Source organism: Rhyacophila brunnea, unplaced genomic scaffold (genome assembly GCF_057557595.1).
Source record: "Rhyacophila brunnea isolate RB1 unplaced genomic scaffold, BYU_Rbru_1.0 scaffold_6, whole genome shotgun sequence".
Lineage (NCBI taxonomy): Eukaryota > Metazoa > Arthropoda > Insecta > Trichoptera > Rhyacophilidae > Rhyacophila > Rhyacophila brunnea.
Window position 1 is genome coordinate 43085477 of NW_028233276.1, and position 243793 is coordinate 43329269.

Here is a 243793-nt window from a genome sequence, read left to right on the forward strand (position 1 = left end):
TCAAGTTTTAATTGAAGTCGCGCTTTGTGACTGGAAAAAAAGATTTCAATATTTAAATAACACTCCCCTAGTTTTCATGATAGATACTTATAATGCGTGGCAATGATTCTGACATGACGATTAAAGAATAAATTATGTCTAATATTGACTTTAATACCTCGGTTGATGTGTGCGGTATCGGCATTAAGGGAAACTCGCGATTTAGTTCAAAACCCGTTGACCATTTATTGAAATTGACTTTACCTACAGTTTTACTATAGAGTAAGATACTACATTTACTTGAATTCAATTCAACCTTGAAACCTTATATTCTGTAAGGCAGTGTTCTTCAACCTTTTAACACCCGCGGCCCGGTCAACATAGAAGAAATATTTCGCGGACGACGGGTATTAGCCAGAAATAGTAACCATTATAGATAGAATTTTATTTATTAAATCTTATGTTTTAAAATTACAACTTTTGGTTAGTGTCACATCTGCTGCTGCTTTTTTGTAAGCAAATTTGATATACGTGGTTGCAGCATTGTTTCTGAAAGACGAAGCGCTGAATTAACATCCATTCGATTTCTCTGGTTGGTTTTTATTACTGATATAGATGAAAAAATATTTTCACACAAATAGGAAGTCGAAAAAATTACCAATAGTCCGATCTTTATAATTCAGAGATGGATATTCTTTATCAAGAAATATCCAAAATTGAGACAATGATTGCATTTTATATCTGGACAGAAGAAAACTCGATCAGCTTTTCTTGGTCACGAGGATCAAGTGCCCATGATTTAATATCTTCCAATAAGGGATTATTAATCCAGAGGGCAGAGGTCCACCTTTACGTAAATCTTAATTTTCAAAGAAATATTTATTAAAGTTTTCAGCTAACGCTTTTAAATGTTGGCTTAATAATGATATTGAATATGGCTTTCTGTTTAAAAAAAATATTTTGGTTAGGTACATGTTCAAACACGCGCGTTAACATCATGTTATTCCCCACTATTATATTTTGACAATTTATGGCTACGGCCGTATGTTGTAGCTTAACTACTGGGGAATGCCAAAAGAAATGGCGTATTCCAAAAAAACACTACTTTATTCTTAGGTCAATAATTATTATAATGCAATCATTATTCGAAAGATGTTTATCACACTTGAATGGTCAAAGACATAGCTTATAATGAGTATCCTTAGAATTATCTTCAAATGTGTTAATCTTGCCCATTTTTTGAATAATAAAATGCCTAATTCTTGTCAAATTTGGGATCACAGAGATTATCAATATAATTTGTATCGTAAATATTTCACTATAATAATGTCGATATAAATTATACTAATGGTTTTATAAATGCGTTTAAAAATTAATAAATGTAAAAAATCTTAACACCACTGCACATTTATGTACTGAAATATGACTATATTCTAAAACATTGGAGCGAGAGGTTTAAAAGAATACTATTGTATGTAATAGAAATACTTTATGCAGTCATCAAATGTTTAAAAAAAAATAAAACGGATAATAAGGCTTCAAAATTATATAAATAGATTATCTACAACGTTTAAGGTATGTCCAGGATCATGCTTTGAAAATAGAAAAAAAGTTCCACGCTGAGCACGTCCGCCCTTAATATCAGCAGCATTCAAAAAATCTCCCAGCATTTCATCCAGTGAGAATTCCCCGACTCGTCTAGCGATATAGTCGGTTGACAGCATGGTGAAAGCTTTCGCGGACCGGTAAAAAATTTTGGCGGACCGCGGACCATAGGTTGAAGAACACTGCTGTAAAAGGTAGGGTAGAGACTACATTGTAAGATCATTGCACATTGGTTTGACAGCTGGCGAGCTTCGATGACCTTTCTGGGACCATAATAATTTGCATCAAGCATCTACAAGATACCGTGGTTACAAAAAATATGCAAATGATACTGATCATATTTAACTTTATTGTTTTTATCATTTTTACTGTTCTGTGCGCCACTGTTGCTCAAAGCCATTAGTGACCACTGCAACACTTCTCGCCGCACGCTACTGGATCTAGTGTGACGCTGCTAAGGTCCCATTTAAATTGGGTCACCGAGAAAACGTATTGAGACTGTGGGAAATAATGCATTTTATATGTTAAATAATGTAAAATCATTTTAAATATTGATCAAGATTAACTAATAAAAAGGCTCTCGTATTCGACCCTGCTCATACGAATATATAGTAACAGCATTTTTCTCTTACCTTATCATCATATTATTAACGTTCACCAAGTGCCTCTTCTAAGTATTTTTTACATACAAATACATTATTCAATTTTACATATAATACAATAATAGTGCTTATTGAAAATTCACGTTACCTAATGATTTGCATTTCTTCTGCTAATGAGTCAACTTTCAAAATTTGATTTGTGACAAAAGTTCATTAGTAATCCAATGGTCAATCATTAGTCTCTCATTTTCACGTACTTGGTGAATAAATGAAAAAAAGGAAAAATCAAACAGGATTTTTTTCATCATTCATCAAGTTCTAAATTTTACATTTATATTATCACCTGATTATTTTATATTCTATAAAAACAATTTAATTTGCCAACAACATATATCTTATATGAATGTAGGAACTGTAGGAATGTAGTATACAGATTATAAAATAATCTGCAATGGTTTTAAAAAAACATAAATACCACAGCGCGCCATCTGTCTCGACGTAAATAAATGTCGGATTATTTGTCAAGGAATTGTGATATTTTTTCGTATGGGCGTTACGTCACGTAACATCGGTCTATTGAATTGTATGAAATATGGTAGGCTCGTTTCACTATTGTTGTCATTGCTGCATTTTGTCCAAGATAATTAATTAGATATTTAAAAAATAATAATTTCTATGGCGTTTAAACGCATATTAATATAATATATAGATTGTTTTTAAAATAAAATAAAAATACTTAATGATTTTACATGTGTATAAATCGCACCGTGAGTGTAAAACCAACGTATGTGCAAATTACATAGTTTGGAGATATAAGGGTTTGAAGTTTTCATTTGGTCAGGATAAATAGAGTTTCTAAAATAAAACGATAATATTTGGTGTATGTATACATTATGACATGTTCTTTTATTAATTTTATTTTTTTTCATATAAATCCATCAAGATTACAAGTTTTAGCAGTTGCTATGGTTTTACACTTTCATGATGCATAGAAAATGTTGATATTTCGCAGTTACCTGAATTGCAGTAAGATTTTTATTGGGAACTTTGGTAATACCATTATAATATAATATATTATATTATTATTAAATAAATCAAGAATGATATTTACCTATAATATTTTGATATTTTAAGCTTACTAACTATAATTTATTAAAATAGATGCATACAATTTTAAACCAAAATAAAAATAGCAAATTACAATAATTGTAATGTTTTTATAATTAATTTTATCGACGTCAATTATTATCTGAATCTGTATTTAAATGTGTCGATGAAAGTTTTTTTTATAAAAATTATGGTGTATTTCTGGTATCACTTTTGATGAACATAGGGAAATCAAGTCATTTAGTTTTGCTTCGGAGATCCGAGGTGGTTTTATAAATGCTTTGTGTAGTTGAGGTTGTACTGATTGACGTCCGCCCTGACGTTTTCTAATATTTATTACATCAAACACTTCTGTTTCATACTTATTTTTATAGAACAGGCAATAAGGATTGTTTTTCCTCACTTCAATAACGCAAAACCCAACTAACATTTTTACTATTTTCGTTGAATTGAAAATTATTGCCCATTTCATTTGCTAACTTGTGAAAATCAAAAATCTCGTCAGTGCCAATTTCCAGTGAATCACTGGAATCCACTGTATTGGTATATAAATTGGACCTGACTTCAAGACTATTTATTTTGTTTCTCTATGCAAGAGTGTTATAGAGTCACCCTCGTTCTAGGTGTGTCCTACGACCAAAAAGTTGTGTGTGATTTTTGGGATATTAAAATTCTGGACGGCGTATAAATACATTGCTGTAAAAAATTTATTTTTATTCTGTCCGGCACAATTATCCGAATTAAAAATGACTTCCTTCCCAATTGATTTATCTTCCAAAAATTTTACAACACAAGAACCAATTGCATTGGCCCCTTTGTTTGTAGTCCCTTCATGCTAAACAAAACAGTAACCATTTTTATTATTAATGTGTGTAAGATGGTAAAATTATAGGTTGAAAGCTTTCTTTTATAATATAGCACTGATATCTGGGCATTTGGTGTTGATAATACGGCCTGCAGATTATAGCAACATACTATTTTATTCGTCTTTCGCCTTCTGTGTTCTCGATAATTGTTTATTTTTTTTGATGAATGTCATATATTATTTAACTTGAATTATATTTTTCTCTTCGCTACTGCAATTTTTATATTTTTCACAAAAGTCACATAGGTCCTTGTTTGGTTGAAAAAAGCCTATATTATAATGGGTATTGTTCCTCTTGCAAACCAGCAGCATCCTTATCTATATCCAACATGGGTTCTTCAGCATCAGGAAATGTACTTGTCACATTTTTGAAAATCTGTAACATTGCAAAAACAAAAATATCATAGATCTGATTGATATACTATTGTGTTAATTGAAAGAGTTTATTATTGTAGGTGCATAAAATAAATACATAGGTACATAAGATAAGTCGATAATAATAAGTTTCATAACAATAATAATATTAAGGTTAGTTTTGTATATCATTTTAGTATAATATTTATCACAAAGTCTTACCTTTTTAGAAGTTTTTCAGCTTTTAAAGCTAACTCCACCATCATTCGAATCCTTAAACTCATATTTGATAAAAACAAAATACACTGCACTACATTACTTGAATCAAAGGAAACAATAATGTGTTGTAGAATGCGTCTGGATGCGTTATCAAAGTCTTAACACTGAATCATTTCAATAATTGCCTGCTATCACAATAATAAAAACAATGCCACATTGCATTCACCAAAAGAATGCGTCTGATGCTCGGGTTTCACAATTAGTCATGGATAATCATTTGCAGATACTATGGTTTTACATTAACAATGGAAGTAAATCTTTGTATTGTAAAACCCAAATATCTGTCTTTTTTAATGAAAATTTTTAAGTTTGCAGTAACTTCAATTTTACATTATCAAGTTTATGACTTTTGCAGTTGTTTTGCATTTAAATCTCGAAATTGAAAAATTTGCACTTGCTATGGTTTTACACTCACGGTGCGAAATGTTTTGAAAAATACGTAATTCAAACTCATCGCTCAAATTTATGTGGTCAGTAAGTTTTTGAAATTCCGTCGAATTAGTGTGTCGTTATCATTATTTAGTGAGTATTCATCAGTAGTAATATCGTATTATCTTCTTATTTCCTGAAAAGGGTGTTCTTTTTTCTGATCTCCACAGCCTACCTGTTTCCAAAAGTTACCCATCGTCACTGTCAGTGTGTATAAATAGTTCCTCAGAAATAATCAGTTTTTAAGTCAAAGTCATTCTCTATTGATTATAGCTACATGGTGTTTTATATAAAACATTAGAAACATATCTACCATAAAAATTCAAATTAATAAATAGCCAGTAGTGCACTAAATAATTTCGAAGCCCTCATGATAAAAAATAAAATAAAAACTTTAAAAATTTATCGCTATATCTTTCATCGACTCGCGTTTTTTTAACTAAAGATAATTATTATTGAAGATGACAATGCTGGCACAATATAAAAATATTAGTGGTCTGTTGTTTGCGTACATGTACTTAAACTACCTACCTACACTATCTATTATATGATTGAATTGTTATATTATATACCCCATGTTAGTTTCAGTGATTTTGTTATGCTTTCTGTAATACATACTGCAATTTATTTTTTAAAAAGTACACATATTTCAACAGTTTTGGAATATATTAATAATTGTAAGATGGTTTGAACTGTTTCGAGGCACCTTTCAAAATCTTATGATGAATCGATTGCTTCATATGCGTCAAAGAAAATCGTTACTGGCCACGACCGGGTGCCACAGTTTACCGATTAAACTTTCGCTGCAATAACTAAAATAACGACAATCATAACTTGTCTCACATTTTTATTAATCTAGAATAATAATTTCAATTACTTTTAATAGTAACTCAATTTGGAAAGCGCTTCAGTGAGTATTAAGAGCTATAAGATAAAATTTGTCGCAATTAAGTATGATGCCTATAGCATAGTGGTCTATGTGCATGGACGCGAAACCCGAGAGATACAGTTTCGATCCTGCTGGGTGTCTATTGATTATAATATATTTCTACAGCTTCTCCACGACAGCAGACTTCTAAACAGATCTAAACAATTACGATCCAGCCATCCCCACCGAATTTTCGAGACCACGAGAAATACTGCTCTTACAGTCTTAGTCTATATTTTTTTCCATAGTAGGAGACAAAAAAGAGGCCATTTGGTTCCCTCTCCATCTACATAGATATAAAAAATAAAATATTCCGCAGTGCTGACACCGTCAATCCGAAGGATAGTAGGTAAATCCCCTATTATTCCCAGTTCTTTTTCTTTTACATTTTTTTCCTTCAGACCCACGGTGAAGAGCCATGCGCTCTTCATTAATAGGTATACAAACGCAAGTACTATATAGTATATATGACGAGGATAAAAGGCCGTTTGGTCTTGGTGCCTCATATTATACCTATACATACCTAATTGAATTGAGTGTTTTCAAAATTATGTACCGGGTAGTCCCAGAAGTACCCGACCTGACGTATAGATAGCAGTTGTTGTTTAAACATAATGACCATGATAAAAAGTACCAACGTTATAAAGCCTAAGTTTGAAGTTTGACGACGCTACATTGTTCAGTAATTATTTGTCAGCCATCAACAGTGAACGCTCTCAGTGAATTTGTAAACATGGAAAAAATTGGTCATAGTTATGTGATACAATACTTTCATTTGAAAGGCTTCAGTCCAACCAATATCAAAGCGGCACTAGATTCTACTCTGGGGGTGTCTGTTCCTTTGTTTACAATAGTAACATAATAGGTGGCAGAGTTTAAACGAGGCTGTACGAGCTGCCAAGACGAACATCGCAGTGGTCGTTCTAATGAGGTGACCACGCCAGAAATGGTGACGAAAATCCACAAAATGGTAATGGATGAACGTCGACTGAAATTGCGCGAGCTAGTAGATATGGTAGGCATTTCAAAAAGTGCTGTACATCACATATTGACTGAAAATTTGGACATGATAAAGCAGTGCGCAAGGTGGGTGCCGCGATTACTCACAATGGAACAAAAACAGCATCGTGAGGATGTTTCAATCGAGTGTATGGCGAAGTTTCACAACAATAAAGCAGTTTTTGCATTTATTCATAACCATTTATGAAATATGGGTCCATCACTTCACACCTGAGATGAAAGAATAGTCAAAACAATCGACTGAAAGTGGATAATCGGCTCCAAAGAAGGCGAAGACAGTTCCATCTGCAGGCAAGGTCATGACGTCAGTTTTTTGTGATGCGCGTGGGGTAATTTTCATTGATTATCGAAAGGAAAATCAATCAACGGCATGTATTATGTAAACATATTGCAGCGTTTGAGTGATGAAGTCAAGAAAAAATAACCTCATTTGACGAAAAAGAAAGTTTCCTTTCATCAGGACAATTCATCAGTTCACACATCGCGATGGCCAAAATCAATGAGTTAAAGTTTGAATTGCTTCCTCACGCACCCTATTCGCCAGATTTTGCCCCCTCGGATTATTTTCTGTTTCCAAACTTGAAAAAATGGCTCGGTGGTAAAAGATTTGCCAACAATGAAGAGGTTGAGTCTGCGGTTGATGGCTATTTTGAGGAGTTCGACGATTCTCTCTATAAACAGGGTATCAAAGCTATTGAACATCGCTGGGAAAAGTGTATCGACCTACAAGGAGACTACGTAGAGAAATAAAAATATTTTCTCCCAAATTTTTTGTGTTTTCTTTGTTAGCTCGGGTACTTCTGGGACTACTCTCGTATGTAGAATAATATTTTTTCTAAAATAGAAAATAATATAATATATAATGTTCAATGATTTATATTCTTGTTAAGTATATAAATAGATTTAAATGTGTCCATTGTTAGAAATCAAAAAAAAGATTTAAAGATTTCAGGTGTTTTTTTTTTCAAATATATAAATGTTAAAAAGTGTACATATAATACGAGTATATACGAATGACTAAACCAGTGAAAAAATATGTAATTTTACTAAATAAGTGTGAAAAAAAACGGAATAATATAAAATAAACATTTTTCGTAAGTCTGTTTTAACAAAATGTGCAAATGCAGTGTCAAATGGCAAGCGCTTCTCAAATAGGGCTTTTCTTTTCTTAAATACCTTTCTGAAATGTATAACCATTATCATTTTCCCCTATTATGTATTCAAAAATTCTTTTCGAGTTTCTTCGCCCGGCCAGCCCTAAACAATAAAACTGATTCGACAATAAAACACAGAAAAAAGGAAAACAAAGGGAACAATGAATCCATTCAACTCAACAAAAACAATAGTTTTTTTAAGTAGCAGAACTGTGGCTGATATTTTTACTTTTATTATGGAAATAATGGGTTCTGCGAAAATGGACTTATTTTTCTGAAGTAATTATATTGTTATAAATAGCTACTTGAATAAATTCTTCCAATTATTCCACCTTTATTCGGCAGAGCTTACAATTGGCATCTCAAGTCAACTGAGCCTCAAAAGCAGATATACATACACCAGTAGTTTTGGAGGGAGGTAAAATGTAATAGTATGCAGTGTTACAAACACAATAATACATGCATCCCGGGTCGCAAAAAACGAATCAAATGGAATAGTACAAAACTTAAATCCATTCGATTATATATATATATATAATTCTTGCATCTATCCCGTAGGTAGAGTTGGGTATTTCCCGAGAAAATCTCAATCTCGAGACTCGGGATTTCCCGAAATGATGAAATTTTGAATTCTCGAGATATCGGGAAATTAAAAAAACCTATAAAAATCCTAAATTCAGTGTAACAAAATAGAAGTAGGAAAACAAAAATAAGTCAAAACATTACTTATTAAAATAGGATTTATTTAATAGGACAGACTGTCAATCGCTGCATCTGACACAAAATTCTAAATATATCTATTCAAAAAAGATGTTACAAAAGTTGCGCTCATTTTGAGTCGACGTTGGCTTAATTGTGTTAAATGCCCCGATCAGTCTTTGAACGTTTTGTGTTTTCTGTCCACTTTTTAGATATAGAAAATCGTTTTTTCAATTAATATTTTATAATAAAGAAATCCCGAATTCCGAGAAAAGATTCTCGAGATCCGGGATTTCCTGAAATGTTAAAAATTTTAATTCTCGAGATTCGGGAATGGAAAATCTCGAAAATTTCTCGAGAATTCCCGAAACCCAACTCTACCCGTAGGTATCTAGAATAAATAATATAGAGTATGGAATATAAAGCAAGTAGAAAATTGTCACGTAAGCCACTAACACCTGCTAATACCAAATTTACCTATAACTTAATAAAAATCTCAAGGTAATCTTTAAATGGAAACATTTATTGAAGAGAAACGGGGATGAAGAGAACATTCAAAGATACTATTTAATTGAAACTATAGAATCAAATAATGAATGTCATTATTTAACTTGCGAATATAATTTCAGCGCAATATTATAAATCTTGCAAGTTATAGACTATCAGATAAAAAGTAGACGTCCAACCGGAGAGCGCAATATCTAACCTATCCAAATTAAAACTATCCTGAGCAATATAAAAATTCTCACAATCTAACCTAACCTAACCTTTCTGTACATTGAAGCCTCGGAGTCTGCATGTGATGTCTTCTTCCAAGAGAAAGGCCTCGATCATCTAGTCTTCGTAGGCTGAATCATAACTCTTCCCAATCCCGTAAATACTAAAGTTAATTGTACGTTGATGAATTAATTGTGAATGTCAACTAAATTACAAAGATAAAGTTTATGAGTTGCGGTTGCGTGAAGTTTATGTCTTTCAAATCAGCTTAAATGTACATAGATGTACCTATATTGAATACAAAACAATCGCAAAACATTAATAGACGTAATCAAATTACTTTGAAAACAAGAAAGACCCTTTTCTCAGTGGCAACTATTAACGCGCCACGATTCATAAAGTCATTTTCTGAACGTTTTTATTAACAGCCAGACCTCAACTCTATTCACTTTCTGGAACAGACTGCAAACTGAATTGTAGGTGCAAAATTGAGTTAAGCTTTAAACTGGTTCTGGGAAATTACGTAACGGGACTTGCTTCGCAGCTGACTGTAGTTAGAGACAGGGTTGTAGGGAAAGGTTTTATGGCCCGGAATCTAGATCAGTCTTTCCCAAACTGTTTTTCACCACGGCATACAATTTAAATTGTTACATTTTCTCAGCACACGTAAAGTAAATAAATTCCTAATAATTAATTGTAATCGCCCGTCGCCCTTGTAATGAGATCCCAATCCTTTGAGCTCTCTGCCGTCTATTTTGATATAATTAAGTTTTTATGTTACAGTACCTATGTATGAATTTTATTACTTTTACGATACTTATTATTTAATATGAACATTACGGCTGATAGTAAGTATAACTCTTTGCGATGATAGTTTGTATGGACATTATAATGTATTAATTGAATGCTTAAGTTTTTAGATTTAACTTTTCGATCCGGAAACGAAGCATAGTCTCAAAATACAAAGTCAGTGGTCGCAATAGACCGGAGTCAACCGGAACGCAACTCCGGTTTGTCAGATCATCGAGACTATCGCTCCGTTTAGTGGAAAAATTATAAATTACTTTCTGGTTCGTGAATTACTCAGAAATTCTAGATTAATTTACATTATATTTTTATTTTCAAAGTTTAATTCGAATCGCATGGTAGATACATAAACATACTTGTCCAACAGAAAAATCGAACACATTGTAATATTTTCGAAAAATTATCGAGCGCTCTGGTTGATAAAATTTTCCGTTTCGAGCACTAAAAATACAATTAATTACACAACGTCGAGTACACTTTCGATTGTACGCATAATCAAAATTATCTTGTGACACACCAGTTGAGAATCTTTGATTATATATGCAAATTAATATAATTATCAAAATATTCAAAATTTAAAGAAGCGTTAGGTGTTTAACACATGTTCTTTCAGTAAAAAGAAATATTCAATACCTTCGAAAAATACAATGCGGTATGTAGAGATGCATGTTGGGCATAACTCACAATTATCGAAAAAAATGGACAAGAGCGTAAAAAACGTGCAAAAAAAAGACTTTGTCGGCTTTATCACTGGATAAATCGTATCGTACACCTAGTGGTACATACAATATATTATAAGACCTAAAAGGCAAAAAAACCCGCTGAATCGATGATGTAATCGAAAATTAATTGAATAAAATACTAATGGCCATGAATAATGGAGACAGCACGGAAAGGCTATCATCCAACAGTGGATCGGAAGTGGCTGAAATGATAATGATGACTAAAAAACTCTTACAGAAAAATCCACCTAAGTGCCTATCTGTATCCGGTTAGCAGAGCTCTCTGGCGTCACGTAGTAAAACTTACTTCTCTCTTGTAATATTGTGTAAGGGCGTGTAGTGTGTACTTGTGATGGTACATGTAGTACACATGTAGGAGGCTTTCCCGGAGTTTCCCACCATTTAAACGTATGCGATGTGGTAGATACAATGTAGAGTGAAAGTGAATGTTACAAGGATATTAAGTTTAAACAAGTGCTTTTAGTAGGTTTTGCTTTAAATTAAAAGTTCTTTATCTGACATAATATTGTTATAAGTTTATAATTATTCCGGGATATGACTGTATCGGCATACCATGAACATTTCCTGGGTTGATCACTGTAATAAGGAGATGTTTAGACGGGCCAATAAGCCAAGATAACTTATATCCGGTTTAACACAAAACGCGGGAAAAATGCGTATTTCGACGGTATTTTCCGCAATAAGAAGTATGATTAAATTTACTCCAACTCATATTGCAGCGAGACGTAGAAGGCACCGGATATGACGTATGTAGTAAGAAATTCTTTTAGCTATACAACTTTCGCAAGTGGTTCAATATCCAAGACATTGGTGATTTTATATAACTGACTCATAATAGAGTACCTACTGCAATTTGGTCGCCATCCTTTTAATAGAAGACTGCACCAAATAGGAAGATTACTTGGTTTAGAATAATAAGGTCACTAAAATAAAGCATTCGCATGGTATATTCAACAGATCTACTGTATGATACCGGCATATGTGTTCAGTAGTTTATACGAATTTATTTTAACGCCCACGATGGCTGAGCGGCTAACTTGGTATATAATGTCGTGGGCATGGCCCCCACATCCTGAAGCGGACCCCCATGCCATGATGTTTGGCGGGCTCTACCCATCGCCAAGGTTAAGGATAGTTTGATGTTCGACAGTAGAGTTCCCCAAAATGGTATTCCGCGGAACCCAATGGTTCTGCCAGGTATAATTAAGGGTGATGAAAAGTACACATTTAAGCGATTATTATTAATTATATTATATTCTTAATGAGTTGTCGACACTCGACATGATCATTATAAAGCACTGATCACAAGCCACTTTTATGGTAGCCGAGTAACATGCGATTATTCGCTATATTGGATGAATAGCAATTTTTGTTAGTTTTCTGACTTACGACGCGTGAATTATAATTTAATTATATCAATCATATCTCTTAAAATTGCATCGCACATCTCACATATTTTTTAATATTAATATTTTTAAGTAAATAGTGCCGCAGGGGACTCTGTGGTGTTTGTTTATCACACTTAAGTGGTCGAACCCACACGCCGGGCCCCCAGACTAGAGACCAGTCAGCCCCCCTTGTGGGGCCATGGTCATGAGTCCCGGGGCTCACGAATCCTGGGCCTGGCAAATACACCTTTTTTTTAAATGTGTGTTTGGAGTCAGAATACGGAAATCGAACACATATTTCTCGTGAAAACAAAAATCTGTCAAAACAAACCTTCAATCCGTGGAGGCCCATATGTTATTATTAGGATCGTATATATATTAAAGAAAAAAGTAATTATTTCATATATCAATATCTCCTTTCGCCAGTATATACAAAAAGACAAACTCCGTGACCACGTATATACGACTGCGTAGCACATTGGCGGCCATTAAACATTTCCGCATGGATGGTTATTTGCAGCCTTATACTGTAACTTGCCTTGCAATTTTATGAATATTATTTAATTTTATTTTTCATTCGCATCTTTACGGTACTGCAGTTAAAGTATGCAAATATTGCAATTTCATGGGTAAACATAAATAAGGAACAGTGTAATAAAACATAATCTCACTCGTGTGATTAAAATTGTTATGCAAGAATAATTATTAAGACGCGAGCAGTTAAATTTCACATTATGGCAACCGATATACTTTCGGAAATAAAAAGCTTCATTAATTTGAGTACGTACTAATATGTTCTTTTGAATTAAAATCCATCTCGTACAAAGATTGACCTTTTTCTATATATTATTTGGTTGCGCTTTTTATAGTGGACTGTAGTTGATTTTTATGGAATGATTGTGATGGTGGATGTGGATGCTGGGGGGGGGTTATAATAAGTACCGTTTACATTCCCAGTGACCCACGTAAACGCACAATCATCAACGAATCATCGAAAGTGATCATCCGGAACCAAAAGTGATTGAAGTTCAACTAGTTCTACTTTTTGATCATTTTGTGTTCACTGCGGATGATTCCAAAAGTCCTGCGCCCTTGAGTACTGTCATCATATTTCCTATGATATTACATCGCATTACATACGTCTAGTATATTAGTCTATGGTTTTATCTTTCTCTCGATGAAATTTCTGCATTTATACAAATTGTTTAAATTCTAACCTGCAGCGTAATTTCACCTGACGCCATTTTAGATGAATTATGTATTTCACTTTCAGTGACACGTGTAAACAAAAAATGAACGCCTGCATTCAATTCACTGCGGTTCATCACCCGCAGTGACTCGTCTAGCCTTTATGACGCCAGGCACTGACCTTTTATGCTGTCGACGATCTTGCTCCGTGGTCTGGTTGCACTATCACGCACGCGAGATTGTTTGTCGCAATGCTGTCGGTAAGTCCAGCAACAACTGTATAATAGGTAAGTACCTAAATATTTGTGTAATTTTGACCGTGTTTATTATTTTAATCATGAATAATGGAACGCAATTCACAATAGACTTATTTAGTAATGATGTCGTTTTGATCAACCAATTACAGAATAACCGATTATTCAAATCACAGTCTACCTTTTCAAGTGTGCCGATAACTTTATAAGTTTAATTATTGATATTACTTTATTTGCTCCGATTATAAAGACGTGCAACGTTATCCCCCGTTTACACCTAATAGTACATATTATCGGGGCCATAACAAGAAAATGCATGTGCAAACATGTATTATCATGCAAGTTGCAAGATTGCATTCATGAATCATAAAAGTTCGGAAGTTTCTAATTTTTCACGCGACAGTAGAACGATAGTTGTGAGCCTGCCGGTAAAAAAACGAACTACAACGCGATTCATTTTGAGGTTAACCAATTTTCACAACCTGTCAAATAGAACTATAAAATGACAATATCGTGTCTCTTGAAGAATAAGATTGGCGAGACAGTCAGCACTTTTACGTGTAAACAATTATTATCACGATAATGTAAAGTACACACTATCCATGCTATGCCACTACGCCCACGGTTGCCGCACGGCTTAAGCGTTGGACTATCACGCCATGGGTCCCAGGTTGAAATCCTAGGTCTGGCAAGTACACATATTGTTTTTCAATTTGTGCGTGAGTCCAGGGTATGGACGGTTGAGCAAGTGGCTGACATCCATTTCCACATATGATCGGGGGAAAAAATCATGCAGTATACAGGGGGAATGGGACGACTGGCCCCCGGACAATTGGACGCCACACTGTCGTAGACACGTATACAGAACGTAGACGAGGTATTTTAATCAGTTTCTATCTACTACTTAGTAGTTTGAATTCATTTTACTCTTAACATAATGTATTCTTTATCGCGGATTGAGAATTACCATCCTAAGGCTTTATATATAATAAAAAACTCTTTGTTCGTTAGATCTTAAACATATGCACGATTAAATCATTGTTTACGTCTGCATATTTACATTCTCAACAACTCTAATAAATCATAATATAATAATTTAAATATAAATAATAATATTGAATATTTTTTTTAAAGTTCCTATAAGTACCTAACGTCTATTTATTTTAAAATTCCGTGGCGTCCAGTTGTCCGGTGCCAAATCGTCATAGACCCTATACAGGCGCTATTAGAATAACTAATCTATAAAAATATTTATTTATTTATGTTTGTACAACAAAATCAAGACATTCAGAACTAAACCAATCCGTATAAATAAAAAAACCTTTATAAATTCAATTTTCTTATTCCAGGAACCCCATTTATTACTATATAAAATAAAACTCTCCCAATTATTATAAAATAACCTCATATAATATTGTTAAATTATAAGCTATTGCGAAGTATGTTAAAACTAAAATTTTGAGAGATCGTGAAGCCGTGGAGGAATCAAAGTTACTGTCAATCTTTCATACGTAGATAGGATTACATCAATTCAAATTGGTTTATAAAAAATAGTCGTTAAATTAAAAAAAAAAAATGAATGTATATCCCATGGTCCCCACAAGGGGGGGGGGGCTGACAGGGCTCTAGCCTGGGGGCCCGGGCTCAGGAAGGACCCATCGTAGTGAGTCAACTAGATAAGTGCAAATCAAATCACAAACACTAGATAAGTGCAAATACAAATCACAAATTCTCTCTAATAGTAAAAAAAAGTCGCTACTTGTCTACAATAATATTATTATTTAAAATTATGTGGCTGTACGATACAAATCTTGTATTGTGTATCGATACTCGACAATTCAAATGGATGTATTAAAATATACAAAAAAAAAACACAAAATAAGTAAGTATACTTACACATTAGTTTTAACGCGTATACAGGGGGACCGCCAAAGATCCTTGCCTGGGGGCCCGCTTCAGGATGTGGGGACCATGATATATCCAGTTGCATATTGTTAGAAAAATTGGAGTGATATTGGATGAGAGTGATGGGAGCTATGGGAGGCTTTCATCCAGCAGTGGATCAATCCCGGCTGATAATGATGATTATAAATAACCTCTTTACTATATAAATTAGTCTTCAAACAGTGGCGTTGCGCTTGTTATTAATAGTGACTCAGGGGGATGGATAATTTGTTGTAATTACGAGTTTGATTTACGGCACGGCCGTTTAACAGCTGAAGAATAACCACCGAATGGCGCCTATGTTAAGTTCTTGTTTTTGTTTAGTACTTAAGTAATGAAACAGATGCTTCAGGCTTTTATTGCACGCAACGGGCTATTTTAAGAAGGCTGTTTTTTCTCTCTATCGTTTCATCAACATTAAGTCACAAAATGGCTGGGATTTGTAAGTCATTCGCTTTAATTAATTACTTTCTCATTGAACATAACGTTTTCCAAAGTCTTGCTAGAACGTGTTTCAGCTCTTTAAGTATCATAAATGGCCAAATAATTTAGAGTAAATTAACCCCCTTTCAGTAGCGACTTTAACATGACCAAAATACCTAAGGTTGGTTCAAAATAAATAAAACATATTTTTAAATTACACACACTTTTTATTTTCTAAAAACAACGATGATTTAAATATTAAAAAATACATTAACACTTTAATTACACTAAAACATTTTTCAGAACTTATTAACATAATTTTATTTTTATATTTTTCTGGTAATTTTACGATAATTTAGTTATTTCTGTTGACAGCTGTTTCAAGTAAGTAAAAACATGAAAGTAAAGTTTTTAAAAATATTCATACTATAATAATATATTGGTAAGAAATATATAATAATACGTTCAATGAACATAATATTATTATTATTAACAGAGCGTTGGAGCGGACCCTTTTTTGAGTTGCTCCGCTCCGGGACCTAATACTTGCTCCGGCTCCGCTCCAGGGTCTTCTCCACTCCAGGTAAAAAATTTAAATAAGTTTTATATATATAGAAATGTTAAAATAATAAGTAGTTTTAAAATAATCGTCATTTTCATAATTAAATCTATTAAACAAAATTTCCGACAGAATATCGTTTCATTATTTGCCTCAAAAAAGTGAGGTAACTTATCACTCGGCAGTGTTGCCATATTTCAAATAATTCCAGTGTTCTAAAGTGTCAAAATAAACCATTATCATTGGATTTTAGGGCAAAAATTTAATAATAAAAAAAACATCCGGAGCACTAGAAATTTTTGGTGTTCCGGCTCCGCTCCTGCTCTGGATAAAATCCCAATGCTCCAGTGCTCCGTGCTCCTGCTCTGAGCACCGCTCCAACGCTCTGATTATTAACATAGCCTTCGAGGGTGGGTCAATAAGTCCTTAGAAAAGCCGACAGGTGGCGCGACTAGTACTGTAAGCGGTTTGTTTTCATGCAGCGGCACTACCGATTCAGTATGCTGCGAAGTTTCAATCAGATTGGTCGGGTTGTTGTGTGTTTCTCGTACATTTAAAAAAAAAATTTGCTTGTGGAAAATGGAAAAATGGAGAAAATTGAGTTTAGAGCTGTTATTAAACATTTTAATATAAAAGGGTTAACAGCAAAGGAAATAAAAAATGAGTTGGATTTAGTTCACGGCATATCTGCTCCTTCACTTGCAACTATTTATAACTGGTTAAATGAATTTAAACGTGGTCGTACATCAACAAAGGATGAACCACGCTCAGGACGTCCTGTAGAGGTGACTACACCAGAAATGATCAATAAAATCCACGATATGGTGTTAAGTGACCGAAGATTAAAGTTGAGTGAGATAATTGAAGTTACAGGGATCTCAAAAGGTAGCATCATTTCTATTTTACATGACAAATTGGGCATGAAAAATATTTCTGCAAGATGGGTGCCGCGTTTGCTCACAGTCGACAATAAACGCAATAGGGTGGTGGCCTCTAAAGCCCTGTTGTCGCTCATGCAACGCAATCCGGATGAATTTTTTCGTCGCTTTGTGACTGTAGATGAAACATGGATACACCACTATACTCCCGAGACGAAAAAACAGTCAAAGCAGTGGATTGCGAAGGCAAACCATGTCCAAAGAAGGCGAAAACAGTAAAATCAGCTGGTAAGGTTATGGCTACTGTATTTTGGGATGCACGTGAAATTATTTTCGTTGACTATTTGGAAAAAGGAAAAACAATAACAGGGAATTATTATGCATCTTTATTGGACCAGCTAAAAAACGAAATTGAAGAAAAACGGCCTCATTTAAACAGGAAAAAAATCCTCTTTCATCAGGACAATGCCCGTGTTCACACATGTTTACGATCAATGGCTAAAATTGAAGAATTGAAGTTCGAATTGGTCGACCACCCACCGTATTCGCCAGATTTAGCCCCCAGTGACTTTTTCCTTTTCCCAAACTTAAAAAAATGGCTAAGTGGACAACGTTTTTTTTTTCAAATGAAGAAGTCATCGATCGGACAAATGCTTATTTTGAGGACCTTCCGAAAACTTATTTTTCTGACGGTTTAAAAAAAATTGAGAAACGTCTAACCAAGTGTATTGAGCTCCAAGGGGATTATGTTGAGAAATAAAAAAAAAATACAAAAATAAAAACTGTTTTAATGCTTTTTTCTAAGGAATTATTGACCCACCCTCGTAGATTATAGAACATAGCATGACGCACGGTGTCGATAAGGTCTTATAAAAAGGAGATGACATGGAGAAAACATGGAAGATGGACAAAATACAAATAAGACTATGAAGGTTTTTATGGTCCATTTATTCATGTAGAACTAACTTCTTCAGATTAAATGTAGAATAGTTCATTAAATTGTGGGTATTAACAAGTGCAAGTACATCATAAGTAAAATTTAGAGACGTCCTGACGCCGGTTAGTGATTAAGGTAACTGATACCCAATTTATCGCCCTTTATTAGCCCAATCGATAGCACTTTAAGATGTAAAAACTACAAGATATTTTCGTCGTAAATTATAGCACACGTGACTCAAATAAACCACATTGGTGCAAATCAAGTGGATTCGAGTAATTTTGTCAAAGATTTTTTCTAGTAGGTATATATATATATATATATATATATATATATATATCTGAGGTGTTTTTAATTTATTAATGTTCATATTATATTTACAAATCTTGTAAAAAATTCGCTAAAAAATAATTTATTAAATATAAGGGTTTTATCTCCCATGCCCTCTTAAAACTGCGACCAATACAGATCAATTAGAAAATACAAATTAGTTTATCCTACCGTTAAATGCAAGACTGCGATAGTAAGTCTAGCTTGGAGCGGGTAATTTACATTTCACCTTGAAATATGTTAGCATTTTGCCTTGATATACTAATATCAAAATTTTCCTAATATATTTAAGGGTTAATCGATTTTCATAATTTTCTCTTATCTTGCAAAAGTTTTTTTTCCTACTGTCTCGCATAATAAATCATCCCTAAATCATACTAACAATAATTGGCCAATTGCGTGATAGATACATAGCTCATTTATTTTTATTTTTTTGTAATCATAATATAATATCGCTGTAAGTTTTTGTATCACATAGGTCAGGGTTGGCGAACCTTTTTACGTACGCGTGCCAGAATTTCCCAGATATTTTATTTTTTGACTGTCTGACGTGCCGAGCAGTTTTTCGAGTAGTTCAAGCAGGAAACAAATGAAAAAGTAGCTGTAAGAATTCTATTAAAAAGTTCAAAAATAAGTAATAAAGTTCTTGAGTATTAATTACTATAATAATTAGGTACTTAGTTTGGTTCTTCGACGCGCCTTCCCCCGCCGCCTGATGAAGTAAGTGCTATAATATTATTATGTTTGACGCATAAAACCTAAGGACCGATCTATGCAATTTAATTAATTACAATTCTAATTCTTGGAGTATCTGCCTGTTACTTTTTATACAATGCGATCTGTCATTTATGCATAAATTTCGTCGTTTCCGTTTGCGCATCAATTGATAAGTATTATTGATAAAAATATTATTAAAAACCGAAGAAAATACGCATTTTTTATACATATTATATACATAATATACGAGTATAGAGTATAGAGTATAGAGGTATTTGTAACATTTTTGTAAAAAAAATATATTTTTAGAATTTTTCCCTTCAACGTAAAACATTCGCGTGCCATGCAAAATCGTCTCGCGTGCCACTGGTGACACGCGTGTCATAGGTTCGCCATCCCTGACATAGGTACTACTATTTTTATATAAGAAACATATTATATCCATTACTATATGCAATTATACGGTTCTGGAATGCCAAATAGTTATAACTTATGTAACATTATGCGGATTAAGTTGTTGTCATTTTTTAGATTTATTCAAAGAAATGTTCCTATTTGTGTTTACTCAATCACTCCTAAAGGTTTGTTTACACTGGCTTAATGCTTAGTATTAGTACACACTAATACTAACACTGCGCTGCAGGTAGAGTTGGGTTTCGGGAATTCTCGAGAAATTTTCGAGATTTTAAATCCCGAATCTCGAGAATCTTTTCTCGGGATTCGGGATTTCTTTATTATCAAATATTAACTAAAAAAACTGGTCAAGAAAAGACTGTTCGGGGCATTTAGCACAATTAAGCTTACGTCGACTCAAAATGAGCGCAATTTTTGCAACATCATGGAATTTTGTGTCTCAAAAGTCTAAGCGATTGTCAGACGCAGCGATTGACAGTCTGTGTTTTTTGAAATCTTATTTCAATAAGTAATGTTTTGAATTATTTTTGTTTTCCTACTTCTATTTTATTTGTCTTCTTAAATAAATAAAAAAATCATATTTTTTTTGGAATTTGTTTGTTTTTACGATGATTTTAGGATTTTTACAAGTTTTTTTTTAAATTTCCCGATATCTCGAGAATTCAAAATTTCATCATTTTGGGAAATCCCAAATCTCGAGATTGAGATTTCTCGGGAAATACCCAACTCTAGCTGCAGGTATGGCATGGCGGGAGGCACGAGAGATGGCGATGGATCGAGGGAAGTGGCGCGAACTTATGCTTGCCCTATGCCCTAAGAAAAGAAAAATGAAGAATAAATGTTATCTAGTAGGTACAAATTTAATTTAATTACTTAAATTAATTATTTTTTATATTTTCATACATAATGAATGAACACAGTGAGAAATATTTATTGTAACTACTAGAAAAAATCTTTAAAAAAAATACGGCACCCATTGGAATTCAAACCCGAGCCCACTGGGACTCGCGCCTATGTCGCTTGACCACTAAGCCATGTGTGTTTTATCTAATCATGACGAAATTAAATAGCGGTTCTTATTATTGCCGGCCCTTGCTAATATTTTCATAAGCTCATTTTTTATTTAACTAATAATTCACAAGATTTAGTAATATAACATTCTTTATTGAAAATACATAATTTTAAAACACGCGTGAAAAATATATAATCACTTGAAACAAATTATTTGAAACACAGCGAGATTCAAACAAGCGCCTCTTGGGTTTTATGCTCATGTGCTCTAACTGCTAAAATATGTGTGTCCTATCTAATAGTGACGAAATTTACGTGCGTTTTTTTAAATTCTCGCTGAAGCAATTTCTAAACTGGGTCATTATTTGGAAAATTATAAATAATGCTACATTCTTAAATCTTGTAATTTATTCCTTGAATGAAAAAAAAAGTTTATTATATTTAAGTTTGAATTTACACAGTATAATATATATACTCAATAGATAATTAATAGACAGTCATTTGTTTGAAAAATGGAAAAAATATTTTTAAAAAGAACCTTCAACTCAACTTCGGTCCGTCCGTTTAAAGAACTCTAAAGGCAATAAACGCCTACAATGAATACTTTGTCGAACAAAAACAGAACGATTCGTTTCTTTTAAGAACAAGAAGTAAGAAATTAGAAGACTAAAAGGGAATAAGTGTTAGCTGGGAAGCAACAGGAACCTAAATCTTTAGGCAAATGAAGTGGAAACGCAACGCTACCAAAGAAACATATCCGATTATTAACCCTTAGACAACTTCGCTTTTCTTTTTTCAGTCATTTTATAATAGGAAAACTTTTCTGTTTTTTTAACCAACTCTTTTATTATGTTTCTTTCGATGTCGGCAGATTTTTAACCTTACCATTTGGTTGGACCAAATATGGTGGCAGTCATTGCTTATTTCCCCACCTACCTCATATCCTTATTTATTATTGTCACAAGACCAGGTAATAAGTTCCAATAAACGGTCAGTTAGATCAATACAACGATTGCGTATAGGTCTGTTACCGCTAAACCACCGTTTATTGATTATTTCAATTATACAGACTGATTCAAAAGTTATCTCAAGTGATATCTAGAAAGCGGACGTGTGCAAGCTTGTTATAGCTTAACCGTCGCTAACTACAGCGTGACTCATACAAAACGTATCTGTTCTAGCTTCGTTGTACTAAATCTGTTACGATTTGAGTGAACGTCGCATCTATATCATCCATTCTGAGCTTATCATCATTATATTATGATCCATCAAAAGTGTACCACCCGTTTACCAGTGCATGAGTGCGTGAACACCGAACCGATTCCGGCGCGCCCCAGCCCTCTCATCATAAAGGTCAGTGTCTGGCATCCTTTGCAACCCCCCCCCCTCCCGCCCCCACTTCCGTAATCCACCAGCATCAGTCAAAATTACAGTCCATTACAAAAAGCGCAACCACCATTATAATTTCAATCGAGTTAACTGAAACTTTTCGTTCTAAATAAAATATTTATGGGAAAAACTGTATGTTTCACGTCTTCAATATTAGCTCTTTAACCCTTAACATGAAGTTATTATAGTAATAATTATAATTTATTTCAATGAAATATATCCTTTATTTATAATATGTATATATAGAAATTTCAGTATATATAAAAAAACTTCTGAATAACTATGTGGGAACGATTTTCCCATAGCTTGATTGCGGGGAATATTTAACTATTGCCCGATAAAATTAGCCAAATTATATGTATGAAGGATATTACCAATGCCAGATTAAGGTATAATCCTATGTGGATCTAATCGATTTCTTCAAAAGGCCCAATGTGGTAATGTCTCCAATAACGCAGTCAAGACATCTTAACTTTTACTTAATTTTATTTTTAGAGCTATGTTTTTTCTATCCTTCTCGCGTATTTATAGTTTTCAAACTTCATAAATATTGTAGACTAGAATAAAATACTAATAATAATATTTACTTACTACTTACTTCACCACGAATCGAGGCTGTTTTAACAGATTTTGTTTTTACAAAAAATGGATGTTAGCCACTTACTCGACCCACAAAGTTCATACTCTGAGTCCAAACACACATTAAAAAGCAATATGAGAATTTTACAGTGACCGGGAATTCGAATCCAGGATCTGCAACATTAATTTGAGACGCCTTAGTGCCCTGAGCCAAATATATAATACGTTATGTTATGACAATGGGAGAGTATAGTACAGGGGTGGCACGCGTTTGAAAAAAAATACCTATAATAATAATAAATGACAGATCGCATTGTATAAAAAATAGCAGGCAAATATTCTTCGAGAATAAGCATTACGTTTAATGTAAATATATAATTGCATGGGTCGGTCCTTGCGTCTTGCGTCACATATATTATTATCACACTAACCTCATCAGGCGGCGAAGGATGCCGCGCCGCGAACCTCTAGTTTTGATCGATTTAGTATGCTTGAGACCACTGTAGCGAGAGAATGCCTCATCTGATCGGAGCAATTCTCGTGTCAATTTATGCGATAAGAACCAAACTAATGACTGCACCAAATAAGTATAATAATGTAATAATAAAATAGTGGTATCTAGAACATCATCATTTTTTTGATAGAATTTTTAAAATCTATTTTATTCTCATATAAAACTGATCGGCACGTCAGACAGTTGAAAAATATTATTTTGGGAAATTTTGGCACGCGTACATAAAAAGGTTTGCCAACCCTGGTATAGTAGATAAGTGGCTTGCTTTGATACTGGATAGTACCTACTACTACCAATTTTTATTTTTAACTCGTTTTTATCACATTTCCTAATAACTAAACTTATATATTACTAAACCGCCAGTCAACAATGGGATTTTTTTTAAATTATGGATAAAGTAAAATTTTCGCGGTAATTTAATATAATCTGAGTTTTCAGACTCACAAGGGTTATGTTAATGCGGCAATGAAACGAAATACGACTTAAAAGCCTTCGAAACGTGTGCATTGTGAAAATCTTATACGGGGGAATCCTTACGTAGGATCTTCCATGTGACACCATTGTTATTAGAAACGAAAAGGATCCATATATTGTTAACAAACCATACCTAGATACTAGTCAGTTCACGAAAAGATACCTAACTCCAAGGACAATTTGTCGAGTGTAGACGATTTTTAAAATTTGAACGGCAGGATTTTTTTTTTTGAACTATTTATATGTTTCACACGCATATGTGATCACGGGAAGAACACATTGGTTGAACACTTTGAGCTTTAGGCACAGTGGAAGGTCACTTTTGAAGACATTATTCAGGCGGCCAAAAGCACTTTAGCTTAGCTTTACTCTGCGAACAATTTCATCAAATATACATCCATCTATAGACACTTGTTGTCCCAGATAGATTTAGCTTTTCACCTGTTCGAGCTGAGTGCCATTGATGAGGATCCATGGACCCTTAGTAAAAGAGAGATCCAGAAACTTAGAGTAGCATAACGTGGTATGGAGAGGTGCATGCTGGGCATAACGCGAAAAGACAAAAAGAGGAATGAGTGAATAAGGAAGCAGACAAGGGTTTGCGTTGAGTTTATTAAAAGCCTTAAATGGAGATGGGCTGGACACATAGCTCGAAGAAGAGACAATCGTTGGACAAATCTAGTCATCCAGTGGTATCCAAGAAGTACAAAACGTCCGCATGGTAGACCTAGAGGCCGCTGGATCGATGAAATGATAAAGTTCTGCGGAAGTACGTGGCAACACAATGCACATGACCGAGAGAAGTGGAAGCAGCTTGAAGAGGCCTTTATCCAGCAGTGGATAGATTCAGACTGATGATGATGATGATATGTTTAATTCATGGAACACCATAAGTTTGGGGTAGGTAACCAATAAGAAAAATCCAGTGATGTAAGTCATTCGATCGACTGTACAGTCAAAATACACAAAATTCTAAAATAGACACTCCCATCTGTAGTATTAAACTTTTTGTGATAAAAAACTGTTGCTGATTGAATAAATATTATAAATCCATGTGTCATAATGTTGGGTAATTCGAATACATAATTAAATATGCGATTGTCAATGTTATATAGTAACTGTTTTTAACAATCTGTAAATGATGTAAAACACTCAAATGATCTTTTATTGCAATTTCATGAAAAACATTATTTCTTTATGTTTAAGAGCGTACTTCAGTGAAACGGCAAATAATTTTCAACAGTAGGTGCGACGAAATTTCTCACTAGTCGCCAATCGGAGACCGACAGTCGAGGTGTCCACACGTCGATTTGTTTAATCATGGCGTCGGACGAAAATATTCTTAAATCGTGTAAAGTTGACTAAAAACTTTACATAATATGTACTTAAAAAGACAACATGTCAATGAATATACTATTATTATTAGTAGTATAATAATAAACATAACATTAAATGGACGCATGTTGGATTTATATGACAAATTATATTTCGTTCGGGACGAGTTATTTGCACAATCCACGCATCGCCTAGCCACGGATTTGGATTTGAAGACCAAAACTGATGGGAAACGATTTTGAGACAGACTTGAATGAAGTTGAAGTTATCAATACTCACATAATATTAAAATTGTGGGAATAATAATAAGAAGATAATGTTTAAAGTCGCAGTGGTGTCTTAATGTAACTTTTTAATGTAGCTCAACATATATTTTTAATTTTTCGTTGCATAACAGAACCAAAAAAGGTGCAAAAATACGTTTGAGTTTACGCTTACTTTTCCTTTTAAACTTTCCGGAATAGTAACGAGGACGATAGATTTCCCAAGCATTTTTTTTTTGAATACTTATAACATGAGTATGCAGAAAAATTCACTTAAATATTCGCATCTTCGGAATACAAAAGCAGTTTGTTACGTTTTCTCCTTGCAAACTAATTCAATTTTGCCCGCTTCATGAAACGGAGTGCAATTCCTCAGCCAAAAATTTAAGTTGTTCAACTGGCCAAGGGAAAAGAGATTTATCATAAAAAGTTTGGCATGTTTATGTGTCTTACTAGATACCCGAAACTTTCAAAATTTCCATTAGGCAAAGATGCACTTTATCACAATAGCAAAAGTTTTGTAAGTATCACTGCTTAGTTATATGTATCTTAGAACCAAATCAATTTGAAATATCTTATTTTTATGACAATGTTTGCTCTTACGCTTTACACATCTAAAAATCATTTACCTTTGATAATCTTCTTTCGGCTTTCTAGGTAACACCATTATCCCCAATATCTTGTAAATAAACCTTAGCCGGCTCTCATATCTAAATTCGCCCGTTTGCCGCACAACCATAAATCAAACCTTCCAAGAACGTCGACCGCGCAGATCTACCTAGCGACAGTTGCACGTAACCGAAACGTATAGATATTTAGATACAGTGATCGGCGAGCCGGTATATGACCAATTGGTAGATGTATGTATGCGTGTAACTTGTCGATTGCAACAGCAGACGTTTTTTCAAACTAAACAGTCGCATTCGACCAATCTGCGGAGCTCCATTTGGCAACGTGTGTTTTGTGAATAACGATGACGTCACATCGTCGTATTTGACACGTTGCAGGCGAGACGAGTTTTGATGTAAGAGCCGGCTTAAGTATATGGCATTTAACGACCTTTCTTGGAAAATAGAAAGTTGAGACTCTGTGACGAATCAAAGTCTAAGCCCGGTCGCACATACAAATTGGCATACAAACACGTCGAATTTGTCGATGTGATTTTATTGTCATTCGTAAAACACATGTAACTGAATACACATAGCGTCGGTACGACTTTTTTGGTAGAATAAACATATGCTTGTCGCGTGTAACAAATTTAACTCGAGATGGCGCACAGGTAAAATAGCCAAAAAATGTCGCATTGCCGCATGTGCAGACCTGTTTTTTCGTTCGTTTCGGCTGGCTTTGTGCCGTCTCTGTCTGCCATATCCCAGTCGAGACGATTTTCGATGTACGACCAGGAAAAATGAAGCATCTTTACCTTGTTACATAGATATAATGAGAATCTAAATATTCTACATGGTTCGGTCTCTCAACAATTGTAAAAATATGTTTGTTTGATTCAACACGCCATGCCACCTACGCATACGTAAAACGAAACTCAGTTTATTTCATACGTATATTCAAATATAGCCTGTACTTATTACAAAATATGACATAATTTTGCGCGAGCCAACTCGCACGCATTAAAAGCATCAAAATTGGGCCTTAAGATAACTTGCTCGACATATTTTGCAATAGGTAATATTAAGATATTCCCACGTCCACGGGTTCCCAACCGTCTCCGAGACGCGACAATATTTTAAATTAGTAAAGTAACTATCGACCTCCCGCGAGATCGGCGTAGAAAACTGTTCTTAATACGGTCAAGAAACTTATAACAGAGAAAAATCAAAAGGTTATACTTAAAAAACATACATAATTTTGAAAACACTTTTGAGAAAATATATTATAACCAATAGAAAAAATCTTTTTGAAAAAAGTAAGACACCCCCGCATGATTCAAACATGCATCTCACGGGTATCACCCTCACGCACATATACCACTATGCTAAAGGAGTCATACTCAATTGCGACAAATTTTAACGAATGGTATTTAATACTAACTGAAGCGCTTTCCAAATTGAGCTACTATTGGTGATCGGCTTTCGTATTTAAAGTTAGGTTAGGTTAGTAATACCTACTTTGGTTTAAAATACAAAAGCCGATAGCTAATAGTAGCTCAATTCAGAAAGCGCTTCAGAGAGTACTATAAGAACCATTAGTTAAAATTTGTAATTAAGTATGGTACCTTTGGCATAGTTGTCTATGTGCGCAGGCGCTCGAAACCCGAAAGATGCAGGTTCGATTCCTGTCTTACTTTTTTCAAAAAAGATTCTTTCTATTGTTGTTGTGGTATTTCTATTGTGGAGGGGTGCAAGACTAGTCAATGCGCTCCCCAAAGACGTAGATATTTTCAGTGACGTGATATGTATTTTGTATTCGAAATTCTATTTTACCACGTTTTTATTAGCTCGTATTCTTGTTTGTCCGGTACAGGTTTTTTCTTGTGCAGTACAATTTTTTTCTTGTTTGTCCAAGATTTTTAAATAACTTCCCGACTAGCTGAAACTTTTAGAATATTTCAGAACACGACAACAATGCATTCTTTTAATAGTCTTGGCCATCTTTAAGCAGAATTGCATTCATTTTCAGTTATCTAATTCTTTTTGCATGTTTCGGAAAAAAATCGTTAAAAGTAATATTTTACTACTCACTATTATTGGTTGCTCAGTGGGTCCTAGCAACTAAATTATTAATATATACGTGCATTACTATGGAAATCAATATGAAATGTCAAAATGACATTTCTGTATTCTATAACATTTATTCAGTATTTCTATCTAAGTACGAGTACTATAAAAAGTTTTTATTAATACATAGAATTGTCAAGTTTATATGATTCAACAGAAAATTTAAAAACGTGGTATATAAAATGTTATTTTTATCTTGTAATTATTTCTGCATAAAATTGTACCCAGTATGTTTTTATTTTTATTTTATTTTATTATTATTTTATATATTCTCTTCTTCTCTCTTGTGAGGGTGACATATGTTATAATGTAAGTCTCATCCACAATGTTTGATTTTCTTAAATAAATAAATAAAATAAATAACATATTTTCTGTGTAAAGTGTTTTCAAAATTATGTAAGTTCAATAATAAGAATGTTGCATTCTTAAATTTTGTGAATTATTCATTGAATAAAAAAATAGTTAATTATACTTAAAGTGTTGAATGTGTTTGCATTTGGGGAACCAGCTTTATAATTCATAACTTAGTGTTTGTTTGTTAAAGCTAGGTAATTCTCAACATTTAGTCGGTTTCTTGAATTATGTTGATATGTAGAATTATTGAAAACCCACTCTCACTAGAAGTAGACAATAATCAAAATGGTGACAATTTGATATGACTGATACATAATATAACAGAACTGATTCCTGTAATTTTACATAAAAAGAAGTATACAAGGTATCATTTCGCTTATCCAAAATGTAATAGGTAATACCGGCTGTATTCAGGGAAGCAGATAAGGGTTTCCTATCCGTGCGTTTTATTTTTCTGTTAACTCAGGGAAATACCGCTGATAATAATTTTCAAAGAACTCAATGTGGCCAATAATCGTCACTTTCTGATAGTCATTAAATTCACACACAGATTCCTCCAACACACTGTCGAGGCAAAGATATATTTTACATTATTACAACGTTTTTCTTAGCTCATATTCTTATTTGTCCGGTGGTTGTTTATCCAGTACAAATCTTGCAATCGATTTTTAACTAACTTCCCGACTAGCTAGACATTTGAAACTTTTAGAATATATCAGAACACGATGCCAATGCATTCTTTTAATACTTTTAGCCATCTTTAAGTAGAATTGAATTAATTTTCAGTTAATTCTGTTTTGTATAAAAAGATATTTCGACACCATTATTGGTTGCTAAGCGGATGGTCCTAGCAACTAAATTATTAATATATACGTGCGTTACTATGGGAATCAAAATGAAATGTCAATATTACATTTCAGTATGCTATGATCGTTTAAGCTAGTCAAGTCAAGTTTATATGATTCAACAGAAAAATTAAAAACGTGGTAAGTATATAATAAAAAAAATTATCTTGTAATTATTTAATATTAATACTATGTAACTTCAACTATCCATAATTTGTTTGTTATATTTTTTATTGTGATCCTTGACTTAATAGATAGATGATAAAGCTGTTACCTAATAAGTTAGAGTTAACTGTATTCGTTGTCAGTGTGTATTTGCCTTTTGGTGAGTGCACATAGTGTCTGAAGATGCTAAAAAGCGAAACCCAGGTTGCAAAAAACGACTCAAATGAAATAGTACAAAACATAAATCCATTAGAATATATAAATATTACTAAAAGGGACTAATGAAGACCTAACTACACAAATTTAGTACAGCTCTAATATGCAGTATGTTGTACTCAGAGCAATAATACAGTTGTACTTACTTATTATCTGTAGATCAAAACTTATTTTAACTAATTCAAAAATGTATGGAAATTAATTAGTTAAAATAATTACAAGATAAAAAGAACTTCGGATGTATAAATTTTCTATTGAATTATTATGCCCAATATGCTCAAACTTGTACTTGATATGAAGTAAATAAAAAACAAACAAATATAGAATACTGAAATGTCATTTTGACATTTCATTTTGATTTCCATAATAACGCACTTATATATTAATAATTTAGTTGCAAGGACCACCCCCTTAGCAACTAATAATAGTCTTTTACTTTTTACGGATTTTTTTTTAAATATCTTTCCATACAAAACAGAATTAACTGAAAATGAATTCAATTCTGCTTAAAGATGGCTACAAGTATTAAAAAAATGCATTGGCATCGTGTTCTGATATATTCTAAAAGTTTCAAATATCTAGCTAGTCGGGAAGTTAGTTAAAAATCGATTGCAAGATTTGTACTCGACAAACAACCACCGGATAAACAAGAATACGAGCTAATAAAAACGTTGTAATAACACCGTGCCAACATATTATTTGACAAGCGATCAATTCTATGATGGACAATAACTTATATATTATTACTTATGGGTATAACTTTACTTTTGGTCATCATTTTACTATACGTATGAAAAAACACTCCGAATATAAGAAGGCATCAGTGGCACCGACAGTAGGTACAAGTCGCAGGTGTCTATAAAAAAAATAATTAATGCGTATATTAGACTAACTTCTAACTGAAATGAATGTCACATGTCCATAGTATAAGTGTGCACTTACTCTTAAACCACAACAAAATACGATGATTTGCAACAACCTGGTCAGTTTTATCAGTATAACTTGTACTAATCTTCTGGAGAATATAAGTTTTATTGGTATAAAAACGACTACTTTACTTACCTACTTAAAACTTAAAACGAGGCATTAACTAAATACATGACTGTCTATGTCACACCACGAGAAGGCGCACCAAAGTTAGATATTGGTGCACACACGTTTGATACAGTCGACAGTTTCATATACCTTGATTCTCTTGTAACTCGAAATAATGATATTACAAAAGAAATCAACAAGAGAATCATGTCTGCGAATAAATGCTACTTTGGCCTGTTAAGACATTTTAAGTACCGCATACTATCTCGCCGAACTAAAAGCACTATTTACAAGACATTTGTAAAGCCAGTGCTCACCAACGCATCGGAAACCTGGACATTAACTCTGCGAAATGAACGAACCCTGAACATTTTTGAAAGAAAAAATCTCCGCCGTATATATGGACCGATCAGGGACGGCACCAATTGGAGGAGAAGATATAATGCTGAGCTCTACGGGCTTTATGAAGATTGTAGCGCAGTTCAATCAATTGAGATTGGAAGACTGCGATGGCTAGGTCATGTGCACCGTATGAATGACAATGGACCGGCAAAGAGAGTGATGTCCAGTAATCCAATAGAAGAATAGCGTAGAAGCGTAGAAGAAGAGGCAGGCCAAAGATTCTCTGGTTGGATGGAGCTGCCAATGACTGCCGTATTTTGGGGATGCCGAATTGGAAAGCGGCCACATTGGATATGGACAGGTGGAGGGAGCTGTTGGAGGAGGCCAAGACCCACACCGGGTTGTCGCGCCCCTGATGATGATGACAATGGTATAAAAACGACTATATAAATAAACTTTGTAATAAGTTTTGTTTTTGCTCTCCTAGATAATCGTCTTTTTGGATTTATACTCATAAGTCCGCCCATTATAGAATTTAGGTGTGTATTTTTTTTCTGTTTTGAAATAAACCGATTATCTTTAATAAATTATTATGTTTTTTTTTCATTTAGTATTGGGTATCCCGTAGTACCCGTGTAATTCGTGGTACAACATGTTTTGATTGAGTATTATTAATATTTTAATAGAATCTATCGATTCAGCTAGTTTGGATTACGAAAGATTGCTCTTAAACATGATTTCCAGATTTACTTTCCAGCGTCAATTTGAATAATTTTGATTTTGATTTTTTACCTAATTTTCAATGTTTTTTCTATTTAGTATTTGGCTAAATCGTAAAAACACTCATGGCTTGGGAACCCGTGTTCTAGTAATTATTCATTCATAAAGACATTCAACACAGGAAAATATACCTACATAAAACAATGCTGTAATCAGTATAAATATAAGTAAATTAACGTTCCGACAAATTATGTAAATCTAATTTATGCTATGTGTTACCTTAAGCGTATGACTTCCTCACCATTTATACAAAAAAGAAGAGTTTCTTTCTTAAAGGCTTTATTCTTTTTTGGAAATTATACCAAAGTACCTGAGTGTATTAAAATAATATACTTAAAGTTGTTCGTAATAACCAGGCCTTTAAAATGTTATTTAAAATAATAACTATAACATCATTATCAGCCGGGATCGATCTTATAATATATCGTTTTCGATTAGATTTTCCTCGTCAAGTATCTACTTGAACTGAACGCGTTCACTTCAAACGAGTAGGTGTTTGGCAGTCGGTGGGCGTTGTTTATTTAGTGCCTTTTGAATGCCGATGCATGGCTGTATTTGTCCATCGGTAAACCGATAATGTAAATTGTACGTATTACATTTTGCCGTAGAACAGTTCACGGTGAGGTGTCTGAGCTACTGGAAAAAGATGGCCTTATAAAATTAATATAAAAAAATTACAAGATAAAAAGAACTTTTTATATACGACGTTTTTAAATTTTCTGTTGAATCATGAATCAATCAACTTGACAATTATATGTATTAATAAATATAGAATACTAAAATGTCATTTTGACATTCCATATAGATTTCCATAGTAACGCACGTATATATTAATAATTTAGTTGCTAGGACCCACTTAGCAACCAATAATAGTGAGTAGTGAATATTACTTTTAAAGAATTAACATACAAAAAAGAATTAACTGAAAATGAATTCAATTCTGCTTAAAGATGGCCAAAAGTATTTAAAAAATGCATTCCCGTCGTGTTCTGATATATTCTAAAAGTTTCAAATGACTAGCTAGTCGGGAAGTTAGTTAAAAATCTTGGAAAAACAAGAAAAAATCTGTACGGGACAAACAAGAATACGAGCTAATAAAAAGATGGTAAAATACGCATTGTTCGTAGATTATTTCTTACAAGATATAACGTTCCAAATTTGTTAGATTCAATATGAACAACGACTTGCTTCCTACAAGCAGAATTTTATATAAATTATATGTCTCATTTTCTACATATTTTCCTCTGCCTTTCCCTTGTACTACGGTGGTTTTTAGTACGCATTGTTCGTATTTTATTTAAACATGAATTTTATCCCAACATTTTATGGCCTTCTATAACTGATGACTAGACACCGGACATCTGGAGTCCTTTTTTTTTTGGGACGGACTCGAATATTACAACATTTTTTAATTAAAAAATGCGTTAATAATTTATGGAACCTATGTTTTTCAGAAAAATAAGTTGTACGATGTAGTAGGTACAATGAAATATGAAATAAATGATATTGATAATATGTGCAAGAGACTTTATCGATACTTAATTATACAGAAACGCTGCTATTAGTAGGTAGATATACTATACTATTTAGAGAAATTAATGAAGCGCTTACGTATAGAGTGGAAAAATTAGTTGTTAATAGTAATATCTATAATATTTAATAATATTCCACTTTTTATATACATACCTATTATTGTAATCAAAGTTTAAAATTTCTACTAAACTACTTTTATTTTTACTATCAAATAACAAATCACACTTGCTCCCATAATGAGAAGGACCTGACAGCTAGTGTATTATTAAAATCGTACCAAATCTGAATGATTTCGTATATTATGTTGATACTACGAAAATATATAATATGAAAACATATTATTATATTATATGGATTTATGGATGGGTAAAATGGGGAATATCGGACCTATGTGGTTAATGAAACCCTTTAGAAAAAGTTTCGTACGAAAGATACTTCAAATCGTACTTTTGTGTTTCAAGCAAGTGGTTGGACATATTGAGATATTTAATTTTAATATATAGGTACTGATGTTGTAATGTTTTTTTTGACATTTTATAGGCCATTTTCAAAAACTTTATATTCATCATGCAAAATATGTAAGTACATGCGTTTTCTGTTAATTGCTACTCCCTAATACTATAAATTATATATCATAGTATTATTTCAATGAAATATATAAACCCGATATAATTATTTATTTCGGAAGTTATCAAAATGATACAATCATAATTAGTCGACATTGATACATTGTTTATATATAGTACCTAATACCATTGATAATAAATTATTTTATCAAGAAAATATTAGATATAAATAGGTATAACACAGTTGCAGTGCCTACCATTTGCCTTAACAAGTTGACCTTGGTTCTAATAGTTCAATGATTTATCCAATCTGGGAGTTCACACATGAAACTATAATTTGATGTTATAGTAATATGGTAGAAAAAACAAAAAAAACTTAACCTGCGCGTTTGTTAACTGATCTACGTATTTTCTTAAAATCCGAGATCACTTCAGTTTTGACGATTATGGATTATAGCTTAAAATTGTTTATTTGTTTTTATTTAGTGAGTAGGTATATTTCGTGATATTTCACATTAGCTGGTTCCATTGTTTACGGGAAATGACGATTTAACGGGCTTACCCCTAGTATCACTCTTATGCTGCATTATAAATACAAGCGGTGGATTCCGAACAAAGCGGGAGGGGTAGACAGCCAATCCGCAATTGCATCAGTCACCGTCCGGTGTTCGATGTGACTGTGAACGTGCGATGTTACTATTTTCACGCCAAAAGTAAAGAAAGCAGTTCCTCATACTTTTTGGTCTCAAGACTCTCAAGCACATGTCTGTGGTGTTACGGCAATCAAGTAAATGTATTTTGATTTAAAAATAATGTGTTTATGCGATGACAGTATCAAAAATAATCTATTTTCAATAGTCTTTGGGTGGCTCAATCCAATTAGTAATAATTTGGGGAAGGGGTCATTTGAGCCATAACAAACGTACACCTGAAAGTAACAGATACACCTGAGAAGGACCAGCTTGCTGCAGAACAAAGTAAACGGAAAAGTGAGGGTAGCAAGAAGATAGTAAAGTCGAAGAAACTGACAGTGAAGAAAGCTATTTTGAAGAGTTCCTCTGAATCTGATGAAGAGACACGACCTGTTAAGAAAACTAAAAATCTCCAAAAGAAGAAAAAAGTACAGACAAGTATAACTATATGTTCCTATTGTTTTCTAATAACTTGGATTAAGGATTTAAGAAAGATTTTGTTTGTATTTTATATTGCTCTGATGAAAAAAACCTTTCTACGCCCACTGGCTCAACTGACCCCATTGGGTGGCTCAGTTGACCCCACCTAGTGGGGCCAACTGAGCCATCTGACATTTGTGACATTAATTTAAATTTAGTCTTGTAAACATCGTCTTTGTTACAGTTTTTTGATGAAGTTACATGACCAAATAAACAACTTAACTGGTTTAAAAGATATCATTTCTTATTTCTTCATTAATTAGAAGCTATACTGCTTTGAGCAAAATCATGATCAAGTGACCCCGCTCTGCCCTATGTAATATATTCATTACGGGTTTTTCACAAACACTTCAGATAATCAAAATTTGTTTTTTACTTGATCCTTTACTAATAGGTAAGAAGGTTTTAACAATCTTTTATTATGTCAATGTGCATTTACGATCGGTGAGTGCGCATAGTGCACGAAGAAGCCAGAAGGCCATAAGCCAGAAGGCATAAGCCGGGTCGTAAATAATGACTAATAGAATACCTAGTACAAAACATAAATCAATTAGAATTTATTGATTAATATTTTTGCCACTCGTACCCGTTAGATATAGGGACCATTATACCACTTTCCTCTAGAAGGTGTATAAGGTACTTTTAAACACTTTGTACATTTTGCATTTTTGTTTATTGTTATTAAATCTTAGTTGATATTATTCTTAGATAAAAATAACAACAATGGATGAAATATAATATTCCTAAATATTATAATATGTCACATATATAATATTGTGTAAGTATTTAATATATAATTATCAAGCCTCGATAGCGAAGGCTGCGTGACTAGCAAATGCACTTACGACCTATGTAAACCTGCCGCTTTGTAATTTTATTCTTGTAAATCCACGGTATTATAGATGGTTGCACTATTATATCTAAAATGTAAACATCAATTTATATGCAATATTGGTATATACTACAGCTGATGATGATACATACTATCGTATGGAAAATAATTCATTTTTAAGTTGTGGGTTTCTTGTACGTATCATGCGACAAAAGCAATAAAATCGTCTTCAAGTTTTTGTCATTGGTCGGGAACCTTTTTTGATACATACACATAAACACAGCAAATTTTTCACAGTTTTGAAGTTACGCTATTTCTTAATGTATATAAACCAGTCATTTAATAAATAAGGACAAATATCACCAACAAGTTAGTTCAAGTAAACAATCGACTCCCACGTCCTCTATACTTAATTGACTTTTTATGCAATAATATGTACCTACCTATATTTTGTACTGTTATTCAATTGAAAATGTCCATTAGGATAAAATCGGTTGAATATCAACATTATGGAATAAATGTGGAAAAAGTACGAAAGTACATATTATAAAGTGTTTTAATGAAATATGTATCTAGGTACCAGTCGTTTTATGTGATGAATAGTTCTTTACACTTTATAATATGTAAGTATTGAAATCAAATACATAATATAATCATATATCAGATAATTTCTTTTTAATAACAACATTTAAATATAATGCTAATTATGTCGAATGGCCACCTAATCGGCGCGCCTTTAGCGTACAATGTATTAAATGGGACGGCGGGACTTTTTTTAATGTTACACACCTACAAACTTACCTGTAGAATGGCCAAAAATGGAACTACGAATTACCATAGGACGCCATTTTGAAAATTTCATTCGAATGTCAGATTTTGTCCAGTTACTAGTCTTGATTGGGTAGTTTTCGACAATGGCTCCATTTTTTTTGTAGTACTTATTCCACTTTTAATCAATAAATTAGGACCGGTTTCATCCGCCTCAGAGGGACATTTTCAACTGAATCTTCCCTTGTTCGGTTGAAAATGTCCCTCTGATGCGAACGAAACCGGTCCTAATTTATTGATTAAAAGTGGAATAAGTACTACAAAAAAATGCGTTTTTTTAATTAAACAACAATAAATATTAACGTAATACAATCACTAAGTGAAAATCTGAAGTATTACATGGGACGGCGGGACTTTTTTTTAACGTTACACACCTACAAACTTACCTGTAGAATGGCCAAAAATGGAACTACGAACTACCATAGGACGCCATTTTGAAAATTTCATTCGAATGTCAGATTTTGTCCAGTTACGAGTCTTGATTGGGTAGTTTTCGACAATGGCTCCATTTTTTTTGTAGTACTTATTCCACTTTTAATCTATAAATTAGGACCGGTTTCGTCCGCCTCAGAGGGACATTTTCAACTGAATCTTCCCTTGTTCAGTTGAAAATGTCCCTCTGATGCGAACGAAACCGGTCCTAATTTATTGATTAAAAGTGGAATAAGTACTACAAAAAATGCGTTTTATTAAATTAAACAACAATAAATATTAACGTAATACAATGACTAAGTGAAAATCTGAAGCAATATTATATTGCAAAACCTTTAGAAGAATGCAATTACGGCTTACGCAATACATAATATTATAATAGTAGGTTCAAACGAATATTTTCAGGGATGTCTCGCATCTACAGATGTACGCCACTGGTATTTTGAAGATGAAATTTCTTACGATCGATTTGATGAAATTCTTCAATGTCAATAGTTTATAATCAAATAGACCAGTTTGGGCAGAGCATCCTCAAAATACTTAAATATCTAAAGAAATAAACAAGTAGGTATGTGACTTTTTTATCGATATGTAGGTACGGTATTGTTGCTTGGTAATACTAATAGGTATCAATATGATACATTTAGAACATAAAACGGGTCAGCGGACAAAATCTTCCAATATTTGTATTTATATTAGTGGTAGGTACGCAAAAGCTATTCGATATTTAATTATGAAAAAACATATTCTACACGCATTTTATAAAAATGGTTTACCATTACTTACCTGCAATAAAACAAACCATCAATTTTGTAATGCGATCTTTTTAATTGCATTTTGCGAATTTGAATTCGTTTGTCGTAGCCGCAAGTCGCGTTATAATATTGGCAAGACGATTATCTTAATTACAATAATTACCATCGCACCTGAGCTGCCAGAAAAAACAACTGACTAATTGTAGAAATCCATACTAAGAATCATTTGGGCAAAAGTCTCCTTAGGATATTGGATTCGTCCACCATTTTAATGTGTTTTTTTATGGGTTGACGGTTAAAAACTTGAAAGATCCGGCCTTTACTGATGACTGTTACAATATATTAACGGTAAAGTGTGATTCGGTTAACAGCATGCGTACATTTCCGGATACTGGAAACTGGTTCAGCATGTTTCCATTTTATCCCTAATATCAAAATGATACTACTATAATATTGTTCTTATGTGTCCTTTATTATTGATGCTGATCGTCGCGAGTTACGACCTACGATGACTGTCACCCTCGGCGACCAATAATATTTGTTTTGCCTACGCGAAAGAGTCAAAAATTTCTTCAATGTGTCAAAAAAAACGAATGCCTACTTAACCTTCAATTATATGCTGAAATACCTATCTGGGTTAATTTCTTATTAAACTGTAAAATTTCATTGTGCATTGCTGAATTCCACTAAACTAAATTTTCCTCAAAATCAACGCTTTAAAATTAAAATGAGAATTTCTGAAAAAAAAATCAAAAGCCACTATCTTGGAACAAGGTTTTTTGAGTTATTTCTTATTTCTCTATTGAAATATTATAGTATCGATATGTAGCTATATGCATGTGACCATTGTGGGGTAGTTGATTTCTCGTCCATCCCTAAAGCCGTGCAGTTGGGTGAGTATGAAGGACGATATCATGATCTGCTTAGGGCCGAAAATGGTGATCAACTTAACTCAAGTTAATTTAATTTGAAACAATTCATTTCAGAAGTTTCATTTCGAATAAAAATAAGCCTACCTGCTTACTTCAAATAGATCTCGGTGAAAAATGAATTTATTTTTAATCATTTCGAACTAAACTAAGTGAAATTTCAATTTAAAACATTGTAATTTTTTAAAGTTGGGACCCAGTCGGAAGCCAACAGCGGTGGAGTGAGGTTGTACAACTTCGCTTGAGTACTCGGGTCGCTATTCGCCTGGTTACTCGCGAACGGTTATAAATACGGGATACAACAAAAATAATATTGTTTGTAAATGAATTTGACAATAAAATCAACATGTGTGGTCCCATGTGATTTTGACAATCAGTGCCAGTGCTTGAGAAAAAGTGAAAAATATTTATTGTTGCACGGATAGTGCACTTTGTGCGGGGAGTGCGTCAAACGCTGTGAAGCGAGGGGTTGTCCACACTGTTTTTTGTTCACACTGTTGCGCGAATTCCAAGACCGCGTGAACGGCAAAAGCAATAAAATGGAAAACACCACGATGGAAGTGAATGAAACCAAAAAAACGAAGAAGAAAAGAAACGATGATGAAGAGGAAGTGGTTGGAGAAAAAGAAGAAGAATGGCAGACGGTGACCTCTGGAAAAAAACCCAGAAGAGACTCTGGGGTCACTCCAAAGGGAAACCAAAACATCGTCATGATAGCGACGGGAAGTAAAATTCCATTAAAATTGAAAATAGCGCAGATGCTGCATAAGGCAGGAGTAAAAGTACAGAAAATTTACAATACAAATTTAAAGACGTACATCCAAGTAGAAGATGAAAAAGAAGCAGATAAAGTTAAACAAGCTGGAGAACTCAAAGATCTCGGTTTTGTGACCAAAGAGAATGACTCCTGCTCTTATGGAGTAATAAGAAAAGTCGGTATTGATATGGACCTCCAAGAACTGCAAATGGAAATCAAAAGTGATGCAAAAGTAATCAACCTTAAGAGGTTGACAAGAAAAGGTGATACAGGAGAGCTGACAAAGACCTCGTCAGTCAGTATTAAATTTGGGGAGAAAATATTGCCGAGAACAATTTACATATATGGAGTCTCTTTTGCTGTAGAACCGTATGTATTCAGGGTTATGCAATGCTACAAATGCTGGCGATATGGGCATATCGCGAACAATTGCGGACGTACAGTAGAAACGTGCCCTAAGTGTGGTGAAAACCACAAAACCTGCGAAAAAAATGAGGAAATTACGTGCATCAATTGCAAAGGTAACCACGCGGCAAACAGCCAAAAATGCCCAAAGTGGCAAGAGGAAAAGAATTGCAAAGAAGCAATGAAAAAAATGAACATACCTTTCAAGGAAGCAAAAAAAAATATGTTAAATAATAGCTATGCTGACATATTAAAACAAAAAAAAATCGTAGGAAGAGATGAAAGCGAAACAATTCAAAAAACTAAGGAAAACAAAAAGAAAGAAGAAGCGGTGGTAGAAGCTTCAGGCTCAACAATAATATCTACAGGTAGCAGCGTAAAGCCTACAAAAAATAAGAAAAATTCTAAGGGGAAGACAGAGGTTAACGCGATGGGAGAAATTATGAAAGTCTTGCTGAAAGGGGGAGACTGGCAGCAGATCATTAAACAACTAATAATTAAAGCAGTGGACTGGGTATGCAAACAATTCAAAGAAGGACACTTAAAGGAAATTCTAGGGGAGGTTCTGGAGCAAAATGGATAGTAAAAAACAAATTAGGATTTTACAATGGAATGCCAGAAGTATGAAGCAAAAAAAAGGATGATATAGAACTCTACTTAATAAGACAAAAAAATTTCAATAGCATTAATCTCAGAGACTTGGCTGAGGTCTGAATTAGACTATCTGAAATTCAATGATTACACGATGTATCGAAAATACAGAAGGGATGGATACGGAGGAGAGCGATTCTGGTGCATAAAACACTGGCGTCTAAAGAAGAAAGAAAGAAAGACGGAAGAGCTAGACAAAATAATTATAAAGCCATTTAACAGAATAGGAGTGAGGACCTGATCGAAGGATCCCCTTCTAGAAGAGAAGAGGCGATATGACAGCGAGTCGCAGTCAAAGCCTCGGTAAAATCACAAAAAAAAAAAAAAAAAAAAAAAAGTTGGGACCGGTCTGATGGAAATTGTATAAATTTGTGTGGAAATAAGTGATTTGTCATACGGCATTTCACTTTATGGTCAAATTTCCAGGAACGTATTAGTGTGGATTATAATAATAAATAACACGACAAAAAAAATTCTGCGGAACAGTGGTTATACAACTCTTACGTTTGGTATTCATTATGCATTTCGAGTAATTATGCAACCCGTGAAAAGTATGGAAAAATGTTTCCTTTTTGCTTTGTTTCATTACTTCCGGCCTATTCTCTCAGAAACAAACATAAAATAATGAATTCCATAATTTTCCATAATCCGTTGTCCGTCCCTGTAAGGTACGTAGAGGTTGATTTTCTTCTATGATTTTTATTTCGGTGTATTTTCAGCGTTTTAACATACATATTTAGATCAAGCTTAGGTGAGGCTAGAGTTGGGTTTCGGGAATTTCCCGACGGGAATTCTCGAGAAATTTTCGAAATTTTTAATCCCGAATCTCGAGAATAGAAATTTTTAACATGTCGGGAAATCCCGGATCTCGAGATTCTTTTCTCGGGATTCAGGGTTTCTTTGTTATCAAATATTAATTATTGAAAAAAAAACGATTTCCCATATGAAAAAGTGGACAGAAAACACAATACGTTCAAAGACTGATAGGGGCATTTAACGCAATTATGCCAACGTCGACTCAAAATGAGGGCAATTTTTGCAACATCAAGGAATTTTGTATCTCAAAATCGTATGCGATTGTCAGATGCAGCGATTGACAGTCTGTGTTTTGAAATTCCATTTTAACAAGTAGGTAATGTTTTTATTTATTTTTGTTTTCTTACTTCTTTCTATTATGTTTGTCTTCTTACATAAATAAAAAAAATCATATTTTTTTGGAATTTGTCTGTTTTTACACTGATTTTAGGATTTTTACAGGTTTTTTTTAAATTTCCCGATATCTCGAGAATTCCCGAGAAATCTTTTCTGGAAATCCCGGAACTCGAGAATTCAAAATTTCATCAAGATTGAGATTTTCTCGGGAAATACAGAACTCTAGGTGAGGCTAGTTTAAGTTATCGTATTATTTAGATTTAGGTCAAGCTTATGTTGTCAACTTGGGAGCACAAAACAAAGGAAAGTGTCGTTTGGGTCAGGCTGGAAGAAGTTTTACTTCTTAAATATGGGATAACCTACTTTCAGAGCTCACTTTGAGCGTAGCAACCTTAGTCTTGGGTATTTTCTTCAAGAGTATTCCCAGGCAAAATTGAAATAGATGCTTCACATCGTCCCTGCAGGGTCCCGTCACACGCTGGATTAAGACCGAGTGTGATGCGGGGCGGGTTTTGGTTTGGAGGGATTAACTTCAATATCCGACAACAAGATCTCGTCGATAACAGGAAGTCGCTGTAGTCGCATATAAAAGACTTCTCAGTGACGTACCTGTCATAGTGACAACGCATGTATAAATAATGCAACGACTCCTTCTTCTTTGCAATAAGCCAGCAGTTACTAATAATAATGCTAACATCAGTCCTGGTCGTTTTAGACATATTTTTATTATAAAAAGCGTCAAATTACATAAATTGATAGATCCGTACACCACGGAGGCGTAAAATGTAATGATAAATTTTAGGGCGTTCCTAATTTGAAAACGGAAGTGAGATTAACTGCACAGGAGGGGCTTGTTAGTTCACGGTTTTAACACGTGGAGAAGAAGTTCTTGTTCGAAATAAGACATGTATTAAAGATGATGCTATTTTCAATATTCATGTCTGTATCATAATTTACATTACATTGCAGTTTGTCAAATAAACGAAACGCGTATTCAATATTGCTCATATTTTAAATAACTCCGCGCGCTTTGTATTTCTTGCATTTTATATTTTAACCGTTATAAAGGAATAAACTGACTTTGTCTTCAAAGCCTCGGTTCATTGCAAATGGCTTTCTCTTTTATATATTATTAATTTGTTATGTGTTATCGACAATGGCAGTCTTGCTAGTGATCTCTGAACATGTATGGAAATAGAGGGATCTGCATTCAGTTAACTAAGAGTCGCATAGAGGTCCGTACCGTTTGTACTTAGCTGACCCTAAGGTTCGGCGGAGACATCAATTCTAACAGTCGAGACCATCAAAGCTTGGCGAGATCCCATGTCTCACAACCATACATGAGCAAAGGTAGCACGCACGCATTGAACAAACGACATTTTAGTCCTCATAGAATACAGCCTTGACCTCGATGCGACTCCAAGTTGACTGAATGCAGGCCTAACATTTATGCAACTCCTACATTCATGATTCCTACAAGCATGCGAATTTAAATAATGTAGTCCAAAGAAAGTCATCTTCGTCAACTGTACACCCTAAATACTTGAATCTGGTCATCAGGTTGACGGGCAGACCGTAAATCAGCAGTTGAGTGTCAGCGACAATGTATGCAGCACAGCACTTGGATTTGGTCTTCGCCGCATTCAGTATAATTCATGTTAATAAATTAACACTATCGACTGAAAATATTTGATAGAATTTGAATTTAAATTCTAATTAATTAAACTTTTGTAATAACGTCATCATACAGTGGTATCCGCCCACAGGGACGTCCTAAAATCCGCTGGATAGACGAAATTATAAGGTTCAGATCTAGGGGAGGCCTTTCTCCAGCAGCGGATCGACCCCGGCTGATGAATAATTTGTACTTACATATAGAACAAAATTTAATAAATGTGTATTTTTAGAGGGACGCAATTGGTAGGACGTCCGAATGTCTAAATTCGCACCTGTTGAAAAGTGATAGTACAACACTTAAATGAATTACAATTTAAATTCAAATTCCATCTACTACCTACCCCCTCAGTCGATAGTATTATTTTTTGTAAAATATTTAAAATTTTGTCTAACGTGACGTCATGACATAAAATGATGGGAAAAATAAATTGAATAGTTATTACTAATATACAATATACGTTACTCATTGAGTAGGTGGATTAAATATTTTTACTTTCAGAGTGGTCTATAATTTGTCATATTATTTCAATGCTGAACACAGCCGAGTCGACAAGCCACAGTACAAGTCACCAAAATCATTTTGATTATGATGAATAAAGTTTGAGTTTATTAGTCATTTTTGCTGCCGGATTTCAACCCTCGGCGATAAAACATACGAGCCGCAACGAGTTTTGTTTAACCTCAAATAAAATAATGAACTTCTGGGAACAGTTCTTCCTCGGAGAAGTTATAATTAAAGCATGAATTACCGGTTTTTTTGTAAACCGATTTTTTCGACCGTGTCCGATCCTAATAAGATCATATGGACCTCCACAGAGGGGAGGTTTGTGTTAACAGATTTCTGTTTTAAGTTGTTTCAAATACAGGGTACCTACTGTTAATTCATCATCATCATCATCATCAGCCGGGGTCAATCCACTGCTGGATGAAGGCCTCCCCAAGCTTTCTCCAACTCTCTCGGTCCTGTGTCGTTCGCTGCCACGTATTTCCGCCGAACTTTGCCAGTTCATCAATCCAGCGGCTTTTAGGGCGACCCTGTGGCCGTTTCGTACCCCTTGGGTACCACTGGATGACGGTATTTGTCCAGCGGCCGTCCTTTCGGCGAGCAATTTGCCCTGCCCATCTCCATTTCAGCTGTTTGGCAACGTCTATTACATCGCGTACTCTTGTCTGCTTCCTAACCCATTCGTTCCTCTTACGGTCCTTTCGCGTGATGCCCAACATGCACCTCTCCATGCCTCGCTGTGTGACTCTTAGCCTTTGGACATCTCTCGTGTTGAGGGTCCACGTCTCGCAGCCATACGTGAGCACGGGTAGCACACATTGGTTGAACACCCTACGCTTAAGACATAATGGTAGGTCACTCTTGAAGAAAATATTCAGACGTCCGAAAGCACTCCATCCCAGCTTTGTTATTCAAGCAATTTCATCGTGCATGCTTCCGTCTATGGACACCTGCTGTCCGAGATAGACGTAGCTGCTGACTTGCTCGAGTTGGGTGCCAGAAATACAGATAATCGCAGAGTCCGAAAAACAGTTCCTCATCACTTTTGTCTTTGAGACATTTATCTTTAGACCGACTGTTTGACTGACATCCGCGAGTTCTTGCATTCTACCTTGGAGGTCTTTCGGGTCTTGTGAGAGTATAAAGAGTTAATTACGACTTCCAAATGTTTGATACTACAAGCTTTACAAATACATAATAATCCTCGCGTAACTTCTATAGTTTATCCGTGTTAATCTTAACTCTATTAATAATAAAGAAACCGTAAAAATCTAGAATATATTATCGAAAGTCCTTTAAAATTCATTTATACTAACATGGATGAACAATATCGACGTCTAAGCTCTAAGACGTTCACAGTATGGCGTGTAATATTACATACATAGAATGAGGTTGATAAAAAGAAATGACACAGATATACAGTTTAAATAAATATAATAATACAATTATTATTTAATAATGCTATATTCTTATTAATTAAATCATGTAGGTACATAGGTAACTTTAATAAACTTCCGAAACATAGATATATTTTATATTTAACCTATGCATGAACAGATGTTTTTTAATATTAATACTATCGACCGAAGGTACTTGATGGAATTTGAATTTAAATTCTAATGGATTCAAGCTCTGTACTATTCCATTCAAGTCGTTTTTTGCGACCCGGGTTTCGCCTTTCGACATCTTCAGGCGTCGTGTACACTCACTGACAACGAACACTCTTAACTCTACCTTATATAGTAAATCAATACAGTAAAGTAGGTAAAATTAATAACAATAAACTCGATAGCATATTATTATAATAAATCGTCAAACCTAATAATAGATCATTATTCTTTATAAACAATAAAAATACTACACTCAAGAGGTGTAAATCGTCAATTCTAAGAAAAATAATTAATGGAGTTAACTAATGAGATAATACTTTAAATCTTTAATAATACTCTTACATGGTACCTACTTTTATAACATTATTTAAAAAAAAATCTATACATATAAACTAGCTTAATATAATATATATAACTCACGTAATATAATATGTATGTATATATTACACACCTATACACACCTAAATCCTCCTCCATACAATCTTATACATACATAATATGTATATACATTTTGTGTCAATAATATTGACCATAATATAGTCTCATATGTAAAACATCATACAGGGTATAACAAAGGGCTATTAGGAAAGCTAAGTTGATCATTCAAGATAGGTAAGCTCTGATAGGTAAGCAACTGTGCTCTATTTATTTCTAATATTTCTTGGTAGAATAATTTATAATCACCCGTATGACTGTAAAGTAGTTTTGCACCCTGTTCAATTTCAAACGTGTGTTTTTCATTTAATAAGTGGTTCGCAAATGTTGAAGTATCCTTCTCCAATCTTTGGGCTGCTAAATGTTCTGAAATTTTAATATTTAGGTTCCTCGTAGTTTTACCAACGTAAAATTTGGGGCAGTTGTTACACTCTAATTTGGAAATACCGGATTTATTTTTAATTTCTATGGAGTCTTTATTGTTTATCAATAATCTACCAACTATGTTATTACAATAAAATGCCGGTTTGACATTATTTTTGGAAAGATGATGTTTTTTAGTTTTTACGAGAAATGGATGTCGACAAATTGCTCAACCTATTAGGTCCATACTCTGGCTCTGACCCTGAAACAACGTCATAACCAAAATTAAAACTATAAATCATGTAGGTCAATAACTATTTTTTTATTCAACGAATAAGACACAAGATTTGAGAATGTAACATTCCATATATTGAATATACATAATTCTAAAACGTCTCAAGCATATTATACATACCAGAAAAAATCGTTTTGTAGAAAAAAAAATACGGCACCCGATGTGCTTGAACCTGTATCTGCTGTATTCGCGCCTGCTTTTCCAATTAAGATACGGGCATCTTACTATTTTTTTTTTGACCATGTCCGATCCTTATAGGATTATATGGACCTCCACAGAGTGGAAGTTTGTATTAACAGATTTTTGTTTTTACGAGAAATGGATGTCAGCCACTTGCACAACCTATTAGGTCCATACTCTGACTCATACACAAATTGAAAAACAATATGTGTACTAGCCAGACCCAGGATTCGAATCTGGGACCCTGAACGCTATAGTCCAACGCTTAAGCCGCGTTTTACCTCGATTAAATAACAAAATTTGTGACCATTTCTAACGGAATTCGAAATATATCGAAGAGGTATTATTCGTAAGATTGACATAGCCATGCCATCACTCGGAAAATGAATCATTCTGGTTCAAACTTTTGTTTAGGATTTTTCGTATTTTGTATGTATTATATGTACCAAGGGCGAGGAAAATTTAGGCTAATTCGTCTGGATGAATTGTTGGTGGACGACCAAATTTCTGTCAACCATAAAACACAGCGTCGGAAATCATAGCCCGGCCGTTTACATGTGAAATACTTTCACAGTCATAGCATTAATATTCATTCTACATTATATTGTATGTGGCATAAACTGGAAGGCTTGCTTAGTGTGATAATATCGTGGATGTATGAAGAGGTAGAGAAATCCCACTACAACCATTTCCATTTTGCGGCACATATTTAGGAAATGCCTTGACGTTATTCACAGCAGAGAACGAGTGAGAAGGGATTATTTCATAAGAATTTTGAATAATTTTCTTTCGACATCACACTAGAATGAATTGATTTTCATATATATTTTTAACCGCAGTTACACGACATTGTATTATGTATCTATCTACTATTAATACGTACGTATATTAATCTTGTTGGTGTATAGCCATCTAAATATTATAAGTAATAATATAAATATGAAATAAATACGTGTTTAACTCTAGCACTGGCTGCACGACGCTGCTAAATACTAATAACTGTTTTATGTTAACTTGTGTGTGCGGCGTGACACCAGTTAGTACTCGAAGGTCTATTGTAACGCGCGCATAATAAAATGTAATCTGTCATAATAACTCTGTATTCATGAAGTTGATAATAAATAAAGTTAATCATATATATAAAACTACGTTGATAATTTACGATCCTTAAGCGATCCACTATTCCCAACAAAACTATATATGTTTCGGGAGATGGTGTAGTGATGAAAATCGGATTGGAGGTTGCTCTAATGAATGGAGGAGCGAGTTTATTACTGACGAGTAAATAAGTACAATGGTAAAATAACAGGGCAAATTTATGATACTGTTCCGAGGTCCGAGGCTCGGTGGAAGAGAATGCTGTGCGTAGCGACTGATACGGAGATTACTGATCAAACTGAGATTAAAATTGATACTAAGATTTAGACTGACTAACTCATCAACTATGAGCCGCTATTTATATACATGAATATTCGGTAAATTGCGAGTCATTGCTGATGAATTTTGCGGTTAGATGTAAGTTGTACGTATGCAGTTCTTCGTGGGACACTTATTCGTGCGCCCGCAGTACGTGAAACATGAGTTCGTGCAACATTTAATCAAATGACGCGTTCTTCGTTGAACATTTTACAGTGGAATACATTTCACCGTGGAATGCGTATTCTACAACATGTGGAGCTAGTTTGCTGTTCCAATTAGATTCAATACAAATTTTATGAGGTATTAATTAATAAAATTTTATAAGTGTTCCACGTTGAACTGTTTACGTACAAATTTCCGGATATGGAATTTTGCAGTTGGGAAATCTTCCTTTTCATTTCGACCCCATCTAAGAATAGCACGCGTGTAGAATGTGCTGACGGTAGATGCGACGATTGTACGATAATTTAAATGACTTACTATTTTTTACACTATTGAAATAATGCTGACAAGGTCTGAAGTCACTGACCTTTACATATGTAATTCGCTATCTGAAAGTAACAATGATATAAAATAAAAAAGTGGATTTTGAGATATATATGCCAATCGATTGCTGAAAACTATACCTACATATTGAATCACTAAGACTTAAAACAAATGTAATACCCATTTTCAGGAAAAATGCCAATGAAGCATTAATTATGTAAATCGTTCTGTTAGGTACTTCAAAACAAAAGTGTGATAACTGAGATAATCCAATGAATGTTACACAAAAAATCATACTTTTATAATTGTCGCTAGATTTCAAAATCAGCCAATTCCATAATAGATGAATAGGAGAAAAACAGCTTTTTTGTTTTCTCAAGTAGGTACACTGCCACGGGGGTGTAAGTTTATATTATTTCGATTATAGAATATTTCAAATTAATATGTTCCACATTTCGATAATGCAGAAATGTTAGAAAGCAGTAGCTATTCAGCAATTCACAAAAAATCAAAAATACGTAAGGTGTATAAACCGCAGAAACAACAAAATATATTCAAGTTCAATTATATCGAAACTAGTATTTTTTTACTTATCGCACTGTTACTTTAAGGTAGCAATATAAAGACTAGATGAAGTATCGCATTGCTAATAAATGTATAATATTATAAAGCTAATAATATTATCAGCTAAAAATATCTTGAGAGTAACACTTTAGATCTTGTGAATTTAAAAATTATTTTACTTATAAATACCGTATTTTTTACGTACTTTTAATTTAAAATACATAACTCTACTATTCGGGATATTATAATTTACACGAAAACGCTGAAAAGCAAAACCCTAGTCGCTAAAAACAGTTACCATGGAATAATACGAAACATTCACCAATTAAGATTACATACCTACATGAAAGTTTTGGTCGATATCAATTATTGACCTAACCTTTAATTGCAATCGAAATAGGGGAAGGAAGAAACAGTACCTTCATATAATTTTATCGTTTCTTGTTACCTACGTTTATTTAACTTAATAATACTTTATCAGTTAACATGTCAAGTTTGTTAGTATTCTGATAGTGATAATAATACTATTTATATTGTTAAATAAAATACAATATACGAGATTAGACCTAACGGAAAAGATAAGTTATTTCACACACATTTTAACGGACATATTATCAGTGACGTTCCGTGGGAGTAGGCATATTCAGCGTCGCTTGGGGGCGGCAGTTACTCGAATAGCGGCAACTCGAGGAGAATCATTAAGTATAATATAGAAATAGCTACCTAAACTTAGTAGTCACGAAAATATCTTTCCATTCAAAAATAAACTCACGGAAAGGTTTAACTGTATTTTTTGTCGGGTTTGCGATGTCCATTTTACTTCCGTTGCCCTTCGACGACCTTCGCGACCAGAAACAACACGTGCAGAATTGCGAATAATTACTGTCTGACTTATTAACCAGTGTGCACAAAAGTTGCGTTGGTCGTCGACACTAAAGATGCACCACTCTCTCAGAGATCTTCCCACATATTGCCCCATGGTCGACGATTTTGTTTGTATCGAAGCGTCGCGCCGTCATTATATCGATTATCGATTTTGCATATTGCCTAAACCTTTGCGATCTCAGACTAAATAATTACAAGATAAAAAGAACTTTTTATATACCACGTTTTTAAATTTTCTGTTGAATCATATAAACTTGACAATTCTATGTATTAATAAATACTTTTTTTGTACTTGATAGAAATACTGAATAAATATAGAATACAGAAATGTCATTTTGACATTTCCTATTGATTTCTATAGTAACGCGCGTATATATTAATAATTTAGTTGCTAGGACCCCCTTAGCAACTAATAATAGTGTTTTACTTTTAACGATTTTTTTCCGAAACATACAAAACATAATTAACTGAAAATGAATTCAATTCTGCTTAAAGATGGCCATAAGTATTAAAAGAATGCATTGTCGCCGTGTTCTGATATATTCTAAAAGTTTCAAATGTCTAGCTAGTCGAGAAGTTAGTTAAAAATCTTCAATCGTCCAATATTGGACAAACAAGAAAAAAATTGTACTGGACACACAAGAAAAAATCTGTACCGGACAAACAAGAATACGAGCTAATAAAAACGTGGTAAAATATCATTAGAAATGTTGCCAAGTTTTGTGAATTAATGTATCGCAAAAATGACACGTAATAAGACAACGTGAAAAAAATCCCTACTCATATGGAAAAATATGTATAAATTGAATTTTGTATGTTTAAGTATTATAATATATCACATTTCTTAGATATTGGAGTCATGAAAGTATGATAAAAAATACTGCATAAAAAATGGGGCGGCATTTTGGCGCTGCCTATGAGCGGTATTTGATCTAGGGACGTCACTGCATATTATTATGTAGATATAATCCGACGGAATCAACTCATTTATGTAAAATGTAACTTCAAAAAAATGTACTTAATATATATTGTATTATAAATATGTGCTAGTACCTAGTAACTGTGAAAAAACATTATATTCTAAGTATTTGAAATATAGATTCGTAGTACATATATGTTTAAAAAGGTTATCTATCTATCTACCAACCTAGATTACAAACATTATTTTTAAATAATTTATATATTTATTGCTTTGATTTGTAAATATGAAATATCCACTTGAAAAAATAAAATAAACCTTACATCTATCTACCTTGATACTAGTAATATTAAGTACAGTAAAATCTCGATACAACTGACAAAATAACCGGTTAAATGTGAAAATTGTTAAAAAATATCGTGATAACGTTATGCATGTTTAAATCCAAGTGTCACCGCTTGTAAACAACGTTCTGCGCTTGATAACACGTCACACCTCCCGCACTCGAATTCGAGTCATAATGCCTACCTGCACCTGTCAAAATTCTCAAACGTCTTATAGGTGTCTCCCTCTCCCTCGTACGTTTACGTGTATGTTCTGTCTTACTGTATGTGAGTTGCTGCACCAGCCTGGCTGAGTCTTTATAGGGTCTTCTGATTTTTCCGACGACGACCTAGCAGAACTCATTCATTTGTTAAAGTACGGCGAAGCTTATCTGATGATTCTTCTTCATTAATGTTTCTATTTTTGATTGATTGTGTATACTGCATAAGGGCCCTAAGGTTACAGTGCGTTACAGCACCGTATCCCAATTATGATTATGAACCCATATTTTTTTTAAATAACACTAATTTCTCGATACTCTAATCACTATATATGCTATTACCAAATCGTACACAGCTGCCAAACTATTATGAAAGCATTATTTGTTTTCTTTCACGACCCGATTAAAATAAGCAATTCGTCAGATTTTTCAAATTTAGAATTTTTGATTATACGTGTTTGCTTAACAAGTCTTTTCCTGTCTCACTCTATCTTACAATGTTTTATATATTTTCTCTAAGCGTTGCAGATAATTCAAGATCAATATATAAAAATACATACAGTCATATTCAGTTTTGGCTTAATCACCAAAAAGGGGGTAAATATTTGGTAGATAAATAAATTAATATAAAATCCTTGTTATTATTTTCTTCTTCTTCCTGTGACGACAATTGGTTGAAGGCCTTGGTCTGGTTCAGAATTATCTTCCGCTGGTATTGATCTCGCCCATCTGTAAATTCAAGCTATACTTATAGTGCGTACGAAGCTTTGACATTATCAATGTTTCGTATGTATTGTAAGTGTTGTTTATTGTTAAACATACTGACAGATATGTGTTGTATCTAACAGATCGCACAACACGTGAATAAAGTCAAAAACAGATCATATTATTTGATGTTTCCATAATACTGTGCTTCTCAAATATATTTTATCATTTATAAATAATTATGTAAAAAATAATAAAAGGTTAGTTCAAAAATAATTTTAATTCGAAACGGATAGAAAACATCAGATAGATTGAGAAAATAATACATAATCATACACTTTTAAAGAGATAGAAAAGCAGTTAGCTAAGTAACTAACCCGTTAAAAATATAGTTTGAAAAATCTTTGTTAATTGGATGATGCTAGCTGATATATTATTATGTAGTTATCAATTAATAACAAAACCATGTTGTAAGAATTTGGTGAAAAAGATGATGGAGTAAAATTGTAAACTAGAATATCTGATTATATATATAGAACCTGGTTACATATAAATTGTACGTAAAACATTTCACCTTAGTACAGTTCTCCGTGAGCTTTCTTATCGGAAAGAGATGACCGTATACTATACGCCATACGGTCTCCAATTTTATTAGATTCAATATGAACATTATTAAAATTAAATTTTCATTCAAGCTGATTTTGGCAAAATTCGTGAATTCAAAACCCTAACCTAACCTAATCTAACCTAACAAATAACCCAGTATATCTAAAATATAATCTGCTATATATATTATTATATTAATTAGCTTCTAATAAAATCAGTTTAAATATAAAAGGTGTTTATATGAAAATGATCCCGCCGTTCCATAACAACCGAGGCACAGACATGTTTAGAGGCTCCCGATAAATTGCTATTTGGTGTTTTCAATTCATTTTTACAACGTTTTTATTAGCTCGTATTCTTATTTGTCCGGTGGTTGTTTATCCAGTATAAATCTTGCAATCGATTTTTAACTAACTTCCCGACTAGCTAGACATTTGAAACTTTTAGAATATATCAGAATGCCAATGCATTCTTTTAATACTTTTAGCCATCTTGAAGTAGAATTGAATTCATTTTCAGTTAATTCTGTTTTGTATGAAAAGTTATTACGGAAGAAATCCGTAATCCAATCCACTATTATTGGTTGCTAAGGGGGTGGTCCTAGCAACTAAATTATTAATATATACGTGCGTTACTATGGAAATCAAAATGACATTTCAGTATTCTATATTTGTTTGTTTGTTTGTTTTTTATTTACTTTTTAAGGTTTTTTATGTAGGTACGTAGCTATTGAAGACGGGATAAGTAATATTATTAACTTGATTTAAATACAAAACTAGCTATATTTCATTGGCGTAATGTGAAATACTTAGCTACGTAGCTTAATACAAAAGCGCACGCACCAGGCCAGTGAAAGACGTGAGTTCCGCTCAGCACAACTCTTTTCTTTTAGGATTTTTTTCTTCACATTTGTACATGTTTATTTGTTTACCGACAGATGTACGTTGATCTGGACTAGACATAAAAATATACTTCCGGGGTTTTATGTATGTATTAAAAACACACCACTTGAGTAGCACTGCCTAAAACAACAGACAATTTCAATTATTTGATATGACAACGATTCGTGCTGGCTGGATGGATTTGTTTTGTACTAATGCATAGGTCCACTATATATGATTCACAATTATAGAGTACAATATGCAATCATTGTTATCCGGACATTTATTCATAGCAATCATAATAATAACATAACGGCTACCATTATCTCGAGCTGCGTTTTCATAATAACATAAATAAATCGAAAAATGCATTTTGAATAAAGATTTATGAATTCATACATATAGTGTCACTCAAAGTAATTAAAATTTAGATCGAAAATTATTTATTCGATTCTGCTATTTGATAGATATTTCTCCACGATTGATAATATGTACACCTTATCAATTATAACCTTTGATTCTCGCCGGCAGGAAGCAGTTGAAATTCTTTTGTTAATATGTGATCTCGCCCAACAGAAATGATTAAAAGTATTTAGATATTTAAAAACCTTATCAGAAACAGACATCCAAAGCTGACCAAACCTCTTACTTTGTTACTGGTTATTATTATTCTTACTTCTTAGTTGTAAAAATATTGTGTGATTATATTACGTGCTTATTAAAATATATAAACTGTATTATAATATTATTATTATTTTTATAAACATAGCAGATAATATATAATTGGTGGCGCTTTTTGGAGTGGACTGTATAATTTGAAGGTGATGGTGGATCTTGGATTACAGATCTAGGGAGGCTGGCGCGCTGGACTGATTGCACTATCACTCGCGCGGTATGGTTTGTTGAGTTACCCGGTGCACGGCACTTGGCGGTATACTGTTGATGGATGATATTATATGACGTTAATGAATGATGATGATAAGTTCAGGACGGTTGATATAGACGCGATGTTCACTCAAACCGTAACAGATTTAGTGCAACGAAGGTCGAATAGAAACGTTTGAGTCACTCGGTAGTTAACGACGGCTAACCTATCAGAAGCGATGTCACTCGAGCTAACTAAATGTTATTTGCATCACGGTCTATCATGTCCTGTGACTGCCGGTCACTTGTTTTTGTGATAATAATACTAGGATTTGAGGGAGGTGGGTAGAAAGGAATGAATGCGGCCACAATCGTCCCAACCATTAATTATTTTCTTTTATTTTGTTAACTGTCAATTCATGGTGGAACTGCATTGTATTGTTGTTTTAATTTAATAAAAAGCATTTTTTTTGTAGTACTTATTCCACTTTTAATCAATAGATTATGACCGGTTTCATCCGCCTCAGAGCGACATTTTCAACTGAATACTAAATACTAGGTATTCAGTTGAAAATGTCCCTCTGAGGTGGACGAAACCGGTCCTAATCTATTGATTAAAAGTGGAGTAAGTACTACAAAAAAAATGCGTTTTATTAAATTAAAACAACAATACATTAATTATTTAATAATTCAGCCTCTTGTTTTAAACGCGCCATTTCCAATATATTATATAATTGACCTTCATTATAAATACAATTTATATTTTTTTTTTCGTTTGTTTGTTCAAGGAGAGAGTTAATGAATGCTTCGTAATAATTAGCAGTATTTTAAATTTCAATTATATTTTTCTTTGGCGCATAGCTCGCTCGCGTATCCGATCAAGCGAAGAATAGAAACATAATGCAAACAATAATCGAGAATTCTTTTTAAGAGTAAGCACCTACCCCGTTCATAGTAAACAGAGGGAGACTCGCCTAACAGAAAGAATTATCAAGGAAACAATTGGAAGAGAAACGGTAATAAAACACGGGAATAGCTTCTACAGAGAATGCTTGTACTTAGGTTTTGAATATATATTTTATTCGAGCGATGATCTATGAGAATAATAAAGGTTTTATTATGCTGAGCCTTGAGTAGGTATCTATTTAATCTAAATCAAATATTCCATAAGATTTCAGGGACTAATGAGGAGCATATTAAGTAGACTAGGAACTACTCGTGTAGACAACAATCCTTGTAAATTTTCGAGATTTGAGAATTTTCGAGACATTTCATGTCTATCTACATGAAGAGTTTATTGTGAATTTCGTTTGTCATGTTGTGTCGACATTTTCTTGTATACCATCCGAAAAAAAATCAACCTCGAATTAAAGTATTCCACCTAGAATCAAAGCCAAGCCTTTTTCTTTAGCTCTTCCAGCCAAAAGAAAAACTCTAGTGAATTCTCAAGAATCAATGTTTTTTGGAATCGCTCCTTTTGAATGACATTTTTTTATATTCATATTAGTAGTAAGAATTTTTGGTTTTTCGAGATTAACAAGAACGATTACTCGAGAAATGTGAATCTCGAAAATTTATAAAAATATCTCGAGATTTATAGAGAAAATATCATAAGCTTTCCTAGGACAGCGGCAATACTTTTTAAAATTAATGCATCACAATGGACATTCAAAAGTGGCTGATAATGTTATTTTGTAGACTCACTGATAGAAATATTAAAAATGCAGTAAGTACTTACCTAAATTTAAAATAAAATATAAAAATGTGTACTTATAGAAATGCACATATTAATAAAAAAAAAATGCAGGTTACACGCTCCAAAAAACGAATACGTGTAAGGCATGGGTAAAGTCAAAAACCCCAAATTACCGTTACTAATGGGATAAGTATTTCCAATTTTTATTCTCGTTTGATTTCCTCTAATATAAGTGTCTCCATTTCTTCTGTCATGGACAACCTGACGACAGGAATTTCATAAATAGGTAATTGAAATATTTAGTATTAAGATTCACAAATAAGTGGATACCATTGTTGAATTTGTTGAGCTTTAAACTATTTCATTATTATAGATTTTGATCACTCAAGTTTTGTGAAACTTTCTATATTGCAATACAAAAATTGAATTGGAGATATACTGGTAAAGCAATAGAGACGCACAAAGGTAACGAAAGAGAACGGGAGATGCTTCAGTGGAGTAACAGATAATTATCACGAAAGGAATCAAATATTAAATGTAAATTAATATTATATCGAAAATTATGGCACGAGGTGTAACATTTCCAGTGCAACTCATGAATAATCTTCTTTTTGCCCAAGTTCACACTTTAGATGAAACACCGGACAACATCTCCGATTTCATGTCTCATTCAGATCCTTACGTTGATCATATCATGGACTTCACAAAGCGCCTCCAAGAATCCTGAGCGCTCATCAATTTTCCAGCATTTACATGCTATTTAGTAGGATACCCCACCTCGTTGACTTGAAAATAATTGAGGTAACGTAAACTAGTTTGCAATAATAATCACCGAATAATTCGCAATAATTGAGAATGTAATATTCTTTATTGAACATAAATAATTTGAAAACACCCCAGCTCATCTATTCTATACACAAGACTGCTATAGGCCGCTATTGGCAGCTATCGAGGGTAGTTTTTCATTTTTTGTATCAAAGTATTAGCACTTATTGTAACAATTGCAATACGTTAGCCGTCTAAACAATCAACACTGTCTATCTCACTCTAAAATTTAACACAGCCAAGAGATGTGCTGTTAAAACATAGTACTTATTGTAACAATTACAACGAACTTATTATTGTTGTTTTAATTAATTGTTGCAATAAGTTCTAATACTTCGATACAAAAAAATGAAAAACTATCCTCGATATGTGCCGATAGCGGCCTATAGCAATCTTGTGTATGGAATAGATGTGCAGATATATTATTGTACCTAATAGAAGAAAAAAATTCAAAAAAAAACGATAGCCGATAGGACTCGAACCCGTATCCACTGAATTCGTGACAATGTGCTTTACATGTTGAACCGCTTGTGTCCTACCTAGTTACGACGAAATTAGATTTTAAAAGCTTAAAAAAAACAGTGGATGCGGGTTCGAGTTCCATCGAACGTCGTATTTTTTTCAAAGATTTTTTAGTAGGTATAAATCTGAGATGTTTTCAAATTATGAATGATGTTAAGACAAAAATTCATAATAAAATTATTAGATTCAAAATTACGCCTTCACTTCATTTTTTTTTTAGAATTATTAATAACCATGTCCTTGCTATTTCGTACAAGGTGGTTGTTAGTAATTTTGAAGAATCACAAATACAAAGGCTTTTAGAAAAACACATAAATATTGTCTCCTCACCGGGAAATCGAACCCATGGCGCACTGTCTTAGCTCTTAATTATTGTGAAAATTATGAACTCGGTAAAGTAAGTGTCGAGCCACACCGGGCGACTCTGGTCTCGAGACCAGTCGCGCGACTGGTCTCTTCGGGCGATTTACTCAGGCGACTTGCCGGCGACCAGAGAGGCAGCCAATAATAATAATAATAATAATAATGAATGTACACGCAATTATGCAAAAAATGCGGCGTGGCTGCCGGCGACTGGTCGCCTAGTGTGCCAGCGCTCAATACATAGCTATATGTTTTCATACATCGCTACCGATCGCCCGACCAGAGAGACCAGAGAGACCGGGAGACCAGACCGAGCGCACGAACGAGATTTTACAGATGGCGCGACTTTATTGCTTACGCGATTACTGGGCGACCAGGTGTGGCATGGTCCATATAACTGCATGCATCGGTCTGGTCTCGGCGAGTGGTCTCGAGACCAGAGTCGCCCGGTGTGGCTCGGCTCTAATAATCGATTAAAAGTTCATTCGGTTTGATTGCTTTTCAGTCAATTATAAAATATCGACCTGATACTTTGAGCCAATTTACTTTAGTTCAAATGTTTCAACAAATTATAATGTAGGTTTGTATCTACGCCTCATGTAATTCCATACCCATTTTTAAATATATTTTCTGATTTTATTCATACACAGTGTTAACGTACCTACGTAGGCACGCCACACGCTACTAGCAAATAAATACTCGAGCTGGGGAAGTGGATTAAAGATCGGATGAGAAGGAATAATAAAATGCTTTTCGAGACAAGCGGAGCAAAATGGTTTCATTCGACAAAGGGCCCTTTTTTAAAGCCAACACTCAAATAGCAAACAAATAATACACATTGACAAACTTTACCTCACCCTATAATAAATAAACATATGAAAGTTTTCATGTCACTGTTAAAAATATACAAATATTAAATTATAAAATTAACGGCCATTCTTAGATTTTAATTCTATTATGTTCAAATTATTATTGATATACAACAGGCATTTCCAACTTCAAGTAAGCTTTACTATCCAGTATCAAAACTGACATTTATTTCAAATTTTCAATTTCAATTTATTTTTGAACATATTGAGGACATTACATTAAGTTTAAGACGTTCACAACATGATATTAAATATTATAAAGAAAAAAAAGTAACAAAAACGATAAAAATTAAAATATAAAAAGAGAACATAATAATATAAAGATACAAAAGCAGTGAAAATACAATTATACATTTATAGAAGTTCAAAGAATTACACCGAGTTTGCTAAGGAGACCCTATTTTAAGAATTTATAAAATAGTGTCTACCTAAATTCACTCTCACGCTAGAGATGGAAAAACCGGTCGATTTTGAAGACTAAGTATACTTACTACTAGTATAAAAAAATACTTAGTATATAAACTTGTTCCAAAATACATACTAGTATTTGGAATACTATATAGATCGTTTGGCGTGCGTATGCGACAAAAGTTTCATACTCAACTGAAACTAAAACCAACTCCATATTATTAGTATTTTAAAATACGTATCGGCTCAGGGAACTCAGACTGTGTATCGGCTTCAATATAATCGATAAAAATACGCTGAGCTCCGCTTGTAGAAAAGTCCCATTTATTATAAAATTTTAAATGTATGAGTTGTTTTTCTGTTAGGTTACAATATAATTGTTAACAGAAATGAATAACAGTGATTGTTTTTTAAATTTTAAACATCTTTTGAGCGGTATATAACAAGCCTAAGCATGTGCGTCATCTCACCACTGTGCTGCGACACAAAATTTATGACCTATTATTATTCATACACTCGAGCGCAATAGACTAATAAATTAAAATATACCTATATTCAAGTGCTATTTCGTTCGTGCGCATATAATGTCAATAGTGTTGAAAGTCTATCAACTGGCGAGTGCACAGAACAGCGACTCGCGATGATATCGCGAGGAATAAGTTTATTGGACCACAAATACTTAGTATGGGTAGTTTCATCGGAAACTTGAGTACACAAACTGGTGACAGTATTTCCAACTCACCTCTATCTCACGCACACCATTACATACAATATGGGTATTACATAAAAGGGGTAATTTTTCCAGAAAATGTTATAGACATTTCGTCATGATACGCAGTAAGAAATATTAATATCCAATCTAATTAATTTAAATTTAATTGTTAGTGACAAACTACTATTGGACGGATAATGCTATGTATTGGTAAATTATTTGTATCGCCTTTATGATTTTGTTTTGATAAATACCTTTTTTATAATTATTATTCAGTTGAAAATGTCCCTCCGAGGCGGACGAAACCAGTCAAAATTTATTAAATAATAAAAGTGGAATAACTACTACAAAAAAATTTGCGTTTTAATTAATAAATAATACAATGCAGTTTCACCATGAATCGACAGTTAACACAATAAAATAAATTTATTCATTCGGTATTGCAATCCCTAGTCGTGAGAATAGATGTCGGAAAAAAAATATTCCTGAATGTTTTTGAAAATAATTTCGATACGCCTTTCAAATATATAGTTTGCATAAATAAAAATGTTTATTTGTTCACATTTCCGATAGATATTTGTCTGGACAGGCATTATAATCATTTCACCACAAAGTGTGAGTAGATTTTTTTTTGCATTATAATTTTGACATACTTGTGCAAAGAAGAATCCAACATTCCTGTTTTGGTTATATAAAGTGAATTTTCCAACATTAAAATGACTTGTTTATTATACCTGTACTATATTTGTTTCAAAACGTCACTGAATGGTCACTTACCTACATACAAAGTGGACATTTTGAAAGCATCAATATTCCAGGGAACTTAAAAAGACTACGGTTTTATGTTGAAAGCTTCCCCTAGAGATATTTGCGACTTGCGAGATCACAGTACTATCTTTTTAACTTTTTGCCAAAGGACAGAGACTTTACCACCTAGTACGAGACAGTTGACATCAAGTTGATTTGTCAGAAATTTTGATAATAATATATAAAATATCTATATATTATTATATATGACAAATTGATTATTAAATTTATTCAAAAAGTTAGTTTTGTAATAAAAAAAAATTAAGTAAATTAATTTTCACACTTTTATTTAAAAAATGTTATGTGATGATCGTATAGTAGAGATTTATCGTCAAAGATCCTAAAGAATTCAACGTAAAATATTTAAAATTACGATACGATAAGTTTACATATATGTAAATTTTGTAGGAAAGATATTTGTACTATTTTCTTTTTTCACCGTAATAATAAATATTTAATATTCACATAAAATATGTACTATGTAGGTATATTCATTAAGTCTGTATTCTGTTATTTCGTTCCCTGATATATGTGCGAGTTACTTCTTCTTCTTTTTCTTCCGCCATATCTTCCCCCTACGGCTCGTCTGAGGTAAGCGCGTTCGGCAGCGCGTTGAGCGGCGCGCGCAACTCAAACGTATAACCGTATAAAAGTATAACCAAAATAAGACTTTGTCTACTAGCATTTTCACACACGGTTATACGTTTGAGTTGCGCTCAACGCTTCGCCGACTTCGCCCACGTAAGACGCCCAGTTAGTCGGACCATATGGACACCACGCGGTGCCTACAAGAATCCCTGGCCCTCGCCAGTATTCTTGCCTCGTTCCAGGTCAAACCAGCATCCCGTAGCTCCGCCGTATGCACTATATAGATAGTATTTAGCGGAATCCGGTCGGCTTGAAGAACAGGCAAGTCAGGTTAGGGTTCTCTTTTGGCATCCGCAGCACTTGGCCGAGCGAGGTCCAATGTCACCTCTTCACTCTCAGCGTAATGAGAGGTTACTAATAAATTAATAATATTCTAATTCGTTTGATTTGTAGGTACATTCCATTTCAAACTTTTTTTGCGATGCGTGTGTCGCCATTTGGCACATCGAGGTATTATGCACACTCACCAATGGAAAATGTACAGCTGACCAAAAATATAGTTAATCTCTGTATAGATACTAAATAATATATACGTAAAAAAGTAAGAAACTATATTATGTGTCAGTTGTGCGATTACCATCGGTTAGTTTTCATAGTACCTGAAGATGCTAGAAGAGGAAAGCAGGGTTGCAAAGAAACTTTTCAAAAAATGGAAGAAAACTATAAACAATAATCAATCAGTAATATCTCTATTCGAGTTTTTTATTTACACACTTAAATGCGTTTTAACTAAACTTTTTATTTATGTCATAATAATATTCCTAATTGATTAACTCGGTATCAAAGTCGGACAGATGCCAAATCTCACTAAATTAAGAAATGATCTTTTCAAAAAAAAAAATCACCAGAAATGGTTTTTTTGAAAAAAAATAATGGTTTTCATATAGATTTTTGAGTTTAAAGTTAGTATGAAGTATGTAAAAACGGACCCTACAGTTTACACTCACGTTCGCGAATCTCCTGTAAATTTTCGTAAATTGCTTATGTCCCACTTTCATACTCATGTGCTCCTATATTTATCACGTTTATCACGATATCAATATTCTATGATGATTGTTTATACTTGAATCCCCACCATATCCCAATTCTCAATTGTCGACATATTTAGGACACGTCACGTCCTTCCCTGGAAACATAAAATTGAATTATACATTTTAAGTACATTTCTTTAAAAAAAACAGTACCCATTTGAGGTTTTACTCTCGGCGGTTGAAAATTAAAATCTGCCTGATGTACCTACAAGCTACAGGACAGCTTTGGTATGTATGTCTTTGTCCCAGTGATGCAAAATCTTTGTATTTGTAGGGCGAATTTATCATTTTTAAAGCGTTCACAAGCCACGAAGTGACACGGGTGAGTCTCGAGTAGAAATAGTATTATTTTCAATCAAATTGAAGAAAATCTTATCCCTTCGAATTGGAACGTAAACATGTGAAAAAGAAACAATACACAACTCCCGGTATACCAATTTTCATACAAACTGAGAAGAAATAGAAATCAATTTGTAAATGGAATCCATAGAATTTTCCGTCTGACAGAAGAAATATATCTTCAACTAACTTTATCAAATAGTCTGATCACTCGCTACTCTGCATTAAGTATTTTTTTTAGATGGAACTTAGTGTAAACGCTAGTGAGATAGTTGACACTGTATGCCAGACTTTTCTTTGTCAAAAAAGAACAGTTTTATTAGGTCCCTAGAAAAGTGACAAGTCAGACCTTTTGCAACAAGGTATTGATAATGTATTATATTATATACAAGTAATAATTATACTTTGTGCGGAGAGACACTACCCCATTGATTGCTCCAATATTATACTTCTATCAATGAAGTCTGTCCCAGTAGAATAAAATTTTAATATATATAACAGACTATAAAAACATTATATAACGAGTACAACAGCAATGTATAACCATTGTCAGAAACTTTCAATCACATTATCAAGACAACAGCACTATCAAGACAATTTACAGATCACAAGCCATACCAGAGCGTTTTTATAGGTCTGATTGGTGGCAGAATGTCTCCCAAGCCTGGTATAGATTCATGACGCAGATATCTGCAAACTTGCTCAGTAATTTGGATCTATCTGAACTTTATGACATAAGGGAGGATTCCCACTTAAGGCTGCGTATGAGATTTCGACGATTACGTGATAGTTGGACTCCTGTGAGCTTTAGCATTGGACATAATATTACCACATCTGAGTTCATTAACCTAGATGCATGTTTAATCATGCATTATGGGCGTAAAACTTCTCCGTGGCGATCGTTTATTTATATTAGCTCTTTTCCCGAAATATAGAAAAGCTTTCCTGATTGAAGGCGAAAAGCTCGTCTTATGTAATAGTGTACTACTATAACGGTTTAAAGCATTTCACTGAAATCTTAACCAAGTATTAAAATGGGATATACCTACTAAGATTTAATGCCTATTTTATTAAGGCTATACCTCAGTTGAGGCATGGTCTAAAAAGATCGTGGCTAGGCGATACGCGGATTGCAGGTCGCGGGTGCAAATGACGCATGCCGAAGGAAATATAATTTGTCATATAAATCCAAGATGCGTCCATTTAATGTACTGTTTATTTTTCTATTAGTAACAATAATAATATATTCATTGACATGTTTTCTTTTTCAAGCAAATGGGTAACGTTTTTAGTAATCTTTACACGATTTAAGAATTAATACCCCCGTCGCCATCACGAAATAAATCGACGTGTTTCTAGCTCGACGTTCTCTCTCCGAATGGCAGCGAGTTCAAAATTTCGTCGCGCCTATAGTTGAACATTATTTTCCGTTTCACTGATGTATCGTCTTAAGCCGGTAGACCGCAATTAATTGAACCGCGGACGGGTTGTGCATCACTGATTTACCATATGGCAAGTATATTGAATACCTTATCCTCGAACGACTTTGTCTATTCGCCTGGACGCATAATAAAAATGTCCAAAGCTTTTTGCATTTCCGTGCATTGAAAATTTTTGAACCGCTGCAAAATTTATTGAAAGGAAAACGCTATGCGACCCTACTGCAAACAAAGGAATTCGCTCATTTTAAAATATACGAGACCAAAGTTATTTTTTAATCCAATTTTATTTTTTACCAACGGATAAGTTTGCTTTCAATTTGGTTCGCGCTAATATTGTATATTGCCTAGGAGGTTTTTTTTAAATTTCTCTGTAGTACCTACCTCCTAGAAAATTTATTAAATTCCCAAGTAAAATTTTATAGACGTATTCATTTTTTACAAATTTTAATTCAACTAATAAAAATGAGTGATTATTTGCGCAAAAAAACATTTATTTGTGGCTATCAATGATGGTTCTGTGAGAACCAAGCAGTGTCAGTAGAATCCATGACATATTATGAATCGCTATCAAATTAATGTTAATTAATTAATTAGTTAAATTATTTATTGTTTAGTACAGTGGATTCCAAACTTTATGTTACTACGCCTCCCTTTTAAAAAAATCTAATCTTGACGCCTCCCCCCTTTATTTGATTAAATAATACAGACACCTTTTTAAATAGCCAAATATGTACTAATACAAAAATGAAAAAAAAACCTAATTATAAAAATAAACAAGGTTTCACTAATTATATTACATTCATTTTTAAATTAATTTATTTTTTATGCGATGGATGTGCATATTTATTAGCACAAAGTGCTTTTTTTCTACTTAACTGGATTGACATTTGTATTTCATTGCAGCTAATGCAGAAAATCCCGTTTCGCATAAATATGATGTTACGAATCAATGGTAGCAGTACTTTACTTACAACTTGCGTTGCTATTCTTGACAAAGTATTATATTATTCTTCACTTCGATTCAACCAAATTTTAACTAGGGTTTTTGTTTCAATGAAATATCGCATGATAATTCTATCAATTTTTCCTTTTCAATGGTAGGTAGTCAATCCAAATTTATCATCGTTCATTGACAAATGGATTCTATCATGGGCCTCACATCCTGAAGCGGGCCCACCTACCTATCGCTGAGGTTAAGGGCAGTGTGATGCTCTGAAGTAGTGTTTCCTACATTATACACGGGAGTTATCATTTAAGTATCACATCAAATAACTGCAACGCACAACCACATAATTAAAATATTTAATAATTTTGAAACAAAGTAGCGCCTTTTTTTTTTTAAACTATTAGAGTAAATTTGTGATGTGTGTTATGCCCGGGTCCCTACGCTTTTTATAAACTATGCATTTGAAAACTGCAAACCTGTGGCTACATTTGTGTTAAACTTTTCGCGCCTCCCTTTGCAACACTCCGCGCCTCCCAGTTTAGAAATTGCTGGTTTAGTATGTGTAATTTCTCTGTATACATTTTTCACGTAATCGAATTACTACTTAGTAAGCACTTTGTTTACCTCAATGATATTCATTAAACGTTTATTATATTTTCTCACCAAATGGCTGAGATACTGAGATAAGCATTTTTCTATCGTGACAGGTTCAATCAAAGGCTGTCGGGAGAAAAAAGTGAGTCTATCCGTAATATTCACTTGATAAACTTGTATCTTGCTAGAGAACTTAGTGCCTCGGAAAATAACACCCACCTCTGTCATATTGTACCGATTGTACTTATGTAACCATAAATAAACTCTCACTTCTCCATCATCACAAATAACCAAGATCGTCTTTCATCTACCACACCATCGACCACTCCTACATATTTATATTTACAATTGAAATAAATAATTAAAAGCAACATTTTGCCATAATATATTTTGGTTGGGCAAGTTATGGTGGCACTCATTCCTTTCTTCCCACCTACCTCGAATCTCCAGATTTGGTTACAAGTCAGCAGTTACGGATTATGACTCATGCGTCAACTGTGATTGCAAGTAAAGTTTTGTTACTTCAAGACAGCGTACGCACCTAGGCTTGTTAAAGCTAAGCCGCCGTTAACTACAGAGTGATTCAGACAAAACGCATATGTTCGTCCTTTGTTGCGGTAAATCTGATACGGTTTGAGCGAACGTCGCGTCTATCATCCATCCTGAACTTGTCATCATCATTTATCCCAAAACCAAAGTGAAACCGTGGGAGTGACATTCCGAACCATCTGTTTACCAGAGCCTAAATGCGTGAACACCGAACCAGACCCAACGGGCGCCATCCCTCTCAACGTGAAATCCCCCTCCCCCCTAGATCCGAAATCTACCAGCATCTTCAAATTACAGTCCACTGCAAAAAGCGCAACCATATTATTTATTTTAACGCATAAATAACACTTTACAAGACGTATCTTGTGAAGTGTGTTCAATGTTTTAAAAACATTACGTGCTACGAATGAAAACAAGAATTAATAGGCATTTATTTATGTACAAATCAAAATCAATCAAGCAATAAGAAAGGCCAGCAGATATGGCCATCATTGCATGATACACAAACATAACATACACAAAAAATACAAACACATACGAAGTTTATACCCACACGTACAGGCCTGCGATTTCCTAACTATCGAGTCGTGTGTCACCCGACGACATGTCAAGCCAATACACGCTCGAGGCAAGCCGCCCAACGCTCACGGCTCACCATAGATATTATTATGCTGAAACACCTATTTGTGTATGGGGACAATGGATAACGCCAGTATTTGAGTAGCGTTAATTTCTCGAATGCTATTATCACTCCGGTAGTACGTCACAATGATGTCATATGACGCCATGTCGACCGGGCGACTTCAACTCGCAAGTTATAACATAAGGCCCCAGACCACGTGATAGTTGTTTACGAAAAATCATCGCTTTCCAAGATGGCGAATTTGGTTGCCCGTTTTTATACTGCAATGAATCAGTATGTACCTTCCATTCTTTTTTTATTCGTTGATTACGTGTATATTTTAATAAATAAATCAAATATTAAGAAACAAAATAGTATTTGTGAATTAATTATTCCAAATACAATGTTATCATATAGTTTAGTTTAAAAATAAAGTCACTTATTTCCGTACCTGAGTTAATAAAAGATTTTGTAAGAGCAAAATAACGGACACGTTTTAAAGAAGTGCAAATGTAAGAACGTTTAAGTTCTAGGAATCATTTTAAAAATGTGGAACAAGAAGCTTGCATAAAATTTGCATACTAACTCTTTGAAGCCATGTATTTATAATATATTATTTTTATAAAATTATTAATACAAAAAATACACAGATATACGATACATACAATAAACGATATAGGCATATGTTTGTTGTCGATATACATTTAATTTTTATAGATATTCGACAATAAATTCTCAATAAAATAAAATATATTATTTAGTTAGGCACTGATGCAATTAGCAATTAAAAGTAACGGTCTATGGTAGGGTAGGCGAACCTTTTTACGCACGCGTGCTAAAATTTCGCAAAGATTATTTTTCGACTGTCTATTAATAAGAATAGTACCTACTTTATTGTATTGATTTACTATATAAGGTAGAGTTAAGAGTGTTCGTTGTCAGTGTGTGTTTTCCTTTGGTGAGTGTACACAACGCCTGAAGATGCCGAAAGGCGAAACCTGGGTCGCAAAAACGACTTAAATGGAATAGTATAGAGCTTGAATCCATTAGAATTTAAATTCAAATTCCATCAAGTACCTTCGGTCGATGGTATTAATATATACTTATATATTTATTTATAAAACTTTTTTGTAAAAAGGATTATTTTCTCTTCAAAATAAAACATCGGGATGCCATGCAAAATCATCTTGCGTGCTACTAGTAGCACGCATGCCATAGGTTCGTCATCACTGGTGTATGGCGATGGTTTTATTATTGTTTAACATTTAGAATATACTATCTTGATATATATTTTGAGAACGTATTTGTGCAAATCGATTGAATGGGCAAAGATTTCTTTTTCCTTTTATAAACTGTTATCATCACATATTTTTCCTAAGCTCTTTCCCATTCACACTTAAGGATATGACTATACCCATCATAGAGCCTGTTAGAGGGAACTTGTGTGTATCAATCTATTTTTATGTTTTTCAATCGTGTATTATTTTCCTTTCATACAAAATCTGCCTACACGTATTATGAATAGGTACTTATATATTATATTAGAGATGGTTAGAAGAATGGGAGAAATTTACAGAGGTCCCATACCTACATCTGAGTCGTACACATTATTAAGAGTTTTCATTTAATTATTATGAAGCATTCCCTTTAAAAGGTGATTAATACATAGAGATACATTGGGATTTGCTTTGATAATCAACTTTTTCAATATTATGTTTTTTCTATCTTTTCCACTACATTAAAACTTAAAAATAAATAGAAATATACTTACCAAATTTTCGGAATTTATAAATAAAACTTCGTTAAATAAAATATCAAATAAAAAACAATAATGGTTCCCAGGGTTGATCGCATTACTAAGATGTGGTTTTAAAACGAGCCAATATTCGTAAAGAACTTGTAGTTACTGTCAAATGAAGAAGGCTTATATTTCGGTCTAGTGATTCTAAAGTAGGGAAAGATAGGTACAAGGCGTGTGTGATCTGGTTGATACGAATGGCCACCGATAGGGAGATGTACTGTCACTTGTCATCAGCCTTCGATATAATACGTGATCAAATGTGTCCGCTTAATTTAAAAAAATTACATATATATATAATTGAAGCATACATGCATATAAAAAAGGACAACTAATTACCAAAGATTCTGTATCTTAACACCTGCTAGATCGTAGTAGGGTATGTATGACGACAATGATGATATTAATTGCTCCACCATGCTCAAAACACGCACAGCGACTGATCACGTGATTCGGAGAAGGTCTGAGTGAGTCTACAGTTAGTAGAGGTGAACATAAAATGTGTGTAAATACGAATAAATGTGATTTGGCCAAATTAGAAATATAAATATAACAATTTCATCCTGATCGACCTGTTGGTTTATTCTTATTCTTATTATGCGTGGTATGTATGATATTATTCAGCTATACAAAGTACCTACCAAATTAACAAAGCACAATTGATTAGGCTCGTGATTGTTCCGTGATGCCTACATTCAGAAAGTATAATAGCGGTATTATATTATATAATATATTATAATCTGTACATATATGAGAAAGGTATAAAATAGGGCTTCCCATCCCGGGATCCCGATTTGCTCATTCTAACCGGTGTTTTTTTTCGGTATTAGATTAAATATTAATTTCTAGAAAAAAAGACATTGTCTCGTTTAGTAAATATGTGGTATTTAAAAACAATGATTACCCAGTTGACAAAAAATATATTCGTAAAATACCGCCCGGCGTCTATCATGTAAGCTAGGATTACAAAATAGAAAAAATACGCATTATTAAACATAAGAAAAGTATATAAGTAAGGTAGCCAGTCATCTCGTCATTCAGAAGAAGGTCTCAATTTTACAGTAAAAAAGTCAAGAATCTACTTGGTTGTGGCAATTATATTCGCCCCATCCCAATATTTCCCTCCTACCTATAAACCTCATTTGTTGTTGTCATCCAGGCGCTTAAATATTTCAAGAATTATCAGTCGCCCGCGCGATAATTAAATTCGAGTCTCATTAAGAACTCAGTTATTAGACCACATATCAAGGCGTTCTACCAGCACATGGTGTCTCATACAACCATTTTGCCTACTAGTGCATGAGTTCATGGCCCGGGACCTACTCCAGCCATAGAGCCGAACAACATCAAGGTTATTGCCCCCTTCCAGATCCGGAATCCACAATCATCCCAAATTACAGTCCACTATAAAGCGCAGCTACTACTTCTAAAAACAACTGTTAAAACTCCAATGAAAAAAACCAATAGCGTAGACTATATTTTTTAATAAAAATTTAAAATAAGCACTGTTATGAAATGTAAAAATGTCTTTTAAATATGAACTTCGTCCGCAATCCTGGGATGAAAATACTATTATTCCCGTTATCCCGACATTGTAAATTGATATATATATAGTTACATACATACATGATTATATTTATCTTGTACTATAATATGATTACTTATAACTGAGTGAAATTTGAAGCTTATATTAACAAACACAAAACATCGCAAGCTAAAACAGCGGTATATACAATGTGATACTAGAATAATTAGTAAATTTAATCATAACCGAGGCAACTTCGAATGCTAAGTGAGTAAGAGTGACGAAGGCACAATATGTTGCCAACGTATGAGTGGGGTTCAAGGTGTCGAAAGCTCTGCATATTTGAGCTGGGAAGCTTTCAGAAAAGCTAGGGTAGACGTGGAAATTCCCTCAAGACATTAACAGAGCTACAATTTAGACTGTGCTTTTTATATTCCTGTACTACTAGCAGCAATGCAACATTTAACATGGAGCTTTTTGGGTCAAATTAACACTATTTATATGTACAAATTATTTGTGTAGAAATGTACGATAAACAAATAAATATTAAAATTCTAATGAATTAATGCATTAGAATTTAAATTTTACGTCCATTAAGTACTTTCCCTCGATCGATAGTAATATTAATAAAACAAATATTTGTTTAGACCAGTGGTTCTCATGTGCGGCCACCAGAGGATTTTGCTGCGGCCACCAACATCATTTTCAGTATTTAATTTAATACGTTAACTAACGTTCAATAAGCGTGAGTCATGACCAAGTATTTAAAAACCATTTTAATAATACCACGGTTAAAAAATGTTGGTCGTAGTTATACGTTGACCAAGAATTAAGTAAATTCAAGGAATTTGCAACTTTATTAATATTGTCGATGTTTCCTATTACTGTATACTGTGAAAGATCGTCCAGTGTAATGCACTTCATAAAAAACAAATATCCCGGTTGACAGTGATGTAAACTTAGAAGCAGCCATGCGGCATTGGAAAAAAGGAGTATTGAGGAATTTCCATTTGCATTATTTTTAAATAAATAGGTATGTACTAAAATGTTCAAATATCTTTTATTAAATGGACTTGTCTTCAATAAATTGATTTTTTAGTAAATAAAATTTAGCTTTATTTTTTTTAATCACAACAAAAGTTAAATTTGGTGCGGCCGCCAGACGTTTCCATAGACCTGTCAATGTCAATTGTGCGGCCACAGGTAAATTTCACGTGAGAACCACTGGTTTAGACGATCCCCTATATCAGTTTAATGCAATTGTGATATGGATTTATTATAAAACGAGGATCCCACTAAACTGTTACAAGTTTTAGGTGGATAAGTCTGGGCATATGGGACTGTTAGGTATAACGAAATCCCCGTGTTATTTTTTAACCAGTTTTATCTTGACGAAAATTATTTTACCATTAAAGTCGTACTTTCGCATTGCAGAGTCTTGCAAGTATAAGAGTTATCAACATTTTAAAGTATCTTCGCTTTTTGGTATTTTGCTACACGACTAGCAATGTAGCAATAATAATATATTCAAGTAATATATTATATCGTATTGTATATAATATATATACGAGGCGTAATAAATTGATCATAATGGTATAGACCAGGAGTTGTCAACCTTTTAACACCTACCGAACACTTTTGTATCTCTGTTAGTAGTAAAATTTTCTAACCGCCCAACGGTTCCACAGTAATGCTAATTTATAAAGTCGGGAAGTAATTTTACTTTACAAAATTTATAAAGCAGAGTTACTGCAAGTAAAATCATCTCCATTCATTCTGGGACGAGGCTCTTTTGTTTGCGGTCGCACTATAGCGCCATTTAGTTTCACTTACATAACGTGAACTAAACTTATCGGAGAGCGATACAAATAGTATATTTTCTGAAATTTAAATTGTCAAGGGGAATTTTATGAAAACATAATGAAAATCTTTTTAAGACCCCTACCGCCCACCATGAAAGCTCGAACGCCCACTAGTGGGCGGTAGGGACCAGGTTAACTACCCCTGGTATAGACTATAGGAGACAATAACGATCATATATTATTTACTATAAGAAAATCCTGGGACAGTAAATAAAACCACAATAATTTATTGTAACTCGTCTAATTATACCAATTAAAACAATTATATTGCATATTCTGAGTATATTTATATTAGATTCGACATCAAGCTCGTACAAATGTGAAATGTACAAATAATGGAACCATTGTTCATATGTATGCAACAATTATACACATGATGATGAAGGCCAACACATCAAATCACATATTGCTTTTATGTATCATTCTTGCTCGTTTGAAAATCCGCCATTCCACCCCGTATACAAGGCATATTGGGCATTTATTATTATGTTTAGCTTTTTTTTCAATTAAGTGCAATAAAAACTAATTTAAAGGACGCATTATTATATTATAAATTCGAAATTTAGACATTCGTCTCTTATTGTTAAATGAGACTTTTCCGCCTTGTTTCATTTATGTATACCATTATGCCCGATGTTCCTCTAGTTTTTATCAAGAAATTATGCGTTTACTATTTAATAATAATAATAATAATCCACTTCTTGCATTCAACGGATAATTCAAAAAATTTAAGAATGTAACATAGGTACTATATATTATTGAACATACATAATTTAAAAAGATCTCATGCATATGTCAACTAGAAAAAATCCATTTTAGAAAAAATAATACGTCACCGAAGGGACGTAGCAATTAGAAAATCACACTGGCGAGAGTCTAGTGGATACAGTTTTAAGTCTCGTCGAGTGTCATATTATTTTCTAAAATGATATTTATCTAGTGGGCAATATAATATAGGTATGCATGAGATATTTTTAAATTATATGTTTACTTAATTAATTCATGATATTTATAACATTTTACTGTTAGGTGACTTTCCCCTGTTATTAAAATTGTTTTACGACACGTTTTTTCATGATCATTGGGCAGGAAGGAATTATAGAGTGCGTGATTCATATTCTAATGATCAAGGCTAAGATAATATGAGATATTATCATATGATCTAAAACGCTGGAGACTTTTTGAACGCTGAGAATTTGTTGGCTTTTTCGCCTAACCTAACCAACATAGACAGACACGTAGTCATGCATAGTATACAATTTGGTCATTGAAAACATACTGATGTAGTTTTCTGGTAATCGTTGACTTCATTTTATGGTTAACGAAGGTTCTCAAATATACAACGTTATTAATAAAAAGTCATGTTTTATTTGTCAAAATTTTTATTACACCTGATAAATGCTTCGCCATCAGTACATTAAACAAACCGTTTTAATAAACTTAATACGAGACATGGTACAAATTTTATTCAATTACATCTATTATAATATTATTTAACATAATTCTTTAATTAATTACTGCATTAAAAATACTAATTTTACATCACTTTCTTATAGACCATCGCCAATTTATACAACATTAATTATTAATGGCTGGAAAATTCTAAAAACCATTGAAAATAAAATAATTTTTCATCATTGATTTTTACGCTTTAGTTTGCTTAAATCAAATAAATGTATAAATTAAAAAAATGGTAGCAAATATATGACTTACATAAAACAATACAAAATGTAATAAGCATTAATTTTTTTACATAATTATAGGAATAATTCGTTAAAGAAAGAAAAAAAATAATTAAATAGAAATCTCTCACCTTGTTTCAAAATATGTGTGGAATATTAATAATTAAAAAATGAAATAAACTGCCTTTTCAATTTTGATCAACAACTAGTGAATAGCTAAAAATACATTAAATAAAATTTCCAAAAAATGTACCTAATAATTAATCTACATAATATAATAACGATTAACACCTGTTATAAGTTGATAATTAACTCCCAAGTAAGTGATTCTCAACCAAGATTCCGTGATAATTTGCAAAACTTAATGAATTATAGCATTTTATGTAAAAGTGCAATAAAAGTTATCGAGCATTTCCCGCAATCTGTTATTATAATAAACCCATTAAGTATGTTAAAATTTACTTTGTTTATACGTTCAAATGAACGTTATTATTGAAACAATTGTATAAAAAGTCTATATACCAGTGGTTATTTTTGTAACCAGTAAGTCCGACGAACAGTTAAAACGTTGCTTTATGTATACGTAATATGTCAGCCCAATAAGGATTCAAGTTCTCGCAATTAAAAAAAATCATCGGTTCCCCCAACCAAAAACAGTTGGGAATCACTAAATAAGCAGACGATTTATTTACGCAACCGTTATTAAATTATGTAGATCAAGTATTATTTCTTTCATTTACCTAATAAAATGGATTTTACATGAACAAAATTGACAGCTTTTAACATCAATATTTTCCTATTTAGTTAGTAGTATGAGTAAAAAATACAGTGTGGTCCTGCTACAGATTTTATTACCAGACAATGAATACATTTTTGTTATTATTATAAAAGTATATGTTAATAATTTGCATAGGTCATTGCGAATTTTCATAATTCCCATTGCCATATTATCTTTACTAATCCCAACATAAAGATATCATCTTACTTATTTACGCTCGTCGATAAAGAATAATGCATAGCACATTTTACAGTACCCGGTAAAGGCAAAAAATACATCTAGTCGCTTTATAGTTTTTATCGCTCCGTGGCAAAAGTGGATAAATCTTTGAATAAATTTATTTTATATAAACATTCATCGCTCGTAATTTAAGTTAATATTAATTATATAAATCCACTGCAGTCAATATCGTGAATATTATATTATTATAATCTTAATTATTATTATTCTAAAGATTTGTTGATTTAAATAGTATATTTTATTACGTTTAGAGAAGCAGCCGAAATAACTCATCAACATCGAAGAAATTTTTAAGATGTTTTTACACAAAAAAGTTATACAAAAAATAATATAATACAATAGTGCTATGTCTATAATTAAAACACAGAGAATTAGACTGTAATATTAAATAGTTAAGCGGCATAATTAATAAATTCTAAAAAAATATGAGTATATTTCATTTTTATTGATAATTACTGTGGTGATTTTAATACAATTATTTAACTGCTTAAATTAAAACTACCCAAAGTAAATCTCTATATGCAAAACTATGAAAATTTTGGCATGTTTCTTCTACTGGTCATATTCAGTATTTTGTTCAATCTATCATTTCGTAGTTTGGTCAGTAGAGTACGCATTTAACTCAAAAGTGCGTATTTTTTATGATGATAAATAAGAATTAATAAAATAATTATTATATAGGTTTTTTATTCTTTCAAAATGCGAACAAACTCAATACTACAGCCATATTCACTGTGCAAGATAAACTCAAGAAAATAATATTGCAATATTAAAAAAAAGATTTTTTGCGACATTTATTTAAATAAAAGAAAATTAGTATATTTATATTTAAGAAAAGATTTAAAATATTTATGTTGTACTTATATAAAAATAATAACTCGATATGGTGATATGTATTTATTCAAATAAATCGTAAACACCAAGTCAAATTAATCAATAAATTGTGTATAATACAGGTGTTTGTATTTTCCAATCTTTTTCTAATAATATGAATGACTTTTTTCAGCTTATTTTCCTTTCAATCATTTCAATGATATATGTGTACTTATGTAGGTATGTAATGGTTATTTGATTGAATTTTTAAAGTAGGTGTTATCAATGTCTCACTGCAACATTATTACATTATAATATAAACTGTCAAAATTCAAAGAATTTGTCGGTATGAATGTGTGACTTCGGACACTATAATTAATATTAGTCATTGCAAATATTATTACATGCAATAATGAATGTTGTATTACTGATAGGAAAGGTTTTATGTATGTGAATAAACGCAACTATTTAGGTAGAACAAGAAAAAACTAAATTTCGCCCTTTTTGGGTTTGCCATTCGTATATCTGTGCGATAGTAATCATTTATAAATAATGTTAATTTAATCGTAAAGAGGATGGACCACAAAAACACTTTGTTTGCCGTCCACGAGTACAGTGAAGTCCAGCCCATAAAATCAACATTAGAATAATTGAGAAGACATGAAGAACCTTCTAAGAACCCCAAACACCCGATGTAGAGCAGTCGGATTCTACATTATATCCGTATTGATCTACGGCAGCGAAGAGCAACCTATCTTGTAACGAGGGCGAAATTAAATACAAAAACACTTTGTTTTTATATGTTTACCATAATAATTACCCAAGGCGATTATTTTACAATACAATAAGATATTAGGGCCACCGCCCACGGCGACGCGAACATGTAGGTCATACACGACCGGCCGTTTATGGCCTATTGCGTCGCGTCGACATCACACTATTTAAAAAAAATCCTTTATTACTGGTATATGAAGTGAAAACCTCGACGTTAAAAACGCATTATTATAAGTGTTTTACAGTGTTACCAGTAATGGGTGTCCTCACGACAAGACAGATAGTTATATTCTAGCTAACATAAAACGCAAAAAAGCTGAACACTTCAGCCATAATTTCATAAATAAGATATTTATTATTCCACCTCATAATTCAAGGAGAGTTAGAGAGCAGCAGACGCGTGGATAGATAGAGATTTTCTAAATTAGTATGACATCCAAATGCCCATAAGTGTCTAAATTCCGTGTCCACATTGACAACAAAATGCTGGCAACCTCATTAAATTTTACGATAATTATCATAATTTCTTTTGAGGTTGCCAAAAACTTGTTGCCAATGTGGACACGGCTTAAGGCATTGCCGGCCTGAAATATGGAGATGTAGGTATTACAATTTGGTCGCCAATCTTCGCAAAAAGAAGAAGATAAACAATTTACAACTACAATTTAATATACGGTACTATCAGATGTTTCAAAATATAACAGCGCCGACGTTTTACGCGAGGCGATGATTTCGTTTGTTTGCCTCAACCTAAAAAGTTGTCTATTACACATCCATACCACTATATTTCTTACATAAAATTGCATGACAGTGTGCGACGTGCACTATTCACGAATCACCGAGGTTATACTATTAATGACCAAACTTATTCATTTCGAAAATTCCCTTTGGTTCTTCATTTAGATATAAATTAATACCGTTCGGATTCAGCAGAACTGTAGTATATTATCAATACATACACAATAATATAATAAAAAAGCAGTGCTTATCTGTCTTAAAGTCAAAAGACTTTGTATCACTTCAAATCTTTGTAGACACCCAACTTTGCATCCATTCAGAAGATATTATAATTATAGTATTGTAGCAATCATTAATAACGCAATGTGACATGGTGTGTAGGGATTGCGATACCGAATGAAAATGTCAATACCGGTTTTCCGGTATTTCTTAATGTATACCGGTATTCGTTAAAATATTAAGAAAAACAGAAGTGGGTCTTATCAGTAAATATAGCTATTAAAATATATTGAAAACATTATTTATAGCAAAAACATAAATACTTACCTACCTACATTTATGATGTTGAATTTGAATATATTGATAATTTTAACAAAAGCCCTCAAAAAGACATTTCATTAAGTGCAAATAATAAGCCCGGCTGTAGGAAAAGTTTCTTAAATTCAACGCTTGTACAGTCACCAATAATTATACAATAATTGAACATTTCTCACGGATCTGTCTCCTATGAGGCGCGACAATTATATAAATATATTTGATGAATTTTGTTTTATTATTATTGCACCTATATTGGATAGATAACTTATAATTCATTTTCAAAAATTCCGGTATTTTGGACTTTTAATACCGGTATTTCGGTATTGATAAATACGGGAATTCCGGTTTTGAAATACCGGTATTGCAATCCCTAATGGTGTGTGTACTGTGAAAAAAATATGTGAAAAAAAATAAAACAAAATAATATGTATACTGTTGTAATCTATTATTTATTTATTAAAAATAGTAGTAGGTATTCAATAATCATATTATTTTACAAAAAAAAATAGAAACAATTTTTCTACGCACAACTCTGATATTGTTTTTATTAAACACATCAATAATAATATTATTATATACTAATTGTGCCGGTTTTGAGGAATTAAACAAATCGTCACCGCGCAATACTACAACTAGATAACTTGATTTTCACTGTTTTTGAGATAGCTATTGATCATACATTCTACATTCTCTTCTCTATATAATGATAAAACCATAGATGCATTAAATAAATAAAATAATAAATCTACAATATCTTGTCATACAATTGAACATTATTTAATTGTTTCCAATTAGACAAGCACAATTTTCCATTTTTATAGCCTAGATTTATGTTAATCAAGTATTTTATTTTCCCAACAATGACCAAATCAGAGTTATCTAGTTGTAGTATTGGGGTGACGAAATTTAATACATAAACGATTTATTTCATTAGTGGCAGTACTTTTTTTTTTACAAATGATTACTTCCCCTTGAAATTTAAAATAATACTAATAATTGTTACATATTAATGATTCCATTCTATGGCTCATATATTTAGTTGTACAGAAAATCTTTTTTGTGGGAATTATGAATTTAAAATTCACGTTTTTTTAAATAAAACCGATACTAATTAAATATTTAATATATATGTATAGTTATTGCCTAAAATAACTTAAGGGAATAATTTTATACTCAATAAAAATATACAAAACTTATAATGGCAATATTAATAACTAATTTATATGACTTTCAGTGATGAAAAAAAGAGCCGTCAACTTATAATAACAATAAAATATTATATGTATAAGACAAAGTATTTTTCAAAAATCGAACAATGCAATGATTGTAGTAAATACAACGATTTCGATTTCGAAGAACAAAATTAATTATTGGTTATTAAATTTTTCGGAAACTCATAATATACCTATGTCTAGTAAAAAAAAAAAAGAATTAACACTACCATGTTCATTTGGAAACTATTTTAGAGATCTAGAGATAACTTTATCGGTTTATCTCTGTGGAAAATAAATTTATGTTATATTTAATTCCATTATAAACAAAATAATAGGTCGCTTGTTAAAAAAAAAAACAAACGTAAATATAATGTTTGTGAAATTCTTGAGCTACCTACGTGAATTGTATAATAAATCGAGTCATGTTTTTTTTTTGTTATTCAGCAAAAAAATATTTTATAAAATAAAAATGTGAAAAAAATTACCAATATTGTGAAGATATTGGTTAGGTACATCGAAAAGAAATATAAGTTTAAATTTATAATACATGTAGAAAATGAAAAATAATGGACAAGTACATCGTTGCCCTAGTTCTAATACCACGTAACGTATCAATTAGAAAATTTTAAAGAATTTGAAAAAAGATTTTTTTTGTAAAACACTTCCAAGTTCTCATATAAGTACTACTGATTTAACAGTGCTAAAAATATAAACATCTATTCCTTATAGTCTGTAAATAGTGAATTTTATGTGTTTTCAAATTTTTGTTAATATGTTTTATTTCAAAGTAGAGTTACTTAGTACCTAGGTACTCTTGTTACATGATGGAATTATCGGACTAAACGTTTTGGCATTGCATTTTTTTTAAATCAAATAAAAGTGAGATATGTGTTAGTTGAACTAGGGCAGCAACATCTTTTTATTATCATACCTACTCATGAAAAAAATCGCAAATCGCCAAAATAACCGTATTAAGTTAAAATCATTATTTATATACGCTGTTGATAGTTTAGACATCAGTTTATATCGTATATATGTTTTCTTTTTACATATATCTGCAGTTACCTACTTCGGATAATTCGACAACATGCGATCTAATGCAGTTACATGAGTAATCATTTTGGCTAAATAAAATAATCATAAATACATTTAAAATTCACGAAAATACAACTTACATAGTACACTTTTGATCATGGATAAATACAATTCTATTTATTTTAACATCATACCAATTATGATAAATAAAGAGCATGTTAAAAAAAAGTATGTGGCAAATTATGTACTTCACAATACACATAATATGGTATGGCTGTCACAACTGTATATAGCTTATATTTCATAACTTCTCAAATATATCGTAAATCTTACAAGAGCAAAAAAAAACATTTTTCTTAGCCATGCATTCCTCCATATAAAGTAAATCGTCACTTTACTATTAAAATCTCGAAGTCTGTTTGAGAAGAATGTTGAGGGGAAGGAAAGGAAAAAGTAATACAAACAATATTTTAAACACCTCTCTAGTTGATCAATCTGCTAACACTGGTTGTGAAATACGAGGTTTTAATTCCATGTTTGAAACCACGAGACCTACGACTTTTTAAAATTTGTCGATAGATGAACAGCAGCAAAGAGCCGAAGTTTTGGTATAATTTAAAAAGCTTTTTGTTTAAATTTTATCGAACAAACTTAATTTTTCCATAATATCTGACTTACAAGGTCTTAATAGTAAGGTGACGATATGTCTTTTTTTTTAGTATTAACATTACATTACAGTCTTAGAATTTAAGTTTTTTCGGCACATGGCGTGTCTCCAACAATATCTGCTGTCATTAAAGGACTGTTCTTGTAAAATTTGCGAGAACTGAGATATTAGTAGTTTAACATAGTAAGTTTTGTTTTATTAAGTACCCATTCATATGACAATAATTGTTTCACCAACAACCAACATTGAAAATGACAAAAGAAGTTTTTATAGATCCAGGATTTATTTACTTCACCAAAAAAGTGTAGCTGTTACAATTGAAAGAAAAGATAAATTACTTATAAAATGGTTTAACCATGTCTACAGAGCAATGATAAAAAAATGAAACCTAAAAGGAAATGCTGGTAAGTAATATTATAATGTATGTACAATATTTATACCAAAATCAAAAGTGTTTACGTAACTAAATTATCACAATGAAACAGCTTAATATTACAATAAGTAGAATACATAGCACTTAAAATCGTTTTCAAAATAATCATAATTAATTATTAAATTTAACTAAAATTAAATCCGTTCGTACTAACTTCACATTTGACTTAGTGTGATTGAAATATCTTCGGTATAATATAAGCTATATTATACTAGAATCAATTTAAAAAAAAAGCTAGATAGCTAGATTAAATCATATAGTTACTTACTGATAGTTCACACACTAGCTCAAAGGTATAGTTAGTTTAAAAAAATACAAAAAATAATATAAAAAAAGGTTTAAGGTGTTTTTTTTTTGAAGTCAACATAATATAAAATTTTCTTAAAAAAACGATGGAATGCTACAAAGTGGGGGAAAACATATCGATACAAAAATAAATCAATGGAAATATATAAGTATTATCTAATAACTATAGTTTTAATTATTAAAAAAAAAACAATAATCATTCTGCCATAACACATTTTTTTTATTATTTTGATACACATACATCACAAATTAAATCACCGTTTAAAAAGGTTCCACTGTGATATACTTATTAAAAATTTAAAAAGGTGCGCCACTATATTTTAATACACACAATATTAATATATTATCCTTAACACATTATTTAAATGTAGCATTAATTGAAAAAATGTCATACCTACGTCAACGATGTTCACTGCTCTCATTCAAAGTTCGTAAAAAAAATCTACGTACAATAACAACCCATATATTTAGTCAGTCTATTATCTTTTTTATTATTATTAATTTACTATAACTTTTGCATACTCATATAATTTTAACATTTATAGACACCTCAGGGAAAATCTTACGATAAAAAATTGATGTCCATCATAATTTTGTTGTGTTATAATTTTAATTATTTCTGCGCAATTATTATTAGTAAGACCTGACACACACGGACCACATTTGACAATCGCATCGACCGCAAAATGCGGTCATACTTTTGGATCGCGATACATTTTTTTGTTTTTCAACAAACTTCATGTATGCCATATGTATATGACGAAATTTTGAGGTTTAAAAGACAGACAACTATGGTCTATGTGAGGTTAGATCTCGGACTTAAATAATTATTATATTCGGATGGGATAGCCAAAAACTATGAAATATAATTAAACATAACTGATTAGAAAATTTACAATTAAATAAAAATTGACAATTAGCAGTACTTTGTTAGTACTTGGCCGTTCGTAGGTTTAAAAACTGTTACGTTTTCAGATTATTTTTATTTTCAGTCACATTTTTATGGTCTCTCAGTCAAATATCGTTAACATGATGTATCGATCATTCATGGTATGATAATAATCGTTTTGTATTTTATCTTTCAAGACGGGCCGAGTGAATAAATACAAGCAGCTGCTTAAACTTGACATTTTATCAGTAATCATAACGGTAAAAGTCGATAGTTATTTTTGCACCCGACCCGATATTTCAAAGTAATTATGGAATAAACTATAATGAGTTTTAAAAATGTCAGAAACAGTGCGTTTGTAGTCGTTGATAATATATGTAAGTATCGATAACAGTACGATTAAATTTACTTAAAAAATATAACCATTACTATTAATATCACATGTTGACTGTAAACAAGTGATATAGAAATATTAGAATACATAGTGGACCTTATATTATTAAATTGATTGCATTAAAGTACATACTAACTGGAAAATTCCAATAAAGGTTACTTTTACGGACACTCAATCATAATAAAAAATGCACTTTAACTCGGATTTAAATATCTATACAAAATTAGTATCAAGGGAAACTTTAAATACACACGCGCATGTTTTTTAATTATTCAAGAGTACGTATTTGAAATAAGTGTTGAGTCGAAAAACTCAGACCGCAGAAACGTGTCCGTGTGAAGACGCGCTAACTTTACTGAAATTACTACGAAGTTAAATTGTTAAAGGTCCACTATACAAGGTGTTTATAAAAAAAAGATGCTTGACGTGATATAACCGGTACTGAAACACGTTTAAAATATAAATAGTGTTACGATATGTCGCACTTTTGGCAGTAGGTTTAATAATTACTGTTACACAACTTAACAAAATTCAATACCTTGGGAGTATATACGTAGTTAATGGCGCAGAAGTACCAGTTGGACACGTTGTTTCTATACACACACTTAAATGAATAACGCGACGATATCACTCTCCCCTCGCGACCGGTACAAAAAAGCTCGCTCAATATTTAAATAGACTTTCATATTTATTACAATACGGAAAAATAAACAAAAAATCTTAGTCATTCAATAAAAATCGCCGCGGATCCGAGAGGCACACTAACTTGTGCCAAAACTCACCGCGCCTGTTCACGCATTACATTAAAAATTGCGACAAATCGATAAAATCGCGTATTTACATGAAAAAAAAACAACATAAACGAAACTTCGACAAGTACACTTAAGTGATTTTTGCGGTCGAATTTAAGTATGATTATGATTTTCGTAACCGTATATGATTTTATATAACGATATTATAAGAGTCAAACAATCCCTGCAATTAAATGGCTATATAAAAAAAAACTTATATTTTACGTAAACAATGTTAACCATTCTCACTCTGTGATGTCAACTCATATTACCATAAATTGTTAAAAAATTAGTTAAATACTCATACGTACTTCTAGTATGTAGAAGAAAAAAAAACAAATACCAAATAATAATGATGAAATGTTAATATATTTTTATGTTGCCTATTTCGGTATTTCCATTTTTAAATACCGTTTTGTTCGTGAAACTAGTATTGTAACACAATGCGATGGCACATGATGGAACGGAATTGATTAGCACAGTAAGAGAAAGGTTAAGAATGATCCAGTTTGTGCATACTTAATAAAGCCTGGAGGGACCGCATAGTCGAGTTCAACTGCATTTCTGACAGGGTCGCAAGCGTGATACTTAAAATCAATGCTAGGTACCGCATTCAGATTTTGCAAGTATATGCTCCGACACAGAGTTATCCTGATGAAAAAGTGGAAGAGTTTTACGAGGAAATAACATCCTTGAAAAATAAAAGTAAATGCCACTTCAACATCATAATGGGAGATTTCAATGCACGTATTGGATCATACCAAAGAGATGACGTAGCGGTCGGACATTTCGGACATGGCTCAAGGGATGGTAGAGGGGACATGCTTGTGGAGTTTGCTGAAACCAACAATCTTCACATCATGAATTCCTTTTTTCAATATAAACCTACACGTAAATGGACGTGGAGAAGCCCGACAGGAAGGACCAGCGAAATCGATTACATCCTCACTGACAGAAAATATACATTTTTAAACTGTAAAGTGATCAATCAGTTTAACACCGGCAGTGATCACCGGATGGTGAGATGTAAGATAAGATTGAACGTCAAATCAGAAAGATCCAAACTGCAGAAGAAGTCAAATGCTCGCGTATACCTGCAGAACAATACTGAATTCCAAAATGAACTCAAAAATGCACTATCGGCTTTCTTAGATGAGAACGAAACCGTTTCCCTATCCAACGCGGAGGATATAACGAATATTATTCTACAATGTGCAGAAAAAATAGGCGTAAAAAACTCAGAAGTTACACTTTCCACCAAGCTTTCGAAGGCAACATTGAATCTTATGGAGCAGAGAAGGAAAACCAAGAGCGATAGACAGGCACAAAACGATATGGAGTTTTCATCACTTTGCAAAACCCTCCGAAGGAAGATTAGAGAAGACCTTCGTAAATTCAATGTAAACCTCATACAAGCAATTGTGAAAGCAGGCAGAAGTCTAAACAAAAACAAGCAATGCTTGTCGATAGGAAAACGTCAAATCACAGCACTAAAAGCAAAAGATGGTTCTATCGTCATAAATTGGGAACACTTGTTAAGCCGAGTTGAAGAGTTCTACAGCGATCTCTACAGTGATGACACTGACAATACGACTATAGACTTAGATCTTCAGAGAAATGGAAATTCGGAAGACCATACTCCCGAAATTACATCCTGGGAAGTAACCCATGCTTTAAATTACATGAAAAGTGGGAAAGCCCCCGGGGAAGACGGTTTAACGATAGATATCCTCAAAAAAGCAGGAAAGGATGCAAATGAAGTACTTGCACAATTGTTCACAGCCTGCATATGCAAAGAGGATGTCCCAGAGGTATGGAAAAATGCCAGCATTGTCATTCTTCACAAAAAAGGTGACAGAGAAGACCTAGCAAATTATCGTCCAATAAGTCTACTCCCTATTCTCTACAAGACGTTCACAAAAATTCTCTCAAACCGTCTGCAAAATGTACTAGACGAGAACCAACCGAGAGAACAAGCCGGATTTAGAGGAGGATACAGCACTATGGACCATATCCAAGTCGTCAGAGAAATCATAGAGCGGTACCAGGAATACAAACTGCCACTATGCATGGGTTTTATAGACTATGAGAAGGCGTTTGATTCGATAAAGAAATGTTCAATACTCGACGCACTCAGAAAACAAGGAATCCCTGGACGCTATATAAATATTTTCAATAATATATACAGTAGCGCAACAGCATCTGTAAATCTCCATAAACCATCGCGCAGATTTCCTATCAGCAAAGGAGTCCGACAAGGTGATACAATCTCACCTAAACTATTTACAGCTACCCTTGAAGACTTATTCAGGCAACTTGACTGGAATGACAAAGGGATCCCCATAAATGGAGAATACCTGAGTCATCTGCGCTTTGCCGATGACATAGTAATTTTCTCGCAAGACTCAGAAGACCTCCAAAGCAGAATGCAGGAACTCGCTGAAGTAAGCAACAAAGTAGGTTTGAAAATAAATGTAACAAAGACGAAAGTCATGTTCAACTGCTTTGCAGGCCAAAAAGAGATCCTCATCAATGGCACTCAGCTCGAACAGGTGAAAAGCTACATCTATCTGGGACAACAAGTATCTATAGATGGATGTATATTTGATGAAATTGTTCGCAGAGTAAAGCTAGGCTGGAGTGCTTTTGGCCGCCTGAATAATGTCTTCAAAAGTGACCTTCCACTGTGCCTAAAGCGCAAAGTGTTCAACCAGTGTGTGCTTCCCGTGATGACATATGCGTGTGAAACATGGGCCCTAAGTAAAAGAGAGATCCAGAAACTTAGAGTAGCACAACGTGGTATGGAGAGGTGCATGCTGGGCATAACGCGAAAGGACAAAAAGAGGAATGAGTGGATAAGGAAGCAGACAAGGGTTTGCGATGTAATAAAGTTTATTAAAAGCCTTAAATGGAGATGGGCTGGACACATAGCTCGAAGAAGAGACAATCGTTGGACAAATCTAGTCATCCAGTGGTATCCAAGAAGTACAAAACGTCCACAAGGTAGACCTAGAGGCCGCTGGATCGATGAAATGATAAAGTTCTGCGGAAGTACGTGGCAACGCAATGCACAGGACCGAGAGAAGTGGAAGCAACTTGAAGAGGCCTTCATCCAGCAGTGGATAGATTCAGGCTGATGATGATGATGAATGCATTGTCATTACTACTCTAGGAGGATTTGAGAAATACGTTCTCCGTGTCAATTGATAAAACTATTATTCTCTAATAATCCGACATTCACTTTGCACTGTTTGAACAGTAAAGGAGAAGTAGTGAATATATTGGTAACTTTTTTTAAAATTACGTCAAAATTACAACTAAAACTCGAGGAATGTGAATGCCCAATTTTAACTGAAGAAAAAATCAATAATACTAAACAGATTTCGTAATATTGACTCTTAAAACATCGCTATACAATGTCATAGACGTTTGACTTGTATTTTTAATCGAGCAGAATCATATTTAGTAATATTTTTGCCCATTCCTTTTTTGCAGATTTTTTTTTTACTTAAGACATCTTTAAGTTGAGTCTGCATGAAACTGCTTTACGAACGTCAGAATATGGATTAACTCACTGTGATTTTGCAATTCGATATAGTTCTGTTTTTATTTGTTAATTTCGATAGTTAGTTTTTTTTTTGCGCGGTGGATGGAGGGTAATCATTAAAAGGCGTTGATTGTGGTTGGCCGTTCTGAGACCACACTAGCACCAGCTTTCTTCTCCGGGCGCCTGGCTCTCATCTTCGTCGGAAGGCGCCTCGCCGTACATGTCGGCCAACTTTCGGAACCGAGGACCGAACGACGAAAGGTAGTCGAACTTCAGATCGCCTTCGTCCGTACCTGTAGGAAAAATATCACACAAATCAGAATAAAAAATGACAACTACACTTAAAACGAATATACCATACAAGAATATATCGTCACTGTACAGGCCAAATTGGCATAACCCTCAAATATCAAATTGTACAGGAAGTGAAAAAAAAACTATGAGCATTGGATTAACATATCGAATGTAGAAAGGAAAAAGGGCGTAACACGCAGTTTTTTTTCAAAATATGTTTTATTGCATAATAACGTTGCACATTACTAAATACACATTGTGTCCAAAGGATGTAAGGTGCAAATGGCGACTTATTATCTTAATTTAGTTAGCAATTAAAAAAAGAAGGAATTAACGTGGAAAAAAAGAGTTTAAACATCATTTGTGTTGATTTTTTTTAAAATTAACTCTATAATTAATATCAGATTAAGGATATAACAACCAAATTTATAATTATTATGCACAAGGTTATGTCTATTTTCTATTTTAACTTTGACTAAAAACCATAACAAAAACGTTTTTGTGCGTCCTGTAAAATTTGATTTGTGTGGATTGCGCCCTTTTTCCTTTCCAAGGTCGATATTATTTCATATAATATTTATTTATTATATATTATTTCATTACATATAGAGAATTTCCTTTTATTGACACACCAGTGGCTTGCGTTCAGAGGGTTTCAGCATTTGGCTGGAATATTTTTTATCGAGTTACAAATAGCTTAAAAATAGTTTTGAATTATTTTGATATGAAATATTTTTTTGGGATTTATGATACTTGGCCAGTTCGTGTAACTGTAAGGGTATGAAATAAGTCCATTGCCATCAAAATGTCACTTCGGTGAAAAGTGAGGGTTACGCCAATTGGCCTGTACGGTGACGATATAAAAAAAATACGTACAAGACAGTAGATATCGTGGAATTGTATTTATTACATTTTAATACTATGGGTTGAGGTTATTCAAATAGGTTTCTAGATAAATACATATCTCGAAGACAAAAGTGGCGGATTGCGGTGGATTTTTTAGACATATTTACAGACCCTCTGAACTAATATCTAGTAGTGTTCCCAAAAAACAGATAACGTAGTTTTAGGGACGGTACGGTGCATGGTTGCAGCATCAGTCCCGTGCGGCTCCGTCTCGGGAATGAGCACTTAAAATCACTTCTTTCAGACACATTTAAAGCGTCATGGAAAGCGGCCGTGCATATCCACGGCTGTGCATATATGACGGGTGGTGGTGGGAACTTTAACGGTTCTTTTTTCGTATATATTTTCTTAATTATATTTTTTATTACGCATCCAAAAGAACTGAAATTTTACACGACAATTCTATGATAATATTATTTGATTCGTCTTCAAATTGTATGTCTTTGACCGTGTAAGTATGAGATATGTGAACAGCACTGTTTCAATTTATTTGGCGGGTTTAAGGGCCCCCAATAATTCGGGACCTTGGGCCATTTAGCCCTTTAGTAAATTTGGCACTGCCTATACACAATTATTGTGATTAAGTGTTCAGCACGAGCAAGTCTGAAACAACATCTATCTGGGACATAATATGGACATGATTAAATCATCGTACATTCTGACGTCTGATCGTAATTTTCAAGAGCAACCTGACACTGTGTGCTTTCAGTGCTCACGTATACATGTATGGCAATATTACATATGACAAATTGAATTAATAGGCGACAATAATCTTTGTATATCTGTTCTAACTTAGTCAGTTAATAGCTGACTAATTATCACATAATTACACTGGACACATTACTCGTAGACATTATGGCCACTGGACAAATGAAATAATCCAGTGGACCGAATATATTCGATCACTCCTTAGATTTATCACTTTCAACTCTTGATTCCTCTGTTTCGGCAGAGTTTCAGTACACCTCATGTCATTAAAGATAAATGACAGCAAAGCAAGTCAAGATTCTTTTTATTTTCTAAAACTCTTTCTTTAAGCACTAAGGTGCATGGTTGCTACATCAGTCCCGTGCAGCATCGCTTCGGGACAAGGAAGTGTGGCACTAAAATATTTTCATTCTGACACGTTTATTGCGTCATGGAAAGCGGCCGTGCACAAAGCGCGGCTGCATATACATGGCGGGTAGAGATGGGGTAGCTCAAATCGATCCAGTGGACCGCGACGAACAGGGAACCGATAAACTTGGAGACAGCTCGAAAAGGCCTTCATGCTGCAAGGGATTGAAATAGGCTGATGACGATGAATACCTTATAATAATATTACACTAATTATGCACAAATTTTATCATAAAAAGTCCAATAGATAGTGTGATATTATTTTACTTACAGCTGGCGAGGGTCGAAAGTGACCCCGTAGTGTTGCCATCTCCCTCGTAGGCGTAATGCCGGACATCGTCGAACGGGTTCGTGTCCGGATCGCGGTCTATCACGTCCTTTTTATCGTCCAAGAAACCGGAAATGTCCGGAACCGGAACAGGAGAGTCCATCATCGAAGCTGATAAAAAAAGAGAGAGAAAAAAATTAGGAACAGTGTTAATTTTTAAAATGCTTATAATACTGACTAGGGAATCCAATCCCGGGATTCCGGACAGTTTTCGATAGCTATGAATCCCGGGATTAGCAAACATAATCCCGAAACCTTCGGGATTGATTATTTTATCAATCACAATCAATGAGTATGACGTGTACAAAATTACGTTGGTGAAGTGTATGTAGGTGCGCACATGTCACATGAGGAATCACCGGATGCTTAAGGATAATAAATAACCACTTTTTGTTGTCATACGCAATCGTAAGAACATCAGAAAAATAATAAACTCGTTCATTTAACCAGCTAGACGCCACTGACGTTCTGGCACGCGAACGGCGTCTAACCGCTAGTGCCACGGCCGTACTGGACGGCACTTGTTTCTACGCCTAATTTTATGAATGTTATCTTTTCTTAAATAAATAAAAAAAAAACTGTTTTACTTTCACATTATTATCTATATTACAATATTATTTACTCCATTAAACCCATGAATTTCCAAGATTGAACGTACACAATATTAACATTAAATATTTTAAATAGTATAAATTATTATACTAGACATTTTTGATCGATTTTATCAATGCTATTTGTATAAATAAAAATATTAACTATCGAAAAAAACGCCAATCCCAAGATCGGGTAATTGTAATCTCGAAATCCCGGGATCAAAATTTCGGTTCGGGATTAGATTCCCTAATACTGACATACGACATAAAAATCAAACGACTTAATTAAAGTTAACATTATAATTATATCATTATTACTTATTGATACGAAAAAATTTTACATCCGATAAATAAATGGGAAAGATAAAAACTATTATTAATGAACAGTTTCAATACAATGTCGAAATAATAATATCGTATGATCAAAATAAAAAAGCAGAAGAAATACTTTCAAACAATCTGCCATTTCGTAATTCCGTTAGGAAATTTCGGCTACGTTTTAATACCGTTAAAATTAACAGATTAACAGATTTTCATAATGTCATTAATCATTATTATAGATTTCCTTTAATATTTGTTACGATATGCCTCAATTCGCTCATTCTGTGTGTCAGAAGTAAAAGGTCGGGTGTCACATATTAGAAATTGTTCAGGAGAGAAAAACGTAAAACAATGTAACTAATTTGGCACAAATTCGATAGTTAAATTCATGTATTTTTCCCGTGTTAATCTTTTTTTCTTAAAAATAAAACAATATTATTATTCTGTGACGATTCCGCACTTTATATTTTTTAGGTATCTGGATCACTGACTTTTAAAAGAACTTATGTCACCAGGTTTGGTTACATGTAAATTGTACGTAAAACATTGCACCGTGGCACAGTTCGCCGTGAGCTCTCTTATCGGAAAGAGGTTTTATTAGATTCAATATTAACATTAATTCAATTTTCATGGCTGATTTGGCATTTTATGTCACTACCTACTATTACGACACAAAGAGGTCGGGCGGTCATTAATATACAGCCATAAATTTCGTGATACTGCGAACTGCATACGTACAAGTTTCCGGACACGACCAGGTTGTACATAATGACTTAGTTTCAGAATTTGTATTCTTTTACCAATATGTAGACAAAAAATAAAATAAAAATGCCTTCAGAACATATTTTTCGAACACCCGACCTTTAACTTCTGATGTACAAAAATTATATAGGAAAAGTAATTTAGGTACTATACGTGGATGGCGCTAACAGAAAATCACCGAATTAGCCAAAAACCCCTTTAAAATGAGTTATGACATTTTATTATTTTTGTCCGTAGGTACATCAAGGCACGATGATTAAAAATGTTTCTTTCAGGTACTGCAAATCTTTCATTTGCATCGATTGCTATAATATCTCCGTACGTTCTTCAACCATCTTTATACTATGCATACTTTCGTTGATTGATGAGTTGTCTACAGGAAAGCCGTTTGTGGTTTTAGTAAAAATAAATTAAGATGGTATCTATATCACACAGCCGTTCCGGAACAATAAGCCAAGAGCCAAACTAACAGGGACAAAACAATGTTCTCAGATTACTTACTTACTCCCCGCGTTGTATTAGTATTATTATAACGATTATTAATATTTATAACGACGCCATTTTCAGTTGTTTCCGGCGAAGTGTCCGGAAGTTATTAGCGCCGTGGGACACAAGCGACGCGGCGCGCCAGGCGGCCGAAGACCGAAACACGGCGGTGCTCTTTTCCCCATATGCTGTGTAGGTAGGTGTAACGTTGAATTTGGAATTTTATTATCAGAGACGTATTTAATCCATTCGGCTAAAAAAACAATAGTTATTTATATGATTTCTGTTTTCAAAGACCGAGACTACAACAACCTTCATCGACGAGGAAACGACTACAAATCATAAAAAAATAGTAATATTGACCATTTGGTAAGACAGCCTACAAGCGGCGATGTGACGAATTGTGAAATTAGTGAGGGGTTTACGAGGAATTATTGTTCGAATCACACAAGAATCAGATGCTCAATTTATGTGGGTATCAAACAATCAAAGTAGTGAAATATTTGCTTTCTGTCATCCCAGAAAGAAATTCGACAGCATTGGTAAACCGAACACGAAAAATTGATTGATAAGAATAATAACGCAAAATGTATGCAAATAGCCCTGGGTAGCGTCGTCCCAAAACCAAGAGTCAGGCAACAATCACTGAACAAACCCGTATGCCCCGCCGCTTCCTGTGACCTGCAGTAATGTCACAATGTATTTTGGTTGACTATTCTTGCTTCTTGAAAAAATACCACGAATATTAAATCTTGTAACCGTTTAACGAATGCAACGTAAAACTTTAAGCTCACAAATAAGCTCTGTGGAATTGTATGATCATTTTCTTAAATAATAAAATAACACACGGTGCACGTATTTCATTTAGATTGGGTAACTATAACATATAATTAGGTAACTCGAATAATGCTATTTTTGATAGTATAAACTGTTATATTATATATTATACAAGATTTCTAAAAACGAGATGTCTTAATAACTATCACTCCCTAAATTCAACAACTAGGCATCTAATACTAATAATATCTTTCATTATTTTGTTGTTCTTTTCATTTTTAATTAAACTTTAACTGTTAACTGAATGGTTAGATGTGACAGGATTACTAATTTAACCCAGTTGTATATCGACACCTCCTACGTATAACATTGTAACTAACAAAATGACGTTTTTCACTTTTTTTCATTTTTCGTATCCATAGTATGTATTACATATGATGCCATTTACAGAATTTCAAAATTCGTAATATAAGTGCGATTTTCAAGCATTGCATATTATTGTATCTCAAATTTCTTGAAATTTTTCCGACGTGAAGTATGGTAACGTATTTGGCAATACTATACGCGGGAAACGCGCGGAGATCTTGCCGCGCGGGTGTATTTTTACTGCTAATTACGATACTTCACTTCGGACGGGAGGTGACACACCGCTACCACTGTGAACATTCGGTTATATTGTATTTTTGTATGGTTTGGTAAATATTAAATACCATAATGAAGAGATCTAGACAATGTCAACAAATATTGCGCAATATATTCGCCCTTACAGGACTTTAGTGTCAAGAATACAAAAATTGATAGAAAATCTATGCGTGCACAAAAATGTGTAATTAGGCCAGATGGGACAATTAATAGTACAGCGTATAATATTATAGAAACGGATAATAATAGTAAAACAACAATGGACGAAATAAATTCTACCCAGGGAAACTGTGACTTTAGGATTCAAGGTAAGTTAATATTTTTAATCTTTTTCTCGTACGACAACAAAAAGTATCGTAAGTTATACTTACCATTGTTTACGTCGTTTCTTTGCGTGTAACTATTATTGTATGTAATATTTACCATATTTTACGTCGGAAAAAACTGAAAAAAAATATTGTATCTATCACTTATAATAATTTACGTCGTGCTTATTTTAGTAAAATATATTGTATGTAGTACTTATCATATTATACGGCGACATACAATTTTAGTTGCAATATTATACGCGTGATAACTTTTATAAATTCATGTTTATTTAGTTGTTTTGCTTTTTACAGAGTCATCACTGCCTTCAGGTGCTGATTAAAATATGATAATGGAACTTTTAGACATTATTTGTGACGATGATGAGACTAGTGACAGCGTTGCTGATACAAACAGACTACATTCTCTCGAAAAGATTAACAGTAAAATTAATTGGATATATTATAAAATATAGAGCTAGTTTTGTGAAAAATCACCTCAAGAGGTACTGTTATCAGAAACTATGAGATTTATAATGCTTTATAATCATTTTTTTTTTAAAAACCTCAATTATAATGGCTAAGGTTTCGGGTGATCGAAATAAAAGTGGTAATATGTTGCTAAATTAGCGATAAATGAAAAACAACGCAGAGTTTTTACTGAAACTCAGTCGTGGCGAAATTTGGAAACATGGAAGGTCTGTAAAAAAAGTTTCTAGCTACTTTCTCTATTTGTGACCAATTCGTATTCACAGCTTTGGACAAGGTGGATAATGAAACTGCCGTTTTAACACCTGATCAACGAAGTCGACACAAAAATTGCAATGTTGTATTAACTGATGATATGAATACCAGTGTTTCCGACCATGTTAAGTCCATCCAACCGGTCGAATCAGATTATGTTCGACAGCGATCAAGCAAACTTTACTTAGATGGCGACCTGGATTTTACCCATTTATTTAAACTATATAATGAATGGTATGAACCCATAATATACACACATAAAGCTCAAACAGAAAGGCAGTATCAATTTTATTTTAAATTGTGTTGTGTCACTATGTCCCTGAAAAGGACCAGTGTGTCCAATGTCACATTTTCAAAAACTTACAAGTCCGAGTAGCATCCACGGAGCAACTTCCAGTTTATGGCAAGAACCTTGGTCGTCAGTTAAGATTATTTGATAAACATGATGTTCAATCATTACACGGCAAAATTGTATCTGCGAATTTTGACTTCCAAAAAATTTTGAATGCCCTTCACGGAAATTTGAGTAAGTACATTTTATTATAAACGTAAATTATCAGTTTGAAATTTCACAGTTTTTCAATTTACACAAAAGGTAGCTACATGATACATATAGCAGGAAGCTGAAGGCAAACGAGGTGCAAATGAGGACTCAAGTTGCTTACTTATTGTGGTCTATAAGCAAAAGAATTCAGGTTTTGCTCTAACAATATAGGCCAGAACAAAAATCGCATTGTTTATGACTTTAACATGACTGTATTTAGTCCATAAATACAATGTTAATGTAAAGCATACATTTTTGGAAAGGGGACGTACGCAAAATGAAGAGGACTGCGTTCAAGCCCTGATTGAAAGATGTTTGACAAACAAACAAATTTTTGCACCTCCAGAATGGTACTGTTTAGTTGGATGGACAAAACAAGAAGGAAAACAAAGAAGGATGTGGTAGAGATCAATCACATAGCATGTATGATTTCAGAGCTCTATTAAATTATCATATTATGGACTAATACAAATTTATATAAATCACAATGATCCGTTTAAGATTAATTACAAGTGCGACTTGTCCAGCACTGTCTACTCGACCATGGTCGTGAAAAGTAACACATAGCACACGCAACGAGAAACTTCATTTTCGGTAAAGGTTCTTTATTCACAAATATTGCCAATTCCAAAAGCTAAGACAGATGATTTACTGCATATGTGCAACAATGGAATCATTCCTGAGCGTTATCTTGAGTTTTTCAGTAATTTTATACCTGCTAATACCTACCACTGAAATTCCACCAGCAGTTTCTGAGGAATCAGCTTAATAATTAATATGTCAGTGTAAAAAATCTCTTTTCGGTTGTATGTTTTAAATTGTGCATGCTTCTTTCTTCGCATCATATAATTGAAAATTAATTCCAAACTAAAAATATAGTTGCAGAATGATTTCTTTTTCAGTTTCACTTATATTTTAACCTGAAGTGCACCCTTCCACTTAATCACCCATTGTTATTCTCTTGTTTGATTTTCCTTTGATATTTGATATATTATTTAACCAAAAACGTTGGTTTAAAGTGATTGTAATTTTTCTTTTTTGCTTTTAATTTTATTTCAATATTTAAATACTTTCTTGAATTGGATTTTTGATTGAAATTATTTCTTCTCTGTTTTTTTCTGTATGTTTAATTTTTATCATGTCATGAAAGTCTTAAATTTATGTAATGTTTTATTAAATGACAATAAAAGCAATTTTATAAAGAGTATTTTTTCCAACCTACCTATCTGACGACCCATACCATAACTTTTAATTATTGTTATTACCGAATTATGATTTTAAATACGCAAAAAATCCTAGGTGAAGGATTGTATCTAACATATACAATATATTTCACCAAAACCATGACGACGTAAATTATGATAAGTATCACATACAACTAAATGCATGTAAGAGGTTCCGCCGTAAACTATTGTATGTGGTTTATACAATATTTCAAACAAATTCTTTTCCGCACTATAATGTTGTAACTGCATTTTCTGATTAACCACAGAAAATATTAGATATCCTTTAATGCAAAACAAATCTATTTATAATTTACAATTGACATCCCAAATTTGGTGCAAAACATTCAAAAGGTCGACTTACACCAAGCTTTTGTATCTTTAAACCGCTCTCCTGTAAAGTTGCGATTTTGAAGTTACAATACTCTACGTAGGAGGTGTCGATATACTAAGTTTTAAATATTATTGTAAGTTATCTAGTTATAGCAGAGGTGAAGATATAATAATATTATGACACTGTGATTCAGAAGTGATTAACAACCTTTCTTTTCTGATGAGCCAAATCAAATAGAAAAAAAATTTTGGGGGGCGCATTTATATACGTAATATATATTTTCACATCGATCTCAAAAAATCGTGCAGCAGTGATATAAATACATTTATTTTAGGCATTTTCCCTAAAAAATGGCTATCCCATAATGCAGTTCCTTCGTAATTTTATATCTTAATTTTCTTATGTTTGATTTACATTATTAAATTGTTACCTAAATATATCAGCAATAGTTACCTACTAGAGATTGCAATACCGAATGAAAATAGAAATACTGGTATTTCGGTATTTCCCATTGAATACCGATATTTGTAAAATAATGTAAAAAAACAGTATTTACCTACAAAATATATTATATATAAAAATATTCATATTTCATATATTACGAGGGTGGGTCAATAAGTCCTTAGAAAAGCCGACAAGTGGCGCGACTAGTACTGTAAGCGGTTTGTTTTCATGCAGCGGCACTACCGATTCAGTATGCTGCGAAGTTTCAATCAGATTGGTCGGGTTGTTGTGTGTTTTTCGTACATTTAAAAAAAAAATTTGCTTGTGGAAAATGGAAAAATGGAAAATGGAGAAAATTGAGTTTAGAGCTGTTATTAAACATTTTAATATAAAAGGGTTAACAGCAAAGGAAATAAAAAATGAGTTGGATTTAGTTCACGGCATATCTGCTCCTTCACTTGCAACTATTTATAACTGGTTAAATGAATTTAAACGTGGTCGTACATCAACAAAGGATGAACCACGCTCAGGACGTCCTGTAGAGGTGACTACACCAGAAATGATCAATAAAATCCACGATATGGTGTTAAGTGACCGAAGATTAAAGTTGAGTGAGATAATTGAGGTTACAGGGATCTCAAAAGGTAGCGTCATTTCTATTTTACATGACAAATTGGGCATGAAAAATATTTCTGCAAGATGGATGCCGCGTTTGCTCACAGTCGACAATAAACGCAATAGGGTGGTGGCCTCTAAAGCCCTGTTGTCGCTCATGCAACGCAATCCGGATGAATTTTTTCGTCGCTTTGTGACTGTAGATGAAACATGGATATACCACTATACTCCCGAGACGAAAGAACAGTCAAAGCAGTGGATTGCGAAGACAAACCATGTCCAAAGAAGGCGAAAACCGTAAAATCAGTTGGTAAGGTTATGGCTACTGTATTTTGGGATGCACGTGAAATTATTTTCGTTGACTATTTGGAAAAAGGAAAAACAATAACAGGGGATTATTATGCATCTTTATTGGACCAGCTAAAACACGAAATTGAAGAAAAATGGCCTCATTTAAACAGGAAAAAATCCTCTTTCATCAGGACAATGCCCGTGTTCACACATGTTTACGATCAATGGCTAAAATTGAAGAATTGAAGTTCGAATTGGTCGACCACCCACCGTATTCGCCAGATTTAGCCCCCAGTGACTTTTTCCTTTTCTCAAACTTAAAAAAATGGCTAAGTGGACAACGTTTTTTTTCAAATGAAGAAGTCATCGATCGGACAAATGCTTATTTTGAGGACCTTCCGAAAACTTATTTTTCTGACGGTTTAAAAAAAATTGAGAAACGTCTAACCAAGTGTATTGAGCTCCAAGGAGATTATGTTGAGAAATAAAAAAAAAATACAAAAATAAAAACTGTTTTAATGCTTTTTTCTATGGAATTATTGACCCACCCTCGTATCATGTGCCATTACTGGTTACCAAGGACGATGAAAGGGTGCGGAAGTATACCAGACATCGCGTCACCCGACAAAAATCAAGTCGTGTTAAGTCTTTTATGTTAATTAATATATTTTGTTTCCACTTTCAATACCGAATATATCGGAATTATCTGATATTTAAAACCGATATTGCAATCCCTATATGGTACGCGATAGAGGTATACTTTTATCAAATATTAGTCATGTATGGAATAATTAGGGACCGATAAGAGTGGAGGAGCTATTAGAGGCTTTCATCCCGCAGTGGATCAACCCCAGCTGACGATTATGATTATTATTATGGTTACGCCTTTACCTTTTTCCGGATAGAGAAAAATAATATAATGCGTCACTTGTCAAAGATTTTTTTCGTGTTTATTATTTTACTCGAGTATCACTAATATTATTTTACTCAAAAATGGATTATTAAATATAGTCCGTCCCGCCGTCGAAAGTTTTCAAACTAACTAACAATAACCCTTTGTTGGGGAATATACTACATAATACAATGTTATCGCTTAAAATAGTGCGTTAAATTATGCGTATTCGATTCTATTTAAATATGCTTTTTTTGTGCATAAAATGAACGATTCATTATAGTAAAATAGGCCGGAAACTTTCCGTATAAAATACCAAAAAAATATAAAATGCCGATTCCAGACACATATATAATATTAACATATTGCAATTCATAACAATATTGTATGCATGTGTAGTGTAATATGCAAACATTGAAACATTGTATAGGTTTAAAAAGTAATTGAATTTGTTTCAACTAATCACCTCAAGGCATCTCTACCACCCTGGTGAGGCGTCTAACCAACCCCTTGAGAAAACCATAGCTAAGAGTCAAGTGGAGGTGGACTGTTATAAGTGCGACATAAATAATGCACAATAAACTTTGTCAGTCAAACGTATTTGTTTTCATTGAACTACGACTACAGTGTGTAAATATTATTTGTTAGTTTTAAAAATTCAATTAAACCTTGCCTAATCCAAGTCAAAAAATATTCGTCTATCTAAAAATATCTAAAATAATTATGCCATTAAAACATACATAATTTTCAATATTTTATATATACTTAGAAGACTATTTTTATCGATTATGGTTTGGTTTAGGCAGGGCTTAATGAATTAAAAAAAACTAACCAGCACCATCTGTAAGATGTATTCTTAATTCACCGAAGACAAATAAGTATGACTGAAAAAGTGTGCATTATTGTTTACGGATCGCCTATAGCATACCTAAACTATTATGGTTTAGTTTAGACAGGGTTTATTTACTTTTTAAAAATTAACCAGCAACATCTGCAAATTGTATTCTTAGTGCAATGAAAACATATAAGTATGAATGAATAGTTTTGTGTGCACTATTTATGTCTAATCTTAACAGCCTACCTCCACCTCTCGCGACTGGAGGATACATGGCAAAATATAGTATATTTGTGAAATATATTTCTATATAATATTATGTCTATATAATGCTTGTCTAGACCAAGATACGCCACATAACTTTCTAGAAAACCTGATTTTTTTCAATAAGATCTGGCACCTTACTATGCGTCCAATACTGTGAAAAATTCTTCACTCTCAATGGTGTAACCATTTTGGATTGGCCTGGCAATTCACCAGACCTCAATCCAAAAGAGAATTGATAGTCCATCTCTAAGATGAGACTCATAAATAAGGATTTCACAACCAAAATCAATTTAAAATGGTAAAATCTAAGCCAAAACGCAATAAGATGGTGCTGCAAACCAATAATGGACACAATAAATATTTATTCTTCTGATTTAGTCACCGATTGTATTTTTTGTATCGAAAAAACACATTTTTAAATAAAAATAATTGTCTTGTCCATATATATTTGGACAAGGGTGTATATACTGTATATATTGAGACTCCTTTACTTTCGGCTGTATGGATATTATCCGTGGCTCTATCCGACTGATTTTCTCTTAGGGATGCTTACATACTGCAGCTTAAAATTTAGAAGGGATCTTTATTTAGCTACATATTTTTCAGACTTATACGCGGCGTAAATGTGAACTCTGCCATTCTTGGTGGTGTTGGCTTGTGTGTCTCTGATAATTACCTTAGGAATCGAGGGCATCCGTTGTTTGTTCTCCCACGGTGCAGAACTAACCTGCCATTAGTAATGCCAATTGGGAGGGAAATAACCATGTTTAATGAAATCGCTTCGGATATTGATATATTCCACTTACGTGAGGGTGAATTTAGGTGGACGTTGTTTTATAGGTTTTTAAGATAGGGGTTTCTATCAAAGTTAAGTCTGTGTGCTTCCATTTACTTCTATTTTGTTATTTTATTTATTTTCTTATTTTGTTACTTATTGTATTATTTTTATTTTTTTAAATTATTAACACTTATTTTATGTCATGTCGTGAACGCTTTGAATTTATAATTTGTTATGTTCATTATATGTAAAATAAATAAATTTGATTTGATACTATATAATACGTAACATATAATTAATTTTATATTATAATGAGGACAAAGTAGAAAATAATGAAGTGTAGATTTTTTTCTAACCAATTAAATAAAAGCTGAAAAAGTTTGCGCTAAGTAACAAAAATAATTGCCAAATTCATTTGCCACGAGTCGAAATATAAAATATCGCATAAATAGCCAATAAAACAAAGAAGAAGTCTATCTCAAAATTTTACACAGAAGAATTGACTTGTCAAGGATGGGATATAATTACAGGCTATCTGAAAATACTCGACAGGCAATAATGTAAAAACTTAATTCGTTACTTGGCTAAAAACTTCGGTTCTAGATTAAACGAAGCTCTTAACCCCAACATTGCTAAATAGAATTTGCCAAGAAGATTAATTCTAATACTCCTCAAATTGACACTACCAGTAAGTTATCGGTAAGCCTCTTAAGACTACGCTCTAATATTTTTTTTTCATTTAATCGCTCAAAAGTTAAACAAAAAAGTTATCGAATAACAAGTCATTTAACATTATAAAGCGACTCAGATTATCAGAAAATTAATAGTTTCTAACCTAATAAATACGAGGGTGGGTCAATAATTCCTTAGAAAAAAGCATTAAAACAGTTTTTATTTTGTATTTTTTTTTTATTTCTCAACATAATCTCCTTGGAGCTCAATACACTTGGTTAGACGTTTCTCAATTTTTTTTAAACCGTCAGAAAAATAAGTTTTCGAAAGGTCCTCAAAATAAGCATTTGTCCGATCGATGACTTCTTCATTTAAAAAAAAAACGTTGTCCACTTAGCCATTTTTTTAAGTTTGGGAAAAGGAAAATGTCACTGGGGGCTAAATCTGGCGAATACGGTGGGTGGTCGACCAATTCGAACTTCAATTCTTCAATTTTAGCCATTGATCGTAAACATGTGTGAACACGGGCATTGTCCTGATGAAAGAGGATTTTTTTCCTGTTTAAATGAGGCCGTTTTTCTTCAATTTTGTTTTTTGCTGGTCCAATAAAGATGCATAATAATCCCCTGTTATTGTTTTTCCTTTTTCCAAATAGTCAACGAAAATAATTCCACGTGCATCCCAAAATACAGTAGCCATAACCTTACCAGCTGATTTTACGGTTTTCGCCTTCTTTGGACATGGTTCGCCTTTCGCAATCCACTGCTTTGACTGTTCTTTCGTCTCGGGAGTATAGTGGTGTATCCATGTTTCATATACAGTCACAAAGCGACGAAAAAATTCATCCGGATTGCGTTGCATGAGCGACAACAGGGCTTTAGAGGCCACCACCCTATTGCGTTTATTGTCGACTGTGAGCAAACGCGGCACCCATCTTGCAGAAATTTTTTTCATGCCCAATTTGTCATGTAAAATAGAAATGACGCTACCTTTTGAGATCCCTGTAACCTCAATTATCTCACTCAACTTTAATCTTCGGTCACTTAACACCATATCGTGGATTTTATTGATCATTTCTGGTGTAGTCACCTCTACAGGACGTCCTTAGCGTGGTTCATCCTTTGTTGATGTACGACCACGTTTAAATTCATTTAACCAGTTATAAATAGTTGCAAGTGAAGGAGCAGATGTGCCGTGAACTAAATCCAACTCATTTTTTATTTCCTTTGCTGTTAACCCTTTTATATTAAAATGTTTAATAACAGCTCTAAACTCAATTTTCTCCAAGCAAAAAAAAACAAGCAAATTTTTTTTTTAAATGTACGAGAAACACACAACAACCCAACCAATCTGATTGAAACTTCGCAGCATACTGAATCGGTAGTGCCGCTGCATGGAAACAAACCGCTTACAGTACTAGTCGCGCCACCTGTCGGCTTTTCTAAGGACTTATTGACCCACCCTCGTACCATATATTTTTAACAGATTCAGTGTTTACACGACGATAATTGAAAATGATTAAATTTGATGTTTCTTGGTATTACTCACTACATATACTTTTTATATGACACGTTTCGTTCATAAGCTGAGCTTTATGACTATCAAAATTTAATTAATTTGTATAAACTAAATCACTAAACAAGACATGTGAGATGTCTAGTATATTTCTTTAGATATGTAACATACATTTATATTGATTACATCTAAGATAACCCACGGTGGCCGCGCGGCTTAAGCGTTGGACTATAACGCCGTGGGTCCCGGGTTCGAATCCTGGGTCTGGCAAGTTCACATATTGTTCTTCAATTTGTGTGTGTCAGGGTATAGACCTAATAGGTTGAGCAAGTGGCTGACGTCCATTTCTGGTAAAAAGCAAAATCTGTCAATAAAAACCTCTACTCTGTGGAGGCCCATATGATCCGGACATGGTCGAAAGAAAAGAAGATAAGTACGTACAATCTTGATGTGATTTCATTGGTGTTCAAAAATACATCATGTAATATACTGTAATGCACATTCGCAAGAAACGTTGATCTTTTGACCATGCAAAATAGTTGAAAGCGCTAGGCATAAATGTCGCTTTTGTGTGTAGTTCAAAGAGTCGTCGCTACTACGTATACAATGCATATTAAACACAGCGCACCAGTCGCTTTTCAAACTAACCCAAGTCAGATCTCGAAAGGGCAAAAATGATAATGATAGCGATCATAATTAAATGACATCGCAAGTAAATAATAATGTCTTTACAATAATTATAACAGGAGATCTATGCCTTCAATGGATCCCATCGCACATGGGCATTGAGGGCAATGAAATGGCAGATGATCTGGCAAAGGAAGCTGGCCATTCAGGGGTACCATATCAGTGGATACCAGAAAACCTGGACTGGAATGAGGCTATAAAGAAAATGTGCCATAGTATGTGGATAGATTTTCACCATAGGGCATCATTAGAAAAGGGGAAATGGAGTAAGTCTATTCTACCATCACCATGAGAGGTGTCCTGGTTTGTAGAGTCTTCTTTGACGAGGAATGAGCTTAAGTTAATACTGAGGCTAAGAACAGGGCACACCATGGGCAAAAGATTTGATGTCCTCATGGGAAGAAGCGAATCGCAGCTCTGCGATGAATGTCATGTTTTAGAGGACATTGTACATATAGCACTGCAATGCCCCAAATATGATATTCACAGAGTACAGCTGCGAATTGCGGATATCTATGAGAATGTCGACGAATTGAAGGGTGTCCTGGCGGTGGGTAAGACGGAAGAGCTGGGCAAAATTGTAAAGTTATTTAACAGAATAGGAGTGAGGACCTGATCGACGGATCCCCTTCTAGAAGAGAAGAGGCGATATGACAGCGAGTCGCAGTCAAAGCCTCGGTAAAATCATAAAAAAAAAAAAAAAAACACTGAGTCGGTTTAATATACCCAATATTTTAGGCTATATATTATTTTCTTCAACGCCAATAAATTACTGTTTTTCTGTCGGATGTACACTTAACCGGTTTGAATATTTTGACAGTTGACTTTTAGACTAATCGACTAGTAGCTGCTGTGTGCACTAGAGCGCAACATTGGCAGCTCTGATTTATGAATGCACTGTGCAGTGTCTAGCCGAATTTTAGTTGTAATGTTGCAATGTGCCCTAAAAATCTTTTTGTGTGACATGCTCCGCGCATACTAGACCAATTCTTTTGAAAGGTAAAGAATATGCAGAATTATCGACAAATCTAAAAAAAGATTCTTTTGAGCCACCACATAAGACAAGCCAACGAACAAATACTCAGAGAGCTCTAACGATGGTAACAACATGGTAACAAAATTTATCCTAAAGGTTCATGGATGCCGAGATTAACTGCTGCACAAAAGCAAGAAAATGGACTGAAAAAAGAATATCTATACTACAGTATAATTATATTTTCTTTCGTCCTTCCCTCACGCAATAAGCTGAAACCTGTTAACATCCACAAAAAAACGATCAACAACTTGTCGATATAACGTATTGTTTTTAGTTTAATTCCGGAATCATAAAAATCGTCCGGTATTGTAATAGCTAGTGGTGAAAGTAATTTTTTTTTTGATTGACAGTTGGAAAAGTTGCTTGTTATAATAAGGATATTTCAATCCTATGAATGTATAAAACATGTCTATTCAAAGTACGCATGGTTTACGGATTACAATGATATAAAAAAATTCGCGATTATTAACGATCGATTTATTAAAGTATTCACAAAAAAAGTAAGCTGTGTATAAATACTAAATGATTGTCTCTCTATCTTCATTCAATTGAAAGTAAACGTTTATTTAACATAATTTTGAAAACACTTCTGAGAAAATATATTATAACCAACAGAATAAATCTTTTTTGAAAAAAGTAAGACAGGAATCGAACCTGCATCTCTAGGGTTTCACGCCCATGCACATAGACCACTATTCTAAAGGCGCCATACTTAATTGCGACAAATTTTAACTAATGGCTCTTAATACTCACTGAAGCGCTTTCCAAATTGAATTACTATTATTTTAAATCAAAGAAGGTATTACTTTAATTACTAACCGACGTCACGGACCACTCCAAGATTTTTGTTGTAACTTCTTGCTAATAATTTTTAATTAACTATTTTTTTGTTCAACGAATAATTAACAAGATTTAAGAATGTAACATTGTAATTATCGATCAAAATTATGTATGTTCAATAATGAGAATGTTACATTCTTAAATCTTGTGAATTATTCGTTGAATAAAAAAAATAGTTAATCAAAAACGTATATTTATTACCGAATTATGAAAAGATTTTAAATATTCATACAAATAATTTTTATTTCATAGTAAAATGGATTTTCTGTGTGTGTTTAAAGTTATCGTTGAAACGAAATTTTATTAGACAGTTGAATAATGGGCGAGTATAGTCCGGGAAAACGAGGGTTGAGAAGAGCGCATGGGAGGGGTTGTAAATTTACCAAAGTTATTTGTGAATAATTAACCAAAGATTTTCTTTCCAGCCGCGGGGGTACGGTCAGGGGGTAAGGCGTCAGTGCAGCGCGGGAATATTATAACGTCGAAAATTCGACCGCGAGAGAAATAATTTCAGAGAGAATTATAATATGAAAGTTGTATTATTTTGTAAAATATCGATTACATTTCTAAAAAAATCACTATTTGCACGAAAGTCGATTGGGAATATTAAACTTGGCGTCAATTCCGCGTAAAAAGAAATTGTTTAATCGTTATTTAGTTAGTTATGTAAGTCTACTAGAGATGTTAATATCACATAATTTTAAGTTCATTTAATTTCAAGTTTTCAGATAATTTAAACTTTAGAATAATAGAACATTCACGAAAACCATATAGACTAGTCTATAAGTTTAGTGTCTTTTCCTAATATTAAAGTGCCATTTTATACATATATCTTATTAGCTTCCCTTGTAAAGCAAGTCAAAATGATACTGTTACTCAGTAAAATCAAAGTCATGTCATTACCGGTTACATGTAGATTGTACGTAAAACATTTCACCGTGGCACAGTTCGCCGTGTGCTCTCTTATCGGAAAGAGATAACCGTATACTTATATACTATACGGTCTCCAATTTTATTAGATTCAATATGAACATTAATTCAATTTTCATAGCTGAATTTGGCAAAATTCATGAATTCAAGAATGAAAACCTAACAAAGAATCGAGTATATCGGCTATTTTCAAATTTTGTTTACTGCTGGCTTTCTGTAAAGTGTAAAACGACAAGAACCGTGTTTTATTCAGACATGAATTTTATAACAGTAGGTACTATACGGCCCTAAGAGGTTGGACGGTCTTTAATATACGGCCATATATTTCCAATACAACATTTCACGGTGAAGTGTGATATGGCGAACTGCATACGTACATGTTTCCAGACACGGGTCATTTCCATATTACATGCATAAAAAACTTTATAACTTCAACACATAAAACAAACAATTTAAACAGGAGGTAAATACTGATGAATAGATTTATTTTCTTTGCCTCTTTTGAGTATCATATTATTATCATCCCTTATGGTCATTTAACTTCTGAGCCTCAGTAATATTGAATCTTGAAATCTACTGCCATAATAACATTACATACACAAAGGTATTAAGTACTGATTTTTTTATATGAACTAACCATTCATGTCATGAATTTGGCCACTCAAATTATTCATCGGACTGTAAATAGGAACAACATGATAATATCAAAATATTATTCAATCCACTCAAAAGAAAGCAAAACACAAAAATATGATCTCAAGTCTTACCTTTAAGGTCTCTCTCCTTCTCCGGCGGATCGTACATCTGCCGTAAGACGTGGAGATCATAGCCGGCATCTCCCTCGCCGCCTCCTTCATCTTCATAGTTTATGATGTTTTCTCTAATATCGTCTAGCTCTTTCTCGGCCCAACCTTCGGACCTTCTTCTGTGGACCACGACTGCCAGTAAGAGAACTGTAAAAAAGAAACATGAATTAGTATATCAGTTATTTCATTTAACTAACCATTGATAATAGGCTTCACGTGTTTTGTATTACGAAAAAGGGATATGTAGCTTCTTTAGTCTTGCAACAATATACCAGATTTAGTATTGTAGCGCTGAACCAAGAGAAGAAACACGGTGCTGCTCTTAAGGTGACGCATCAGTGAAACGCCAAATAATTTTCAACTGTACGCGCGACGAAATTTTGGACTCGCTGCCATTCACTGAGAGAATGTTGACCCGGGAACACGTCACTTTGCTGCGTGATGGCGACGGGTCAATTAATTCTAAAATCGTGTAAAGATGACTAAAAACGTTACCCATTTACTTTAAAAAGAAAACATGTCAATGAATATATTATTATTGTTACCAATAGAACAATAAACAGAACATAAAATGGACGTATGTTGGATTTATATGACAATTAATATTTCGTTTGACAGGCGTCATTTTCACCCGCCACCCGCAATCCGCGCATCGCCTAGCGACGATCTTTTTAGACCGTGCCTCAACTAATGCATGGCCTTAACATTTGAAACAAAGCTGGAAAGTGACGAAACATAAGTGTCTATGTCACGCAACATCAAAATCAATATAAAACCTTACTAGATCTTGGTATAAAAACCTAAATGGACTATGAGAACCGTTGATTCTCAGATACTCTAAGTACAACATATTGAGAAAAAATGTTATGAATGAGTTACGTATATCATTGTATTAACTACGACACAATGTTTCATATAAAATAAGTATTAGTTATTTCGAATATGAAACACGTTCGACTCGTATCGAAACTAAAACATTCACGCAACTTTAATATCGCGATAACTGACTGCAGAAGACAAAGATAGACCACATCAATTATTGTACATAAGTGGCCAAATATACTGAAATAGCATGATTAAAATATAGAATCACATATTATATCGTCTCTGTTCTGGCAGAACACACTAACTGGAAAATACTAGTTTTGAGTAATTTGACTTTGAAGTTGTTAAAATAATTGAAATGGTCTATAATGTGAGTTTATTAAGCAATCGTAAAAAGGGTCACTTTAAAATAAATACTGTTTATTTATTAAGAAGGTTTCCAGACGGTAAAGTTTGAAATAAGGAACATTTTGGTATAACTAACTCAATATGTCATTTTTTCGAATTAGTGTCTTCTGCCAGAACAGTGACGATATATTACGTCGTATATGCGCATAATAACGAAACGCCAACACAGGCGAAGAAGAGTAACGATAAAAAGATTTATTTTTCAGTGCGACAACGTACAAAATATGTAGTACCTTAACTATTATATAAGAAATTGGCTACCAAAGCAATATAAAACACTTCCAATAGACAGTACAAACAAAAGAAAAATATCCTGAGCTTCGAAAATAGATTTTGGAAATCATACAGAATGTGAGGTGGGGTGGGGTGATATGATTTGAAAAGTGATAAGATATGATAGTGGACCGTGCAAACACTAGTAACATCTAAGATGAAGATGCAACATTGGAACTGTCCAGGATATAGGTGTAATAATTACAAGATAAAAAGAACTTTCTACATACAACGTTTTTAAATTTTCTGTTGAATCATATAAACTTGATTTGACTAGCTTACAATCAAAAAAAATGTATTTGATAGAAATAATACTGAAATGTCATTTTGACACTCATATTGATTTCCATAGTAACGCACGTATATATTAATAATTCCCTAGCAACCAATAATAGTGGATTGGATTACGGATTTCTTCCGAAATAACTTTTCATACAAAACAGAATTAACTGAAAATGAATTTAATTATACTTAAAGATGGCTAAAAGTATTTTAAAAAAAATGCATTGGCATCGTGTTCTGATATATTCTAAAAGTTTCAAATGTCTAGCTAGTCGGGAAGTTAATTAAAAATCGATTGCAAGATTTGTACCGGACAAACAACCACCGGACAAATAAGAATACGACCTAATAAAAACGTTGTAAAATAATAATGTGGATTCGGTGAAGTTATAACAAGGTTTAATCTCGTGTATGGAGAAATATGAGATAAACCTAAACTAAACAGTTATTAAAGAATATTTTATTTTCAACAGTTAGAGTAGATATACGTTTTATAACTTTGCCCTTTTTTCACTTTATACTACACTGATACGCCTCTTTGCCTGATTACCTTCCATAAAATTAGGTCAAATGGTATTCACTTCTATTAATATAATTATGTAGTAATAAGAGAATAAATAGATAATATATGTAAAAAAATATTTTTAGAATATATTAAATCATTTTCATCCTAGAGCCGGAGTGCAAAGTTATCAAGTACCTAGCAACTTTTATTCTACGTGTGCATCATAATATGCATTGAAGTTTGTCAAGTAAACGAAGTGCGCATTTAATATTGGTAACATTTGAGGCCACTCGGCACGCTCTGTATTTCTTGTGTTTTACAGTCTGCTCGTCATAAAATAATAAAACTAATCCGGTTTTAAAACTTTGGTCCATAGCGACTGGCTTTCATGAACGTGAACGTTAAAATGAACGTTTCGTTCTTATATAATTCACTCACAAATTACGAAAAAAGAACTTTTATTTTTGACACCGAATTATGCGAATATTCTCGAAGAATAGAATATATACAGTGAGTATGTCAAGTACCGGCTGATAGTGGAGAATTGATAGCTTTTTGTTAGCTTTCGTTCGGCATGAAAAAGCTAACTACTTAAATAACAAAAAAAAGAGTGAGATAATCTAATAAATCAACCAGGCAAAACTTGTTAAACCTGTAACATTTAGTTTGATGTAAATACTTAAAAACAGACTGGCTCGAAAAGATCTTCCATTGTTCTGACTAAATAACACTACAATAAAATAAGTAATTAGTTTCTTGCACTACATCTCAGGACCTTCTGTCCTTCGCTAATATTCTCCAGCTTCCATTCTTCATCGATACGGCCAATTCTTTTAATACGGTCTGTCCAGGTAACACAGCATTAATTGGAACTGAAATACCTAACGGGTGTGGAATAACAGGCAACCGATCTCAAGGGCGGAAGAATACGGGATAAACTTGATACACGCGTCAAGAATAAGTCATACGTCAAACACTGACAACTGACAATCTTGGTTTATGTACTGACGCTCATTCAATATGGGTGTATTCGAAGGTTGCAACACACACTATTTTACGTCGTGCATATTGCAATGCGTGGTTGATTTTCGTGGGACACTCACACATTCAAAACCCTGCGTCAAAATGTAGTGTATTGGGGTTTATCCTATCTGAACTATATTTATTAATCTGTTCTGTCGGTCTGGTCATAGACACAGTTTGTGACCAATATAATCTACCGATGTTTTGTTATTCAGCTATGTTGTCCACCTCATGGTTCAATATTTGTTTCTTAAAGGCTGTTAATTTAGGAAGCAGGTAGTTTAAAAATATAAAAAATTAAGCATCCCTAGTGTGCTGGACACACATTGTACCCATAATGTTTAAGACAGAAAGGGGATTATGAGGAACGGTCGGTTAGAGTCGAGAAGGATTTTAGAGTTCCAGGATCAACAATAATTGATAAGGCGATAATCAGAATGTAGAGGACTGAATGAGCTGGCATGAAGAAGCCAAAACCTGACAAGGACGGTAGATTGTTGTTTTCATTTAATAAAACGCATTTTTTGTTGAAAATGACCCACTGAGGCGGACGAAACCGGTCCTAATATATTAAATAAAGTGGAATAAGTACTATAAAAAAAATGCGTTTTATTAAATAAAAACAACAATACAATGCAGTTCCACCATGAATTGACAGTTAACAAAATAAAAGGACGGTAGAGTTATGATAACGATAAATAACTGTTAAAACTCCAATTTGAATAAAAATACAATAAATTTATATTTAAATAGAAGGTAACTTTTATGGGTTTGAAAATGTTGCACTATGAATAAAATAATATTTTTTGTTGGTCATTCTGTATTTAGAGGTAGTGTTTCAAAACATAATAACGCATATATTCCTAAAAAAGGAATAACTTTCCCGAAATAATCTTGTATTCAAATCGTTAGAACGGCGTTACAATAACGGCCCACAAAGTTTTGCCATTAAAACTCCCGCGGGACGCAAGAAATTCCTCCTAAGTCGGTCGCTTGGGGAATGAAACTTGTTTGATGAATTTCCTAAAAATTACTGCGACATCGGCATAACATAAATAGTTTTCGGAACTATCCAGCCGTTCTCTTTTTAAAATATGTTGGAGATTCTTTCATTGATAAACTGTCGTAAGGATAACTCTACACAAGAATATATTCCAGACATTTAATTTAAGGGATGTTTAAGGACCTTTTCAACTCCACAGGAAACCACGTCACTTATGACTTAACATAAAAATGGCGCGTGAATTTACATGTGGATTACACTAACAAAACTATTTGTCATGGAGAGTCATCGGAGAGGAGCGACTTTCTCGGACATTAACTGAGCAGAGGACGACAATCGTGTATATATAACGTTCAATTTAGTTTTTTCGATGTTTAAATTGATGTCAATAAAAAGGAAAAAAGATGTTATATAACAAAAACTGTGTACTACATATGGATACCTAATTTGTTTTCACCCCTTACTGATGCATTATTTATTGGGCATATTATGAAGCATTACACAGATTGGCCAATATGCCATTATAGATAATGAATACAAAACAAAAAAATGATTTAATTATAAATAACAATCAATACAACAATACAGTATAAAAGAAAGTATATTGTAAATATTAAAGTAAAATGATAAAGACAAATTCAAATTTAACCTATTGTGTTAAATAGTTTTATGGCGATATTACATATTACAAATTGAAGTAATAGGCATTTCCATGTAGGTATCAAGTTATAGCTAACTTTGTAGATCAATGACCGCGACAATAATCTTTGTATATCTGTTCTCACTTAGTTAGTTAATAGCCTAATTATTACATAATTATAAGTTGATAAAATAATAATCAGTACGTCTGATTGGTAAAAAGAGAATTATTCGATTGTAAGTTTTCGACCGAAGCACATCGCTCTGTGCTGTGATTCACATTATTGTAACAATTGTACACGTGTACTTACGCAATTTAAATAAACTCACACCCTTCATAATCACGACAACGACTTCTCATCTCTCCTTGTCACCACACCATTGGCCCTCACATCGACGACCCCTACAGTTTAAATACCACGAATATTATATAGTTAAAAAAATCAACCTTTATGGTGACATCAAACAGGTTAATCGCACGATACAAAGCATCATGAAACATCACATCCGTCCTGCGACGGTATATCATGAAGACCGCAGAGTTGCGAGTGATATTCGTGGAAACATGAAAATTAATTAATTGGGGTAAAAAGAAAAACTTTAAGAGTTATCAGTAATCACTCTTCGGGTGGACAAGAATTGCATTGATAGCATACCCAGAAGAAAACGAGTGGGGACATTCTTTTTATTATCATTATCATTATCATTTTTTTTTTCTTTATTTGGAAGCAATTGAGCTCTTCTCTGAATGGAAGGCTATTCTGCTTTACAATGGTTTACAAAAGTATACATACATTTTTTTAACGACAGGCATAATAGTTACATTATTAATGATACAGAATTACATTTTTGTTACACTATACACTAGACATTTACGTTACATTTTTGGAGAAATTCATGTACAATTTTCATAACTGAAATATTTGGTTTTGCCAGGAACGAATTAATCGTAAAAGGAGGGTATAACCTGCATTTTCCCAACTTATTCAATAATACTTCTCTCTCCTGGTCATAGGCATCACATTGCCAGACAATGTGGTTAAGATCTTGAGTGGGATGTCCACACTGACACTGAGGGCTATCTACCACTTTAATTTTGTACAATGATTCGTTGAGACTGTAATGCCCTGTCCTGCTTCTAGCTATTGTCACTATTACATCTCGTTTAATTTTACAATGTTTACTAAACCAAGTTTTAGGAGATCTACTATAGAAGTTTTGATAATAGTGTGTTCCCTTTTCTTTCCCAAGATTTTCTAAATATTTACCGTTATTTTCGCTCATTGTTTGTTTAAACTGGGCTTTAAAATCTGTGTATGGAATTCTTATATTTTCTGATGGGTATTTTACAGATTTTTTTGCCAATTGATCAGCAATTTCATTGCCATTAATTCCTTTATGTGCTGGAATCCAGTATATCTGTACATTTGTACCGTGTTCGTTACTATTGTTAAATTTGGAAATGTTGGTTCTAATATTAAGAATGTAGTCATTAGTTTTGATGCTGAAATTTGGATTTTCGAGCGAGTGAATCAGACTTAAGGAGTCAGTGAAAATGTTGATATTTTTATTTTTGTAATTTTATCATTATCATAAGGAAAGAATCCATATGCATTTATTCAAGTAGAGAAGTCTATGAAATCTAGCATGGACTCGATCCAACTTCATTGTATAGACGGATTTGTGAGGACTCCCAAATAATGCGGCATATTCGAGAATACTTGACACAAAATGATGTATATTATATTACATGTATAACATAACCGAAAAAGAGTTTTTTGAAGAATATTAAATTTCAGTTTGAAGTCTAATTGATCACCAGAACACCTGTACCTACAAGGGCATCTAAAACAATGATCGTACATAATACCGCTTTTAAATATACGCATTTTACGGCATTTTGTGAAAATGGCGAATTCAATTACGAAGTAGGTAAAACATTTACAGGATGTAATAAAATATATTTCCCGGATGGAGTCACTTTTAATTAATTGACTTTATTTATATCTAGAAAACGATTAAACAACTTTTTAATAAGCTTCCTTTAATATCGAAAATTTAATAAATACTGCAAATATTTCCGGCGAAAATAATAATTCCTGCCGAATTTGAAGGATTTCCGTGATTACCTATTTCGCATTTACATCATAACGACGATTTTTTTTAAAGAGAAAAATTATAATAAACTCGAACACAAAAAAACTCGTAGGTTTGTATATACTTCGATACAATTCATTACGATTGCTATGGCAAAACGGCAGGACCATTTCGTCGGAAAATGAGTCGTTTTACATTTTTTTTTATGATTTTCTCTATACCCGAGTATTTTTTTGTTCCCTTTATTCCAAAACAAAAAATGCAATTGACAGTAAAGCGTACGTTATTTCAATGCGTTTTCACAGCATACATATCCAGCTAGCAGAGGTAAAGTGCCGTTTCTGATAAATACCTTTATAGGGTTTCAATAATAAAAAAGATAACTCTATTACTAAATTATCGTTTCAAGTAGTATAAACGTCATTTTTATAAGGGTTATTGCTTTTCACGCACACACAGGCTTTGATTAAATGTCGCGTTCGCACTCTGGAGGTAAAGTGTCGTTTCCGACAAATGTGGCTTTTCTGAATAAAATCTAAATTCTAATTAATTCATATACAGTCTACCTTGGTTATTACGATCAAAAGCGAGATCTCGGATGTAATGAGGAAACATTCATCGACATTTTAGTTTATGTTTTTTTTCCATACATTTATTCACTTTTATAACTAGCTACTTCTCGGGTATACAGAGCAAAACCGTTATTGTGTCGATCGTTTAAAAACAACATTTTCGACCCTAAGCAATAAAATCCGACCGGGCAGTTAACTATACCGATGCCGCCGGGATCGGATTACGTTTATGATACTAGTTAAGTACCTAATTGGTGTTTTCGCCGACAACATTGAAAAAGTATCCACGCATATGGTTGAAATTGCATGTAAAAATCCAAGCTTTGTGAAGTCAGTAGGTACCTACCAGCGCCGGCGGCTCATTACAATAAACAACTTTTTCTTTTGTGGTTTATGAATGCCATGCTTGTTTCGGGGATTTTTAGATGGGACACTATATAACATTTTTCGCGTCACGTTCTATTTAAGCATAGAATATTAAAAAAATCTGAATACCATCGTAAAAATCCCCGAAAAAAGCATGGCATTCATAAACTACAAAAGAAGTTGTTTCTTGTAACGAAGTGCTGAGCCGCCGGCGCTGGTAGGTGCCTGCTGACTTCACAAAGCTTGGATTTTTTACATGCAATTTCAACCATATGCGTGGATACCTTTTCAATGTTGTCGGCGAAAACACCTATTAGGTAATTAGACACGTCCTAGTTAACTGCCCGGTCAGATTTTATTGCTTAGGGTCGAAAAAGTTGTTTTTAAACGATCAACACATTAACAGTTTTGCTCGGTATACCCAAGAAGTATCTCGTAATAAAAGTAAATAGATGTATGGAGAAAATCATAAACTAAAATGTCAACGAATTTTTCCTCATTACATCCGAGATCTCGCTATTTCCGTGATCGTAATAACCAAGTTCGACTGTAGTTGCAATTAAAGAGGCTAGATTATCCTAAATAACGTTACAGCAACGGCTGGGTTAAGGAAAAAAAAGAATCGTTTATGCTTCAAAATGTATATTTTACCATGAAGATATAGGGCATATTATAAGAAATTCAAAGTAAGAATGTATTATATTATGCGGACCAATCAGGAAGAGGCATTCAAAAATATACGAATTATGAAAGAAACAAATGGTGTGCTATTAGGACACTTTACCTACGGGGTCCATATATTATAATACAGCGTACAACAATCATAGAACCTTGTTTTCCTAACAATCTGCACAATGGCAATTCTATTATTCGAGCTTTGTGCCTCCTCTTCAATTTGCCATTGTCTCAATTTGAAATAACGCGTCACAAAGGTAACTAGCTGACGTATTCAACTAAAACGTGATTTATAAAGAGGTATATAAAATACAGTAGGTACCCTACTGTTAATTACGGCTACCAAATGTTTGATACTAAAAACTTTACAGAAATACATAATAATCCTTGCGAAACTTCTGTAGTTTATCCATGTGTTAATATTATTCTATTAATAATAAGGAAAGCATTTCAAAATCAGCCAAGTCCACCTTTAGGTATTTTTTACTTTTTTGTGAATTGCTGAAGAACTACTGCTTTCTAACATTTTTGCATTATCGAAATATGGAATTTATTAATTTTAAATATTCTATATTCGAAATAATATAAACTTTCACCCTTGTGACTGAGTATTTGAGAAAACAAAAAGCTGTTTTTCTCCTATTCATCTATTATGGACTTGGCTGATTTTGAAATTTAGCGACACATATTATCGAAATTCCTTTAAAATTCATTTATATTACTAACATGGATGAACAATACAAATTACAAGTCTAAGACGTTCACAACAAGGCGTGTAATATTAAATACAAAGAATGAGGTTAATAAAAAGAAATGGCACTAAAATAATACAGTTCAAATAAATATAATAATATACTTATAACAATTAATTATTTATCTACTTAATAATGTTAAATTTTTATTAATTAAAACATGTAGGTGGTACATAACTTAAACAAACTTCCGAAAAATATATATATATACATATTTAACCTATGTTCGAGAAATGGATGTTAGCCACTTGCTCAGCCTATTAGATCCATACTCTGGGTTCAAACACACATTTAAAATATTGTGTGATTTTTTTCGCCAGACCCGGGATAAACATTACAAGCTGACATATTATCCGCTCGACCATCTTACATATATATATTAGAAAAAACGGTAGGTTAAAATGGAATTTGAGTTCACATATTTCTTTCAGTAAGTGGTTTTGTTTTTAATAAATGATTCAATCCACTTAAAAAATTGATGGATGCAGAAATACAAAAATTCTAAAAAGATACCTAACCTAATATTTGATATTTCGCAGTTAGAATAATGCACAAAGAACAAAGAGAAAACGCCAATATATGGAAATATTTTGTACATAAATAAATAAAGTTGAATATATAGATCGATTATATGCAAAAATCCATAAAATCTATGTAGGATATCAATATCTTTATATGGGCTTAATTGTCGAAAATATTAGTTTCTTAGTACTAACCTGTATGGTGTTAAGTTCTTAAGGCCTAAGATTATAAACATATCTACGTATTAAAAATTGTAGGTAATTAATGAATTAACTGCGTAATTTCTGGTACAAAAAAATATTGCACCTCGAATTCTGCAACAAGGTAACATGATTTATATTTTTTTTTTGTGATTTTACCGAGGCTTTGACTGCGACTCGCTGTCATATCGTCTTTTGTCATCTAGAAGGGGATCCGCCGACCAGGTCCTCACTCATATTGTGTTAAAGAACTTTACAATTTTGCCAAGTTCATCTATCTTACCCACCGCCAGGGCACCTTTCAATTCGTCACATTCTCATAGATATCCGCAATTCATAGCTGTACTCTGTGAAGTGCATATTTAGGGCATTGTAGTGCTATATGTACAATGTCCTCCAAAACATGACAAAAGCATAATTTCGTTTTCTACATAGTCAGCAGATTAACCGTGGAGTAATAACTCAATGGGCTTCTACATAAATTCTATGAAAAGTGATCTACAATTTCCTACTGACTACAACATCAATATTTTTACATAATTATTAGTAAGTGCTTACTTTTGTCCTTCAAAATATTCTTAAGTGAATATTATGATCAAGTGACGACAGGCAATGTTCGTAAACAATTTTGGAATTCGTTTTTATAATATTAAATTTGAGAAAAAGACATGTTGTCGTCAATTAAATATAATTTATTTTAGTTTTTATTCAAAAAATTAAAATTAAAATATCCCAATATTTATACGATTACGGAAATGGAAAAAATAGTAAATTAGAAAACATTATATTATAACTAACATGACGATTCATATTTTATTTTTGATGACATTCCTTTATTTTAACACGGTGTCCTTTGGGTTTATTTATTTTTTATAAAATTGTCAATTGGTGTCGAATTTGATTCCGAAGGATATTTGATGGGAACATTTAGGTATCATTGGTTTGTTAGTAATTGTACTATAAAGTTGTCGTGGGTGAAGGTTCGGGTATGTTTTGGTGATAATCACGTAACCAGACAGAACACCAACAAAAATGTAGAAAAAAAAATACCGGGAATAAAAATATTAATCTTATAGTCACGGGAGTATAAATTCTGTCCGGTATTGCAATTCATAGTGATTGTGTAACCAACTCAATATATAGTTATTTTAGTTTGTAACAATGTCAACATCGAAGTTATTTAGTTGTAGTATTGAGACTAGAATATATTTTGTCAAAAATTTGACATTGTCGCAAAAACAAACAAAATCGAAAATCGATATGATAATAGGTAATCGGGCGTCACAGAAAGATGATAAAACTTCCAAGAAAAGTTTTCGCGAAAAGGTATTAGCCCGGCGGGACGTGAACATTTTTAAATGACGTATGCCGGTGCCCACATACGTTGTAAACATTCGGCATGCCATTTGTGGATCACCACATTAAAAAATGAGTAATAAATCACAACTGTTACTATTAAAACAAATAATAATAAAAAGATGCTTCACAGAAGTAAAACTTATTTAATGTTACGTAAATATTGTTTTTCGACAACGTCCGATCCTAATAAGATCATTATGGGCCTCCACGGAGTGGAGGTTTGTATTAACAAGTTTTGTTTTTACGAGAAATGGATGTCAGCCACTTGCTGAACCTATTAGGTCCAAACTCTGACTCATGCACAAATTGAAAAACAATATGTGTACTTGCCAGACCCAGGTTTCGAACTTGGGACCACGACGCTATAGGCCGACGCTTAAGCCGCGCGGCCATCGTGGGTGTTATATAAATATTACTTTATTTTTTTTATCTACAATTTTATAATAATCACAAAAAAACAAAAATATGACAAGTATAACAAAACAAATCGGCGGATCTCGCATTTGATTAGGTAGATGAATTATCAATTTTAAAATGTAATATGCCTAGTTCTTATACCTCGAGAACTATTGCATTTCCTACTCTACAAAATGATAACACTAAGTAAGTCAGAAGTTAATGGGAACTGTATCAATTTTGTGTTAATATTAGATAACTTTAAAACCATAAATGCATTAATTATAGCCTAGATTTATGTTTATCAAGTAAAGTTTAAATTTCATTTTCCCAACAATGACCAAATCAGAGTTATCTAGTTGTAGTAAATTGAGGTGACGATATAATATATAATTATAACCACGTTTTTCTTAACTCGTATTCTTGTTTGTCCGGTGGTTATTTATCCAGTACAAATCTTGCAATAGATTTTTAACTAACTTCCCGACTAGCTAGACATTTGAAACTTTTAGAATATATCAGAACACGATGCCAATGCATTCTTTTAATACTTTTAGCCATATTTAAATAGAAATGAATTCCTTTTCAGTTAATTCTGTTTTGTATGAAAAGTTATTTCGGAAGAAATCCGTAATCCAAACCACTATTATTGGTTGCTAAGGGGGTGGTCCTAGCAACTAAATTATTAATATATTATATACGTGCGTTACTATGGAAATCATTTTCATCAATTTCAGTATTCTATATTTGTTTGTTTGTTGCAAAATAGCAAAAAAATGATTTGTTGACAATTGCCTTATTTGTCCTAAATTATTAATACGAGGGTGGGTCAATAATTCCTTAGAAAAAAGCATTAAAACAGTTTTTATTTTTGTATTTTTTTTTTATTTCTCAACATAATCTCCTTGGAGCTCAATACACTTGGTTAGACGTTTCTCAATTTTTTTTAAACCGTCAGAAAAATAAGTTTTCGGAAGGTCCTCAAAATAAGCATTTGTCCGATCGATGACTTCTTCATTTGAAAAAAAACGTTGTCCACTTAGCCATTTTTTTAAGTTTGGGAAAAGGAAAAAGTCACTGGGGGCTAAATCTGGCGAATACGGTGGGTGGTCGACCAATTCGAACTTCAATTCTTCAATTTTAGCCATTGATCGTAAACATGTGTGAACACGGGCATTGTCCTGATGAAAGAGGATTTTTTTCCTGTTTAAATGAGGCCATTTTTCTTCAATTTCGTTTTTTAGCTGGTCCAATAAAGATGCATAATAATCCCCTGTTATTGTTTTTCCTTTTTCCAAATAGTCAACGAAAATAATTTCACGTGCATCCCAAAATACAGTAGCCATAACCTTACCAGCTGATTTTACGGTTTTCGCCTTCTTTGGACATGGTTTGTCTTCGCAATCCACTGCTTTGACTGTTCTTTCGTCTCGGGAGTATAGTGGTGTATCCATGTTTCATCTACAGTCACAAAGCGACGAAAAAAATCATCCGGATTGCGTTGCATGAGCGACAACAGGGCTTTAGAGGCCACCACCCTATTGCGTTTATTGTCGACTGTGAGCAAACGCGGCACCCATCTTGCAGAAATATTTTTCATGCCCAATTTGTCATGTAAAATAGAAATGACGCTACCTTTTGAGATCTCTGTAACCTCAATTATCTCACTGAACTTTAATCTTCGGTCACTTAACACCATATCGTGGATTTTATTGATCATTTCTGGTGTAGTCACCTCTACAGGACGTCCTGAGCGTGGTTCATCCTTTGTTGATGTACGACCACGTTTAAATTCATTTAACCAGTTATAAATAGTTGCAAGTGAAGGAGCAGATATGCCGTGAACTAAATCCAACTCATTTTTTATTTCCTTTGCTGTTAACCCTTTTATATTAAAATGTTTAATAACAGCTCTAAACTCAATTTTCTCCATTTTCCATTTTTCCATTTTCCACAAGCAAATTTTTTTTTGAAATGTACGAAAAACACACAACAACCCGACCAATCTGATTGAAACTTCGCAGCATACTGAATCGGTAGTGCCGCTGCATGAAAACAAACCGCTTACAGTACTAGTCGCGCCACTTGTCGGCTTTTCTAAGGACTTATTGACCCACCCTCGTACATAGAATTGTCAAGTTTATAATATGATTCAACAGAAAATTTAAAAACGTGGTATATAAAGTTCTTTCTATCTTGTAATTATTTATATTAAAAGGTTGTCGATAACTGGATTCAGCGAAGATGAGTAAAGCTGGATTCACGACTCTTTAGCCTTAGTGCTTAGTCAAAGCGCATTCAACTTTCGCCAAAAAATTAAGGGTAAAGAAATCGGAACTTTATTGAGGGGAAGACTTTCCTAATCCCACTCTGCTCGATTTGATGGGCGCTGATCTATCCTTAGATCCGTAGGTATAATACTGGCTCAATTTTGGGGTCATATTAATAAAAGAGAAGACTTAGATAAAGCAGTTGTGCAGAACTTAATAATGTTTGTAAAATGTGTATATTTATATGACTTTATACAAGTGCTTCCCAAACTTTTTCAAATCACGGCCCCCACAACATGAAAAAAACAATCACCGGCCCACCTCGGCCGAAAAAAATTCTGATAGAAGAGCAAATCATCATAAAGTTAGGCCCGTTTCAGACGGGACACCGGTGTCGCGGTCGTAGTAATATAGGAGGCCTTTGTATTCGAATAAAGGGGCCTTTGGATTATGTTTATGAACGCCCCAGAGCTAATGAGTCAACGCGTGCCCGGTACACTTTTCCGTCGGCCGCTACATTCTCAAGGCGCCGATACACTTGTTTTTATTACCGCAGCCAGTTTTATGTTTTGATTTATAACGCGTTATAAGCTCTGGGGTGTTCATAGACATAATACAAAGACCCCTTTATTCGAATACAAAGGCCTCCTATATTATATACGAGCGCGACACCGGTGTCCCGTCTGAAACGGGCCTTACTGTTGAAGTAAAAGTTACTGTTAAAAGTAGAGTCATACTGATATCTAACAAAATCTGTTAAATGTCCGCAATTATTCACATCTATCAGTAGATTCATGGAGCTGAATTGCATATAAATTGCTGTTAAATCCGAAATATTAATTGACTTTTAATATTATCTCCCATGCATTCAATTTTTCTTTCGATAGTATTATTTTCGGTCATTATAAATATTTTAATAAAAACTTGCGTGAAGTGTTCATATCTGACAAATTTAATTATATACGTACATAATTATTGTAAAAAATATTCATAAATACTTGCAGTTCTACTGAAGCATTTCGCGGCCCCCCAAGGGTCCCCGACCCATGAGTTTAGGAGGCATTGCTTTATACCACCATATCGACTCTAGGGATGTACCTCAGTGATAGAGATTGGTCATTCGACCAAACCCGGTAGTTTTTCTGATTTTAGCTTTTCAATTATAGATCAGCTGGTTTCACTATATCGGACATTATTATTATATATCGAACAGATTAATACATATAAAACGTAAAAGCATCGCCGTGGATAAATATTATGAAACATGGTATTTTATGGCAAGCCATAAAACCCAAATATAACAAAGAACGCCGACGGCACTCAATATTGGATGCACGTTACATTTACATAATGCATATTACTATCATACAGACATAACTATTGAAAATAAAATATTGTAACACGTGTTTAAGAGTATCCCATATTTTTCACACCCGGGATTCGTTGCCCGTTATATACCACACCCAGCAGGGTAAGCCAGTTCCCATTCATTTTGTGCTACCTGGTTATTTCAATAAAAGATCAGAGAGATAGCTGAGTGAAAAGATAATAAAATGCTGTTAATATAATAATTCTCAGAAAAAAAAATCCATTCTCTGTTATCATGCCTTCCTAGAATTCACATTAATATTTTTGATTTCGTTATATTTTTTTATGACAGGTTATCAATTTCATTTAACGAATTAATCACTTTTATCAAACATGGCAAATCAATCAGTATAAGATATATTTTTAAAAAGGAGTTTTGACATAAATGTCTTAATACAACTGATAAAGTGCAATTATTTCGAAATAAAGTGAATGTATCAAAGAATGACGAAGAACATTATTTTTTTAATGACGTTTTAATAATTCACCCCTTTCTAATAATTTACCCTAAAGAAGTCGCGATCCTCAACAATATGGCCAAAGAAACGTTGCACATGGGTTATGTAGGTACACATAGTACATAATTCGAAATATACACGAGTATGTTTTTCAATAAAATCGTTATCGTTAATTATAATGTATCAATAACACACATCGAATTTTAGTAAAAATACTTTTAAAAGGGGGTGGGAAAATAACACTTAGGTATTAAGGGGGGACATGCTCGTCGAAGGTCAAAATTGAGTTTTTTTTGTATTTTCAAACCATGATCCTGGACACTCCTTAAACGTTGTAGATAATCTATTTATATAATTTTGAAGCCTTATTATCCTTTATAGTTATTTTAAACATTTGATGACTGCATGAAGTATTTTGTTACATAACATAGTATTCTTTTAAACCTCTAGGTCTAATGTTTTAGAATATAGTCATATTTCGGTACATAACTGTGCAGTGGTGTTAAAATTTTTTACATTTATTAATTTTTAAACGCATTTATAAAACCATTAGTATAATTTATTACGAGATTATTTTTGTAAAATATTCACGATAAAAAATTATTTTGATAATCTCTGTGATCCCAAATTTGACAAGAATTAGGCATTTTATTATTCAAAAAATCGGCAAGATTAACACATTTGAAGATGATTCTAAAGAAACTTATTATAAACTATGTCTTTGACCATTCAAGTGTGATAAAAATCTTATAAATAATGATTGCTTTATAATAATTATTGACCTAAGAATAAGGTAGTGTTTTTTTGAAATACGCCATTTCTTTTGTCATTCCCTAGTGGTTAAGCTACAACATACGGCCGTAGCCATAAAATGACAAACTATAATTAAAGTAGGGAGTAAAATTATGTTAACGCGCGTGTTTGAACATGTACCTAACCGAATCTATTTTTATTTTTTTTTAAACGGTACATGTTCAAACACGCGCGTCAATATCATTTTACTCTCTACTTCAATTATAATTTGTCAATTTATGGCTACGGCCGTATGTTGTAGCTTAACCACTGAGGAATGACAAAAGAAATGGCGTATTTCAAAAAAACACTACCTTATTCTTAGGTCAATAATTATTATAAAGCAATCATTATTCATAAGATCTTTATCACACTTGAATGGTCAAAGACATAGCTTATAATAAATATCTTTAGAATCATCTTCAAATGTGTTAATCTTGCCGATTTTTTGAATAATAAAATGCCTAATTCTTGACAAATTTGGGATCACAGAGATTATCAATATAATTTTTTATCGTGAATATTTTACAAAAATTATCTCGTAATAAATTATGCTAATGGTTTTATAAATGCGTTTAAAAATTAATAAATGTAAAAAATTTTAACACCACTGCACAGTTATGTACCGAAATATGACTATATTCTAAAACATTAGAGCGAGAGGTTTAAAAGAATACTATGTTATGTAACAAAAATACTTCATGCAGTCATCAAATGTTTAAAATAACTATAAAGGATAATAAGGCTTCAAAATTATATAAATAGATCATCTACAACGTTTAAGGAGTGTCCAGGATCATGGTTTGAAAATACAATAAAAACTCAATTTTGACCTTCGACGAGCATGTCCCCCCTTAATAAAATCAAATTTTTGGATGTGTCGACATGCTAGTACTGCACTATAGGCACCAGTCAAACTATTATGAGAGTACCTATCCTATCATTTGATTTATTTCACGACCCAATTAAAATAAGTTTGCGTGTCAGTTTATTTTTTAAATTTACAATTTGCGTTGACACATTCGACCTTTTAATACGTCTTATTCCTGTCACGCTCTCTTTTACACACTTGGATATGCTTTCTCTCATGCGTTACAGACAGATATATACATAAATCAAGACAGATATGTCGTGGGGTTACTGCCAAAAGTTGGTAAGTCTCGAAATCAGGTTATGGGGTAATTGAAATTTGAAGTTTGACATGCCCTCTAAAACTTGGCATAATGTAAATTAAATGTTCTATATCGATGGTTCAGTCACTAAATATTGGATGTCAAGTGTTGTATGTTTTGAGAAAATCTAATTCTAAGATTTGAGATGCGTGAGTAATGGACATACCTATTATATATTTGAAGGATACAATATCTTCTCAAATATCCTATTTGGACATACAATATTTTTACAATATACGATGCAGGAACATTTTTTGTATGTTAACTCAATCAACAAAAACTGGACATATCTTTGCACTAACAGGGGTCGGCAAACTCTTTGACCAAAAGAGCCAAATATGAGTGGCACAATGTTTAAATTTTTTTTCGAGAGCCATACATATATTTTTATAAATATGATTGATTTCAGTGAATGTTATTGTTTATTTATCAAGTGAAGCAGATTTTGCGAATAAAACAAACGCAAATATAAGTTTTTTTATTGTTAAAAATGAGTTACATACAATTTTTACGCATTCCTGAAAACTAATGTGAACAATGACCTTCCTTGCATTTGTTTGGAGAGTGTCTGTATGTTTGGTATGTAACTTGTAGTTTTCAATTTTAGGCGCGACTCCAAATTCTCATCGCTTATTTGGCTTCTCTAAATGCTATTTATATTGCTCATGTTTGAAAATGATTGTTCACATACATATTATGTAGACTCGAATATGAGTTCGGAAAGCTATACCATGTATTAAAAATCGTAATATCTATCGGCGGAATTGGGAATTTGGCAAAGAGCCGCATGTGGCTCGCAAGCCACGGTTTGCCGACCCCTGCACTAAGCTATCGATATATCAGATCATCTTAATTTTTTTTTCGACCACAGATATATATTATAATATATAGACACATAATCCGCTGTTAACTTTAAATACCTAAATTATCGACACCAACTTTTGGCAGTATATTGAAATAAGAAAAACAAACTTAAAATGCTCTCATCCAGCAGTGGATAGACAACATGAAATAAATAACTTGCACTTACTCAGTAGAATTCCCACACAGACGAGGATCGCCACCAAGAAGTTCGTATCGATACCGAAGGAGACGGCCTTCGCCATGCTCATCTGACAGCCGACGTCAGCATTCTTCGACGCACTCGGTATTCCGAGATTGTAAGTCTGTTGAAAAGAGAAAGAAACATTTAATAACATTTATATAATATATAATAGGGAGTATTTGAAAAAGGTAGAATCAGAAGCACTATAAAGATTGGATATTTTTTTAAATTACAAATTTGATTTAGAGCCTGATAAAGTATGTTAAAAAACAAGTAAAAATATATAATTAATACTATTAACTGTGTATTAATATTAACAGTAAATAAACTTGTATCGTACTCACCTCTTCATTAAAAGTAAAATTACTAATGCAGCCATCGAAACCGGAGTCTGTCGGGATGTGTTTCCACCCGAACATGTCACCCAGTCTTTGTAAATTGATATTAGCACCGCCCAGCTGCAGTGGTCCATTTACTATAGGTAAAAAGCGAAAAAAAATATTGTTAAATAATTGTCAATATTATGCAAAAATCACAAAAATTATGACAGAAATTAATTATGAATCGCATGGAAAAAGGATCGTAAATACAATATTAATTATTAATTAGTACAGTCAATTAAAATAGTCGTACTCGGCTGTGCATTCAATTACTGGTTGCGCGGTCAATTATTCACCACACGAGCTTACTATTCATTGCGCAGATTATAGTACGAGAACATAAATTATTGCATACTAACAATAATAACCAGCTCAGTATTGATCGCCACAACAAACTGAAAAAAACAAAATATGGCAGGCATGTTTTTACGGATGGAAAAATATGTTTTTAAACGAAAATTTAAATACACGGTATTGTAAGGCCTTGTCCAGATGGCGCGATTTGACTCGCGCGTAAAATCTCGCGCGCATTCCAGATACATGTGACCTCATTGAGCCGTCCACAAGCACTCGCGGCGTATCACGGCGAGATATGCGTAATCTGTACAAGCTCTAATTGTTTAGAAACAAAGTTATTTTTGTTAATTCTAATGTAATTAATAGTCATTTACGGGAACTATGTTTTAAAAACATTGTCAAATCGCACGGTCAAATTTAAATGATTGCGTACATGAAATTTGTGTAATTTTCAAGCTATAATATATAATACTAATGATCACGTATGCATGTGAAACATAGACTCTTAATGTTAGAGAAATCCAACAATTATAAATACTGCAACGCGACATGGAAAGGTGCGAGTTGGGCATAACGCGTTAAGATTACGAAAATAAACAGTGGATAAGGAAGTAGACAAGAGTACCAAGAGTACGCGACGTGATAGAGATCGCTAAGCAGATGCAATGGCAATGGGCTGGACATATCACTTGATGAGTGGAGAAGTGGTAAAACCCGTTGAATAGACGAACTCGAAAAGTTCGGTAGATGTACGTGACAGCAAAGAACTTGCGACCGAGAAGAGCGGAGGGAGGTAGGGGAGGCCTTCATCCAGCAGTGGATCGATCTCGGCTGATGAGGATTATACATAAAGACGAAAATCGAAATAATTTTGACAATTGCGCAAATTGTAAAAGTGCGAGAATAAGGAAACAAATGGGTATGTACGAGCGATTCCAAAGAGTTAAAAATAGCAGCGGTAAGTGAAACTTAAAATAGAATCTGTTATCCAGCGGATCTCAGACTTTTGTGGCTTGTTTCAAACAAGTTGAAACTCCACTGACACTTGAAGGAATTAAACGGCGTTCGATAAATCAATGTTACTTGTTCGACTGTGAGACTTCCCCCATCTAACCAATTCTCAGTGATATGATCGCAGCCAACTTATCGGGGTTACATAACAAAGAATATCGTAACAATGACTTACTTTTATAGGCGTATTTAGAAAATAATTGTTTTTCACGTTAACGCAAACAATGTCGTCATAAATTTTTTTCAATTTACAAAATATATTACGTTTTTCTATTGGTAATATTTAAATAATAATACTCACCAGTGGCACAAAACGTGACAGTATTATATTCAAAGTGGAAAAACCGATTTCTTATTATTATTATGACGTTATCCTCGTATTTTTTTTAATAATGGTAAATAAATGTTTATATAAGAGCTTTTAATACAAGGCAACGTAAACAAATGAATCCAAGAATCTGGATTGAAAACATTAATTTATCATATTATTGTACCGTTTAAAAAAAAAGATTTTTTTTCAGTTATGTACATGCTCAAACACGCGCGTTAACACAATTTTACTCCCTACTTCAGTTATAGTTTGTCAATTTATGGCTACGGCCGTATGTTGTAGCTTAACCACTGGGTAATGCCAAAAGAAATGGCGTATTTCAAAAAAATACTACCTTATTCTTTCTTAGTTTAATAATTATTATAAACAATCATTATTCATCGGATGTTTATCACACTTGAATGGTCAAAGACATAGCTTATAATCAGTGTCGTTAGAATTATCTTCAAATGTGTTAATCTTGCACATTTTTTGAATAATAAAATGTCTAATTCTTTTCAAATTTGGGATCACAGAGATTATCAATATAATTTTTTATCGTAAATATTTCACTATAATAATGTGAACATAAATATTGCTAATGGTTTTATAAAAACGTTTAAAAATTAATAAATGTAAAAAATCTTAACACCACTGCACATGGATGTACTGAAATATGACTATATTCTAAAACATTAGATCGAGAGGTTTAAAAGAATACTATTTTATGTAATACAAATACTTTATGCAGTCATCAAATGTTTAAAATAAATATAAAAGCTAATAAGGCTTCAAAATTATATGAAAAGATTATCTACAACGTTTAAGGAATGTCCATGATCATGCTTTGAAAATACCATAAAAGCTCAATTTTGACCTACGCGGCGCACGTCCCACCTTAATACTATCGACCGAAGGTACTTGATAGAATTTGAATTTATATTCTAATGCATTTAATTTTGTACTATTCCATTGGAGTCGTTTTCTGGGACCTAGGTTTCAGTGTGCCTTTCGGCATATTCAGTGTTTATTTGCCTTTTGATGAGTGTACACAGTACCTGAAGATGCCGAAAGGCGAAACCCGGGTCGCTAAAAATGACACAAATTGAATAGTAAAAAACTTAAATTCATTAGAATTAATTTATATTTTTTATTCAATACTGGATATACGACAGATTTAAAAATATATTCATTGAAAATAGATGAATTTGAAATGGCCCCTTCATATTTACTAGATTGAATTTTAGAACCGGGTAAATGTTCTAACCAATAAAGGATAGGTAGCTAAATTTGAAGTATTTAGTTATAGTGATGTAACTATTTTGCTATCTCTGGGTATAGTACCTATAGGTATATTATACATATATTGTTTTATTATGTATTTATGTACTAAAACAATTCTCTGTAATATACCTTCATACGACTATGTATATGAATCATTAACATAATAGATTTAATCATTTAGATATTGGTAAACTTAATATAAATTAGGGTGTTCAGTATTCTAACGAACCAAGTCCAATTATTTACATTTTTGATTTAGTAGATAATGCTACCTAGTCGATAAATATATGAGTACCTTGGTATCAAAGTGGGACAAACGCCACCTCCCACTAAATTCATGTTTTAATTGATTATGGTAGTGCAAGTGATGCTCTTTAAAAAAATCCACCAAAAGTATCAGAAACGGTAGTTTTCATAGAGATTTTTGAGTTTAAAGTTGGTATGTTATATGAAAAACAGACACTTTTCACACATGTTTGTGAGTCTCCTGTAAAATTTTGTAAATGGCTTATGTCCCACTTTGATACCAAGGTACTCATATAGGTACGTAAATAATCCATAAAAAGAATCAATGAATAGAGATAGAGTTTGATCATGCAATTTGGAAAGATTGTTAATTCATTTCATAACGTAACATGAGAAAAAAAGCATTTAAGGAAGCACAATTCATATAAAAGAAGTAGTTATGCATACTTTTAAAATCTTTATTATTATTAAGAATTAACAAAAACATGTCAATTGTAATATAATTAATCATTTCGACAAAACCACTTCACGCGGACATGGTTCACTTTAGAACTGAACACCGCAATTATTGGTAGATTTTTTAATATTTAGATTGACGGTAGATTATAAAAAAGCAAATTTAATCAAACATGTAATTATTTGATCAGGTTAATACGGCCGTGATTATAAGTATTAAGTTTTTTTTTTGATTTTCGCTATTTAGCATAGGTATTTGTAAAATGGAGTTTAAACCATGGAAAAGATATGTACATATCTCAAGTAGTAGAAGAGTTTCGATAAAGTCCTCTTTGATTATGTTTTGTTTTAACCTTTTCTTTACGATCTTCAAAAATCCGTCCGTTCCAAAGAACGGTTACCGTACGAGACTATTACTGTAGATTAGAGGGAAATGTAGTAGAAAAGTATTTACTGGTTAATGATATCGATTTTAACATTTCAGATAGATGTGATACTGATGTTTTTAGGAATAGCTAAAATATGAAGATGACGAAGTACGTATTAACTTAAATATTTGCAATCAAATACGCTGTGTCACCTAAAAGTAATGGGTTTGGGTCAAAATCCCGAAGGCCGGAATCCCGAAGGCCGAAATCCCGAATGCTGAAATCCCGAATGGCCGAAATCCTGAAAGCCGAAATCCCGAAGGCCGAAATCCCGAAAAATAAAAAATACAAACATAAATAATTGCACAATCTTGAATTGCGCAATTTTTGCAAGAGAGACAAAAGGCCATTTTTTCTGGAAATGCAAAAAAACGAAAAATAAAAATATGAACATCAATAATTGCGCAATATTGAATAGCGCAATTTTCTTAAGAGACAAAATCCCATTTTTTGCGGAAAATGGGTTTTGCAGATTGCGCAATTTTTTGCAGGAGACAATTTTGTAGAACAAATGGATTTTGTCTCTCTTATAACAATTGCGCAATTCAAGATTTCGCAATTATTTATGTTTGTGTTTTGATTTTTTTTATATTTCCACAAAAATGGATTTTTGTCTCACTTGTAAAAATTGCGCAATTCGAGATTGTGCAATTATTAATGTTTGTATTTTTTTATTTTTCGGGATTTCGGCTTTCGGGATTCCGGCCATTCGGGATTTCAGCGTTCGGGATTTCGGTATTCGGGATTTAGGCTTTCGGGATTTCGGCCATTCGGGATTTCATCCGGCACCCAAAAGTAATACCTAAAAACCGGTGGGTAATTATTATTTTATCTATCAATTATAATAAAAATACTATTCTTATTGCCAGGTAGGTACTATTTCTCTATCTGGAGTAGTATTCTACTAAAAATTATAAACATTAAACCTACTAAAGTAATTATATATAGCTACTATGAACTATTTTAACAAAATGTTTGAACATATATCACTCGGCGTTTGTAGAACTATTCTCAAATCCCTGCTACTTGAAAACTTCGCGAATGGAACTTGCATTCACGCCAAGAAAGCCGGCTGGCTACTTACTGTACCAGCAAAGTATACCAATGATTGTATTGCAAAGTTTGCCTTACTGAATCCGTGTTATTGTGTTCGAACTTAAGTTAAAGCAATAAGGAATTAAAAACAAACCGTATGTGCTGGTGAAAATGTGTAATGATCTCCATACGAGAATACGAGAAAAAAACAATAATCATACTGTAGTGTATTTATGTAGGGCTATGTATGCTGGGCCAAAGTTCCAGTTTTGGAAACCATCAATTTGAGGTTGTCAACCGGTTCACATACCTGGGATCCAATATTACAAAAGAGAACGAGGAACTGGAAGAAATAAAAGCCCGAATAACCGCTGCAAATAAATCGTACTTCTCATTGGTGCCCATATTCAAATCCAGAAATATCCACAGAAAAACTAAGATCCGGCTCTATAAAACCGTCATACGCACAGTCGTTGCATACGGGTGAGAGTCATGGACGCTAAATATGAAAGCAGCTGAAATGGTGGATTGCTTTGAAAGAAAGATCCTGAGGTGGATATACGGACCCATGAATGATGATGCGGAATGGAGAATTAGGTACAACACGGAACTACACCGCTTATACCAAGATTCAAAACTCTCCACCTTCATAAAACTCCAGAAGCTAAACTGGGCAGGCCATGTCCAGCGCATGCCTGAGTCACGGATACCGAAGATCCTCGAAGGAAACCTAGGGGGGAAAAGGCCAGTGGGAAAGCCACGCACACGATGGGGTGATAACATTACAAAAGATGCCAACCAGCTGCTAAAAATCAGGAACTGGAAAAGACGTGCGGAGGACCGTTCCGGCTGGAGGACGGCGGTGGAGGAGGCCAGGGCTCGACTTGAGCTGTAGCGCCATCGAAGAAGAAGAAGTGTATTTATGTAGAGTAGTGATTCCCAAAATGATCGACTGTCGCTCCTTTGGCGGACGCTGGAAGGTGGCAAGGAATTATGGAAGGGGGGGGGGTATGCTCCCACATTCATCTGTATAAATCATTATGTGCTTTGGAATCATCAAAGATATTTCAATATTAATTATTCTTCATGAAAGAAATGCATCCGAGTTAAATGATTTACACTTGTACCAGAATATAAAAAAAAATTACTACTCTAGTAGGTATGTATCGTGTTTTAGATAGGTAGTGATTTAGTTTTGCTTGTATAAGAAGAAGCATCGTATTTATACCATTTTCGATCCTAAGAAGACCATAATAATTAAGGGCCTCCCAGAGTGAAAGTTGAATTAAGAGATTTTGTTTTTACAAAAAATGGACATTAGCCACTTACTCAAAGTTCACACTCTGGTTCTAAACACACATTGAAAAACAACATGTGATTTTTTGCCGGGCCCGGGATTTGAACACGGGACCCATGACATTGTAAGCCGACACGTTACCCGCTCGGCTATCGTGGGCGATAGAGGTAGTTTGTTTATTTAAAAAAAAAAAAAAATGCCAGACTATATAGGGGTGGGTGGGGCTTTTCGTGAAATATTGTTCTGAAAGGGGAGCGTAGTCCGAATTTTTTTTGGGAAACACTGATGTACACCATTTAATATTGAATAGTAGGTATGCATTTAAAATTATGTACGTTAGCAGGTAAATAAATGGTATTAAACTATAATCAAGATACACAGAAAAGTTGGTCAACAGGAATGAGCATTTCCCGTTATAAGGGGTTCTGAAAATCTTTGCCTTATCAGAAAGGGTGACCGTCAATAAAGTTGAAGAACCTATGGCGTAGCATAACCATTAATATTTCTCAGAAATTGATGCTTTCATGATTTTATGAAATTACTAAGTATTTGTTTATCACCCACAAAATCTTTGGTTACATAGTTAACTTGATTTCACTTGACATCTAATCACATGATAAACACACCTTTTAGTAATTTTAACAATGTGTGAAAATGAAAAGAAAAAAAAAACAATTTTCCAGTGACATTACGACTTACCGTTCAAAAATTCGTTGGGACCCGTAGGTGCCGCCAAATTCATGCACGAAGACATCTTGCAGTGGTCGACGAACATTTCGATGCTCGTCTTCATTAGGACGATGTCAATAATGTGAGGCTGACCATCATTGACTCTAATTGGTGTTTGTTCTGTGTGCTCTATCCTCGTCGTACCGCTTCCGTAATTCACCAACAGAACTGGAAATCCGTTGGCCAGTTCCAGGGACATGAAATCTAGGAAGAAAAAAATATAGTCAAAGAAAATATTCATAAATTTAATATATATATATAAAAGCCGAATGCCAATAAGTAACGCTATTTAGAAAAGCCCTTCAGCGCATCTATTCCATACACAAGGCTGCTATCGGCAGCTATCAAGGGTAGTTTATCATATTTATGATAAACTACCCTTGTCTAGTCCTATAGTCTTGAAACGGTTAATTGTCACAATAAGTTAACTGTCTGAACTAAAGGTTCCCACCACCACCCGTCATGTATGTACAGCCGTGGATATGTACGGCTGCCTTCCATGACGCTATAAACGTGTGTGAAAGAAGTGATTTTAAGTGCTCATTTTGTCCCGAGACGGAGCCGCTCGGGACTGATGTTACAACCATGCATCGTAGTGCTTAAAGAAGGAAGTTAGTCAAAAAGTGCTATATTTTAATAGAACCTCTCTTGGTTGTGTAAACTTTTAGAGCGAGATAGATAGTTTTGACAGTTTAGATGGCTAACTTTTATTGTAACGATTATAATACTAAATACATACATATGATAAACTACCCTCGATAACCGCCGATAGCAGCCTTGCGTATTGAATATTATGAGCAGAGGGTATTAAAAGAACAATTAGTTCAAATTCGTCGCAATTAGATAAGATTCATATAGCACAGTGGTCAACGCACGTGGGCGCGAATCCCGAGAGAGGCAAGTTCGAACCTGCTTGATGTCGTATTTTTTTTCTATCGGTTGTAAGTATATTTCTCAGAAGTGTTTTCAAATTATGTATGTTTGATAAAAAGAATGTTACATTCTTAAATATTGTGAATTATTCGTTTGAATAAAAAAATAGTTAATTATAATATACACAAGTGGTTGAAGCTTCATAAACGTCATCACGATCTTACCTTGTACATTGAGTAGTGGGTTATGGCGAAGTGGCCCAACGTAGAAGATCAATCCGTTATCCGAATTTGGCGATATCGTCACGGACAAGTGACCTTCGACACAAGCGGGGAGTGTGGGGTATATCGCCCAACCATCTCCTCGGAAGCCGATGGAAGTTTGTTCGCACCGTGGGCCAGTTAGCCCGGGGGGACATTCGCACCTATCTGAGAACGGAGTACCTAGGAAAGAAAGAAAATGTTTTCAGCAAAAATTGAGAGGACAGTGACATCGAAGATGAACAAGACATTTCACATACTTAACAAAAAAAAATATGAACTTACCTCCGTTGAAACAGATGAGAGGTTCTCTTCTCTCGCACTCGCACTCCGCCTCCACAATTGCGGAAACTCCGACGAAACTGGTTCTGTTCGTGTAAACTGACAAGGGCACTATTGACTTGATCAGTTTATTCCGGCAAGAGTTTTCGCAATGCACTTTCTCTATAAGGCACTCATCTATGCTGACCATTTGTATCTTCAAGCCCAGGAGGGATTCCAGCTACAAAACAAAAACAAAAATATGAAACTATTGAAGTAAATTACCACTATTTCATTTGAAATTAAAAAATAGTGTTGTATCCATTTTGGGAGAATTTTATGCACCTTTTATGATCTGACAGTTCTAAATTTTGTATAATCAACAGAATAAAAATTAACGAACTGGGTTAAAAAATCAGGGTGTCCATTCTAGAAAGAATGTCGTAGGTACATTTCGGCATGAATTAACTCAGGGTTGGCGAACCTTTTTACGTGCGCGTGTTAAATTTTCCCAAATATTATTTTTGACTGTCTGGCGTACCGAAAAAAAGGTTTTTAAAAAGTCCAGTTTTTACAAATTCCAATTAAGTTCTTGAGGTTCTGTCCACCATATTTTCTAACCAAAGGCATATCTTTTATTCTTCGGATATTTTTTTCCTTGCTTCCAAGATCGTGTGAATATTTTAACCACATTTCTTTCATATTATATTCCCCATCACCGAACGGTTTTCAATTGTTCAAAGGCAAAACAACATGCAATAACAATAATGTCTATGGCAGTGTTGCGAGATTAAAAATGTATAGGTGTATGGAAAAATGAAATATAAATGAGAAGTCAGGAAATATGTAAAAAAAATTGAATTTGTAAATCGTTCACGTGCCAGCTAAATTTTCGTGTTTCGTAAAAAAATGTTAGGTACCTCAACGAAATCTAATTATTTGAATTCCTTCTCCAGCCTATACTTTGGATACATACATATAATTCTCACGAGAGTCGAGTTGGTAATCACTGCACTAGGCAATCAACACAAGTAACTTACTAATTATGTTTCTGAAACTTAAATGCTCCAATCTTAAATTCTGTGTATGAAGGTACATACAATCTGAAATGAAAAAATAAATAACTATCTATGCTTACCTCTGGTTGATGAGCCGAAGTGAGTGAATTCATTTTCTCGGGCGGATGATACGGTGACCCGTGGGCAGAGAATCGAACGTCGAGGAATGAATCATTGATGGTGGGCTTCGTGTAGACCGTGAAGACATCCACGTTTTCCATACTAGCGTTCAGTATGAGAGAGAGCTGCTGGTGAAGTATGTCTTTTTTGCTGAGACCCTGGTAATATAAAAAAGTAGAAAACTTAATAAAAATAAATAATACCTGTACTCCAAACCACAAGTGACATAACCGTGACAGTGCATGAGTCATTAGGAATGATCACCACCAACAAGTTTAGTACCCGGAGTTCCTAAATCAACCCCACCAATCCGAACAACCGGTTCAGTACAGTCCACTTAAAATTATCGCCAGCAATGTATACTACTAGTTATTGATGCAGGGATTCAATTTACTTGATGACATTGGTTATAAAGATATCTACAAATAAATTGAAAAAGCCGACAAAGAACAGAAGCCAGGCAAATACACCAGCGTTTAAATATTTCATTTTTTGACAAAGGAAAGCGTTCCTCTCCATATTTTATGCAAACCATTCGACATTAAAAATGTACCCAACACTTCACAACAATAAATACCACACGCCAAAGCGACGCGATATCCATCATTCGCATTACTTACGTGAGATGTAAGTATTTACAGTGTGTTCAGAAACTATCATTCCCCTATAACGTAACATTTAACATTACATACAGGCAAAATATGTTAAATCTACGACAATTTAGATATTTATGCTGACTTCTGCTTCGGATTATAAATCCTTAAAACAGTTAAAACGATGTAAAATAAAATAAGTTTTGGTTAATAAAATAAAGAACATTTACGACCTACACTAACATAGACGCCCCCCCCCCTCAAAATCAATTCGCCCCGCATCATTACAATAAGTTAGTTGTAATTGTTACAATAAGTGCTATGTGTTAACAGCACCTCTCTTGGGTACGCTAAATTTTAGAGCGAGATAGACAGGGTTGACTGTTTAGACGGCTAAATTATTGTAATTGTTACAATAAGTGCTAATACTTACATACAAACCTACCCTAAATAGCTCCCGTAGCGGCCGAAAGCAGTCTTGTGTATAAAATAAATTCGCAGTTGGGCCTCCACATAGTGGAGGTTTGTTTAAACAGATTTTGTTTTTACGAGAATTGGATGTCAGCCACTTGCTCAACCTATTAGGTACATACTCTGACTCATACACAAATTTAAAAACAATATGTGTACCTGCCAGACCCAGGATTCGAACCTGGGACCCACGACACTATAAACCGACGGTTAAACCGCGCGGTATATACCATTAACAATATGTAGATATACCATTAAAAATACCTAAAATTTATTATCACGGTTATAACACTTAAACTGTAAGTGCTTCTTGCTTCATATTTTGTTTTATGTTAATAATTTTAGAATATGTTGTCGTATAAAATATTAATATCCATTTTCATTAAATTTCATTTAATTGTTATTGACAAAGTAGATATTTTTTGACGGATAATGCAATGTATTGGTAAACTGTTTCTGTCGCATTTTGAATTTGTTTTGGTAAATACCTGTTTTATAAATATTATTCAGTTGAAAATGTCGCTCTGAGGCGGACGAAACCGGTCCAGATTTATTTATTAATAGTTTAATAAGTACTAACAAAAATGCGTTTTATTAAATAAATCAGTAATACAATCCAGTTCCACGCATGAATTGACAGTCAACACAATAAAAGAGATTAAAACACGTCGTACGTCAAAAAAATACTGTAACGCGTAAATTATAAACGAAAAAAAATCTAACATTCTGTGACAACCCTGTATATTTTATCTCGCCGAAAATGGTGTATATTTTCATTTCCAAAACAGGATATAAAATGCGTCAATAATACGAATAAATACATAAGCATGCCGGCGGAACTTTTTTGACTTGCGGCTTTCCTTCGTGAAAATGCGATGACGTGTCGGTACGTCATTCATCCTTTCCCGAACCATCATATTATTTACACAACTTATAACGCCTATATATATAATATGACAGACTTATTGGTTTAGAGGTACTTTATTCGAGGTAGGGTTACATATAAAATAGGACACACACACGAGAGTCAAAAAACGAAATAAATATCTGAATGAAAATGACGTCTCTATGGGAAATATATATTTTCCTTCTACCTAAATATACGAAAGTGATGCTGAAGAAAATGTTACTATGTAGAACTAATTAGCTGCAAAACATTTTGCGAGAGAAATTCATTTGTAATAAACAATATACTTTTGACATCTGGATTAAAAAGGCATTAGGGCCAAAGCAAACTGCGAGTAGTCGTGCGCGCATCACCTAGCCTCTTATAGTGTGCTCTGCCACTAAGATCGGTGTCGCTAGCGTGAAATACATTGTTTTATAATGAATTAACTTACATTTAATCACAATCATTGGAAAAAACAGTAAACGTATGTCATATGAGATTTTTAGGTGAAACATCTGTCTGTTGTATATGCCAGGGAATATCTCAGGAACAGTTACCCAAGATTCACTTCGCAACGAACTAAAGTGTGCCTTAACTGAGTTCACTACATTTTAGAACTATTTACGGGTGTTCACGGGGGAGAAGGGCACATAGGCAAAATGAAAATAATATAATAAAATACATATTATAACTAGGGAGCGGATTTATATGCAACAAAAAATACGATTATATGCATGCACGTATGCACTTAAAATCAATAAAATATGCACTAAAACCGAAGAAATATGCAGTTAAAAATTGACATTTTTTGTGGGAAAAACTCGTAAATACCCAATATTACTGACAAAAAATCGAATAACCAGTTAATAATTTTTCAACATAATACGATAGCAGAACAAAAAAAAAACACAAACACTGAATATAAAGTTAATCAATTACAATTTTCAAAATAGTTTTTTCACAAGTACAAAAAAATGAATAATAAATGCAATGTAAACCAAAAATAACTTAAAAAACAAAAACGACACACTTAACTATTAATAAATACTATTTTCTGTTTTTTGCCCGAAAAAAATTACAATATTTTTTTTTTCAATATTATGTTCTGGCATAGGTACCACATACCTAGGTATCTGCCAGTATTTTGTTTATTATGCGGAAAACGACCTCTCAACGTCCACAGAGGTGATTGGGCAAACTTTAAATAAAAGTGCCCGAGTTGAATTAACTATTTCTGATAAATCCACAGCTCGGAGATGGTATTAAAAATGCAAGTGCATCTAAACTATCTACTTTCCTAACGTTTTTTTTTAAAAATTAAAAAAAAAAACTAAAATTATAAATTCAAAAGCTCTAAAATATGCACTAATGTCTCAAATATGCTCTAACGTCTCAAATATGCATTTATATGCACAATAAAATTTTATTTTTGGATTCTGTGTCTTTCAAAACAGATTTCTATGCAACTCTCATAGCTGTGCATACCCTAACAAAACATGCACTAGCATATAAATCCGGGCCCCAATTATAACAACCACGTTTGCAGTATGACACTGCAAATGTTTTAAAAGCAATACAAGAATTGGCCTTTGTGGTGACATATAGCAAATATTTCCTTTCCGTGGACATTACACATTATAGGACATTGTGAAGATGAGGTATATAAAATATACCTACCACAGAACAGATAATAAATAGAATACCGATAAGCTATATTCAATACGCCGCATCTTGAACAGGGTTTTGAATGTGTGAGTGTCATACGAAAATGAAGCACGCATTATGCACATGCAATAGTGTGTGTAATACACCAACATTAAATGAGCGTAAATGCATTGACCGAGAGCAGTTTTCAGTATTCGACGTAAAACGTATTCTTGACACGTGTGTAAGTTTAACCCGGATTCTTCCTTACTCAAGTCGGTTACCTGCTATCGCCTTACCCGTTATGTATTTCGGTTCCCATTATTTCTGAGTTCCCTGATACCTACCTTATTTCCCACCACATGTACATGTAGGGCCAGGTAACAATCCTACAAGATGGCGGGTATAAACAAGAGAACAGACGTAAATAATATATATTTTTTATAACTACCAATTCAGACACACTAAAAATATCGTGGAAGTTATAAATGCAATCCACTTGGCCTCATGGAACAAGTTGAAGCATTAAAAAGTCTATTTAATGTAGGTGTCAACATTTATAATAATCCTCACTTCACACTTCGTGTAAAGGAGGATTTATAGTGTGATTGTTTTTGTAGAATTCTATTAAATAAAATGACTATTATTCCCGAGCATTTATACAGTTTAAATATACAAATAGTTCGCGTGCCGAGTTCCCATACAGTAAACTTGTCTATGGTATTTCGAGTCATTTTTGAGAAAACTTCGCAGCCCTAGGCGGTCTTATTCGAGACATTTATTTGACCGGAAAACAAACACTGTAAATGTCTCCTTACACGTATAGTAACCGGCAATAAATCAGGTGGGTGCAAAATACCTACGTATTTAGCAGTTCATAAATTTGCACTATCATACCATTAAAGAGAAGGTCTTTTCTCACCTGAGATAATATTCTGTAGGTGGGTACAGATAAAGTAACAATTAAAAATATATATATTATCGACTGAGGGTGTTTTGATGGAATTTGATTTTAAATTCTAATTGATTTAGTTTTCATACTTTTCTATTTCAACCGTTTTACGACACATATTGCACACTCTCTAATCTATAGACAGCTGATATAGAATATATTTATTTTAATAAGTTAGGCCATCCGCTCACGTGAATACTCAAAAAGACGAGATTGAAACTCCAGTATCTAGCTAATGTATTTCAATGGCGGCTCGCCGACGGCAAACTGGAATCTCAGTTTCAAAATTTCAAAACGCCCGCTATTTTATACATTTTTAAAATAGGGTCTCCTTCGCACGCTTGATGTACTTCTTTGAACTTATATAGATGGATAATTGTATTTTCACTGCTTTTGTATATTTACATTGTTTTTTTTATATTTTCATTTTTATCGTTTTTATTATTATTTTTCTTTATAATCATGTTTGATGTCATGTTGTGAACGTCTTAAACTTATAATTTGTAATGTCCACAATATGTTAAAAATAAATAAATTGAAATTGAAATACATGATAAAAACTGACATACAGAATGGCGTAAGATAAAATATGAATATCTGCTGATCTTCTGATTTCTTAGATTTCTCTACTTAAGAACATACGGGTTCTTTCCTTATGATAATGACAATAAAATGAATTTCCCGACTCGTTTTCTTCTGGGTATGCTATCAATGCAATCCCTGTCTACCCGAAGAGTGATTGTTCTTTTAAAGCATTTCTTTTTACTTCTTCGTGGGTTCATTTACAATCAGCATATACTGGCAAATATTAATTTTCATGTTCCCACCAATATCACTCGCAGCTCCACGGTCTTCAAGATACCTCGTCGCAGGACAGATGTTATGTTTCATGATGCTGTGTATCGTGCAATTAGCTTATTTGATGGCACCATAAAGGTTGATTTGTTTTTTATTAATTATATAATGTTTGTAGACGTTTTAAATAGGATAAATTTATAATTGTATATATTATCATATTTCTTTAATATTTACACATGCTGTCTTTTCCACTTTCTTGTCATATTAGTTGTTATTTGTAATTAATATATTTGTATGTATTATGTATTATGGCGCATTGGCCAAAAGCTGTAATGCCGTAATACTCTTTTTTATAAATAAATAAATAAATTAAATAAATAAAGATAGATGAATAGTGTGAAGTTGGATTTGAAGACCAAAACTGATGGAAACGGTTTCTTTTTTTTGACCATGTCCGATCTAAAAAGATCATATGGGCCTACACAGAGTGGAGGTTTGTATTAACAGATTTAGTTTTTACGAGAAATGGATGTCAGCCACTTGCTCAACCTATTTGGTCCATTCTCATACACAAATTGTTAAACAATATGTGTACTTACCAGACCCAGGATTCGAACCTGAAACCCACGGCGTTATAGGCCGATGCTAAAGCCGCGCGACCATCGTGGGTAAAAATATATTGACTTGATTCGATTGCCGGTCAGAATACATCTATGTTATTTTCTCAAAGCCTGAGTATATTGACTGCTACATAAAAAGAAAAAAGAAAGTATGTATAGTAAAACTGATATAGTGCATATCATTAAAGGGATGGGATAAACCGGGTAAACGCTCAAAATTGTATGAAAAAGTGGCGGGTAAAGTCGGGTAAATATGTATGTTACCTACAATAATCGCGTAAGCTCTTTGGTCATTTCACCTGCCCGTTTTCATGGCAGTGGCTATAGTTAGTCCGCCTTGCCCGAAATGCAAATAACATCGCTAGTTGGGGAACAAATGACTTAATTGTGGCACAGTGGCACTGTGGATACAACTCAGAGCTGTTATTATTAACCTTTGCCGACACGAACGGGGGATTATTTTAGTACTGCAACAGTCGAGTGAAACACGTCAAAATAAATGCCTAGTTAGTCTGTATACTGTGGTTTAATTTTCTAATTAGTGTTTTGCATCACTTTTATGGTGTCAAATAGCAATTAGGACAAAAGAAACAATTCCTACTGTTATTTAAATTTTGCAATTTCGACTATTTCTAGATATCATCACCCAATCGATTAAGACCTTGTTAGTCCGATATTATGGAAAAATGAAGTTTCTTCGACAAAATTTAAACAAAAAAACATTATAAATCATATCAAAACCTCGGTTCTCTAGAGTCTAGACTAGTGTGCTGTCCATCTTTCAATCAATTTTAAAAACTAGTAGGTCTCGTGGTTTCAAACATGGAATTAAAACCTCGTATTTCACAACCAGTGTTTACCAGATTTTTTACCAGATTAATCGATAAGATAGGTGTTTAAAATATTGTTTTATTACATGTTTTCCTTCCCCTCAACATTCTTCGCAAACAGACTTACGAGGTTTTAATAGTAAGATGACGATATGTACCTATAGGTACAATAATTTCACTATATCTTGTGAGCTCTTTCATTAAAAAGTGGCCATCCATTCCATGCGATTCTTTAAAGCCTGCCTTATTAAGAAAAATAAATTTAGTCATTTCAAAGGTAAAAAAAAATACCATCATACATATTATATTTTTATTCTCTAAGCCAGTGCTCCCCAACCCCCGGTTCGCGGACCGGTACTGGTTCGTGGATCAAATGGTACTGGGCCGCCCAAAGAGCATTAAAATATTTATATTTTACTTACTGTGGTGTATTTCTCTCGGGTTTGTGCGACTTTCCATGGACGAGAGGTTAACCAGGAGCTGAGAGACGTCACTACCTTAAAACTACGTTCGAGACAACAACTCTGCCGGTGTTCTGGATTAAAGTCATGGCGGAATACCCTGAGATTACCACCACACCACTTAAATCCCTATTGCCATTTCCGACATCCTATCTGTGTGAAGCGGGGTTATCTTCAATGACAGCAACCAAAACAAAACAACGGGATAAACTGGACATAAGCGACACATTTCGGGTGTCACTGTCTTCTATTACCCCCAGATGGAACCGTCTCGTTGCAAAGAAACAAGCTCAGGGTTCTCATTGATTTAGCGTTCTAGCGACACATTTCGGGTGTCACTGTCTTCTATTACCCCCAGATGGAACCGTCTCGTTGCAAAGAAACAAGCTCAGGGTTCTCATTGATTTAGCGTTCTAGTGAGTTAAAATGTTAAATCACGTCTTTGTATTCAGTTTTTGGTGTACCTTGTATTTTATTTTGAAGGCATGATTAAATACAACTAAATTAAAATTATTAAATCAAAACAATCTAAAATATAATCAACGTCACCCCCTCAGCGGGCCGCGGTAAAATTATCAAAAGTTGACCGGTCCGCGGCGATAAAAAGGTTGAGGACCACTGCTCTAAGCAACTGTGCCATCTATCTCTAATTTAGTACTGTATCCAAGTCTATCGAATCTTATACTAAGGACATGAAATCTAAGGCTTGGTGTAATCCTAATCATATATATATATATAGGAAATTTATGAACTTTGATGGTGTCTGTCCATGAGATCAGAGACCTGTCTACTTCATTATATTATGAAACGGGTAATGATTTCATGACAACGCCAATCCACTATTACATATTGCCTATGTTATTATGCGCACAGTAGTCAAACTCCGGGTGGCCTACCGGATAATAAGTTCAACTAACGAAGCCGTATGTATTAAATCTTGTAATAAAATCAACCATTAACATTCGCATCAAAACGGAAAATTAAAATAAAAATTAAGAATGACATTAAAAATAATTTTAATTGTGCGTTGCTAATCAATTTATTAATAATGTTTTATTGCACAACTTATTATATTATAACAGCAGCACAACTTATTTCCGACACCCCAACACTTGCATTTTGTTAGTGTATTTGTAAAATATATTAATCACTACAAATTTAACTGTATGCTACAAAACGTGTACGAACAGTTCTTCAATCTTTCTTCTACTTTCTTTTTCCTTCCACCGCCCCTTCATTAATTGTATGCAACCCCCCCCCCCCCCCCCCAATTGTCTCCGAGGCTACTACCGCGCCCTTGGATCACTCCGGCACCCACGAAGGGGCAGCACCGCTCACTTTGGGACTGTATACAAAATACAAAATATGCACTTACGTTATGTTGAGCGGTCACAAACTCTTCCGCTGTACAGTTGATGAATCTAATGGAACCGGACTTGTCGACTGCTTCCTCAGGTATTTCTTTCACGGTGACATTAACTGTTGCCTCCACCCAATGGAAGGGGATGAGTGGCTCGTTCATTTCAGTCACCTGCGAATTTAACAGACACGAAAGCGGGTGGTAGGTCACAATATACTCAATATCTTAACATTTAAATAAATAAAAAATACAAACAAATTTTCAATAAATCTTGTAAGTACTAAGTTATTTAGAATTGAATGTTTATAATAAAAATAACATAATTTTGAAAAACCTCAGAAACATACATTTTAGAAAAAATCTAGAAAAATAATTGGACTGAGTGAAACTCAAACTCACGTCTTTCACTTTCCGGGTGAGTGCTTTGGCCTCTAAGCTATTGATCCATCTATGATTCATGCGATTTTTTTATTTACCTTTAAAGTGAGGTACTTCAAATTCCGCCAATTAGGAGGCAATCTGATGTGTGCTCAATTAAGATAAATAACTACTAACTTCATTTTAACAGACGTCTGGGCACTAGCCACGTATCTATTATTGACGTTCTCATACTTGATGAAATATTTTTTTTTTTTTGTTCAATATCGAATAGAATTTTCTAGATGTTTCTGAGGTTTTTCAAAATAATTTTATATCTATTATAAAGAATCAAACATTCTTAAAACCTAAAAGATATAATAATTTGTACATATATTGTTTTTTACGCCTGTACAAATAATTTTCGAACTCTTTTGAAAAATATTTAACACGGATTGAACTGAAATAACCAGAAAGTGTTATATAAAATTTTCGATACAATATAATATTATAGTCTGGTAGGTATGCTATATTAACGTTTGATCCATTCTTAAATCACCAAACCAGAGAAAGTTCAGTGAATGGAAACACAAAACATATATGAATCTGACACACAACCTTCTATAATAAGGCTGTGACGCAAAATTAAATATTCCTATCGTAGTGCTAGTTTTTGCTTTGCTTTGAACATAATACGGTAAACGGTTTGCAAACCGCATAATATATATATATATATTATGATTTCGTATTGTGTGAAAACTGCTGGACTCGGATGAGTGTAAAAATGTAATTTATTAGAGTAATAAAAAAATAAAGAGAAAGCATGGGGGATTGGAGCTATAGTCACAAATCGTATGTTATAATTTTAAAATGACTATAATAATCAATAATTTATTTCATTTACCGGCAGAACAATAATTAGCACTACGATCAGAACTCGCAGTTGGATTTCTATGAAAAAATGTGACTTACGTTGAATCTTAGCAGGTAGGTGTCATTGGGTGTTCCCTGCCTCATGGTGATCATTCCGGTTTCTCTGTGGACGTCAAAGTGAATACTTCTTTCTTCGTAGGAAGGCAACCAAAGGAACTGCTTGTCTGGCAGGTCCCAATCATCAGGATCCGTCACGTACACTCGACCAACTTCTGTATCTGGAGCCTCACCCTACAAAAAAATGGATGTTAGAGTCTTGAAATTTCTTGTTAATTTTCTCAATCATGCCATGCTTCCATATTTGACCATATTGTCAATATTGAACCATCATAGTATATTATATCATGCTATACGTGCAGTAAGGAAATCTTTCTTGTAGCATCACACATGTGAAGAATAGTGACATTAAATATGGCTTTTTTATGTAGGTAAACAAGAGCAATTGAAGACTTGATGTTCGAAGCGACTAAGTCTTCTAGCATACAAGTGATTATAGTAGATGACGGCGCCTGTAAATTGTATAGAATATAAATAATGTCTAGTATGCAGCATTTAAACCATTGACACAAAATCTCAATATTAAAAAACAGTCATGTCAGACATGGAACGAAAATCTATAATAACTACTCATACAAAATGTGCAGAGTTCATTAATCCATATACATACCTACGATACTTTGGATTTTTACAATTTGGTGACAGCTGTTGTAGACGAGTTAACAAAATATGACAATGCTGTAACTCTGTAAGTAAGCAGCTATTGACAATATCCTTCTAAACCGAAACTATCGAAAGGAACGAAATTTGTCTGTTTTGAGTAAGTACATATTATCTATATATTATATCTGTAGCTGAGAGCTAGACTACCGTATCTCCAAAATGACATCTTAAGGATGAAGATTTTTCATTCCCAAGTGTGCTGACGGCTTTTTTTTTTAAAATCGGGTTTCTGTTATGAAAACAAGCATAAAATATATTATGATTATTTAGGTACAAAATCTGTACTTAACTCATTTTCGGAAAAATTGGATTGAATTACAACATATAATATATTATATTGCATTTAGTTTTATAAGGGATATCTTTGTCCGGCAAGTAGAGATTGCAATACCGGTATTTCAAAACCGGTATTCCAGTATTTATCAATACCGAAATACCGGCTTTTAAAATCCAAAATACCGGATTTTTTGGTATTGAGAAAGCACACTCGTTTACGTTTTTGAAAATGAATTATAAATTATGTGCCGCTAAAATGCAAATATATTGAGTGAATCCAACAGAGGTGAAAAAATATTAAAACAAATTTCATCAAATTTATATAAGTAATCGTCGGGATGAATCATCACAATATTATTTCGAAATAGAAAACATCCGTGACAAAAATATATAATTATTGATGACTGTACAAGCGTTGAATTTAAGAAGCTTTTCCTGCAGCCGGACTTATTTGCACTTGATGAACTTTTGAGAGCTTTGGTTAAAATTATCAATATTAATTATTCGGAAAAATTATTCGGAAAAAATCGCTAGTTCTACAATTATGATCAATATATTTTTAAATATCAACATAATAAATGTAGGTGTGTAGGTTTTTTCTATATATTATTTTATTTTTAAAATATTTTAATAGCTACATATTATATTTCTGTTTTTTTTATGTTTAAGAAATACCGGTATTCAAAAAGAAATACCGAAAAACTGGTATTGACATTTTCATTCGGTATTGCAATCCTTACCGGCAATGGATCGATCTAACGCGGCCGATGATAGTAATATTAAGTATTAAATAATGATTGTATTGTTTCAATGTATGTTGTGGCGATGCATGTTTTGAAAAAATCAAACAGATATAATATATTGAAATTATTAGGGATTTGAATGATATAATATCTTCATAAATACTCTATTTGGGCGTACAATATTTTTAGAGTATAAAGGTTTACGATGCCCATAAGAAAATTGTATTGAATAACTAAGTTGCAGTAAAAACTGAAAATACAATGTATGAGAACCAACCTATCGAAATGGAGTTACTTTTTGGCAAAATTTCAGACGCAATGTTAATGAAAACACAGAAAGTTTTTTTAATCAATAGTATCTTGCACGATCAAAAAGCAATCGTATAAGTAATACGGTATTCTGAAAGTTCTTTTTCGGAATAGCTAGGAAAATAAATCAAGGCTTTACGGAAAGTAACAAGGCCAACGGATAAGCCTTGTCCACTGGGATGAGTTAAGGAAGGCCTAATGCGTTTATCATAATAGGTAAATATCTTATCGGCGAGGGGCAAATGCCTAACAATTTCCGCCCTTGTTAAACTTTTGTTTTGGTATCTTAGCCGGGCGGGAGCTTTCGCCAGAGCTTAAAGCTTAGGCACCGATCCAGATATTCGTATAAATATTATTGTTCGGGGAAAATTCGGCAATGGAAAGCAATGTCGATATCGCGGTAAGCTACAAAATAAATAAACATCAGACGGAATGATATTTTTTGATAGAACGACACAGCAGTGACAAAGTAACCATAAAAATAAACAATACACCGAGATAGTATTCATATGAAAAATGTATCTATTGGTAAACACGAAACATGAGTAAGTAGAAAAATATCACATTGATATTATACATTTCGCGTTATTTACACAAAAGAAAATAGAAATGCAGACAAAAAATATAATCTGTATTTTTTTCATTTTCGCTATTTTTTTGATATAAATTTTAGAAACAACATCGTTTAAATACGCTTTAAACAAACTCTGTTAAAATTCTTTAGTTTGTTAAATTTGATCATCGCACATCACCTAAAATAGAGCCACATAACATACAATCTACCAATAATATTATATCTACGAAATAAAGTTCACGTTTAATATGTTTTGCTTTATATAGTGTAACCTTGAGGAATTTAAGTTGTGTTTTTAGGGATGAGAGTTTAGTTCTAGCTGGAGTGTATTTTAGAAGTGGTGAGGTGTATTTATTAAAAAAACAGAATTTACCACGTGCCAACTAGGTTTTTATTAAAACAAAGGAATTTACATTGTGTATTAAACACTACAAATACAGAGTTTAGAATACTTTGGCAAACCGAAGTAAAATCGCGCGTTTTTTTTTGACAGCTGACGGTTGGTTTTCACTTCTGTCTCAGCCGCCTTCGGCTCAAGTCTCCCCGTATACAAGCGCCTCTTTTGAATTTTTTGGCATTGTCTGCCAATTAAATTGAATCTGGTTCAAATTATATTATTTCAACCAAAATATGTATATACCGGAAACCAGTCAAAAGAGATAATTTAGTTAAAGTCTATGAATGCCAACACTGGTCTAATAAATCGTGTATCGAAAAACGTAAAAGATGACAGTGAACGTTGCTCCAAGTAAAAAACTAGAGATTCAAGATTGGATAATGTATTTCACTGAACGATATAAGTGTCCCTACTTACATTGTTAGGATTCTGCGCATTTATTCTATACACAAGACTGCTTTCGGCCTTTACGGCAGCTAACTAGGGTAGGAAAGTATCGAAATAATAACACTTATTGTAACAATTACAATAACGTCTTAACTGTCAAAACTGTCTATCTCATTCAAAAATTCATCACAGCCAAAAGAGATGCTGTTAAAACATAGCACTAATTGTAACAAGTATAACTAACTTATTGTAATTGTTACAATAAGTGCTAATACTTGGATACTTTTCTACCCTAGATAGCGGCTGAAAGCAGTCTTGTGTATAGAATAGATACGCTGGTGTACTAGACCATCATATTTAATAATACATTATTTTGATTGCCGTGAAACAGAATACGAATACCGCTTTCATTTCTTAAATGTCGTAACGAATGACTTAACCATTTTTTTTATTTTGCTCGATAGACCAACGCTAGCGATTGACGAGTAGTGAGTATTGGGTTCAAATTACGGTTTTGGCAATACACATGTTGTTTTTAAATATATGTTTGGATCCAGATCATGGAGCCAATATGTTGTGCAAGTGGCTAGCTACCCATGTTTAAAAAAAATCGATTACATAACTCTGTACACATCTTCGTGATGTGGTTATGATACAATATATTAGATTATGGAACAAATAAAAAAGAATACAACAAAATTCTTTACGAATAGGAAATTACCTTTTATTGTATGATTAAAATTGAAGAAACTGGAAGTAAATAGGTACCTTTTGAGTTTGTCAAATTGAAACGATGCTAGGCTTTCGGAATATTACAAAGAATAAAGGGGGAAATGGGAATATATTTCAGGTGAATCGACTCTGCCTGAAAATTAAATCAGAGAATTCTTTAACAAAAAAGAAAAATGCTCTTTGCTTCATCAATCTTTCTTTCCGCATTCGCTCTTGAAGAGAAAGATATCGTTCTAATAATAGTTTTAATAATATGTTGAAAAAAGTAAAAGAAGAAAAAACAATAACCCAAAACAATTTAAGTAAATGAATAAAACACAACAAAAAAAAACTACATTTCTCGAGTAGATTTCTAAGATATTGAGAAAGTAATATTTTTGGGAAACCAATGTTAAAACAATAACTAACTAAGAAAATATGTATTTATTATATTATAAATATTAATTAAATATTTCTTTTATTTTGTTAACTGTCAATTCAAGGTGGAACTGCATTGTATTGTTGTTTTTATTTAATAAAACGCATTTTTTTGTAGTACTTATTCCACTTTCAATCAATAGATTAGGACCGGTTTCGTCCGCCTCAGAGCCTCAGTTGAAAATGCCCCTCTGAGGCGGACGAAATCGGTCCTAATCTATTGATTAAAAGTGGAATAAGTACTACAAAAAATTTGCGTTTTATTAAATAAAAACAACAATTAAACATTTATATAAGTGCCTAAGTAGTCTAGTCAAAAATGCATATTTATTTTCAATACGTCTGTGATATAGTGTAAGAACCAAATGTGCTGGATTAGTACTCATAAAAGGTATGTATATGATATATCGTCGGTGTTTTGTAAAAAGGGCGAATTAACCAAAATGCTACTTTACAGGAGGAGGATTTTTAACCTTTAACATTTATTTGTTTTTTAACTGTATGTGTAGATGATTATAAATATCTAACAAATTTATAATAAAGCTTAGAAAGAATACTGTCATTATAATAGGTATTATTATATAATATTTTAAAAGGCCTAATATGTCACATTAGCTTTTTATTTCGTAATTTTAATTAATTTAATTTTAGTCGATTATCGTTTTTAAATACTTTCCTGTGGAGATAAAAATTCGCCGTTTTTACACAACAAAGCTAGTGGGGTACATATTGTATTTTCATTAAAATCTTGATTTCGCCAAAATGGTTGATTCGCCTATTTTACAAAACACCGACGATATATTGAATATAAATAACTTGAAAACACCTCAGATAAAGCCTACCGGACACCTGACGGAATTTGAGTCGGTATAACCACTGATATCGCGTCTATGTGCATTAACCAATTAAGCTACGGGTATCCTACTTAATTACGATAATTTTAACTGGTAGTTCATACATGAAATACTTATAAAATTGCGTTATAATGTTTGGCTATCGGTTTTTGAAGGTAGGTATTAATTAAATGCATTATTAATAACTGACGTCACGGATTACTCTAAGTACTTAATTTTTACAACATACTTGCACTTGCTAATAATTTTAACAAACCATTTCTATTATTCAACGAATGATTCACAATATTTGAGAATGTAACATTCTATACATTGATCATACATAACTTGAAAACACCTCAGATAATACCTACCAGAAAATGTTTATATACAATGTCCATCATTTGGAGGCTTATTATTATGCTTAGTGAAAGTGCGGTTTTGAAATTTTCAGTTCAGATTGTTATCCCACTAATCCTTTTTAAAGTATTGAGATATCAATCAGTTACGTGGAAATGCATAAGTATTATAAATAATATACTTAAAGATAATGCAGTAAACGTGTTTTAAATACTTAATCAAATAAAATTAATTCGATAGTAATCATTGATATAAACTAACTGATGAAATAATGTTGCTTAATTTTAAAAATAAACATAGGTGGGTGTGGGTGCATCAATCATAATTGATAAAAATGTATGATAAGTGACAAAAATGGTATATAAATGAAAATATTTAACTCCAAAACTTTCGAAATACTTGAATATTCAAATAGTCATATTTTAAATAATTTATTCTATTATTGGATAATGAACATAATAAGTATTATTTCGAATGCTGTTTTAGAAGTTGTGTTTGGAGAGATAATGACTTAAGGCTATTATATTTCAGCTGGGGCACGGTTTAAAACGGTCGTGACTACGCGACGCAAAATTTGTGCAAACGACGCGTACAGAACAAAACATAATTTCTCATAAAAAATCAACATGCGTCCATTTAATGTTATGTTTATTGTTCTATTAGTAAGTAATAATAATAATATATTCATTGACATGTTTTATTTTTTAAGTAAATGGGTAACGTTTTTTAGTCATCTTTACACGATTTAACAATTGATTCCCCCGACGCCATCACAAAACAAATTGACGTGTCCACAGCTCTACTTTCGCTCTCCGATTGCCAGCGAGTCCGAAATTTCGTCGCACCTATAGTTGAAAATTATTTGTCGTTTCACTGAAGTATGCTTTTAAGAGGCATGCGCTATTTTGTGGACTTAGGCCCACATGCATAGAATATTGATGTTACGTTAAATCGAAATAATGACAAAACCCATGCATGCATCCAAAATGAAATGTCACATGAGAAAATTTTAATTGCGTTCTGTGATTAAAGTTGTTGCCATTTTTAAAATTCCGATTGCCAGATAATTTAAAAAATATTTTTTAGTTGAATTAACAATGGTAAATGTAAAAAGACTATTAAATAAGTTGCATAAATAGTAGCATCGTAGATACAGTATAGCTACCCTTAGTCATTCGTGTATTTTTAATGACATTAAAATGAAGTTCGTATATTATTACGATGGTATCTGTTAACACATATAATAATATATAGGGATCCAATACCGAACGAAAATACCAATACCGGTATTTCGATATTTCCTATTGAATGGTTTTTTTATTATTTTGGTATTTTAAAATAATACTACCTTATCCTTAGGTCAATAATTATTATAAAACAATCATTATTCGTAGGGTGTTTATCACATCGGAATGGTCAAAAACATAGCTTAAATCAGTATCTTTAGAATTATCTTCAAATGTGTTAATCATTCCCATTTTTTTAACAATCAAATGCCTAATTCTTGTCAAATTTGGGATTACAGAGATTATAAAATATGCTTTTGTATCGTAAATATTTCACTATATAATGTTAACACTAATTTTACTAATAGTTTCATAAATGCGTTTAAAAATTAATAAATCTAAAAAATCTTACCACCACTGCACATGGATGTACTGAAATATGACTATATTCTAAAACATTAGATCGAGAGGTTTAAAAGAATACTATTTTATGTAATAAAAATAATTTATGCAGTCATAAAATGTTTAAAATAAATATAAAGGATAATAAGGCTTCAAAATTATATAAATAGATTATCTACAACGTTTAAGAAATGTTCAGGCTAATGCTATGAAAATACCATAAATCTCCATTTTGACCTACATTGGGCATGTGGGCCGTTAAAGAAAATCTAGCTCACCTAATGAAACTAGGGTAGTATCGACGTGTTGCTACTAGTACTAACCATTAGTATTAGCACTGATACCGACACGTATAAACAGACCGAATATAAATGTCTATTACTAATTGTGTAAAATGGTGGTATCAGTGCGAGTGGTGAGTACTAATGATTAGCATTAAGCCCGTGGAAACAAGCATGCAAGAGTACTATTTTAGATGCCCAAATATGTGACATACTTACATAACCGAATGACCAACTGTTATGTTTGTACACATCAGCCAATAGTCCATCCATCTGAGTAAGCATTGAAAAAAGAAATAAAGATAGCTGTGAATACGTAGAATATTTTATAAAACTTCGTAAAAAAAAAAATAATCATGAGGCCATTAAATAATTACAGGCAACCTGGACCGCCCCCGGGGGAGATGGGCGGATAACGTCAAGAGGGACGCAGAAATTGTGACTGACTAGAGATAGAGATTCCTGGAGGACGGTCGTACAGTCGGCAATGGATCTGAATAGTCTTAAGTATATTAACTACGCTGGTAAGTGCAGTCAGCATCTCCTTTTTGTGGGTGTTGAGTAATGCCTTGTAAACCCCTCGCGAATTCTTATATATATCAGTTCGTCAGCTGAATGCAGAACTATTCTAACTTACATTTGAAAATTTTCAAGAGAGAGTTTTTAGAAACAACTTACTGAAATTATTTATTATCTTTAAGGATATATGTACGCATCATATTTTAGTAAGATTATTGAGGAGAAAATCGGTGCATACACTTGTCTATATAAATAATAAATAACTGAAGTAGGCTGTTTCAAAAAAATCTTCTGCAAATTTTTTCATATGTGAGTTAGAATCAGCTGACGAGTTAATCATTTAATCATCAGAATCGCGTTATTTTAATCCATGGTGTATGGAGTATGGAAGCTTCAAATAGTCAATTTTTACCGCTGCACAAGTATTCTAAACAATTTTGATATAAACTAATTATCAGTATGAAGGTTTTCTTACCTTGAAGTTATATACAAATATGTTGCTGTGGCCCTCTTTCATTGCGTTGTCGTTTTTGTCACCGATCACCACGTGGAGAATGGATACTCCAGTCTGGGATGGTATGCCTGAATCCGAAATGGCGATGGGCAGGAAGTATTCCTTGATCTGCTCTCTGTCGAACATTACAGCAGCCATCAATGCATTTCCTAAAGAAAGAGCAAAAGAAGAACATTAAAAACATGAGCATTTAAAACATAGATAAACCACGATATCTATTCCCAGACGGTGCATATGGAACACTCTAGGATTGCGTTTTTCACATTCAATTAAATCTATTGGAATTTAAATACGCTTTGAAAAAAGCAATAAGTGGATTTGATATAGATACTGGGTTTCAACCCCAATCCATGACAAGAGGTAAGCTTTCTAACATGAGCTATACAATTAATAGCTTATTTTTTCATTGAATAAATTTGTAAAAAATTAAGCAAACACATCACTTGAATCACATATTTAATATAGGTACCTACATATTATATTTTTTCTGATCGATCACATTTAATTCTAGACATTGTTAACTATACAAAAATCAAGCTTATTTCTTACCCCTTACTGGCATATTTTAATCAATAGCTGATGGCAAAACTGCCTAATAAAACAATCATTAAAAAACCGAGTCAGTGCTTAATTCTATTTTTTTTGGCTGGGATATGAATGATATGATATTATAAGAGTTCAAATTCCACGCAGCTGAAGTTTTTTTTCTCAATGATATTTCCAATAAGGATGATTCTTGTGCTGATCAAAATCATAATTACAATCATACAGAACTGTCAAATAGCCAATCAACAGGTTTTACGAAAGTATCGCAAAATCGTTAAGTTTTAATCGCTATTTCACCCTATTAAGAAAGTAAACCGCTCTCTCACAAAATTAGAAAATCCATCAAACGTCTTGAGCAGAAAGAGCCAACTAACCGTAATGTGAAAATACGGGACAGCTCGTTTGAATGCTAACGAAGTGTCAATAGCGGCAGAGCAATATTATAATGTTCTGTATACCTACATTCTGATAGATTTAATTCTAGGAGAATGTATTTTAATTTATTTATCCCTCCGGTTAACTTTACTATTGATCGTCTATCTTAAGTCAAATGTGCAATGTAAAACCATAACGCAAGGACGATACATACGCATACTATAATGCGCGGTAATTAAGATCTTTGGAGGTTTGTAGAGGTTGTATAACCCTACAACTGACATGTGCCTATGGTCAATTATAGATCATAGACAATGACGCAACGGAAATGAAACAGCCATCCTATACTGTATACGATACGCGCCACCGTTCCGTGTCTCTTTTAATATCTAAACTCCAAAATATAATTTAAACCAATCAACATAACTATAATCAATGACAGTCATTTTTTAGTGCCGTGTACATTCATTCATCCCCCGGTAAGTAGGTGACCCCTTTAGACGAACAATATTGTGAAATATGTGAAGTGAAAAAAAATTGACAACATGGTCGGCATGGTCATGGCATGACATCGTCAACCACCATCACTCCCGTGATGCAGAATCAATAAATTAACTAAATCGTCATTGTAATAAAACATAGAAATTATTGCGCGATGCGAATCACAATCCTGGGATATTGCGCGGCGTAGGAAAAAATAAGTATAATATACTACAGGTAGCTGAATGACACTTTAATAAATAGTATTATCCGTGTATAAAATTTCAAATCTCTGGATACATGGAGAATAAGGTGAAAATACAGTTAGCATTCGAAACGAGTGGTGTATATTGTTACCCCCTAGTCAGGAGAGTTAAGTAAAGTTAATTTTACTATTGAAATAGTTGTGAAGACATCGTAATTGTGTATGTGAGTATAAAATGTATATAGCACATTATATAATATCTGTAGTATAATATGGTTACAAATGTAAATTGTACGTAAAACATTTCACCGTGGCACAGTTCGCCGTGAGTTTTCTATCGGAAAGAGATGACCGTATACTATACGGTCTCCAATTTTTAGATGTGAAAGTTATTTAAATTTTTATAGCTGATTTTGGTAAAATTCATGAATTCAAGAATGAAAACCTGACCTAACCTAACAAATAATCCAGTATATCAAAATATAACAACCGTGTTTTTTAAACGTGAATTTTATGTCAATACTATAAGACCCAAAGAGGATGGTCTTTAATATACGGCTATATATTTCCGATACAACATTTCACGGTAAAGTTGTGATACGACAAACTGCATACGTACAAGTTACCGGGCACGGTCTAATACAAGTAGTATGTATATTAAGTTTAAAATATGGTGATAATGTAGGTACATAATATTATAAAGCCTAAGTAAAGTTAATGTGTTGTTAGTAAAAAAAAAAAAAAATGTCATTAACTCGAGAAGTATTTAACACAGGTAAAAAGGACCTTTAAAGTAATGCGTAGAAGGCATTGTATTAAAATCGTTTCTTCACGCCGCCCACAGCCAAAAAGTGAGCATAAAAAGAGGAAAAAAAACACAGCGGTGCCTTCTAATGACGGAGAACAGGAAATGAAAAATGGAGGGAGAACAATAATAATTTCGTTGATAAAGTTCGCGGTGAATCCGCTACGGTCACGTCGTCAGAGTATGAAAAGCTCGCGACATTGTGCTATGCCACTCGCGCAAGGACTATAAAATAAATTAGACAAAATTACCATTTTCGCTCCAAGGCAGAGCAAGTTAGCCTCTACGATGTAGAGCAGAGGTCGGTAATATTTTACTCATGGAAAGCGCAAAACAAGATTTGAAAATAGCACACTTAGGTACATATCTACATAATATACTTTTTGACCAATTTAATTATTTTTTAAAACTGACATGAACCAAATTCATAAAAAATACTATAGATTTAAAGGAAATGTATGATTTGTCATGTCATTGGGTTTTCTTAACTCGTCTGGAATATTTTTGTCGACGAGAGTTTGAAATACCGCGGGTGACGCGTTGCCGGTCACTGATGTATCACACTTTTTAAAGAAGAGTGGACAGTGATCATTTGTTTAAAGCTATTTGATTCAGCAACCGGATTCGAATTTGCGAACCACGAATTAAGTGCGACCATTCTGTCCACTACTCTAGTATAGGTGTATATATAAATTAATTATTTTAAGTCGTTTTCCAAGAATATGTTTTCACCAACCGTGTTGCCTATCAGTATCGTCAGAATTTCAATAACTATATGCTGGTAAAAAAAATATTATGGACAAGCCTCTTTTGAAAAGAATAAAAGTGCATCATGAAAATGCGCGTTAAGTACATGTCTTTACAGCATTGTTGTTATACTCGTATCCAAGGATGTACCAGTTAATACGTCACAGAGAACACATAATGTCACAAAAAATAAAATTAGTTTTTTATATAAGCGCCATGGTGTTTGGGTTATTACACGACTCTCGTGCATCTCTGCTATGGGTCATGAAAGTGCGACATTGAAATTATTACATTCTGACACGTTTATAGCGTAATGGATAATGGTCGTACAAAAATCAAGGGATACATATACGATGCAGGTAGAGATGGGTAAAACTTAAATTCCATTTATCAAAGGATATTAATCAAAAAAATTACCACTTAATTTTGCGACAGCCCTTCGAGGCAATCGCAGCTATGTGACGAGAGACGCGCCAAGTTTCGCGTGTCAACCGCCATTTTACGTACGGGCCGTAATTTCAACGTGTCGATCGCACTGCCGTTTTATTTATGCGCGCAATGGCCTTTTCTTGCTCATGGATATTATTATTAGGGAGTAGCGAAAGACCTATATTTTCTGACACATATTTCATGTTAAACGTCAAAAATCTAACCTTAATTATTAAAGACTGATCATACGTGAGAAGTATACTAACTGTGACTATCTAAGATTCTAAGGCCCGTTTCAGACGGCACACCGGTGTAGACGCGTGTCCGATACTCTTTTCCGTCTCAAGCCGCTGATACACTTGTTTTTATTACCGCAGCCAGTTTTATGTTCTAATTTATAACGCGAAATTATGCGTTGACTCATTAGCTCTGGGCGTTCATTAACATAATACAAAGGCCCGTTTCGAATACAAAGGCCTTCTATATTATATCGAGCGCGACACCGGTGTCCCGTCTGAAACGGGCCTATGGCAACAAGTGTAGTTGAATAATGGAAGTATAGTGGAATATATCAATATCGAAAGCGATTTGGTTAAACACAGATATTGCTCGCCCAATTATCATTACCAATGAGAGGTTAGTTTTCAACCTTATTCATAGCGAATTCCCATAAAACACCTGTTTAAATACCTCCTACATCCCCTTACACCCTGATCACCCTCACGTTAGCCACAGGGGTGATCATTTACATAAGTAGATAGTAGTAATGATTTCTATCACAGAATAACAAACCATAATATATGCATAAAATTAAGAACAAGAAAGCTATTATATTACTAAATAATTACAAGATAAAAAGAACTATTTATATACCACGTTTTCAAATTTTCTGTTGAATCATATAAACTTGACAATTCTATGTGTTAATAAAAACTTTTTATTGTACTTGCTAGAAATACTGAATTAATATAGAATATATTTACATAATAACGCACGTATGTATTAATGATTTAGTTGCTAGGACCCCCTTAGCAACCAACAATAATGACTTTCCATACAAAGCAGAATTAACTGAAAATGAATTCAATTCTGTTTAAAAATGGCTAAGAGTATTAAAAGAATACATTGTCGTCGTGTTCTGATATATTCTAAAAGTTTCAAATGTCTAGCTAGTCGGGAAGTTAATTAAAAATCTTCAATCGCCCAATACAAATCTTGGACAAACAAGAAAAAAATTGTACTGGACAAACAAGAATACGAGCTAATAAAAACGTGGTAAAATACAGTACGATTATGTATAAAAAAGCATTAAATTACCACTAGATATCGACTATAAAGATTAATAAAAAAAACGTAAGTATCTCTGAAAGTTTAAAATCGAAAACTATCGCAGTGCTTTGTGAGTAATAAATTTTCTTAAAGAAAAAAATTTGATTCATAACATTACACGGGCAGGTCGTTTCTCGACAATGGTCCGAAAAAATCAATCGGGATTTCTCAATTATTTTCCCCCATTGTTGCCACACAAAAAAAAATGAATAAGGAAAACGGGAAAACAAATCGTTTCCGCGCTTTGCACAACAGCTCCCCAATCACGAAATGAAAAATACCCTTCGGTTTTTATCAATATCCAAAACAAGAATATAAAATAAAAATAATGATTAAGAAAAATATATTTTTTTTAGAAAGTAGGTACTTAGGGGAAAAATTGACTGGCCCCAATTTTATATCTTACAACTTTAAATAATTACTTTTTGTATAATACCCCTTCAACTCCCCTATTTGAAATTTATTATAGCTCTCTAATTAGACGTTATTGTTTCAATTTGACGAAATTACGGCAGACTTGGGAACGCGAAACGTCGTAATAATTATGTAATTTGATAGACGTCATATTTTTACAGGTGTTATTAGGGGAATAATGAAAGTGGATACGCTTTTAGAAATACCTACGAAAATATCGATTTTAAGAGCAATGCATATGTGCCTGGTATAAAAAGACTTTCCATCTAAGAATTCCGATTATTTTTTAAATTTTAAAACGCTAAAAAACACTTGAAAAATATCAAAACTTTGTAAACTTCGTAAAAACGCTCTACACTGACGAAAATAAAGAACATTATTCTAAATAACGTTATAACAATATTTATAATAATTACAAGATAAAAATAACTTTTTATAGGTATAGAACGTTTTTAATTTTTCTGTTGTATCATATAAACTTGACTTAACTAGCCTAAACGATCAAAAAAAATATATTTGATAGAAATAATACTGAAATGTCATTTTTCCTAGCAACCAATAATAGTGGATTGGATTACGGATTTCTTTCGAAATAACTTTTCATACACAACAGAATTAATTGAAAATGAATTTAATTCTATTTAAAGATGGCTAACAGTAATAAAAAATGCATTGGCATCGTGTTCTGATATATTCTAAAAGTTTCAAATGTCTAGCTAGTCGGGAAGTTAATTAAAAATCGATTGCAAGATTTGTACCGGACAAACAACCACCAGACAATAATAAGAATACGACCTAATAAAAACGTTGTAAAAAATTAACCGTGTCATACAAATATATATTTGCCTTAACGGCCCACGTGCTCGTCGTAGGTCAAAATTGAGTTTTTATTGTATTTTCAAACCATGATCCTGGACACTCCTTAAACGTTGTAGATAATCTATTTATATAATTTTGAAGCCTTATTATCCTTTATAGTTATTTTAAACATTTGATGACTGCATAAAGTATTTTTATTACATAAAATAGTATTCTTTTAAACCTATCGCTCTAATGTTTTAGAATATAGTCATATTTCGGTACATAACTGTGCAGTGGTGTTAAGATTTTTTACGTTTATTAATTTTTAAACGCATTTATGAAACCATTAGTATAATTTATTACGAGATAATTTTTGTAAAATATTCACGATAAAAAATTATATTGATAATCTCTGTGATCCCAAATTTGACAAGAATTAGGCATTTTATTATTTAAAAAATCGGCAAAATTAACACATTTGAAGATGATTCTAAAGATATTTATTATAAGCTATGTCTTTCACCATTCAAGTGTGATAAACATCTTATGAATTATCATTGCTTTATAATAATTATTGACCTAAGAATAAGGTAGTGTTTTTTTGAAATACGCCATTTCTTTTTTCATTCCCCAGTAGTTAAGCTACAACATACGGCCGTAGCCATAAATTGACAAACTATAATTGAAGTAGGGAGTAAAACGATATTGACGCGCGTGTTTAAACATGTACCGTTTTAAAAAAAATAAAAAATAAATCGGTTAGGTACATGTTCAAACACGCGCGTTAACATAATTTTACTCCTTATTTTAATTATAGTTTGTCAATTTATGGCTACGGCCGTATGTTGTAGCTTAACCACTAGGGGATGAGAAAAGAAAGGGTGTATTTCAAAAAAACACTACCTTATTCTTAGGTCAATAATTATTATAAAGCAATCATTATTCATAAGATGTTTATCACACTTGAATGGTGAAAGACATAGCTTATAATAAATATCTTTAGAATCTTCTTCAAATGTGTTAATCTTGCCGATTTTTTAAATAATAAAATGCCTAATTCTTGTCAAATTTGGGATCACAGAGATTATCAATATAATTTTTTATCGTGAATATTTTACAAAAATTATCTCGTAATAAATTATACTAATGGTTTCATAAATGCGTTTAAAAATTAATAAACGTAAAAAATCTTAACACCACTGCACAGTTATGTACCGAAATATGACTATATTCTAAAACATTAGAGCGAGAGGTTTGAAAGAATACTATTTTATGTAACAAAAATACTGTATGCAGTCATCAAATGTTTAAAATAACTATAAAGGATAATAAGGCTTCAAAATTATATAAATAGATTATCTACAACGTTTAAGGAGTGTCCAGTATCATGGTTTGAAAATACAATAAAAACTCAATTTTGACCTTCGACGAGCATGTCCCCCCTTAACTAAACAATTATTTCCTCTCATACTCTCCGATGCCTTCTGCAACAGTACCAAGAGATGAATTTACCTGTCGCCTGCTGCTTCGTGGACTATGAAAAGGCATTTGACAGTCCTCATCGTGAATCTCTGTGGCAAATTCTGCTAGGATATGGTGTCCCACGGAAACTGGTCGCCGTGATAAGTGCTCTCTACACCAATACAAAGTGTCGCGTGCGAGCAGCCGGAACATCCTCTGACCTCTTTGAAATCACGTCAGGAGTTAAGCAAGGATGTGTACTTGCGCCCTTTCTTTTTATCATCATGATGGATTTCATAATGCGTAAGACGGTTTGCCCCGACAGTGGGATACGCCTACATCATGATGACACAAGCGATCTATGCGAAGAAAGACTGTGCGACTTGGAGTATGCAGACGACGCAGTCGTGTTTGACTCGACGATCGAGAGGTTGGAGGTGACCGTGAACAGGCTAGCCGCGAACTCGATGCGTGTGGGTCTTCATCTGAATGCCGCTAAGACCAAATCCATGTGCAGTGCTGCTTGCATCGACGCCGACACTCCTCTGCGGGTTTCTGGTCTGCCCGTCGAGCTGGTGTCCAGATTCAGGTACTTGGGTGCCACGGTTGCCGATGATGGTGGTATTTCTAGTGAGCTTGGAATCCGCATGGGTGTGGCGGGCTCTTCGTTCAACCAACTTGGAGTCGCATGGAGGTCAAGGCTGTATTCTGTGAGGACCAAATGTCGTTTGTTTAACACGTGCGTGCTACCTGTGCTCCTGTATGGCTGTGAGACATGGCATCTTACTAAGCTTCAAGAGTCTCGGCTTTTGAGCTTTGAGAATCGATGTCTCCGCAGAATCTTAGGGGTACATTGGTACGACCGCGTTACAAACATCCGAGTTCGTGAGCAGACACAACAGCCTTCGGTGATTGAAGTTATCACGAAGAGACGATTCACGTGGCTGGGACATGTATTCCGGATGCCGCCAAAGAGTGCGGCACTTCGTACCCTTGTGGCACAGCCTCAAGGGTTCCGTCGCCGTGGCCGGCCCTCCCTCACCCTGCAGCGATGCTACAAAAGCGACCTACGTGCTGCAGGTCTGACATGGCGGGAGGCACAGGAGTTGGCGATGGACCGAGGAAAGTGGCGCCAACTTGTGCTTGCCCTATGCCCCAATGTTGGGACGTGACAGGGTGAAAGAAGAAGAAGAAGAAACAATTATTTCAGATTTTTCAAACTGACCAATGTTCCTTATTTTCGCTTATATGTTTATATAAATATTGTTATAACATTATTTTGAACAATGTTCCGTATTTTCGCCAGTTTAGAGCGTTTTTACGAATTTTATTTTGCTGTAGTTGTCTATGAAATCTGTCTCTCGTAAAAGAAGGCCCTTATCTTTTTTGAAAAATAAATACGGTGCCCACCGGAATTCAAGTCCATGTTCTCTACGGAACAGGCTATATACGTCCTATCTAATTGAGACGAATTCAAATTATAATTGAATTAATTAAGTTTAGGATATCGTGGACTTTATTTCATACCCACCCCAAGGTCGGCATGTAACGTCGTGGGTCCCAGGTTCGAATCATGGGTCTGGCAAGTACTGTTTTTTAATTTGTGTAATATGATTCAGAGTAAGGACCTAATAGATTGAGTGAGCAAGTGGTCAACATCCATTTTCTCGTACAAACAAAATCTGTTAATACAAAACTTGCACTCTGTGGAGGCCCATATTATGATCTTATTAAGGTCGAATATGGGACTTTATTACTACTACATGAGTTAAGTTTTTTTTTTTAAGTTATAATTAAAAGACTGTATGTATGGGTTATTTCATGATACCAATCGACTCCAAATGTATTATTATGTAGGTATTTTCCTCATTTCTACGGCAACCTTTATTTTACAAAATCAAGAATATCTTCCACGACAAATTTAATACGAAAGTCAGCAAATATCGCATATCGTCACAGGTAGATTTCCTCCGTGGCAAATAACCGATCAAATTGCCGTACCATAAAAGCCTCCGAGTAGCTATATTTAGTGAGCAACTCGTAAGCCTCTACCCCACAGCTTCTCAAACTGGGGCCACGAAGTTCCAGGAAATCGCGAAATATCACAGAATTAGGGGGAAAATAATATTCGAAATGCTTTTTTAAAAGCACATATAATTAAATAACATATCTACATATTAATCCTGTATATAAATGGATTTTTCGCCAAGTAAAGCTTTCTTCATTTTTGAACATGATGCAAAAAAAAATCTGTTTTAATTATTTATTTATAGCCTTTATCAGTAAAAATAGCATCAACGCTATATTCAAGGCTGCTATCGGCGGCTATCGAGGGTAGTTTTTGATGTATTGAGGTATTATAATTGTTACAATAAGTTAGCCACCTAAACTGTGAAAACTGTCTACAAATTAACACAGCCAAGAGAGGTACTGTTAAAACATAGCACTTTTTGACAGTTGAGACGGTTAACTTATTGCAACAATTAACCGCTTCAATACATAAATATGATAAACTACCCCCGATAGCCGCCTATAGCAACCTTGTGTATAAATAAATGCACAAGAGTAAGAGAGCTTTCTGTGTAATTATGGATTTTCCCAGATGGTGGGAAATTTCTATTCTCGTCAGATATTTTAAGAGTAGCAACTGAAAAATGGAAGGGCGATGTATCATCCTCAAATGACTAAATTATTGAGGAAACGAAACTTAAATGAAGGTTTCTGACGGTCTTATAACAGAGTTAGCTGGAACTTTCATACATAACAATATTACGTTTTATATGTAATATATTAATAAATGTCCAAAACTAGACTTAAAGGGTAATAGATCCTGTACCTGAATATTCTATTAGAGAGCTATTTTCAGGGTCAGCCTTAAAACAGTAAGTATATGAAGTGTTTTATTTGTTTTAGGAAAGTCTTTAATAATTATTGTTTTCTGATTAAAAGGGGCGCACAGCAAAAATGTTTGAGCAGCACTAATGCAAGGCTAACTAAGGCGAAGGTAAATGTATTTGTAGGCACCTCGTGTGGGGGTGGTCCCTTGTTAGGCAGCAATCAAAGAAAATTGTTTTATGTTTGTTTACAATGGTCCCGCGACGACTGGCCTCCCGACACGCACAAATAAGTTCAATCATCGGGCTGTAAACCGATACTATTTTCAATGCAAATAAACGACACGTCTCGGAGTATATTCGTACAGATAACCAATTGGGGCAATAGAGTTATTTCCAACCCTTTTATAGACGATTTTGTCACAATCTATGGAGACGCGCTGTGAATGTAAAAAGATGGATTGAAACATCCCTACCTTACCTTGATGGAAAAATCAATGTGAAAATACGTAATATTACTTTATTATTATTAAAACTATTTATTTTTCAATACCATTTTCAAACGATGACTATGACATAGAGCAAATTCAGATCAGTACGGATTTATTTGAGAATTATCCATTAATGTCCCGCAATTATCGAAGTCGGTGAACAAGATAAATTAGTTTCATAAGCCAGACTCTAACCCAGTCAACAAATGACACTTAGTATTAACTTATAGCGATATACAATTAATTGTCAATTAATCATGCAACCGCATCCCGCCATTGATTTTGTGGGAGCATGTATACATTTTTGAAATGCACCCAGCCTCTAATATAAATCGCGCTTGGTGGCCCTCTGAAATAAGAAATCCAGAAGAGTAGAGGATTCACTATGTATAATATATTATAATATGCGTAAAGGCTTTCAATTGAAAACTCACACATTGGAAACGAATATTTTATAATATATGGGTATATTATAGATAATCGTTGTGTTTATTTTTTAATTACGATAATAAATGTCCTTTAACGAAGAATTGAGAATAAGACATTTTAAAGAATAGCTCAGATTCATTCTTTTTTTAAATAATCATTTTAAGGGTCGAGGTTCCCCGTATAAAGCGTCGATTACATTGAGCTTCTTTACGAGCTGTTTATTGGCGAATTTACAATCTGCCTGTAAAGTCGCCCAGTGTAATCATCGAACAAGCTGATAAGCAGGTTGTAAACACTCTACCGAGAAAATTTGAAAGCCGGTCAACTTTACACGCTACAAGCCGGCGTGTGGGCCTACTGCGTCTGCGCAGTAGAGCGCAGTAGCAACCTCCCGGTAAAAAAACAAACTACGGTCTGTCAAAATAGTCGCTGGCTTGTGGCTTCTCAGCGAATGGAAAGTTTTGTGTGTAATCATCAAATCGCAGTAGCTGAATCACCCGCTTTTAAATTAGCCAACAAACAGCTCGTAAAGAAGCTCAATATAATCGACACTTAAGGGTACAAAAAATTAAAATATGTACTAGTATAATATGGTACTATCTTTTTTATTAAATAATTCTAAGTATCATGATCATGAAAAATATGTATTATAAAACATGAGTATTTTATAAACGTCGTCATTTCAAATTGAGAATAAAGCTATATTTTGGAACATCCGTTGGTATAGCACTTTTTACAATTATTCTTTTGTCAATACGTCAATTTTATTAAAAAGGTTTATTAACTGTATTCCGTAAACTTTCTATTGTACTTTGCAATTGACTCGTAATTATGAAGAAATTTCAATATTGTGAGTTCTGTATTTAGCATAATATAAAATATATTTTGTGAAGGTTAAATATGAAAGTATCTTTATGTTGATTCTTTACAATTCAATAAATACTAAAATAATTATAGTACCCACAGCATAGCTTGTCAACTCGAGAAATTAAATAGCATCATTTCTTCCCGTCCGCGGATTGTGTGACATAACATTTCACGGACATAAAAAATAAGACAAGTATCTTATTTTTTACGTAGGTTAAACTTTAACTTAACTTTAAAACGATGATATTTGGACAAGGTAACACATACGCCATAGGTACTATAATGAAGACACTTATTTTCATTATAAAATATGGTTTTATAATGTCACCGATTGGCGGTTATACTTTTATACCGATGTGACAAATGTCATCGACAAGTGTGCAAGAAGCCTATTTTATGATGTGTCATCATTTTTAACTGTACTTATCATTTTTGATATTACCTAATACTTTCAAATTAGTGATATGATCGGTACAAAAAATCCTCGGCATATGGCTAGCATTTCAAAGGCCTCCAGTCTTCTCATAATCCATTCATTTAACGTTCATGTTTTATTAATACATACACAATATAGCATCTAATCACCCCCCATCAGGTAAGTATGCAGGGTGTTGTTGGGTGATTAATAAACGTAAATAAATGCTGCAAATAATTGAGTGGAAAATAAAGTTTATACTACGCATTTTTTAATCGCAGAGCATCTCATAATCGTTTGTCGTGTACACCAGTCAGCGGCGTCTAAGGGTTAATTCACTCAAAAAAATATTTTTCCTCTCCCGCATAAATCCCTTTGAACAACACTAGAAGAGGGATTAGTAAATTAGAGAAATTAACCCTCTAGAAAGGGGTTGCGTTTCGCTCCGGTGTGCTTTATCTGCGGCACACATCTCACGCGACGCCTCGGCAATAATAATAACTTAAATATTTTGTAAATAAAATGTAAAAAACGACGCCCGAAACGACAAATTAGCGACGGTGTGGCAGCAGTTAAAAATGGGGTGTTTTAATACCCGCGGAAGTGATTTAAATTACCATTGCGTCATGTTTTAAAAAAAAAATACAAATACTCAAAATTTTACGCTCTTATCAGGTGTGATCAAAGTTTTTAAATCTTTGGACGACATCTTCAGCCGGATCATATTACTATTTCTTTATAAATAAGCATAACCCATTGACTTAATAAAGAGGCTTACTGTGTGCACACACTTACGAATTGCGGCAGTATGTTCTTTTAAATTTAAATGTCATGTTGTAAACGTCTTTTATAAATATATTTGTTATGAACTCATTGTTTTTTTAAATAAATAATTTAATATATACCTACTGTTTTTACATGCGCACGGTTCGCGAAAAAACCGACATTGTCGTCTATCGACGTGCATGAATTATATCGCGCTATATACTCTGCTCATGTGATGCAGGTATGAAGCATTTGATATAAAATTTCATGTAAGTAGAAAGTACAAAATAAGGCAAAGATATTATGAACAGTTTGCTTCAGAACCATGACGCGGATGGTTCCCCGTCTGTCAGAATTTACATTTTGTTTTTCCACGTGCACATAAAGTATAGGAAATATATGGCCGTATATTTAAGACCGTCCAACCTCGTATAGTCGTATAGTACCTACTAACATAAAATTCATCTCTAAATAAAACACGGTTCTTGTCAGTTTACGCTTTATGTACAGGAAGCCAGCAGCAAACAAATTTTGAAAAGAGCCGATATACTACATTGTTTTGTTACGTGAGGTTAGGTTTTCATTCTTAAACCTTGAATTTTGCTAAAATTAGCTATGAAATTTGAATTAATGTTCATATTGAACCTAATAGAATTAGAGACCGCACAGTATAAGGTCATCTCTTTCCGATAAGAAAGCTTACGGCGAACTGTGCCACGGTGAAATGATTTACGTACAATTTACACGTAACCGTAAAAAAATGTTTCTTACTGAATATTTATTTTTGTATCCATTTATAAAGGTGGTGTTAGTTGAGAGCCACTGGTGTATATGAATACCAAAGACCTTAAATCTTAATGGTTTATTAGACTGTTTTATTTAAATTATTATTGAAAGCAATGCGTGTACTATAAAAAATAATAGTCAGTATTTTAATTGTAGTAATTATGTTGGAAATGGTGGAAAATTATGGAAAGTATAGTCAAAGGTAATCAATAATAATTATTAGAGCCATACTTATTACAAACAACTAATATATTATGGTGTATTAATTCATTATATTAGCGATAATTAAGAATATTCCGTGTAGCGTGCATGTATTGGTGAGTGCGCATAGTAGACGGCGAAAGGCAAAACCGGGATTGTAAAAAACAACTAAAATGGAATAATACAAAACTTACATCCATTAGAATTTACTATATTATGTTCCTACATCCATATTAACGACCAATGATAAAATCACAAAGACTGCAACTAAGTGCGAATTGGCAAGGCTAATTTGAACATTCAACTGGAACATTCGAACATATTATATTGTTAAGAATGTAATATATTATTTGGATCATTTTTACATTATTTTCAAATATCGCATTATCATTGATTACTTCCAATTTTAAAACAAACAACCTAACAATACAATTAAAAGTCATTCATAATATGAGGCGTCTATTGCCAAAAGCTCCACATACGGCCAAAATCAAACAAGAAATTTATTTGGAATTCAGACAATATGTGATTATCTACCTATAACTTTCAAAACACGACAAAGGTATACGAAAAAGTTATTTATAACTTAATGACCAAGAGGGCTCGCACATCAGAGCTCGCCGCATGCGTCTTACGACGAATTCGTCGATGTGACGTCATCGTAAACCAAGAAACAAACGTTATCAAATGGAGCTTCGCAGATTGGCCGATGCAACTGCGATGCTGCGACGCTGCCACATGCGTCGAGTTGCGTTGGCCAGAGCCTGCATGTCGACATCGGCCAATATCGACTCCGCGCATGCGCACAGCCGCACAATCGGCCATTTCTCTCCAGACTGTCGCCGCGTTCGGAGCAGCCGCGATGCGGCGAATGTCGATGTCGCTAGGCAGATGTGCGAGGTTGTATCATGGAACACCGGCTGCCCGTTCTTGGAAGTTTTGATGTATGGCGGTCAGGCACATGAGGCGAGTTGTGATGTGCGAGCCGGCTAATAGAACGAAAATACCGAAAGGCGAAACCCGGGTCGCAAAAAACGACTCAAATGGAATTGTACAAAACTTAACCCACTAGACTTGACTAGACTAATGGTTAATACAAATTATACAAATAAATGTCGATAATATGACGTGTTTAATTTTTCTTCTATTTATTTCAATAAATTCGATACTTCTCTAGATATCTCGTTATCAAATAAGAGTTAGACTGAATTTTTCCCTTAATAAGTGATTGTGTAACCAACTGTATGGCATGTTGCACCGTTTTGTTGGAACCACATAATGTCGATATCAAAATCATTTAGTTCATGCTAGAGGTGAGTTGGAAATACTGTCACCAGTTTGTGTACTCAAGTTTCGGATGAAACTACCCATACTATACATACAATCCATACAATAGCACTTGAATATAGGTATATTTTAATTTATTAGTCTATTGCGTTCGAATGTATGAATAATAATAGGTCATAAATTTTGTATCGCAGCACAGTGGTGGGATGACGCACAGGCTTAGGCTTGTTACATACCGCTCAAAACATGTTTAAATTTTAAAAAAATCACTGTTATTCATTTTTGTTAACATTAATATTGTAACCTAACAGAAAAACAACTCATAAATTTAAAATTTTAAAATAAATGGGACTTTTCGACAAGCGGAGCTCAGCGTATTTTTAGCGATTATATTGAAGCCGATACACAGTCTGAGTTCCCTGAGCCGATACGTATTTTAAAATACTAATAATATGGAGTTGGTTTTAGTTTCAGTTGAGTATGAAACTTTTGTCGCATACGCACGCCAAACGATCTATATAGTATTCCAAATACTAGTAAGTATTTTGGAACTGGTAGTAAGTGTACTTAGTCTTCAAAATCGACCAGTTTTCCCATCTCTAGTTCATGCCAGAAAAAATCAGTAATCATGTGTCTGTAGCGTTCTTCGTTGACAGAAACTTGCATTGTCAAACCACACTGTTAATTTATATGCATGTAAAGGTGTTTCAAGAATAGCATGTGGGTTTCATTACTCCAAATGCAACAATTGTGCATATTGACGAAGCCATTAACCAAAAATGAGCTTCATCGCTAAAGATGATCATGAAATAATGTGTCTGTTTCAAGTTGATCTAAAGTCCAATCAGCAAAATTTGGACGTACCAAATGGTCATTCGGTTTAAGTTCTTGTATTAACTGTATTTTATACGTCTTCTATGCAAATCTTTATGAAGATTATTGTAAGGTGAGTTAGGGTAAGTGCGTCTATGAGGGAAGAGCATCTAGGTTAAATAACTTTTTACTGCAATGAATGTAATTACTGCCGTCGATAGGAATCTATTACAAATGCATAAATGTATGCCAACACCTAAAGATGGCATCATAATAATGTTTGACGTGTCCAGTATGACAACTAAGAGTTTGACGTTCGTTTGAAGTCAAAAATCAAGTTGGACATATTTTTTCAATCAATCTGTGTCGCAACAATATTACGTGCTAAGAAGGTGATATTTGGTGAGTACCTTTGTTTTAAATTGTGATTTGTGTTCCAACTGTAAGATTTATGATTAATGCAAATGATTATGTTTTATTGAACTAGACGCACTTACCCCGCCAAAAATATAGCATGGGGTAAGAGCGTCAGATGCTCTTACCCCATATACTCTATTTACGAATATGTAGTGCCTTAAGAAAGTCCAAGATCTCGAGAACGACGTGTAATTGATTGTTCCTGGATTTTTATACACACTTTAATCCACAACATCGATATTTTTTTTTGACGGGTTGGATTCTTAACATCACAAACATCACCATTTGACATGAATTTTCTAATTAAATTACGAATAGTAAGGCTCTGTTGGTCGATTATTTTGATAATAAATTTCACGTATTGCCCGAAACGTAGTTCGAATAGATTCATTATTGATGTAACCAATTTTAGAAATTATTTGTATTCGTTGTACAGCTGTGTTTCTTTCCATGATGATTTGCCAAACAATATTGAACAAAATTGTCAATTTTGGTGGGAATCAGAAAAATGGCTGCTGTGACGTTTTAAAAATATATAGTACTAATTAGATAACTCTTTATACGAATTCTATTAAAATTTCGTAAGTCAGTTTGGAGGCAAAAACATTTCGTCATTAAAAACAACGTAGACTAAATAATACTATAATATATCTTATTATTACTTAAGTTCAATAGTTCTATAACAAGCGAGCTTTCGTGTACTAATTAATTCATTAAACGCTATTTTATTATTCTTCTGTAGTATTGGTTAAGTGATACGTTTGTAGTAATTTAGCAAGTACTTAGTTAAACTTCTGTAAGGCACTTAGAATGAACGAATTCAAGTTGGCTTTATCTCGTTTTAATCTATTGGTAGGCGCGCTAAGTTGGGTTTTAAAAGAAAACCACACACGTTATCGTCTTATTAAAACTTAATTCCTAAGAATTTATTAAAATGTAAATTGTGTAAATTTTACTAAGAATTTATTTTTTTACCAACTTTGAAAATATTAACACAATTTGATAAGCGATCCATTTGTATATTTACTAGTTAATTTGGTGAAAACCAGTTAAGAGTGACACGGGTGATTCAATTTTGACATTGGCCAGAATCTAATCAGGTGACTATTTGCGGAGGACATACAGGTTCGAGTCCTGGGGCCTTATGTTATAACTTGCGAGTTGAAATCGCCCTGTCGACATGACGTCATATGACATCATTGTGATGTACTACCGGAGTGATAAAAGCATTCGAGAAATTAACGCTACTCAAATACTGGCGTTATCCATTGTCCCCATACACAAATAGGTGTTTCAGCATAATAATATCTATGGTGAGCCGTGTGCGTTGGGCGGCTTGCCTCGAGCGTGTATTGGCTTACGTCACAATTACGTCATGTCGTCGGGTGACACACGAGTCGATAGTTAGGACATCGCTGGCCTGTCCGGCGTAGTATTATTTTCAACGATTTTTTTCTGAAGAGATAGTGTTTTCAAATGATGTATGCTTAATAAAGAATGTTACATTCTTAAATCTTATGAATTATTCGTTCATAAATAAAATAAATAGTTTATTAAAATATACAGTAGTAATATTTTTTCTCAGGTCGATTGATATAAGTACTCTAATACGCCAGATTTACTATACATAATATAAATCTCCCATTAAATAATAGTTACCTAAAGATTAATTTATTTTTAGTCAAAACAATACATTAAAATAAATTACACTACAACATTTGCCTCATAATATATGAGGTAAACGCTAATGAAGTAGGTAGCTTCCATACAAGTACTGTATTTGACGAATTATATTTCCATTTCAATTTATTCCATCTTACATATTATTATAAGCTCTATATCTTTGTCACAAAGTCCTTCAGAAAAAATCTCTATTGCAATCAGACTTCGGTTTAGTTTAGACCTACATAAATTTAGGTAACATGTATAATTTACGGAAAACATTTCACCGTAGCATAGTTCGCCGTGAGCTTTCTATCGGAAAGAGATGACCGTTTATTAGATTCAATATGAACATTAATTCAATTTTCTGAGCTGGTTTTGGCAAAATTCATGAATTCAAGAATGAAAACCTAACTTAACAAACAATCCAGTATATCGGCTATTTTCAAAATTTGTTTGCCGTTGGCTTCCTGTAAACCGACAAGAACCGTGTTCTATTTAGACATACATTTTATCTCAGTACTATACGGCCCAAAATGGTTGGACGGTCTCTAATATACGATCATATATTTCCGATACAACATTTCACGTTGAAGTGTGATACGGCGAACTGCATACGTACAAATTTCCAGAGACGATAAATTTACACACATTTTTAAAGAACAAAATACCGCTTTATGGCGTTTTTAATCTTGAAAGTTTTGACTCTTTGATTTACCGAGCGTTCAATAATGTCAGATCAGTGCCTACCGACGGGGTAAATGACTTAATTTAGGTCACGAAATCTCGTGGCGACTTACGCATACACATTTGCAAGTGCTACAAAAACTAATCTGTGAAAATGTGAAGGAAAGCCATTCCATGCAAATGAGTCTATTAGGACCCGGAAGAAATTTTCGCCGGTGAGGTTTGAAACTGCACAGCGTTATAATAATCATATTTTCTTTCTCCAGATGTCAAAACCAACGGCCTAACTTCGCAAGTTTCTTTCGCATTAAGTGAATATGGTTTTTCCTGCGCCATTTCGCTGGATTTATGCTACCTGATAATTATAATTATTACAACCCGTGCCTATAATTTACGGGAAATAGTAGGTATATTGTACATGAGCACGGGTAATAAATTTGATAACATATTGCTATATGTATCAACGTACTGCAGAATCATGCGAAAACTACATCGTTTATTCTAAAATATTTACAACACTGCGGGTCTATTGCTTACGAGGCTGCTTTTGGTACGCTACGGCAGCTAAATAGAGTAGGAATGCATCGAATTATTAACACTTATTGCAACAATTACAATAATTTAGTTCGAAATAGACAGTTTTGACAGTTCAGACGGCTAACTAATTGTAATTGTTACAATAAGTGTAAATAATTCGATACTTTCCTACCCTATTTAGCTGGCGTAAGGCTAAAGGCGTAAAGTCGCCTTGTGTATGGAATAGACCCGTTGATTCCGAATCCGCAACGTTTTAAGTGCGGTTGAATAGATAGCCATAGACAAATTAATATTCTATAAGTTGGCGCATTAAAATTTGAGGGATGTAAACTTATAACCGCATTATTGGTATACCTACCTACTAGCTATTTTATTTAGCTTATATGTAAATAACAATCCAATTTTTAAATTAATTTAAGTTTTATACTATATTCCATTTGATTCATTTTCTGCGATCCAGGTTTCACCTTTCGGCATTTTCATGCATTATCAGGGCTCGAAATGGACCGGAGCGCCGTTCCAGTTCGTGAAATCGGCAAAATTATCGCTTCGTCTCGTGGAAAAAAACAATTTTATTGCCATATAACAAAAACATATAGGTATACTCGAACAACATCTTTTTGGCCACGGGTTAAAACTGTGAACTAACATGCTCCCCCTATTTTTAACCGCAATTCCATTATAAACTAACAAGCTCCTCCCATTTAGTCGACAACAGCGCCTTCCAGCTTTTGCCTAAATCTTCTTGTTGGAGAGTAGCACACTTATTTTTATAAAACGCACATAGAAGTAGATAACTGTGTTAATATATTCAGAAAATGAACGAGCGCTCCAGTTCGTAAAATTAACCATTGCGCACTGACACAACATAATAATATAGTTAGTTGCCATTTGTACCTACCTATACAGAATTAATAAGGTCGTGTAAATATTATTATTAACCGAAAAACTAAGAAATTTTGTGAAAGTAAATTTTACTACATTATTAAATAAATGAATAGGTACTCTTTGAATTATAGATGGCGTTAGGACCTTTTAATTTTGACAGCTTCGTATTACTTTGATTTAAATCATAAAGATGGCATAGCCATTCCGACGGATTTTTAAAACAGATTAGATAGCGTAAATAATCGAGAATTTTCAAGGTTAAATGATTTCAGATTACTGTTTAATGAGTAAATAAATATGTTCAATACGTTTATTTCGGATACAGCAGCATACACATTTTGAAAATAGCCGATATACTAGATTATTTGTTAGTTTGGGTTACTTAAGGTTAAGTTACGTTAGATTAGGTTATCCTAACAAATAATCCAGTGTATCGGCAATTTTCAAAATGTGTTTGGCGCTGTATCCAGGATAACCGACTTGTACCAATAAATATAACGCAGTGTGGTAGATTACAATGTGCCGTTAATCGACTTTATTGATTTGAATGTAATTATGATCTATCAAACATGTTTTCCTAGTTACGATATCGTGTCAAATGACGGTTAATTATTTCGTGAACAGCCAGTGCGTAAAATCGGACGTAAATCAAACGTATTGACGAACGTTTAAAGTGTTCAATTTGTTAATGAGATACCAGGCGGCGATAAGTTGCGAAGGGGTACATGGTAAATAAACGTTTATAAATGGGCCAAGAAGTAAGGGTGGAGGGGGCAGAGGAGGTTGTTTTATCAGATCGTTTTATCAACACATCATTTTGCTAAGAGTTTATCAATTAAAGTCGCGCGTGAAGCATCGTTAAACTTTCGATTCGGCCGTAAAAGTTTGTTGTATAACCTGAGTTTAGTAGGTATCAGGGACGCAGGCTGTAATAAGGGAAAATTACTAATAGCACATTAAGTTATATCACCCCCGAAGTAGGTTAAAAGTTTTACGGCGTTTGGCGCCATTGCTTTCGCCTTACCTGCACGACGTTCCTAAAAGTCACGCCATATTAAGATTAAATGACGAAAATAAGGGATGTCAAACGCACATACAGACTACTAAAGAAATTTGGGACAAGCCTGAATGTCCTTATGGCTGTGAATCTTCAGATAAAGTGAACCTTTATCCGTGTAGAATAGGTTAAAGGACAATCTAAATTGTATACCGTCTCAAGTCGGAATACCACGACTGGTGTACTTTGGAAATATTTTGAAAATATTGACATGATTCAAAGGACGGCGAATAATTTCATGACTTCAGCGTGAATATTTCTTAAATACACTAGTCGTAAGAACAGTAAAGTTAATGACATATTAACAATGTATTTCTTTTATTCAACGAATAATTCACAAGATTTAAGAATGTACCACTCTGATTATTGAACATACATTATTCTGAAAACATTCATGAAATTACCGTAACTCAATTTAGAGAGCGCCTATGAGCAGGTATTAATAAGGCCAATAGTTAAAATTTGTCGCAATTAAGCATGGCAGTCATAGGCATAGTGTTAATGCACAGGGCGCGAAACACAAGAGACTTAGGTTCGATTCCTACTGGGTGTCTTACTTTTTTCGAAAAAGATTTTTTCTATTGGCTATATTTTCTCATTGTTTTCAGAATTATGTACGTTTAATGACATATATTTACGAATGCGCATTTATTGGTACATTTGACAGGTACACTAAAAGTAGGATTCTGTCTAAACATATATTATTATTAAAATAGTATCATAACCGGCCGTTATCGTGCTCTCCAAGTTTTGTCCATAATTATCGGTATATCCCTCTGTGCTATCATCAATTTCTACCAAATATATTTAGTAGGTATATAAATACAATGATCTCTACACAGTGACCAACATACTAGTAATTCATCATTCGGGGATCTAAACAAATATATTGTAATGGGAATCAATAATTTGACTTCACGTGACTCATTTGGATTTTAAAATTTCATTTTTCACAGGTCACAATGCTTAATAAAAGACCCTCGTGAATTCTCATAGTTGCCGCTGTGCCCGTTTTGATAAAAAAAGTGTTGGATGTCGCATTCTTTTTAAAAAGATTTTTCATATGTTTCTCAGAAGTTTTATTCAAACTATGTATAATATACATTATTACATACAATATACATATATATTATATAAAATAATGTTATATTCTTAAATCTTTTGAATTATTCTTTGAATAAAATAAATAGTTTATGTAATGTTTGATTATTTTTATTACAAAAATAAATAAACAAATTAAGTAGTGTGAGTGTGCGATGTTGTGGTTCATACATACATTTCATCACTGTAAATTTGAATTTTCATACTATTGCATTTCTGTAGTCTTACAAACCATGACATAGATTATTTTGGGGTTTTACCCGTTGTATTTATTATTAGCAAACATGGGGAGAAAGTTTGAACCGTTTTCTTGACTCTGTCTATGAAAGACAGGTCGTTGTCGATGATTACGCAGTACACTATTGCGGTCAATGACTTGCAATTAGAGTTGGGTTTCGACGGGTTGGGACGGGAATTCTCGAGAAATTTTCGAGATTTTCCATCCCGAATATCGAGAATTGAATTTATTTTAACATATCTTTATTATCAAATACTAAATGAAAAAACGATTTTCTATATGAAAAAAGTGGACAGAAAACACAAAACGTTCAAAGACTGGTCGGGGCATTTAACACAATTAAGCCAACGTCGACTCAAAATGAGCGCAATTTTTGCAACATCAGGGAATTTTGTGTCTCAAAAGCGTACGTGATTGTCAGATGCAGCGATTGATAGTCTGTGTTTTTTGAAATTACATTTTAATAAGTAGTGTTTTGAATTATTTTAGTTTTCCAACTTCTATTTTGTTTCTTATTCTTCTAACATAAATAAAAAAAAATATTTTTTTTGAATTGTCTGAACCACCACCTGAAACACATTGATTATATTCGTGTCCGGAAACGTGTACGTATGGAGTTCGCCGTATAACATTTCACATTATTATAAATCATCAGAAAGGTCAGTGTCTGGCATTCTGTTAAATCGCCCCCACCCCTAGATCCGGCATCCACATCACCTTCAAAAGTATACAGTCCACTTTAATTTCAACACTACAATAGACCTAGAGGACCAATGACAGTAATGTATTTAGGAATAGAAGTGAAATAATCGCAAATACCCAGGTTTTGAGAAATTCACATACATAATTCCGGAGCTCTCGAATGAAAGACCAGCCCCTTATGGTCTGCACCACGAGAGCCGCCGGAGTATAAGCAACGTTTTAAAATCCGTTGAAAAACATAGCTTATTATAACTCTTTAACGATAAAAGATATGAAGATAATTATTTTGACCTTTTATTTATTTGTGAATAAAGCGGTTAAGAATCTACTTAAGAATTTTTACAGGTTTTTTGATATCCCGATATCTCGAGAATTCTCGAGAATTCCCGAGAATTCTTTTCTGGAAATCCCGGATTTCGAGAATTGAAAATTTCATCATTTCGGGAAATCCCGAATCTTGAGATTGAGATTTTCTAAGGAAATACCCAAGTCTGCTTGCAATATAGGTACATTTTTATCTTTATATTATATAGATATATTGTATATATAGATTTTTATCTCTAGAACATTACAATATAAGATCCATACGCATTATGTGTTGATACTGTGTATAATAGAGACATCCATTGTAATAATAATAATAGTGAACTGTCAATGATAATATTAATAATATAATGTAATATAAGTTTATTTTAAGATTTCCTTTGTGTGGAAACCACCTGTACCAACGATTATTATTTTTGATAAAAAGCTTAATTTATTATAAACCAGGATATATAACCAAGGTAAATCTATTTCATTCAACAACAAAAGCATGCTTCATGTATCAGAACTATATCCGGCTTGATAATATAACAAATAGATGTTATCTTATCACTATATAGGTAATTCATTGTTTTAAAATAAAAATTGAATGAAACAGTTACCAGATTCAAAATATTTATATGGAATTTACTATCGCATATATATCTAAGAAGTTGTATTACTGAACTTGGATAGGTACCTATGCACTTTTTTCAATAATCATTATTAACATCTAACTGTAGTCTTCCTAGTCAATATATGACAGTGAGAACAAGAAAATGCCATAAGGCAATGCGAAATTTTCCGTAAATTAAAAAAAATAGGTAGCTATAGAAACCACCATTTGAAAAGTAATTAATAATTTCGAACATTTTTGACACTAGAACAAAGGAGAAGACGAATTTTATTTATGTGTTACGTCGCATTTACATCGGATAAAAATCATATTTTTATTGTTAACAGATAAATTATTAAAAAATTCTATCATATTGATTTTTATGAGATAATTATACTGTTTACGGTATTGCAAAAAACAATAGATTTAACGTCATATTCAAGATGCATTATATAATATTACAAGCGAGATATTAAAGAGCAAATTTAAATCTGACAATAATAATCCCAAGTTGATTACGCTGTTTGCAAATTTTGTTTTAAAGCTATCGTATCTGGACAATATTGTCGTCTAATACGTCATAATTCAAGAAGACAAAGAAAGATAACACCAGTATTATAGTAGGTTATAATACCAAATATACCCTACCAGATAAAAATGTCTACAATTCAATATCAAAAATCTAATCTAGAATCGTAACATACAACCCTGCTAATTTACAAGCCCTGCCTTACAGATATTTTTTTTGGAAATACTATCGCAAAATGCATTTTTACAGGATGCGCCTTTTGAGTAACCAATGTAATCATAAATAATCTAATTAGGATTATGTTCTTACATCTACAATAAATCTAACTCTGCGCGGAGTTATCGAATTAAGTTCTGTGTTATTCATGTTATACTTTTGCCTGCTACACTGTGATATCAATTCATGAAATGCCTCTCTCACCTCCCCAAAATACCAGGACCTGAAGAGAATTCACACACATGAGTTTCCAGGAGGTATTAGTACTCAACAAATATATACGTGACGCCCATTAAAAAGTATATTAATCTGTTTAATATAAGTAGAGTATTAATCATCCGATATAGCCCTTTGCTGTCAAAATTAAGTGTCTCTAAACACAGCGTTGTGTCAAACAAAAATGCATAGCAATAATGTATCAAATATCACATAATTTATCACTACGGGGCAGCGACGCATAATTTTAATAATTTTACACCCCAGGCCGCGCCCCTTCACGGAAACGTGTGTCAATTTTGTCATAACCATAAGGATGGTAGAATATTGAGCCGCTCACAAATGTACTTGAAACAACTATCCATTATTATTGACTTTAAAGCACCTAAACACTGGTTTTTAATAAAACAAACTGATTTTCTGCAGTGCTATTCTAAATAATTAACACGGATATCACTCGAAGCAATTCCATACTTATATATAGCGGTTATCAACAATAATTGTTAGCACAGTTAACACGTCTTATCTGATACCAAATGCATCCAAACAAAATATGCAATTGGATTATTATCCAATTTCAATGGGATGCATTGTGTTACTCAACGACATTTTACAGCTAGCAGTTAACACGGCCATGGGTGGCCGTAGATAATTAACTGCCCGAATACGTCATAATATCATATTTATAACTTTTTTTACTGATTTTGGAGTTGAGAGATATGTTAGAATAGTCTAAACCCAAACGACTGAAGATACACGTATTTCACCACGTATGTTTTTCCACTTAAATGCCGTGGAAACTGGCATTATTTGTAGTATTGACCCGTGTGTCCCTGATAATTATCTTAGAAATCGGGGACATCAGTTGTTTTTTCTCTCAAGGTGCAGAAGTATCCTGTCATTAATCTGCTTGAAAGCAACAAGATAATAAGTCAAAAATACTAGTTTTGAGATAATTGAACTTTATTTAATGTTACACCCACGATGGGCGCGTGGTTTAAACGCCGGCCTATAGAGTCGAGGGTCCCAGGTACGAATTCCGGGTCTGGCAAGTACACATATTGTTTTTTCAATTTGTGTTTGAGACAGAGTATGGACCTAATAGGTTGATCCATTTCTCATAAAAAAAATCTGTTAATACAAACCTCCACTCTATGGAGGCCCATGTCATCTTATTAGGATCGGACATGGTCGAAAGAAGAAGAATTTATTGTTTGTATCATACAAAAATGAAAAAGTTTCTACGGTTTGTAATAAATGACAATGGTAAGATTTTTTGTATATCATTATTAACAGAGGGTTATCTCAATTATCCCACTGTAGATTTGAAGTTATAGAACAATTATTTTAATAAATGCAACATCGGTATTTTCCAGCCTACTACAACTAGGCTTTGATCTAATATCCAGGATCAAAATTGGCAGTCCTATCTATCGGCTATCCCAATGTTAGTCTTCAAATTAATTTGAAAACGACCATCATTTAAGCTGGTTAATGTAATGAAAAAGGGGAGGGTTATTTAATTTCTTCTCCTTCAAAAGCTCAATAAAATCGTATAGTGCAACTGAATGCACCTACACATTCTTTTACATGACCATGACATCAGCACGGTGGACATGTATGTCTTAAAGATATTATTATTAATTGAATCAATAAAAGCACGATTACGATATAAGAATATGTAGAATAAATATTAAGATGCATTCCAGATACAATTATAATACCATTATCGATTTAAAAAAGGAGATTATGCTTCAAAGCGGACCAGATAGACATCTACAGTGTGGATGTCTATCAACAAAATTTATAAGAAACTGGCCGTTAACCATTCAGATGAAATCAATAAGTGCATTCCATACTGTATACTCAAGGCACATATTGAATGAAAAAAACCAAACGTGAATTATTAGACTTCGCTAAGTGGAACAGAGTATTGATTTCGAAAGTTAACATTATCGGTTGATAGACTGAACAAATATCCGGCTCGTTCGTGTATGTAAATATAAGATAAACCCACACAATGTGTCATAAACACAATTATCTAGATATACTATCAAATGCAAAAAAGTGCATAAGTATTTTCCGTAATGAGAATAATATAATAATTAATATATAATCCGGAGGCATATGTAATATAAATATTACTCTGTGGGATTATGAATAACGAAATTGAACCACCACATGAAACACATTGATTATGTTCGTGTCCGGAAACTTGTACATATGGAGTTCGCCGTATAACACTTCACATTTATAAATCATCAGAAAGGTCAGTGTCTGGCATTCTGTTAAATCGCCCCCACCCCTAGATCTGGAATCCACATCACCTTCAGAATTATACAGTTCAAGCGCCAACATTTTCATTTCAACACTACAATAGGCCTAGGGGCCAATGACAGTAGTGTATTTAGGAATAGAAGTGAAATAATCACAAATACCCAGGTTTTGAGAAATTCACATAAATAATTCCGGAGCTCTCGGATGAAAGACGGTTTGCACCACGAGAGCCGCCGGAGTATAAGCAACGTTTTAAAATCCGTTAAAAAACATAGCTTATTATAACTCTTTAACGATAAAAGATATGAAGATACCTTGGCCTTGCCTTCTTACTTTAGGTACCACATAACAAACACAATTTTAATCAATTAGTAGCATTTCAATTCGATAGCACGGCTAGCTAGCAAAGAATAATGTATGGGGGAGACCCACCCATGTTTGGAGCACTAGACAGCTCTCAAAAATACACTCAGGTAGCCCACATAGTTCAATGGTGCTTAATGTTCAATTCACGTTATGATCACAATACATATACGTATTTTTTTTAATTCAGGTCGTTTCTGTAGTTGTTTCATTACTATTAGTACACTACTGTCATTGGGTATCATAGCATGTTGTAGTATTAAATATATTATTATATATATTAGCGTGTATGCTATTGACTTCAGAGCGTATGTTAGTCACGATTTTCACTAAGTATATTATTTTCTCCCGATACGAGAGGTGGAAATAACGCCTATTTGCATAAGTACCGATGTAAACAATACACCCTGTTTGAACCAATGAGGTGAAAAAAATATACTCAAACGTCAATAATACAATAAAGACCATAAACAAAGTGAGAGTATCACTGGAAACCTTTAAATAAAGGAGACCATTTCATTAATTTCCATTCAAGTGTTTTCCTAACGCTCTTCGGTAACGAGGAAAATAATTCATGCAAACGAAAAGCTCAAAACGGAAGTTTGGAAAGCTTTGTCGAAACGATCGCAAACGACAAGATGGTGCGACAAAACACCTTGCGCCTTTAGAAATATAAACGTCTCACACAAAGACAAAGGCGGTCAACGCGACGACTAACAAAAGAGAAAAGAAGAATTTATTTTTATACCTACTTACCATTATAATATAAATAAGCATTTTTGGGATCTTATATCTCGGTGAAGCCAACACCTAAACGAAAGAAAACAAATTTAACGTATATTCTGTATACATACATAATTTTGAATATTTCAGAAAGCTACTCGAAAAAAATCCGCCCAATGAGGTTTACAAATTAAGCAATCTACCATCACACTTTTCAGAAGAAGAGTTTTTTATAAATCAAAATGCTGTGTGTACACAATAATTCGAAATGACACACTGCTTTCTATAAGTAAAATATAGGTATACAATACAGTAAATTTACGTGGGCACTTCGTAAAGAAAACCACCTAATAATATTTTTGGCTACATACTCATAAAAATATCATTACGGAATATGGAGATAATCAGTTGTATATCAACGATACATTTTGTGAGTTAAGTTGTTCTTATCTGATCTGAGAAGACGTTGATTTTAAGTCATAAGGTTTGACATTTAGTTAATAACGAGATTAGCATATTTTAGAGAGACAGAAAAAACATAGTTCTTGAGCCAAGGAGTTAGGCTGAATAGAATTTATTCAGTATTTAAATGGGATTAAACAGATTCGCCTTGGCACGATGCCTGATATGAAAACAATTTTGAAAAGCTGAGCGATGACGATTATTATTTAATTGAAAGTATATAAAATTATGATAAAATTTTGATAAACATAAATGCATATACATAAATGCAATTTCCATTGATGTAATTCATGTCCGATCCTAATAAGATCATATGGGCCTCCACAGCGTGGCGGTTTGTATTAACAGATTTTGTTTTGAAATGGATGTCAGCCACTTGCTCAACCTATTAGGTCCATACCTACTCTGACTCATGCACTAATTGAAAAACAATATGTGTACTTGCCAGACCCAGAATTCGAACCTGGGACCCAGGACGCTATAGTCCGACGCTTAAGCCGCGCGGCCATCGTGAGCATATTATTTTTAATAAATTAAATAAAATGAGTGACTCTCGGTAGATACTTTTTTTCTGTTATATCCTTATAATATCTATTCAATATATGAACATCAACAACACAAGCCGTGTCAGCATATAGATCGGCGAGATTAAATTAGCTGACTGAAATTATGATTTACCCTTAATATCTCTTTCCCTTCCGATATATATTTATATTCAAAGCATGGGTGATTGTGGTTGTTTCACCTCTATTAATAATTACACAAATGTTTCACTACACTACTGCCAATGGGCGTACATGGCATGTTGTAGTGTTAACATATTATATATTATGTTAAAAATAGGTTTACTCTATTAATCTAAACTTACGAGATTCTCGTTATTTTTTCATTATATTTTTTATTATTAAAAACAATAGTGATGTTTTAATAAAAGTCAACTCACCTTTTGAAAATCGTTACGATAACAATCTCCAGTCAAGAAAAACAGAGCCCGATTATTCAAATCGGATTTTGAACTAGAGAGTTCTAGACGAATCAGGACATTTTTCAATTTAATTCAAAGACTTAGCTTTGTACTTAACAGGTTTTGTCGTTTATTCGGGGAAGTATAATATGTAGGTTGTACTAAAAAACTTACAATGTTATATGTAAAAAAACAATATTAAAATTATTATAAAAGATTGCCAAATACGTAATATATATAAGTATATAGATTTAGCGGGTCAGGGGCGGGCGCACACAGAAAAATGGTATGGGGGGGTCCATTTCGAGTAATATATGTATGATTTTTAGGATGACGGGAGGCGGCAGGGTTATCAAAACCTAATAACTTCAGTATATTCCCCGCCTACTACGCACTTTGAATCTTACTATGGATATATAAATAGTGACCCATAGTTGATAGGTTATCTGAGATGCAGTCTCAGTATCACACCACACAGTACTCACTTCCACCGAGCCTCAGACGGCTAACATCAGAATTCTCTCCTGCGTTATTAATTATTCTTGTACCACCTGTATACTGTTCTCCTATACGCTCCTCCATTCATCCGATCAACCTACAACCGGGCTTTCATCCTACACCTTCACCCCCAAATATTGAACGCAACATGTGATTTGGATAGACCTACTGGATTCTGACCCTTAATTTTGGATGAAGAATGTATTTGATGTAACGAAAACTAAAATCATGCAATTCAATTTTTAAAAAATACAATTGAGAGCCTCCTGTAGTGTAAATTTGCTGGATGTTGCTAGTTTTAAAAATACTGTCACGTAGTTAATTATTCTGCTTACAATTTTATATTATATGTTATTAAGCGAGTAAATAATCAGTATTATACTTTAAAAATGCCAGACTACTTAATGCCTATTTTAAACATATAAATAAAAAATACACACTTTAGGATGGTGGTCAACGAGTGAACGAATTTGTGAACTATGTACAATACGATTAATTATTTGCCATGTTATGTTTGAAAAATCTAGTCAAAATTAAACCGTGTGTCAGTAACGTTGCGTAGCCTATACAAATCGAACGGTGTGTATTTGACATGCGGCGTTAATAGTTCGAGAGTCAATTGTACGGAAACTTTAAATTGAAAAGGGCAAAGTTTTCTCTCGCCTCGGAGGTAACAATTAAATTCAAATTCAACACTATGTACCCGTAGTATATTATCAATTGACAGTGAGTGAGCCATTTTATAATAGGTAATTGAAACTATGTTGACTTATTAAACATGTACACATATTTGAAGAAAATCTAATTTAAATTCACTCTATAACTCTCACTAACAAAAATCACTCTTATTAAATACATTTTTATTATTTGATCACAATGGCGGTCCACTACGTATTCACTTTAAAAAATGATTGAATTAGATACCCCTCTTAAATATATAATCATAGGAACTTCTAAATTCATAGTAGAGGACGGGTTGCAAACGTATCGCTCGCGATCAGCGTTGCCAATTTAGCATGTTTCTATACGCATCTAGCTTGCAAAAAACGCATCTGGCTTGTGGCGTTTTTACTAGCGATTTTTGATGCCACACAGCTTCAAATGTGTTGAAAAAACTCTAGATATTTAGTTAATTTATTTTCATGCGTATTAAATTTCTGACTATAGGATTCTTAATGCACGTTGGTCGGGGTCTATTTTATTGAGAAATAGACACAGTGAAACAATTACCTAATTAATAAATCTCCGCGTATATAAAATAGTAATTTAACAATTATTCTTCTAAATGAGCTCTCGTCTTCAAACATGAAACGAAACTTGAACGCCGTTGACACAATATAGGTATTTTACTGTCAATTTTGAAATATATATATGTTAAAATGTGTGGTTTTTACACGTAATCGACATTTTTTTCGATTTTTGCATTTTTTTTCGAAACCCAAAAGCAAAAGTATTGACTTCGTTCATGGTAGAATAAGTAAATTTACTTGCAATGTTATTTTCACAAAATCTAGCGTTTTTTCCTTCAAAATAGTTTGTTTTTATACCGTATCTGACATGTTTTTGTCATAGACAGTTGACAACACTGCTAGCGATCCCCAAGGAAGTTGTAAGGTGTTTTCAGCTGATTAATCAATTTTATTATAAAACCAAAACAATGCCATATTATAGACTCTAGGGCAAAGTCGCAATGATTCCGATGGTTCAAGAATATATATTACGGAATGTGATATATCTGTATGCACTCACAGGTAATTATCTAATTAAAAAGTTCTTATTCGCTATATTATAGCTTTGGAGGGGAACTTAAAGCTCCCACTGCGAAAAGACAAACAAAGGTAGAGGATACAATACCGTGTCACTGTTATAATAGTACTTGGGAGGGTGTTTTGGGTCATAATAAATTTTGGAAGTGCTTTCGTCACGCGACGTGAGTCCGTCGCCGTCGACAAGACGTCGTCAGGCCTGTACTCGGGAGCTTTATGATCACGATTAAAGTGAAATACGTGTCGAGCTTTCTGCACCGAATTGGGTAATTTGGCGAAAAATATTGTGAAGTCTTTGTGTATAATTTTAATTGGTACGGTTTAGTGTATTGCACCTTGTTTTATAATGCATATTTTGGCAATCATATAAAATATGAATGGAGCATTACATCAATATTATTAGCAATATAGACATTTTATTCTCAAAAACATAACAATATCTAAGAAAATCATAGAAGAAGAAAATTAACCGAGTGGGATTCGAATACATATCTTTCGCTACCCGTGCAAGAGTTCTAAGCTTTAGGCTGACGAAAAAGGTATCCATCTTCAGCTCAGGTCAAATATTACACGTATGTATAGAGCGACATTAACTAATACAAAAATACATTGTCAACCTATTATACAACTAGACTAGACAACAATATAGATAACCTTGTCGATTATTTTTCATATATACTATAATTGCTATTTTTATAATAATTAATATATCATACGAGTAAAGTAAGAAGGTATAATAAATACTAAGTATACTATAACAAAGTTATGAGTTACTTTGACGCAGCATAATATGAAAAATAAAAAACCCTCGTAACCTGCCCATAAAAATCGGAATCTGTCACGGTCCGCTCAAAAAGAAAACTCTTTCATAAATTGACACCAATTTATGTGATTGAAAAACAATTTCACTAAATAATGCTCATTACAACTCGGGATTGCAATACCGAATGAAAATATCAATACCGGTATTCGTAAAATAATTGGATTGGAACAAGTATAAATCTCTTTAAGATATTAATATTTTATAGCATTGGTGGTGACCAAGGACGATTAAGTGTCACAGAGGTAAACTAGACATCGCGTAACCCGACAAAAATACAGTCCGGTTAAGCCTTTCGTGGTAATTAATAAATTTTGTTTCCACTTTCAATACCGGATATATCGGTATTGTCTGATTTTTAAAACCGGTATTTCGGTATCGAAAAATGCTGAAATAAGTTCCGATGTGTAATTAAAAATGAAATCTACCAGCAATTCATTAAGAGGTATAATTGCACATTTCGTCAGACGTCTGATACATTCTGCAAAAGTGTCCACTTTGACATTGATATTTTACATGTGAATGTGTATCCTGGTATACCAATACCCAAACCCATTCATTCAAGTCTAACATATTACACCAATTTAACTATTTCTAAATCGTTCCGATTACGGAACTGCTTTTGAAACGCCTCGTAATTTTTATAACAATGGAGCCACAGTTTTGTAGGGAGGGAGGCAAAAGGCGAAAATGGGGTGGGATCAAAAGAAAGTAAGTGGAATACTATAATAGGCCTCAGTATGTTTCTTTGATGGAAGTCCTAATTACGCACCTGAATAAATTAAATCTAATTTAGATCGAACATTCTGATATTATTCAGATTTTTCAATTCCGCGGGTACATTTTTCTATACTTTATTTTACCGCAAAATAAAAATAAATGAATATTTAAAAGGTTGTTTTTTTTCCTTAAGGGTAGCAGTGCCGTATAAAAGCCGAAAATTAAGAATGTTAATGATCTAACATGAAACAATAGGTAAACTCCGGAAGAATAGTTGTATCATCATAATGCGATTCAAAGTGATTTCATGATATCATGAGGCATTTTACTGAATGGCAAAAAATGGATGATGATAAAATAATAATATTAAACTATCATACAATATACCAGTGATGGCAAAATATCAATTGCGAACTCGAATACAATGTTTTAATAAACTACTTTTTTATTATTCAACGAATAAGACACAAGATTTCAGAATGTAACATTCTATATACTGAATATACATAATTTGAAAACATCCCATGCACATACACAGAAAAAATCGTTTATGTAGAAAAAATTACGACGCCCGATGGGACTTGAACGTGTATCTGCTGGATTCGCGCCAGTATGTTTTAAAACGTCGGGCGTCGTATTTTTTTTACATAAACGATTTTTTCTAGTGTGTATATGCACGAGATGTTAAAAAATAAAACAATGTTTACATAAGAGTATAATGTGAACGTGTTGACTATGAAAAAAATCAATGCATAGTAACCTTATGAATAGTTATAGCTATATTCTCAATTTCAGAACGAATAACATAAATATGTTGACTTTTATCATCAAATTTAGTGTTGATTTAAAAAGCTGATGGTAAAAAGACAGGGCCTCATAATGACGCCTAATATAAATTATGCTGAATGTTCATGCTTAAATCCTAATAGCTCAAATTCTACAGTTCGTCCTTTATATTATATTATAAGGCACCAGTACCCTTAAGCTAAAAGAATATGTTTTTTTCCAGAAATCGGCGTAAATTTTGTCGTTTTTTGATTACTTATTTTACACTATAATAATTTATAATGGCATTATTACGTTACCATGGTTTACATATAACAACAAACGTTTAATACGATATAATTTAAGTGAAGTGTGAATATTGGCAATGTACATAATATAAGTCCAAGAAGAACACTTTCGGGAAAATGCAATTTATGATGTACCTACCCTTAATTTTTAAATAAATTAAATGTAGATTTACAATTAAATCTAGATAAATGGCTGTATGGTTATAAGAATGTGAATGAAATTATTTATGTTGTGTATATAATTATACTGTGAACTGGTCCTATAAACAAAATCTGTACTGAACACAATGTCGACATAATACTCACTGGTCAGCGTTGCCAATTTAGCGTTTTTAATGCCTCCAATAGGTTTAATAAATGTGTTGAAAAAACGCTAGGTATTTAGTTTATTTATTTTCGTGCGCATCAAATTTCTGACTATCGTATACTTAATGCAGGTAGGTCGGTACCTGTTAGATAAATGAAACACGATAAAACAATTTCATCCATTATTTGTTGTTTTTGTATATTATTCCGAATCTCAGCGTATATAAAAAAATAATAAAATTTAACAATAATTATTCATCTAACTAAATGGTATATTCTTTAATTCTCAATGTCCGTCCTACAAGAAAGAAGCTCTCGTCTTCAAACATGAAATGAAACATAGGTATTTTGATGCCAATTTTGAAATAAATTTCTGTTAAAATGTGCGGTTTTTACACATAACGACATTGGTTCGATTTTTGCACATTTTCGATACGTGAAAGCAATGGTATTATCGTTCTTGGTAGAATAACTAAATTTACTTGCAATTTTATTTTCATAGCTCGATCATCTAAAACTCAAAATTCATTGTAACCTTTTAAAAAAATGTGAATATAAAAAGGTGGAGCATTGCGTGAGTACCTACATAATTTGGTTCAGCCGAATATTCAGGTCTTCTAATTCAACTGACAGTATCATCCCGTGTAGGTAGGCACGCGGTGCGTAGCTTAAGGGCGGCAGTTTAAGTAAGGAATACGAACAATACCACGTTTGAGAGTAGATTCGATACAAATGACAATATTTTTAATGTTTGTGGGAGCGTACATCATAATTTAAAAGATTTGCTTTGCTTTTATCCATACAATACAGCCACACGGAAGAAATAAATGTAGTAGGACGTAAATTTTGTAGTTAATCCATTTTTACCTTACTATTTCTCAGACATATAAAGATTCCTCGATATTTTACAAACAAAAAATCTGCAATACATTAATTCTTTCCTGACATATTACAATACCTAACCATGTTATAGTTTTCTAAAGCAAGAGCGAGAATTTTGATACCATTGTCGTTAGTTTTAAAAGTGATAGGAAAACGTTACCCCATTATAATATTTTTCAAAGACAAAATAAGACCTCAGTCTAGCTTTTAAGTATGATTAATTTTCCGCTGTCCACTTAGACACTGTGATGTCACGCAATGGGGGTGTGAAGAGGGGGGGGGGGTGTTGGACACGATATTTTTCACAACACAAAGCGTCGTCAGATTTCAATTAAATTACATTGAAACGAAAACGTCCTTATAAACCAATACATTCAAATACCAATGTAGGTATGTGTTTCTTAATCAATTATCGTTAAACTGAAATGTTTACAAAGACGTTTTTACTAGTTTACGTACTCCAATGGTGATGTATATCTATTGGAAATAGGGTCACCCATAAAGTGTTTGTTTTTCACCATTGAAATATTACGCGCTCTAAAATTATTAACTGCTCATTCATTATTCACGGCACAAATACATCACAATGATTAAAATATGTGGCGTTACACAAGTGTGGCACATCACCTCAGCTACGATCAGTACATTCTGCAAGTGTGACATGCTTCGATGAGGGTCAAACAACAAAGCTTGGTTAGCAAAACTCCGCGAAGTTGCAACGATGCTTCGGTCATCATATTGCCAATAGTGACCTACATCAATAATGGCTTTCTTAATTTATCGAATATACATTTATTACTTTGATGAGGATCAAACATCAAAGCTTGGTTAGCAAAACGCCGCGAAGTTGCAACGATGCATCGGTCATATTGCCAATAGTGACCTACATCGATAATGGCTTTCTTAATTTATCGAATATTCATTTATATAAATAGCGAGTCATAATTGACAGCAAGTCTTCTTCATCCTCCAACTCCTTCACCCCAAAAGGGTTCTCGTAACTCCACAACGCGAACCCAAAAAAATAACATTCATATTTAGTACTCACTTTATGCAAATATTTAAGTAGTGATCTCTAATCCTTTCCGTTGAATATTTTTTAAATCTCCGATAAACCTTGAATATTTGGCTAAATCACATTATTGTTGGATATTGTGTAAAACACACGAAAATTTTCAAGTTATATCTGGCTTACACCAACAAAATGCAGGAATTATATATATTATGTTATAAGTATTATTACTTTTTGACTTTACACTGGTTTTCAGATACAGATATTTAGGCAACACTAATAATTCATTTTCACATTAAAGATGTATTGTAATCTTGATTTCAAATTTTATTAATATAAATAATTGAACCTACTTGTAAATAATTATATGAACAAAATTATCGCTTAGCATAGAGAGCCTATTTTTTCCTATATACATAACATATGCTTATGGTGAATTAAGTAATAAACAACCATTCAACTCGTACAAAATCCCTTGTGAAAGAATATTTTTGATTTTCGTTGTAAATAATAATTATAATTGAAAGATGATTTTAAACTTTAGTGGGTCTTATTATGGTCTTATTATAGTCGAGTTTCACCTGTACCTACCTGTATTAGTAAAAATCAATTTGCAATGATAGCTCAATTAACACTTCGCTACAGTACGATCAAAGGGATCGTGAAACTTTTTACGAGCCAAAGTGTTAATAGAGAAACCATTAACTTTTAGCTACAGCCATTTTTAATGATCGACTTAAGTGTATTCCAGCTTTTAATGATCCGCAGTGACCACGTTCCTGCGAGGGCATGAGACTCAAAGTTAAATTAGTTAATGGAAGTATGTCGAAGGGAGTGTGCACGTCATGGCCCGGATAAGTGCTTAATCTTCAAGAAAGCTCCCCCTACTAAGATGAATCCACCCCTTAAGCAGGAGCGCCCCCGGGGACGCTGTCTCATGACGTCATGACAGTCATGATACTGAGATGCTTAGCGTCTGTCATCCCAAATGTGTGCAATGTGAAATTCCGCGAAATGAATCCTCTTCAAGTCGTCACGCAAAAGTGAACTTAACTTAACTGTGTACCTACACACACACGATGACCCAAAAAGAGCTTGAAGAATATTTATGTTTCAAATGTAATAACATTAACAAATATATTATTGTGCAAATTAAAAAAGATTAAATAAAATAAATATAAAACACAGAAATAACGACACTGACTTCTCATTCGTGAACTCCAATTTCGATACCCGGTGAGGTCACAATTCACAATATATCTATGTGACGAGCCTGGGTGTTTCTGTGGTTCACTAATACTACTACAACACTCATTGGTCAAGATCTAGTATAGTGTGAAAACAATAATAAAATAGTGATTTTGAACCCAAAAAATATCGATATTTCTTTGAAAGTTAGGATAGGGCTCATAAACTTTTTGGGCGAAGAGCCACTATAAAATAGTGAAAGTCATAGATCGAATAAAATAATAAATAAATGTATCTCTCGAGTTCTTGTAGTGTTTTTTTCACTTAATTCTCCATGAAGTATATTGCATTTGTTTAGAGCGTATGTTGGGAACCATTCTGCCCCACCCCCTGGGCTGTGGGCATATGCACATATGTTGGAGAATTTCAGTAGTTCGAGATGTTCAGATACCAGATAATCTGTAAGATCAAGAACTCGAAAATGATACAATGCTCGAGGCGTAGCCTAAAGAACAACAGAGGACTCAAAACTTCTAACGCACCGCACCGCTCAGTTGTCAGTTCAATACACACTTACCATAAAAAATAAACACAAAAATTAGTTCATAATACTACAATTCAGAAAGAGAAAACCCCAACTAACCACTTAAAAAGACAAATTTCGTTCAGCCAGCAAAGCAGGATAAATTGTTTAATGAAAGTTTTATTATTGTGTTTAAAATTATTATTATGAAGTTTGTTTTGGACTACCGTGTATATTATACTACCAATCGTGTTCACTATTTGGCTAATTAGCCGGAAAAATACAGTCGGTAATACGATACTAAAATATTGCTCCGACCGGTTAACGAGTAAAATATTCATATTAATATTACATTCGGTTAACCGGTAATACAACAGTAGCTGCCTAAGATTTAGAGAGCAGTAAAACACCATATCCTCTCAAATACGGTTATATTAGAATACTCCTTACATGGGTGGTGGATAATCAGTCATTAGGATTCAACCCGATAAAAAACAACCAGCGTTGTCAATTTAGAGTTTTTTTTTGCCAGATCTATCATTTTTTTAATAAGCATCTAGCTTGAAAAAAAACGCATCTGGCTTGTGGAGTTTTTACTAGCGTTTTTTGATGCCTCCAACAACTTTAAATGTGTTGAAAAAACGCTAGATATTTATCAATATTTATTTTCATGCGTATCAAATTTCTGACTATTTGATACTTAATGAAGGTAGTTCGTTACCTATTTTAGTGAGAAATAAAATACGATGAAACAATTGCATGCATTATTTAATGTTTTTGTATATTACTCCGAATTTCCGCGTATATAAAATAACAATTAAACAATTATTATTCATCTAAGCGGTATGTTATTTAATTTTCTATGTCTGTCCTACAAGAAAGAAACTCTAGTCTTCAAACATGAAACGAAACTTGAATGCCGTTGACACAATATAGGTATTTGTTGTTAATTTTGAAATATATTTCTGTTAAAATGTGTGCTTTTTAAACGTATCGGTATTTTTTAGAGTTTTGCACTTTGTTAAATTCAGGCGCGGGATTAGAATCTGCGTTATGACGCCAATTCGGGCACAGCTATATAATATAGTTGACGCAAATGAAAATATTTTAACAATTAAGATACGGATATTGTTTGACACATCGTTATGCATCTGGTAGATTGTCGTATAGTATCGAGAGTACAATCATTATTAACCGTTCATAATGCCAGTGATAATTCGGTTAACCGGTAATACAAGCCCTACTTTAACGTAATGCACCATTCCTGAAAAATGAATGTACGAACGCTTTTACCATCAGCATCAATCCATCATGCGCCTGTCGTGGGAATAAAGAAATACAGTGGAAATAAAGTATCTTACCTTGTATGTAGAACTTGGTTTTGACGTCTTGCGACGCGCTGTCGTCTAATTTGAAGGAAAATGGAGGTCCATTTTCATCGGAGTCATAATCCTTCGCAGTCAGCAGGACTATCTTTGCTGGGGGCTGGTTTTCATACCAAATCACGGGTTGGATCTGCGAATAATCATTTCATTGAATAATATCTTGATATACCTATATGATAATATATCAGAAGCTTCTGTTTTTTTTATTCATGCATGCAATCTTGCAATTGGCACGATAATACGTGTTTACGCGTGCATTTTTTATTATGACTGAAATAACACGTACTGTCAGCAGTAAATCCATGCACGTGTAAACGGGGTATTAGTTCAATGAAAACAAATACGTTTGACTGACAAAGTTTAGTATCCACTATTTATGTCGGATCTTAAAAGCCTACCTCTACCCTTCGTCATTGGTATTGCATATAAATATACGAAATAGTCAGCAATTTTAAAACAACAAAAGACTATCTAGCCCAGTGTTATCCAACCGGTGGTCCGCGAAAGCTTTCATCAAGCTTTCAACCGACTATACCGCTACACGATTCGTGGAATTCCTACTAGGACTAGATGAAATGCTGGCCGATGAATCAGTGTTGATATGCCTACTGAAATTTCAGTAGATCTACAGTTTTTGCCAATATACTGAATTTATGATTTTTTTCTTCAAATCCAAAAAATATACCGGTCCGCGAAATATTTTTCCTATGTTGGCCGGGCCGCGGGTGTTGAAAGGTTGAAGAACACTGATCTAGCCGATTCACCCATGGCGGAAAAGCATTCAATTCGAACTGATTTTTTATCGATCAATTTTAAGCTAAGACAAATACTAGAATGAAACTTGAATAAATAGCATTTTTGGGAGAAATGGCGTGTATGTAAACAGTGATGTTCCACAAAGATAAATATAGATAAATAAGAAATTGGACATCGAAACGAAATATTTTTTAATAAAAATTACGTTATTTAGGTATGTGTAGTTTGAGTGTAGTGGTTATCATTTTTTTTTAAATCTATAAAATGATATCAAATATTTATCAGAGAAACTAATATCTATAGACACCTATTTATAAGTAGGGCCGTCAAAAGTATCAATACTTTCATTTGGTGACGATTCGATCTGACACCCATTAAATCAAAGAAAAAAATAATAATGAAGATATTTTTAGCACAGAAACCCATTAAAATAAATTATGATGTCAACTAATTTATGTAATTGTCAATATTTCTTGATGTACACGGTTCAACGCCTCACTTCAAAGTTAACCGCCTTCACAAGTTTAATAAAGGAAGTACACATAGCGACATCTGTTACCACACCCTGAAACAGGCCCCCAGGCCAGAATCATGGGTAGGCCCCCCTACCTATCACTAAGATTAAAGACAGTATGACGCTCGACAGTAACTTTTTTCAAATAGTGTTAGGGGTGAAATTAAGAGTATTTAGTATATTTTTAGCGATGTTAAGTATTTTTAATACATCCACTTGAATTATTAAATTGTCGAGTATTGACACACATTACAATTATATCGCATAACTACATGTTTTAAAACCATAATCAATATTAACATTTGAAGAGAATTACCGCCGCAGGCGACTTTTTTACTATTGGGGTAAATTTGTGATGTGTGTTCATTGTTGTTTTAATTTAATAAAACGCAATTTTTTTGTAGTACTTATTCCACTTTTAATCAATAGATTAGGACCGGTTTCGTCTGCATTAGAGGGACATTTTCAACTCTTCTTCTTTCAACTTCAAAGAGTTGAAAATGTCCCTCTGAGGCAGACGAAACCGGTCCTAATATATTGATTAAAAGTGGAATAAGTACTACAAAAAAATTGCGTTTTATTAAATTAAAACAACAATACAGTGCAGTTCCACCATGAATTGACAGTTAACAAAATAAAAGAAATTGAAAAATGTGTGTTCATCTCACTTATTTGGTTGACCTACTACGTTGGGCCCCTCCTGAGCCCGGGACCCAAGGCTAGAACCCTGTCAGCTCCCCTTGTGGGGCCCATGACGATAATGAAAGCGATGATATATTTAAATAATATATGATTCTGATAAAGAAATAAAATAATATTATTAAGAGCTAGCAAACTTTATAATATAATAAATGGATATAAAACAAAATTGCTTTACAACTTTACTATGAAATCTTCAACATTTTTATTTGATACGCGAAGAATAATAATATGTATGTAGGAATTTACGTATCGCCAGTCTACGCGGGATTTTCCGTAAAAACCCTGCAATAACGTAACGTTGAGCGGGTAGCAGACATACTGTAGGGCGAACTATATTTTATGCCCATCTCTTTAACGAATGGGCACTCAAAAGTTTACGATTATTTTACGACGCAGCTCAGGTCTGGTCCAATTGGAAGGCTTCGTGTCTTTAAATATTGGACTAAGAAATTAAGCAACGGGGGTAAATAGAGAAATACTGGACATTGGTAAGATTTAGGGCTTCGGGATTCCGGGAATGCATCCAATTTCTGAATACCGAAACACCGGGATTGAAAATTATCCAATCCCGGTATTATATTATTTTAATATAGTAAATAATTAAAAAATACTACGTTAAATAAAGAATGTTTTTAAAAACTTTACCCAACTATATACATAACTAAGTACCTACAGCTGCACACATTTTTTTTCAATCTTTTCCGATTACGACGTATTAATTATTTAATGCACTGTAAAATATAAATTATCAGTAAATTGTGATGCCAACGACGGTCGAGTCATTTGTTCCAGGTTCAAATCCCGTCAAAAAAATCACATGTTATTTTTAGATATGAATTTGGACCCAATATGTTGTGCAAGTGGCCAACATCCATTTCTCGTAAAAATAAATTCTGTTAATACAAGCTGATTTCACGTGGAGGCCAATATTATGATTTTCTTAGGATCAAAGATGGTAAAAAAATGTATTAAAATGCATCTTTAGTATTTTACTACACTCTCCCTTAAGTTATCCGTTCAAGTTTAATAAAAAAATCAACTTTCTTTAATATTGTATAAACTTAGTCTTAAATAAATCATAATCTAAAATTAAAGATTATACTATCTTCAATAATAATCGTCAATGGTTTATTTGCTGTTATCATGTCTAGTGGTGTGTGCAAAAAAAAAATAGATAAGATTACTTCTGATTACAATATTACTAGCTGATGTGTTTCGCTTGAGGTCGTTCATTGATACAGCTAAGTCAAATAAAATAATATCAAATTAAAATCGAATCCAAAATATGCAAACATTATCTTCATCAGCTGTCCTAAAAATTCAAAAATTGAATTGGCAGAAAAGATATTTTTTTTAACAAACTTAGTATTTTTTTATATGTAGATGTCAGTTGGAACTAATTAGAAAGACGAAATCAAATAAACATATTTAAAATTTTACATATAATATAGATAATTAAGTTATAGTTTAAGAAAAACTTACATTTGTCAGGAAAGGTGCGTTATCGTTTATGTCAGTAAGCTCGATGATTACTTCCGTTGTTGATCGAAGTCCAGTTGGACCTCCCAGCTGATCCATGGCACCTATGAGAACCTGCCACGTGGAGAATCCCGATGGTGGGTCTCTGTCCAAGGGCTTGATTAGCTTGAGACAGCCCTCGTTGTCGATGGACATCAACTTCTGTTGATCTTGCTTCACGATGAAATAGACAATCTTTTGAGGCGCGTTTCTGTCAGCTATGTCAGGATCGTAAGCTTCCACCTACGTACGAGAATATTGTAATAATTAGATATTGAACTTCACAAAAAAGATGATAAACCTGCGAGAAATAAACGGACGATAAAATTTGTATTCATTATCGACGCATTATAGACAACTATTTTATGTCACAGCGCTCCATGCGCTGATACTGTTACGTCACGTGTTTTTTTTTTATCTCTGACACTATTGAGCGGAATTAAAACCCTTCACAATACTACATTCGAATTAATACTCTTCGTCTGTTTCCTCCACAAAGGATTATGGATTTTAATGTAAATAAAACTCCGCGCGATGTCGAACACACACTGAATTATGAGCGCGGGAAATGTGAAACGGGGAAAGTAAACGCGGTGGAGGGTTTTAGTTCCAGAATCGACCGTAGTGACGTAGAAGACATAATACAGAAGTCGCATATCGTAAACTGGTGGCATTTCTCGTCTTCCTCGTCATGTCAATGTTCCTTAGTTCTGCCAAATACACCCATTAAATACCACCACTTAATGGTATTGAACATACATAATTTTGAAAACACTTTTTTCAAAAAAGTAAGACACCCGGCAGGAATCGAACCTGCGTCTCTTGGGTATCGCGCCCTGTGAATCACCACTATGCTATGATTGCCATGCTTTATTGCGATAGATTTTAACTATTGGCCTTTTTAATACCTGCTCATAAGCGCTCTATAATAATATATTCAAATACATATTAACTATTCCTTTTATTCTACGAATAATTCACAAGATCTAGCTAGCTTGATTTGGAAGAGCACTGATGAGTAGGTATTAAAATTGACCAATAGTTAAAATTTGTCGCAATTAGTATGTCACCTCGTAGCATAGTGGTAATGCAACGGATAGGGCGTAAACCTGGGAGATACGGGGTTCGATTTCCCGTCGGATTGGCTTACTTTTTTAAAAAAAGATTTTTTCTATTGGTTATAATATAGTGTTTTTCAAAATTATATATGTTCAAATCAATGACATTAATATGGACAAAGCATCTGGAAAAAAATGACACTCACTTTTTTGTCGGGTCTGCCGAATGGCATAATCTGTTCTAACGCCATTACAATAAAGGTAATATTGGTATAAATTCCCGAAACTTTTTGTCGGGTCTGCCGAATGGTTCGGTTCGAACAGGTTCGCTCAAACGAACATTGATACTAGAAACACTGTTCTATCGCCGTTATAATAAAGGTGATATTGCTATAAATTCCCGATGCGTGACGTCTACCTATGCACGTGCGAATGTCACTATGGGCGAATTTACTTGCTAGCTACTGTACTGAGTGCGTCGTCCATTAATAATGTCATTGGTTCAAATACATATATTCAGATCTGATGAATTGAGTAATCTTACATTCGCAATGCATCCATCGATGAGCTGCTCCTCGACGATGGTCTTGGTGATATTGGCGGTGAAGACTGGAGGGTTATCATTGACGTTGTCGATGTTGATAATGACATTAGCGAAGTCCTGGTAAATGCCGTCAGACGACCGCACGACTAGCGTGTAGGTGGTCTGGTTCTCGTAATCCAGCTTGTTCTTGACACGAATCTTACCAGTCAACGTCTCTATGAGGAACGCGTCATACGTATTACCACTTTCTATGCTGTACGACACCTCAGAAGCTAAAAAAAAAATCAGTATTAAACAAACAGGAAGAAAATATCCAAATCGACTCGATAAAGTTTTAATTCTCAGTCTTTTAATCGGGCGGTACAATAAAAAATATTGTATCCTACCATTATGTTGATTCGCACAATAAGAAAAGAAAGAGCATCACAATGACACAACTATTTTTCCTGCAAAGTTTACTTATTGTTCAGGCCTTCATATACGCTGAAATCTTCGTTTTTTGATCTTTATCCCACACGACCTCCTATAGTATTTACCCCATAGTTAAAATTCATGACGTTAACAATTACAAATCGCTGATAATATTATGTTTTACGAGTGACACTTATGTGAATTGGACCGTCCGGACATTGCCACTTGGTTTTTCTATTTAACATCCCTGCTTGTACAGACGCGGCTTTCGTTGAGTGAAAAGTCTGTCATGGAAAGACACCTAACGATTGTTACGACACCGTATAAGGTAGGTATGTGAACTATATAGACACGTGACGAGGGATGTGCACAAACATGCTACATTCCATTTATTATAATACGAATACATAATATACCTACACTAATCATATTTACATGGTTATCGTCCGCTACTGGAAAATGGGTCATTAATACATGGAAAACGCTCAATATTTGTACCGAAACAATATTTGACTAAAACGATGATAATGCATTAGGTGCTAGTTAGTTTTGCTAACCTTTCTCTTACTATGCTATTCAAGTGTACAATTCAGTGCCGTTATGTTGCGTTACCGTACTTACTAGTTTCACGGAAATGATTGCATTTTAAAGGAAATTCCAGCAATAGAATAATAAATATTTTTTTAGCATTATCATTTTTTTGTCAAATATATAGAATCTTTTCTCAGGATTCGGGATTTCTTTAATATCAAATATTAATTGAAAAAAAAACGATTTTCTATATGGAAAAAGTGGACAGAAAACACAAAATTCAAGGACTGATCGGGGCATTTAACACAATTAAGCCAACGTCGATTCAAATTGAGCGCAATTTTTGCAACATCAGGGAATTTTGTGTCTCAAAAGCGTACGCGATTGTCAGACGCAGCGATTGACAGTCTGTGTTTTTTGAAATTCTATTTTAGTAATGTTTTAAATTATTTTTGTTTTCCTACTTCTATTTTGTTTGTCTTCTTACATAAGTTTTTAAAGTTTTTTTTTTAAATTTCCCGATTTCTCGAGAATTCTCGAGAATTTTTTTCTGGAAATCCCGAATCTCGAGAATTCCAAATTTCATAATTTCGGGAAATCCCGAATCTCGAGATTGAGATTTTCTCGGAAAATACCCAAATCTAGTTACAGTACAGGAAGGGTTAACTTGTACGTAGTTACTGCAAAGTAATTTTTAAAATGGATCTATACAGTTTCCTTGTTCTCCATAGATATAACATACTAAGTTTGTTTCGCATTACCATTAGGTACCCACTAGGTTAGGTACACATTAGGTCTTCACTTTTCGTGATTTATGGCATAAAAACACTGCTTTCGTTACACAACGTAAACCAATGTGAACTGCCCATAGTTTCCCGAAGGTCTAACTTTAAAATGAAAGTATAATCTTTTGTAGAAAGCGTAGAAATTCACGTTAAAAACTTTTATTCTTTGAAAGCCTTTTTTAATCACCCTGTAAAAAAATAATGCGGTGTAGTATATAAAAGTGTAAACCCTTCAAGAGTTATATTTTGTTTCAAAACTATTTTTTGCTTACCCTTTTTAAAAATACGAGTGGTGAAATTATACCATCATTTGATATCTAGTTACTTGGCTCGTCACAATTAGTTATCCTGCTAACATCGGAATTACTATCATTGAAATATCATTTTGTTTCTAGCTAACACCACCTATCGTATATGACAGGGTTGACAAACCTATGACACTCGTGCCAGAGGTGACACGTACGAAAATTTAGCTGGCACGTGAACGATTTAGAAATTCAAACTTGTAATGCATTTATATTTCATTTTTAAGCTGACAACACATTTTGTTATTACTGGAGGTTACCTATGATTGTTATTGGTTACAATGATTATTAGATTCAGCTAATGTTTGCCGTAGCAAGTGTCAGTGAAGACAAGTGCATGTATTTAATTTTATTTTATACATCCTATTTAACATGACTAGGGGAGTTTCAAAGTTGATAGACTGAGGAGTATGTCATGGTTTTTTTAGAATTACTAATAACCATGTCCTTGCTTTTTCGTACAAGGTTGGTAATTTTGAACAATCACAAATACCCAGGCTTTGAGAGAAACACAGATATTATATCCACATCGGGAATCGAACCCAGAACTCTCGGGTGGAAGGCCAGCGTCTTACGCATAGCGCCACGAGAGCTGCCAATATGTCATGATTAACGAAAGCAATAAAGCAGTAGGTATGTATTTTGTATTCAAGGACAGTTGTATGCAGGACATTGTCAGTAAAACACTATTCTGAGACAAACCATAAATCATTCCTTGAAAAAATCAAGGACGAACATAAAGAATTTATTGATTGGGAAATTAAAAATAAAATTATGCAATCAACAAAACGAATGAAATTAATCGGGAATCATTCAAATTAATTTACCTCAAACATAATCCTTAAAAATGGAGAAAAAAACTTCAGTGATGAGGAGTAGATATATTATGAAAGAAGCGAGGTTAAAATGCTCTCTCGATTTCTTTGAAAATATTGAAAAAAGGAAAAGAATATTCAAAGAATAAAAGATATGCCTTCGGCTGAAAACACGGTGAAAGATAGAATTTCAAGAACTGAATTGTAAGTTTTTTAAATTTTTCAATTGAATTCTTAAAAACTCCTTTTTTAATTTTTTCCACACGAAAAACTGCTCGGCACGTCAGATAGTCGAAAAATATTATTTGATAGATTTTGGCACGCGCACTTTAAAAGGTCCGCCCAGGTATATGGTGTAGGTACTGTAAGTTCCATTGCTCGTATTATTTTTGCGTAACGTCGGTATAAACCGCCCACATGGCAACGGAACTTAAAGTCACACGGTATTATCTAAAGATTTTAAAGGAACTATATAAACATTGTAAACGATCCCAATTTGACAGTTTGATGGTGAACGTAAATTAATTAAGTCTACAGAAAATCGGCAATACACTATTTTTCCTTTGTGAACAATATATAACTATGTTATGTCGTTACTATGAAACCCATTATAAATTCCAGTATGTAATCGAATATTAGCGTATAAAGTCAAATAAATTTAGTTTGTGATTTTGTATGTTAATTAGAATAAAACACAATATGTAGGTAGTACCCAATTACGAGTACCTACTTGTTTTGTAAAGCTTTGTTAAGTTTTTTGTGACAGAGAACTTCTTATTGGTATTCTTTATGTCTTCAATAAAATAACATGTATCTTTAAATCTATTATTGTAAATGGCTGTAAGATTGTATATTTTATGTTAGTTGAAAGTCATGTAGAATCGGACGAAACCGGTCCTGGTCATAATAACATTATATTGTAGAATGAGTACATACCTACAAAACATAGTGTTTTATTTAAAAGATAATTGGCAGTTGATACCATCAAATATTCATGGACAGTGAAGGTTCGCGGCATTGACAGATTTGTAGGCCAATTGATACAGAATATAATAAATAATATTTAACCTGTTACGATGGTGAATTTAGGTACTTAATACTTAAGAAGCGACCGTCTTATCTACTTCGTGAAAAAGCACCACTGTTCATGAAAATAATCAAATATTTGTAAGTAGTGAGAATCAGGGATGACAATTAAAAAGTAAGTAACAATGAAAATGATCCAAAATAATATATTCTTACCTGTATCATTATCCAAAGCGATGACCTGCGTTATCAGTTCGTTGATATTAGCGTCTTCTGGTACAGCCTCAGCGACGTAAAGATCTTGTGAAAAATGCGGGCTATTATCGTTTTTATCCGCAATACTTATCCTGAACACCTGTTCGCCGGTATTATGCTTGCCTTTTATAAGTGCCGACATAGAATTATCCCTCGCAATCACTTTTACATTATAAGAATCTTTTTCTTCTCTGTCAAATTTGACCAAAGTGGTAATATTTCCGGTTAACGGATCGATTTTGAAGAGGTCCGTATGGTCGGCAAGTTCGTATGATACTTGGTTATGGGCAGACGTTCCATCGGCGTCGATGGCCTTCACTTGAAATACCGGAGTTCCAGGGTCTTCATTTTCCGGTACAGTACCGGTTCTCATTTCAGTAAAAACCGGTATGTTATCGTTAACGTCTTCGACCACTATTTGGACGATTGTTTCGGCGGCCAAATTATATTTGTTCTGTGAGGAGATAGAATAAATAATTACAATTTTAAATAACAATAAAATTATTAAACACACATAATCGAGGATAATTAAATTTATTACACAAAACATAAGCTAAAAAAAAATTACCTGTACTCTGACAGTGAGAGTGTAGTCAGTAATTTTTTCGTAATCCATATGAACTCCAAGTTTTATATAGGCAGTATCACCGTCCGACTCCAAAATGAATGTATTTTTTTTATTGGTCTGCTCAGTTTGGCCGGAAACAAGTTCAAAGAGTAACTCTTTATCGTCAGGAATATTGGGCCTAAAATATAAATTTAAAAATAAATAAAGAGCGTGAAGGGTACGAATGGTACTCTAAATCAGTACTATGTATCACAATATTAAGTATCGGTTCACAAAAATAATTAAAAATAACATCCTTGTATTATGGTTACATGTAAATTGTACGTAAAACATTTCACCGTGGCACAGTTCGCCGTCAGCTTTCTTTAACATTAATTCAATTTATGAACATTAATTCAGTTTTCATAGCTGATTTTGGCAAAATTCATAAATTCAAGAATGAAAACCTAACCTAACAAATGATCCAGTATATCGGCTATTTTCAAAATTTATTTGCTGCTGGCTGCCTGTAAAGTATAAACGTAAACCGACAAGAACCGTGTTTTATTTAGACATAAATTCTATGTCAGTACTATACGACCCAAAGAGATTGGACGGTCTTTAATATACGGCCATATATTTCCGATACAACGCGAACTGCATACGTACAAGTTTCCGGACATGACCGAAACAAGGGGCAGTTTGTGCAGGCAGTCACATCACTCCCCCTGATTTGACCACCCCGGTGCGCAACACGTCATATTACACATAAGGTCCCCATGCTTACAGCGTTCAATTAATATCAAAATAAATATAAGAAAGGGTAATATCATGAATATAAACATATTATTATGTATAAAACAATTACATTCCAACTATACTTACACAGCTCTTAGGGTAGCTATTTGCATGTCGAAGTCGGTGAGATTTTCTAGGAGTACAATTGGATTATCAGGCACTAGTGTGAAGCTTGGACTTTTCTTGTTGGACTCTACAACTTGGATGTCCAGTTCGATGGAGTTCCTCAGCTGCTCTGTCCCCTTATCATTCACTGAAGCCCGAAGTTTAAACTTGTAGCCGGGCTTTTTCTGTTAAGAAAATTAAAATGATTTATGAGTGTACTATCCGAATTAGGGATTGCAATACCGGTATTCAATTATTTATGATACCGAAATACCGGTTTCATAAATCCAAAATACCGGTATTCTCGGTATTAAGAAAGCACACACGTTTATGTTTTCTGAAAATCAACTTAATGTTATTTTTTCATTACTTATCTACTAATTTGTAATAATTGTATATTGAATTTAGTATATAAGTGTTATGATGCCAAAACGGAAATATTTTGATTGAAACCAAAAAAGGGGAATAATAATAAAATAAATTCCATCATATATACATATAGAATTATCGTCGCTATGAATTAACATATTTCGAAAAAGAAAACATTCAAGTATTTCCAATTTTATTATTCTATATCTATTGACCCAACGTTGATCCAACAAGCGTTTAATTTAAGAGAAATATTTAGGATTACTAGGATTTATAGTATTGTTGAAAATCAGCAGTTCTACAATATTATGATCTACGCATATTTATTAAGGTCAACATAGTAAATCTAGGTAGGTACTTTAGATTGCAATAAAATAATGTTTTAAATAGATTTTAATAGCTATAGTTTTTGAAATAATAAATACCGATATACCGGTATTGATATATTCATTCGGTATTGCAACCCTACTTCTAAAAAAACACTACCTACAATATATTACGACAATATTAGATTATTTTATAGTTTAAAAGCGGACTTATTCATATTGAGGTCTTAGCCCCTAGATTATATTTTCTCTTTCAGATGTATTTTATTTGACTTTCTGCTGATAAGCTTTATCCTCTTAGGTATTTGTTGCATATTACACGGGGATAAAGTCCCAGAGGGATTGTTGCGAGGTATGAAAATAAATTTAATATGCCTTTGTAATCAATCACAATTAAATGTGTCAGTACTTACATCTATCGTTCTATTGAGGAAGATGAGACCGGTATCTCTGTCGATCTCAAAATAAATATGATCGCTCGATGATGTGTCTAAGCTGTACTGGACGATCGAATTGTTGCCATCATCGATGTCCGTCGCTGATATCCTCATCACCTCCCTCCCCGCCTGCAAATCCTGCGGCACTGATTCCGAATACGACTGCAAAAAATATATACATTAGAACGTTTCTTCGTGTCCAACAAATACATACACTAGACAGAAGATAAATTAAAACAAATACAACGCATTATAAAACAGTTACATGTTCAATGAAGGACTTACTAGGGTCAAATGTCGAACCTATGATATGCGATATTACTATGAACTATGACATAAAAATAATACACCATCCATTCAATGTTTAGTAACACACCGCACTTAAAACCCAACGATATATATATACCTACCTAAAATTATATAATGTGGTATATTTATTTTCATATAGAAATCATAAAAGTGTAACTGTTTTATTATAAACATATTTCAATAGTTTTCACATGAAAAGGGTCATCGAACATAGTATTAATGTTAAATTTTAATTGATTAAAGTTTTGTACTTTTATATTTAAGTAATATTTTGCGACCCAGGTTCCACCTTTCGGTGTCTTCAGGTACCTACTTACTATACACAAATTACAAATGCACAACGTAAATAGAATATAGTTAAAATCCTTTCATATTACACATTACACTGTTAATCAATTTTACTAGTATTTCCTTGTTGTATATTGATAATATGGTAGATTAGGTTTATATTTACATATTGTTAGGTTAGGTTAGGTTAGTAACCTAATAATAAAATGGTCGAAGTAAGTCATTGATAATGTTAGAATAATCATTTTCAATGTGAAAACTATCCTAATATAATATTTTGAAATGTTGGACAGATCCATTTGAATATTTAAAAGAACCTACATATTCAATTTCCATTTAATTACCTCAGTTGAGTAATAACTAATAAATTAAATCAGTTATCGGCTTATAATGTCGTGTGTTGCCAGGTCTGGCAAATACACATATTGTTTTTCAATGTGTGTTTTCGGCCCAGATTATGGGCCTAACAGGGTGAGCAAGTTGTTAAAATCCATTTCTCATAAAAACATAAATCTGTTAATACAACCTTGACTCTGTGGAGGCCCATATAATATGGTCGTCTTAGGATCCAACATGGTGAAGTAAGTAAGTGGACGAAACCGTTCCTGATTGCCAACTATGAATAGCATAGCTGTATATAGGTATATTTTATCTTCTTTTGTTAAAAAAAGATTTTGCTAAAAGGAACGCAATATACTCGTACTATATGTAAAAAAAATATTTAGTACCAATATCAGTAGGTATGCATTATTTATTGAATGGTAATTTCGAGTGCCACTAAACTTTGGCTTTTGGTATAGTGTATTTATGTCACGAAGTCGCATCCCCACCCCACCAATCGTGTTGGAAGATTAGTACTGGACGAGAGAGTGTAAGAGCTGGACTACAACTGAGCACAGTTTTGGAGCGGAGTCAAAACACAGAACACTTTAACTGTTCCAGTTTTTTTTATATTATAGATGATATTTACTGTTGAATGCTATCTATAGAAGGCATGCAATGAAAGACTTGTCCGCAATTGTGTTTTACGGAATAAATTATTAAGATGATTTATTGTATGTACAACTTTAGATAAAGTTTATTTGATTATTTGTTTTTAATATTTATAACATCAGTAAGTAATTGAAATTAAAAGATTCGCGTGGAGCTGGACTGGAGCAGATAGGTGTTTTGAGAATGGAGCGGGCAAATTAAAAAAAAAATGATTTGCTCCATATCCCTTGTCAAGTGATAATGGCACAATTTTTTCAAACGAGGTAATCTCCTGTTACTATTTTCACTATTATTTTATTTGGCAAATAATTCGTTCCTCTTTTGACGCACGACACTGTCGTTTGAACATTTCGGCGTTTCCCACTTAGCCTACATTACCGCCATAAACTCAATTTTTTTAACAACATCAGATGAGGAAATTCATAGTATTTACTTAAGGATATGTACAGCCAACTATCTATATGACATTTATTATCAAACGTCAATAATTTCGGAAATACACCCCCTCATCGGAAAATAATAGTCAAATAATATAACAATAACGCCGATATGTAGTTATGTTATATGGCATTAAAAAAATTGTACTCATATTATTTTATATATTTTTTTTATATTATATATATTGGTCATTAAAATATTGTTGTGAAAGATTGTTTCCATAATATATATGTAATTTATTTGAATTTTGAACGGCTGATTTGAATAGAGGAAAAATAAAAATTATAATGCTTGATACCAATTATTTAGTATCAAAAGTAGAACTATCCATACTTTTATATTGGAAACATATGATAGAAAATCGTCTTTTACGTTTTTAATTGTTTATGATAATATATCGTACCAATTAATAATTAATACCGAAAAGTCAGAATTATATTTCGTCGATAAGAAAGTAAAAGTTTCGTGTAAGATACGCAGCATTTATTCATTGATATTTTTTCTACATATGTAAAAGTACCTACCTATAGATAGTTCTATATTTGATTCCAAAAAAACTCATATAACCAACACGCTAATAATCAATTTAAAGTAATTTGTGAATTATTTACCAAATTAAAGAGTACCTATTTAGTATTATGCCGTGAGCTTGCCGTAATTTTTCTTTTTGAAAAAAAAGGTGTAGGTATATTTAATAATAGCTCTGCTGTTTGTTAGAATAAAAGTTTTTTGTATTAAAATATAATATTTTTAAATCGAAAAAAGTAGCGTTTTTTAATTAAAAATTACAAATCTTGTTGCCCTGAGTCGTCTGATATCATAAGTAGAAGTTATGGTACCATCTACTTAATGTGTGATAATTCTATATTTGATACCAGACGACTCATTTATCAGTTATAAAAAAGTGTTGTGTACTTGTGCCAGTTTAATTCTAAAGAAATGTGTAGAAAACAAGTTTCACTTAAATGAAACATAATAATTTCTAAACATAGTAGTGCTGTGCTAGTTAAAAAAACCTAATTTTGCTATCTACATGGTGCGTAAGAGTCTAACAAAAATCAACATGCATTAAATAATAAAAATGAAAACATTTACACAACTAAAAAGTAACACAAATAAAAACTGTCGAAAACATTACTCCAAAGCATAAAATGAACTTTTTCAAAACAAACCTTCCAGACATTCCCACGAAAGACCTAATTTGTAACATAGTTGTATTGTTTTTTTTTAATTGTTCGAAATAAATGAAAATAACAAAAAATATATTTTTTTAAAAGAGGCATTAAATACATAATATGTATAATAATAAAGATTCTGAATCTTTTTATATGAAAATAGAGATATAATAATTTATAATCTATCCGCCGTAAGATGTCAGATAGCTAAATCGAACATGTCCTTGTCTTTTGACGTAAATATGTAACATCATTTTTTTAACAAATCACCGAATCAAACAATATTATCGACGTTCGTAAAATGTTATATTACATTGACAAATGTTGATATTAGTTACCAAATGGTACTGCGGTTAAATCTATTGAGAGTTATCTAAGCAGGACAGCATGTATTTTCCAGCTATATGCCATCATAATTAGGAGTACAAAATTTGATACACTATATAATTTTTTTAATAAGATTATATTTTTTTATAAATGCCTAATAAAATGTAGTAACAGTCGTCATTTCTGTTATTTAGTAGACTTAATAATATATAAAAGCATATTTCCACATACAGACAAAAATATAAACATTGTATTGTATATTTTTATTTCAGAATATTTTCTAAGCATTGCTATTTTTTTTTACTATTATATTTTTAATCTAAGTGCGGTAACACATTTCCTAGTCTAAATCTATGCATTATCATAAACACAAACTTACACATAGATTAATTAAGTATTTAAGACATATTTGATAAACTTTTATTTGGTAGTTTTAGGGCAACCTACCTACTATTAAAATTTTTAAAAAAATGATCTGTTATAAAAAAAAAACTATACTTTTCAATATTGTAGTGTATTAAGCAATTTATAGATTACAAATATTGTACTTATAAATTTTACTCAATGCAATTTGTCGATACAACTGAAAATCTGATATTTTAAGTTTTCGGGACAGTTTTAATAATCAGAGAAACTCTTTCAATACCTGTGACAAAAAGGTACGGAATATAATGAAATACTAAACATACCACTTTATCAAAGACCGGTTGATTGTCGTTGATGTCTTCAATGATGACCTTGAGGTTACAGGTGTCGTCAAGCGTGGGCACGCCATTATCAGTCGCTCGCACTGTGATATAGGCTTCTTTTTCTCTGGCCGGCTCATCGCGGTCAAACGTCTGCAACAAACGAAAACAGTGAATAATAAAATAGCTAAAATTAAAACAGAAAAAATGTTAAAAAAAAAACACGGCATAACGATGGACGTAAAGGTGTGAAAAAATTGGTTTCAGATAGAAAACGCGTTTTTGAAAATGATATAGCTGTGATTATGTGAATTTCTTTAAGATTATTCTCGATTCAAAAGTAATTTCGGCGCTGCAATAATCGTAATTTAAATAATACCTACATCAGTGTGTTATCTAATAGATCGTAGCGTATTAATACATTTACTGCTGACCAGTTAATTACTTTTTAATTAAGTACCACATTTAAATATCATGTTAATTATATATAATGTCCAATTACTGCAAACGCGCCAGTCGCGTTGTTAGCACTAAATGAGTTAATAGTGTTTTAGATTGTTTCCTTATTATTGGCGTACCAGGATTTGGTTTGACTACTGTACTACGATTAAAAATACTTTTAAACTTAATTTTACTTGTCATTCATTAGAAAGTGATAAGACGCTTAGACAACTAGGCATCTTTAAAATAATTCTGGGGCATAAATCGTATTTAATGCCGGACTGTGTAAAATATGACAAATCGTTTATAATTATTAAATTACATCTAATAATAATATTAAATTATGGAGAATTATTGTTCTTAGAATCTGCAATCTATATTCTAAATCGTAAGTGACTTGATAAGTAATTTAAGTAGGAACATAAATGATTGAGTTCAATGAAAATTACGAAATGTGCGATAATGTTATGTTATTAATTTTATCTCAACAACTATAATAAAGTGATAGACGAGAAAATATTGTAACATACGCTTGCGAACTAGGCATCGGCACCCACACAAAACCGCCCGGACATTACCCCCAAACCAAATCCGCCCGTGCGAGTGCTCGTCAATACCGCTCGGACAAATCCGCCTAGACAAAACCGCCCGCAAAAAATACAAAAACATAAAACTATTTTTTTGTTTTTTCGAATTTCGTATCGATAGAAATTTACATACTTACGATAATCAGTGTAATTTGAGATTTAATCCGTTGCAGCTGTTCGTAGAGTAATAACATAAAATCATCAGCTTTTATCACTTAGTACTAAAAACAAAAAAAAATCCGATAATACGTGTTTAATCCGATTTAGAATATTGAAATTTAATTTTAGATAATTAATATTTTTGAAGTTATACTTTTTTATGCGCATTTGGAAAATCAGATCAGTGTATTTTTGGCGTGTGACTTGTAACACATAATTTATTTTTTCACACAAAAATAAACGCACTCGATTGGATTCGAATCACCGATTGTTCGGTTATCAGCTGAACGCACTACCATTACGCCACAGTATGATACTCCAATCGTGACGATTATACAGTATAATATTACAGTTTAGAATTGTTACGTTGCCTAGGCAGCGAATTTATTATTTTCGGCCGATTGCAATTCCTTACGTAAACAAACTATTAAACGTCATAGTGGCAGTTGTTACTTTAAAAATAAATACAACGATAAATAATTATATAATTTAGTAATATGAGTTACAGTGTATAGAAATAAACCAACGGCGTTCCAATAAGCGGTCCTTTTTCGTGAGTGTGTAATTTCACAAGATAATTAAGAGCTAGTCGAAGAATCTAGGTTATCACAAGCTTCGTTTTGTTACGCCACATAAGCATAAATTCTATCGCGCGTACATAAGTACACACGCCGATTTTTTTATTATTATCTGTATTTTTATATATCTTTATTCGTATGTTTTTTTTATTTGTGTATCTAAAATATAATATTATGTATAAATAAAAATTGTCTCATTTCTAAATTATTGTTTTGGCGGCAATTTCCGGACGGTTTTGGTTCGGGCGGTTTTGTCGGGACCCCTGATTATTAAATTCCCTTTAATAATGATAATTAGATATGAGGAAATTGTGATAGACGTTCTTAGAAACTGCAATATATATTCTATATCGTGGGCGACTTGATAAGTTAGTAATTCAAGTAGATACTTAAATGATTGAGTTCAATGAAAATTACGAAATGTCATGTGATGCTATTAGTTTTCTCTGAACAACCACTTGGATAAATTCCACGATATTTGTCATAAAATACTATTGCTTACCCAAGTGGTAAGTGGGAAAGCTACCGTTAAAATTTTTTCACATGTTAATCATTCGAGTATTACGCAAATATTTACAGTAATAAGGATTATTTCTAGACAATTTTATCACGTATTAACTTTGCATCTGAAAATAAATCGACAATATAAAAGTTTCCCAATAAGTTTCGTTCGATGTTGTTTAACATATAATTTTTTTTAAATAATCAATTAATTGGAATGTGAAATTTTTTCAACAAATTATCTTTTATATTAAATGTGCAATTGCACTAAGTAGGTATGTATTTGTCTTGGTTTATCTATGTATATTTGTCTGCAACACATAAGCTGCCTCTCTTTGTGAATACGTATGCTGCTACATCAACAGTTAATACAATATTCTGTATAATGTTTTATACTTAAGTACTATTCATTTTTTAAATCATTGACATTAGATTGTAATGCCGTGTAATATAAATTCAGTATTAATTCATACAAAAGTGTAGGCAATTATGGAAGTTGTCAGTGACACGGTGTCCATGCTTTAAATGCCACAAACGGGCAGACGTAACTTTTAGGGGTTTCAGTCCAATTAAAAGTTCTGCACGGCGGAACTTTATCCTGATTATGCACCGGAAATGCTCAAATTTTTCCATGATTAGCAGCCAGATACATATGAAAATACATATAAATATTTTTCAATTTTCTTAAACAACTATTGACACGCATTATGGATCATTAAATTGATCTGGTTTGACCATTAAAAAAATCACCAGTAATAAAAAAGTGATTTTTATTGCATTATATTATACATAAAATATTTAACTTGGGCTTAGTTCTATTCGCTAAGGTAATTTTACGATATGTGGAAGGGCGAGTAAGCAAAAAATCAAAATTATATTTCAATCTCAGTGTAATGTTAATTATATTGCTATTATTATATATATATAATTATATTCCCTGACCCAGCGAACTTCGTACCGCCTCAGAATCAATAATCTTGTGTTAACTTATTAGCTGAATTAAATTCAGTTTTTTATTAAGTTAAAATGAATACTCAAAATGAATAAGTTCAATAAATGTGCAAAAACCAATTCAAAATGATAAGTATTTAAATTACATTTAACTGCACACACTGTATAACCACGATGACCGCGTGGATTAAGCGCCAGTGTATAGTGTCGAGGGTCCCAGGTTCGAATCCTGGGTCTGGCAAGTTCACATATTGTTTTTCAATTTGTGCATGAGTCAGAATATTGTCGCTAATACGTTGAGCAAGTGGCTGACATCCATTTCTCGTAAAAATAAAATCTGTTAATACAAACCTCCACTCTGTGGAGGCCCATATGATCCTATTAGGATCGGACATGGTCAAAAGAAAAAAAAAGAATGAAATTCACGTGGCAGCAAGGCATTTGCTTTATTGACGCGAATCTAAATAATTCGCGTAGCATTGTTGCACTACTTTCTGTTAAACTATTTGCTCGATGGGTTGCACTCGGGTAGATTCCCTTCATTGAAGTACCTTGTGATATACGACATTTTTTGTTTTGTTGTCAGGTGCGAAAACAAATAAAGCAGATGGTTTGCTGACACATGAATATTTTACGTACAATTGACCGTGAGAGAAACATTCATTTTATAGATTCAGGCCACAAACACTCAAGGATTGGCCTTGTAATTTGTTGATCGTCATGCCGAATGCAAGACGAATTGGAAATTGAATTCGTTTAAACTTGAATGGCATATCGGTTGGGATCATCGAAATTCTTGGAATGAGAACTTCCTCACCTTTGAACATTCATTTGATTATCGTCGCGTGAATCAAATTGCCCATGAGTTTTCTCACCACCAAACGCGTTCCGTTACATAGTTTTGGTTGGTTCAGGTTTCAAAGTATGATGACTACCGAGCCAACCTTCAGTTGTTAATTGTGCGGTGGCAAGCCAGGCAGATCCAATGAGTTTAAAAATTCAGTTGGATAGTTGGTTGCTTCGTCTTCGTTTGTTACACAGTCGATAGATTTGAAGGAATGCAGTGGACCAACGATTTCATTTTGAATTGTGAAGTTTAAGTGATCCACATCTATGTTCTTTGCGGCAAGACTGCTCGTTCACTCAACCAATTGTGATTTTGTGGTTAGCAATGATGTTCGGTAACACTTTGTTGATGAGTTCGTCCTTAGTTGAGACGAAATTGCAAAAATTCAGCGGAAACGAAATCAATCCGTTCGATTCATCAACAGGAACACGGCCGTTACCGATAGTCAGAAATTACTTGGAGAAATCTTCGGCAGATGGATCGTTTAGCAATACAACTTGCACGTTTGTCGTCAGCTAACGTTTCTTCACATGGCACCACAGAGTCGATGATTTGAGGCAAGCATTTATTTCATCGGCAGCGGTCAATCTTGGAATGACTGGTAGTGTTTGGCGGAAATCGCCAGATAGTAGAATCACTACGCCTCCAAAACTTCTTGAGTCATTGCGCAGATTTTCATAGTTCGATTGAGTGCTTTCAATGCGCGTTTGTGCGCCATTGTGCATTCATCCCAGGTGATGATTTTACTTGCTAACAAAACTTTGGCCATTACTGAGTGTTTCGCAATCTTGCATGTCGGTTTTTCAGTCGTTGGCAGGTTTAAGGGCAATTTCAACTTTGAATGAGGCATTCGGCATCCTTCTAGCAACGTGGCCGCTATCCCAGAAGAAGCAACTGCTACAGCATTTTCGGATCTCGCACGCCAAAATCAATAACATGAGGAATGTCTTCCCAGTTCCACCGGGCGCGTCGAGGAAAAATAAGCCACCATTTCCATCATTAATTGCCTTCATTAATGTATCTTACACTTCTTTCTGTTGGGGGTTCAACAGTGGTACATTCGTTCGAACTGATTGGTTCAATGCATCTCGATTGAAAGCGTCGTTCATTCCACGATGTGGCGTTGGCATTCCTAACTTGACTAACAAACTGCCGCACATGAGGTAACACATATTATATTCGATCAAAAGCAAAGCCTGGTTATGTATCTCCTCATTCACATTGAGATCTTGATTCCCTGAACTGACACGAATTCGATGTAAAATGTCTTCTGACATGTCATCCTTGTACTTGTTTCACAGTTCATGTGGATTTGATGGGAAGCATGTCGAAATAATGATAGCAAATAATGTGCGTATCTGATTTGGAGATGTAGAAACAATTGCTTCAGCGATTGTCATATCCTAATGAGTATCGTTTTCAAGCAAATTGAGCTGTTGACATGAAGCACGAAATGTTGGGCACACTACACCATTGACAGTTAGACATTTCGACTACCATTCTTTCTTCTGTTTGTTTGTTTCTTGTTTATTGTTTCTGTCATGTATCAGAGATGGCGTTGTATATGGATTTAATTTTTTTGTGATTTTCTTTTATTTTCAAATGCGCGAGGTTCATTGTTCAAAATGTCAAAATGTATGAGAAAATGAATTTTCTTCATAATTTATTTTTTCCGTGATTTATCCGATATTTTAATAGTTATTCTGCTATTCCGGGCGGAGACAAATCCAACAAAACAAAGATTATAATAATCTGTCCAGCCGTTCTTGAGTTATAAATGGTGTAACTAAACCGACTTTGTTTTATATATATATATATAGATTATATGCTTCATAACTTTGCACTCCGGCTCTAGGATGAAAATGATGTTATATATTCTAAAAATATATTTTTGACATATACCTACTATCTATTTATTTATTATTTATTTATTTCTATATACATGAATACAAGTGAATATAATTTAATCTAATTGTATGTGAGGTAATCAGACAAAGAGGCGTATCAGTATAGCAAAAAGTGCAACGTTATAAAACGTATACTCTAGTAGAGTTCCCTGAATAAATAGAACAGTGACAAAACAGAACACTGATAAATAGAACTTTGATCTTTCAGGAAAAATATAATATTTAATATTGAAATTGTCGTATCTCTATATTATGTTGTATAGATTTTTAATAAAACACAGGTTTATATATTATAATGTCTGCATTCATAATCACTGGAAAGCCTCAATTAAACGGGACTCTACTCGGTGTTACCGGCAAGCTAGGTATATCTCGTCTTACTCGGCTAGGCACAACAAAATAATGAGTTTAATAATTCTGTGAAGTTGTGAATGTAAAAGCAAGCAGATAAATTGAGATTTTTACGGTGAACGGCCAACATGCAGTAATTATATAAAATATTCAATATTTACTTAAGTTTTATAGATATTTAATAATTAATAAATAAATACGACATAAATGTATGTTTTATTATGTTCTGTTTTGTCTGGTTAACAGTAGTATATATCAACTAAACTACATCGATATAATTATTGTGGAATTGTGGTTGCGCCGAGTACGAATGTGTGAGGCCACTTACAATATTAAAAAAGTGATATTGGGTATAAGGCTAAGAAACACAATTAACTTACATATGCCGTGGTGATGACTCCTGTGTGGCTGTCAATTGAGAATTTTTGTTTCTCGCCCGAAGTTGAAACGAACTGATATTTGACAGTTCCGCCGCTTTCCGGAGGGTCTATGTCGAACGCTTGTACCTGAAATAATAAAAAACAATTACAATATGTTACCGTCTACAAGATTATAAAAAAAATAAGATATCAAGTAACACAAAAATTAATTATCAACCGTACTTGTGAACACCAATACATGTACACGTGTATAATGGATTAGAATTAGAAGAACGAGTCATCAAAAACATTTAAAAAAAAAAAAAAAAAACATATGTAATGCGAAGTGGTCGGTTCAATGTTAGAAAAGCATTGAAATCCTCGCATGCTTTCGTGAATTCCCTACGAATAACTGTAGTAGCAAAATAATGCCATTTTGTAGGAGAGCCATTTGAAGTTTAAAATCTCTCAAACATTCTCTGTAAATACATGAACATGGAAGTCTTGCTGTACTTATATTATGGAACAAATGTCTCTTTTTAACAACGTTCCCATTTTTCCTTATAAAATTGATATATTTTAATAATTTCAAGTTAAATATGATACTATTTTATTAAGACATTTACATGTTTTAATTGTTAGATATCGATATATGTGTCAGTACATTTCAAAATCAGCCAAGTCCACTTTTAGGTATTTTTAACTTTTTTTGAATTACTGAAGAACTACTGCTTTTTAACATTTCTGCATTATCAAAATGTGGAATTTATTAATTTTAAATATTCTATACTCGAAATAATATAAACTTTCACGTTTGTGACTGTATTTGAGAAAACAAAAAGCTGTTTTTCTCCTATTATCTATTATGGACTTGGCTGATTTTGAAATCTAGCGACACAATAGACATCGTAAATTAATTACGACAGTATTTTACTCGATTTAACAGAGAAAAGTAGTATATAAAAGTATATTAGAAAAAATATATATTATGAATGGCTGTTTTGCTTACAGCTGCTTTGAGTTTGACATACGAAAGTATTTTATTAATTAGTAAAAAAAACCAAATCCAATCATATCGATAACCCTGAATCAATGTCAGACTTACAGTAATATTTTACTGGCGATGCATTATGTTTATATGGCTTCATATATATATATATTGTGTTTATACAAGTACGTACAAAAAATACAAAGTATTTAATTCACAAAGTTTGAGAAAAAGTAATTGCCAATAGATTACTTAGATTTAAATGTAAACTGTGTTTTTTTATCATTTGCGTCAATATTGTATAGTAAACAATAACGATGAAAATCCGTATATGATTAAGGTATCAGATATATTTAAATGCAATAATGAACAAAATAAATGTTTAATATGCTTATCGTTCGGTAGCGTCATACGTATGTGAAATGCAATAATGCAAAGTCAGAGGTGTCATAGAATATCAGTTATTGACTGAGGTGCATTATCAATATATAATCAAAAGTCACATTGTCAGTCTTAACCGACAAACAAATAATAGGGTTAATAATGTAGTAAGAATAACCGGTTCATCAATTGGCAAATGTAATGAAAATAAGTTGAAAACGTAGGCTTTGTTAATATATTTCACCTGCGGCACTGTTACTATTAGTATCGTCGTTTTAAAGGTAAAAATCACAGTGACATTGCGTTATCAGTTTTGCGAATACCACCTCATCGAAAATACCCATGACTTCATAAAAGATACTTATTTATCGTGGGAATAAGATACATAATAAATTTAAAATAAATACTATCAAATTATAAGAAATATACAGGAGTTACAGACACATAAAACTGCTACCTACTAAACTAAAAGTAATTTCTGTTGTGTTATCTACAATCCACGTCACATGTTTTTTTTTTCATTATCGTCATTTATGATTTTTAAAAAATCAATAAAATTCACGTAGGTACGTAGTTGCAAAGCTGACTACAATAAAAAAAACTGAAATAAATTATGTGATTCATTGTGAATTTTAAACAATCCCTTACTATTCAGTTCGCGATATGAAAACAATTTATAGCCAATGCAATTTTTACAAGCTAGGTTGAAATAACAGGGTTCATAGCGAGTTTTCCAACAACCCCTTTTCAAAAAAATCTTTTTATTCAACGAATATTTGAAAATGTAACATTATTTATCAAACATACCTACATAACGCAAAATGTATGTATATCCTCAATATTTTGAATTCGTTGAATAAGGTTAAGACTACAATTTGATGTGATCTTGATGATGGTGATAATCAAGGTAAATATTATAATTCCTATCTACCTATCCACCCACGGTGGCCGCGCGGCTTAAGCGTTGGACTATCACGCCGTGACAGTGTACCACCAATTATTGTAGATAACCGCCTCGTTTATTTTGGACAAATAAAAATAACGAAAAAGTGTTACCGTGTTAACTAGTTAGAATAGCCATTTTACTTTAACTCGCGATATGAGTAAAACGCTGGGTTTAATTCCATACTGTATGATGCGCTGCAAGTTCGATAGTCTCTATACACTAGTGAAATGAAATTCTAGATCTGGCAAGCATTTATGTGTCACCATTGGAAATGTTTTCGAAACCCTTTGGTATTTAGCCATTAAAGCGCTTCATTTTGCACCGTTTGGTTATTAAATTTTGTTGCCTTCATAAATTCGCGAACGACAAGACGGGGGAGGCCTCTTTCTACCTGGTTGATATGAGAAAATAACTTTAAAGCAATTTCCAATAAATGGGGCGCAACAATGCAAAATCAATAATCGTATTTCCACGTGGAGCCGCGAATACAATGTTTAAAATGGCGCTATTCGTCTCAAACTAACGGTATGTAAACCGATTTTATGGCGAAATTTAGTATAGAGCAAAAAAAAGTTCAGCGCATTATTGCTTAATGATTCGTAAGGGAAGTTTTTTGGCTTTTCGCCGGCTACGTCGTCATTATTTATATTTATGGAGGCACTCATAGCTAGGCCTGTTTGTTTTACAATCAAAGTTCTAGGAATAAAAGGAATACGCACATTTTCATGAGAATGCTCTCTCGTGAGATAAATGAACCAGAATATAACTTACAGCAAAGACGAATATAATATATCTTTACGCGTAGAACGAAAACTGCATAAATTCAAGAGTGTATACTGAGTAGGAATTGCAATCAAACAAAGAATTTTCAATTCCGTTGAACTGTTTTCGATCCGGGTCACGGCATTAGCGAAAACATTAAACCCATTTCTTTCCATTTGTAGATATTTGTAACAAACCAGATAATAAGCATTATAATTACAAAATAAAAAGAACTTTTTAAATAAGTACAACGTTTTTAAATTTTCTGTTGAATCATATAAACTTGACTTGACTAGCTCAAACGATCAAAAAAATTTGTACTTGATAGAAATAATACTGAAATGTCATTTTGACAATATGTCATATTGATTTCTATAGTAACGCACGTATATATTATTAATTTAGCTGCTAGGACCCCAGCCCCTAGCAATCAATATTGGTGTCGAAATAACTTTTCATACAAAACAGAATTAACTGAAAATGAATTCAATTCTACTTAAAAATGGCTAAAAGTATGAAAAAAAATGGCCATAAAAGTTTCAAATGTATAGCTAGTCGGGAAGTTAATTAAAAATCGATTTCAAGATTTGTACCGGACAAATCACCACCGGACAAATAAGAATACGAGCTAAAAACAACGTTGTAATAATAAAAATCCATAGAACAGTTTACATTCAGAGACAATAATTCAATACTTACTCAAGTTAATGTTTTATAGTTACGTAGGTACCTATACTTTTTTATGATAATTCCCGTAATAACCCAACAGATCGTTTTATTCTCAATTTCAATCAACGACTTTGAAAGAAATACGCTTTATAGTAATAATATAGTTTATAAGATCATGATATTTCGGTTTCTGAGATAAGAAAATACAGTGCTTTATAATGACATATCTATACATCTTTCCTATAATGTCTACAGATTTTTAGTTATCAGAGGTAGGTAGGTACTCTTAATTTTTGGCCATTCTACGGGACATGGCATGGCGCCAATTTAACATTAACGCGTGTGTTTGAACATATACCTAACCGAAATGGCGTATTTCAAAAAATACTACCTTATTCTTAGTTTAATAATTAGTATGAAATCATTATTCGTCGGATGTTTATCACACTTGAATGTTCAAAGACATAGTTTATAATAAGTATCTTTAGAATTATCTTCAAATGTGTTAATCTTGCCCATTTTTTGAATAATAAAATGCCTAATTCTTGTCAAATTTGGGATCACAGAGATTATCAATATAATTTTTTATCGTAAATATTTCACTATAATAATGTCAACATAAATTTTACTAATGGTTTTACGATTAAAAATTAATAAATGTAAAAAATCTTAACACCACTGCACATGGATGTACTGAAATATGACTATATTGTAAAACATTAGATCGATAGATTTAAAAGAATACTATTTTATGTAATAAAAATACTTTATGCAGTCATCAAATGTTTGAAATAAATATAAAGGATAGTAAGGCTTCAAAATGATATAAATAGATTACTACGCCTACGCGGCGCACGTCCCCCCTTAACAAAATTGTTTAAAATCCGTAAGAAAATCAGTTATTATAAAAGTAGGCATATTTCAAAATATAACAAAATACTAAATTTAGTTTTTCGATGAAACGTTTATGTACATACGAGTATCTAACATGTGGGTTTATCTTATCTTTGAACAAGTCATAAATTATATTTGTTCAACAGCCGGTAAAGGTACTAGGTATGTAGTAAGTTACCTACCTTTGTTAATGTAATACATAGGTACCTATTGATTTTCTGATAAGGAATACCTACTTATTATCTATAGTTGATACGCTATGTTTCCCTGAAAGAGAAAAAATGTGTCAGCTTAATAATTGTACGCGAACAATAATTATTATTACATTACTACCATGTTTAATCCTGAGAGGATTATATGCCCCCCCAAAGAATGGAAATTGTATTTACAGATTTAAGGCGAAGTCTTCACTGAGCCTTTTTTAAAGAGGCACCTAGCGGAAAAATACGAAGCTTGCAATTTGAGATATTTTTTTTGATAACTTACAATTTCAACTGTATTAATGAATAAATATGTATCTGAAAACATTAAAAAGAAAAATATTTTTTATTTTAAGTCAAAGATAAACTTACAATTGTAAAAAATGTAATTAAATGTGAATTTGTTAAATCGGACCGCACCCTATTATTACATATATTTTATGGTCATATGTATTATTAAAATTCAGTTTATTAAGTTTTCTAAGCATCACCTAAGAGATTTTTGACAAATTCATAGTTTTAATATTTTTTTATATCTATTTTAAAAAACATCCATTTTTATAAAAAATATAAATGTGTAAAGCTTGAAATCCTTTTTATTTATATCAAATTTTATTCATGTATGGTCCTAATATTGAAGCTTGATTTGATATAAATAAAAAGGATTTCAAGTTATACACATTTATATTTTTTTTATAAAAATCGATGTTTTTTAAAATAGATAATATTTATTATATTATATTAATAATATTTTTAAAAGATTTTAATAGCTATATTTATTGATAAGTACCTACTTCTGTTTTTTTATGTTTAAGAAATACCGGTATTCAATAAGAAATACCGAAAAACCGGTATTGACATTTTCATTCGGTATTGCAATCCCTATCTATACACTTCTTTTCCTGGATAATTCCGGCTGTTGAAATTGCGGACACACTTTGTTATGACTTGATTTAAAAAATCCCTATAGATAGTTAGTTGGATCACAACCAGACACACCAAATCCCGAAATATTTGAGACTACCGAAGTTAAATTTAATCTATGGCTACCGACCAATATTATGAAAAAAGATCCCACATGTGATCAAATTTTTTTAAATACGGTCGGAATAATGCATATTATGACAAGGCAAAGAGTAGCTTAAAAAAGCTCACAAACCTGAATCTGGAGGGAATATATTTAAAAAAAAAAATTGATTAGGTTTGATTCCATAATGAAAATTTTTAATAGTAGGTAATATATTTTAAGACTGGTTCTTGTCCTGATTTGTCTCAGATATATAGTAGACAACCATCATACTTCATAACCGCAGTTCACGGGTTCAAGTCACGCGGCGGACTTAAATAATCATTTTCACCTTTTCTACTTAGATGTTTACTAAATTTATTAGGAATAAAGTGTGTTTTTCTTACCGTATAGACGTACGTTCCGACACTTGACTCTTCTTTTACGGATGGCGTATAGCTCGTACAATTTGTAAAAAAAGGTTTGTGGTTGTCCTTCACTGACAACTTCGGCTGCACTACTTGGGGGGCGCTCTGCAAAAAAAAAAAAAAAATCATTTGATGCTTCTACAAAGTCATAATACATAATTTTTATATTAGTTTAGCTTTAGATAGACACATGCTTCTCTCCACCACATAACGCGTCTCCGCACCTTTTCAGGCATACACCGTGACGTGACGAAAGAGAAGCGTTCGTCAAAGTTGTGCTTGGAGTCTCGCGAAAGAACTTCCCAATACCCTGTTTGTGGGAATGGTTTGCATTGAAAAGTGCTAGAGTGAGTTTCAATTATACAGATTCTATACCGTTCTTTGCACAGCTCGCCATTCATGGCGGGTGTGCCACTAAGTAACCTTGCTAACTTTCACATTTTTTCTAGCATTGTCTAATAAAGCTTAGAAAATACGTACCTGGGAAATAGTGGTAAATCTAACATTTCTCAATGCAGAAAAAAAATAATAAAAACAAAAATATTAAATGAAATTTACTAAATCAACATGAGGCCTTTTGTACCTACACTATAATTTAAAAATACAATAAATTAACCATTTTTCTATTAATACAATTAATTTAATGCCTAATGATTTATTTGTTAACATATATTATGAACTCGCGAAGAGAATATTCAAAATAATAAATTATTTGCAAAAATAGTTTCTAGACATTTTTTTAAAGTTACGACAAAATCTGATGTCTTTTCTGCTATTCTATCGCGTATTTATGTCAATGACAGTTTGCGACAAGTAATGATATACAAATAGAATTAGTATTATAGTAGATTGTTGAAACAATAGGCCTGATTTAAGGGTACTTACTATCTGCCCTTATTCGCTCGCTTAGCATTTAGTTTTTTTTTATATAAATTAATTTTCTGGACTCTACTTGGGATCCATATCTTTCATTCAAACCATCAAACACCGTGCATTTACAATACGGAATTATATAATATAAAATAATTAAATTGTTTTTAAATGAACTGCGCGCCACTGATTTACTCAATCGAGATTATTAATTATATCACATGAAATATAGCTTTGTATCCGCTATTAATACCACGTATATCAGCATGTTTCCCTAAATAATATATATAAACGAACAGAAAAACACAGCCTGCAATTAAGTAATGACTAAAGTGAAAGCGTCAACAAAGTAATAATTTTAATATTCATAACCGTCATATAAAGCTACGCGGGAAATTCAAAAAGTGCGTGGATATCCGGTGACGGACATTTCCAACGCTTCACTTGTGCCGGAAGTTGAGGGTTTCAAATGTCGCGGACTGGCATATAATATGCCACTTGCAACATTATTAATACAATGACACATATCTTGAAAGCTTCTGAAGGCGTTACTAAGTCTACGTTGCGTGACCATCTATTCTAGATTCTTGAAGGGGAGAATTCTGTGCAATATAAATAAATGAATTTATTCCTAAATTTCATAAACTATGATCTCTAATATTATATTAATATCAGATGGTTAACTTACTGTAATTGTTACAATAAGTGTTAATATTTCGATACTTTCCTACACTATTTAGCAGTCGTAGCGGACCGAAAGCAGGCTTGTGTATAGAATAGAACCGCTGTTTAAGTTTATCCCATACCCGTTAGGTATTTCGGTTCCCATTATTTCTGAGTTCCCTGTAGCGAATTTATGTTATGTTTATAGTATGTATGTAAGATAGTTGTTCTATCAAATGATATCTAGCCAAAAAATGATTATAGCAAAACATTTTCACACGTACAGTGTCGAGTATGAAGCGCTACGTGACTGTTACATTAGACGCATGATTGACATTAAGAGGACGTTCTACAGAAATGGCCTTGAGAATTGAAAATATGATTTTTTAACATGTGGTCCATAATATCTGGTCTACTAGTTAATATAAAAAGGTCGTGTCAAAGTTGTTTGTGTTAATAAATTTGCTCTGTGACTGATCCGACTCATATTTTACATTTATTTCATCAGGGCTGTCGAAGACATAAATCATAATATATATTTATAATTTTAAATTTTTATTTATAATATATATTATTTAAGTTTTGTGCATCTAATGCCGGGTCCACACTGGCAACAAGTTAATTTGCTGGCAACCTCGTTAGATTTTACGATAATTATTGTAAAATTTCTTAAGCAATTATGGTAAGTATCGTAAAATTTAATGAGGTTGCCAGCAACTTGTTGCCAGTGTGGAAATGGCTTAATATCCACTGTGGTTCACGTAGTGGCATGGACCTGGGGTTAGCTAATTCAGGAAGTCAACACCCATGATAGAATTTTTTCCAGTTTTGGTTGCATTATATTCCAAAACTCTTCTGTAAAAATCGTTTCCGAGTTTATAAATGGAAATTTCTCGGTGTACATAGTAAACAAACCTACGAATAAAAAAAGACAAAAAGGAACATACTGATTCATCGCAGTAAAATCTGGTAATCAAATTCGCCATTTTGAAAAGCGACGATTTTGCGTAAACAAATATCACGTGGTCTGTACGTGTGCGGCAAACTTCGAATGTGTTTGTAATTTTGTGCAAAGTGCGAATGTAATGTTTTCAAATAATTGATATGGATTAATTATACCATCGTATTATTTTCTCGAAATCATAAACATACTATAATAGTATTTGAGTATCAACCTATGTTCAATTTGAATTGGGTTATAATAATAATATACCCGTATATATATCAATAGTATGTTTGCTACAAAATCCACCCAAGTTATCAGTACGTACTTGCACAGGTTTGATTAAAAACCATGATGAAATTAACATTTAAAAAATATGAATGCTTAATATTATTTTGACAGCCCTGTTTTCTGATCGGCTTCATGTCGCAGGTGTTCATAAAATAATAATAATTCTCCGCGCGGCAGAAATTATCAGTAATAATAATAATATTTCTTGAAATAAAATCTCCGATGATTAGTGATTTTTGCGAAAAGATCGATTTAAATTGACGTAGTTACGACGCCGAGGTCCTTTTTATACTAAATTATATTTGAACGGCGGGCTCTTCAGCGGGCCCTTAAAACTCAACGCTAAAATATTTCAAACGGCCTAAGATATCACACCTTAGCACGTGTCCCCACACGTGTGCACGTAGTTGGCGCGCATTGTACAAATGTCAAAGATGTACTGACACGTAGGGAAAATGATCGATTCATTGGGTTATGTGATTTATACATTTATAAAGTGACATAAAAGCAGTCATGGAAGAAGATATATTGGGACCGTGAACTTTTGAAACGTGACTAAGTAACTACGTGACCTTAAAGTGACATTCTATATTATTCTAGGATCATAAATAATTGCCAAAAGTATTTTCCGATAAGGCATTGCAAATTGTTAAACATCAAGCTTTTCAGTTCATTAACTGAATAACTAATTCAGAGACTGAGAACACAAAATATCTATTAAGAGCGTACACAAGTGAAACGGCAAATAATTTTCAACAGTATGTGGTACGAAATTTCGCAGTCGTCGCCAATCGGAGACTGGCAGTCGAGGTGTGGGCACGTCAATTTATTTTGTGATGGCGTCGGAGGAATATATTCTTAAATCGTGTAAAGATGACTAAAAAACGTTCCGCATGTAGGGGAGCGTGGGGTAATGGGAGCTTGCGGGTAATGGGAGCGACTGCAAAACAGGTACCATCTAACACTAAAATGACTCGGAAATAACCAAAACATCTTCGCCAATCGTCGGCTAAGCCCGTCGATCGCTGTCGGCTGCTTAGTGGCACGTGCACGCGCATGGCGAGTGGAAGTGTGTTTTGGGCTAGGTGCTTATATCAATTTACAATACATAAACATCAACGTAAGTAATTAAAATTTTACTTATTTTATCATTTTTTGTGTCCATTGTATAGCCAGATACATGTATTTTTTTTGGGTAATGGGTAATTGGAGCCTAGGTGGTTCCCATTACCCCTATATAAATTTCACACCTCTTTTACTAGTAGAAAAGATTTTAATTGTTCCAGATGCCCAGAAATAGAAAGCTGACGACTTTCAAGGCTGGTTGGACGGTGACTTCATTGGAAAATGCCCTCCGAAACCAGAAAGATCATATTTGTGTTTTTTGCTTAGTTTCATAACATGACGTGTTGATTCTTTTGATATTTTTAATACTAGAGCATATTTTTGTTGAATTACATTAGTAAATATTTAACATTTTATTGTACCTATGTCTGTTATAATGTGTATAAGTGTTTGTAAGCAAATAAAAATATGAAGCTCCCATTACATATTTGGTAAATTTTTGGCTCTCATTACCCTACATGTGGGGTAATTGGCAGATGCGGCACATCCCCAGAAATATTCAGTAAAGCGCTATATAATAATACTATGTGGATATTTGAAGGAGAGTTTTACGGTAACTTTAATAATTAGTCTATCGGTTCTATATTAATAAAATAACATAAATATTTTTAGAATATATCAGAGCTACGAATGATTACTCTAGTGTAGAGGGCTGGTGGAGGGAAATCATGCGTCTGTATATAATATTATTTATAACAGAATGTGAAAGATAATAATACTTACGCGAAGCTGATGATATGCTTCCAGGTGTCGCGAATGCCGGAGTTTGGCCGCGTGATGGTCCCATGACACTTGACCTGTAACAAAACCAAAATTCATTAGCGAATCGCTTAGTAACGATTACAACACATTTTCAAAAAAAGGGGTCATCGTTCTAGTTAGAATATTACGGGTGCAAAGTAATTACGTGAGGATTTAAAAAATGCATAATCCTATTATAATGTTATAGAAATATTTAATGAACTATGGCTGCTTAGAGCTTTTCCAGATGACGCGTGTCTCGCCGCGATTAATCGTGAGAACGTGTGGTCGGCTCAATGAGGTCACATATACCTGGAATGCGCGCGAGTTTTTACGCACGAGTCAAATCACGCCATCTGGACAAGGCCTTAGACCTTGTCCAGATGGTGCGTGTCCCACTGCGCTTTACACTTGAGTACCAAAAATGTGCTCCGTGCATTTAGCGCGTTCCATTTGGCAGTGAATAAGCTAGGTGACGTAATTCATTTTTGAATCTGCATAAAAAAACAAATGCTAGTGCAAGAAAAAATCCCGATGATTCAATAATTGTGATACTCGGTTTCTATGAGATTTTGTGTTCGCGATAACTTTCAACTTGCCGAGAATACATATTATTATCCTCGCCACTTTACAATCTAGGTGTCGTCATTTATTTTGGAATGGCTATAAACGCCGCGTACTCGAGAGTCTCGCATTCGCTTGCGCTTGTAGCGCGACAGAAGATGTCACGCCGTGAATACATGTGGACGGCTCAATGTGTTCACATGTACCTGGAGAACGCGCAACTTATTAGGCGCAAAGCCCAAAAACGTGGCCAAAACCCAAGAAATAAATTTTTGAAATGGGGATACTTGAGTAGTCAGTCAGGTAGAGGAGTAATGACTGCATTTCATTGTGAAAGGGGAAGCGTTTTGACCGTATACTTTCGTCGCTGCGACAGTTGGAAGTTAGCCTTCGCGGAGAGTGTACGCGTCGCGTGCTAAACAGACGAAAATAACGGTGACTTTGAAAACCCATAAATTTCAAGTGAAGTGTTCAATTTCAATTCTGAGACTTGAATACGACTTCTGGAGATATGTAGAAAATATTTTTACATTGGTTGAGTCTAAACTTAATGTATAAATTATTGAAATGTAGTATAAATATCTGCATAAATAAAATTGAATAATTTTGAAAACTATTCGATAATATAAATATTTTATTTATATTTATAAAAATAATTGATTTGATATAAATAAAAAGGATTTCAAGTTATACACATTTATATTTTTTATAAAAATCGATGTTTTTTAAAATAGATATAAAAAAATATTAAAACTATGAATTTGTCAAAAATCGCTTAGGTGATGCTTAGAAAACTTAATAAACTAAATTTTAATAATAAATATGACCATAAAATATATGTAATAATAGGGTGCGGACCGATAGAACAAATTCACATTTTATTACATTTTTTACAATTGTAAGTTTGTCTTTGACTTAAAATAAAAAATATTTTTATTTTTAATGTTTTCAGATACATATTTATTCATTAATACAGTTGAAATTGTAAATTATCAAAAAAATGTCTCAAATTGCAAGCTTCGTATTTTTCCGCTAGATGCCTCTTTAAAAAAGGCTCAGTGAAGACTTCGCCTTAATGAATAAAAAGGTCACAGCAGTTGTTGATACAGATTGGTGCAAATCAATTGACAATATTATTTGTATTAAAAAGTTTTTAAAAATACGTATATGACGGGCGTGCAATTTTGTATAAATATAGGGTACAAAATGAGGTTAAATTTGAAAGTGTTGAAAGTATTTTGTAGAATATTATCTTTACTATAAGTTTTATTAAACGCAGATAGGTATAACATTAGTGATTTTTTGATGTAGGTACGTCGTGATTAAAATTTACTACACATGTATATTATTGATTTACCAAGAATATTTGTGACGGTACCTACCCTTAAATTTACAATACAAGAAAATGCAGTCGGATAAAATGGCCATGAACGAAAATGACAGTAAAAATATAGCCATGTTAAAATAATACAATATATAAGTAGGTTATTTCAAACACGCCCAGAAAGACATTTCCAGGCAAAGAACTGTTTCTTATTTATTATCGTCTTAGCACCGCGGTCCCCCATACATAACGTGTATTACAGTGCAATAAAAACAATAATAGTTAACGATAAGTCATGTGATAAAATACGTCATAATGTATAAAATGAATAAATTTTATGTAGTCACAAAATATATTTTTACGAACATGATTGTTTATCCTGTATTCTTCTACATTCTAGACCGGCTGCCTACTTACTTCTCCACAACTGTTAAGTATTTCAGTTCCCATTATTTCTGAGTTCTCTGGTTCCACGTGAACGTAATATATTTGTCTCGGTTAGATAAATTCTTGGAAACGTCTTTCAGAACATAGCCTCTATAACCACTTGTCCAGCGAAGTTGAGCATTCCACCAGTGCTTTTCAGCAAGCAAGGTGGTATCGAGATACCCGAAATGCCTTAGCACGAGAAAACATACGGGAATTGGCTTGCCGGTGAAGCAAAGAAGAAGGCATGAACGAAAGTCAGTGGCAACGGAAAGCTGTGATCATTTTGAATGACGCAGCTCATTGTATCCTGTCAGCACACACCACGTGACATGTAATATTATGTACTTATGTAGGTAGAGTTCGAAAAGTTTTAGTTGATGTGCGGTGGCTTGAAGAATTAGAATCTCCTCCTCTCGCGATTCAGTATTCAGTTCCCTGACCTTGAAAGCATTTGACGTTTCTTATAAATGCGCGGTATCAGTCATTTAGACGTGTTAATAATGGTAAAAAATTTGAAAAGTGACAGCAGGAAGATTATAAATCATCTTATCTCCTACTGTGAAGAAGAAAAACGAAAAAATAAGCTCATTCGGCCCTTCAACAACGTTATCGCAAGAGTTGCAGCGATGACAGGTACATAACACACTTGAAATTTTAATGTTGCCATATTGTTATTGGGAAAAAATGTATATCATTGTATTTGAAATTTGCGAAAAGTGGGAAATAATATTTTACAATCCTGGTAATACTCTCCCAATACTTCGAAATCGAAAACAATATGAGCGCCGCCGCGAAGCCTCAAGTTAAACTTTTCGGTCTCTATACAGCTTCTTTTTTTTGTTGAACAATTGTTACAGCAATTATTGAGGAGACCACTTCATAATATATAGTCGGTCCAACAGTGGACCGCGATCGACATTTTGCACACACCTGGTTTACAGCATATGAAGATAATATTTGTGTTACCAGTGAAAAATGCATAGGGTGGGTATATGCGGCTCTCTATGTGTAAGATATAAGTGTTTTTGAACACGACATTTGCGTTTAGACTAACGTTTGACAGATACTTGAATTAAGTGAAATAAAACCACCCTGTAGCATACTGTACAGACTTGTGATTTGCGAAAAAGCTTTCAAAAAATCGATAGTCCGTTGAAACGAGCTTTAATATTTTATACGGGAGTTGATTAGCTTTGATGTGTATATGAAAAATGGGTTTGTGGACACGAACAATAATTTCCAACGAAGATTTTTTTATAATTTTATAGAATATTTAAATAAGAGGAGGGGACGCTATATATGATACCAATATAACACAATGTTATTAACTATTAATATATATTATATATTCAATAATTAAGATGTTTTTTGCTTGGAGCAGGTGAAATCGATGAGGGAAAAAAATGGGCATCTCCTGCAGAAGCAACGTGGTGCGGTAAGATAATTGGCGGGGACGGTAAGTAGAACTAGGCGTGAGCGCTACTCCAACACTTAGCTGTGGAAGATGTGAAGTACACAGTCTGTGGTCCGCTTTTTTGCACATTCCCCCACAACAAACACGAAGATTTGGTCCGTCGATTGCCGTACCGCACCTCGTCGCTTCCACAACAAAACCTACCGATTCACTCCTCATATCAGACATTCGGTGTAATTTAGCCTGTGACCTATCACACCCATGAAGTGGTCTTCATATATGAGCATTCTAATAGTCGATGTGCGGGTGTTGACAACTATTTCGGACAATGTAAGCCCCAAAGGCCCGGTTGAAAAGTGTTGCGTATATTGTTGGGTTCTAGCATGAGTTGTATACGTGTAATTACACAGTAATGAAAACGTCATACGCAATCACTCGATTTTATGATTTCGGTTGGCAAGACATGCGCAGCGCATGAAGTCAGCCGTTAAATCAGATTTTTTTAATTGGTGAGGGAAGATTGATGATGTTAGGGTCAATATCGCCTACGTGAATGCGTGTCCTGGATTGCGGCTTAGCAGAAGTCTGCCATGGAATCCGAACACTAGTTGAAGAAGCCGAGAACGACTTGGGTTTAAAATCTAAAGGTAACGATGACGTTGAGATTTTTAACCAAAACAATAGCATTTGGGTCAACCTCATTAATTATTATGTAAATGGAATAGGAGGTGCCATATATTTTATACGAAAATTAATAAACTTTTCACGAATTAAACGAGGGGCCGAAATAAAAAAGTTTGTCAGTTTCAAAACTAGTTTGATGTTGTTACGTTGTGCTTTTAGATCGTAGTTCATATGGACTAGACACCGTTTCATTTGAGGATTCTGGTCACCAAAATACTCACTGACCTCCGTATATATTTAAAAAAGTTTGCAGTAGTTTTAAACCATGAAGATTAAATCGAACAATCGTATGCCCAATTCCTTTTATTTTAAATCAAATTACAAGGGATTCATATTACTATTTAACAAAAGGTTTTCTAACAGCCACTGAAGTCAGTTAGTTTGGTGAAACAGACTTTACCACAGGAAACTCCCGTGGCGTATGGCTTACTGAGGGCAAAAAACTGAAGATATGGAACCTAAATGTATGAAATTGAATAAAAAAAAAACTCTGGCCTACTGATTAAGTTAGCTACAAGTGACTTCGCATTGCAGCTTAATAAGTATCATGAAAACTTCACGCATCTACTTTGACATTCCACTATAATTTTAGATTCACCCAATTAGTTAATTACATACATGGTTTTATGATATTAACAACACAAGTCATAAGATTGGATAATGTAAAATTAAATTCGACTTAAATATGACAGTGCATTAATTTCATATATTACTGTATAAACATTTATTGTGGAAGTTTTTTTATCTGTGGAAAGTAAAATATCTTTACTTCCTCATCAATTTTTACCTGATCAAAATAAACTATTTCTTTTATTCAACGAATAATTCACAAGATGATAATGTAATATTCTTTATATTGAATATACATAATTTAAAAACAACTCAGATATACACCTATCAGAAAAAATATTTTTATCGTAGCTATATTTATATACTTATGTATATATTTAATTACGTACATATGTTAATTACTCGTATTATTAAGAATCACGTAAAAACCAAGAATGCGTACGTAGGTTATGTAACTAAAGAAACAGACTCCAAACCAGAAGGCGAAATCCCATTTTGTTTTTGGGGTTACCAATAGATCAGGGGGGTAGCAAACTGCAGCCCGCGGGCCGCATGTGGCCCGCCGGGTATTTTTTTGCGGCCCGCCATCATTATTAATTGTACTTCTGATTACGAATAACTTCTTTATATATTTTTTATAAAAATATTGATAATATATTAAAATTTGAAGAATTTGTTGTATCGTAAATGTATTATCTCAGTACGTCTTCCTTGCGTCTCGTCTCACACTATGTAACCACTATTTTCTACGTTGAACATCGTGACACATTTAAATACTTTTAACTCCGCGTTGCAAGGCAAAAAAATATATGCCCATGATATGGTAAAAAGTTTGAATGGATTTCAATTAAAACTCAAGTTATTCCTTCAACAAATATCGAATAACAACGTGGACCACTTTGCAACTTTGAAGTTGCTGAATATATCAGAATATAAATTTGAAGAATATGGTAAAATTATTAAAGCTCTGAATGACGACTTTTCACAAAAATTTGGTGACTTCTGAAAAATTGAGACTAGTTTAGCAATAGTACGCGATCCATTTTCAATAGATATTGATAGTGTACCGACAGAGCTACAACTTGAGATTATTGATCTGCAGTGTGACACTGATTTAAGAGAATTGCATCGTCGTGAAGAAATCTCCAAATTTTACAATGCCCTTAATTCAGACAAATTCGACCGACTTAAAGATTATGCACGAAAAATTTTCAATATTTTTGGATCAACCTATATATGTAAACAAACATTTTCGATCATGAACCTCAATAAAAATTCTTTACGATCAAATATCTCCGATCCCCATTTACAAGCAGTTTTGAGAATATCAACTACAACATTAACACCTGAATTTAAAAAAATGTACAACAGTTTCATTCTTCTCATTCATTTTTTTGTAATATTTATTTTTCGTGATAATAAATAGTGTATATCTAAAAATGGTATTTTACTTGCGGCCCGCCGCTCATTTTGAATTCTTGAATTTGGCCCTCCATCCAAAAAGTTTGCCCTCCCCTGCAATAGATGAAGAAAATAATGAACTTATTCCCAATAAAGCCAGACGCTCAATTCTTTGGTACTACATACATAGCGAAAAAATCCGTTTGTAGTGACAATAATCGCGATTCAAAACGGCAAGAGCAAAACAGGAGGCACAATAGAAATATTTTATTTTTTATAAATTAATAAGAATTATAATATTATAATTTAAAAAGAAATATTAAATTTTGCTAGGCACTAGGACCTTTTCCAAAGAGCTAGACTCTGATTCTTTTCCGTATGATTCGATTCAGTAGACAATAAATATTTTACGTGACTTCAATATAAATTATTATTGTGAATTCGAAAAGGCAAAACAGAAAATATTTGTAATGTGTCTATCATAATATTGAATATACCTACACATCTAGGGATATATTTCGAATGTGCATTTTTCTAGTGTCAAATATCCAGTTTTCCAGTTTTCAGAGGCTGCCTGTGAAACAGATGCAAATACAGTATCATGACGTCATAAGAAAGTTTTCATGATTCATGACTCGATGACATTATTGCTTCTTCAAGAATAGTGATACGTTATGAGGGATGAAGATTAAAAGTACTCGCGTTTTAAAATGATATTGCGCAAAACCTTCTTGTTTCCAAATACGAAATGACTCAAATGAACTATTCAGTCATAACAGCTGATTATCTCCAATTGAACGAAAGTCTCCGAGTCACTATTGAGGGACTCGGTTCCCATGACTAAAAATACAAGAAACAACCATGCAAGTCTTAAGGCTTAAGCAATATAGTGGATAAAAAATTGAAAGTAAGTAATATTAATGAACGAAAATTTATAAACCTAGGCTCTTGTAATACCACAGTAAGAGGATTATGCCCACTGTAAATTCTTTTGAATTAATATTATAATAAATAAATCAGTATTTAAGAGTACAATTTCGTGTAATTACAGCACAAGAATTTTAAATGATTTAACACTTTGAGATTTTCCATTATTTTTAAAATCTATACCTACATAAGCATAACATAAAAATAATATGTATACCTACTTACATGACTAAATATAGTTACATTATTATATAGGATTGAATTTAGAGATTTCATTAAACAACAAAATATCTAAAGGCTTGTTCGGACTGTTCCAGTGATTTAGTCGAGTAGCGAGTGATTTAGTGAATCAGTAACTGAAAAGTGTCCGAAAACAGTGAGTGAGTGACGTGTCAAAATGAACAGAGCGACGGATATTTCAAAACGGACACCATTCGCGCGACACGAGAGTGCTGCCGTCTGTCAGATAAACTTCAAAAATAATTCAAATGACACGATACAATAAACGGAATGATAAATGAATATAACTTATAATTATTCTTATGAACACTAAGATAATGTGTACCTACTCTCAATAACAACAAGTTTTCTGTGAAATATTGCCATTATTTATCAACGTATTAATCAACAAATTATCTACACTACCTACCGACATGACACAATATCCTTCATACTGAGTATACAGAATAAACGGAATAATAAATGAATGTAACTTATAAGATAATGTGTACCTCTTTACCTATCCTCAATAACAACAAGCTTTCTGTGAAATATTGCCATTTATCTACGGATCTATCAACACACGTTCGCGACGGTTTGTCGCATTGAAGTATAATGATTGTAAGTTATATTATTTCGAGTAGTATCTTCGCTCCAACGATGTGCCATCTCTGCGGCAGTCGGCGACTAATGAACTCGCCTGTTCAGACTTGTTTCGTGGCTTGTTTAGTATTTAGTGAGAGGTGGTGGGGTCGCTACTCGGCCAAAATAATAGAATAAAATGGATCGACTGGACTGGCAATTTTACTAAACTACTCGACTAAATTTGTCTGTTCAGACACGGTTTTTTACCAAATCACTCGCTACTCGAATAAATCACTGGAACAGTCCAAACAGGCCTTAACGGATGTTAAGTTGAAAGCTTAGCCCGGTTGCACATACAAAATCTTCTCGACTGCGAGACATGACCGTAAATCAAAAATGCCAGCAATGTTGCAATTCTCTTTCGTGCACACAGGCAGGAACATGCTGGGGTAGTGATGTTACGCGGCTAGGCGAATCGAATGGTTGACAGCGAATAGCAGCATGTGCGCATGCGCCGCTGTAACATTTCGCTAATCTACATCGAAATGTGTTGCATAGGACAGCTTATGTTATTTTCCACCAAAAATACTGCACCGACGCTATATGCCGAAGTATATAAAGATACATGCTTTTTTTAAAAGATGGATTTAATCTAAGAAAGGGTTTGTATCTTCCGAATCGAAACCTATTAGGTTCAAACTCTGACTCGTACACAAATTTCGTCATTATAATATATTCTATAAAAATAATTTAATTTTCCGACATCTATCGTATAATTATGTAAGAATGTATTATATAATATCTACACGGATTGCAGCGCCATCTGTCGAAGGTTTATAAAAATATTTCGTCATTTCTCCTCAATATTGTATTGTATGGATTATTTGCCGATGAATCTTGATGTTTTTTAGTACGGACTTTATGTCACGTGACCTCAGCATGTATATCTCAGTTTAAACAAAATGATAGACTGGGATAGCATCTGCATCTTTGTCAAAAATAATTAATAACCAGATACTTAAAAAAAAAACAATTATTGCATTCAATCACATAATATATAAGTAGATTATTTTTAAAAGTAAAAATAAATTTTATCTAATGATTTTTTTGATGAGCGTAAATTTGAGCTCATCGTTCAATATCTTCGGTGAGCTATTGAAATTTCATCGATTTACTGTACCTTTGTCACTAGTGTGTACCTATTCATCACTAGTAATATCGGCTTATCTTCTTATTTCCAGTAAGTACCTATACCGTGAGCTTTTTTTTCATTAATCTCCACAGCCTTCTTCATTCTAAACGTCATCCTTCGCCACTGGTACATATATATGTGCCCACAAAGGTTATCATAATACTCGAGTTTAGTACCCGATTTTTAAAAAAATACGTGAGCCATTGTTGATTTTAGTCTCCTATCAAATTTATTCAATCAAATTATATGAATTACTAGATTACAAGTCTTAATGAGTTGAATCAAGCTTGTCGATATGCATTAAAAAAAAAGGTGACTATATTTTCATGGGAAAAAAACAATCCGCATAGTGCGGCACAGTACGAATCAACCGAAAACAAAAGTAAATTATTCCTATATTATTTTTAAAAAATACGGTCGTCGATGGATAAAAAGGGGAAACATTTAACCCATGTTATCAGGTTTGTTGTGTTTTAATGTTTCTAAATTCTCTGGCTCTGTCACGTTTTCGAATAGGTACCTACTAGTATCCACAAATTTAAAAAAAAATCTAACGAAAAAAAATTAAACATTGAAAACCCGAGAAATAATTGTAATAATCAAATATTTGTAATTTATAGAAACTGATTAGGTACCAATTAAAATGATAGAAATAAATGGTGGTAGGTATGTCTAATCTTATTTTTCCTGTATTTGTTACAATAGGAGGTATACGATTGGAAACAAAGAAAATAACTTTTAAATCAACCATCTACGCTACAAATACAAAACCCGTGTCCGGAAACTTGTACTTACGTATGCAGTTCGCCGTATTACACTTCACCGTGAAATGTTATATCGGAAATATATGGCCGTATATTAAAGACGGTCCAATCTCTTTGGCTCGTATAGTACTGACATAAAATTCATGTCTAAATAAGACACGGGTCTTGTCGGTTTACACTTTACAGGAAGCCAGCAGCAAACTGATTTTAAAAATAGCCGATATACTGGATTATTTCTTAGGTTAGGTTTTCATTTTTGAATTCATGAATTTTGCCAAAATCAGCTATGAAAATTGAATTAATGTTTATATGAATCTAATAAAATTGGTGACCGTATAGCGTATAGTATACGGTCATCTCTTTACGATAAGAAAACTCACGGCGAACTGTGCCACGGAGAAATGTGAAATGTAAAAGAAACGGAGAAATTAAATTTACATGTAACCTACAAAAACGTGGCTTCAATATTAAATTGCAGACTTTTGGGTACCTACATATTTGGAAATAGACACATTTCGTTGTTGAATAATTCTCAATGAAAGAAATATTTGCCTCCATTCTCATGATTCCATTATTTTATTTTTTACTATGCAATTTAACAATGTATGCACTTGTCACAGGGACGTTACCGTTTTGCTGCAATTTTTTAGGGTAGGGTATGAAGAATAAATTCATCAACGAGTTGGAAAATTAAACCTAATAATACCTGTAGGTACCAAGATGTGGGATAAATTAATCAAAAGTAAAATTATCCAACTAAAACATGGTGTCTATATCGGATCTATGGTTACAGTAATTATAAGGTAGAATGACACACGGTAGCTATTTGCGACACCGAAAATAATTCCACCTCAGTGCATCATAAATAACGGCTTTATCCGGATTATTAAAGCATTCAAATTTTGAGTCACGCATTGTAGATATCTTTAATCGTGCACAGTTAAAGAAATCCTATTTTCTGAACATATGTAGGGATAACAGGTTTATTTAAACTTGCCGTGAGTGTTAGTTTCCGCCAGTGGCGGGTGGTGAAACTTACGTATAGGGATGCTGTAGAAAAAAATACATACATAACTACATCGCAATTAATTGAATTTTGGCGGGAATTATGGTGTGTGCAATGTTCATTCGCGTATTAATGTAATAATATTCATAATATAAATTATATAAAATGAAAGATAACAACCGACCGTGAAAATCTTACTTAAGTAATATGTAACAAGAGTAGGTACTCGATAGAATTTAAATTTAAATTTAAGTTCTGTACTGTTCCATTTGAATATTTTTGCGACCCGGGTTTCGCCTTCCGGCGCTATGCAGACTCACCAATGGCAAACACATACTTGATCCTTCACTTAGTAGGTAAGGTAAGGGTTTACCTTCTTTTATTGTATACATTTACTAAATAAACAGTAATTAACTGCATTAGTTGACGGTGTGTATTCACCATTGGTGGTGTCTGAAGATGCCGAAAGGCAAAACTCGAGTCGCAAAAAATTATAAAAAAAGAAAATAGTAAAAAACTTAAATCAATTAGAATATAATCAAATAAAGCACAGACATGCTCTATTCGCAAAACTTGTCTGGTTATTCCGGCAGTTTCCAGTATACGTTATAAAATTCTCATTTTAAAGTCCTTTCTATATTGATTTCATTGGCCCCATCTTTTGCCGCAAAGTTTTGCCATTTTAAATATGAATTTTCCAGCAAAAACTTGTCTGTATTTATGGTTTCCTATCCCTGATTTGACGCTACAACCGGACACACGCGGGCTACTGCGGACATATGGCCCGCGCCCGCATCTGCGCAACCACTGCGGCCAAGCGCTGAGACATCCGCTGCTCGCTCATTTCCCGTGTTGGCGTCCGCACGTCTAGTGCGGACATCTGTATGCGGCAGTGTTGCCAAACGTACTATAATTATAGTATTTTTACCATAATTTTGGTCCGCGTACTAAGTACGATATAAAACAGCTATAATACGCCCAAAATACTATAATTTTGAATATTGGAAAAAATATGTAAAAAGTACTCAAATTTCGAGATTTCCGTTGGATAAATTGATGTTAAGTACTATAATTTCGCAATAAAGGAAGATTTGGAGAACTTGGAAAAACAATTGCTCGAAAAACGTAAAAAAACGTCTTGACTTTGGTTTAAATTGAAATTTATTGAATTCTTTCGTAAGCACTTTTGGTCGGAAGAGGTACCTAAATAAAAATGGGTCTCTGAGTTTCCCAAATTCTCCGTTATTTTTTTTCTGAGAAACAAAAAACCTATACATTTTCAACAGATGACTGACTACGCGTATTATATCTTTTTTTCCCAAATACTATAATTTTGGAGGCTCTGTACTATAATTCCAATTTGAAAAGATGACACCACTGGTATGCGCTCAGTATATGAAGAACCCGCCACAACAACACGCGCGAACACCCGTCCCCGCGCATTGTCGCGGACATCTCGTGCGTTTGAGTTGCTCGCACCCCCACTGCGCCGCGCTCGCCGGACCACTACGGCCGAGCACTAAAATTCATGCCCCAAGCCCATCTTCTGATAAATTTCGTGGCCTATCGCAGAAGCACTACCCCCAGGGACCGCTACCCATGAGTTTGGAAAACACTCCAGTAGGTATATAATGTGTTTATTTTCCATGATATTAAAATATTTCCTCGAAGAATTGACAGTAGGATGCATTCAAGTACCTAACAAATCAATCATTGTAATTTATGAAAAGTTCTTACCTTTATTATTTTCCAGGCTACGAACCACATTCAGCAATATTAAATATGTAATTATTAACCACAATATTATATTATGATTAACTGATCTGAAACATAACGTCATTTTATATCTGCTCTAAGTCAGACCCTTTTTGGTGGTATACCAAATATATATGATCAATTATATATCCGTCATTAGTGTTTATCTCGAAGATTTAAGGTTCAATTCCTAGTCTTATTTTGTATGCGATATTTACTTCATCCGTTACCGTGTCCTTTATTTTTATAACGTCTCTCAGTGACACAAAAAACATAAAACGGTTTCCAGCGGGAATGTTTCCTTACAATCCAATTGTTATACAGTAAATTAATATTGACGGTTAGTCCACCGAAGTACGAGAGTAGTTGTCGAACAAACTTCAGCGCGATGTATTTAGAGACAATCGAAACACATGTCGGATCCGTCTCGAAAAAATCGAATCAATATTTTCAAAAATTGATTAAAAATATTTTGTCACTACTTTCCTACTCAAATAATGAATTCTTATTATATTATATGCTCGTGAAAATTTAAAAATAAACTAATATTACAAATGCGACTTAGCACGATGTTTTTACACACTTTTAAATATCAACATTTTAACGAGGTTTAAAAATAATTAAAAGCTAAACACTACGAAGGGCCCGTCGTATCCAAACTAAAGATAATATTATTCGTATCTTATTTATATACGATTTTTACCAGTAATATCCGATATTTTATCAAAAAGAGATAAGATAGGGAGAAAATAATATATTCAGAAGGCGATGTTTTTACCTACCAGAGACACCTAGCGGATTTATTCTGGATCGGAACCGTATTCTCGTGTCAAGCCTATCAGGCACCATTAGCGACGGGTGCACGATTAGTAAATGCGCTCCCTAAAGACATAGACATTTTCAGTGATGTACTTTGCATTTTGTTTTTGAAACATTATTTTTCTGTATTAAATTGTACTTAAGTATGTTTTGATTTAATTTGTTTTTCTGTTATTATTATTATTATATTATATATTGTAATATTTCTTATAATGTAAATCTCATGTTGTGTACGTCTTGAATTTAGATTTGTTATGTCCACAATGTTTTGTATTCTTAAATAAATAAATAAAAATAATATAAAGCTTGCATTTTGAGACATTTTTTGAATAATTTACAATTTCAACTGTATTAATTAATAAATATTTATCTGAAAACATTAAAAAGACAAATATTTTATATTTTAAGTTAAAGGTAAACTTATAATAGTCACTAGGACCCCACCCCATCTTATTATCACATATTATATTTTATGGTCATATTTATTATTAAAATTTAGTTTATCAAGTTTTCTATGTTGTACCTAATAAATTTTTGACTAATTCAGAGTTTCAATATTTATTAAAAAAAAAAAACCTCGATTTTTATAAAA

The 243793-nt window shown here is 33.3% G+C and overlaps 1 protein-coding gene across 1 annotated transcript; it reads right to left on the reverse strand.

Moving 5' to 3' along the window:
* Window positions 1–84532: 84532 nt before the first annotated feature.
* On the reverse strand, window positions 84533–243043 carry shg (DE-cadherin). Its single transcript, XM_085956835.1, has 25 exons — window positions 242365–243043; window positions 229531–229604; window positions 224895–225020; window positions 218663–218788; window positions 211964–212113; window positions 207721–207906; window positions 206595–206797; window positions 205731–205908; window positions 205124–205616; window positions 201035–201306; window positions 199397–199675; window positions 195919–196072; window positions 155293–155480; window positions 146681–146872; window positions 145367–145522; window positions 136694–136891; window positions 135580–135796; window positions 135259–135477; window positions 134132–134365; window positions 127033–127163; window positions 126674–126809; window positions 107648–107833; window positions 90291–90458; window positions 87310–87996; window positions 84533–84685 (listed from the first exon to the last, which is right to left on the reverse strand). The coding sequence occupies exons 1-24, from the start codon at window positions 242465–242467 to the stop codon at window positions 87860–87862; spliced, it is 4506 nt and encodes a 1501-aa protein (XP_085812961.1). The 5' UTR covers window positions 242468–243043; the 3' UTR covers window positions 84533–84685; window positions 87310–87859.
* Window positions 243044–243793: the final 750 nt, after the last annotated feature.

Bases quoted from the DNA above. Each gene is read 5' to 3' on its own strand.
- shg (XM_085956835.1), bottom strand. From the start codon at position 242,467: ATGACGTTATGTTTCAGATCAGTTAATCATAATATAATATTGTGGTTA. The intron at 146,873-155,292 runs GTAAGAAAACCT...ATTTTTTTGTAG, and splicing joins TATTTGTATATAACTTCAAG to GGTGAGGCTCCAGATACAGA. The intron at 134,366-135,258 runs GTAAGATCGTGA...TTTTCTTCCTAG, and splicing joins CCCACTACTCAATGTACAAG to ATTTCATGTCCCTGGAACTG.